This window comes from Emydura macquarii, unplaced genomic scaffold (assembly GCF_026122565.2).
Source record: "Emydura macquarii macquarii isolate MOO-44397 ecotype Brisbane River unplaced genomic scaffold, CSIRO-AGI_Emac_v2 contig_1477, whole genome shotgun sequence".
Classification (NCBI taxonomy): domain Eukaryota; kingdom Metazoa; phylum Chordata; order Testudines; family Chelidae; genus Emydura; species Emydura macquarii.
Window position 1 is genome coordinate 11,378,955 of NW_027131614.1, and position 281,433 is coordinate 11,660,387.

At 39.6% G+C, this 281,433-nt stretch overlaps 1 protein-coding gene across 4 annotated transcripts; it reads right to left on the bottom strand.

The window, feature by feature from the left end:
• Positions 1 to 6,712: 6,712 nt before the first annotated feature.
• SULF1 (sulfatase 1) lies at positions 6,713 to 166,065 on the bottom strand. 4 transcript variants are annotated; one of them, XM_067553640.1, is made up of 20 exons: positions 165,903 to 166,065; positions 92,028 to 92,087; positions 91,475 to 91,709; positions 84,024 to 84,263; positions 73,194 to 73,345; positions 71,031 to 71,200; positions 59,321 to 59,471; positions 56,875 to 57,050; positions 56,172 to 56,300; positions 55,844 to 55,900; positions 54,847 to 54,976; positions 35,302 to 35,518; positions 31,113 to 31,365; positions 29,125 to 29,221; positions 28,942 to 29,036; positions 28,373 to 28,438; positions 27,627 to 27,799; positions 24,927 to 25,069; positions 24,716 to 24,839; positions 6,713 to 9,175 (listed from the first exon to the last, which is right to left on the bottom strand). In XM_067553640.1, the coding sequence occupies exons 3-20, from the start codon at positions 91,644 to 91,646 to the stop codon at positions 8,346 to 8,348; spliced, it is 3,375 nt and encodes a 1,124-aa protein (XP_067409741.1). In that variant the 5' UTR covers positions 91,647 to 91,709; positions 92,028 to 92,087; positions 165,903 to 166,065; the 3' UTR covers positions 6,713 to 8,345. The 4 variants fall into 4 exon arrangements, with proteins under 4 accessions (XP_067409741.1, XP_067409740.1, XP_067409738.1 ...); XM_067553639.1 differs by having other exon boundaries at positions 28,373 to 28,441; XM_067553637.1 differs by lacking the exon at positions 165,903 to 166,065 and adding an exon at positions 110,357 to 110,510 and having other exon boundaries at positions 28,373 to 28,441.
• Between the last annotated feature and the right edge of the window lie 115,368 nt (positions 166,066 to 281,433).

Below are 281,433 nucleotides of genomic sequence, written 5' to 3' on the forward strand. Positions count from 1 at the left end.
TGTTAAGCCATAAAGAAGTTAGATGGCAGGTAAAGTTTTCAAATTCTAAGACATTGTATCCTTTTCCTATTAAAAGGTACATTTATTTTAATTTGATAGGATGTAGTATTACTCAGTGTAGTACTCAGGCTATGAAAGTATAACTCAGTGTAAAAAAAAAAACAGTATTAATTTGTAATAACATTGACATAATAATCATATCCATAGAGGCTCACTATAACAAGTCAATACATATTTCTGTAACTACCTATGCAGTTATCTGCTATAAGTGGCTACTACTAACTTAAAATCCCTACTTTTCTCAGAAAACACAATATCCAGACTTAGTTTGACAGGAAATGCTTGGCTGTCCTTTGCAAATGCATGCAGATCTTTTACAACAAATTGTTCTGGTTTTCCACTAATCAGTTGAAAATACCTGGAGAGTTTGGGGTAGCTGCATTTTGGGACTGCACTGTTACCATTCCACAAACTGAAAGCAAAGGGGAGTTTGTCACGCATGTGTGGCTTGATGGCAGGTAAGAAGTGATTCGAGGCTCCTGGAAATAAATTTGTGCTACAAATTCCTGTCAGCACTGTTGGCACCACCAATTCTGAGGCGGAAGTAGGGTGACCAGCTGTCCTGATTTTATAGGGACAGTCCCAATATTTGGGGCTTTGTCTTATATAGGCACCTATTATCCCCCATCCTGATTTTTCACACTTGCTGTCTGGTCACCCAAGGAGGGGGTTTCACAGCCCAGCAGGCCTCTACTGCTCAGAAGCTAATACAGCTTGAGGTTGCATGAACTGATGTGTGAATTCCTCACAAATACTTTGCTCCATGTATGGCCCCCTCTAATTCCTGTTCTCTCCTCATTTGGGGATCCCCCTTCTTCATTTAAAGCTCTCTGTGAGGCCTTGGGAAAATGGAAGAATCAGCTGAACCCTTCCAGGTGGAGATCTAGATACAGAAAGCACCTCCATTCAAGGATCCTCACAACGTGTTCTGGCCTCTGATTATTCAAAATATTTTAGTGAGTTTTCCCACTTGATTGAGTCTACAAGAGACTGTTCAATTTTTGTCTGCCTCCTGTGCTAATTCCTCATCTGCAATCTTAAACTGGGGGCATTACAGCTGGCTGTTACCGACATTTAGTTGATACCTCAGATGGAAGGTAATAGTAGAGTATAACCCTGGCTTCTTACCCCCAGGTGCATGTCTCAGAGCCTTTGGGAATAGAGGAGAGGATTCTATCTTTTGGTTAGTGAGAAGTCTGAGGGTAGAAGACATGAGAATACATTAGAAAGTATTATTTCTAAACAGATATAAACAATTTTGATGAGGGATCAGGCATTTCAGAGGAATTTTTTTAAAGTTACAAATAGAGCAAATTGACTGTGAGTCACATAGGGCCAAATTCTGTTTCTATTAAAGTTAATGGCAAAATTTCTATAGGCTTTAGTAAGCTCAGGATTTGCTCTGTAGAGTATAGATTTTCCTCCTTGCCAGCTTCCGCCTCCAACTAGTATCTGAAGTTACTCACCATGCTGGCGTCAGCCCCTGGTTGAAATAGCTCCATTTATTCCAGAATGTCTTGATTAGTTAATATGACTCTTGAACCTCTAAGGACCATCTCTGTGACTCAAAATGTAGAGACAATTGTTACTGCTGTCATTATCCGTGACTTTAATTAGCAGTGCAGTACTTTAGGGTACAGACAGATGACACCATCTGGGTCATCAAGTCCAGTCTCTTGCTATTGCAGGCATCCTCATAACATAATCCCATTCATAAATTTATCAAACTCCATTTTAAAACTAGTTAGGGGTCTTACCTCACTACTGCTATTGAAGGGTTGTTTCAAACCTCACCCTTCTGGTGGGTAGAAACCTTATGCTTTCCAGCATAAATTTATTCATGGCCACTTTATATCCATTTGTTTGTGTGCCCTTTAGTTTAGATAGTTCTTCTCCCTTCAAATCATCTCTTATTTTTCTTTGAACATTAACACATATGTGGGGCCAAATTTAATTTTTATAATAGTCCAGTTCAGACTACAAATAAGCTGTACATTTTTAACAGTGAGGGTAATTAACAACTTACATAAGGATGTGGTGGATTTGCTGTCACTTGAAGTCTTTAAGTCAAGCCTGGATGGCTTTCTAAAATATATGCTCTAACTCAGCCAAAAGTTATGGGCTTGATGCCGGAGTCACTTGGTGAAATTCTCTGGCCTGAGTTATACAGGAGGTCATAATGGTCCCTTCTGGCCTTTGAGTCTGTATTAATTTAATACTATCGGGTCAGATCCTGACAAGAATCCTCCATATTCAAAATGACACATTTTCAACATGCTGTTTGAGCATGGTGTAGTGTCCTCTCTGCTCCCACCGACCTCAGCGAGCACGGAGGCTGATCAGCACTTGCACGTGGTGCTGTGCTCCTTGCCCGAGTCCTGACTGCCTTACTGCAATTGTGTCTGTGTAACTCTGTTGCTTTCAGTGGTGTTACGCTGGTGTTAACTGGAGAAATACCAGCTGAATAAGTGGGAGTCCAAGTGACATTATCAGGTTCTTACTCAGAGTTTATATTCTCTGTTTCCTCTCCAGTTTGTGATATTGTTATAATATGCCAAAAAATATTTCCCTCCCAAGTTTACCCTTGTCCATTTCAAATAGTTTCTTTAGTTCTAATGGAGTTGGGGTTAATGCCTGTCTGCTACTTTGTGCACCAGGATCACAAATGATAAATTCAAGCCTATTTGCCTCAGTGAGGCAGAACTCCCGCTGTGGGAGATTTGCTTGAGAGGAGTGCAATATTAGTTTCCATGTTAGAACAACTCTGAGTTAACCTATCAAGTTACAACACTTAAAGTACTTTATGTTGTGGGCTTGAATTGTTTAACATCATCCCTTTTAAAACGTTCAGCATTGGTCAGTCACGCTTCTTTGGCTTCATTCTTCAATAGGGAATTAGAGTTTTGTATTCCCTATAGACATTTCCATAGAACAGCTTGTACAGCTACAGGTAGACAGGCAACATTTCTGTAAATATATACTTGGAATAACTAGTTACTAATACGAACCATAATACTGCATACACCTATAAGCCTCTCATTATACAGATAAGCTGTTTTCTGTTAATGTATAGGTTGCCTTATAAATGAAGATGGGTCTGACCCTGCAAGTTCAGACCTCAGTCCACATTTTCCCAAAAGTTGAGGATTATTGAATTTAGACTCTTTAGTTCAGGCTTATCTCTATCTTTTAGATCATTGTATAATCAGTAGTTTATACAGCATCATTATTTTCCCATATTTCAAGGACTTGTCACCAGATTTTCTGTCACAAGATATTGTTCATATGATGGGATGGGTAAAAATCCTCTGTGTTCAAGGGTGCCTGACAAAAAGAAGTGTCCAAAATGTTTTGCAGTTCTAGGAAGAATGAAGATCCTTCTAACATCCTTGATCAGCTGTGGGCAAAGAGCTAAAGCACACCATGGTGCTAGTTGTTATTGAAGTATTTTAGGATGCATGTTCACTATGAGTTAACTGACACTCAAAACATTTCATTTATGTAACTGCCTGTGCTTTCATTTTGAAAATCTGGAAAGGTTCCCACAAAGTTCATATTTACCAGTGGGCCAAATCTTACAGTCCTTACTTAGTCCTTCAGTGGAAATATTTGCTTGCACTTCAGGATTTGGTCAAGCATTAAGAGCCAAAGTACTAATGTAAACTCTATAACCTGCAGAAATGTAGTGTATGACTAATTTCCAATAGAACATTACCTGTTCTAATATACCTTTATGGAGGAGCACTGCTAAACAAATACTGAAAGTTAGGTTTTTAAAAACTAAAAATTGGGCCAAATTCTGAGGATCCTTAACTGAGCAAAATTTCCACTGCAGTCAATGAGAATTTAAACTAAAATTAAGGTACTCGAATTTGGCCCATTAATAATGTGCCTTTATCAAATACTAAAATGAAGGGCCAAATTAAAGGGCACAATGCAGCCACTGTTGAAATTCACTCCAGGTATTTTTCATTTGTTTCTGTGGAGACAGAATTTGGCCCTTCGGTTTTGAACTTTGAAAGGTAATAGCTTTTCTGTCTTACTATGTATGGACTGAACTGGGCTAGGAGATTAAAGGGGATCACTGGGCTGACGTACCAAGGTATGCGCCTGAGATTGCTGTGACAGAAATTATACTTCCTAGAAGAAAACATGTTTAAAAACCACAAATTATCAGAGGGCTGCATTAAACCAAAAAGTCATACACAAACTTATCAACTCAGTTTCTGTGCAGAAATGCAAGCGGAAATCACTGTTATAACGGTCATTCCTCCTAAAGGCCGGCTCCTGTCCTCACTGGAGTAAACGGCGAGTTTTGCCACTGACTTCAATAGGAGTAGACCCAAAATGCATACCTCTCCCCCTCTGTCCTACCCCCCAAAAATCTGGGTAGTAGTTTAGGAGCATGGAATGGGCACACTGGCCTGTAATTGTTTAGTTTAACACAATGTTATATTGAATAAACTGGCATTAGATCATTTGTAGTGTGTGCGTATGAGCGTGTGGATAGTGTGTTTGTGGTAAGGAGAGACTAATCGTTAGGTGCAGTTTTTTTTGCATACTTTAAGCTCCTTTTATTGATATTTCTCATCAGAGCTTAGAATAATTTTAATCATGTATATAACACACTGTGTTTAAGGACATTTATTGTCGACATCTATTATAAACGTGTGTTTACAAGCAAACCCTTGAATACTTGATATATGAAAATAAAAATAGCATATCAAGCGTGTTTTCTTTATGACAAAAAAAAATCAGCTTGTATGTGAGAGTTGGTGTGCAGGGCTGTGCGCACCAGTTGATTCTGGAAGAGCTGAATCCACCTAAGGCCCATTTCTGTGCACATTGAAGTCAATGCAAAGCCTTCTATTGATTTCAGTGGGCACTAAATCAGCCTCGGAGGGCTAAATCCTGGTCACACTGAAATCAGTGACAAGTTCCATTGGCTTCAGTAGAACCAGGACTTGGACCCAAAGGCATTTTTGCAAACAGTGAAGATGATTATTATAGTGCAACATTTTGCTCGTGGGGTGGGAAGAGGAACATACTGTCACATATGTCTAACTGTTAGCTGGCATATGGCTTATAGTTTAAAAAATTACACCATTTTGTGAGAAATCTAATACATTTATAAGAAGAATTGATCCCGAATGTTATGATCAGCCAGAACTACATACATCTTCTTTCTCGTTATGAGGTTAATGCCCAATAAACTGCTAAACCTTGGACTATTCAGCTGTTTCAAGGGGGAAACGGATGACTATTCATTAACACAAGAGGCTGTGCTTTAAGGGATATCAGTCCCAAAACAAAAAAAAATTAAACCACACAAATATAGGCTTACATATAAATATAGAGATAAGTGAATACCGTACATATATGGAAATCCTGTTCAGAGCTGCCTGACACATGTAGAGCTTCCAGGTTGGAAAAAGAGCTGTATGCAGTGGAAATTGTATTTCCCCTAACAAGTTTCAGAATTGAGCCCTCGCACTGGAGGAATTTCCACTAAAGGAGTAAAAATTCCACAAAGGCTACTGAAACTCAGCTCCTTTATATGACACTTCCCAGTTTGTGGTTTGCTAAATGGCCCAAAACACCATGTTTCCATGAATTCTTGTTGATTCAGGGCTTGATTTGGTCACCCTTGAGAAGTATCTTCTTCCCCCTGGTTTCAGTGAGAACGCACAAAGTAAGGTGCTACTGAAAGCGAGGAAAGGGAACCGAATCATGCTTTCAGCCGGCCAGGTGTTGACTCAGCCTCACATGGGCACTGTGGAAGCAAAGTGACGGGTTTAAATTGCACAGAGGCAGCAGAAAACGATGGAGTCAATATTCAGTGCTCATTTTCCATTTCAGTTGCAAAGTAAGAGTCCTGCAGTTTCACTTTTTAAATAAGGGGAGGTCATTGATATGCCCCCCCCCCCCCCCTTGCATGTTACTAAGATCTGAGCCTTTAATAAAAAAGTGTCCTGGATCAAGTTATCCTCAATAGATTTTTACTACGTGGCACTATCACGGGCTACTTGAACAGTCAATAGACCAGATGATATTGGCAGGGGCTGAGAGCACTGCAGCATGGTATGCTGAGCTCTGACGGGTGAGTGTACTGCTCTACAGTGACATCTACTGGTTGATCAAGAGTAGCTTAACTAAGCACCTACAAAAGACAGGTCACATAACAGGAGAAATATGATTGTGCAAGAATAGCATAAGCAAAGATTCCTTCTTCACAATGGCACAGCTCTGTACTCCATGCTATTTAAACTCCACTTTCCCAGTATTGACCAGGATGCAGCCTGTAATGAAGGTTACACTACTTGGGGTAGAGACAAATGTAAATTATAGTACAGCACTGGAATGGGTTGGGAAAAAAGAGAGGGAGGCTTGATTTGGAAAACATTTTCTCATGTGGGCAACCATTAGTCATGCAATTTGTCTCCTTCAATGGGAGTAAGGGTTTTTCGAATTGGGCACTAACTACTTCACAGCATCTCAAGTAGGGAAGATATAATTTTCACAGTCACCATGAATAATTTAAGTTTTCTAATACATTAGTGCACAGGTTTTTCTCCATTTGTATGTAGCTGAATTCCTAAAACAGTACATGTAATCAAATTAGAATTTTTAAAAAGGTAAATTTTACTATGAAAACTGGATTATGTGGACTTCTCTGAAGCAGGTAGAGTAAAACACCTTTTATTTCAAGAAATATTGCTTCTAGACTTCTCTGAAGCCAGAATTGTTCTATAAAAGTATCACAGAAATATTGTACAAGATTTTTAAAAAAACCCCACAGTTTTTATGCTAATAACTTGAAATCTATTTACAAATAGCATCATTCATGACCATAAATACGTTTGTTCTGTCATTCAGCCCATGGCACATACATCAGATATGCAGCTAGTTAATTTTAACATATTCACAGAGTCCATCATAAAGACTGCTTCTTATAATTATTAAAATCCTACTAAAAGAACCTTCTTTTAAAAATAGTTCAACTTAAACACTTAAAGCAAAAAGAACACAATTCTAATCTGCAGTGCTTGCAATAGACTAAAATAACCCGCTAAGCTAAACAACATATAACATAAGGAACTTTAGTGTGATTTGGAAATGGTGGAAATATATCTGTATGAGGTAATTCTTGTTATTTTATTTATTTAACTTGCTACTTAAGTAAAAAACCTAAGGAAGATATTAAGTTAACAGTACAGATTTTCAAAGTCAATTTTGTATTATTCTTTAAACAAATTAAATGTTTGGTAAAATCCAGAGGGGGGGAAAAAAAAACCTTTAGAACACATTATGACAACAAAAGCGGTCTAAGCCTACTGTTCTGATCCATGTGCTTTTTGTATCTAAAATATGTAATTTTAATGTGATTTTACCATTCCCTTTAATGCCTTTTTTAAAAAACATTTTAAAGTCCCAAAACGATCACAATACTTTCTGAAAATATCAGCATATTCAGACTAATAAAATTAAGAATGGTGACAAAGCATATTCTGCTCATGTAAACCTTTGTAAGGATATCAGCAAAAAAATCTAGAAAATTCACGGATTTTTAATATCGATGGTATCAATATATAGGGAAACAAGCCAATTTAAAAAAAAATCCTCATACAGTGATCATTCATTAGCTATACCTTTCTGAAAACAAATTTCTGAAAGTCAAGGCAACAAAACATGCAATATTTTCTGCTAAAATAATATTTGAAAAACCTGTTTTCACAATCCATGCTGAATACCTCTTTCCTGTCAACCTATTTTATTATTTCACAATTACATCAAACAATGAGCAAACTAAGAACATATAAAAGATCAGATTAATAAATGGTATGGCATACAGATTATAAAAGTGCAATATCATTTTACTTAAAAGTGTGACAAGAAATTCCAGTGGTTAAAAATAATTTATCAAAAAATATATTAGGCAGATAGCTTGGGGTGGACTGAGACATTCATTAATGTGGGACCTTTTGGAAACAGAAAAAATAACTCAAAACTCTTGTTTAAAGAAATCATGACTAGTCTACAAAATGTGTTGCATCACTGCACTATAAAGTTAACACTGTTTCTTTTTTAATACTGTGGGAACCTAGTTTCTCAGTTATGAAAAATTAGTGTGAAAGCGCGCGCGCACGTGTGTATAATAAACACGCAGGCAGTGTTGGGCTCATTTTAGCTGCAAAATGCATCTGCCATAAACATGGAATGTCTGTTGTCATGATTACCATTACTAGTTTACTGATCAAAGAATCATATATGGTTTACAATTTGATCTAATCCAAGGAGAGTGGAGATGAGGCACTGCCTTCTACATTTAGGATTTGTGAAGTCTCTCCTGCAAAGCTATGTCCCATCTTTTTCAACACAGTCTCCATTTTCTGAGACCTAATGGATGGATCCCCGATGGAGACATTTACAGCTTGCTGAATGGTGGGTTCATCAGAACTCACAGGAAGGTATAGCTGATCTTCAAAAATATCCTCCACAGGGTCATTGTCCTGGTGAGAGTCTTTCTGAAGAATGCTAACAGACTGTAGAATGAAGCTATGCCTGGACTCCAGCTCTGTTAAACCGTTTCCACTTAAATCCATTTCAAAATTGTCTAACTCTTTATCCTCCATCCTTTTTTCAGCTTGATGATTTCTCCAGTGTGCAGAATTCAAACGACTTTTTTCAGGAATATCATTATTTAATTCAAGTTTTCTCGCTTGACTTAAAATTACAGTGCTCAAAGCTAGGGCTGTAAAGTCAGTTGGCATGATAGGCTGCAACTCTTCTGCAATCAGACCACTTGAGTCTTCGTCTGACTCAGCGGAGGTCATTTCCCCCCAGGTAAATGGCATAGGTGATTCCTCCAAGTACCCATTGTTTTGAGCGGTTTTAGTTTTGTCTGTTTTATTTTGCTCATAGTAACTGTTCAGCAGTGCAAACATTCTATCTAGATCCTTCAAGTAATTAGTCCAGTCATCCAGACTAAGTCTATAGTTGTATCTGTATTCGTATAAACTTTCATTCACACTGTATAAATCTTCCAGTCCTTGCCAGTCGATGTCCTCAGTGAAATTTGGCAGCTTAGCCTTCCCATCCATCCCATAATTGTCCTCTGTTAAAAGAAAGAAAAAGGTCTAATGGGGACCACCATCTTAGAAAAGCACATAACGTTTCCACATACTTTTTTTTGCTGTTCAAGTGCACTTAAAAGCACTAACCATTCCTAACATACTTGGCTAAGGGGTATTGCACTCCACATTTTCCATCATATCAGTAAATCAGCTCTAAAGGTTAAATTCTGATCTCGTGTGCGCACACTAGGGATGTAGAAATTAGTTTAATTAAAAATCTGTTTAAACGTGAGAATATTTAAACGGTTAAATACTGGGCTGGGGTGGGCAGCTGCAGCTGGGCAGCTCTGGCTGGCGGGAGGGAGGGGGGGTGACGAGCCGCAGCTGGGCTGCCCCCCGCGTTGGGCTCCAAGCCTCCCCCCTGCTTGCGGGGAGCCGAGCCCAACTGCGGCTCACACACCCTGCCCCGCATTGGGCTCCATGCTTCCCTGCCAGCCCAGCTGCGGCTACCCTTCCCCACCCCCCTGTGCTGGGCTACTCCCCCCCCGCCGAACCAGTCCATCTGCGGCTACCCGGCACTAGGCTCCATGCTTTAAACAATTTAAAACGTTTAAACAGCTGGTTACCATTTCAAGGGTTACACTTTTACATCCCTAGTGCACACATGACTCCTGCTGAGCAGAAAGACACACATTCTGCCATCAGCAACTCCTGTGTAACCACAGTGAAGTCAGCGGGAGAGCATGGGCGTATGGAAGAGCAGATTCTGGCCCAGAGGAAGCTTTGTGCAGACAGCCAAGGCCAAATCTGTCCTGGATATTACAGACATAGACAGAGAAATAGCTCCAGTATGCAAGTAATCCACTGGCCTTTCACACCTGTCAGGAGTTCTTTAAAAAAAAAAAAAGATCCACACTGGAATGGGGAATAAACAAAGCAACAATGAAGTATAAATGGTAGGCCAATCCTGCAAGGCCTCAGTGAGCAGATCTTCCACCATGAAGCTAAAGAGAATTTGGCGGATCTTGTAAGAGCTATGACTGCAAACATTGTTTGAATTATTCCTTCAGGTACACAAGAAGAAATTCTCTTTAAGAAACAGCCTTTATAAATAGTCTTGGAAGGATTCGATTTTTTTGTTTTAATCCGTAAATGTTGATTTCACCATACACACGCAAACGGATGAAAAAAATATTTCTATTGATAATAATCAAAATTCACAGACAAGCAATGTAAAAAAAAAAAACTGCTTGAGAACTTACTAGAATTTGATTGAAGAATATTTGCTTTTTATATTTTGACATGTGATGTTGATGTGTTATAAAGCTTTAACTTTTTGAATCTCAATTATTATAATCTTTAAATAATTATTGGGCTGATCCCTCCCCGTAATTTCCCTCAACTGTGAAAATTTACAATCAATAAAAATTGAAAAACACACTATAAACATCAATATTATTCATCCATATTATAAAAAAATAGAATTCTGCCAAGGCTAAGTCCAAAGTTGTTGGTTTTTTTAAATTTAAGCAAGGATCTCAATTGACAAAGAGCACACACAGGAGAAAGCTTTGTAAAAACTCTTCAGGTGAATTCAGTTATAGGACTAAGCAATTTTAAACCAATAACTCATTTTGAGAAAAAGTATGCAGCAAATAACTTTAGTGGTGCAGCAGCTTAAAGTTTTGGATTTTTTAAAATTTAAAATGCATATTGCAAATCTCCTTTTTTTTATTTTTAAATCTAAGGGCAAGTCTACACTGAAAATGCTGCAGTGAAAATGCTATTTCGCTGACTGGAGAGCTTCTCCTGGTGGCATAGTTAATCCATCTCTATCAGAGGGGGTAGCTATGTTGATGAGAGAAGCCCTCCTGTCGACTTAGCTGTCTACAGTGGGGTAGGTCAGTATAATTGCACTCCTCAGACCAAAAACAGCAGGTCAGCTGGATTTTATGTTAGCTCATCCAGTGGAAAAAACCTCAAAACCTATCTCTGAAGTTATTTGAAATGTGATCAAAGTCCTCAAAAACATTTATGTGCTGTAAAATATAAATATTACCCAGAGTGAGTGTAAAGTAGCATGAAATTGCTTTATAACATGTAACATCCCTCATTGATGGGCACCACTAACTCATTTTATTCATTACAAGGGCTCTGTTCAACTCAAAGGTTTAGTCCAGAAAGAAGAATATAAGAAAAGATAAAACAGACAATGGAAAACTCTTCCAAGGAAAGCAATGGAAATGCCCTCACTGGAAAGTTCCAAACAAAATTGAATAATTAATGAATGAAGATGGTTTACAGATACTCTGATCCTGCCACAGTGCGGGTGGGATGGACCAGATAATTTTTTAGCAATTCATTACGACAACAAATTGAATCTAGTAGTTTTATTTAATAGTTTTAATCCACACTGGACCCTCCATGCCTCTGGTGGATCCTTAGTCAATTTATTTCTTCTACTTTAACTTACCCTCTCCTTTATTCACAAGGCTGAAGCTGGTATCCTATTTGTGGTACCAGCTCCTTATTGATGGTTCCCTGTTCCTTATTCAAAGACCAAAATTATTTAAAAACATATCAATGTAAGATTAAATTTTTAGAAATTTCACCCAATTACTGTATGGAATGTGACCAAAATTTAAATGACTAACCAATTAATTAATTTATTAAACGAAACACTGGGTTTTGACTGGCTGTACATGACAAAATAAGTCTCAGGTCACTCCAAGGGATACACCCCTGTGTGTGTTATACTCTTCTGAAGTAGGTAGGACATTGACACTAGCTGACCCAAACCTTTGTTCCGGCACAACACGTTGCTTCATGTCATGCCCCCACTGCATTTCCATGTTGTACATATGGTTTGAATAAGGAGCTGAGTTTTGACTTGCTGGATGTGATAAAATTAGTTTCAGATCTCCACAAGTGTCATGGCTCTGTGACCATCAGACTTTTCTGAGGGAGCTGGCCATGCCAACTCCCCCAACCAAAACTTTGTTCTTGCCCAAAATGCTTCTTCACAACATCCCCCATCTCCAACTACTATATTGTACATAGGCCTTAAATAAGAAGCTGGGTTTTGACTGGATATGTGACAAAATACATATTGCATCACCCCTAGTGACATGTCCCTTTGACTGTTATTTCATTGTGAAGAGATGAGTTATGCCAATCCCAGTGGTGAACCTTTAGTTCTGGTCTGACATTACCACAATTTGTGTGTTTTCTTTGTTAGTAAACATACAATCATGCATGTAAAATCATCAAAAGTCAATATTCAGCCAATTTGTTGCAAAATTTTCATAGAGATTATGTGATAGTCACAGATTAAAAAGTCTTTAGAAATGTTGGTTTGTTATTAGATGAATTAAGAAAAGTTAAAAATGGGTAAATTTATTGAAATTTGTTTAATTGTGTTAGTGATCTAAAGTTCCATTTGTTACGATTAGTGTGGTGTCTTTTGCTTATTAGACAACAAAAATATGAAGAAGACACTGCTTGGGCACAGTTGGCTCCCTAATAATCATGTTTATTGACTATATGCAATGGGGCTGTAAGACGATTAAAAAAATTAATCATGATTAAGCGCAAGATTAAAAATATTAATTGCAATTAATTAGTGTTAATCTCACTGTTAAACAATAGAATACCATTTATTTAAATATTTTTGGATGTTTTCTACATTTTAAAATATATTAATTTAAATTACAACACATAATACAGTATACAGTGCTAACTTTATATTATTTTTATTACAAATATTTGCATTGTAAAAAAGATTAAAAATAGTATTTTTCACTTCACCTCATACAAGCACTATAGTGCAATCTCTTTACATAACTGCACTCAAAAATAAAACAATGTAAAACTTTAGAGCCTGCAAGTCCACTCAGTCCTACTTCTTGTTCAGCCAGTTGCTAAAACAAACATATTTGTTTACCTTTACGGGAGATAATGCTGTCCAGTTCTTATTTACAATGTCACCTGAAAGTGAGAAGAGGTGTTCGCATGGCACTTTTGTAGCCAACATTGCAAGGTATTTATATGCCAGATATGCTAAATATTGGTATGCCCCTTCATGCTTTGGCCACCATTTCAGCAGACATGCTTCCATGCTGAGGATTCTTGTTTTTGGACTCTTGGGTACAAATTATTAGGGTCTGCTGATGGGCTGGAAAGTAGTTCATCAGCCTCATGTGATATGAATACAACATATTGCTTCTTTCCAGATATAGACCAGAACTAAGTATTGAACACTTCTGCATAATTATTAACAATTTTACCATCTCCATCTAGTAATGTGCCTATACTCCTATGCCATTGCTAGGATTTCTTTAGTTCCTAATATTCTAAAAAAAATTCTTATTTATAGTCCTTAGCCATGCTAGTAATGGATTTTTCTCTGATGTATTTAACTTTCCATAACAATTTTCATAATTTCTCATGTATATTGTATAGTATTATTTCCCCTTTTTCCTTATATCAGATATTGTTTTTTTAAATTTCTAATTGCTCCCTCCACTTCAACACTGAACCAGGATGAACTTTTTACCAACGCTGTCCTCTCATGATTGTGAAAGTATGGTTTTTTGTCCATCTAAAACTCTTCTTAAAGAACCCCCAATTTTCATTCACAATTTTCTGCCTAATTCTTTTCTCCCAATCAATTTCATTCATAATTTTCATTAGCTTTGAGAGATTAGCCCTTTTGAAGCACCAAGTATATATATGACTGGTTGGGATCTTTGCCTCTATTAAATGTAATCAGGTCATGAGCGCTAGTCCTCAGGCAACTTCCATCATCCAGTCCATATTTGCCATAATGAGGATGAAAATAGAGTTACCTCATACTGGGCACATTACCTTTTGTGTTATAAAATTATCATCTATAATTTTGAACAACTGGAATGATGTTTTATTAGTGGCTTCACGAGACCTCCACAGCATATATTTCCCAAATTGGACCCTCCCATAACAACACCATTTCTGTCAACACATTAAGCACCTGTCTGTAAGGAGTAACTCAACTTATTCTCTTGTTGGATTTGGTAGTCTGTAGCAGACCTCTGCCAGACACTGTCCTGGGCTTTGTTAATTAGCATAATGATCCACATGCATTCTAGATCCTGTGGTTCTGAGTTATCAATTGTAAAACAGGTAACGGTGTCTTTTATGTAGTGCGCCACCTCGCCACCCCAACACCCATTCTATTCCTCCTAAGCAGGTTATAACCAATCACGTGAATTGTCTCACCAGGTTTCAGTAATGCCAATTATATAAAAATTTCTCATCATTTAGAATTTCTAATTTCTCTTACTTGTTACCCAGATTCCCAGTATTAATACATAAGCAACTGAAAAATTCTCTTCATGTTCTTTGCCACATCAGATCAATTTGTTCATAACATCCTGAGTATTGATTTTGTACTGCATTTGCCTCCTTGGCACCCTCTCTATGCACCCTCTATGCCCGCCCAGCTGCTCTAATTAGTCTCTAACCAAGCTCCTTCTTGTGAGATTCAGGACTTCCTGTTTGTATAGTCACCTCACCAACAGAAATGTGATCTGGTGTTCAACAGAACCAAAGCTTCAGCCTCCAGTCATGCTTCCAACATCCACCTCCAGTATTTTCTTCCTTCTCTCACTCATTGGACTGGTAAGATGTCTGGGAAGATCACCTGGACTTTCCTCTTCTTCCTCTCTCTTCCAAGATGCCTGAGGTCTTCTATAATCTGTGCAGTTTCATGTGATGTTGTGTCATTGGTTCCAATATGTATCATCATCAGTGGAGACTTACCAGACAATTTCATAATCCTGTCTAATTCTGCAGTTACATTTCATATCTTCACTCCAGAAAAATATATCACCATCTTAAAGTTCCTGCGTCCTTTGCTGAATTCTCTGTCTGCTCTTAATATGGAGTTGCTGATGATTATTTGCATTCTTAGGATGGTTAAAGAACCTGCCTTGATTCCTGCTTATTTCACACCACAAGGACACCCATCAGGTATGTCCCCTGTAGTTTTCTGTTGCATCCCTCCATAGACAGATTCTTCTGTAGTTGACTTGCTGAGAATCTGAAAATGTTTTGATACTTCTAGTTGCGTTGAATGATTCTTGGCTCTTTTTCCCTTCTTTGTCACAACTATCTGTCCACTTCTTTGGTGTCTATTCTTTCCAATTCCCTTATCAACCATCCTTTCCCTTGTGGCGTCTAGGACAATGATTTCCAAATTTGGTTGTCCAAGATGACTTCATTTCCACTGATGCTGCACAATGTTGCAACTTACGCTTCCAGACCATGTATCTTCTTCTCCTATATGGACACCAGTTTGCATTTCATACACCAAAAAATCTATTCTGCCTTCTGGAAGAAAGGGTAACATAGCACATTCAAGGCAGCTCACAGCAGTTGTTCCCTCATCATCCATATCTTGCACTTGGTGTGGAGCCATATCTAAAATAGGAATCACACTCCCTCTCTAAGCTCCCACTGATACTTATCCAGTTCTCCATTCCTGTTCACCTGCCAACTGACTTATATAGTAAGCCTCAATGCTCAGCTCCCTCCCTTGCCAACTGGAAGGGAATAACCACTCAGACATCAAACACTGGTTCCAGTCAAAGCCCCAAGAGTCCCAGCAACAAGGCACTCCCAGAGACACAAACAAAGCTGTCTCACTTGGCCAGTTCAGGTTCCCACAGCCCAACCACAAAATGCTCATGGAGAACAAACAACTCATGGAATGAACACAACATTCACCAGGTCCCTCTAAGTGCAAGCACAGGATCCACAACCTCATTTTCTGAAAGTCCCTTGTTTGCTGCTTCTCTTACCTTGCTAAATGTGTGTAAGTATTTGTGGGGGAGGAAGGCTGGTGAGGTGGGCCACAATTATTTGCAAAGAAAAAGTTTAAAGTCAGGGAGTTCCATGTCTCAGCTACATTAGAAAAGTTTAATGGGTGTGGGTGACCTGAGACATATTTTGTGTAGCCCAGTGTTTCTCAACCTTTTAAGCAGCAAGTACCCCCTAACTTCTGAAAATTTTAATAAGTACCCCAACACTCCATTTTCCATGGGACTTTATATTTACAGACTAATGTGAGCCACATGTTGGAAGAAGGGCTGAGTATATAAGGCCGTGATATGACAGATGTCAGATCTAGTGTGGGTATGGTTACCACCTTTACACCAGGGGTGCACAACTCAAGTAAGTACCTGGACTAGAGGTGATGTTGGCCAAAGCTAGGAGGCTTTGAGCGGCATACCAATGTTGGGGAATATAAAGCGCCGTGCCAAATTCTTTGCCATAGACTTGAGAGGAGGAAGGGGTGAGAGAGAGACAGGGAAGGAGAGCGAGAGAGACAGGAAAAGAGGGTAACTGGTGAAATCTGGGGCTGTCATAATTGTCAATTTCACTGATCAGCTAGAGCCATGAAATTGACAAATTTTCTGGGCACTAGGCTTTGAGCCAGGGAGGGGGGCTGCCAGCCTGGGAGATGGGCAACTGCCACCCAGTCTGAGCTGGCGCAGAGGGGGCTTCCGCGCCAGCCTGGACCCAGGGATGTGGGCAGGTGGTTGCTGCCCATCTTCAAGCCTGGGCACTGGAGGCTGTCCCTCGGCTTGGAGACGGGGCGCAGGTGGCTGCCAACCAGCTGCGAGAGCAGCTCACAAGATGCAGGAGGCTGCCACCGGGCTCCCACTTGGGAGCTGGGACCCAGTGGGAAGCAGGGGGGGTGGGGAGGGGATGTGTGTGTGCGCTGCTGCCTGCCTCCCCCAGAAGCTAGCGGCTGCCGCCTGCCTCCTAACTGGGAGCTGTCACCGGGCGGGAAGCGGAAGGCTGCTACTCGCTTCCCCCAAGAGCTGGTAGCTGCCACTTGCTTCCCAGCTGGGAGCTGCGATCGGGCAAGAAGCGGGTGGCTGCAGCCTGGCTTCCTGGGACTGTGGCAGCTGCCACTCGCCTCCCAGCTGGGAACTGTGACCAGGTGGGAAGTGAGCTGCTGCTGCCCACCTCCCCTTCACTCTGTTTTTCCCCGGGTACCCCCTGCCTGTGTCTCGCGTACCCTAGGGGTACGTGTACCACAGGTTCAGAAACTATGGTGTAGCCTATAGGTATAGGTATTTGTTAGGTAAGCTACAGGCATAAGTTAAGGCAGTAAAACAATGAACCTACAGGCCTGATGCCTGTAAAACAATAGCATAGCTAAACAAGGTGTAAGGCCCAAAAAGCCTTAGCATAAGCAGTTAACCAGGAGTATACCTAGATCATAAGGTATCACACGATAGAGTGCAGTACTGACTAACCTGCTGACTGATAACCACAAGATGCTAGTTTATACCAGTTTGGGATATTTTAAGTTAGGAATGTCAGCAGATGTCTGACCACAAGAGTGTCATGGTAACTAATTGACATATATGCTAATAAGCTTGAGGTAGAAACCCTAGTAGCCAATGGGAGAAGGGCACATCAATATTCGTATGGTGAGGAACTACAAATAAAGAAAAGGCGCCGAAACCCCTACTGAATATGCCGTAGGTATAGTAGTGTCAGCGTAAGACATTATAAAAGTTGTATCCCGGCCTGTGTGCCTTGGGAGATGTAACTCTTGGGAGGTGCCAGGATGACACCACTGGTGATGGTGAGGATCATGATGAGGATGACTAACACTTCGGGTCATTTGCAAGGAATCTTGTGAGTATATGGATGCACATGGTGCATTATCTCTATCCATCTTGCTGGGTTGGAGTGCTTGTAACTCACTAACTGAATACGGAAGGTTTTTTCCTAATTCTGAGTGTTGTAACTGTGCATGCTGGGGTTCCCAACTAAACTTTAATTTTAATACTGGGCCTGATCTTGGGACAAGAACCTACCAAACCTCTGAGTGTTAACTGGGAATTCTTAAGTAGTCAATATAATTAATACACAATCAATAAATCAGGCAACATTTGTCATATAGAGCCAGTCAATATCCAGCTCCTTATTCAAGCCCTATGTACAATGCGGAAGAAGAGTAGGGACATGCTATGTGACAGCGTATTGCTCAAGAACAAAGTCAGATTGGGGACTGCTCCTTCGGAACAGTCTAACAGTCATGGTGACAAGTCATCTGGAGGGACCCAAAACATATTTTGTCACATAAAGCAAGTCAAAACAGAGTTCCTTATTCAAACCCTACCATGCAATTTTAAAGTAGGGTGGGGCAACATGATATGTGGCTACGTATTTCACAGGAACAAAGCCTCAGGTCAGCTAGTGGCATGTCCTGACTACTTCAGAAGAGTATAATGATCACAGAGACTTGTCACTTGTGCTGATCTGAGACACATTTTGTCATGTTCAGTCACTCAAAATGCAGCTCCTTGAGGACACCGTCCACAATACGAAAGTGGATGAAGTTGAGGTATCACATTTCACAGCATACTGCACAATAATGAAGCTTCAGGTCAGAGTGTGCAATGTCCCAACTACTTCAGAAGACTACAGTAGTCCCAGGGATGTGTCACTTGAAGTGATGCGAGGCACATTGTGTCATGTAGAGACAGTCAAAACTCAGCTGTTTATTCAAACTCCATATACAAAATGGAAGCCTGGCCAGGATGTCACAACTCACAGCACACAAATGACGCTTCAGGTCAGAGAATGACATGCCCCTGTTCCTTGAGAACAGTCCAGTAATTGCAAGGACTTGTCATTTCAGGTAACCTGAGACACATTTTGCCATGGATGGCCACTCAAAACCCAGCTCCTTATTTGATTATTCAGTTAATACGTAATTAACAAATTAGAAATGTACATTTTTATCACATTCAATCACAGTCATTTGATGACATTTCTAAAAATGTAATCTTCCGTGGATGTATTTTTAAATAATTTTGATTTTCGAATAAGGAACTGGTATTTAGGAAAATTCGGAGACAGGATTAATATCTAGCTAAGCTGCTCTGCTTGAGAAACACTGTGATAGCTAGTCTTGGCTGAATTTGACATGAACATTTGTTTATAACATAAAACATTCCAAATAATTTCAGTGAAGATTGGCATTTGGTGGTCACAAGAAGCCCAAATACAAATGCTGGGGGGCTGCTGAGGGGCATTGGTCAAATTCTATGGGAAAACCTTGCACAGACGAAATGCATTATATAGCAATTTTTCCAAATGCAAAATATACCAATGTTTCTGATGTTACAGATCATACTAATTGGTTAAAATTATTATAAGGGGCAAATCCTGCCTCCCTTCCTACATCCATAGGAGGATCTATATTCTGCTGTACAGACAGGAGCAGGATGCCTCGAGAGCCACACCATGCATAGTATGGAGGCCAGATCCACAGCGCTCCTTGCATTAGATCCAGTAAGCTACAGACAGGACAGTAAATACTCATATACATGGATCCACCAGCCATTCCTCCATTCTGAATGGTTGCATAGGAACTGCAAGGACTGTTTCATCCTCAGGGCTGAAGTAGCAACCATACAGCCCAGGCAAGAGTATGTGGATATTTTCAACCAGAAACCCTTCTGCAGCGCATAGCTTGCTTGTTCAGACTGTATGCTAGAGGCAGGATTTGCCCAAGATGTTCAAACTCTCTCCCCAGATCCCTGGAGATTTAAACAAAGTCTAATTTATATTTATTGACAGCATTAATCAACTGTTACATTTTAACTTTGTCATTCTCAGTTGGTAGGGCATAGAAGAAAAATGTGGCGCCTGAAAATTATACAGCGGATTCTCTGTGGCACCCACCTTATACTGGGCATAGCAGCAAAGAGGCTTAAGGGAGCCAGTCATAGCTCCCCGTTTCCTTCCCTGGCCCTGAGTACAGATTAAAGCAGCTGGAGGGCTGCTTTAAAATATGCCTGATGGCTATGGTCCCTTAGGGATCATATGCCAGCTGGGATTGTTGGAGCACAATATATTCTGGCCACACCCTCTGCACTAGGCATTGAGGGGATGGAGGTATAGAAGACTGACATCCTCCACAAGGGACTTAAAGAAAGTTTCTGCTCTCTTTGCACTGTCTGAGTGGTACAATGAGAATTAAGTAGGGCATAAATCTGGCCCCTTATCATATTATAAGCATAACTGCCATCAAACTATTTAAGAAGTGTTTTGCAAACTCCAGTATTTTTTTTTATCAAATCTTGTATAGATGATTAAATAGTTATATTAAAAAAACCCAAAAAGTCAATGGCAGTGAATGGCTGTGACTACACTTCATGGAAGTTGCCATCTTCATTGTGAACCAATTAACTGTAGGCAGACATGATTTCAACAGGAAAACCACTCAACTGGAAATGATCTCAGGCAAGATTTGACATGTATTTTAATTCCATAAGTAAGTGCAGGTTAGGGGTGGGTGGTGGTTGTTTTTCTATTTTAATTCAATTCACTTCTTTGTTTCCTGGAGGCAAATGTTATTGGAGATAAAGATAGGCCAGGTCAGGGAACCTTATATCTAATGTTCTGGTTCACTGCTTGAGGTATGAATTTCATGAAGTCCCTAGAGTAGGCTCAAGACAAAGCAAGTCCAGAAAACATCCTTGGCAGCAACTCTGTACCTCACTCTCCTAACTCACACCAGACAGTGAATAAGTTTAGTTCATATCCCACATTCTATGCCTCTTCACAGGCCATTGAAACATCTCCATTTGCTCTGATTTTGGTTAACTTGGTTTTTGTTAGTGTATTAACAGGTATGTTTATAAGAACATCAGCCTGCTGGTTAAATGTGCCCCTTTTGGGAATTTCTGAAAACGGATAAGAAAAAAAACCCTGCAACAATAAAAAAACTCATTGAGAACTTATAGGCCTATAAAATTGCATTACTGCAAAAACAGAGACCTATTTTTCCATCAACATTCTGGTGATTTTCTTGGGGTTAGATGAGAAAATAAGAGGGAGGCCCCATTAATGAAAGTTACCCATATAACTCTCCAATACATCAACTGAAGTACAGACATGACAATAATTACAATTTTACTATGCTGCAATAGTAGCATAATTGTCATTTCATCAGGGATTGAATTGCTGAATGAAATACTATTCTGAGTGATATACAGAGAAACAAATTGATATAATGAAAATCCCATTGCCAACTAGCCCAACAAGTCTCATTTCAGGGCCATTATGGCAGTAGAAGCTGTTTCATGGGTTTAACAGCAACCAAGAAGTGCAACTTTTTAAAATATAAGAAAAACAGAAACACTTATATAGTAGTTTAACCAACAGGAATGCAATAGTCCCATTTCCTAGAATTGAGTGCATGCTGTTTGGGTAAGCAAGTTACTCCAGATTCTGTAAACCCGCAACTCAAGAATGAACTTGAGAAGTTTAATAAATTGAGCTCAAAGTGTAAAGGAAAAACAGAAAAATGTTTCGCCCTGCAATAAATTAAATCTCATTAAAAATAAACACAGAAAAGGGAAATAGGGAAAATTTGCATGTGATTAATACGGAAGTGCATTTGTTTTTAAAAGTATTTTGCAATTTATCAGATAAACAGAATAAGACTCAATGGAGAAAAACTGCTGCTCAGGCTACACACACAAGCACACATCTTCACATTCGCTACTCAAACATTACTCAAGCTATAATTTATGGCTGAGATTCCTCGAAGCTTCCTAAGTGATTTGAATACTCACATCCCATTAAGAATAATGGCATATGGGCATCAAAATCAGAAGGAAGCTTTGAAAGTCTTAGCCTGTGTGTGTATAGCTCATGGTTACTCTAGGCAGCTATTTATGTAGTTTATTTTAATTTATTAGTTTATCTAATTTATTTATCTGCCCTTCAATGCACATGTGTGATACAAAGGTCTCATTATAGGTGCTTCCTGAATGCATCCAAGGGTAGAAATTGGCCTGTGCTGTTCATTCTTTACATATGAATTAAACAAAATTTACTGTGTTCTGTGCTGACATATATGTCTGAAGCCACAATGCAGGCAATGTACTGTGTATTGGTTATAAATCAGCACATTCAGTTGTGTGTTTAATTGTGAACTAAAGTATTTAAAACATCAACTACTAAGAAGGTCCTCATAATACCCAAGCAACATTTTAAGTGACTCACAATAGCATGGAGCTACATCCTCTTTAACTGTGCACAATTTCTGTGTAGTTTTGGTACATGAAGCATAAATTCCTCTCAGAAATGCCTTTAAAAGATTACTAAGAAATAATTAAGAAGGTTTCTTTTATCAGTGTCACATTCACACGGTCTGAAGGGTCTGAACCAAAACTTTGGACACAAATACCTTTGACCTTTGGGGAACATTGTGTCTGGACCAGCACTTTACAGATCAGTATTATTTTAGTTGTAGTACACCTGTTACTTTTCCCAATAGAATAATTTTAAATGACTGGGTGAGTCAGTGGTTAGAATGATTTCACTACTAAATTTTCTCACAAGATGTAATATGTTACATGGGTCATATTATTTCATGCAGCTCTACAACATAAAAAAAGCCATCTCTGTAGTTAAAAGTAGCCACAAAAATGATTGCAAGAAACTCTTCATAGGAAAGATTAAAAAGGATAGTAGTTTGTTTGTTTGGTTTTTTTTTAAATAAAAACAGAACCCAAGAATTTCATCCTAGCTTTGTAGTAAAAAACTGTTTCCCATCAGGCTTTAACAAGAAATGAACACAAACTGTGAAATAACATGAGGTTTCACGGAATGACTCATCATATCCTCAGTCATAAAACTACACAATTGGGAAAATATAAACGTGGCTCCACAGGGAAACAGCTGCTTAAATTAGAGATGTATAAAACATCAAGATGCTATGTTTTAATAGTTACTTGACTGCTATTCTTGATACACACAGAGCCAACAATCACACTTTTTGCTCTCCCATAAAATGATGTCCTCACATACGCTGGTGTAAATGACAAGTATCTCAACAAAGTGAATGAAGCTGCAAAGGTGTAAAATTGAAGGAAAATAAAGGCAGAACCAAGGCAAAATATACTGGGTCATTTGCCACCATTAAGTCTACACTTAACTTGTAGAGTGGACAGTGCTGCAGATAGCAAGAGAGAGATGCTATTGAGAAAGCTGAAGTCATGTCTCCATTCCTTTTTCTACTCTCTCCCTGGATCTGGTTTCCCACTGGCAGCAGTGAGTCATATGCATATGATATGCTTACCGACAGCAAACCTGCCCTTAGTTCAAGCAGTAGGGGCCTCATCCAATGCCCACTGAAGTTAGTGAGAAGATAACTATTGACTTCAATGAGTGCTTGATCAGGCCCTTGGAGTATATATACATCAGAGATTATATTTAAACACATTTGTTTTACTTTTACAAAGCAGCTGTATAGTCTTCTTAAATAAAGAAAAAAACAGTTTACTTTTTTTGCATAGATTCCCAATATAAGCATATAAGAAATACAGGCATGGGATAATTAGATGAGCTTCATGAAGTCTTGCCGTGATAATGAGCTAAGTTAAATGCAGAATGGCAGATCTAATAACCAATGGCCAAGTTCAGTGGAGAACATGTTAGAAAATGCATGCACCAAAAGCTATGTTGTTTGCAACATGGCAGGATACAGACATTAGTTGAAATGGACTGGATCATGCAATTATTTGGAAAGAAGCTGCTGAGGAGAATAAAAAAAGTGTGGATACCTGTGTGGATCATAGCTTCCTCCATCTTTATTTCCTGATATAGGAAAATACAAGAGTAACTTTTGTTAGTGTCTAGAACTTGTAAAAACCATTCACAATGTAGTTTCCATGCACAGCATCTAATCCTAAAAAGAAATGTATTTTGTTAAATATAGACAGAGCTGTAGTCCAACAAAAAAGTTTCCTGAAAGATGTGTTCAAAGAATTGAAAAAAAACCAACAAAACACAAAAATCAGATTAGAGATTATAAATGAAGAGAATTTTCATGGGAAAAAAAGAGAAAAATAAATTGATGACTTAAAACATGAGGGGAATATTTCTGTAAAAGCACAATTTAAGGTCAACCAAATTGAAGAGCAACAAATTCCAGATAAGTGAAGTGCAAATATCAATTAATTTTTTTTTAAATTCAGGAACACTTGAAAAGGACTGCTCATATCTTGTTCTCCTTAAAAACGGAGTGGACAGCTACTCATTAGAAGTCTACAACATACATTCTCAGTTGCAATGTAGAGTTTGCAGTTAATCACATAAACAAGAACAAGAATAAACAAAGACTTTAGCACGGCATATCCTGCGCTCCTTGGTGGGAATGCTATTGTGAAGCAAAGACTAAAAAAATTAATCCTGGTCAGGAGAGAAGGGAATCAAAGTCCTACAAAGCTACCTAAAATGTAATTAAGCAGCATTTGCATGTTCTTCCATTATTGTTTTGTATTGTTAATATCCATCTACAGTAACCCATACATATTTGCAATGAAGTGTTCAAGGTTTTAGCCATGAAACTATGCTAGATAATATGTACTGATAATTCTGTATGCAAAATTAACCAGCAGGTTTTCAGAGAAAGAGAAATGTAATTGATCCACTTAGTAATTATGAAAACAATCTAATAAAAACATAAATGAATAGTTCCCTCTTTCTTATTTTTTTACCTGTTTCAAGTCCCTTAGGTCGTGGATTGCACTGCTTGTAACCTTGACAACTTCTCAATTCCATTAGCTGTATATGTAACTGATTCAAAATGCCTCTTTCCACTGTGTGTACTGTATTTGTCAGCTGGGCATCAGAGAAAAAGAAATATTTGTTAGTGCAAAAATACAGAATATTGGTGCTGAAGAGTTTGTAACATGGAAATGGGTTTACCTGATAGGGATCAGTGTTCATATCAAAATATTCCAAGAATCCAGTTGCAAATTCACAGAAGAGAAAATTGTGTGTCTCATTAATTGTTCGCAAACACCAGTAGGTGTTGTTATTCGAACTTGTGCAAGCACAGAAAGACCCCACTGTAATTGGGAGAAAATGATTAGCTTTAGATATAAAATAATAAACATTGCTTTTCTGTTAGCAAAACTTCTATTGATTTTAGTTGTATTATTTTATTTTTCTGAAAATTTTTTCAGTTTTAAAAATAAATGGTTAGTTTCTGTTCAGAAACACAAAACTTCTTAATTAAATGCAAAAATATATATGAAAACACATATACATTTTAAATGATTGGAGACATGAAATCCTGTAGATAACAGGCCAAATTCTGCCCCAACTGACACACAGTGTAACTCTGGCTTCACTGGGGATGAATAGGATGTAAGCCTTAAAAAAAAAAGTTCTTGTCCTTGGTTGCTCATGCAAAATGAGAATCAGTGGAGTTGTTTAGTATATGTCAGGGCAAAATTCGCACCGATGTTCTAAAAGTAACCTTAACCTCATTGAACATACAGGATGTACGTTTCAATGAAAATTCCACCCAGGTGGTGCTATTTTGCCCTCCTACAGAAGATAGTGAGAACTGTATTGTATGTTGTCAGTGCTACGTCTTGAGCTCAATTTTTTAGGGAACATAAATGATGAGAGGGAGAGGTAATGTGGCAGACAGGAGAGAAGGGGATACATTATGGAGACTGAATAGAGGGAAGGAATTGGAAATGTGAAGGTGGGTTTGGATGGAGGGAACCTAGAATCTGGCAGGGGATGTTTCAGTGTAGCTCTGGAGGAGAGATTTGGAAGGGTTACTGGGAGCCATTAAGAAGGAAGAGGCAGGAGGAGCAGAGTGACAGAGCTAGAAGTCAGAAACGAAAGAGGCAGGCCAGCAAGAAGGACTGAAGTGGCCCTAGTAGGAAGAATGGAGCTCTGGAGGGTGTATGGAGGAGCAATAATGGACGTGGTGTGCACTATGGAGAAAACCCCCGGGAGGATGCTGGTACAGGCCATCAAAAGCTTTTCATCATCCCTGACACTGTGATGTGAGTGGGAGTAGCACACAAATATGATGGTGCACTAGAATGAGAGGATGAAAGCATATAATATTTAACAGTGTAACTACTAACCTAAAATAGTCTCTATGTGCAATGTTTGATTTAAGATTATAATGATATTCTTAATGTTTACATTTTCCTGCCTTCTGAGTGTTTAAAATATTTAGCTTCCCTGATCTTTTTTATTTTGTTTTGTTTTTGTCTGTGAGGAAGAGAGAAGAAAAATATCAATCAATTACTTTGGGTTAAAACCAGAAGTCCTTATCCAATTTATCCCCCATTCTTACTCCATCACAACTCTCAGTGCAGTTTTGTATGACAAATGTGCAACATGTACTACACATGTACAAAACAATTTTTTCAGCCACTTAAATTTCCACAGTTTGAAATATTTTTCTTTTGCAAACTGGTCTGAAGATTAAGGACTGAACTTCAGCTGGTACAAACTGTTATAGTTCCATTCAAGTCAATGGAGCTATGACAATTTCTGACCTGTGGTCCCAGTTAGGTCTAACCACCTAAAAAATTTCCAGCTGCTATGCACCTAAAATTATGGAAATGGATTAATGGATTTTGAACAAACTTTCAAGAAAAACCAACCAACCAAACAATCCCTTTGTATTGTGATTAAGCCTTGAAACTTTCAGTCCCAAAGCAGAGTTTTTTCAGTTACACACAACAGAAAACAATGGTTTATAATGGAAGTCCTGAAGATACCTTAGGAAGATACCATATAGTTTGATATAGTAGTAGCACAGATAAAAATGACATGGACTATCAATCAATTCTCTTGCTTCAAGGCAGGAGACGATCACTAAGGGTCAGGGTGGGGAGAATCTCCTTCCTCCTGCCAAATTTTGGCATAATATTAACTCGTGAAGATTATGATAGTTTTTGGGCCTCTTATTCACAGAGACATAATACCAGATTTTATGGTTTTGTCTCATTCAATCTGATTATGATGTTCTCAATAAATTTATTACTAAATTCAGATGATTAAATTCCATCCTGATTGACTCCCCATGTAACTGCTATTCAAATCAACAGGGTTGCATGGATGTAAATTACAGCAAAATACAGCCACTGTATTCATCCGCACACTACTCCATTTTGTTAAAGTGAAGTAAAGTAGCCATTTACCTGAATCTGACAAACAGTATCATATAGATATGTGGAAAATAAATGTTCATACAGACAGGGAAAGAATGGAACTTTCCCCCCTCTTTTCAGGATTATAAAGAAAGCCTAATTAGAAGTCCTCTGATATATTTAGACATCTTGATCCACAAGAGGAGGCATGAAACCAAATAGATGGTAATAGAGAAGCACAGGAACATGTCTTTTTTGGGTTTCTACAGCCTTAATTGAGGCCTTTAGGTATTTATATTGCAGTATAAATAAGACATAACTACAATTGCAGTTCATAATTTCTTTACACAGCAGTTACTTTGTGTGCATTTTGTGTTAGCGACATAAGTGCCTGCTTTTCAAAATAATGCACTTATTGACTGTCCTATTTGGAAATTATAACATGACACAGGAGGATGACCCTCATTAAAGTCTGCACATGGAGATAAGGAATACTTACAGTTCCAGAATGGTGCTGTCTGCCAGTGATTATCATCATGGGTGAAACATGTGAGTCCAGGAAGGCTGCATTCATCTCCTTTCTTCTGGCGCCTCTTTCCCTTTCTCTCCTTTTTTCTCCTGCGGTTCTCTTTGAATAGCTGGAGTTTACTGTCCACCTCCTGCGCTGCTTCTCTGTTCAAAGGGGAGCCATTTGTAGTTCACACAGAAGAATTTCTATTTGTTTGACAAAGGCTTTAACGATTATGATTTTTAGTTGAGTTTTTAAAAGGCTGAATGCTGGAAACTATGTGCCAGAGGAAGCCTAATTAAGGGTGGTCTCTCTCTCTCCCTCCCCTCTATCTTTCAACATTGTGACATGAAGTTCTCCTCACAAGTAAATCTAATAAATACTATATCAAGTACAGTAAGTAAAGGTAACCGGACCCAACTAAATGTCACCAAGTCAGTCAGTCCCCAAAATGATTCATTTAATCCATTTCAATGGGATTTTTGCCATTATTTTTAATTTCCCAATGCTGGTCCTGAGGTTCTGAGGGTTCAGGTTGGGCAGCTAGTCAAAAACTGCTGTATAGGTACCTACCAAACAACTGCTATTTTTGACTATGGCTCATAGACTCATAGAACCATAGGGTTAGAAGGGACCTCAAAGGTCATCTAGTCTAACTCCCAGCTCACCGATATTTCCCAATCACTAAAAAACAAAACAAAACACCCAGCTGATAGCAAAGGGAAAATGACACTTACTTGAATGGATGAAGGTGGCTCTTGAGTTTCTCTTGGACCTTCACCCCTTTCTCTTTTTTGTAGTAGCTACTGTTAATAATGAAAACATCAGTTTTTCATGACTTGATAAAACTTAATTCATTTTCTCAAGTCAAAGCAAAATTGAAGTACACCCTCTGTTTTATGTTCTTAAGTATCTGCACTTAAAGAGATACTATTATTATTTTAGTTGAATGTACAGTCTGTTTTATTTCACTAGCAGGAATGACTTATATGACCACAAACTATATCAAAATTAATAGTTATGGGTCCAAATATATAACCAGAATCCAAACACACCAAATGCTAAAATACAGATCTGGATCTTAATTCATTCACAATAGCTCCTACCTGTAGAATGGGTTTAAGCAAAATCCTGGACTCAAATTGAGGAATTTTGGCTCTGGATCCAAACTCTGCAGCTTGAACGCATATCTGGATACTAAGCTTACAGATGCCAATGTTAAATCTTTCCCACTATATAAAAGCTCCCGAGTTCATAAAAGTAGATCAGTAAGGCAAAGCAGTGCTGCAAGTAATTTTTTTCCTACCTCTGTTTGCTACAATCACATTCATCAGGTTTTCTTCTTTTTAGGTGTCCTCTCACTTCCCTTAAATTCTTAATTTTATCTTGGAGAGCTTCAATCTGCAAAGCATATTTATATACAGAGTTATACTGTGATGACTTAACAGTCAGTATCTTTATTCAGAACAGATTTTGAAATCCCTCTAACCTCCTTATCGATGTAGGCCTTGTGGTCCTTCCAGGCTCTGGATGATTGGTATAGTTCCCTCTCACAGTGAATGGTGTCATTTGAAAGAATAAAACACCTATAGATGCAAGCATTGGGAACCATTTAACAGCACAGTGGAGAGAGAATAATGGCTTTTCCTTCTGCCCATCTGCCTCTTTCCCCTTCTTCCAACCTCTCTATTTGTCCTCTCCTCCCCATAAAGGTTTCCAATTCATCTGCCTCTTTCCCCTTCTTCCAACCTCTCTATTTGTCCTCTCCTCCCCATAAAGTTTTCCAATTGTACTCTGCCTTCGTGAAAGTAATAAAATAGACTCAACAATGGCAGCCAAGGGTGTGTGTTGGTTTAGCAGTCCCAAATAATTGCCTCTTCCTGTTTTCTCTCCAACATGGAGAAAACGTCTCCTAGGCACAGGCTCTATGTCTGCTATGTTAAGATGCAACAACATTAACATGTTCAGGATTCCCAATTCAATCAGAAACAAAACCAATGTACAAAACTCTATCAAATTCTTAGTCTCCCATTAACCAGAATTGTCACTGCTTGTAAAGCCACCAGCTTTATGAGCATAAAATTGGTAAGAAAGGGACATGATTGTCTGAAGTAATGAATTAATGACTCATCAATTTGCTCTGTTACAGAAGAAAGTTCAAGTGATAAAAAATGTGAACAGTTGAATGCTAAAGTGTCTAACTGATGGAAAAAAATATAGGGATTAAAGACAGCTGTTCAAGATAATGGTATTAGCAAGGGAAAACAACAGCAAGAAGGCCAAGACCAACTTAAATGAGAATATACAGTGTTGCTGCAGCTGTATTGGTCCCAAGATATTAGAGAGACAAGGTGAGTGAGGTAATATCCTTTACTGGACCAACTTCTGTTGGAGAGAGAGACAAGTTTTTGAGCTACAATGCTGTGAATAAAAGAAGAGCTCTGAATAGCTCGAAAGCTTGTCTCGCTCACCAACAAAAGTTGGTCCAATAAAAGATTTTACCTCACTCACCTTGTCTCTTTAACTGACAACAGACTGAAAGATAAAAATCTGCAAACAGTTTCCCCAGCGTTTCCCTTACTGACATTCTCATACAGCTTCTTTAACCATGCATTTCTGATGGGCAAATTCTTCACCTGCCCTGCTTCAATTTGACTCCATTATGCCTCTTCTCTAGAAAAAAATGGAAAGTCATAGAATCATAGGAATTAGAGATGGAAAAGATGTATTGAATCTCCTATTCCAACCCCTGTCATTGCAAGTGAGTTCTCAGTTGTAGAGCTTGTTGGAAATTTTCTGATTAAATGTTTTTTCATTGTAAAGTGATGATTTGTTTAACTCACAACTGTTCATGGAAAAAGATTCTGATGAATCTCCCAACTGGAAAACTTTTGAAAAATGTTTCGTTTTCTGGTTTGAAACAACTTTTTGTTTGGAAATTTCAGTTAATGTATAGTAAAAAAGTTAAAAACAGAAGATCAAAATTGAAACAAACTTATGAAATTATCTCAATGAAATGTTTTCATTGACCTGATCTTTTTTTTTTTTTTTGGATTATTGGTTTGTAAAAATTTTTGAGATTTTTCACTTTTTGTCCTGATTTGAGATGGGAAATGTTTTTGAAATCTCAAAAAAGCTCTCGCAGGTAGGAAAACCATTTCTTGCCCATCTCTACTCAATTCTATATAGGTTTAAGTTGCTTTATTTAAGTTTCTGTGCCAAGTCTGTACATTAATAGACACAGCCAGGAAAATTGCAATAGCTAGGCCCAATTCTGCCCTCACTTACAGAGGTACAATTCCTCCCATTGGCTTGACCTATGTAGGAGAGGGCAAAAGTATAAAATCATTCTTTTATTAGATTATTGTGTTGTGTTATATAACCTGTAAAATGCTGAAAAACCGCAAAGAAAAAGATAAAGAAGAAAATGCAAAATGTGGGAGAAAATTTACTTTAAGAAAAAATAAACATTCATACTTGTGCGTCACTCTGACAGAGTCAGGTTGGCCAACAGCATTGATGCCGTCAGCGATCATTTCTTCTTCACCACCACCACCACCATCACTATCTTCTGAATCCTCCTCATTTTCAGTGTCATGACGTTTACTAATACTTCTGGGCTGTAACACTTGTAGTTCTTCCTCCTCCAGGTTTATGTCATATATTTCACCTTCAAATTCCACAGACAAGGACCGAGTTTGGCGAGTGTGAACAAATCGGGGTTTGTATTCTGCAACAGAAGAGGAAAACATATTCATGCTTATAGATATATTAAATGGATTTAATAAACAGACATCCAATTTCAAAGGATAAGAAGGATGGACTTGTATTAAGGCACAAACTGGGAGATCTCAGATCTATTTCTGGCTTTGCAAAGACTTCCTTGATGATCTTTGGCAAGTTAAGGTCCAATTTTGCAGAAGTGGTCTCTTATTTTGGGTGCTGTAATTTTTAGGTACTCAACTTTAAACATCTAGGGCCTGATTTTCAGATATGCTGAGCATCAATATCTGCAACTGAAGTCATTGGGAACTGTGGGAGCTCAGTATCTCTGAGAATCAGGGTGAAGGGGTCCAAAATCACTTATTTTAAGAGATGGTTGCATTTTTTCCCTTCAAAGTTAGATATTAAAAGGACAAGATTCAATTATGTACCAGAGATAAATTTTCAAGGTATAAGTATATCATGGCTCTCTGATATTTGACTGCATTGCAGAGCTAGAAATGACACGATTCTCCCACTCTCAAGGGAATCCAATACACATTTCTACCCCCCAAAAAGGCCTGAGATTCCAGACTTAGAAATGTCACAACTTTAAAGTATAGAAATGTATAGAAATACCGAAGTTTTTATGGCTTGTGGTAAGTCTTGTACAGGTGGACTCATGGTAACTAAGATACCTGGCTTTGAAGATAGAGGAATTAAAGAAAAAATCCCAAACAACATGTTAAATACCTTCTAAAACATTGTTAAGGTGTTTTTGTTTGTGTATGTCTTTTACTGTTGAATACATGGCATACATGATGGTATAAAAGTTTATTTGGCCTTATCTTGGATGACCTCCATAACTCGTTTCACTATTTGTGAGCAACGTAGCTATCCCAAAATCATGCTAATAAAACCCATACATTTCGTAACACCATGTTGCATTCCACCCCACCCCCAAACCCACCCACCCACGCCCACACTGAGCAATGTATTAATTCATACATGAGTAAGCTTGTTAAGAACTATGGGATGGGGGGAAATTACTTTCCCATAAATTTCAATAGTGCTGAGCATAGTGCTGTTACTCAGTAGATAACATATTTGAAATGGAAGAAAGAGTTGCCATCTTTTGTATCAAAATTCTGATGGCATATAATTGTACATGTGTTAAAAGTCCAGTGCTAGTTTGTTATGGGATGAAGTGGAATAGATAATATATTTCAGGCATAGAATAGGAAGACAACCTATAAGCTGCAGGAAAGGACCGCAGCAACTACTTCTATAGAACCTGGAAAGTCAAGGATTTGTATTGTAACAAATCCATGGCCCTCTTGGGTTTCATAGCTGTCACTATGGACAGATGTAACTTTACTTTGATAGTGGGGACAGAATTTGGATCTTGCCTCTCCAAAAACAAAGCTAAAGGAGACTCTCCAGTAGCTGATTGCTTATGACATACGGATGATTCTGATTCTAGCCAGCAAGTGTCAATTGTAATGGAGTTCATTTATGTAAAACATTATTAAACACAAGAAATTATGTTAATGCAACATTTAGGTTGAACAATTAGAGACACCAAAGTCGAGAAATGCTTAAGTTATGGCTGAATGCACAACTGTAACTTCTGCCCTCTGAAGAATCTTACAGGCTTTAATTATATCATAACAGACTATATCTGAAATAATACACTATATTATCTTAATTTTTCTGCAAGTTCATGTACACGAGTAGCCTCTTGTAATTTTTGTAAAATTTTTGTATGAATTTCATGTAATTAACAACACTGCCTAGGCCCAGTAGAACAGGAAATCTTTATTTTAAAAAAAAAGATGTAATGCATTTCTGTAGGAAAAGCATACCATGAGACGTTTCAGCATTTGATGAAAAATGCCTATCTCAGTGAAGAAACTGGACATATATTTTTGTAAAGCTCTTTACTTGGCTTTTGTAAAAGGAAATCACACCACACTAATCTATTAGAATTCTTTGAGGGGGTCAAACAAACATGTAGAAAAGGGAGACACAGTGGATATAGTGTACATGGACTTTCAGAAAGCCTTTGACAAGGTCCCTCATCAAAGGCTCTTAAGCAAACTAAGCACTCATGGGATAAGAAGGAAGGCCTTCTTGTGGACTAATAACTGGTTAAAAGACAGGAAACTAATGGTAGGAATAAGTGGTCAGTTTTCAGAATGGAGAGAGGAAATAGTGGTGTCCCCTGGGGATCTGTACTGCAACCTGTGTTGCTCAACATTTTCCTAAATGATCTGGAAAAAGGGGTAAACATTGAGATGGCAAAGTTTACAGATACACAATTACACAAAATAGTTAAGTCCAAAGCTGGCTGAGAAAAATTACAAAGGGATTTCACAAAACTGGGTGAGGGGGTAACAAAATGGCAGATGAAATTCGGTGTTGATAAATATAACGTAATGCATATGGAAAACATAATCCCAACAATACATACAAAATGATGAGTTCTAAATTAGCTGTTACTACTCAAGAAAGAGATCTTGGAATCATTGTGGATAGTTCTGAAAACATCCAGTTAATGTGTAGTAGCTGTCAAAAAAACGAAGAGAATTTTAGGAACCATTAGGAAAGGGATAGATAAGAAGACAGTAAATATCATAATGCCACTATATAAATCCACGGTACGCCCACACCCCGAATATTGCAAACTATTCTAGTCACCCCATCTCAAAAAAGATATATTAGAATTGGAAAAGGTACAGAGAAGTACAACAAACAATGATTAGAGGTATGGAACAGCTTCCATATGAAGAATGATTAAAAAGACTAGGATTATGCAGTTTAGACGTGAGATGACTGGGGGGAGGGTGGGAGGGGATATGATAGAGGTCTATAAAATCTTTAATGGTGTGGAGAAAGTGATTAATGAAGTGTTATTTACCCCTTCACGTAACACAAGAACCAGTGGTCCCCCAATGAAAATAATAGGCGGCAGGTTTAAAAGAAAAAAAAAGCAAGTACTTCACAACATCCCCGATAACAAGTTACACAGGTTGACTGTGTGTTGTGTGAAGAAGGCCAAAACTATAACTGAATTCAAAGAAGAACTAGATAAGTTCATAGAGGAGAGGTCCATCAATGGCTATTCGTCAAGATGATCGGGGATGGAACCCCATACTCCAGGTGTCCCTAAGCCCCTGACTGCCAGATGTTGGGACTGGACAACAGGGGATAGATCACTTGATAATTGCCCTGTTCTGTTCATGTCCTTTGAAGCATTTGGCATTTGCCACAGTTGGAAGACAGGACACAGGGCTAGATGGATCATTGGTCTGACTCAGTATGACCATTCTTATATTCTTATGTTAATTTACACCTGCTTTTTAAAAATAGTTATGTTTTCTCAGTCCTTAATACAGAAAATTAAGCACTGGTATTTTAAAACCTGATGGCTGTTTCCTTTTACATCACACTCCACAAGAGGGCACTAGATTCTAACTCATTAAGTTACAAGCATGCTGTTTTATTGGCACTTAAACTTCAGCTGACCAGGCTTTCACTTTGACAGCAATCAGAATGTTTTAGTGTCTGAGAAAACAACAAAAACCCACAAAAAGTCTACTGCAAATATCTGAACAACATGTTAACTGAATATTAGTGAAGAAAGAAAAAGCTCACTCAGGCTACTATATCTGTAATAATTGCATAGATTTTATAATTTACTCTGCAGGTTTTATCTACAAGCCCTACAATGGGTGGCACCAAAACATTATCATTGCTACAAACTGGCCTAAATAATGTTGCTTACTCTGATAATGTTCTGGTAAGTTATGATTTTTTAAAAGCAATAATTATTCAAGTACTGACTGAAAACGACATGTGCATTCATCATATATCCAGGTGAAAATAATTCCTTGCTGGTAAAAACACTGCCCTATTAACTCAACACCCCCTTTCCTGAGTATATAGATCTGAGATCACCTACTTTGGGTACTGGGGTTTCTCATGAACTGTCTTTGATTTTTTCTCTGGGTCCTGCTGGTTCGGTAATCAGCATCTCCACAGTTGCATTCTTTATCCTTACTGCTGTATCCCTGGGAGTGTATGCTTCGAGTTCTCTTTCTAATGGTGAGCATGTCGCTGGATCCCTTACACTTGTGAATTCGAAGCTTACCAGAAGAATCCTCAATGCACTGCCACTTCTGTGGGAGGAAAAATAAAGATGATTTTCCAAACCAATTCCAAGTTTTGTTTATTTCTAATTTTTTTTTTGTAGCACATAACAGGCAATGTCTTTCAAGGCTAAACAATTATATAAATAAAGATTTGAGAAGGAAAACATTTTAAGGATTAAATTCACTCACATTTGTCTCAAACCCCTCTCTCATCTTAGGCAAACATGAACTTGAATGAAACCATTGAAAATCTGCATAAAAAAATACAACCCAGCCAAAAAAGATATATAAATCAAGGGAATCTAGACTAAACACATCCTTGAAAGGAGCAAGTAAAAAGCCTTAATTTACTGAGCTACAGAGTACAGCTGTCAGGGCGGTTTGCACCTTTCCCTCCCCCCTTTTTTCCTTTAAAAAATACAAACTTTGTTTCTTTGTTTTGTGACTTGGAATTTCTAACATGAATCAGGAAAAAAATATAGATGAGGGAGAAAAATTGAGATCAGATTAATTAGAGAGTCCCATGAAAAAGGGACAAATTCTGATCTGATTTATGTCAATGCATGAAACAATTAACTCACTCCCTTAACACAGGTCAGTGTCAGGACCTGCATCCTTTGGTATGTCCATCCAAATCCTGCAGCCACAGGACACCAAACATTGCTGTCGCCACGTTTTATGTGCAAGAACAGAGGAACAACAAGTGTATTACACCCCCCGTCACGCTCTAACAGACTGCTCAACAGGTATCGCCAGTATGCCAAATACTTATAGAATAGGTCATATAGAACCTGTTGGAAAACGGAGGGGAAAAACTGCAGAGACAGACAGAGTGTGAGCATGGATATTCTCATCTGAATGCCTCTGTCTTGCTGTTTATGCCAGCCTTGAGGGGAAAGCAGATTGGTCTGGAAGGGAATTGCGGATACCAGCTTCTCATATATTGTGAGTATCCTAGTGAGGAAGAAGGAATGAGAAAAAGCAGAATTCTTTCCAAGTGGTCTGCACAACGTCTGTCTGGTTATAGTGCCAACAGCCCAGAATCCAAGTGGAAGAATCCACCTGGATTTTTGCAGAGGGTTCCACAGTTTTCTCATTTGGATATTAGATAGCACTGCAGTTGGGCTTTTATTTCCTTCTCACACTGTACCATCTTAAAATGCCATAATCAAGAAATTTATTTAAAACTCTTAGCACACTTTTTTTAGGAGACAACTCTACTGCCACAAGGTGCCTTATTTTAATCATCTTACCTTGGAAAATTTTTATCATGTACCATTTGCTTAAAAGGGTGGCCAAGGAACTGAGAGCTGGGAACTCGTGAATTGTAATCTCAGCCCTGCTATTGACTGGCAGTGGTCTGGGCACAGTCAATGGCATGGTGAATTTATGGAGATAATCTATATCAATATAACCACCTTTATGTTACTATGACTGAATCTGAACTATATCTGTTTCTAAACTGACAGAATTAAATCAGCACCAACACTTGTGTGTAGACAGGCCCTTCAGCCAAAATGTTCACAAGCTTTAATACCTAAAATTAAAGTGCATAGTTAGGTACCTAAATAAAAATGGCCTGATTTTCAGAGCTTCTGGACATCCTCAGCTTGCATCTTAAAAAGAACCAAAACAAAATGGATCACTTGAGTTACATTCTTTGATAGGAATTGGAGTGTTTAATTCCGTGTTTGAAAATTGTGGCCTTTACAGATCTCCAACAGAAAGATGGGGACAATACTGTGAAGACTGATTATTAGAATTTAACAGTGCTTCCAACATGTTGTTACTTTTACTATTAATATACCCTTGATCCTGGCATACTAAATACACGGCATTAACATTAGATATTTTCTACTTGTTTTGTAATGCCTGGACTTAATACTGCACTTAGAATCATAGACGATTAGGGTTGGAAGGGACCTCAGGAGGTCATCTAGATCACTTCTCCACCAACAGTGATCTGCCATGTGTCTCTTGGAGTCCTGAGGAATCCCTTGGAATGACATATTCCTACTGGGGACTATCCTTCTGGCAAAATGAAAGCTGGGTGCAGTTCCTCAGCCCTACTTCTGAAATCCCACTCCTGTCACAGCACAGCCCCACAAGTTTCCTCCTTCCATCAAATAATGGCTGCTCTGCCTTTTTTCGGAGGTCCTCCCATGGTGTTTGAAGGCTGAAAAAAGTAGCCTGAATTTCAAACTTAAACAGCTAACTAGTATCCTATTGTGCCACAGCTAGGCAATGTGGTCAGGGCACAACTAAAAAACTCCTGAAATGAACTTCATATATGCACTCTCAGCAATGCAGAAGAGAAAAAAGTAAAGTCAAATATTCTCTAATGCCCTATATATAACCATAGCCAACTTTGCTAATAAAAGCTCAATGCCTGAAGTCATCTGCAGTTCAATTTAATAACAGCAGCACATCTTTATTCACTTATGTTTTCAAATACTGATTATGAATCACAGCACTGTGACAGCTCACTCCAACTTTATGTGTTGCGAGATGAGCTAAAGATCCTACATCCAATATGAAAATGATCCCTTCTATATATTTGCCTTACTTTCACTGATCCAGTTACGGTAACTTATATCTGAAAGAGAAAAAACCTGTATGTATTTCCTTGTTTTCTAAAATGTTACAGTTGTATCAACAATTCCATATAAAACCCTACAGAGAGTGGCTTACAAGATCCATAATGATTTCCAGTTACATTTCAAGGCTAACTTCCAAATGGTTCCTACACTAGAAAAATGTGGCCATCATTATAGATATTTACCAGATTGCAAATGAGGAGTTATATCTATTGGATATAAACACATATTTAAAAACACAGGTCTATTTTAATACTATTTTAAAATAAGGTACTATTTTAAAAATTCAGAATAATTTTATTTTTTTCCTAAGATCAAATATAGCAGAAGCTGAAATTCTTCCCTCCTTCCTTGGAAGTGGATTCAACTGTCTATTAAGTCTTTTCCACCTTCAGTAGGATCTAATATTCAAACAAAATTGCCTATGCATGGATTGATAAATGCTTTTGGATGAAATATGTATTAAATGTATTTCATAGCTTCACTTGAATGGTTTTATCATAAAAAGGATATCTAAATGTGAAACAGTTTAGAATTCTACAATGGAATTTTCTTACTATCAGTGATTCCATAGCCATGACAGAATAGTTATGAACTATGCATGTGGTATGCAGAGAGTCAATCTAGAATATAATGGTCACTTCTGGTCTTAAGACCTATAAAATGCATGAAGGATCAGAAAAAGAAAGCTATGATCAGGGTTCTGATCTCAGTCCTCCTCCTTTTCCCCAAATGAACACCAAGGTGTCCTTTACCCTGGCTTCACAACCTCAATCTAGGTCTCTGGACCCCCAATTTCTCCATCAAGGTTACGTCAAAAACAAAATGTAAGCACATGCACAAATATAGGCACATGCACATTCATTTGATAACCTTAAAATAGTATGTTTCTTATTTTTTCCAAATTTATGATCTTCTCTTTCTCATTAATTTAATACTTTTATATTTCCCCTTGCAACTTCCTTTTCTCTTCTTCAACTACAGTTCCCTACCTTTTTTTAATTCCCTTCTCCCTTCCTATGTCTCACTTAATTTATTCCTCATCTCGTTTACCTTCACCTTCTTTCCTACTTTCACGCATCTTTTCTCCATTCATACTTCCCCCTCTTTCTAGTTTTCCCCCTGCCCTTCAACTTAACCACTGGAAGTGAATACAGAAGAGAATGTGAACATTCAGTATCATCCCACTATGGATGGAGTCCTCAGACTTCACGGAATCTTTAAACACAGGAAACACCTTCAGCTACTGAAACTGAATGTGCTAATAAGATGCAGTCACTTGGCTCTGCTCAGGAGCTGAAGTTCAGCTGCATGACTACAGATGCACATTCCTCAATGGGAATGCTGATACTGGCCTTATAGTTAAAGATCAATAAAAAAAACCCTGAGCACTAAATCTTGTCCTCAGATGACTTCACTGGCAGTTATGAGTTTGCATTTGAGAGCAAAATTTGGCCCTTACTGAGTAAATTCAAAGGCTTGGGGACCAGATGCACTCATTAAAAAGGTGCTGTGAGTACATGACCATTTAACTTTACTTTAATGTTGGCCCAATTCCAATCTTAATGCACACTCTGTGTTAACAAAACAGACAACTGCAAATTAGTTAACAATAGTGTTTGTACGTGCTCTTTGAATTTCCAAATTCTTATTGATTTGTATGACAACCTCAGAATTCAGTTATATGTCTTTATTTAATATAGTTAAGGCACAACAAATATATACGTTCAGGCTGAGTCACTGTGGTTTACTGCAGAATAAATACCCCACTTAAGAAGTATTTAAAGTGAACATTGTTTACCTAATAGACTGTGACAGCTCTGAGGGAGTTGCTGCAGCCTATCACATACAGAGGAAATTAGACAATTTGTGAAAGGTGTCTTAGCAGTAGGCAGGCTAAGAGTTTTATGAAAGGTAATTACTGCGTATTTGCTGCAGACACTTTAATGTTAAATATATAGTCAAGTTTTATAACCAAGCTATAAACCCCTGAAAAACAGGCAATTGGAACTATAACACAGCTACAATGTTTTTAAAGGTGCTGTCTAATTTTTGTAATATTTCCTTTAATAATCAACTTTGAATATTGCTTTTCAGGCTGGAGGTATTTAAGAAAAAGGAAGTAAGGGGGGAAGAAAGTGCATTTAAAAGCAACTTTAAGATCATACTCCTTTCATCTTTCTGTTATAAAAGGATGATTTAGTATTGATTATGATTAATATAAAATGGTTTGGATGGAAATGTTGTAGTGAACTGTAAGTCTGCATCCTGTTTCTCTATTGAACGGAATCAGAACTGATTCTATGTCACAGGCCCTATAGTATTAATAGCTAAGGAAGTTTTTATAGTAGCTCAAGTGGTGATAGATTGTGCTACTGGAGTAGGAAGGTCTGAGCTCCATTTCAGCTTTTACCATGAAGTTCCAAGTGGGCATGGTTTGCAGAGTATTGTCAACTGTATTGTACTTCGCTGGTGATAATATATAGTACAAACCAGCAGTGTTTTAGTCTGCTGAACTGAATTAAAACACTGAAAAATTCTTAGGGGCAGGACCCACATCTTCCTATGCATTACCATAATGCAGACAAGGACTCTGATCCTCACTGAGGTGACTCTGATCCTCACTGAAGTGTCTGGGCTCTACTGGTATATAAATATTAATTTGCATTGTGATGTTTTGCCACTATACAAATATTGCGCACAAGGAGTAAGAGGGTGCAGCTGTCCCCAAGGTGTCCTACGTCAACAGAGCACAGGGAAGACAAATTTGGGATTGCCAAATCTGATAGACAAACTTTCCCAATTTTCTACACTCCTAATTAGAATGGAATCACTGTTAGACAATAACTCAAAGTTAAAATTCACCGGGTAGCCTGTTGTAGATCTTTTAGTAAATCAGATCAATCTCAGTTCTGAAACCTATTGACACAGGACCATTTAAACAGAGTGATTTATAATTCTAATGCAGTAAATTTCTTCTGTTGATCTGTATCGTACCTTCTCCGTTCATAACTGTGTGGAAATTCACTTATTTTGTTTGTCTTAAATATTTATTTTAGGTTAAAAAGAAACCAACAAATTATTTTAAATAATTTTTAAATTTGCTTTTTTATCTTACACTTAAGGATAATCTCTAAGAAATGAGTGACACATCTGCCCTTTTATCAAAAATATTTTCCCTCCATCATATGTATGTACACTGATTTATTATTGTAGAGTGCTCACAAGTGCTGAGTTATAGGCACTGATATTTTTGTTTACTTTTATTTGAGGGGGTTGGGGTGAAAATATTGAAGCAATAAATTGACCAAAACAGACCACAACAGAAATAACATTACCTGAAATTTGCAAAGAATTATGTGGTGAAAAGAAGGGTAAATTTTAGGCTAGCAAACCTTGACAGAGTCAGTTAGAAAATGGAAAGAAGGACAAAAGCCCTGGAAGTTTTTAGGCAACTGTAAAAATGCACACAAAGAATATTTACTGGATAGACTGCCATGCAACTTTGTATTTAAGACACTTTAAAATATGATTCACAGAGGACTTAGGAACATTGAAAATTGCATAATAAAAATTATTTCCTATTCATCACTGCTTAGTATGCAAGAAATGCATGGATGGTATTGTCCAAAAAGCTGAATTTTAATCCATTTTTTTATCACAAAAAGGTAACTATTTAAGACAGCGTAGTTTTCAAAATGTAGAGTTAAAGAAGATATTTTAGGGTTAGGCTAGATAAATGAGGAAATCATATTTATTCATTGTTTTCTCCATTAAGGATATTTACTTTCCCGCTGACAGTTTAAAGATTACTTTAATTTGGAAGAAAGTCAATACTGGAAACATATGCACTTAGATCGGATGTTGAGTCTGTTAATGGACATCAACCTCATACATCACTGTCAACTAAGTAACCTCTACTGGATCTACATATTCTTATCAGCACTTAAGACTCAATGTCATCAGTATAGACTTTTCTCTGATCTTCTATCAAATATGCGATGAATAACCTAAGGAATACTTCAAGTTCAGGCTTAAAGCCAAATCTGCCCAAGGATGCACCTATATAGCACCCACTGAATCTACGGATAGAATTTGCCCATTAAGTTATAATAGCAATACCAATAAAAGTGATATTCCTAATGGGTCAAAGGATTCTTAAGACTTAAAGTCACACTAGATTTTGGGGTCAAACACATCCAGCAGAAGGTTGAGTTAGATCACAGTGTATTGGACAGTGTATTGCAAGAGTCCCTAAAAAGGAGAACCACAATTGCTGGAACTATGGGAAAAGTGTAAAGTTAAATTTATTCATAATCTATGGAGGATATTTTTTTGCCCTAGAATATATAAAAACAGAATTGATGCAGTATAGAATAAATACGATTCAGAAAGGTGACATTCATCCCAAAATCCTGGTATTAGAGGTTGCTGATAAATTGCATGGCATAAGCAAACCGGAAATACAGTTTCTTTGAAAAGCAACAGCGAAAGGAAGAAGGGTTACATAGCTGAAATAAAAATATTCCGTGACATTAACTGAGATACATTTTTGCACTGAATTAGAAGGAATTGTCAACTATAGGAAAATTGCATTCTGTTTAAATTGAAAGCCACAAGTCTTTGTTAAAATATGCTATTTTTTCATGATTTGAAGGAGTACCTCGAACGATAAAGATTTCCTTATCTTCACTTTTGGTTGAAATCTTATATACAAGTTGGTGTTTTAACAAGGGATGTGACAATTTCTGATGAGTCTTAGGAATCACTGGATAACTTATTTGCACCTGTTTCTGTTATCTACGAGGTGGGATTCGGGGTACCATTACAGCTGGGTGAAGGAGCAGAGGCAGGTTTGAGTAAGGAGCAGATGGAAGAGCACCCACAAGGTCCAGTTCAGCAAAACACTTATTTATGTGCTTAACTTTAGGCTTATTTGTAGTTCCATTGAAGGCAAGAAGACTACTCAGATGCTTAAAGTCAAGCATGTGCTTAAATGCATTGCTGAATCAGTCTTAGACATCATGTCCCTAATTTTAGCCTTGGAATTGCCCCTAACAGATTTATATTTGTATCTCCCTTTTGAACAAAAAGAAATTAAAGCAACAATGACGGAATGATGATTATGCAATAAACCAAACTGACAACAGTTACTGATATCTATTTTTAGGAACTTCTTTTGTGTGTGTGTGTGTGTGTGTGTGTGTGTGTGTGTGTGTGTGTGTGTGTGTGTGTGTGTGTGTGTGTGTGTGTGTGTGTGTGTGTGTGTGTATAGAGAGAGAGAGAGAGAGAGAGAGAGAGCAGACAGAACATGGATCACTTATTTGGAGAATGACAAGCCAAGGCAACGGGCACTATTCATTATCAATGCCTTATTTTTGCTGGAATGGTTGTGAGGTTATATTGAAATCAATAGGTTTCGTGAGTGATGTTATTAGGCTGTATTATAATTTTAGCTGGGTTTTAGAGGGTGCCTGGATCTGGCTGTCAATTTCTGGCTAGCCATCTGACACTTCTGTTGAGCTCTGACCGGCTTATGTGTTTTTATTCATACTCTGCAGCTGGCCATAAAGTTGGCCTTTACAAACGTATGGTCTGGGGATATTTATTTTATGAGAAAATAGATACTTGAGCCAAACCAGACTACACCTAATAAGCTACATTCTAATTTCCTCTCCTATATTATCTGTAGGATGATTGATGGCAGGAGTCCTCGTACCATTACAAACAGACAAACTTTCGATTTAATACCGATATGATAACATGAAGCAAAATACAATGAAATTTTGTCATTTGAAAACCTAATGTAAAAGTATATGAGAGAAATAAAATGTATATATAGACTACATATAATGCTCTTCGGTTTATGGCCAGAAGATTCTTACAAACTTACTACAAAACTCATGCCTGGATTCAGCAGCATCTCTCCAGTGACTATCAGGAAATACCTGAATTACTATAAAAATGTTCAGTCTTACCCTAACTTAATTTCATTATATAGGCCTAAAGGCTATTTTGTAAAACAGAACCAAACCTGCAATATTACTTTAGGACAGTTCCAACATATAAATACTCAAGAGAAAATACAACATTTTGCATCTCCCAGTGAGAGGTGTGTTATAAAGGAACACAGTCAAGGCTGGTGGGTGATGGCATTATACCTACCAGCTTGGTTTTAGTTCATGAACATACATGTGATGCAAACATGTGTATAGTTGAACCATCTTCTCCATTTTTCCAGCTGGCTCTGTTCATTTTAACCGGTAGCAGATTGGCACCTTACATTCTTGCAAGATCGAATCCTCTGCTGCCCACAAGATCAGAGCTGACAGGTAGCGTGGTGAAGATGATACAAGATGTAGCTCATAAAATAAACAAACCCAGTGCCTGCGTTTGGTGTTGTTGGATCCCCCAGATGAGGAGCTGGAACTTTATCATTGAACTTCACAGTCCTCACTTCGGAGAGGATGAATTTTTCTTGTGTCAGAAGGAGATTTTTAAAAAAATTGTGTGTCTGTGAAATTTTAGACTTGGAGAGTGCATGTTTAATAGTGGATCTGATACTGAATTTAATAATGGATTTGACAGTGCACTGGAGATAGGTGTGATATCAGTTAATGGTATCCTGGTGGACATTTAAAATCCCATGGGCCAAATTTAGGCCTGGGAGTAAATGTATTGGTGAAATGCCATAAAATACAAGGGAGACAGAGAGAAGTGTAAGTGATGCAGTATTTAAATTTGTACTCATTTGATATTTGCTGGGTGTCCAAAGGAAGATGATGGGAAGCCCCTATTACTTGATTTCAATGGAAATGACACAGATGGATCTCAGGGAAGAACAGGTGCTGTGGGATTAACAAAGTTAATTTAGGGAGAGGTTTGTTCAGACAACAGTTAACCTTCAATTTGATATTGATGAGATAAGGGTTTTTTCTAAATGTGCAATTGTAACATTCTGTCATACATTTGTATTATTATTGCATTAAAGCCGTATGGCTGCGAGTACAATTTTTATGCACAAATGTGTGTGTCAGATATTTTCAATTTTAACCACACTCACTCCTTATACTTTATATTCACTCCTTAATTATTGGAGCTAGCGAACGGAAGCAGTAAACAGGGGAGTTCTGAATGGGAGTTCTACATATGAAGGAGGAGACACTACACGACCCTTAGGGTGAGTTTGAAGTCTGTTAGTTTGTTTGGATGACTGGTCAACAAAAATGACAGATGAAATTAAACGTTGATAAGTGCAAATAAATGTAATAATGCACACGGGAAAAAATAATCCTGACTATATATACAAAATGACGGGATCTAGCTGCATGCAGTTCTAGTCGCTTCTTCTCAAAAGAGATATGTTGGAATTGGAAAGTACAGAGAAGGATGACAAAAAAAACCTTCATTTTAGAAAAGAGACGACAAAGGGGGGAGATATGATACAGGTCTAAAATATCATGAATGGTGTAAAGAAAGTGACTAGAGAAGTATTTTTTGCCCCTTCACATAACACAAAAACCAGGGGTTTCCCAATGAAATTCATAGGCAGCAGGTTTAAAACAAACATAAGGAACATAAAGAAGTACTTCTTTACATAATGCACAGTCAACTTGTTGCCAGGGTATGTTGTGAAGACCAAAGGTATAACTGAATAAAAAAAAGAATTAGTAAATTCATGGAGGATAGGTCCCTCAATGGCTATTAGCCAAGGTGGTCAGGGACGCAACCCCATGGCTCCAGGTGTCCCTAAACCTCTGACTGCCAGAAGCTGTGACTGGATGACAGAAATTCAATAAATTCCCCTGTTCTGGTCATTCCATCTGAAGTATCTGACAGTGGACCCTGATGGAAGACAGGATCCTGGACTAGACAGACCATTGGTCTGATCTAGTATGGTCTTTCTTATGTTCTTATGCACTTATTGTAGTAAAATAGTCACAGGAAATATTCACCACTGACCGAAAGAAAACTTCAAGCCACTAAATGAAAAAAACCCAAACATAGTCATAATCGATACTCGTTTAACTGGGCTCAACTCCATTATAGTCCTAGGGTTACACCCAATTAAGCCAGACAAAAATTTAGCTCAAACTATATAAGGAGGAAATATACTGGCCAAGATTCTCTTTGGTGTCTAGCTTCCGATGGGCACAGTAGATCAGGGGGCCTTCAGGAGCCAGCTAATGCTCCCTTATTTCTATCTGTTTCTATCATGGCAATAGCCCCAAAGAACCGTCCATCAGCTAAGTAGAGCAGGAGCACAGCACATTCTTGTCATGCCTCCTCTCTGTCCCCCTATGTCTGGTTTGTGAGGAAGGGACAGGTAAGGAGCCTGCTACCCCAGCTCTATACTTACTGGATTCTCAAACATGCTGGGGAAATCTCTAGTTGAGGGGCGGGGGTAAGGGGGGAAATGTGGATAGTTTCTACAGTTCAAGCTGTGCAAAGGGAGCTGTGCAGCCAGAGAACTTGGCCCATCGTATGGATATATTTGCCTGGATATGGATGAAAAACTCTGGCTCTGACCCACCAAATAAGGTGGGGAGAGTGTGGCAAATGTTGGAAACTGAATTTTAATCAGTATCTGATTTCACAGCAGACCCTTAACTCACTTATAAGGTAAAGAAAACCCAGCATTTCAACATCCCAAACTGTGAAGGGGAAGAGGAGGGGCTTGATAGAGAGAGAGAGAGAGAGATTAAATATGTGCAAAATTTGGAATTTATGCACTCTTGTGGCCAGTCATGCATGAAACCAGCCATGTGTAAGTGACCACATCCAATTTGTGTGTACTTACCATTTGGGCACATGTTAGTGTACGCTCAATTACATGTACCTAATTTTAAAAATCTGCCCCTTTTTGCTGTAAGCAGAATTATTATTAAGAAATGCATTTAGTACTGTATCCTGATTTTTCTTATTCTATATATGCAATACAGAGAAGATAGATCTTCAGTGGAGAACTGGGGCCAAATTCATCCCTGGTATTACTCTAGAGACATCAACTGAGTTACCACAGAAATGATTTGGCCCATTAACTTTAGTTTACTCAGTGGGTTCCTGAAGGCTGTAGTCCCCTAGAAATTTCACCGCTAATGTTAGAAAAATAATGGACTATCCAATTTCCTGGTGGTGATATCCTTAAAAATGTAAACTGATCATTAGGACTGAAAGTTTGTCATTGATTTTTTCATAAAGAACTTTGGTTAAGAACAGACCTTCATAGAGCAGCTCAGGACTGGCTTTTGGGCTTCATGAACCCATAGCTACAGAGTTCTTGCTTATTCAAAGGACCCCAAACCAATCACAGCTTTGGGAAGCCGCATCCTACATCAAATGCCATTGCTATTGCAAGCTCCCTTCTAGCCTGGTGCCTGCAACCAATGAGATAGCCGATTAAAAGGGGGGCAGCTTGATATTGTACTCCAGGGGATTAAGCGTAGGACTGAGAGCAAGAGATCCTAGTGTTCCAGTTCTGACACTTGATCAAGTCATTTAATCTTACCTTTTCCACTTGTACAAAAAAGTTGTTACAAAATCATATTTTGGCATAAAATGTAAAAAACACGACATAATTGCAAAGAAAATATTTTGGTATTTTAAAACGCAACACTTTAGTGTCTAAGGTTCTAAATGAGACCATTGATCGCTCCGTTTTTGTAGAAATATTCAGATTTCCCCCACCCCCCAGTTTTAATCACTGTTTGCAATGGCAATAGTTGAACACATGAAAACCTTGCCCTTTAGTAAGACTGTGATATTGCGTATGTCCTTTCAAAAGTGGCTGTATTTTATGAGTATGTGTGAGGTGAGAACTGTGGGAAAGGACTCTCATGATGGTGTGCCGGCTGAAACATATTCCAGACCAATCTGGGATTAATTGAGATTTACTATAACAGTGTGTTTCAATGAATGACAAGAATAAAAGCAGGAATGGATTATTTTTCCGTGTCTGAGCTATTGTGAATGCCACCCTGTTTGTTTTGCAGAACTCCACCTGCTTTGGATAAAGCATCACAGGTGGTTACAGACTGAAACTAGAAATTAAGCAATGAAAGTATTCTCATTCAAAACAATTTGCTAATAGTTCTTTTAAAAGCAATGATTATAAGTAGCTAGACTGCTATAACTGGACTTGAGGGAAACATACAAATGTATTTTCAATGTTTATTATTAATAGGGAATATTCTTGTAAAACTCCATTCAATACATTCAGAATTCTGCACATCACAAGAGACATCCCTTCTCCACATCATCACTAAATGTATTGTGTTAATTCAGAATCAATTAAATATTTTGGGCCTAATTATTTTTTTAAATCCCTTAATCTAACTCCTATTTTCTAGTGAACTGCTGCCATTTCAGGTGAACTATTTAGACACCTAGCTACCTGCTCCATCTAGCAAAAATATGGAGAAATGACCAAGTTTCTGCTTTACAAATGTCTATGATAGGTACTTGTGCCAGCCACCGATGTTGCCTTTGCTCTACTAGAATGTGCCAGCCAATACCTTAGCCAACTGGTAGCATAAATGAATGCACAAAGGACATAATCCTCTGAGTGGACACTGGTCTGCCCTTAGGTTTGTCCAAAATCACAATGAACAACTGACTAAAAGACCTAAAAGACTTAGTGTGGTCCAGATAGAAAGCTAGAGCCCTTTTCACCTCCACCAGATGTAGTCTCTCCTCATCTCTGTAAGTGTGAGGTTTTGAAAAGAAGTCGGCAAATAGATTGCCTGGTTAATGTAGAGACTACCTTAGTGAGAAATTTTGGGTGAGGAGGAAGATGAACATTATGCCTATGGAAAACTGCACAGGGAGGATCTGATACTAGGGCTGTTATCTCTCCCACCCTTTTTGCAATGTAATGTCTACTAGAAATGCTACCCTAATAGAGATGTGCAGCAGAGAGCAAACTGCAAGGAGTTCAAAGGGTGGTCTTAACCAATTTTGCTAGGACAAAGTTCAGATCCCAAGGAGGGATAAGATCTTGCATATGTGGATAAAATCTAATCAAATCCTTTAGGAGTTTGGTGACAATGGGGTTGGAGAAAAAGGATCCACTATCCACTGAGATGTGGAAGGCCAAAATACCTGCCAGATGCACTTGTATAGAGCTAATAGCCAAACTCTGTTTTAGATCTAGAAGAGAGTCCAGTATGCGGTCCAGTACTAGGTCCAGGGTGCCTGCCCTGGAAATGCACCTTTCCGATGGGACCAAATGGAGAAGCACTTCAACTTAGCCAGGTAAGTGCTCCTAGTTGTGGCTTTTCTGCTATTCAGAAGCACTTTCTGAATGTCCTTCAAACAGGATCTCTCAAATGGTGTTAACCATGAAGCATCCACGATGTCAGATGAAGGGCTCAGAGTTTGGGATGGAGCAGGCAACTGTGGTCCTGGGAAATGATATCTGGATCCAAAAGGAGAGACAGTGGAGGTTTGATTGACATGGCTAGTAGCATAGAGTACCAGTGTTGATGAGGCCACGCTGGTGCTATAAAGATGAGGTGAGCATGATTTTCTTTGATTTTGAACAAAAACCTGAGTAGCAAAGGAATCGGAGGGAAAGTGTACAGGAGGGAATTCTTCCAGGATAGGAGAAAAAGCATCTGTCAGTGAGCCTGGGCTGAGACTTCCCCAAGAACAGAACTGATGGCATTTTCTGTTGGTCTTTGTTGCAAACAGGTTCACTTGGGGAGTCCCCCAGAGCTGGAAGATCGATCTGGTCATGTCTGGGTGTAATGACCACTCATGATGGTTGAAGTAGAACCTGCTCTGATGACCTGCTAATGTGTTCTGTTTTCCTGGAAGGTAAGCAACCTTGATATGAATTGATTGTTTATGCAAAAGTCCCAAGATTAATTGCCTCTGAGTACATTTGGGTTGATCACGCTCCTCCCTGCTTGTTTATGTAAAACAAAGCTGCAGAGTTGCCTGTTAAAATTAATAAATTCTTCCTTGCTATATGGGGGAGGAAGGACAAGCAGGCTACATGTACTGCTCTTAACTCCCTGACATTTATATGAGTCTTTAGAACTTGAAACAACCACAGACTATGAGTCTACAAGGACTCCCATTGGATTGGGAAGTTCATAGGATGATGCATGACGTGTCTAGAGAGAGGATTGGTAGTGGGAGAACAAAAAGGCCTCCCATGCAAACTTTCAGAGGGCACATCCACCAAAACAGAGATGACAAAACAAACATTGGCACTTAAAGCATTGTTCAAATGATGTCGACTTCGAGCATAAACTGAAGCTAGCCATGCCTGCAGCTTTTTGAGATGCTGTGTGGTGTGTGGAACTACATAGACACATGCTACCATGTGACCAGGACACTGAGGCACTGTGTGTCATGGTGAGAAGGTATGTTTTCAGCTGCAGCCCTAGATCCAGTAATGTTTCAAATTGGATTGTGGTAGATTGGCCTTTGTGAAGTCTAAGACTGCCCCAATGAACTCTGTTCTCTGAACTGGTGCTAGTATTGATTTTTCTTGATTTACAAGGAGTCCTAGCATGTCATATGTAGACAGGACAGTGGATACGTTGGATAACACTTGAGCCTCGAACTGACTTCTGATCAACTAGTCATCCACGTATGGGAACATGTGAACACCTGATTTTCATAGATGCGCTGCTACCATTAAACATAAACTTTGTGAACACCTGAAGATCAGCTGAAAGACAGAAAGGAAGCACTGTGAACTGATAATGGTACCCATTCATAATGAAACTGAGAGTTGTGGCATATTGCAACATGGAAGTAAGCAACCTTTAAGTTGAAGGCAGTGTAACAGTCCCTCCATTCCAGGGAGGGAATAACGGAAGCTAAGGTAACCACGTGGAATTTTACTTTCTTCAGGATTTTGTTCAACTCCCTTAGATTTAAAATATGCCTGAAACCAACTTTTGCCTTGAGGAACTAACAGGAATAGAAGCCTTTTCTCCTGAGGCACAACAGGACTTCCTCTACAACCCCTTCCTGAAGAAGGCCTCCTGTTGAAGGACAACATTGTGAGAGTGCTCCCTAAAGAGGGACAGGGAAGGAGGTGGGAAGGGGTGTTAGAAATGAACTGAAGGGCATATCCTAGTTCCACTGTGCTTACGACCCACCGATCTGATGTTACGTGGGCTCAAGCGCTTACGAGGTGGGATAAGCGACTGGTAAACAAAAGGTGGAGAACCGAAGGAACTATGGTAACTGGTATACTGCACTTGACCAACACATCAAATTGGCTATTTGCACAAAGCAGCTGGACAGGATGAACCCATCGATGCTGATGAGGAAGGGGGTGGATGACGCCTCCCATAACCCTTCCCTTACTCCTTGGCGGGTGTTGGGACTTGGGAGCAAAAACCTGGTGCCTGTATGGCTGCTGCAGATGAAACGTTTTCCTTGACATTGCTGGATTATAGTTTCCAAGAGATTTTACTGTTGCCCTGGAATCTTTTAGGTTCTGGAGTCTATCGTTTATTTATTTTTTTAAAAAAGAGGGACCTTTGAAAGGGAACTTCTGAATGGTCTGCTGGACCTCTGGGAGTAGCCCACATGATTGCAATCCCATGAACACCTTCTCATAGTAATAGCTGATACCGTGGTTCGAGCAGCTGAGTCTGCACTATGGAACTATTCTGGAGAGCATCCCTGGTGACCAACTTACCCTCTTCCACCATTACTGTAAACTCCTGCCTACAGTCCTCTGATAACTTATCTTTAAATTTTAAAATGGACTCCCAGAGGCAAAGTCATAGTGACTCAGGAGTGGATGGCTCAGGTTTGCAATCCTGAGTTGTAGACTTCCTGAGGAATAAAGATTGCAACCAAACAGATCCAGCCTCTTTGAATCTTTGCCTTTCGGCACCAATGCTCACTGTTCCTATCTCGCCCGCTTGTTGGCAGCTGCTACTACAAGGGAAACTGGAGGAGGATGGGAGTAGAAATGGTCCTATCCCTTAGAGCTCATTTTGCTGCGTGAGGCAAGGAGGAGGGTATCCGCCAAAGTTCCTTAACCGGCTCCATAATGGCTTCATTAATTGGCAAAGCCAGCCTGGCAGGAGCTGCCAATACCAGAATATCCACCATCTTGTGAGAGCTTTCACGCACCTCCTCTGCTTGAATGTCAAGCACAGAGGCCACCCTTCTCAAAAGATATTGGTGAGCTCTGTGGTCTTCTGGCAGTGGAGAATCACCTGCTGGCTCAATAGCCTCATCTGGTGATGAGGAAGAGGACACCACAGGCTTTTGAAGTGGTGGCTGATCTACATCTTGTTTCAGAGAAGCTGCCTGAGTGACTTCTGGCTGGTTGGGACTGATCACAGTACCGGGAACCTGAGAATGACGCCCTCGGGGATGATGGGGTGCTCACGAAGATAGTGAATGAAAGAGTTGAGGGAAGGTGCTAGCTGCGGGGGTGGGGGGGGGCACTCCACAGTGTCCAGAATGGCCACTGGTATGGGCCTCGGACCTCTTCCTGCCTGGACCATTGTCCCTTAGAAAGAGTCTGGTGCTGAAATTGCTGCACAGCCCATGGTCCCCAACACTCTGATAAGGGTATGTTCCCCATCCTGAGTGGGATACAGACAACCTCACTTCTGACAATGGAGGGGCAGAACCAGTTGGGACTGGAGAGAGGGAGCCCAAACCTGGGGATGGTGGTGCCAGGTATATCATTGGAGGCTTGCCTCTCGACTACACTGGCTTTTGTGGAAGTTTAGGAGGCAAACATATCTCAGGTTCTTGACAGGATGAGGTATGAGCTGCAGACATCGGTACTGGCTGTAAACCTTCTTGCAATGCCAGTGATAACAGTACAGAGAGGCTAAGCAGGTCCTTTGTGGCTGCATATGCTTCTGGGGTGGTTAGTAGTGACATGGTCTATTGGCTCTGCAAAGATCTTTCAGGGGATGGTCTCGATGGACCTGCACAGATTCTGGAGGTGGCGACCTCTCTTCCTAAGTGATGAGTGCTCCAGGGAGAGCCTTTCCCTGGAACTTTTTACAGCGTCTCTACCTCTACTCGGCTTTTGTACTGACACACTCAATCAAGGTACCAAATCTGCGGAAGGCCTAAGCCATTTCTTCGGTACCTGTAAATGGAACCAAGAAGCTGCAGACATCTCCAATGGGGCACTCCGCACCAAAGCTGATGGATTTAGCGTGCTTTCCCCATATGACAACTCCAATAGAGGACGAATCGCTGCCTCTATAAGTAAGCACTTGAGCCTTGCTGTTCTGTCTTTCTTTGAGGAGGGCATGAATCCTTTTAAAACGCGCCATTTGTCACTAACGAGAGACTCTCCCAAACACTTTAAGCAGGCTGGGCCTGGGTGTGAGTCACTGAGCAGCATAAGCTTCATGCAAGTCAGACAGGACTTAGACCCCGGCAAGCAAGGCATCATTTTGCTACTGATCCTGGTACCGAAAGATAAAAAGTGATCAAAAATCTAAAACGAAAATCTTGCCCTAAGCTAGTTAGCTAACTAATACATGGAAATGAGTGAGGGGAGCACTTGTCACAACAAGTCTGGAATCGCTGCGACAACCATCATTGGTGGTAAAAAGGAATTGAGAGGGGCCAGGAATGGCTCTGCCCTCTTACATCTGCACACAGTGGCACATGGTGACAGAAGGCATTTGGACCACCCCAACGGGTGCTGCTGAGGGACAAAATTCTCTGACAACAGTGCATGATGCATGTACACACCTACAATGGAATGGACATGTGCAAGCACTTGAAGAGGAAGATACTATTGAGTAAGAATATCACAATCTGGTCCATAATTGTGTCCAGAAATGGAAGCTGTTCTTGAATATTAGATCCTTTACATTAAATACATTCCAATGACTAAAATGACTAAACTCATATTTTGACTGATTAACATCTATGTAGTCCTGACATAGTACCTACTTGTTAAACTGCAGCAAATACCATTAGATAAAATCCTGCTTCCCTTACCCATCTGACTAGTACCACCGGCTTTGAGTGAGGCAAGCAGAATGTGGCTTTTACTGGTTAATGTTTTTTTTCCTTTAATTCAATAGCTGTCTTGTTGATAATGTAATTGTCTCCAAGACTACTATTTACATGGCATTAAATTTAATAAATATCTTTAATGAACAACTAGTTACTAATCACACAATGATTGCGTTTTTAAATCTGAATAAAGAGGCTTGATTGTAGAATATGCTGAATGTAGGGCAATGCATAGGTGCTCTGCTCCAGGCACAGAATTGTGACTCAGGGTCACTGGAGCCCCTTTGCTCTGCTGCGGAAGTAATCTGAGTCAGCCCTTAATGTGGTGCAGATTCTTCCCCTCTCTGGATTGATTCAGCTGTGTTGAGTGGTGTATTATGGGAAGAAGGAACAGGATTGAGACACCGCCCATTCCCCATTCTTGACTGCTCACCTGCTCAGAATGGGGAATAGTGACACCATGGAAGCAGCTCTTCCCACTGTGTTATAACTTGTGATGTGGGGAGCCCACATGGAGCTACACGAGGGTCTCATATGCTTTGTTACTCCCCCATGAGAGAGTACGCAGGGCAAGCCACAATCTCCCCGCAATAGGTAGTTATATTTTTAATGCAATGTAACGTACCAAGACATTTTTATACTTTCTTACTTATAAAGATATTAGGCAAATGTGATTTCTTTACCCAGTTTCAGCTAGCTCTCATGCAATATGTCATTACATCATTCCCAGAAGTACATTCCATTATGGTATATACAGTTCTGGAATCATTTGTTGCTCACCTGTCCTGGTTGCTCACAGGCTGTCTGGTACCTCGCTTGCTGGCATAATTCTTTTACTCTTTCATATTTTGGTAAATGGTTAGACTGTTGGGCATTTTTGTTGGGTTCCTCCTTCTTGCGCAGAAATTTGCTTTCAAAAAGGAAAAACAAAGTTAAATTTCAGAGGCAATGCACTCTTATAATCATTGTAGGGGATAAATTTCATTAAAAAAGCAACAATATTCAAGATTTAGCATCTGGTGGCCATCTTCTAAGATAAGAACATTCATGTGTTTGTGAGATACAGCAGCAAGAGCTCTTGTAGTAAAGGAATGGTCCAAGTGACATACTGGAAAACTACACCAGCAATCATTGCTTCTCTTCAGGAACTATTCATGTAGTCATACCCACCAGTTTATTTTCACAGACAGTCATGTCATAAATGCCATTAAAAGAATTAGTTAATACTTTTACTCAGGGAATTTCCACAGTAATAAAGTGCAGGGCAATGAAAATTATAAATTGTGTGTGAAAAAGTTAAGTAGCTATATTTAAGAATCTCATTTATATATAGAGCTTTCCTTTACTTAAACAAATTGGAAAAGGATTCCTAACTGAGGTGAAAACTATCAAATTAGACAGAAGAATGTTGCACCATCACATCAACAGCAGGATTTGGAAAAGAGTAACGGAAAGGGAAGGAAAAAACAGCAGGTGACCAGGTGAATGGCTGTGGATCTGAGGTTAAAGAATGAATCTAGGCAAGTGGAATGGACGGACCAGTAAAGTTGTTGTGGAAAGCACCCACTCAAATCGCTAATGAAACAGTGTAAGAAGAAGGGCTGCAGGTTGCACAGCTTGTGCTGGGGAACAAAGAAACCCTGTCAGTTTACTTGCAGACTTTACAGCCTGGCTGTCCACTTAAAAAAAAAAAAAAAAAAAAAAAAAAAAAAGAGTGAGCACAAGCAAGTTTGCCACTAGGCAAGTTTCCCGAAACTGTCTCGGCTTTAATAATTACCCTCTTTCCACCAGAAATGTATCACGCCAAATTTTGGTCTTCTTGTTTGTTCGAAACCTGAAAGCAAAATAATGATATTTACTGCTGGCATCTGTGGCTGTTTTTGAATAGCAGTGTTAGTGTTAACGATTTATTTTTTTAAAGTAACCTCTCTGCTCAGGAATACCTGCAATTTTATAAATGTGCTATTTAAAACAGTTTTGAAATGTGAAAGCTGTGGTCATTGGGCTTGACACAGCTTATTTTGCCACAATTTCTTTTCCATTCAGCTGTTGATTTACTGAGGTGTTTGCTGCTGAACTGGCTTTGAGAAATGGCAATGACCCACCTGTTTCCTGGCTTTTCGAGGTCCAGAAGCTTTAGGACAGACTTGCCATCCATATCTGGAGGCGCGTCAAGTCCTGCAATATCCAGAACAGTTGGAGCAAGGTCAATATTCAGCACCATCTGAGGTACTCTGCAAATTAACAGAAAAGGTCAGAGCTGTATTATATGTAACCCTTCACTTTCTTTCAGAATTAGAATAGTAATGAATGTTTATGAGTTCTTTGAAGATGAAAAGCTCTATATAAGTGCTAAGTGCAGAAATTCCCCCTAGAGGGCTGTGACTTTGAGAATGACAGACCAATATCATTGAATACTATCAAAGAGCATCTGAGCTAGGTACAGTTAAATAAGAAGTTGAAAGAATCACGTTATTCCTCCCATCTCACTCACAATAAAGACTGAATCAATCCATTCTGCTAACCCAGAAGAAGAGCAATAGATGTCATTAGTTGAACCTATCTGCTTTTTAAAAATAGAGGACAAAGCCTAACTTTTCAGAGCTAGAAGTAATGCAATTTTTATTACACATTTTTACCTATTTATAATATACAAAAACAAATACTTTTGCTCTTCTAAAGCAATGTCCTGTCATAACAGGATGTTCTTTATGAAAGGAAACCAGACACTTAGACTGACCATCAGACGTGTTTAGAAACATTTCAAATTAGGTACAACAGCTGTGCTGCAGACATAAGAGAACGTACACTGATCCCGGCTCTACACTTGGCCCACGAATAAAGAAAGGAACTCGAATATCAAAGTCATATGGCATTGACTTTCCCTTGACCAGTCCAAACTGCCCAATATGGTACCCATGGTCAGCAGTGTAAATAATGTAGGTATTCTCCAGTTCTCCCGTCTCCACAAGCATATGGTATAGCTGAAATATAGCATAGGAAAAACTCAAAATCAAATATTGCAAAACATTTTTTGCATAATCTTGTATACATTCAATTTTTCTAATTTAAACCTATTGGGTCAAATGCACCGTTGGTGAAACTATTGAAACTAACAGTTATGCCAAAGATGAATTTGGCACATCATGCCCGTAGCATGCTGTAAAAAACTGAATAAAATGTTGTTTTGCCGCTCACCAACTAGGTCCACATTTTGACAGATGACAGTTTGCTTCAGGAGAGGATTTCAAAAAGTTTACTTTGGCAATTTATGGTGCCATTTGACTTGTGTCATCCCTACCCACAAATCTCTATATAATCATTGTAATACACTGTTGGTGAGCTGCTAGCTCTATAACAGATACATTCTCAGACTTGCTCAAATGTAAGTCTCTCCTCCCTTTCAGTTAGGGGCTTGGAAAGAGGCTAAACATTTTATTGCTACTGAATGTTAAGGGAATCCCTCCTTTAGCACCAGTGGAAAGGCCTTTGGATCCATAGGTCAAGGGTTTTGGAACAAAAGGCCAACAATTCTATTCCCAACAACTCATGTGTCATATAATATGTAGTTAGCTGTCCCCTGTATTATCTATATGCCCACAAACACTAACAGTCTGACACCTGATTTTTAGTCTGGGCTTCAGTGAAGCCAGATGCCCAGAACTTGGTTGAAGGATGAACTGTGAAGGGAATAGAGTGAAGCAGAGGTAATGTATAAGAGTGTATGTGTGTGTACATATGGGCCATGGCCCTCTACAGATGAGGGACTTGATTATTTCTTTATGTATTTGCTCTACGGGCTGAAAGAGTGAAACTGAACCTTTAGCTTACTGGACACATTTTAATTTTCCCCTTTAAAAAAAACCCACTAATTCTGCTACCAATTAAGAATGTGGAAAACAAAACAGCAGTGTAGGTTTACCAGTCAGAGAATTTGTAGGAGCTTGTATTTTCACAGGTAGATTTGGGTTCCCTATCACTATAGGTGTGACATGCTGTACCCCATGTACACCCTTATGGTGTGATTTGTGTATCATTCATGTTCACCCTTACAGTCCAGCTGTGTATGGTCCAACGCAAAACATGCCATGTAAAGTGTTTTTGGAATGCTCATGACATACTGAATATTATTGTTCTGGTAGCATGTTCCCTGCAATGTCATACACGTATACAGATATGAAACCCTGCTATATCATATCCCCAAATGTGTGTGTCACACGGCTTGAATAGATGCAGACAAGCACAAAGCAGTGTTTCCATACCCAGCAGAGTCATGCACATAGAAACAATGGACTGGCCTAAGCATCTTTGAGCACTTTGGTTCAAGAGGGAAAAATCATGCCCATTGCCGGACATGGCCAATCACCTGACCCCAGGGGGTGTCGTGGAAACTTGTTAAAAAGAAAGAGGCTTCTTTGTCTTGGGGCTCTCCCCTGGAATCCATTTTCTAAGCAACACCAAAGACTGAGAATCTACCCACAGGGGGGGTGGGGGGGGACCTGGTTGCAGGAGGCATTGCAACCAGCCTGTGTGGTAAACTGAATAGAGACTGAAATATTAATCTTAGGTTAAGATGTGAGTTATCTTTCAGTTAATCGTGATTAACTCTGACTCATTTATTAATCTTTTGATTTATATTAATCTGACTTAGATCCACTTAAAATCTTGCTGTAGTCAATAAACTTAATTGTTTGTTTTATCTAAAACAGCGCATGTGGATTGAGTGTGTGCAGAGACCTCACTTAGAGTGAAGGAGCAGGTGCATATCAATTTCTTTTATAAATTGACGGACAAATGTAAATGAGCTTGCAGGGTGCAGTGTGCAGCACTGAACCCTGCAAAACGGCAGTTCCCGGGATTGCATCTGGGACTGGGGGTGTTTGCTGGGGGTCTATCCCATGAGTGACTGGCCAGAGGTGCTCCTTTACTAGGTCAGGGACTGATTACTTGCAGGAGGCTAGGCGTGGGCTGACCCAGGAGTGGGTGGTTCACACAGCAAAGCGGGGTAAGTCGGGGCCCAGGAGTGAGGAATTGGAGTGACAACTACACACCAGTCCGGATTGCAGGGGGATCGAAATAATAGGAATAGAGATTTTCTTCTCACTTACATAGGGTAAATCAAGAGTGACTCCATTGAAGTCAATAGAATTCACCAGCACAAGGTGAGTAGAAATGAGAGACAAATCAGACTCAGTATACAAGTTACAAAACTGCGTAATAAAACAATTTATCTCTGACATTTTCAACAGCTCACCCTTTCCATGGAGTCATCAACTGACATCAATGTCTGAAGCCTTTTGCGCTGTAAGACATTTGTAAATTCCATATGGATAGGCAGCATAGGCCCTGTGTACTGCATGATCCAATGTTTATCCATGTTTGGTGCGTAGTTATAGCTCGGAGTGCTGAAAAAAGGAAGGAGGGAATTTGCAGAATTTCACAGAATTTACAGGAATAAAGGAATTAACCAGTGATCCATCTAGTCCATATCCTGTTTCTGACATGGTAAGTAACAATACTTTACAACAAGCTGGAAGGAATGCTATAGTGGCTATGCTATAATCCTATGTCTAGAGGATTATTAGATCTCCGTTCAACACTGAGGGCTGTAATCAACGATGGGCAACAAAATGGAGGGGATAGTAAACTGATTTGATTGGTTAATTTTAGTAAGTGCTCACAAATATTCCACCCATGTAGGGCTATGTAAAATGGTGGCATGCCCCTGAGTGGGATCCTAGAGCTACATGAGAACTCTGGCATAGCAGGTAACATAGTCATAGCCTATTTCACTCACAATATGAGGCTTTAGTGGATGGCGTGAATTTTGGGTTTGTCTGGTCTCTTCATTATATACGCTTCCTCTCCTTTTAAATTCTCTGTTTTGTGTTTCTCCATCAGACACCAATATTGCATATTTCACAGAATGCCAATTCTCGTGCTGCTCTACAAATTGTCTAAAGACGAATTCCCCTCTTTTTGTAACTATCTCCTTTTTCACCCAGAGATTAAAAATACATTTTGAAAGGGTTTGTGAAAGGTTTTAACTGTACCACTAATCCCTGGAGCACTGCTGTTAAAGAGTATTCATTATAAGCAGGATGCTTCTGATAGTGGCCCTGGGAATAGGAGACTTAAGCCTACCTCAGCAGCTGGCTCGCCTTCTTGGCAGTACAACAGACTGTGTCATTGCACTGCTGACTGAACTGTAGCTTGGAATCATCTTATCGCTCAGCAGTGGGCAAACATATTCTTTATGTAATTATGCTTTACAATGGAAAAATTCACAAATATTAGCACATCACTGCAGACTTAACATCTCTGCTACTTAATAAACACTATTAGACACAGCAATCAAAAACTGCTGTTTGCTCTCTACTTGATACACATATGTAACTAGGCTAGGAGTACCGCATGCACATACTGAAGATACAATGGACAGATACTCTATAAACAAACCTGAATTGTCATAAATGGCCTCCAGTTAAAATGTGGGAGCAATTAGTATATTACTATTAATCCATAATTACATCCATTTAGAAAGTTAATTGTTTGATTTCACCCTCAAATCACATTGCCAGAGGTGTTAAGGGTAACATATTCAGGGACAATTAATTGCACCCGAAAGTTTGAGCCTACATTTAATTGTGGAAGCAAAATTGTGCTTGCAGTTTTGAAGGTCTGTTTAATACACAGAGCCTTAAATTGCATTGCTTAGCAAAATTATCTTAGCAAAATTTCACATTACTTTAGAAAAATAGAAGATTAGGGTTCGCAGTGACCTCAGGAGGTCATCTAGTCCAACTCCCTGCTCAAAACAGGACCAACCACAATTAAACCATTCCAGCCAGGGCTTTCTCAAGCTGCATCTTAAAAACCTTTAAGGATGGAGATTCCACCACAACCCTAGGTAACTCATTCCAGTGCTTTACCACCCTCCCAGTGAAAAAGTTTTTGCTAATATCTAACCTAGATCTCCCCCATTGACCATTGCTCTTTGTTCTGTCATCTGACACCACTGAACAACCTAGTTCCATCCTCCCTGGAACCCCCTTTCAGGTAGTTAAAGGCTGCTATCAAATCCCCTCCCCTCATTCTTCTCTTCTGCAGACTAAAGAAGCCTAGTTCCCTCAGCCTCTCCTCATTAGTCATGTGCTCCAGCCCCCTAATCATTTTTGTTGCCCTCCGCTGGACTCTTTCCAATTTGTCCACATCCTTTCTGTAGTGGAGGGCCCAAAATTGGACACAATACTCCAAATGAGGCCGTACCAGTGTCAAATAGAGGGGAATAAACACTTCCCTCAATCTACTGGCAATGCTTCTGCTAATGCAGCCCAATACTCCGTTAGCCTTCTTGGCAATAAGGGCACCCTGTTGACTCATATCCAGCTTCTTGTCCAATGTAACCCCCAGAACTTTTTCTGCCAAACTGCTGCCTAGCCAGTTGGTACCCAGTCTGTACCAATGCATGGGATTCTTCCTTCCTAAATGCAGGGCTCTGCACTTGTCCTTGTTAATCATCATCAGATTTCTTTTGGCCCAATCCCCTAATTTGTCTAAGTCACTCTGCATACTATCCCTGCCCTCCAGCATATCTACCACTCTCCCCAGCTTCGTGTCATCTTCAAACTTGCTGAGGGTGCAATCCATCCCATCCTCCAGATCATTAATGAAGATGTTGAACAAAACCGGCCCCAGCACCGACCCCAGGGACACTCCACTTGTTACTGGCTGCCAACTAGACATCGAGCCATTGATCACTACCCATTGAGCCCAATGAGGTAGCCAGCTTTCTATCCATCTTATAGTCCATTCATCCAACCCATACTTCTGTAACTTGCTGATAAATTAAGATTACTTTAAGATTAACACCTAGGAAAGGAAGACATCCCTTTTTCCTGCCATGGGACAGGAAAATAGTAATCCCATCATAAAGACAACCAGAACTCACAATTTAAGGCCCTGAGCCTAAAAACAGTTACCCATGTGAGTAAGTTTACACAGGAGTAGTCCCATTGAATGTGCACATTTGCAAAGCCTTAAATGTGTACCATCATCATCGGCGCTTCAAACTTCATAGCCTATATAGATTGCAATCTCCCCAGGAAAGGCACATAACTTCTTTTATGATTTGTGCACTGCTGGCACTTTTATATATTAAAATATATTTTGGTATAAATATATATAGCTTTAAGGTAGCTGCAATCAATATGGAGACTGTACTTATATTATACATACTGTAAGTTAAAGGTTAAATATCTATTTGGCTGCAGTTTGGGTTGGGAAGGGAGAAGACAATTAAATTGGTTAATAAAACAGTCTATTTACAGTATTGATGTATTTTTCTCTTAATCCTGAGTTAGTTCTGTCAAGATTTTATTTTTAAATCTATTTGATTTCTAAGCATCAATACAAATAAAAAAATCACTTAAAATTAGATTGAAGGAAAAGGAAATATATGTTTTACTTTGTGACCCGAATATGATCTTATCTACAAAGTGATTTACTGCACAGCAGGCCGACTGAATCTGCAGAGCACAGCTTGCAGCACAGTAACTTGCTATATGGCTAAGCTGCACTTTGGTACTTTCATTGCGTTGTGGCCATGTCCACCCGGTACTGGAAGCACTAGACAGAAGCAGACTGAGCAACTGCTTAGTGACCCAAACAGCTCAAGGGGCCCTGATTTAGTTTACCCCCACAACTCCATTCATCTTATTGAATGTGAACTTTTTAACAAGTGGATTAGCATGTGCTGCATTGGTATAGTTTCTGGTTTGTGGAAATAATCAATTATTATATTTTAGGGGATGGGTGAGAGGTAAGGGGGAGGCAAAGTTATTCCTGCTTAGGTCCTCCAATGGGATAGCACCACCTCTGCTACATGGTGAGTTACTACACAGCAGTCTGGTGAGCTGTAGATTCATATTCAGGCTTGCCATACAGTAATTCTGCATGCAGACAAGCTTTATGAGATACCTAAGCAACTACGATAACCTTATATTTGTGAACTCCGTGCAGCCTTCCCTCTTTTCCTATTACCCATTATTTTGTTGCTCTCATTTATTGTATCTTCTTGTACATTTAGATTTTAAGTTCTTTAAGGCAAGGAATGTGTTTTATTCAGTTTCTGAGGTGCCTAACCAAGTTTTGATTGCTCAATAAATAATTATAAAAGTTACAGATACCGCTGGAAATAGAAAAACATCCTCTCAAATCACCAAGATGCTTCAGACACCAATTACATTAAGTTCCAAATTCTGTCTGTGACTGAACCTCCTTTCACAGGATGTACACAGCAGGAATATCAAATGAAGAATATAAGAGAAGATTTAATGCATACAGATATTTCAAGGGCAGGAAAGAAATTGGACGTTTAGCATTGCTACCATTCTTTCTAACGGAAAAGGGGAAAAATAAGCCATCTCCCGCCCTCAGTGGGGGGCTAAGATGATAAGAGCTGGTGCATTGTTCCCTAATTGTATTATGCCCTTTTGTTACATTAACAAGTTACTTGACAATAATGAACCACAAACAACAGATTTACGGGGCAGGTAAACAGTCTGCCCAACCTTGAAAACATCCTCTACAACAGAGCTAGAATACTAGCCTTCTCAGTGGCAAAATGATGCTTCCAAATTAGTCTCAACCTTAAAGACACTGACAGTATGGAGCAAAGCTTGGCAACATACAGTGTGCTCTTCTATACTCGGCCAGCTGGGCATGCATCAATACAGCAACAACTAAAACGTATGCCTTATTATTCATTATTTATTTGTATTATGGTAGGGCCCAGGGTCCTCAACCAAAATCAGGGCCCTACTCTTAGAATGTCAAAAACATGTTGTCATAGCTCCTCTATGCTAATAAAGTTGGCATTAGAATATTGTTGTGAATACCCTTACAATATTAGTACTTCAGGGCAATGCACATGAGAGGCTCAGTAAAAATGTCTGTTCTTTAGTGCTTCAAAAATAAAACACAAAACAAAAAATTCAATTTAAAAGCCTCAGCGCTTACAATTTTATTGCAAAGTATTCCACAAACTTCAATTACTTTATATTAACAAATGGAAATTAATCTAATCATTATTCTTGAACATCAGCCCAAAACACATTTTCTTATAAGAGGTTCTGTGTTAATGCTGTTAGTGGAGTTTAGCTTGACTCCACAGGGATGAATCTAGCCCAAAGCCTCTCTGATCACACATATACTGTATTCATATTTACCCGTGTACCTACCACAACATGCTGACAAAAACTGAATCACAGAGTCCTTTTAATAAAACACACCAACAGATAATATTTTTTTTAATAGGTAGAGGTCCTGATGAACATCCATTAACTGAATATTTATATCTATGCACACAATTACAGATTGTGTATGCAAATGGCATTTAAATGTTTAAACAGCTATCTGCATGCCCAATTGCTGCAACTACATGCAATAAATTAAAAGACGCACAGTTAATGCATATTTGTCAGGACCTATAACTATTATACATTTGGTACACTTGTAAGGGAACATGAGCCTCTGCTTTTGATGTTTGCTCTATGTTGCCATTAAAGGTGAATGCTGAAACAAGCCTTTGCAAATATTTGTTCATATTAAAAACTGCATATTTGCTTAAATGGCATTTGCAATCTCTTTAATCACTTCCCATTAATATGCAATGAGAACAAAATTGTGTTTACAAGAACATTAACTGAAAGTGTTGCAAACATCTGGGTAAACATGTATTTCTAGAGGTTTCCACACCAGAAATGTTTGCATGCCTCCATCCAAGATATTTCTGGATTTGAGAGACATCCATTCAATGAGAAGAAACAATACTTATGTGGCTTTGGAGAGTCCTCACACAATGTAAATAAGGAATTATAAAACAGTGAGTTTTTGAAGTAACAGTTATGACAAAGTTTGTGAATAATCCATGGGCTGAAATACGTTTACTTATAATTATTCAGTGAGTAGTTCATGTGATCAACATATCTGTAGAAACTGAAATCTCTTCAAGAATAATGAGCAAACATAAAAGAAGCTAAACTTGTCAAATCAATTGTTTACTGAGAAGAGTGCTAGAATTCTGGGGACAGTTGCTATATAGACACTGTACTTGGTGACCTGGAGATCAATGTTCTGGGATAAATTAAAAGTCTGAAACACACTCTTGACTCCAGAGTTAGCATTCATCTCATCTTGCATTTCCTTAGTCCATCTTCAGTTTCATCTGCCACCTCCTGCTTCCTCTTTTAAAAATAGAAAAGCCTATTTAGCTGGGGATACAAAGTATGAAAGTTTGACTGTCAAAGCTTAACATAACCTGAATTCTTTAGCATACAGCATAGAGAAGTTTATACCCATTAAACATAGTTACCTTTTCACTTCAGAAAGTCTTGTTTCTGCTGTAAGAAGGCTAGAGAATTACAGGCATCAACAAACAAACCCCAATCATTAAAGTTTTATGTCAACATTCCTACTTCCACTCCTATTTTTAAAATGATGTTTCTAGCAAACTGGATAACCACGTAATTCACATCTAGGTTATCAGTTCAAATAGGCCTCAGAGTAGCAGTGAGAAAAGCCATTGAAATCTGAAGCTTCATTTGTCCCCATATGAAGTCAATTTGTGATCCCATTCTAGCTTCATGTGGATAAGTGCCCATGTTACAAAAAAGGCCACGATAATATACAGGCTTTTGACAATCTCAGCAGACACCTCAATGACTGAATGGGCCTGGAAAATGAACCACTGTCTCACACCTAGACCTAGATCACATTTGAAGGTCAGTATCTGAGGCATGTTGTGGGGAAGCTTGTACTGCTACTCTTCATGATGCACTCATCCTGTGAATAAACTTCACTGAGCTGAGCTCTCAGTCTAGCACCTTACACTTTAAAATAAATAAATAAATAATAAAGTTTTAAAACTGTAAAAACATCCATTTTGGATATCACCTCGCCCTTCTGAAACCATTAATGCCATTGTTGGGATATTAACTGATTTCATATGGTTACAGATAACCACAGGGTTTGGCAGCAGTCCTGCTGCCAGGCTAGAGATCTTTTACTCAGCATAGCAAGAAATATTCTGGATTTCCATTTCTGACACTCTTTGGTAATGTGGATTTCTATTTCTAAATTTTGTTTGTAACGTAGAATTTTAATTTATTTCAGAAGAGCAATAAACATCTCAGGCCTAATTCACAGTTCCTCTAAGACTGCCCTATGCTGCAGGGTAAAAGGGAGTGTAAAATGGCCTTAGTTTAACTAGACTCATGGTAGCCAGATAAAGAATTCTCTAAGTCAAAACCTTAATGCTTGGTTATGCAAGGAAATAAGATTCCACTTTAACTGACAGAGACACCTGGATAGAGCCATCTCTTGTGTTTGTATATTTCATATTTAAATACAGTATTTCCTAAAGGCTAGCCACCCAGCTTCCCAATGTTGACATCTATTGTCCCAGAAGAATCTCATCTTCCTTCATTAGTATATTTCATCTTTCCTAATACTGATTTCTTCCATGGAAATTATTTTTTGAGTGTAGCTGGATGGATGTGGCAGTTGATGTATTTTCAGAAAAGACCACTACCACAAAATGGCAATAGGCAATAAACAGTAGCCAATACTCCAGGAATTCTTTTAACTATGTGGATCAGAGAAACTCCAAAAGCACAGAGATGATGATCTTCATACTTATTAAAAAAAAATAAAAGATATCCTTTACTGAATCCAATATGAAACAGTTTGATTTTCACTTTAAATTGAAGATGATGAGGTTAACAAGTGAACATTTGCAATAAGGATCCATAGCAAGCATTTAACTATCTTGCTTGTCTTTTTAACGGTTTTTATTCAATGGGTGAGTGTTCATTTGCATGCTGGAAGCGGAAGGATAGGGCTGTGAAATGACGATTGTGTGCAAGTCTGTCTTTTCTGTTTGGCATTACCACCATATATATTTTGGACAAAAAAGGATTAAAATCAATACGGGAATTTCTGTTGTGTGCATTTGACTTTCTTCTTTCAATTAATTAGGTGAGGACACAAAAGAAAAAAACATTTTAAATCAAATAGGAATGGAATTCTCGCTATGGCAGCTGTGCTGCAACTCATACATGTGAAACTATAGCTCATTTCTAATCAAACATGCTTCTATTTTTTTAAACACCTAATATTTTAAACAACGAACAATACAGATTTGCTATCAGCAGTGAAATGTCTCATAATTTAAGGGTATGTTTAAGCTACTGTCTTATTAAACAGACCTCCTCTTGCACGTGGTAGATAGATTCTTGGTCTGTATGCATAACCTTGCAGCTCAGTTTGTAAAGCCAGCGAGCAGCTTTCGACCTGGTTTCCCTTCCTTGCTGGAGATAAACACTACAGTAACATGATATCACAACTACATTTTAAAAACAAAATCGAAGGTCAGATGGCTGTAACCTAGGTCAGACAAAAGCGATCCAAATGATGCTTGACCACCAAAGAAGAAAACCCAAAGGTTAAATATGTTCAAGTCACACTAGTCCTGGCAGGAGAGATTTTATTGCTCTTACACTGTTTTCACAGGGACTGCCAAATATTTGTGTGAAACACAACTTCTATATTTTAAGTCAGAACATGTTGCTAATGCTTTTGCTATAGAAACCAGCTATTTAGAAACTTCATGCACCCAAATTGGCTGTTTGTCTTCAATTTGTCCTACTTCTTTGTCTGCTGAGTGAACTATTAACCTGCACAGTCGTTCACAAGAAATACAAACCAATCCACCCAAGTCTCTCTCTCGTGATAGCTGGAGAAAGAACAGTTTACAATGAAGATGCCAGGAAATCCAGGCCACCAAGGTAGACAGGAAGAGACACACCTGATTCACGTTTTCTGGCTTCTGAAACAAGCAGCTTAGCAAAGAAAGCTATTTTGTTTTCATAGTTTTCAAGTCTATGCAGATAATATGAAGAGTACGTTGCACAAATACTCTCAGCGAACCAAATTTTCAAATGGACAACCACAGTCCACAGCCTCACCTGTTCAGATAGCTCATGTAACATTTCTAATGGCCTTACAGAACAAAATAGGATATTTTGTGCTCCTCTGCTGTTAAATCTGTGGTGGCTGACTTATTTAATTGATTCCACAGGTAGAAGCCAGAGGAACCCAGACTCTAAACACAGTCAGAAAGTCTTCAGAAGCAGGATAAAGCAGCACAAACTTCCTGCTCTCCTGTTTCTACCAGCCAGCAGAGACCCTAAAATGATCTGGGTGGCCCAGGGACAGGAAAGACAAGGCCGACAGGGAGATGTGCTGATGAGGTGCCTCTCTTCTGAACAGAATCCCTCAGGGAAAACTAACAGTATCACCTCCTAGGCTCCCCCTAAGATGAGTCCCAGCTGTAGCCAAGAGTGAAAATTGAACTCCTCTTTGCCAAAGGGTAGAGAGAATCTGCCCCCTTAACTTGTGAACAATTTCTTATTGTATCTTCAGAACGCAGAAGGGCACCAATTCCAAACCAAATATCTAGAACAGAGATCCCCAAACTGTGGGGCGGGGCCCCCGAGGGGGTGCAGAGGAACATTCGGGGGGGTGCAGCAGGGCCTGATCAAGACCCTAAGGGGGAGTGGGGAAGGAGCGCTACCCCACCTCGCTCTGCCCCCAGCCCGGCTATGGTTCCTGGCTCCCGGTGCCTGGCTGTGGCTCCCGGGCCCAATCTCAACTCTGGCTCTCTGGGGGGATGTAGACAGGGGAAGGAGGGATGCAATGTAAAAAGTTTTGGGACCACTGACTTAGAACCTCTTTTCAAGAACTGGTTTCCTTTTAAAGTGCATATGTATCAACTGAATTTACAATGCCAGTACTTGTGAAAGCAGACGGAAATTACCCTAGTGCCTATCATAGCCATGAACATTTGTGCTTGGCTTGTACTACTCACAAATGTGAGAACGTGTGTGATGGGATGTTCACTCCACACAAGGCAGAGCAGGTTAAATTACGATAATTAACATGATAGGCTTCACCTAAGGAAAAGCCCGGGATTGAAAGGTTGACTGAAGATGGAGCCCAGCTGAAGAGGAGCAGGAGGGGCTGTTATAAAGCCAAGAAGTTGGCAGCAGAAAGGGCTGCAGGAGGAGCAGCCTGTAGTTGTTCCCTGGGACAAGGGAGTTTGGACTGGAAACATAGAGAAAGGGGGAAATGGAAGATGTAGGAAGAGTGCATGGAAAAAACAACTGGGCCTGAGAGAAAGCAGACCACAGGTGCTAAACACAGGGTCCCTGGACTGGAACCCAGAGTAGAGGGCATGCCCGGGTTCCTCTAACAGCCACTGGGGGAAGTGGCGCAGACTGGGCAGCGGAGCAGAAGACTTCCTGGCACAGTTGTCCGATAGAGCTTTGATACCCTAGAAGTGGAGGACTATAATGACCTGGCCAGAAGGCCAAGTCATGAAGAGAGAGAGCACCTTGAGTCGGGGAGAGAGAGCGAGAGAGAGAGAAAGTGAGAGTGGCAGAAGTGGGCATCAGACCAGGAAGGAGCTAATCCTCAAAGCAGCCAGGAGCAGAGAGCGGACCCCGTGACATATGCCAACAAGAAGGTGGTACTCCTGAAAAGATACTATACAGTAGCAAATATAGGGACATAAAACTTGCCATATATAAACAGTCCGGTAGCCCTTCTAGTTGGTATCTATCCAGTCTATGAGATGTCAATGCCCAATGCTTCAGAGGCAGGTGTAAATGCTCTGTAGTATACTGCTTTTAAAATAGTTTTAAAAACCAAACAAATATACAACCGTTCACCATGTGTGAGAAATTTCTTCCTGATCCCAGATAATCATACATTTATGCACTGAAGCATGATGATTGATATCCTTGCAATTTATCCTGGCTAATGTACCTGCAAATTCTATCCTTGATTAGTGCAGACATTCCCCAAAATGTGGTCGGCAAATCACAGTACTTCACAGAATGCTGTCTGATCACGTGGAGCTACCTCTGCCTCCTCATTTCCAGAGGCCAAATTGCATTAAAATTCAATTGAAAATAATATTACTTTTCTATGTAAGCAACTGCTGTAATAGCCACGAGGATGTTATGGAATTGTGAATAGGGAAGCTGGCCCACGTGATCATGAAAGAAAGGGCAGATGGTAATTGGAACAATTTCTGTACTTCACACTGTGAAAAGAATATGGGTAATCCATATCTAAGGGTTAGAACAGGAGAGTTTCAGTCAAGAATCCACCTATGTTACATTCTAAACCCAAAATAAATTGATTTGGATCTGTCTCTTCCTACCACCTACTTGCACACACTTGAAAATATACTTATAGAACAAAACACAAGAAGAGATGTTGTACCTGTGCCCCCATTTCCTCAGATAAATCCAAAACCTTTTAATCAACAATTGGACCAAAGCCAGTAGGGACAGTCATTAGAATAGCATAACCACCTTCCAAAAATAATAAGCAGCTTGTTATTTAAAAACACAGACTGACAGGCTGCTTGGGAATCAGACTGTTGCTGTTCTATAAGCAAGTGAACATCTGCACAAAAGCTGCTGAAGGACGCTTCCGCAACTAGCGTATTCAGTTAACCAGATCTCAGGAAAACTACGTCCAAGAGGAACATGAAGGAAGTATATCTTTGCAGTAGGTTCTCAGTGTCTACCTGTCTCAAGGTACTGTAAGAAGCAGCCATAACAAAACAGCAAAGTGCCTTGTACTACTCTAATAAAGAGCTCTTAATCTCACACCACTTCCCCAGAGAAAAGAGTTCCTCACTATTTAAAAAAATTGGCATTGTCCATCCCAAAAGGAACAAACACAGTAGAACATACAATTAGACTAAAAAGAAGTTATATTTGCTACTCACTACCGATCTCTTAAATTTATGTTCCTGCAGTGTCTCCATAAAACACTCTATAAGAAGCAATATAAATACCCAGCACTGGCAGAATCCAAATTTTACTTACATGTGCTGCGAAGCATTTGGATAGAGCTCTGAAAATTGTGGTGCAGAATCCTCAGGGCCATGAGGGGCCGCATGGCTGATAACCATCATTATGGGCCTATGGGGATACATTCTCTTAGACATTTTGAAGTAACTAATGCTGTCGTTAGTGATTAAGTCTGTGAAGTAGTCCTGTAACATATATTTAACACAAATAAAAATTACACAGTGCATCATTAATCAGATCACAGTATTGTTATACCGAGTAATTGTTAGAGCTTAAATCAGGAAGTAAAACATACCTTCAAACAGGCACAGTATCATAAAGAACACAGGACACACCAGGCACTAATTACTTTCTTAGGAAGGCATAATATTAGATGGAAGTATATTTTGCAAAAACCCTCTTACCCATGAAACAGGTTGTATTATCTGAATCTGATTATCAGATTTGGCAACATAATGTTTTCCAGAACAAAAAAATAGCAGACATATACTTCTTAAATTTTGTTGATGAAGCTCTTTGACAAAATGATTCCAAAGTGCAAGAAAAACCACCTACACTTAATATCATTTCATATTTACATCTAAGTCCTTATTGTGGGCTTTCTTCAAAATATAAATTTGCATCTGTGAGAATTGGGAGAAGTCTACAACACCAAACAGATCACAAAAACATGGTTGTCTAGGCAAATCTTTATCAAAGAAATTGTATTCAAACATATAAATATAGGGAGCACTTGAATTCCTCCAAGGGTCTGTTTTTTTTAATTGTACAACATAAAGAATTGCAGCTGCTGAGGTTAAGGCTGTTACTTGCTAATAAACTGTCTTAACCTGCAGCCAAGGTGGCAAATGGAAACCTATAAGGGAAACGGAGGAAATGGAAAGAAGGAAAAAAGATGAAAAAACTTAAATTAAACCACCTGCCACCTCTAAGCATTCTTTGTTGGCCTGGCGGTCTAGTGCGAGTTTCATTGAGAAAGTTCTGAGATGATGTTTGCAATTTCAAGCACATTCAGGCATGACTAATCACATGCTGCGGATTCAAGACCCTAAACAGCTGTAAAAGCAGTGCCAGAGGGCCTGGATCTGTGTCGCATGCACATCAGTGTTAGGACAAGCCAACCAGCTGTAATCTCTCTCTTTCCCTTACCCTCTTTCTCACACACAGCAGATACAGTAGCCTACATGTTAATGCTCCTGTAATGGTGTAGAGGAGACTGATTTCTTGTTTACAGGAACCATGATGATTTGGTCAGCTCCCAGGGCATCAGTGATCTGGCAATTTTTGATCTCTCAGGCCATTAAAATGAAGGACCCTCAGATGAGGACATTGCATGGGTTATTGCCCTCCTCTTACTTTTCTTCCTATTTTCCTAAACATTATACATTCTTGCTGTGCACACAGGATTTGTATGGAATTTTTAACTAACTAATATTCTTTATTTTCTATTTTATGCTTTATATCAGTGTCACATAATTTTTATGGGTGAGGAAATCAGAAACAGCTTCCAATGAAATCTCATTACATGGGTCAGAAACGACAGCTGCAATGTCTGTATCATCCTCCATGAGCTCCATTCAGAGGAAATTCCAGCTTGCATAAAGTGATTTGGAAACTACAGGATTTCCAGTACTACATGCTTCTGAGAAATCTTACTGACGTGGGCAGGTCACTTTGGCATGCATTCCAAACTTTGTCAAGAGTACAAACAAAGTCTGAAGTTTTCCAACCCTTGTTTTTTGCACTTATCTATTCTCGTTTTCATATCCGGAGCTTGACACCAGAGACGAACAATATTCTCCCCTTCCCCCATAGTATAACAGAAAACAGCACCAGCTAAATTTTGCTTAATTGATAACTGGCAAGATTATGGTGTAAACTGAGTATTAACATAAGAGATCAATAGCACAAGACAATATTTTCTTCAGGAAATTCTTTTTTTCTTACATGGAGCCATCCATTTCTGTGAGTGAGTGAGAGAGAGAGCAATCAGATTAAAGACCTTTTGTAACTTTTTATCCATTCTACAATGGCACCTTTAAATTTGAGAAACTGATCTCAAATTACTGATTCTATGGCTGTGAGAAAATGACATTCATTCTTTTGTTGTAATTAATCGAAGGTGATTTTTATATGGGTGAATTCATCTGATGCAATGTTAATGTTTCTGGACAATACCTTTGCATAATCATATCCATGTTTCTCTTTGTTGCCATTGCGACAAATGGTGTAATTATAGAAACGAGAGTTCTTGATTAATCCAACCCACTCTCTCCACCCAGGAGGGATGTAGCTGCCATTGTATTCATTGAGGTATTTCCCAAAAAAAGCTGTGAAGGAGAAAAAAGGCACGTACATCAGGGAAATTTTGTCTTTCCACTCTTAATTTTCTAGTTGAACTCTAAAGCATAAATATGTGAATGAAGTGTCCTGTTTTACTGTGACCACATAAGCATATTAGTGTGAGTCAAGATGTTGTTTTCACTTTAAAAATGCATGTATTTAATTGAGATAAAACAACTGCCAATATTAATAGTTTCCTATTTTTATTAAAATTCGGTGTTTCCCAGACCCTGCCTATACTACTGTTGCCAACTCTCATGATTCTAGATGTTTTTCTTAAGTCCCAGATCCTGGAATCATGTGATCACATGAGACACTCACTTTTCATTTAAAACGAATAAATTTCTAGGCATCATTGTTGTAGAGAAAAGTTTGAAAATGGACTAACTGCTCAAAACCCAGAAGGTAAATATAAAAACCCTTAAAACTCTTTTAGAATCTCATGAATAAGCCAAATCACATGTTGTTTAGGGTTTGGCTCATGATTTTTGAATGCTGGTAGTTGGCCATACTGCAACACTTCCCAGCTAAATACAGGAATTGGGGACATTAGTCTCTGGCAGGACTCATAGCAATCCTTTAGAACTGATGGGCAAAAACCCAGCCTAAGGACACCGCCTTTGGGAAAGAAAATGTTTCTTCTTAGAAGAGTCTAGTTAGAGATGGCAGAAAAGAACCCTCCACCCTGGTCACCAGTTTGCTACTATAGATTCCGTGAGGCACAAGTGATGGAGATGAGAAGACCAAGGAAACAGGCTGTAGGTCTGCCACTACTAAGAGTGCCCTACAATAACAGGGACAGTTCTTTCCCTTAGAGTTGCTCCTGATCTGTTGCCAGAAGCCACCTCCTTCATCCCGAGCCGGTAACTCTCAGAAGTCAGGCCCACTTATTTGCTATGTCTCCCTTCACCCCCACACTCCAAGTGGCTGCAGGTGCTCTTACCAGGTCCTCTGGAAGAGAGGAGAATAAAGGGGGGGAGGAAATCCTTCAGTATATGTACTGTCTTCTGTCTACCTCATTAGCAGTCAGAACTGAGGGGCTTCCCCGTTCTCACCAAGCTAGACTCCTCTGGGAGTGAGTAACCGTACAGATATTTTCCTACCCATAGGCAGAGTCCTTATGCTGGTAAATCGCCTGTCAGTTCCCCGGTGTTGGTCTGAATTGTACTTCAGACATGGCAATCCATCTTCTTTTTTTTTTTTTTCTACACCAGGAAATGGAAGCAGCTAAGGAAACACCAAATTCAATCTGAGCAAAAAGCACACGTGGGAAGGTTTACAAAACACAGCCCATTGGGGGGGTTTACCACACCAGCTTCACCATTTCACCACCTGCAGGATCCTGGGACCCTAGGTTCAAGTCATAGGTTAGCACAGTTGGTGTGTGGACACAAGGGGGGTTAAGCCTTGAGCCTGCACTTAATTTGCTGTATAATCGTACCCTATATGGCGTGTTTCCTAATCCGTTAATCATCTGCGTGGCTCTTCTCTGCACCCTCTCCAATTTATCAATATCCTTCTTGAATTGTAAGCACCAGAACTGGATCCAAGATTCCAGCAGTAGTTGCACCAGTGCTAAACATAGAGGTGAAATCTCTCTCTATTCCTACTTGAAATTCCCCTGTTTGTGCATCCAAGGATTACATTAGCCCTCTTGGCCATAGCATCACACTGGGAGTTCATGATCAGCTGACTATCAACCTTGACCCCCAAACCTTTTTTCAGAGTCTCAGCTTTCCAGGATAGAGACCCCCAGTGCACAGGTATGGCCTACATTCTGTGTTCCTAGATGTACACACACAGATGTTTACATTTAGCCATATTAAACCACGTTGCTTTTTGCGCCCAGCTTACCAAGCAACCCAGATCCGCTTGGTATCAGTGACCTATCCTTTTAAATTATTTCCCACTTTCCCATTTTCATACCATCTGCAACTTTATCAGTGATGATTTTATGTTTTCTTCCAGTTCATTAATAATTATGTGAAACAGAATATGGCCAAGAACCAATCCCTGCAGGATCCCACTAGAAACACACCCATTCAATATTATTTTTCATTTACAATGACATTGAGACCTATCAGTTATCCACCTTTTAATCCATTTAATGTGTGCCATGTCAATTTTACATCTTTCCAGTTTTTTAATCAAAATGTGATGTGGTATAAATTCAAATGCCTTACAGAAGTTTAAGTATATTACATCAACACTATTACCTTTATCAGCCAAACTTGTAATCTCATCAAAAAGACAGCAAGTTAGTTTGACTGGATCTATTTTCCATAACCCCATTCTAATTTGCATTAATTATATTACCCTCCTTTAATTCTTGATTAATCAAGTCCTGTATCAGCTGCTCCATTATCTTGCCTGGGATCTATGTCAGACTGACAGGCTTATAATTACAGCCCATTTACCCTTTTAAAATATTTACACAACATTAGCTTTCTTCCAATCTTCTGGAACTTCCCCCGTGTCTTACTGAAAATCAGCCTTAATGATCCAGTTCTTCCTGTTCTTTTAAAACTGTTGGATGCAGGTTATCCACATCTGCTGATTTATAAATGTCTAACTTTAGTAGCCTCTGTTTAACATCTTCCTGAGCTGATGGAAAGAGTTATCATATGATATGACTACATCATCTGTTTTTTCCCCAGAACAGAAATATTTCTGGAACAGTTCTGCCCTTTCTGCATTATTATTGATAATTCTACAATTTACAACTAGTAATGGACCAATACCATTATTAGGATTCTTTTTGTTCCCACCATACTTTAAAAATGCCTTCTTATTGGCCTTAGACTTCATTGATCATAAATTTCCCCTTATAATCTCTTTGCTTCCCTTCTCAATTTTTTACAGTTCCTAACTTCTAATTTATATTCATTACTATCAAATTCCCCTTTCTTCAATTTGTTATCCTTTTTTTAAAATTTTTCATAGCTGCCTTCACTTCCCCTCTGAATAAGGGTGGTTTTTTGTTGTGTTTTTTTAAACCTATATGACCTTCTTCCTCAATTGTGGGTTTTTGAACATCTAGTAAAATGTCAAATATCATTCACATTTCTCTGGTGAAATTCCTCCTCCCAACTGATTTGGTTCATAATTGTTTTCAGCTTTGTGAATCTAGCTCTTTTAAAGCACCAAGTATATTTATCACTGATCTGGACTTTATGCTATTTGCACATTCAGTGTGATCAAATCTTGATCTCTTGTAGTCCTAAATTACCATTAATTGCTAGTTCTGTAATCAATTCCTCTTTATATTAGATGAGGTTTAATACAGAATTCCCTCATATTGGATGCAACACTTTTTGATTAATATGATCCAACCAGTTTACACACCTGCCAAGTGTCATTCATATGGAGTGATAGACATTTGCCTCTGATGCCACTCTCATGCCACCTGGAATGTCCCTCATAAGCAAGGCCTGAAGTCAGTGAGCAAGATTTTGTCAATTCCTCCTCCTTCCCCCAGCAAATAGAGGCCATCCTGGGACTATTTAGTAGGTGGCCAAGTCTCCCTCCTTTTCCCCTCTCACTGCTTCTTCTGTGACTCTTAGGGCAGCACAGCGAAGCAGGAAGTGGGATGGAACAGGTGGCCAGTACTGCTGTTTCCTGGAGCTGAGAATCAGCACACTTCACCCCCAGGAGGCAGTTCAGATGTGACTCTCTCACAGGATTAGAGGGGTTATAAAGAAAGGACTGATGGGGAGAAATGTGGAAGTGACAGCCTGAGCCCTTCTCTCCTGTGCTGATGCCCAGGTAGCATGTGGGATCTGTGGGGCGTAGGGAATGCATGACTTGAATGCACAGGAGACAAGAGCCAGACCTGGAGAGAGCAGTGGGAGTAGACTGAGCCTGGAGAGGAAGGGAAGATTGGATGGGGAGGGTGGTAGCAGGGAGAGGGTGTGCGAAGAGAGAAACTGGGAGGTGGGTAGAGAAGACTAGGACTGGGAGTGGTTGGGCCAGGGGACTAAGACTCAGAACCAGGTGGGAGAAGACTGGGCCTAGGAGCCAGTGGTTGGGGTTGGAGACTGAGATTGAACACCGGGACTGGCTGTACAGAAAGACTGGGATTAGAAACCCGTGGGGTAGGTAGAAGGAGTTGGGAGCAGGGAGAGAGACAAATGTAATGAGGAGCCAGGGAATGAGAAGGGAACTTGGACTAGCTGGTCAAAGAGACTGGGGCAAGGAGCAGAGTTGGTGGGGAGAGAGGCACTGATTATGGACAAGGAGCCCAGGAGCCAATGGAGATGGAGAAGGTGAGGGTGACTGGAGGTTGATGGGGAAGGGTAGAATGGGGAGAGAAAGAGAGACTGGGCAAGGAACCAGGAGTGGGGAATTGAGAATGGCTGGGCAAGGAGATTGGGAATGGGATAGGAAACCTGAGGAGTGGAGACTGGGATTGGTTAGGGTGAAGAGAATGGAACCCAGGGGAGAAGCCAGCAATGGAGAAGAGACAGGACTAGTACAGGTGGGGACAGGGCAGAAGAGGGACATGGGTAGATGAGTCTGTTTCCACTAGATCACATTCCTCTCCGGAGCCTGGAATGGATCAAGATTTCTGAGTCTCACCATTCCTCTTCTGTCAGCAAATACCTGAGAAACCTACTGGCAGTGTGCCATCCCCTTCTAGAGCTGGTCTGCATAGAGAACAACAACTTACTGCTGCTATTAATTACTCCATTTGCTTATATGGCAGTGGCCCAAGCATTGGATCTAAAAGTTCCATTCCTTGCTGATGACCTATGTGGGTATCAATATGATGCCACATGATGGAATTTGTTTTTTTCAGTTTCAGTTCTAAAAAAGCTAGAAAATTATACATACCCACCCACCCACCCACCCACACAAAACCCCTGTTAAAAATTAAGGTTGTAAAGTTAAGTGCTCAAAAGTTAGAAAACTCCAGAACTGAAGTTCCCTATACAATCTTAATTTAGTCCCCTTGTGTATAGGCATGATGATACAGTCTTTATTTACACAATCACATGCTATTTTTTCACAGGACTCATTCTCTACTCAATGCACAGGAAGGACCTACTCTGGGAATGAATCATGGTTGAGTAGTAAAGGAAACTGTTGTCTGTAGGACCCCTGCCTCATTTGTTGCAGAAATTGGAAGGTATATATATATATGAAAGTACTGGGACAGGCGGGTTTAGGCCTGCACAAAACTAATGGCCTTCTCCCTCAGCTAAGGAGGAAGAACCACTAAGCCCAGGCCGCAACTGAGTATTTGGGACAACAAAAGAGAAAGCAGGATTCAGAGCGAAGTCAAAGGTTAGAAATGAGGGAGCCAGAGAGGCACACTGAGCAGAGAACATAGGACAGCGCCCACTGCTCCTCAAAGGCGTCTAAGGAGTCAGTGGACACCACCCAGAGGAGCTCTGCCTGGAGATGTGATCGAACAAGGGACCAGAAATAGGTCCCCACAGTTGCAGAACACCCCGCTTCCTTCCCCTCCAGCTTCCTCCTCCTGGAGTGATGGGTGGCCATCTTGACCAGCACCAGGAGGAGCTCTCACCACTTTGTGAGGCCAAGGATGGGGTGTGCATAGATCAGGAAGTGCGGGAAAAGTGCAACCAGAACCTCAGTAAGAGGTTCTGGAGGAGCTGGAAGAGGGGTTGCAATCTGATGCATCCTTCATTGAGGTGCACCAAGGTCTCCCTCTTGCCACAAAAGGGACAGGTGTCAGGGGAGTTCATGAGCTCCACCAGCCACACGCTCGTGCTCATGGCTCCATGGAGGAGTCACCAATAATATCCCTGACAGGCAGTGGGACCAGAGTGGACCGCTCGGGTAGAGGTAAGAGAGCTGCCATTCATATTGGAGTCCTCAGGAGCAGCATTGGAAGGCGGGTGCCAGCATGTTCCATGCACTGTAACTGCACTGTAAAAGAATCTCTGCAGGACCTGGAGGTGGAAGGTATGGATGCAGATAGGCTCTGTCTGCCCTCCCCCAGAGGGAGACTCAGGACACCTGCAAAGATTCAATGTGACCCCAGCCAGAAAAACTCCAGACTCTTCTTCCACAGGGATAACAGCAAAGATAAGGCAGATTTTATCTGCATTCTGGCAGTTTTTCTAACTGTTCCCAGGACACAACATTATTTTTTAACATTGTATAATAGTTTGCTACATTGAAATAACTGCAGTCTGTGGCACATTCAGTTAAGTTTATGTAAATAATGACATGGCAAGGTGAGCAATTATCTGGATATTCATATGCCATTGGAATGTTTTTGTTACTGCAAAAGATAAGCATTTGCTGAAGTGCAAGTATTTAGTATAAATACACTCCTTAAAGCTTGCCACTGGTTTTTACTTTTTCCCCTACCAATTAGCTAACGGGGTCTTGAACTGAACTGGAGGCCAAAATAGTGGTATCTAAGTGGTTGCCTAGGTGCAAGCCTTGCAGAATTTGACCCAGCAATTCTGTGGATTCTGAAGTTGAGATTTTCATAATTTACTAATTTAATTTCTTGCAATATCAAATATATTTTTCTTACTATCAGACATTTATGCCTCAATTTTGAAAACACTGCACCACAGAATTAGTCACGTCACTACCATCCATGCCAGTGAGTGCCATATAGCTAGACAATGTAAATACAGTGCAGAGACATCCCTTTGTTTTCCATAGACCAAAGGACATCTATCGCATACATGCCTCAGCTACCTATTAATGTTTGCAGGAACATTTGATTTTTAACCAAACGCACGAATAAAAAAACCAAAAACAAACAAAAAACCTCCCCACCAATAAAAAAACCACCAGACCTCTAAAAAGACATGGCACAGTAAGGTTTACTCACCGTGACCCAGACAACTGGTTTAGGTAGACAGCCCACTTCCTTTAACAAAACTAGCTATCAGGAAACAATTTACTGGAGTTGCAAAGAACTGTTTGTAGGAGACTTCAGCACTGACGCAGAATGATTCAATACTTTTGGGTACCGAGCCCAACACAACTGAAAGGTCAGTACTATTCCAGTAAACTCCTCTTCACTTTCTTCCCATTAACCCAATGATGGTGTCAAAACTTTGGGTTTTTTTTTTCCAGAGGCTTTTTTTTCTTGTTACAAAACCGCTTTACAACATTATAGTACCTCTGTCAAATTACAAACAACAATTAAGGTTCACAACACCCCGGGGGAATAGTTTAAAGAGTATTCCAATTATACATATGGGGAAACTGAGGCACAACGCGGTTAAACTACAGCTTGGCCAAAGTCACAAGGGAAGTCTGTGGCAATGCCAGAAATAGCACTCAGCTAGTTCCCAGTGCATTAATTTAACCACAATACCAAATTTCCTTATGAATAACTCAGGTTTTTTATTTTTACAGCTTTGTGGATATTTCCCGGTATCAGTCAATGTTACTGTAACCATAAAAAAATATTTAGGGTTTAATAACTATAACTTGATATACAGATTGTGAGCCCAGTCTTTATATACATAAACAAATGCCTTTATTATAGGCTAGGCTGGAAGCACCACCTATTTTTAAGGTTGCCCAATGCTTCCCATTATAGGGCTATTTCAATGGCTTATAACTTTGCTATACTTTAATTGTTTGGGCTGAAATTTTACATGCCAGTTGTCTGCCTCAAGTGGAATTTTTCAGCCAAAATAATAGCCATTTCCATTAACAAGGCTAGGTTTTTACCATGTTAAAAAATTCTGATGAGTTTTACTTTGAAAAGCTCTAGCATCCCCATTCTTTGGAGCAGGGACTTTAAATTTGTAAAAAGGGTGGTCTTTCTGTCAGGATGTGTCTTTTTGATGTCCCTGTGAAAATCTGCCCAAAGTTGGCCTCGTCATAAGCCTTTGAAAAAATCATTTTGCCCATACTCAGTTGAGACTTCTTGAATTCCCTGAAAATTGTGTCTGCACTGACCATGTTCCAGCCTGGAGTTTAGCAGGTCTTTTCTTGCAATTGCAACTCTCGGCTGTGCCAAGTCAGCACCAGAACTGAGAGCAGGAGTGTCTCTCTCTTGTGCTCTCAATGATCTGTCCCCTGCTGATCTAGGCAGTGTGGAGGAGGAAAGCTGCCTGCTTCTAATGCAGACGGGACAACAGATTGACCTGGGGAGAAGACGGGGGGGAGTAGACTGGAACAAGGAGCTTGGGAGGAGATGGAAGCTGGGACTGAAGACTGGCAAGAAGAGGAAAGGGAAACTGGGACTGGGAGCCCAGGGCAGAGGCTGGGACAAGGAGTGAAGAAGCCATGGGGGGAGACATTGGGATTCAAGAAGGAGTCCAGGGAGGGAGGGAGATTGGGACTGGGAGTCAGTTGGAACAGGCAATGTGCACAGTGAGGTTACTGGAGGTTAGAGTGGGGGCAAGAGAGATTGGATTAGGATTGGACTGGCTAGGTGAGGAGAATGAGACTGAGATAAGGAGATGGGGTGGGGAAGAGCAGAATAGGTAGGAAAGGACAAGGCAGAAGGGATCAAACTTGGAAGGAAATGGCTGTAAGGGTCTGTGCCCACTTGCGTCCACTCCTAAAGCTTGGAATGGAACCTAAGATTGCTGAGTCTCACCATTCCGCTACCAAAAGCAAATATTTGTGAAACCCACTGGAAACAAAAAGAGTGTCCCATTCCCTTCTAGTACTGGTCTGCACAGAGCCTAACAACCGGCTACTGATACCCATTATTTCTTTATGTTAGTAGTACGGGTCTGTGATATATCTAAATGTTCCAACCCTGCTGATGAAGCATGTGGGTGACAATGTGACGCCACAAAATAATGAATTTCTGGTTTTTTCTGTTTTTTTTTTTTTTTTTTTAAAGTTAAGAAATTACACATAATAATTGTATGTGATCACAGAATTAAAGACTGTATCGTAATGCATACATATTAGAGGGCCGAATTAAGGTTTCACAGGCAATCCGAGCTTTTACCCCGCAAGGGAGTCTGCTATTGCTATCAATTTTACATGGACAGCATTTAGATACTTTAGTGATGAGTGGCCGTGTAAAACCCTAAATTAGCTAGATAGATAGTAAATACTTTTAAAACAGTGAACAGCTTTTCAGGTGGATGCAGTAAAGGCTTGTGAGGCCAGTCAGATGTGGAATACTAATCCACAAATCAGAAAATTTTTCTAGCACTTAATTCAAAAGCTGAAGGCAGAGCTACAGAGCAGACTTTAGCATCTGAAATCCATCTGCAGCAGAAAAACAAAAGGCCTAATCCTGCCTCCCTTACTCACATTGAGCAGTATTTTACTTCAACTGAACTACGCAGAATAAAGTAATATTCAGTGTGAGTGACAGTGGCAGATTTAGGCCAAAAGATAAGTGCTTGTTTGGTTTTGCATTTTGCAGCTCTGCAGGACTGCCAGCTTTGTTAGAGAGTTATACTGGGGGGAAGATGAAGTGGAAGCAAACAGATTAGGATATTAAATGCAGCAGTTCTAGGAGAATTGGTATAAAGAGATATTCATTCTCTCACTATGTACTTTAAAAGCAATTCATTCTTGTGCTTAACCTGTTGGTGGAGACAAACTTCTTTGCTGCCAAATACATTGTAAACAGCACTGTTGGCACAAAGACTTGTGCTTCTTTGGTCCTTCAAAGAAGAGTCTTTGGCTACGTTTACACTGACGGCGGCAAAATCACCGCCGCCAGATCGATTTTTCAGGATCGATTGAGCGGTCAGTGAGACCCGCTCAATTGATCAGGGAGTCGACTGAGTAGGTCCACCCCCTCAAGTAGCGTAGCGCAGTAAACAGCGTGCAGAACCAGTCGACGTGAGTTATGCAAACTACTCTGCCGCCGAATTTCCAGGTAAGTGTAAACCAGCCCTGTGTGATCAAACAATACGACAGGACCAACTGACCCTGATACCTTGCACTGCGCCTGTACCTTTATAAAAGAGTTAGGCTGGTGCCTAAAATGTTTACAGACTTATTCTTAAGGGATAGCTGATGCATAGATGAACTGGAGGCTTTACATCAAGCTGAAGCATAAACAAGAGGAATAAAAAGAGTTCTTTGCAGATAGAAGAGGGAGCGCCTGACTACAGAAAACCACCAAGAATTTACAAGAAAACAATCAAATCTAATAGCCACTCATCAGAACAATCCTCCTTAAATACATGTTTCTGTTCAGGTTCAGAAAATGAAAGTGAAGATAACCCCATGTTATAATTTAAATTATCTTCATTTAGTTTCACTCTGACCATAGGCACCTTCAGTCCCATGAGGTCGTTGGTACCAGTTCCCACAGTGGCCCAAATATCTTTCCCCATAACTGCTTCTCCATAACCAGGCCTTTATATTGACCATAATCCTGGCTAGGGCTACTGGCTCAGCACCACAATGCCATGACGATGCATGTCCCTCACCTAGGCTCAACAGCATGGTCCCCACCTGAAGCGCCCAGATATGAAGATATGTTTCCCACTACAAGTGGGATTCTCTATTCAGTCTATGGCTGTAAATCTGGCTAAGCCATTATAAATAGGCAGTGATAACCTCACTCCTGACATACTTTTCCCCTGCTCCAACACTGGGCCATGGCTTTGCTGCTTAAACCTAATTCGAGACTATATTTGTCTCATTTCAGGCAGAGATTTAAAGTGAGTTACTGTATATATCCATAATCTCCACCATCTTTTTCTTCAGCAAAGAGCTGGAATTGTCTCTTACCTGTCCTATAGCCAGTGTTGTTCAGATACACTGCAAAGGTACGTGGTTCGTGTGTTGCCTGCCAAGAAGGAGAAGAGCAATTTTCGTTGTTGGTGTATATATTGTGGTTGTGAACGTATTTCCCTGTCAACATGGAGGACCGAGATGGGCAGCACATTGGGGTGGTTACAAAGGCATTGATAAAGGTAGCACCTCCATTCTCCATGATTTTTCTAGTCTTATTCATCACCTGCAAGGACCCTGAAATAAAGAATAACTGATTTTACTATACTATTGCTAGGAAACATCTAAAAATACATTTGTCATATCACTTGATTTTTAAGTATATAAACGTATAATTACATTTGCCTTCTGTTGTTGGCTTGGACCACTCATTGCCTAGCTCTAATTTTAATGGAAAAGTAAACATTTTATATCATGTCACCAAAAATATTTTGCAAAATTCTAGGAAGTTTGAGCTCTTCTCTTGCTTAATCACAAGTACAAGTGTAGATCAATCTGATAAGCAGAGTCACAAGTCAGCAGCCTGTTGAACAGTATTATACAAAGATAGAAGGTGGCATAGAATACATACACCATTCTAAGAATCAATGAGCTCCATTTGACATTGAAGACTTAATGCAATTCCCTCTTTTAAGGGATAAGACCTTTTAATATTTACTCCACATTTAACTAATTTTTAATTTGATTTACAGCTTGATCCTGCAGCCCCTTACTTATGTGAGTACTCCTAACTCATGCAAGTTGATTCCCATCAAAGCCTGGGGCTTCTCAAGCATGCAGTATTTATAACTGGCTATTTGACTTCTCAAAAGGATTAAAAAAATATTGTTTTACTGCAATACATGCAAAATAAATAAACCCTTACAATAATTAGTGGAGCATTAAGCTGCAGCAGTTTTTGCAGTCACCAGCCAGCAGTGATTTAGTTATACATTTATCAAGTAGCAGACAAAGCAGAATTATTTTTTAAAAATCACACTATAAAGAGACCACATGCAATGACAATAACCCCTCTGGGTGAAACCTGTCCCCATGCAGAGCAGCGGCACACAGGCCTGTGCAATAACTAAGTCTTGCGTTCAGAGTCAGCTTAGCCTTTGTGGTTGAATCAGCAAAACGATTTTTATAACAGTCCCATTCCCCCCGAACCAAACAAACTCCTGTTCATTTTGATCGCATCATTATGCACAGGTCTAGCGTAAGGGCTTGGAGAGGGTTAGCTTAGGTGTGTTGGCTTTTTTTTTTTAAAACCACCCCTTAAAGCTTGACAAAAACTCATTTTACAGAAAAAAAGATGAGGTAGCAGGTAGGATCCTCAGGTGTGCAGCAGCCTATTGCTGCGAAACGGTGATCCCCATGGCTTGTACTACCATCTGTGAGTACTTGCTGATAGCAACCAAAGTTTTGCAAGGGTCAGTTGTACAACAAGCCAGGAATTTGGGGGTGGGGGTGGCAATAGACCAATAATCACTGAGGGGTTTTGTACTTTTACAGCTTTGGGGAATTTTGAGAAGTGGATTTTAGAATTTTAGCTTCTCTTGTTATATTTTTAGTTTATTTTGCACAGCTGACAGCACTTTGCTTACAGTCAATTTCACTGTTCCCCTTGTTCTTTTGTGTGGGTTGATCACAGAGCAACAGGAAGAAGAAAAATATTTAAAAACCATAAAAAATGTGGTTGTAAAGCCACAAAATTGGCAGAAAGGCTCAGGGGCAGGTGTAGAATCTGAAATTATTTTGAAATAATTTACTAGTTTTTAAGTTAATTAAAGTTAACTGGTTAACCCAAACACTAATTTGTTGGTTTTGGTGGGGTTGAAATAATAGTATTAGCAATTAAAATTTGACTTACTCTACACTAGAAGCGCTGCGCTGCTGTAGCACATCTGGTGAAGATGCTCTATGCTGATAGGAGAGTACTCTCCTGTTGGCATAAATTACTCCACTTGCGCAAGAGGCAGAAGCTGCACTGGTGTGGATATCGCTTAGGTCCCTGTAACTTGGGTCACTCAGAGAGATGTCTTTTTCACAGCTCTGAGGGACGTAAGTTACATCGACTTAAGTGGCAGTGTAGACCTGCTTAGTCTTTTGCATCAATTTTTTAAAAAACATTTTTTTTAAAGAGGGAGATGGAAAATGAGGTATTGGACTGGGTATTTTGGACTCTGTGGGAGCCATTAGATCTTTCCTTTGAGTAGTCTGGTCTGCCACAATACGTGTATCTGAGGCCTTTAAAGAGGCACACTTTGCAGGATTGGGCCCATGGTGAGCAAAGTTCATTGCCCTTTCACAAATCCTCTTTTCACCCTCCACAGCTGTATAGAAATGTATATAGGAAAATATTCAGCTAAAGATAGACAAATAGAAGATGTTTAAAGATACAGAATTTAGGAAAGTAACTGCCCAGTTCTGCTGCTTCTACTTCTGCAGTACACTGCTGTCAAAGTAAAGGCTCCCTATCATGTGAGTGAAAGTTGGATCTGGTTTAGTTACTTTATTCCTCCAGGTGTGCACTTTAGGAAACTGATGCTAGATCTACCCCACTGGATATTCTGAAAATAGACAATTCAAAGGCAGCAAAATACAAGGGGAGATGAGACTTGCTGGTATTAACAAGCTACAGTTCTCTGCCATCTGCGCTCTCCTCGCTGCCTGTCAGCCTTAACATCTGGACACAACCCCCAGGGCACACATGCAGATCATGACAGACAACAGGTCAATGAAGTTGTGCATGTCTAAACTGGGGAGGGCCTGAAGGGTACCAGATCCCAGTAAATGCCCAGTCTGGTCATACGAATTAGGAAATTTTGTCCTATAAAACATTCAGCCTGACTAAAGCTTTATCCCAGAGCAAAAACTTATGGGAGGAAGCATTAATGCTGCTGGAGATTTTCTTCCAATTGCTCCACAGATGGAGGTCTCTGTAGCTGGATCTATTAGCCTGATCTCATGATCACAAAACAAAAAATATTTCTTGGGTTCCCATGCAAGAATGTGGCAAGGAGAGAGGACTTTTCAATTCTCTGGGTATGTTCAGCGTTTCTGTTCTTGTTTGTGCCTCGCTCAGTACTTCAGAAATTCTAGAGAAGGTGATGAACAACAAACCAGGAAGGTGCCTGTTGAGGCCCCACACACTGTCTAGCCAGTCTACGGTTCTATTGTATTCTCAATCTCTCAATTGCCCAATCTAGAAGATGCTATTCCCCATATGTGAAAAATAATATGCTTTTGTTTCCTATTCATAAAAACAGATTAACTTTGATTTCAAGAACAGGTCATTATGTTTATTTTGGAGGAATAAAGCCACATTGTTTCCCTCTCCACACTATACAGGTATGAATTTACACACACTATAGCAGCAGTTCCCAAACTGTGGGTCACAACGCCAAACAGGGTTGCACCATCAGCAATTAGGGACATGGCAATTCCTAGTGTGCGGATAACACCAATTTGCTCTGCACAGCTTGACTTTTATAGACAGTATGTGCAAGGTCACTATGCAGGGATCATTCCATTTTACTCTACAAAATGGCATCCTTCGCACAGCATGACATCACATGCATCACAAGTACAGGATCACACTATGCAGAGGAGCAAAACGGCATCCTCCATGCTATCTGGGGCCCTGGCAGGAAAATACTTCATTAAAGTGGGATTATGCCTGCAAAAAATTTGGGAACCTCTGCACTATGGATTTGATCCATTCCTGTTGAGGTCAACAGGAAACTTTACATGGACTTAACTGGGGGCAGTGTCAGGCCCTAAATATAGTTGTGTACACAGGAAGAGCAAATTCCCCACCTTTATTTACAGACATCTAATTGTCTTGTTTCTTACTTTCTCTTCTCTCCTCTTCCATAAAGAGAAAGGACTCAAGCCCCGAGTCAGAAAATGACACAAGATAAAGGTTCTTTGGTTTCTACTAACAACTCTGGTATCTACAAGTATGTTTTCCCTCAACTGGAAATCACAATGATATTTTATTAGTCCCATCTCCTTTGTGACATTATACATTGTATAATTGTATTGTTGTGGTGGGGGTAGAGTGAAGCTTTGTGTGTAACAGCTACCCTTCATTCAGGATAAATATTAAAAAACAATCAAGCACTTTTATGGAATAGATAGCTGCAACAATAGAGGCCACACCCCAAAATATAGACCATATGCAATATTGCACAGGAATCTGAGCTATGTGGATGGAGAGGTTTGACTGCAGGCTGAATGCAAACTGAGGAGATTGTTTGAGGGGAACTGTGTGTAAAAGAGAATTGGCAGAAACAGCACAGAAACAGAAGAGGCAGCTAAGAAGTCCCAGAGACAGCCGAGAAGCACTTGTGTAGCATGAACCTGAGAAAGAACTTAGACTTTGGGCAGAGTGCTGGCTGGAAAGAGGCTTGGAATTGTGACCAATGAAACTGTCTCCTGTTTGATTCCTGCTGCATTTGGGGTGACAGGATGTTATGTACATTCCTTGTAAAATACACAAGACTGCATCAAAGAAACAGCCGACTCCACCGATTTCTCCTAATGAACATAAGAACAGCTATACTGGGTCAGACCAAGGGTCCATCAAGCCCAGTATCCTGTCTTCTGACAGTGGTCAATGCCAGGAGCTTCAGAGGGAATGAACAGAACAGGGAATCATCAATGGATCCATTCCCTGTTGCCCATTCCTAGCTTCTGACAAACAGAGGCTAAGGACACTTCAGAGCATGGTTTTGCATCCTGACCCATCCTGGCTAATAGCCATTGATGGACCTATTCTCCATGAACTTCTATAGTTCTGTTTTGAACCCTTTTTATAGTCTTGGCCTTCACAAGCTCCTCTGGCAAACAGCTCCACATGTTGACTGTGCATTGTGTGAAAAAATACTTCCTTTTGTTCATTTTAAACCTGCTGCCTACTCATTTCATTTGGTGACCCCTAGTTCTTGTGTTATGAGGAGTAAACAACACTTCCTTATTTACTTGCTCTACACCAGTCAAGATTTTATAGACCTCCATCATATCCCCCCTTAGTCATCTCTTTTCCAAGCTGAAAAGTCCCAGTCTTATTAATCTCTTCTCATATGGAAGTTTTTCCATACCCCTAATAATTTTTGTTGCCCTTTTCTGTAACTTTTCCAGTTCCAATATATCTATTTTGAGGTGGGCGATCAGATCTGCACACAGTATTCCCGATGTGGGCGTACCATGGATTTATAGAGAGACAATATGATATTTTCTGTCTTATTAGCTATCCCTTTCCCAATGATTCCCAACATTCTGTTAGCTTTTTTGACTGCTGCTGCACATTGAGTGGATGTTTTCAGAGAACTATCCATGACTCCAAGATCTCTTTCTTCAGTGATAATGGCTAGTTTAGACCCCATCATTTTATATGTATAGTTGGGATTATGTTGCAATGGAATCAAACAATTCAGAAGGCCCTGAATATCAGCTAGCTGCTTGGGTCAAAACATTATTACACTATAATGCACTCTGTGGTACTTCCCAGCTTTCTGCAAATTATGTTCTGGATTTTACTCCACTATCTTGTACAGCTCTAGGCTACAGGGAAGGTGAATTTTATATATTTTGCTTCAATGATTCTACACTCCGAAGACAAATATCTTCTAGTTGCTGTCTAGTATATGTTCATATGTTTTATATGCTTTATATATTGCAAAGTAGATGTTTTGCATAGATATCAGATATACTGTGCTCAAAATAGACTAGAGAATAATTTATGTTGGAATACTAAAAGAGTTTGTTATATTCCATAAATCCTAGACCTCCTGAATTCCATGGCATAAGCAACTCTAAGTACTTTTTTAGGGTGTGAAACTCAGCTTTGCTCATCTAAGGTCATTAAACAGAAGAATGATGACTCGTATGTAGAAAATAATGTATCTTTATACCTTCAGATAAGCAGAATGATCTATTGTTGAAATCGCAAAAATAGGATATTAAGTGTCTTGGGGTCAAATTCTGGTTCAACGTGCAAAGGGTATGTACATTTCCTGTGTGTGGGATAACTATGCTGGGATTGTGGAGAACAGAATCTTTCTTCAGCCCATTAGTAAGGCATATGTACAAGCAGGTTGCAGTGGTTTCATTATGAGACTGCAACAGCAGCCACAGCTCTTTGTGAACCGCTCAGGAAGTTTCTGAGGCAGTAGCTCCAGGATGTGAACAGAGAGTTTTACTACATACTTGCTACTCTCCCAGCATACCTACAATCCCTTCTGTGATCTTGTTAAGATAGCTACCAGGAAGCACTGTTCTGTGTTGCACCTTCTCTTCTACCCGGCCTCTACAGAACTGGCTCAATGCCCAGGGACCTGGGCACCAGTTAGCCACAGAAAGGAGGTCAGGGCTTGACCCTTGTACAGAAATTTCCAAAATGTTTGTAACTAAAAAGAAACACATCTACATAATAGCAATATCTTAGACTAATAATAGTGTCTATAACCACTGGATGTCCATTTATTACACTGCATGGTTAAATAAACCAGTGATTAGAGAAGACACAACTAAAATAGATCAGACAGACAGATCTAAAGGCTCAGTGGGAGAACTCACTTTGCCCAGTATCAGGATTAGCCCTAAAATAAGACATATGAATTTATTAATTATGGACTAACAGCCCCAAAAGTTGTACAATCAATATAAAATCATAACAAATATGAAAATGCCCATAATTCAAGAAATTTAGTGATTAATATCTTTATAGAGTATTTAAGGGAAAATACGCCAAGAAGGAAATCTTGAATATCAGGTAAATATTTTAAACAATATTCCCCCCCAGATATGCATGCAAAAAACTCATTTCCTACATGTTGTCCAAGTTGTGATCAAATACTGAATATACATAAAACAACTAAATTGGCCTCTTTTCATATACTTGACATGGTATGAAAATGGCTTGACTTTAAACACATTTAAACATTACATATAAATAATATAAGCTTGTGATCTGAAATTAGGTCAATTTTGTGTGTATGTAACGTATCAGATCATATAATGTATACGAGAAAAAGAAAATATAGTTTTTTATCCATCTGGTACCATGCAATAGGTAACATTAGCTTCATCTTTTAAAAGAGTTATACAAAAGCAGATGGTCAGAAATAACAAATATTATTAATAGAGTTTCTTGCTTTTTTAAACTGTTTTCGGCCTTATACGTTATCACATACTGTATTCATCTCAATCTCTTTGGTTAACATGGTTGATTGATAAAGTACTTATCCCCTAACCTGGAATTAGTTGAGTTAAATCAGATGAAGTGGATCAATAAAACGTATAATATAATTTTTATCAATATAATTTCCAAATCGGTCAAGGATGTCTGATGACGTTAAAAATGTGCCTGTCCTACAAAGTTAAGTTCATTTATATAGCATAAGTGACCGAAATACATGTTTAAATGAAACAGAGTAGCAAATAACATAATTATGTCTCACCAAGCTCCACATCTTGGTCATCTGTTAGTACGAGAATAATGTTGGGTCTGATATTTTTTCGCTCCTGCTGTACACGTCCTCTGAACCTTGGTGATTTGACAGTAGTACAGAGACTTCTTAGCAATTCAGTACTGAGCACAGTCAAAAGAAGTCCAAAGCAATAATACTTCATTGTAGTTTCAATATCACAAGCAAAATAATTGCGCCAAAGTGTCTGTTCTTTAGTTTTCGAGAGCTATGGAGAGAAAAAGATTAAAACTGAAATGCTGTCCAAACAGTGAGTAAACTCGCAAAATGTTTGGAGAAAGGTGATACTCAGAAAAGTCAAAACTGGCAAATACAGAGTAGTGTGACAGTAACTTGTAGATTAATGGTAGCTTTATACTAAGTCATCTTCTGTGAATATACTTAGACATTTTGCAACTGCACTTTTTCATTTTACTTTTGCTCCAAGTTATTCTACTGACTGCATTTTGTATTCATACAGCTTCCAATATCTACCTCACACTTTCCCCTCTTCTTTTTACATCACATTGTTCTTTAAATTCAGTACCTGGGTATACGAATGAATTGCTATGATGCAGAGCTGTTCAGAACATCTGTAGGTGGAGCCCTAAAAGAAAGAAAAAGCAGAAGACATGTTAATCAAAAACCTCACAACTTATTGTGCTCTGAACTAACTCTCCAGAATTGTACATCAGAGCTTTTCTTTCCACAAAACGAGAAGTAGAAGAAAATCTATATTCACCATTGCTTACATAAATAGTTTAAATAATGACATACCTTCCTTGTTGGTTGGACTGCTTCTTTGTGTTTAGAGATAAGTGAAATATATAATCATGTCATTGTCATAAGTTTTTGTACAAAATTTATAATCACCTTGTGAAACTCTCAGAATAGTAAGTGTTAATTTCAGCCCTATGGCACCTGAAAGTAAATGAATTATTTTAGATTAACTCACCTGCATGAGATATTAAACACTCACGAAGCAGACAGAATAGCATAGCTGTCATTTGTAATCTGCATTGTATCACTACATTGAAAAGTCATCTTTCTACTGACAGAGTTCTCATATTAAGTGACTTCTGGACAATCTTACCCAGCACTGTGAAAGCACGTAACTGTCTCTCATCAATCAACGATAAAACTGAGCGCATCATCTATAATTCACAGTACCTCTGGCAAACCCTTCTCCTCAATGCTCCCTTTCCAGACTCCACTCCATATGCCTCTCAGAATCCCCCTCTCCGTGCTTGTCAGTCAAACAGCCTCACTATTGTAAGACCTGATGCAAGCACAGAAGTTTTGCTGTGCAGCAGCAGATCTAAACCTGCAACTGAAAATGATTGATTGGTCTTGGGACTAAAGGTTAGCCACTTACACTTCAACATTTTTTGCATGACTGACTGAAGCCCTGTGAAAACATCACATTACACAATATGGGAAAAAAGCTTGGAGTAATGCCATCTGACTTCAGGGCATTAACCTGCTGAAAGCATTTTTTTTTTTTTTTATTTTTATTTTGGGACTACAGATGAACTGCAGAAACCTCATAATTAAAAAAACAAAAACAAAAACAAAAAAACCCCAACTAGTCATATGGGAAAGTCTGCATGGGAATCAGACTGCACCAGCCATAATTAGAATGGAGCACTATTCCTCAGAAGGTCAGCACTCCCACACCTGAGACTTCATATTTAAACATGCAATATTAGCTAATAGCAGACAAATACGCAGAACTAATTTAATGCAAGCAAAACAGAACAAGAGACAAAGGGCCCCATGACTCATCTAAAATTACAACACAAGGTGATATACAACTTGTGAGGGAGAACTTGACACAGACTGCTACAAAAAGGATACTGTGCTTGTTTTCACACACACCTATTATTTTAAGTGTCACAAGATACCCCATAAACAGTTTCATTCTCCTCACTCTGAAGGCTGTAATTACACCAGAAAAGTGTGAATGTCTTTAAAACAAAAATCCAAGTGTCTGTTGCAGAGTAATCCTGTCTTCCATTGTCTGTTCACCAACAAACATTCCAGTCTATGATAGACATTACAGCAATGCAAAGCCAATACGCAGGAACTGGCATTTAGTGTTAAATACCATTTCAATGATTACATGACACTCAGATAAGTAGACTGGAAGTCTGTAATTAGGCTAGAGTGACTTTTTAAAATACTTCAGTTTCCACATATTTATTCTAACTCACAGAAAAGCTGACAAAGAACAGGATTACTGAAGAAATAAGCATTCTTCTGACAGACATCACAGGCTTTTGATGCAAAAGCAAAAATACAGCTGTCTCTAACTGTCTGATCTTTAAATAGCAAAACTTTGACTCCCTCACAAATCCCAAAAAGATGTGTGAAGTGAGGGTCAATGTTAAGTTTCTTATATCAGTTGTACTGTACAGCTAACTTTTTCAGACAATGTTGACCCAGAAAGTGCAGGCATCCTGGCTACGCTCAGCAAACATTGGCACCAACATGTTTGAATAATCCCACACAGTATGAACTGCAAGTTCTTGACAATTACACCTCAGTGCTAATAAAATTTAGAACAGTCCAAACCAACATTACCAACTTTTCCTCCTCTTGTTTGGGATACATTAGTCAGTCACAGTTGGTTAAAAAAAAACAAAAACAAAAAACCTTTAGCTTTAATTTTATATTTAATTAAGCAAACATCCTTGTTAGACAATTTTTTTTCAGAAAAAGAGTATGACGTTATTTTCCTACTATTTAATTTCTTTTTATCTTGATAAGGGAAGGGAAATGACAAAATTGACCTAAAACTTTTAAAAATAAAAATTGCTTAATTTTTAAATGATACTTGCACAAGAGCACAGCAATGCAACTGTTGATCATTCATAGTGCTCTGAATAACTGTATCCTTTTTTTGCACAGACAATTCTTTATTCAGAAGTGACCTTTTAAAACCTTCCATCCTCTCACAGGCTGGTTTCCAGCTCCAGAAGGCAATGAAGTAAAGAAGAAAACAGACAAAATGCAAAGCTTGATAGAGGAGACAAGGATGCAATGTTTGTGTTGGATACTCTTTTGGAGTCTACGAGTGTCCTTGGAGACATAGTAGTTTATCTTGAAAAAGTCAAAAACAGGAGAGATTTTTATGAGAGACCTTTTTTCTTTACACATAGCCAGTAAACTTAAAGCATTGTGCAATATCCAAAAATCAAGATCCAAATACAAGTTCCCTTTCTCCAGACAAGTAAAGGAGAACACTGATTGTAACTTAAGATACCAACTATATGGAAAGTTTAAAGTTTTTTTTCAGAAGAATATACATATGACAACTGAAATCTCAGTAAATATGGAAAACAAGAGCAAAAGAAAATTCAAAAAGACCATCTTTCCTCATCTGGATGCATTTTTTAGTTCACAGTCACTCTTTTTTCTCATTTGAACATTAGATCTTAGCTTGTGTTCTCCCTTCTTACACTGGTGCAATAAAAATGAAAATATAGCACGTCTGCTGGCATCTATGTATGGTATGGAAGGACTTATGGACCTGGAACTGATGGACTGATGGACGTGGAACCCTTGAGATAGTTCCTCCAGGAGAGGCTTAAACTACACCAGCATAACAGTGGGAGAAGACTTGCACTGCCACAGTTTGTGCTGTGGTTAAAGAAGGCTTCGCTCTCCAGGGCTGTCTGTAGGACAACTTTACTGAAAGGGTGGGAAGGATAATATCTTTACAAACAATTCTCACATTTCACACGTATTTTGGTCAAAATTTTCAGAAACGACTAATGATTTTGGTGTCCCCATTTTTTATGCCTGACTTGATATACCATAAAGGATGGCTGCTTTGATAGTACTGCAGACAGCATCAACAAAACCTTTGCTAGAATTCTCTAGGTTTAAATGCCACTTTTCATACACTTTGTGCAATATAAATTGCCCACTAAATATTCCTAAATTTCTTTCTTCATTGTATGACTAAAAGGCCTAAGGACAAATCCACAAGCAGAGTCCTGGAGAAGTGGCCTCCAAACATCATGAGTCACCAATCTGCCTTTTTCCTGCAGAGGGAACCAGGTTTACTTGTATGAATCACTCATATGTCCCTAAACTAAAATCAGGCTTGGAGATAGTGAGCTAAGATGCTGCGTGAATGCTGGAGTGTATGATCATGTCACTCTCCAGTGGCTTTTCCACAGACATGATAAAGGAGTTACTACTACCAACTAAGGGGGAATCTCATTTATCACAGGTGGTATTGTCCTGTGCATTAGAACAAAGGTTCTAGTCCTGGCTCTCCAGGTACATGTGCTCTTTCTAATAACTGTGTCTATTGGCTGCAGCCTGTAAATTATTTACAATAGGAATCCTAATGCAAGAGGCTTCTGCCCTCCTTATGTACTGGATGGTCTTGTGATTAAGGGTTCTAGTCCCATCCTTGCCATCAAATCCCATTGGACAAGTCAGTTTCTGTATTTTCATTTTCCTGTGTGCAAAAGTGAGCTAATTAAATATTAGTACCGTAAATGAGTGCTGTGAACCTTAACTAGCATTTCTAAGATGCTTTGGACACCCCCTGACGGGAGGTCCTATGAAAAAGCAAAACTATTTTTATTAGTAGTAGTAAGGATACTAAGGATTCCAATACTAAAGAAAATATAACCATCAAATACCTAGGTCATGATCATGATGGCCTCACCATAACCTATATTACAGGCTGCCTCATCTCCTCTATAAGATAGGCTACCTTTAATGTTGGGGGAGGTGGGGAAAGGCGAAACACAATCCCAGACAAATTATCTTCACAGAATGCTTCAGAAGAAAACAAACCAACACCAGTCACTATTAGAAAATATTCTGTCTTGACCACAAGCATGATGATCAGTGTAACTCTCTGTCCATTAGTGAGGATCAGCTGACTCAACAGTAGCTAAATTAAACAACCTTGCCAGGAATTTGACCCCAAAACCCCAGCTTTCTCAGTTTCAATATTACCAGAGCCTTCCTGAGAGAAAAGAAGAAGAAGAAAGCGGATAGGAAGAAAAGTCTGGCTGTTCATGAGGAAGCAGGTATGGGGATGCTGACAGTATTTTATAACTGCCAACATGCCTGCAGGGGCCACTCAGGTGGGACTGGTGGGACTTCCAACCTGCCAGGCCCTGAATGGAAAGTCTCACACTAAAATCAGATAGCCTGGATGGATGGAAAAGAGATCACCCTCACTAACGCCACCTTGGTCTACTTGGCTAACCAGTCTCCCAGTGGAGGCCAGACTCCACGCTTTGCAATTATCACTTTCAGTCATTTGCTTTAAAGACAATGGAAAAACCCAACAGTGATTCTGAAATAGCTGTATTGATTAATCCTGTAGCATTTAGTTTTGTATAGCATTAATTTAAATCAATGGGAGTTTTGCATACAGAGAAGCTCCAGGATGGGGTAAAAGGGATCTAATTCATCCCTCAACACACATGAACAGCTTTTATTAATCTTTAATGTGCACATCCAGGGGAGATGAGATCCCTTAGTCTTAGTATTTAACATAATCTGAATTATAACAGGTACATTGTTAAGGACTTTGGCTGGATCATGAAACTATTAATTGTGCAAGTATAAGATTATAGAACAAAACATCAAGTGAGGCTATTTGTTAAATTTGCATCCTGGTAGTTTTGAAGACTTTACTCTTTTTAGAACATATTGCCTTGATGGGTTATAAGATTGTGCAGCAGTAATAAAAATAAGAAGTCTGAATTCCAGAGTTATATCAGAGCACCTCATTTAAAAAAATGCTGACAGATTACTATTATGAGTTAAGTAATGTTAATATCTTTCTCAAGTCATACACTTATCTGCTCCTTAAAACAAAACAAAACAAAACACAGCAATCCCTTACAGGCTATCAGGCATAACAGAGTAAAACAGCATTTCAATTTCCTGTGGGATATCAAGCCTACAGCCATGGAAAATACTTTTACAGTACAACAAAATCAGGAAACAGCAGGATCCACCGCCTTTTCTGAAAGGTTAATCCACTAATCTTACTTGTAGAGCATATGATTTACAGCAAACACAAAGTATGCAGTTGCTATCTAGGTCTAGCCTCTATCTATTTGATATATAATATATTTTGTCAGTCAGTCAAATTATCTGCTCACCTTTAAAATATAATTTGTCCATTATTGTGATGTTTTTTTCTGGCTGGATTAATAGATCCGCTAATTATCATTTAAAGTAATTGCAGGCACCAAGATTCATAACCTATGTTTTAACATTGGGATTTCACAAACAACTACAGACAGGAGATTGCCACTCACTGATTTGAAAAGAGAAAAGCCTTACACGGATTTGAAAGCGCGCACGCACGCACGCACACACACACACACTTTCTAATCCACTTTTATTACTGTGTACAAGATAAAAAGCATTTTTATTAGGAGAAAATTTCCATTAGCTCTACCATAGTAATCATGGGGTATGCCAAATTTCAGTGAAATTCTCAAAATGCATAGTTGTATGAGAACTCAATTTGCTTGGCAAAAACAAACAACCCCCTCCCCGAGTTTTTACTTCAGTGCCATAAAACTAAAGTTGAATCAATCTTTTTAAAAAAATCTGAACAAATCAAGCATTATATTTTATATTAACTATACACTACATGAAACAATAGCTTAAAGGAAAGTTCTAGCATATCTATCATAAGCAAAGTGCCTTTTTAAGTTACAAACTTCTATTAACTCACCATTTCCTACATTTATTTTCTCACCACCTAATTTACTTTATTTTAAAACTTCATATTTCAACACAAACAAGAAGTGCACTTGTCATACAAAGGAGGCTGATATAATTAAGCAGATGACGTGCCCCACAAGAAAAATCAGCTATTCATGAAAGCTGGTCACCAGAGGCCATTTCAAACAATGCATATTTCAAAGTAATCTAAAGTAATCCCTTCTCTCTACTGATTTGGTTTCCAGGCAGTCTAAAGCACATGTGTGCAGAAAATAGGAGGCTTATTAAAACCTGATGTTATATTGGAAGTTATAATGCAATAGGCTTATGATTGAATTCCCTGTCTATGAGCCTTCAAAGAGAAAAAAAATCAGTTAAATGTACATGCTTATTGAATTTATGAGTGTCATGATATATGTAGTTTGTTAGCATTTGCTAAATAATTAAGATAAATAAAGGTAATTAGCTGTGCACTAGGTTTTGAACAGACTTCTAATATCAGATTTTGATTTTTGTAAAAAAGTTAATTATATGTTGACTTTTCAGCTACAAGCTAACGTAACTGGCAAAACATTCCAAATATTTTTCAGCTATAAACAGTGACCTTTGTGTATGAAGGAATTTAGGTAATTTTAAAATTCCTTTTTAAAAACCACATATCTTTGCTGTAACCTTGCTCTGCTCAACAGTGTGGGACATTATTAAAACATACTGTATAATAACATACTGAGGACTCAGCGGTTCAGTAAGTAGTCTCGTGTCAGAAGATCATCACAGCAGAGAACAACAGGGACACAGATTTTAAATTTTAAGCAGAACGTGGGTACATACATTTAAATATAACCTGCATGACTTGGAAATTGTGCAGGAATACATTTTAAATATGTTCTTTCTTTCCCTTTGAAAAGAAAGGACACTTTAAATTCACAAGGCTTGATATTGAGATTGGTCTCAATGTATTCCCTGAAAGAACTGTAGCTCTGATGTGAGGATATTAAAAAAAAAAAAAATTGCCAAACACTTTGCTTTTTTTACACAAATGTACATGGTTATTTACTATTTGCTTAATTTGAATATATGCAAAACATCTTGTTTAGTACAAAATACACACACATTTATGGCTTTACATATATGTACTCATACTAGACAGAATATACTGATTTCTATATTGTAATGTATGTTCAGACACACTTAACAAATATACACACCCATAAGTTGTTGTATATTATTTATTTAAACATACAGTGGCACTTCTTGTACTTTTGAAAAAGCCCCTCATATGTCCATCTGGATATAATATATAGTAGTAGGATTTTCAAAAGTACCTAACAGATTTAAATGGGAGCTGGGCACCTAAATCCCTTAGCTGCTTTTGAAAATCCCACCAATATACATTAGAATTAATACATCTAATTGATTTTTAATATACACACAGACATAGCGTTTGTGCACGTGTATATCTATGAATACACTTGATACATTGTATAGTATCTAGGATATCCACTGACTTTCCCTTTGGCTTCCAAACTTAAGGCCCAATCCTGAAAACCTGTGGTCATGCAAGTAGTTCCATTAAATTCAAACTAAATTTAACAGGACTACTAGTCTGGGTAAGAGTTTGCAGGATCAGGATCTTAAAGAACTTTCTTTTAAGCAAAAATCTTCCTTTTCAGGTATCCTTTCCAGTTCTAACATGCACACCTCAACGTACACAAAAACAAGTCCTGCTTTGAGCAGGGGGCTGGACTAAATGAACCTCCTGAGGTCCCTTCCACCTCTAATTTTCTATGATTCTAAGAGAGACGCACGAAGTTCCTATCGGATAAGACTACAATATAGAGAAATCTGCATACTAATAGCAGCAAATGGAGAGCCAGAGCAAACAAAACAATCTGTTACAGAAAACAGATGCTTCATATCCTTTTCCATGAAGCGTAGTCAGGGAGGAAGTTGCACTGACTCAAGGCACTGCTGAGCACATCACCAGTTGTATCAATGTCATTTTTAATTGCCTTTTTATAATATGGAGGGCCCAGGCATTCTCTCAGCCTGCTCAGCTACATCACCAATAAGGGTACAAAGGTAAATCAGCACCTCAGAAAGTAGAGGACTTTTATCCACCTTAACAATAATTCTACCAACAACCCCTCCCTCAGCACCTCTTTTATCCTACAATCCCCATTCCCAACGTTAAAGCCATGCTCATCGCACACACCTGCAAATGCTTCGAGGGGATTCTTAAGAATGACCTGTACCTCACCCACCACTAGGAAACTTAGAATATCATCTCCACCATGCCCATCGTTCAATGCCAGAAGGAATGGCATTCCAAATCGGCATTCCACATCACAGCAAGTGAAAAAAAAGAAAGAGTATATATCACTCCATTAATATTTAAAGGGATGCTCAATTGCTTTTAGAATGCATTTTCAGACTTGGTGTCTAAAATTAGACATTTAAATCCATATTTAGGACCTTATCCTACAAACACATATGCTCATGCTTAACTATATGCAAGGGAATAGTCCCACTGAAGTCAACTGGCTTTTGGAGGGCAAGAAGGAGGGTAAGATTTTTTTCTTAAACTGGAACTGAATTGGAACTCTCCTGAAGGGGGATAACTTACTTGAATCAGGACTTCTATGACTCTTGTAGAATGAGTTTACCATCTGTATTATTTGCAGAAAAAGCAAATTATATGTAAATATAAGGATTGTGAATTTCATAGATGTAACTTTTTTTCCCCAGAAACTGGATTCTAAAATGTTATGTTCATCCAGTCAGGGAACAGAAATACCCTCTTCGGCTTACCTGTCAAAACAAAACTAAATCAACACAATGTGAATTCTGAATATCAAATACTCAGAGAACTGCTGGCATGCAATCTACAGACTGAGATCTAAGAGACAGACTGATTTACTGAAATTATTCCATAAATAATTTTGAATCACAAATGAATTTGAGACACTGACAATTGACTGGTACACCTATATGCCCCCTGCACTTTGAAAGTGAAAATACCTGCCTGTATATTTTAAGAACAGTGAAAGTGGTGAGGCAGGTATTTGCTCCTCCAAAGTGTAGGTGCACGTCTGTGCATGTGCAATTTTACAAATGTATATGCTGAAGCAGCATACAGGACACTTGGCTCAATAAATTCATACATGCATATGTTTATTTCCAATACCATGGCTTATTAGAAGAAACTCCAACACAACAATTAAAAAGATTTGATTTTATGACATCTTTAAAGATAGTAAATTGTAGACTTGTTGGTGAACCAACTTTCTCCTAAGATGCCTGAGAGAGCATCAGGCTGAATTTATTTTGTTAGCAATTATGGAATAGGGAAGTAATTTTATGCTCAAGTACCTGATTATTCATTATGAATAGAACTTGGTGACCAGTGCCAAGAATGGAAACTGTTAACCATTAGGTACAGCCTCTTAAATGATGCAGTACAAGCCAGAGATGGGCAGGGCCAAATTAATCAAAACCACTCCCAGCTAACTAGAGTCAAAGAGGCAAGGGACAAAACTTTATATTCATGCTGCTCTTGACTTAACCCAGCTAGATCTTCAAGAGATGTGGCCTTCCCTTAGAGTTGCCTCCCGATTTATGATGGTCAGTATCAGGACACCTTAATGTATAGTTCTATTATGTAAAATTTTTCAAAGCTAACTGAACTATCATTACAAATATCACACCACACATTTTACACTGCCACAATCCCCTTGTCTGAATGGACAATCTGCTTCCATGGCCCCTACACTCTGGGTTAATCAAATAGTATTACAGGGCTTAAAATTTTAGTCAAATCTACTTTGGTGTCAATTTAAAGGGCTTTTACTACTAGGGATGAGTTGGAGGTGAGTAAAATAAGAACCTGCTGAACTTTTCGCCCAAGACTCAAACCATACCTGAATTTAACTTAGCAATTATGCTGCTAGTGTGCTGAGACTACAGTTCATCACGCTGATCAATATTGCCTCTGTGTGTCCTGATACTCCCCTGACAGTATCCGCCTGTTGTTTTGAGAGTAAGCTCTTTGGGGCAGGGACTGTCTTTTGTTCAGCAGCTACCACAATGGGGTCTTGGTCCTGACTGAGGCTCCTGAGCAGTATGATAATACAAGTTGTTATTTATTATTATAAAAGAATGAATAATGCGTTTCAAAAGAATTTAGTTAACTCTTCCCCAACACGATTTTTCCACCGTGGTTCCTCGCAGCCCCAGAAATGTGATAAGAAATGCTATTTTTGCCATATTTATGGTCTTGTTAGAAGCAAGAAGTTAGTGACAGACAAATAGGTTGTTTGTATTTCTGAGACATTTACATTAAGGTGAGTCCTAGTATTTAGATTAGACTAGGAGCAAACATTTGAGCAAAATGCCTCTTTCATTACCTCCAGACTAAGGATCCTCTCCCTTTGACTACAGAATTCTCACTCTACCTCCCTCATCACTGCTTATAGTTGTGCAAAAAGACAGGATTATATCCCCTGTTCTCTCTTCTTTCCCCCAAAATGGTTAAATGCTAAAGGCTATATTTTGCTCTTTTATGCTGGAATGACTCCAGACTCAGACCACTGAAATTCATGGAAGACTTCCCATTGACTTCAGTGGCTGTTGGATCAGGCCCTTACACAGGTGCAATTGAGAGCTGAATTTGGTTCAAACCATCTTTGCCTTTGCTATTAATAAACCTGGGGGAGTTAAAGTACTCAGGGTTTGAAAAAAGAAAATTAACTGTGAATGGAGAAATCTTCCTCTCCCAGACAAACATGTAAATGTAAAGAGCACAGCTGGAATGGAACAAATGATCTGATTGGTTGCTGATGAGTCACATGGGTATAAACATTTCACATTTACCACACTGAATGCTCATAATATAGGAGCTAATTCATGTGCCATGAATACGTTTCTGTGTATGGTGTTCTTCAGAATAAACAAGCAAAAATGACTAATTTATCAGGATTTAAATGAATGTTTTTTCAATAGGACCCCACCACCCTCACATGGTTAATTTTAAAATGAAGTCTCCAAGCAGGTAACCTAAATGCAACATTCTCGGAGATCTGTTTTACTCAGTGAAACTGTTCTTTCTTTTAAATATGGAATTTCATATTTAGTAGCCCTGTTGACAAGCTCCAATTGCTTCTGGAAATATCACTCAAGCTGCTTTATTGGTTTGTAAGAAGATTGGAGTCTTCTAGGGTCAAATCTGGAGACAATAAATACAAGCCTTTGCCAAGAATCTCTCACTGAATGAGAAAAAAATCAGAAGTTTAACATTTAGAAGTTTTAACTGAAACATTTAATTTTTTTTTTTGCTTACTTTGTTACCCTTCAAAACCATACAGGAGGAGTAGTCTCCTGGCACTAGGCATTAAGCACTGCACTGGGACCTAGGAGACCCGGATTCTTTTCCTCTTCTCTTCCCTTCCACTGGCCTGCAGAGTGGCCTCAGGCAAGTCACTTCACCTCTGGAACTCAGCTTCAGCACCAGCCAAAGGGGGATAATGAGACTTGCCTCTTTTGTAAAATGCAGTGATATCGGCAGCTGAAGAAGGCTACTTAAGAGCCAGGTATTATTCTTACCTGAACCCACATGTTCAATTCATTTGCAAAAATGTGTATATTTCTAAATCTCAGTTAGTGAATTTTAACATGATTTTCTATCCATAAAAAAGGGACTTATTTGTATTATTGCAGTGCCTAGGAGCCATAGTCATGGATCAGGCCGCTGATATGCTAGGCACTACACTCACTTAGGCAGGAGTCTCCTGGAAGTAAAGGGAAAAATCATAACCAGGCCTAGTTGTTTAGTTACCTTATTTACACCACCATGTAATCATGACTATTACATAAATTCCTATTACTTCCAAATCCATGATATAAACTGATTGTACTCCAAGATGTCATTATGATCTGCCCATACCAGAAGACACTGTTTCCATGATAACTAATGTACTTATCAGGCTTTGTCTAGAGCAAGATTTGAAAGGTGTTAGCTAATGTGTTCCTGCAGAATCTTTTCCATGGCAGGAAACACTCGAAGGCAGTCATGGTCAAGGGTAAATCCTGGTAGGCACATCTGCATTGAGGCCAAGCTGTCAGGACAGAGCTGTGGTACCTCCATGAAATATGATCTAGCAACCTATAAATCTTCATGGATCCTAAACTTTTAGGGCTCATGTAGTGGGAGAGAAACATTATCCCTGACAGAACAATCAGGGAGAAACTCTGCCAAGGGGTCTTGATAAAATTGTTCTTTTTATGGCCCTTCCAGGTGTTTTGCTATGTGAGGAGGGAGCCAACGCTGAATATTAGTATCCAAAATCTGTGTACTGAAAGGGTCCTGTGTTCTACACACTGCAGCATGGAACTTCACAAGGAAATTATAAGAATTTACTACACAGCAAAAACCTAAGGCATAGTCCAAACTTCCCACTATGTGTCAAACAGAGCATGCAAAAGCCTTTTTTCCCCCCCCCTTTTCGAGAGAGGCTACCCTGAAAATACACCATATATTTCACGCATCTTTACAGTGGTTTTCATCCAAGAAATTTAATCTGCTTTATGAAACATTAACTACATTAACTAAATACTGCAAACCACCTTAATACCCTCTTCAAAAGCACAATTCTTCTAGAAGACCTATATATCCTAATTCCCCACTTCCCAGAAGTGTAAGAAAAAGATCATGTGAGCAACAAGACATGCACTTTAATTAGTCAGACAGACACCTGTTTTTATTATATCCTGTTCATCTTATTTTCTATTTAGACTGCAAGCATTTAGGGGCAGACACCTCATCTCTTTCTCAGTTGGTAAACTGTCTACCAGACTATTGGGTCTATATAAATATTATAATTAAAACATCCAAAAGACTTAGTAAACAGATTAAGAATGGACTTGAAATCAAACATGCATTATGTTTACTTGTCACATGATACCAGGTTATTTTTCCATTAGCTCCTATTCCATTAGCTCCTATTCATTTACTTTTATTGCCAAACTGTTGTATCAATATTGCAACTGTTTGTTAAAATCCTTCATCTTTTCACCTACAGTGCATTGTTTTCTCCCTTCAGACTGCAAGATTTTCAAATAATACTGAGTTACTCATGTGATTTTTTTGGAACAGACCTGGAAAACAAGTTTATTAAAACCCCTGAGCAATAGCACATGCTTTCTATGCTCTTCGGTGTCATGTTTATGAATCTGCAAATGAAATGCTCCAATGTTTTAAACAACACCCACAACCACCTGGGTTATAATAGCATCAGTTGTAAAGAGAGACTCACTGCTCACCAAACTACTTTAGTATACACTTGAATAAGACCAAATTTCCCAAACTATAAATGCATATGTTAAAAAAAAAATCTAGATAATATAGAATAGAGCAAATCACAGATTATCACCTTAGTTGGTGATCCATATTCCCCAGTCATTGTAGTTACCCTAATGTTTAAGGATATGGATGTCTATTTATTGTAAATATTGTTTCCTAGCTTCTATGGTTTATGAATTCAAAGACTTAAAACAGTTGGTATGATTTGTCCAATTAGTCTTGTGGGCATTATCTCCACATTAAATCTCCACATTGAACATTTAATATTCTGCCCAATACCCCAAACAAATTATGTCTCAAATTGTAATAATAATCAGATGATACAGGTTTTAGTTTACAGGCGAGGACACCATGGGATGGCAATCTTGGGAAGTGGATAATTGTAACAAAACAACAAAAGAGCAGTTGCTAATCAGTAATTTCATACTAAAAGAAAAACTAAAGACAAAGGCAACTGATTGACCAACACAGAACATAGATATCTCCTAGAAAGTATGAAAAATATTATAAAATTAGCATCTATTACATGCCTAAGTCTTATTGCATAAAAGATAATCCTTATGCCATATGTTAGGGGGAATAACCATGGTAAAACACGTTTGGACTATATTTGTTTGTTCCTCTGTAAGGTCTATGATGGGTATAGTACTTACACTAATAGTACTATGATCTCTTATATAGCATCTTCTATCCAAGGGCTTCAAAACATATACAAAAATTAAGTGACTTGATCTCATCCCTGGAAAGTAAATATTATTATCTCCATTTTACAATAGGGAAACTGAGACATAGAAAGACTAAGTGACTTGCCCAAACACACACAGAAAATCTAGAACAGAGTCAAGAAAAGAAGACACAGATTGTATCTTAACTACAGCTGGACAGAACACTTTGACAAAATGCTTTTTTCCTCCCAGCATATGCTGTTTCATTGAAGCTGAAACATTTTCTGGAGATGTATTAATTCTGACAAAATTTTGACTGGAAAGTTTGAGGTCCAGAAACCCAACGGCCTCACGGGTCATTTCCTGAGAGACGTGAGCAGAAAACCCAACCTTCTTGATCTGAAAATTGACATTGCAATACAACTGCGGCACAAAAACATTCAAAAGGTTTTGTTTTCATTCTAATGTGGAAAACAAAATTTCAAAACCTCAGAAGTTGTTATGGAATGGAATTGTTGTCCTATGGCCAGCTTCAATCTTAATGAAAGTAATAGTGCAAATCCTGGAGTCCTGCTGTATATAATGACAGAGGTCTTAACTACAAGACCTTAAGTACATCCCAAAATACTATTGAGGATGCTATGCTATAGAGATTTCCAAAATTAGCACTGTTTTATGATTTTTTATGAGTCATGAAATGCCATGCTAGCAAGGATCACGAACCTGGCACCAGTAATGGTCACCAAATCAAGCTTCCTCAAAGATATATTCCTACCTTGTTTCCATCCATCCACCCCTAACATCTCCCCCTGGATGTCCTGATGTGAATTTTTCATTTTATTTGTAAACTGAGCACATTTGATTCAGAAATAACTAAGAACAATGAACATGGAACTCTATAATGCCATATTTAGTCACTTTGCAAAGTAAAACTGTGGTTTAATATTCTGCGCTTACATAATGTAGGTCATAGATTCCTGCAGTATTACTGGCAATATTTGTGGCAATTTAGGGACTATACATGGAAACAGTCAGTACAGTGGAGAGAATTATACCATCTTAGAAAAAAGCAACTATGCTGCAACATCTATATCATTACGTTGGCACTAGAGGTGACTCACACTAAATTGTCTATTAGCATCTTGTGTTAGGATTGTTTATATTGCCTAGTGTGAGATACATTTGTGCAATAATAGTAATGGCTACAGGCAGCAGTGAAGGTTTGTTTGGGCAACATACATGCCTATGGAATACGGCACATACATACACATACACAGCAAAAGATCATTTTCTCATGTTTGTTTGATTTTTGCATACATCACATTTGCTCATCTCTTACTCATGCTACTAATTGAATAATTCAAAAAAAATTCTGGTTCACGTTGCAACATTCAGTGTTACAGTTCTTTACCAAATACAATACAATACACTTTGAATTAAAATGTCCCCTAAGATTATCTGAGCATTTTATCCCTTTGAAGATCTAGGGTATTTAATTTGATCATCGATAGGTTCTGTGACAGGGTCAGACTAGATAGCTATCGGAGAGTGGTACTATTTGAGATCAAGGGAAGTGGGCTTGTGCCCGTCCACTGCTAAAGGCCCATCCCCAAGCCTAAGGGGAGGAGCCACTGGACCTGGGACTCAATTGATTTTGGGGGACAACTAATGAGAAAATAGGAAAGACCGTGAGGGTCAAAGGGTCAAACGGAGGGAACCAGAAGGGAACACTGAGCAGAGAACCCCAGACAGCACCCACTGCTCCCCGAAGGCATCTAGGGAGCCAGTGGACACTGCCCAGAGGAAATCTGCCCAGATGCGTGAATGGAAGGAGAAACAGAAATAGGCCTCACAGTCACAGAGCACACCCTCAGCCAACCTCCTCTCCCTGTTGTAGATGGCCACCTTGGCCAGCACTAGGAGGAGGTTGATGAGGAGGTCCTGTGACTTTGTGGGGCCCTGGATGGGGTGTGTATAGAGGAACAGGTGCAGGGAAAAGTGCAGCCAGAGCCTCAGCAGGAGGTTCTGGAGGAGCCAGAACATGGGCTGCAGCCTGGTGCACTAGAGGTAGGTGTGTGCCAGGGTCTCCCTCATGCTGCAGAAGGGGCAGGTGTCGAGGCAAGGGGTGAACCACGCCAAGTACATGCCCATGCTCATAGCTCCATCAAGGAGCCGGCAACTGATGTCCCCAGCAGGCCGCGGGGTCAGGGTGGAATAGAGATTGGCTCACTGGGGGTCCCGGCCCTCCACAGGTGGTATCCCACCATTTGGTGTCTGGGTGGGACATGAGGGCGAGGAAGTGAAGGGTGTGGAGCACGAGCGTGTAAAGATGGTCCCTGGGCACAGTCCAGAAACGGTCCAGTTGCAAGTCCAGCAGCCAGCGCAGTGTCGGGGGAGAAGGCGGACAGGGCCTTATGAAAAGCTCCAAAGAACTAGGACTGGGGGATTGGGGGGGGGGGAGAGCGCTCTCTCGCAGAACCCACTTGAGGTAAACCCAAGCAGAGGGATGGATCCTCAGGGTGGCAGCCAGACACCTCTCCAGCTCTAAGACCTCTCACTCCAGCTCTATCCCCGCATCCCTCCGCCAGCTGGACCTCCCAAAGTGTAGTCACGGCAGAAAAGCTGGGCATGCACCTTCCCCACGTCCCACCAGCGCCATGCTGAGGGAAAGGTGTGCCTCTGCCGCTGCCAGGCCAGCCAGAACTCCCAGAAGAATGCCACGTAGCCCACGTCCTTCAGCAAGCTATTATTGAAATGCCAGTAGGCGGGCCCCGGCCTCTCCGCAGTGAGAGAGGCTGTCATGGTAACCATATGGTGATATGAGAACAGGGCCGGCCAGACGCTGGAGGAATGGGCCCGTGAGAGATGGTAACATGAGAAATAGATTCAGTCCAACTGGGAGTGGTGCGACCGATCTTCCCCCAACCGGACAAAGGTGAAAGTAGTGATGTTGTCTGGATGGTGGTCGCGCCAGACGTCCACCAGGTAGTGATGGTCAATGATCTCCCAGAGGACGTCTGTGCTTGGTTCCTGTGTGGTCCCGTTCCTCGAGGATGGTGTTAAAGTCCCCACCCAGGACCAGGCACTCGTGAGGATCCAAGGTGCCGAGGAAGGCGGACACCTTCTGGAAAGAACAAACCCATTCTGGGCCCGAATTGGGATGTAGACATTGACCAAATTCAATGCTAGCCCCTCCATACGAACTCGGCACGACCAGCCAAGATGGGCAGACAGGGGGCTGATCCCTGATGCAGCGCCGATTTTGTGGGCACCGCATGGCCTGGCTTGGCCCCCGGCACAAGGGACAGCAGTGGAGGGAAAACAGCAGCCCCAGGTGGAAGGGGCAACACAAATGCTGCCTCCTGGGAGTTGGTGAATGGAATAGGAAATGAAACAACCCTGGGGGCAGCAGCAATATGGGGGGTGGACGGGGAGGGGATGAGGGTGGTACTAAGGGCAGGAGCAGGATTGTGGGGGGGAAGGTGCCAGCTCCTCTGGCTGCACTGGGTTGTGGGGGGTTACAAAGGCATCAGGGGGTGCAGTGAGCAGAGGCACAACAAAAAAAACCGGGGGTTGTGGGGACTCACGAGTGTTTGGGAAGCATGGGTGCACAGAGCAGGTAGGGTGGGGCAGGGCAGGGACAAGCAGCAAAAGGTGGGGGGGGACAGGTTTACCAGAAACCGGGGATGGGGTAGGAAAGGACAAAGGAATCACAGGGGCTAGGACGGGGCAGGAAACCAACAGAAGTGGGAAGGCTGGATCCAGGCAGGGAAACCAGACAAACTCTAAGGGAAAAATAGGAGTGGGGGTCAAAGTAGGCAGCAAGGGGCAGGCTGCAAGGGGAAGTGGGGAGGGTAAACTGCCTCAGAGAGATTGAGTAGAGGGTTGGTGGGGGGGAGCCCTCCAGCCATACATAGCTGGGTAAGGGTGGGCAAGTCCAAGGGGGGTGGGAAGAAAGCCCTTGCTGCTGCAGTGGTCCCAGATGGTGCGGGAGGCAAGTGGCAGAGCTGAGGGTGAGGAGGTGATATAGGTGGTGGGGGGGAGGAAGAGTGGAGGGGCAACAGCAATGGTGTTGGTGGGGTGGGGTAAGAGTAGTTGGATTGGGGGGAAGGGTCCACACTTCTCCCCACTCACCCCACCGCAACAACAGGAACTGCCCCCACCAGCACCAGAGCAGAGATGGTAAAGACACACAGTCCAAGAACAAACAAACCCCCTCCACAGTCTTCTTCACCCATCCACTATTCTCCCCCAGCAGCAGTGATGGTCTTCCTCTTCCAGGCAACAGCAGCAGGCTCGGGGGTAGCAGTAGCAGCAGCAGCAGGAGGAGGAGGAACTACTTGGCTAGGAAAGGTCCCACACAGGTGGTAGTAGCAGCAGGGGTGTAGCCACTCCCGCCTCAGCAGGAAACAAGCCAGCAGGGCCCCCAGCAGAGAATAGGTACATGGGGAGGGGAGGGGGGCTCTGGTCCAGATGGGGAGCTGCAGCAGCAAGCACACAGTCCCCTGAGGCAGGCACACTAACCCCTAGCACCTCCACACCAACAAGGACAGTGCTCAAGTGCCAACGTATCAGTCCTAGGAAAAGCAAGTTCTTTCTCCTCTAGTAGCTGAGCAGGGGTTACTCCAGGTTAATTAACACACCTGGAGCCAATTGAGGCCCACCAGGATGTGTTAAAAGCCTCCCTCCAGAGAAACAGGGTGGTTTGAATTGTGAGAGTGAGATGAGTTACCAGAGAGTGTGTGAGCAGGCAAGACATGGTCAGAGAAGGAGCAGAATGCTGGCAGAAGGGAACCCTGCAGGTATGATGACCAGGGGGGAAGGAAAAACCCTACCTGAAAAGGGTAAAGGACCTTTTCCAGGCCTGAGGGAAAAGACCCTGCCAGAAGGGAAAGATAGAACTGGACATTTGGTTCAGCATGACCACACCCATTGGGATCTATCAGAGGTCAAGAGCCTCCCCTGGCAAGGAGGCCAGGAAGGGCCCCTGTCCAAGCAGGGTCCAGACATTAAGTCAAGGGGCATGGGGAAGCAACCCAGGGAAGCTAGCAGCTTTCCTGAAACCACAGCACAATACTGCCACTTGTAGGGTCCCTGGGTTGGGGCCTGGAGTTGAGGGTGGGACTGGGCCCCCCCATCCCCTACCAGCCATTCACTGGAGGGGCAAGAGCCCCAGCAAAGAAGCAAGACTTCTGAGAAGCAGAGATAGCCACTCCCTGCTGGCTTCCAGTCCTATCTTAGAGAGGCTGTATTACCCTTCCCCACTACTACAGGGTAGAAGAACACTAAGGCATGAAGCAGTTCCTTGACTTACCACCAGAAGGAAGTGCTGGACTCACCGAGTTAGAGGAAGAGCTTTGTCACAGTTCTTAACATGGACTGCTGTAGCAATGTCGGCTATAATGAATTGTGCTGTGTGACATCGCTTTTAGCAAGTGCAACATATTTATCTCAAGACTGTAAAATTAGCACAATTATGCATGTATAGCATATCTCCAGAGCAATATTTGTTATCCTAGATGTTCGTTCATAGATCACTAGGCTCCAAGTTCTCATGGGGGAAAAAAAAATCACCACAACTTGTATGTGCTCCAAAGAACCGCACTTGCTGGCATGTGAAAGATTTAGCAGCTGCTCCCATCTGCTGGAGTTTCATTCAATTCGTGAGATAGAACAGATACAGGTAAAAGTCATTTAATAATCCTCTCTCTCGTTGCTAGAATAATTCCTGAATCCCACAAAATATATTGTGGTCTGATACTCATTTACACCAATGCTCTTTTCCATTGCTCTAGCAGCATAAAGGGGGCATATAGTGCTTGCCAGAGCAGTAGAAAGGAGCCTTAGTGTAAATGAACATCAAGCCACAGTGTATTATGTGTGATTCAGGAACAAGTCTCATGATGAGGGAAAGAATGATTAAATGCTTTTTACTTGTATCTCTTCTATACCCATAATGGATGGAAATCCCAACAGCTGGGGCCTTTTACCATCTAGCTATCAGACTTCTCTAGACTCTTATCAAATGTTTATTAAGGTATCTCCTAATGACTAATCATAATTACATAGCATCATACAATATCTAGTAATTACAGCTATCACATCTCCTTATTAACCAGCCTTTTAAAAAAAGAAATTGACACTAGACAATCTGATACTTAAATTATTAAATGTTTGGGTTTATTCTTTCACAAGTGCTTTCTAAATTTGGCAGTTTTTCTCTGATGCTGAGTGATTATACATTTAGTGAGTACCTACATCCTTCCTCCAGCAAAACTAGATCATGCAAGCAAACCAAAGCCTTCAGCAATAAACAATATACATGATTCTTCAGAAACTGTTTTCAGATTATGATCACTACCACCAAGGCAATAAATGGGCAGCTTCTTAAATGTGTTATTGCTTCCTTCCTGTTCTTGCAGTTTATTATTATGTCGGCAGCATAAGGCCAAACAAAGAACACACCAACCCTCAAACACACAACAACAAAAAACCCCAGTACTTAAGTCAGGAGAGAAATCTCTAGCTGTCCATTTTCATTTTTGACATAAATCCTTTGAGTTTTAATCTTATATTATAGTCTGCTGTAAAATGGTGCTTTTCAGAGACCTTGTATCTTATGATACTATATAAATTGTGAATTATTTCATAGGTCCTAAGTAGTTATAATAAAGCAAGCATTTTGCTGGCTATGGAATAGAAGGAGTACATCAGGAAATGGGCCCAAGCCTGTGACACACTGAGTTACTGCTGCCAGGTGCCAAGTGCCTTCAGCACTTATGTCAAGATCATCCCCAATATGAAGGCAGAAATAACAAAGCAGTTTAAATCAGGGCTGGACAGTGCCTGTTCTCCACAGCCCTTTGAAATGCAGGTTCAGAGCTCCTTCTGTGACTCTTCTGTCTTAGGGAGGCAGAGCACTTCCCAGCGCACCAAGGGGGATGCAATCTGCTATATGCATTTAAAAATGCAGCATATTCTCTACAGCACATATATGAGTGGTGAATAATGGTGCTGTGCTCCCATAGATAGCAACTTGAGAGCAGCCTGGCATTCCCCAGAAGGGTACAAAAAGCCTTTACAGGGGTCATGCAAGAAGCAGACTTCTCCACAGGATTTGCTTTGATCTCTCCAAGCCCCATCATCCCAGTTGAGGCAGAACATTTCCCACATTCAGGGACTCCTAGGGGTCCAAAAGGGGCAGTTTGCTCCAGGGCCCCGATCTGAGAAGGCCCCCAAACTGAGTGGCTTTGCATGGGGTGGCAATGCCACTCACATTTGGCCCGGTTGCCCCTTCATCTTTAGAAGGCCAAATCTGAGTGGCATTGCCACCCCATGCAGTAAGTTGCAACATCACTAAATCAAAATTTGGCCAGTTTGAACCTCAATTTCCATGTACAGAAGGGCAGACAGGCCAAATCCTAATGCGATCAGAAATGTTAGGAAGCATGAAAAAGGGGTGAGGCTTCCTACTTCTTCTTCCCTGCAGTGTCTGCCCTTAAAGGCCAGCAGGAATCTAACCCTTAGTGAATATAAATTCATAATAGATAAAAAATTATATAAATTTTCAAGTCAATGGATATGGAAAAATGTTAATGTAAGCATTAAAGCTGAGAGAAATATTGAGGGCATTTAAAATAACATTTTTACTTGAAGCTTTGTGACAAACTGGATTTAACAGGAAAAAACATTCTACTCAACAGCAAAACAAGGTCTCCCCCCCTCAGAAATAAGCAGCATTCTTTATGAAATGACGCAGAGAGTTAGGTATGCAGGTTATTTTGTGATTATAGGGATCTGAATTGTCTCTCCTGCCTCGTATAATGAAAAATAGCATTTAACTGCTTGGCTCACACAGCACACTTGAATGGCAAAGCAGAAGCATCATTAATATTTATCCTTTGCTCCCAACCCCTAATATGCATGCTCCCTTTTGGAGTCTCAGGAAATCCAACAATTATCACATCAAAGGTCATCAGTCGGCTACTGAAACGTCAATCCTCAGTTGAAGATCTGCTGCTGCGAACTCTTCAAATCACTCCAGCAATCTCCCCCCGCCCTCCATTTCCCCCGTGACTCTTGTTGGTTTTATTTAATCAGCTTATGAGACCTCCCTTAGTTTTCCTGTGATGATATACGCTATACTAGACATCAATAAGTTTTTTATACCATTGTTTCATTTATACAGGGGGAATAAACGAATGACTGTTTAATCATTCTGCACATTTTGTCCACTCTGTAACCAAATTAATAGCCATAATTCTTTTGTGCTTCAGCCTCTCAAAAGAGAGTTTTGTTAAATTCTAAGCTCCATCCGGCTCCCAGTGAAGTCAATGGCACATAGGATGACTAGATAGCAAATGTGAAAAACTGGGACACTTTTTTGGGGGGGAAGAGGGGCACAGTTGCCTATATAAGACAAAGCCCCTAATAGCGGGATGTCTAGTCATCATAGTGGCAAGACTCCCATTGAGTTTGACGGTAGCACTAACACTTAAGAATGAAGGTAATTATTACAACGGAAATGATCATGAGTGTTCCTGTTATTGTATTAGCAGAAACGGGCAGGGGGACTGATGACTGTAATGAAGAAAGAGTTCCACTATTGCCAGTGCCAAGCATTCCAAAATCATGGATCAAGCCCTTAAAATAATCAGGAAATTGGATTAAAAACAATAAATGCTGGGTTCTTTTTATTTGCCTTTTGGGTTTGGAGCTTTGGATTTCACATTTTCAAGCTTTTCAGCAGTCACAAAAGGTAGAAAAGTAAGATTCTCACAATTAGGGTCTAAGAAAAACACCAAATATGATGATATGCCTAATCAAATTGAGAGCATGGGCAACGCTGATAGTCTAGAGTCTTTAGATCTGAAGCAGACAGAATTCTGATGATACACCATGAGAAAAGCACCATGTTTTCCAACCTTAAGACCAACCTGTAGACAGTGCTTAATTTGTAATGAAAGAAATGCCGGGGCTCAAGCAAATTTTTTTATTTTTGGAACTGATGTGGCAAGCCCTGAGGTGCCAGGGCTATGAGGGCCTGGCCTAGAGGTGCCTGGGCTCAGCCCTGGCACAAATTAAGCACTAGCTGTAGAATTGGTCCATGTCTACACTACAAACTTTAGTCGATGCAAGTTGCATCAGCATACAGCCACCAAAGTTAGTAGGTTGCTCATGCATATGCGTACTTGGCTGCTTGCCTCAGCTGCACATACTCATCAGGAGTGAGTGTCTCAGTACAAAATCTGGTGCACTATGGGTAGGTATTCCCATGTGCGACAGGCTGCTGTCCGGGTCAATGACTTTTGGGAAATTTTTGCAATGTGTTTTGGGACTGACATGACTTGTCCAGGGATTTCTGGGTGCTTTCGGTCAAGTTTGCAGCATGCAACTTTCTCCATCCCATAATGCCATCCATATCCCATAATTTGCACACCTTTTTAAAAAATCCCATGTATGTGCAGCACTTTGTGTCTTCCATCTCTGATAGAAGCTCAAAGTCCATGGAGCACTATTTTCATAAGCATTGAAAACACAGGACCCATGATCCTTCAGCATTTGCAGATCTGCAGGAAGAATTGTAATAGAGGACATCCTGATTTCTTCAACGACATATTGCTAAGGGCCATAGCATTGAATAGTTTAAGGTGCTGGTGGCATTCCCAAGGCAGTTGCAGATAGTGGAGTGCAGTTTCTGGGTCTGAGAAATGAGCACTGACTGGTGGGATTTCATGATGATGCAGGTCTGAGACAATGAGCTGTAGAACTTTTGGGTGTGAAAGACCACATTCCTGGATCTGTGCACTGAGCTCATCCCAACCTTCCAGCAGAGGGACATCAGAATGAGAGCTGCACTGATATTTGAGAAGCAAGTGGCAATAGCACTCTGGAAGCTTGCAATGCTGGATTGCTCTCAGTCAGTGGGAAATTAGTTTGGAGTACAAAAATCCACAGTGGAAGCCATTGTCATGCAATTGAGTTGGGCCATTAAGTGTTTCCTGCTATGCAGAGCTGTGACTGTCAGCAACTGTCAGCAATAGTGTATAGATTTATAGTAAAAAGGCTCCTGAACTGCTGTGTGGCAATAGAATGCATGTTCCTTTTTTGGCACTAGCCCATCTTGCCAGAGTACATTGACAGAAAAGGCTACTTTTCTAGGTTATGGAAATGGTGGATCACCGGGGGTGCTTCACCAATATCAATATGGGCTGCACAAGGAAGGTGCATGACACTCACATCTTCAAGAACAGAAGAGTGTTCAGAAAGCTGCAAGCAGGGACATTCTTTCCTAACCACTGGCAATAATGAAATGCCAATACCGATTCTCTGGTGCCCAGCCTACCCCTTCCTCATGAAGCTGTACACCTCACCAGCACCAAGAAAAGAATCAACTACCAGCACATCAGACACAGAAGGACTCTGTGAAATGTGCTTTTGGTAGATTTTAAGGGAGGGACAATGGCAGTGTTTACTCCAGATTGGATATCAGTGAGAAAAACACCCCAATGGTTGCTGCTGCTTGTTTTGTTCTGCATAATATCTGTAAGGTGTGTGTGTGTGTGTGTGGAGGGGGGAAGATTCCACTAGGTTGGAGGTGGAGTGGCTGTCTGCTGAGTTTGAGCAGCCAGCCACTAGGGCCATTACAAGAGTTCAACATAGAGCTCAGCAGATGAGGGAAGCTCTAAAAGAACACTTTAAACAGACAGTGCCAGTATTGTTCTGTGCTGGATCATTCTCTGAGCCTGAAGCCTCTGCTGTGGCTACACAAACTGACCTGTGAGAACCAGGGGTGGTGTATTAGAAGCTGTGATTTTACTTGCCGCTGCCTGTGTAGAGTGGTAGGGATGCAGATTCAATGATGCCACATGGAATGCTAGCAGGGAGTTTTCTAGAGACCGCAAAGAGTGGCAGTTGGGAATTTTTGGACCTGTAGGTCAGCTAGGGTCTGCAACATTTGTATTTTCTGCCTGAGACCCATTACACCCTAGTGCATCTCCCTCTCCTTTTTCTGGGCTTCTCTCCTGTCTGCTCTTCTCCTTCACCAGGCTGCCTGCTATGTTGGCCTTCCAGGCCCTTTGTTCATCATCTAGTGCAGCACTGGTTTGCAGGATTTTGCTGAACGTGTCCTCCCTAGTTCTCTTCTGTCAGATTCTCATCAGGGTCAGATGTTTGAGGGGCTGTAGGGGGAACCCCTCAATGCTGCAATGGCAGCAGCTGCTCATAAAAACAGATGTACAGTCGCCACAGGAAAGGAAAGTGGCGTTTCAAAATTTCCTTCACATAAAACTTGTAAATAAAACATGTTTGACATTTCAGCTTTAGATTGCCTCTGCACAGCGCTGTTCTCCAGCCCCAGCCATGGGAAGTATGGCCCACCAGGGCTAAGAGGAAGGAAAAATAAATTGCAGTTGCACGAAACAAAATTTTGGTTGATCCCTATTCTGGTGGGTATAGGACAACAACACTGAATATTACTACTTTTTCCACAGGAAGTGGAGATTTTAGCTGGTCTCTCACTCCTGAGGGTAAAAAAGGCACAGAGATTGCAGCTGCACTGCTGTCACGAAGCAGCCTGGGCCTGTATGTTGCTAGTCTGTTTACTGCAATGGTGCCAGTTGAACTTGTCGCAGAGTAGTATGGGAAAGTGTCCAACCACAGAGGAAGAAATAAGGCGACCTTCCCTAGAAACCTTTGGGAGAGGATTGCAGAGTATCTTCATGAAAGTTTTATCGAGATCTCTCAGAAGGATACAAGGGACATCCCTATGTACATAAACAAAGTGCTTCACCAGGCCACCCCTGTCCAACACCACAGGAGAATGAAAAACAGATATGAACTCTACCTCAGTTTGTTTTACGAGAAGAGGTAGCAATACAAGTAAAACAATGAAAAGTCAATACCTGTGTCGCGATACATTGGCTGGGCCAGGAGCCATCATGTCATCTTCTGGAAAACAGAGTTTTCAGTAATCTTAAATTGATCTTGCAGAGCTCAGAATCAAGCATGTTGGTGTTAGCTGATGGCAAATGAGATATTCTATTCTGTTGTTTTATAATAAATACATTTGACTATGGCCACCACATTAGCATGACTTGTCTCCCTATTTCATTATTATACATCTGTTTGGAATCCTAGTCCTTGCTGTTGTGAGCTTGTGAATCTGATTGCCTAAGCGGTTGAGGCTAGGTAAGTACATGGAAGGGAGACCCCTAAGATATAGAAAGGTACTATAGGAAGAGGCACTGTGTTGAACAAAATTATACCCCAAAGAAAACAAAGGTCCTCACAACAGATGTCTTCAAGTCACCAGGGCCTGATGAAATACATCCTAGAATACTCAGGGAGCTGACTGAGAAGATATCTGAGCCATTAGCATTTATCTTTGAAAAGTCATGGAAGATGGACGACATTACAGAAAACTGAAAAAGGGTAAATATATTGCCAATCTATAAAAAGGGAATAAGAACAACTTGTGGTATTACAGACAAGTCATCTCAACTTCAGCATCCAGAAAGATAATGGAGTAAATAATTAGGTAATCCAGTCAGCATGGATTTGTCAAGAACAAATCATGTCAAACCAACCTGATAGCTTAGACAGTGTAATAAGCCTTGTGGATAGGGGCAAAGCACTAGATGTGGTATATCTTGACTTTAGTAAGGTCTTGCATGACCTTCTCAAAAACAAACTAGGGAACTGCTAGATACAACCTAGATGGAACTACTATAAGGAGGATGCATAACTGGCTGGAAAACCATTCCCACAGAGTAGTTCTCAGTGGTTCATAGTCAAGCTGGAAGGGCACATCAGCTGGGGTCCTGCAGTGATCAGTTCTGGGTCTGGTTCTGTTCAATATCTTCATCAATTATTTAGATAACGGTATAGACAGTGCACTTACAAAGTTTGCAAATGATGCTAAACTGGGAGGGGTTGCAAGTGCTTGGGAAGAAAGGATTAAATTCAAAACAATCTGGAGAAATGGCCTGAAATAAATAGGATGAATTCAATAAGGACAAATGCAAAGTACTCTTCTTAGGAAGAAACAATCAGTTGCACACATACAAAATGGGAAATTACTCCCTAGGAAGGAGTAATGCCAAAAAGGATCTGGGGGTCATAGTGGATCACAAGCTAAATATGAGTCAACAGTGTAACACTATTGCAAAAAAAGCCATCATCATGCTGGGATGTATTAACAGGAGGGTTGTAAGCAAAACATGAGAAGTAATTCTTCTGCACTATTCCACACTGACTAGGTCTCCAACTGGAGTATTGTGTCCAGTTCTGGGCACCACATTTCATGAGAGATGTGGAAAAATTGGTGAAAGTCCAGAGAAGAGCAACAAAAATTATTGAAAGGTCTGGAGAACATGACCTATGAGGAAAGACTGAAAAAATTGGGTTTTCTTAGTCTGGAGAAGAGAAGACTGAGGGGGGACATAACATTTTTCAAATACATCAAAAATTGCTAAAAGGAGGAGGGTGAAAAATTGTTCTCCTTAACTTTTGATGATAGGACAAACAGCAATGGGCTTAAATCGCAGTAAGGGTGTTTTAAGATGGACATTAAGAAAAACTTCCTAACTGTCAAAGTAGTTAAGCATTGGAATAAATTTTCTAGGGAGGTTGTGAAATCTCTGTCATTGGAGATTTTTAAGAGCAGGTTAGGCAAACATCTGTCAGGAATAGTCTAGATAATACTTAGTCCTGTCATAAATGCAGGGGATTGGACTAGATGACCTCTCAAGGTTCCTTCTAGTTCTACAGTTCTATGATTCTATCATTCATACAGGGTATGTCTATATTGTGAAGGACTCAGAGCACAGCCGCAGCTGACCTGGGTCATTAGGCTCAGGCTTTGGGACTATAAAATTTTAGTATAGGCATTCAAGCTTGGAGTGGAGCTTGAGCTCTGAGATCATGTGAGTGGGATGGGTCTTATAGCCTGGCTCCATCCTGAGCCTGAATGTCAACACTGAAATTTTTAGCCCTACAGCCCACGCGTGTGTCAGCTGACCTGGGCTTTGAGACTCAGTGCCACAGATTTTTTAGCTGCAGTGTAGACATATCCTAAAGATCTTACAACCCTTGTCAGAGGTATAGAGTTGTCAACACTGGCGTCCTGGCCAAATTCCAAATCAGGTAGTTGCCATCTCGGTCAGTGGCTTCCTCCAGACCATTAAGCTAGGTAGACTGCAAATGCAACATTCTGCACTCTTGATGGAAGGAGCATATGTAACACTGACTTGGAGTTTGGTTAGATCTGGACACTTGTTGGAAGCTGAAGTAGCAGTTGAGACCACAAAAATGTTTTCTTAGCTGTATTTTGCTAGGAGAATCCAACATCCGTGTCTTTGTCCCTTCAACTCTAGACTATTGTAATGAGATGTATAGGACTATGTATTAGGAATACATGGATGAGCTGAAGCGTCTGCAGAATGCTGGGTTACGTGAGCATTACATCATACAGGAAGCATAGAAAGCACAGAGATCACTGGACTGGCTGGCTGATAGCTTGTGGGTACAGCACCAAGCTTTGGTGTTCTATAAAGCAATGGTTTGGGACCTAGTTAGCTAAGATACCACCTCTCTCCTTGAACCATGATGCTTCAATAGAGTGCTTGATTTGAGTCCCATCCATTAAAGCTTGAGGGGATTAGAAGCAAGACATTTTTCCATGAAGGGGGTCTTGATTCTGGAATTTGCTTCAACCATTGGTCTGCCAGAGCCCAGATTTGTTAACCTGCTGAACATGCTGCTGCCCATCTATTTTGCAAGCTTTTGGGAAAGATGCAGAATTATAAAAGATGGGGTTGAAGGCTGCAGAATAGCAGACATGGAGTCTTACACTCTTGGCAGAGTGAATTTATTTTTCCTATGGGGGAGTAAATGAAGCTAAAGAATTGGAGAGCTGGAATTTTAAAAAAAATTTGTAGGTGCTTGTGTTTTAAATGATGCAATACACTTACAGATTAGTATGGGAAAAAGATTAATCAAAATAAATATCTCCAGCACCTTCCACTGGACATCATATTCTTCACTTCTTGCCCTAAACTCTTATGTACTGTGGGACTGTGTGTGTCAAAATACCCACTGCATTCCATCTCCTACAGAAGACTGCACTTCGGTGCTGAATGAATTAATCCCAAAATAGCTCTTATCTACCTCAGAGGTTCTGAGGCGCAATAGGTTAATATTTGCATAGCATTGAGATCTTTTGATTAAAAGTGGCTATAGAAATGCCTAAGTATTCATAGTCTCTAGAGAACTTTCTTCACCACAATTTAGTATTTTTCTGTCCATCTGATTTTCTTTTTAAGTTTCAGTCTGCCCAAGAACTCCAGTTCTCCATGGTAGCCCTACCAGCATTGACTTTCATGAAATTCAGTTATTTGTAAGCCAACATGATCATTTAGAGTTGATCTTGAACTCTTTGAAGCAGGATTGTTCAAAATAAAATACAGAAATGCATGTAAAATTGTAGAAAAGTCAGGAAATAGCCCAATGTATTATTGTCTAGAATTCTCCTCATTCCCTCCCCCACTTTTTTTTTTTTTTTTTACTTTAAAGTATCAAGGGCAATCATTCATCCCTGCTAAACTGCAGCAAACAATAGTCTGTTCTGAAATTCATTTTTCACTTATGGAAACTTAATTCATTGCAACAGCAGCAGCTTTATCAGTCCTTATACATTAATAAAACACTAAAATAAAATAAAAATCAGAGACTAGGTTTTCAATAGCATTCTAGGACAAAAACGACTAATGCAAAGTTTATGCAGGCTAATCATATATAAAACAGCATGTACATGAACCTTTCATAATGTAATTTCCAAAAGCTATCAATTCATGGGGCGAGTGTCAGTCTAGGGTGAGTATTCAAATAGTCATCATGAAGCAATGTTTAGAAGCAATGTTACATATCTTTATAATAAATCTAATTGGCAACTTAAAACCTCTCCTACTGAACCAATCTGGACATTGAAATCTTATAAAGCTATCAATATCAAAAGTGGTTTGGGCTTTTCACAACACTCCAACAGTTATGGCTGAAGTCAGTGGAAATACTCACTTTCACTCCTGCTCGAGCATGCAGGAGTGAAATCAGAAAGGCCAAAGCACAATTGGAGTTGTAGCTAGCAAAGGACATGAAGGCTAACAAGAAGGGTTTCTACAGGTATGTTAGCAAGAAGGAGGTGGTCAGGGAAAGTGTGGGCCCCTTACAGAAAGGGGGAGGCAACCTATGTGACAAATGATGTGGAAAAAACTGAAGTACTCAATGCTTTTTTTGCCTCTGCCTTCACAGACAAGGTCATCTTCCAAATTACTACATTGGGCAGTGCAGAATAGGGAGGAGGTGAGCAGCCCTCATTGCTGAACAAACAGATCCAGGACTATTTAGAAAAGCTGGACATGCACAAGTCCATGGGGCCGGATGCAATGCATCTGAGGGTGCTGAGGGAGTTGTCTGATGTGATTGCAGAGCCATTAACTATTATCTTTGAAAACTCGTGGCGATTGGGGGAGGTCCCGGATGATTGGAAAAAGGCAAATATAGTGCCCATTTTCAAAAAGGGAAGGAGGAGGATCTGGGGAACTACAGACTGGTCAGCCTCACCTCAGTGCCTGGAAAAATCATGGAGCAGGTCCTCAAGAAATCCATTTTGAGGCACTTGGAAAAGAGGAAGGTATTCAGGAACAGTCAGCATGAATTCACGAAGGGCAAGTCATGCCTGACCAACCTGATTGCCTTCTATGATGAGTTGACTGGCTCTGTGGACATGGGGACAAGCGGTGGACGTGATATACCTTGACTTTAGCAAAGCTTTTGATACGGTCTCCCACAGTATTCTTATCAGCAAGTTACAGTAGTATGGGTTGGATGAATGGACTGTAAGATGGATAGAAAACTGGCTAGGTCATTGGGATCAATGGGTAGTGAACAACGGTTTGATGTCTAGTTGGCAGCCGGTATCAAGCCAAGTGACCCAGGGCTCAGTCCTGGGGCTGATTTTGTTCAACATCTTCATTAATGATTTGGAGGACGGAGTGGATTGCACCCTCAGCAAGTTTGCAGATGACACTAATCGGGGGAGAGTGGTAGATACCCTGGAAGGTAGGGATAGGATACAGAGTGATACAGACTGACCTAGACAAACTGGAGTATTGGGCCAAAAGAAATCTGATGAAGTTCAACACGGACAAATGAAGAGTCCTGCACTTAGGAAGGAAGAATCCCATGCACTGTTACAGACTGGGGACTCACTGGCTAGGCAGCAGTTCTGCAGAAAAGGACCTGGGTGTTACAGTGGACAAGAAGCTGGATATGAGTCAACAGGGTGCCCTTATTGCCAAGAAGGCTAACGGATATTGGGCTGCATTAGTGGGAGCATTACCAGCAGATTGAGGGAAGTGATTATTCTCCTTTATTCGGCACTGGTGAGGCCACATTTGGAGTAGTGCAACCAGTTTTGGGCCCCCACTACAGAAAGGATGTGGACAAATTGGAGAGAGTCCAGTGGAGAGCAATAAAAATGCTTAGGGGGCTGAAGCACAAGCCTTATGAGGAGAGACTGAGAAGACTAAGCTTTTTTAGTCTGTGAAAGGGAAGAATGAGGGGGGATTTGATAGCAATCCTTAACTACCTGAAAGGAGGTTCCAGGGAGGATGGAGCTAGGCTGTTCTCAATGGTAGTAGATGACAGAACAAGGACCAATGGTCTCAAGTTGCAGTGGGGGAGGTCTCGGTAGGATATTAGGAAAAACTTTTTCTCCAGCAGAATGGTGAAGCACTGGAATGGGTTACCTAGGGCGGTGGTGAAATCTCCATCCTTAGAGGTTTTTAAGGTGTGGCTTAACAAAGCCCTGGCTGGGATGATTTAGTTGGGGTTGGTCCTGCTTTGAGCAGGGAGTCAGACTAGATGACCTCCTGAGGTCCCTTCCAACCCTAATCTTTTATGATTCTAAGGGTTGTAAGAACAGTCCTCTAGAGATGAATGCTGAATCAATATGCGGATCCCAAGTCTCATCTTAGACATGTCGGAGCAGTTATTGTAGAGTCAGTTACTTTGTGTGTGAATAGATGCATAATCAATGCATCTATCTACTAAGTAACTGGTGAGACAGAATCTAAGAGGTCAAAAGCGGAAAGAAAAAAAATGAAGCCCTTCTGTTTTTAACTATCAATCTGTTTCGCACAAAAACAAGACTAGAATCCCATTATGACAGTCAAGAATTTTCTTACTTGGGACTTACTTACTTAGTACAGGGGGCCAAGCACAAATCCTATTTTGAGGACTTAACTGAAACTAAAATGGTGCATAGGTTAGCCCTGTGTACAAGGATGAATTTTGACAACTTCTGAAGGTGCTAAGTGTCACAGTTCAAGGCACGTATATTTCCCCTCTACAGTCCACTGAAGGCACCCACTCTAGGCTCCCAGCTCCTCAGCCATCCTCCCTCTTGGATAGAAATCTGTCTCTCTCTCCCTCCTCATGCTGGCATTGATTCTCTTGCGCTGACATTGCCTTTCCTAGTCTCCTCTCTCTTGCTCCTGGTCTGCAAATACCTGGATTTACAGGCATATTTTATCCCTCCCCAGCTGCAGTTTCTCTTGCTCTTAACTGTCAATCTTCCCACAATTCCTGTTGCAGTAGTGTCTTTGATCGCAATGGAATATGGTTTCTGCCTCTGTCAGCTTCCCCCTGCCTTCCCTCCAGGGAGTTAGCTCCATGATTTCCAGTCTCTCTTTTTGCTACTCCTTTCCCCAAAAGACATTTTTTTCTGTGCTTTTCCCTTCTATGCTTGTTTTCACTGCTGTTGTCACTTACAGCAATTCATACGGTCACAGACCCCACACATAATGTCACCATATATGTCACGGTGCAGAGCTGCTGCATCTGTATTCCCCTTCCCTGGTCCCTCAAAGACACCCATTTTAGGCTCCAAGCTCCTTAGCCATCACCTCTCTTGGGCAGAGACCCACGTCTCCTTCCTCACCAGGGTTTTTCCAGGTTGCACAGTTACCCCAGCAAGCCAGACTGCCTAAACAAGCCAGTGTCTGCCCTTTGTTTTCTCTTCAAAAGCAAGGAACAGGTGTAATTGCCAACAGTCAGGTTATCATACAGCCTTTTATAGCCAAGCATATTTATTTTTAAAGTGAAAGCATTATATAGAAAACAAAAACATTACAAGAATCTACATGCATGCTAATAAACTTACCAGAGATTACGCTCTTCCTCTTCCCCGCTCCCCCACAACTTAAACAAGGGCTCTGGTTGTTATCAGTCCTTCAAACACCCTAGGATTTTTACCTGAGGTTACACGTTCACAACAACCTTAGAACCAGCAAAACATGAGTAGTTCAGTTTTTCCTTTATACAGTTTGGGCCTTTGGTCTTGGCCTGTTGTAACAAGTGATCAGCAGACAGAGATTCCTCCTCAGGGCATAGCTTAAAAGCCTGGGTTATTGCATAACTGGAGATGAGGAATTTGCATTCACATCCTTCTAGAGATTCCCCAGGCAAATCATTTGACCCTGTTTGTCCCAAAAGTCATTGTCGTCTGCCATTGTTCAATACAGTCCTTAGATCAATCAGGCCTACAATAATACATAACCTTTGCATTTAATACAATGGACTCTAAAGATACTTAAACTTATTCAATAAGTTTTTTCAAGGATATTACAGGAAATTGTCACACTGAGTGCGCTCAAATTTACAGAGTAAGTGCTCCAAACAACCTCACAGGACTAGGCCTCTGTTTTTAACATTGTTTGGGATGCACAGCCAGCCATGTGGTGCTTAGTTGAAGTTGCTTACTACTATGTTGTAAACCTTTGTGCAGCAGCCTTAGTGCCAGAGTAGGGAGGATACTTAAGAAGATTCACAGTAGAAAGATGGGTGTATGTAAGTAAGTTACACAAACGTAGTACCTACACAAAGATTCAGTTACACTTGAGGCCACCTAGCAGAATAGGAGTCAAGATCAGACTTTATACATATTATACCCCATTCATAGCAGTTTTGCTGCAATCAGTTTGTATTTCACACATATGCATGCACCTATATAATTTCTTACAGTGTCTTATTTTAGAGACGGGTGGATTGGCATCCTTTCTGAGCTATTCCTCCTATCTCATCCCAACCCCAAGAATATATCAAAAGATACAAGACCTAAAGAAATACACGAGGTAATAAAACAAGCTGTGTCATACATAGAAAAGTATCTCCTTAGATTTGTCAGTGATTATATTTCCTTTGTCAATATGCAAGATACTTGATTCATTATTGCAATAAAGTGAGCCAGGACAGTATATTTATACATTATTTTCTTCCCTCAATACAATCATATATCTGTTCTGTCAAGCCTTTTAATATTTATTTCCTAGTAGAGCAAGGAAAAACAAGCTATTATGATTCTGTAATGTATTCTGCAGTGGGAGGGGGAAGGTCATGTTGATGTTCAAGAACACTGCCATAAATCAGAAATGTAATTATTTATGCAGATGGGGGGGGCAGAGGGGGAAGAAGTGTAATACCTAAAGAATGGCATCCAGGCAAAATGTAACTACTACCCTGTGAAAGTATTCTCATATTGAATCCTCTTCCCTGTGCAATGACAAGTAGTGACAAGGTCCTTCGTGCCATTGCAAGAGAAGGACAATTTTGTCCTGAGCCTTCTGGTTTGCCTTCTCTCTAGGCCCAAAATTTCCACCCCATATTCAGCTTCTTCTTCTTCCTCTCCCCAGTCAGCTGTTCTAAAAAGAGCTGTATTGGGCTCCTAGATTGTCACTGAAGAGCTAAAAGGGAAAGCTTGACTAGGACCTGCAGTTCACATGTACTTTCCCTTTATATCTGCCATGTAAAAGGGGAATCAGAGGGAGTTCCACTCTTCCATCTTTCACAGCCTGTATGAAGACAATAAGGTAACAGGAGTAGAGACTGGGAGAGAAGGGAAGGGAAAAGGAGAAACAAGAGTTGGGGAGAATTTGACAAGGGTGAGGAAAGAGTAGGAGAGGGAGACTTGGAAAGAGAGAAAGAGGCCAATAAGACAAATGGAAAGAGAGGCAAGAAAGGCTCTGTCTTCATACAGACTTTCACTGGTTTAGTTTTAAGAGGGAGAAGGAAGAAAAAGGAAAAGTTGACAGTCTGTGCAGGTAGTTTATGCTTACTGGAGTCCTGGTCTTGAATCTTCTCCTGGGCTGCACAAATCTTGGCTGCAGCTCAAGTAAAATTCCCCTACAATCCAGTGAAGCTGAGATGGCTTAACATGTACAGACAGAAACTCCTGTAAAAGAGTGATTGGATGCTGACATATATGCAAGCATACAAAATCCAAGGAAGCTGAGATGTGGGAGAAGCATTTTTTAGTTCTCCTTTGAATCTGAGTTGCATTTTTCCTAGTGCAATAAGGGTTAAAAAACTTGAGGTAGAATTAGTAGTCACCATATTTATGCATAAAGTGCATGAGAAAGTGTGAGACTTTGCTCCATTCTCCCCTCCTTCTGTTAGCCAGCAAATTTCTCTCTATCTACCAAAGTGCATTAATTACCATCTCTTCTAGTTTTTTAACTCATCCCGAAACCTGGGGGGCTCTTTTAACATGGAAAAGTGCATCTACAGTGTAGTCCTGGCAAACTGGAATGTCCTTTCTCTGACTTGTATACCAAGGTTTTGGCCTTGGCCACAGTGCTGGAGTTTTATACGTTAGGGAACAGCTGTATATTTTGCAAAATTTTTATTTAAAAAAAAACTTTTGAATGTTTATATTATTCTGCCTTCAGGTACTTAAATATCCCTCCACTGGCACAGAAGTCAACATATGTTTTCCTGTTCTTTACTACAGATTCCTAGAATCATATATGTTATAGAAAAGACCTGCTAGGCCATCCTGTTTTATCTGGTTGCCAACACAGTAACCGCTCCCTCCTATATATTTCATATTGTTTTGTTCAACTTGATTTTAAAAGCAGTATGGTTTCCACTCGCTGTGATCCTATGTTTCAGCTACTTGCCAGTTTTTACAGCACATGCATGTGCAAAAATCTAAAAATCAGTTCATTTCTAGTCCTCCACTAGCTTCAATGGCATCTTCATAGGAGGTTGCTGTGTGTCCCCCGAGCCCAGGAAGGACTGACACCACACGCAGAGTCTGGAACACCCTGTTACACAAGCACTAAAGAGCATGACACATCCACATATAGGGAATCTGGCATTCAGTCAATGTGGATGAGCAAATCTGACTCATGGAAAGACAGGAGGCAGGAAATGTGAGCTAGGTCACAACACCTGGGCTCCAAAGCCGGCTGGGGGCATTGACACACAGAGGTAAAAAACTGTTGCTCCATAATGCCAGTTTCTAAAATATGAACTATTGTGCTCTTAGAGACTTTGATGCGAACACAGCTTCCTTCTGAGTACGTCATTGCTACAACATGCAGAGAGAACCAAATTCTGCTCATTAATGCTTTGACATCCTCTGATGGAAGGTTTATAGAAGGCTGTATAGTCTCCATCTGAAGTCTCCATCTGACAATCTTAACGGTTTTACAAAAATTAATGAATATGCCCTATAACATAATCATGTGAATACTAAAGTTTAGTGTTGTTAAGTAACCTGCTTAAGGTTACACAGCAAGCCTACAACATATCCAGGAAAACAATGCATTATTGTGCAGTTATGCTGAACTCCAATCCTAAACTTTAGCCTTTTCACCAGTCTTCCTTTCTTAGAGCATAAATACAAGATAAAATTCCAGATATAAGATCAGGACAGTTCTGCTATTTTTTTCTAAATGGAGTTGTAAGTGAAGTTCAGCTTGCCATTCCCAAACATTTTCAAGCATGCAATTAATTAAAAGAAAAAGAACTGGAGAGAGAGTGCAAGCTTTTCCATTCATTTCATTACTGCTTAGGTAAAGCCAGCTTCAAAATTGTTTGCTATTTAGCCACAGGCATAGAAATTCCTTGGGGGGTCTGAGTTAAATGAAGCTATAGATTTGAGGCTAGATGCTTAATAATTCCCTCTGCTGCATGCTCAAAGGTACAGAGCCTCTCAGGCAGATGCTGCAGTTTGCCAGCTTCACTGAATGAATTCTAAGAACACCCTGATTCACTCCAATACAGAAACAACTTGTCATTACTTGCATTGTCGGCATCTGAAAACATGCAACCTTTGCTGCTGGTGAATAGCACCTACTAGCCCAAAGGTACATTAAATGAGTTTAACACAGAACTAGTCTGACACCAACATTAATCCAGGTCTTGCAGATGTATTAGAATCATGATTTGTTTTTTTTTTGGTAGCACAGAGTAGGTCAAACACCCCATTTTACCAAAGCAACATTTGAGTTCACACATCTAAGGGAAATACTCATTTAAATGAACATTGGCAAGTTACATACAGACATACATAAGAAAGTCTAACTCACTCGCATAACTACATTTTACCCTGCCTACCTTCCTCTTGTAATTTTTAACTGCACAAGTTATTCTGTATGTCACTGTTGTGTAGCTTTGATGGCCCTTGTAATTCCCACACCAGAGAAATGGATGCATTTCAATGATGGTGAAGTGATCCTTCAGGTAATTTATACAGAGCAGTCATATGACTTTCTAAACATATTTCTTTATTGATATAACATGTGAATGTTGCAAAAAGAAACCAACTGTTTTATTGCCTCCAAAACATAATATATACAAATAAAAGTATTTTGTTTTGAACCATTTTAATATATTCATCAGGAAAAACACTTAAAGTGTGGTTCTGCTGTGAAAAGTGGCATTTAAAATGGCTCCTTCTTACTCAACAAGTCTCCCTGGAAACAGTAAGAAACAGAACTACTTACTTTAATAGCAAAAATAAGTTTTTAATATTTTTTACTTGTTAGCTCTGCAGTATTAGTACCAATAAAAGAGAACATGATGGATTTTAGTCCATCTTTTGTATCAAGCAAACTGCGTAGGATGTTCCAGTCCGATACACCTGAACAAAGCCACCAAAGGCAAGGGGGTTGCACAGATATCCCTGTGGGCATAAAGTAAAGATAATGGAGCTGCACAAGGAAAACTGAAATGCCTAATTTAGCCTGCAGTATCTTTAATACAGGAGGTGTGCAAGATGGAAACTCAATTTGACTATCAGAGCCTTGGCAAAGTTTTCAGGACCTCCATTTAGAGGTCCTGAAACTGAGCATGTGTGATAAAGAAATTGTTGACACACAACAAACAGGGAGCCCCACAAAGTGGCTTTTTCAGAGTAGATCCGTATTTTAATAAAATGCCCACCAAACAGTAATAGAACAGCTCAGAAAGCGTCAAATTCTTTCTGGAATGAAAGAGCTCTCTTCTCCTTTCCTTCCAGCCCTCTCCTAACTCTTGGACCCTCTTTATCCCTTCCCTCTCCCACTGGGAATTCTCTTCTTCTCATTCCTAGAGACTTACATTCCCTGCACACCTTACCCAAACCAACAGTTGCTCTCACAACTCTCTGCTGCTCTCCCATTCCAACCATCTGCCAAGTCTTAAGCTCTGCACCACCTCCCCTTGAAGCTTCCTGACTGGAATGGTTGAGATACAGCATGTATACTAGGAAAGAGGTTTCCCTCCAGGTGTCAGGCAGGTCATTTATGGACTTGCTCATCCCAAGAGCCAGACCATTTCTCTTCCTCTCTCCCACAATCACCTCCTAGCAGCCGCAAGGAAAGCCTGAATACTTGCCAGTTCTTAAAGTGTAGAACACTTATCTTGTTTCCTACAGATTACAAATTTGTGCAAATGATCAAATCACATACGTTGAGTATAAGGGCCTTCTGCCAACATCAATTCAGTGCCTGTCAGAAAAACATAACCCCTCAAAAATATCAGGTATAGTTTCAACATGAGGTTCTACAAACACCCACCTTCCTTGCTTTGATACAGTTCATGGTCACTAATTGTAATGTTAACAAATCAATCCAAAATGTGGCCCAAATACAATGTCTGCTTTCCACTAGATTCTCTCAACCAGGTCCTTTTTTGGTTCTATGCATGTTAGCAAAAGTTACATTTTCACCAACAGGTGGTGCTCGCTGTTTCTTCATATGTTATTATTTAGTTCAGGAAACACATTGTGGGGAGGGGCTGGTTTAAATAGAAGGTATGGTTAATATTAACAAAATTGCTGTGTGTGAAAGAATCTAAAGAAGCCTGTGAAGAATGCTTTAATTCCAGTAACAATTAAAGTGTCATCACATCTTTATTTGCTTTCAGTTAGCTGCACGGTTGAACATACTTACTCACTCTTGGTTCTGGCTATTTATAAATACTGAACTAATAGTTATCGAGTCTTGTTTTGTTAATCAATTGTTACATTTTATTGCTGTAATAATCTTAATTTACAATTGTATAGCCTCTTTCATCCCAAAGGATCTTGGAATACTGGGCAAACTACAGGCCTAATCATCTGAGGTGCTAAGCATGCCTTCACAAGCAGTTGTGGGTGCTCTGTAACTTGCAAGATCAGGCCTACATATAAACAGTACCACTGCCTGATAAGCCACCATCCCAGGGGTTGATGGAGGCAGTCGGAAATCTATCGAAGGTACTTATATAGCCCCCATCATCATAGTGCCTGAGGTGCTCCATAATCTTTAATATATTCATCCTCACAATATCCTCGTGAGGTAGGAAAATACTATTACCCCTAAGGCAGAGACGCTAGGTGCCCAAGAAAACACAGGAAGTCTGCAGCAGAGGAGAGAATTAAACTCTGCTCTCCCAAGTCAGAGGCTAGTGCCCTAACCACTGGACGATCCTCTCTCACTGATATACTGTAGAGAAAGAGGGGTACTAACTGTTAATTGGTATTACAGATCATCTCTCTTCATACACACTTTTCAACAATGGATAGACCCACAAATCTCACTGCAAATTCTATTCTCTTGCCCTTCGAATGAAAAATTAAGAGCAAAATGTGGTTGGTGTTCCCTCAGAAAGAACGCTTTCTTCATTTCCAATATTTTTTCAGGTGAGGGACTGTCCTTTAAAGTGCATACAAACAGGTTGCTTATCTGACATCCAAAACTAAAACCTTGCAAACTCTCCATAATATCTCATTTTGATGCAGAAAACAGTCCATTTCACTTTTTTGGGGGAGGGGAAATAAAGGACTGACAACTTGATGTGACAAGGGGCAAAACAATGTTGTTCCAGATGCTGAAATCTAAGGGAGCTCTAAATGACAAAATTTCTCTATTCACTCATTTCAGCCTCAGTTCAGTAAAACATTTAATTATTGAAGTCACTACAACATAAGCACATACTTAAAGTAGGTCTTGTCCTTAAATGCTTTCCCAAATATAATTGGATTTAAGTGATTTATTGAACCAAGGCCATATACCACTTTCACCAACCACTAAACAACACCCCCAAGCAGAAGTATTAGTATTCGCTTAGCTAACCTTATCCACCTATTTATAATACAAACATTACTTACTATAACAGGGTAAACTGCTTCCAGAGCCCCATTTGTGACCAGAAGTCATTCTGCAGCACCCTGCTTCTGTTTCCTCCCCCTTCAGAGCCCCTTAAGAGCTGCACACCTTCAGTCCAAAGGTAATGTAAACATTCCCTTTCTAGGATCCAATTTATTCAGTCCTCTGGGTACACACTGGCCCTCCAGGCCTCATCCTCAGTTCAGTCTCTCTCTCTTCCTTAGGTAGGGAGCTCCCAGCCTTCCTTCCCACAGCTAGGTCCCAGTTCAAAGTCCCACTTTTCAAGCAGGCCCCAGGCCCAACCTCCATTAAATGTCTTTCTCCCCTTTGGTAAAGAGTGCCCAGCCCGGGTCCAAATTCAGTCACCATTCCACACTTTACCTGGCTGGAGCTCAGCCTTCTGACCTTGACTTCCAAACTTCCCTGGTGTTAAGGTCTTCCTCATACCTTAGCAGGCTACTCCTACCTGGAGCAACTCCCCTGTTCTCCATAGGCTCCCCTATAGCTTCCCCTCTCCCTTCTGCAGCTTCCTGCTGTTCTTATAGGAAACACTTCTTCTCCATTACATGACCTTTATTTCCCCACCTGGGGCCGTGAGTTAAACTTGTCACAGGTGAACTGCGGCCCATCTCCCTTAAGGAACTAACCACCCTCTGACACATTTTGAACTTTACTGTGTCTGAACAACCAGTAATGTGTGTATGCTGCGGTTTTTGTTTTGTTTCGGGCTTGGCTGTTTTTTCATTCTGGTTTTAATACAGAAACTGGGAAAGGTATTTCATTTTCAGGACTTTTTTCCATGCCATGAATGCATAGTTCTAATCCTAATGATGCTATAGGGTTCCTTCCTTATAAGACATTTTGAATTTTTGCCAAAAAACAATAAGACATTTTTGGATCAAGTTACTGGCAGCAGAAACATGTGGCTGGGGAAAAAAACCCAAACAAAAAACTGCATTCTTCTTATACACTGATTCAAATGGAAATATGGAAGGGGCTTTAGGGAAAATTGACAGAGGCAATCCTCTTGCAATATCTATTTCTTCAAGCATTCTTTAAAACCTATTTTAAAAGTGTTTATATCTGACCACATATATTTTAATCTATTAATTTTGATGCCTCTTAATGACAGCAATTCCCTACCAAGGCACAATAAGGCAGCTGACACTGGCTAGGCAGGGAGTGACTCAGCTAATATGGCAGCTACAACATAAATACAGGAAAAAGTTCATAAATAATTCCAAGAGACTGACATTTAGAAACCTTCACCTTGAAATCATGACTTAACTATCATTATAGCTAAATGTCAAGCACCAGATTTTCAAAAAAGTTTGACTATAACAAAACATGCAAAAATGTGCACATTTGGAATCCAAATTTTGTATGCATAAATTACATGCACAATTACAGAGAATTTACATGCACCTACAAGGGACCAGTTGCACATCCAACTAGTCATTTGCAGGAGCAATTGTTACTGCAATTGTTAATACAATTTCTGTGCACTAATGCAAACATATTCCTGAAAAATCTGGCCTCAAGTGTTAAATTCTGCTTGTATTAGTCTATTGACATTGGTTGTTGGAACATCAATGAATAATGTATCATAAAATCTAAGTCTGGGCTGAAAGTATTATTAATAAATTATATACATTAGAGACATAATATTTAGGCCTCAGGTCAAAAAGCTGTCTCTTTCCCTTTTGTTGGCACATTCCACTTGTTTCAGCTGTAGCTTAAATGATAACGCTTCATTTTATAGTAAACTTTCTGCAGACATTCCTGATGTCCTGCATGTATATGGATTACATTTGTGCATACCTCATACTGAGCATATGAGATAGCTTCTTTGTGGGAGTTACCAGGACCTTAAATCTGTGGGGAAAAACACTTTCTTGAAATGTTTCTCACTAGCAATAAATTATAATTAATGATGGGTGAATCTCAAAAGGTGACTCTCAAAAGGACAGATAAGCATTGTAAAGTTCAGATGTTTATCCAAAAACTCTCTAAAAAATGTAAACTTTTTGGATCTGCAGAAATTGGCTAAAAACCATCCAATAAGACACCCTCAAGATATTTCTGGTACTTTTTGCTTCTGGTCAGGCTGGAAACATCATGAAAACTACTATTCATGTTATTTTGTATCTTCTGCTTCTGGGCAGAACTAAAAAGTATAGAAGTTCTCTCTCTCTCTCTCTCTCTCTCTCACACACACACACACACACACACACACACACACACACACAAGTTAGGAGTTTTTAGGCTTCAAAAAGGACTTGATTTAAGTTTGTCTCAAGTTGTGAAAAGATTTGAGACAGGCTCTTTTTTGATCCAAACTGGTCATCCATCTCTTATTAGACACTGACCCAAAATGCAAAACCTGAAACTTTGGATTCATATCTGTACTTTAAAATTCAGATAAATCTCTATGAATTATATATTGATTGATTGATATGATTTCCCCTGCCTTTGTTTTATGGGTATTATAAAGTGCTTTTTTTTTTTTTTTTTTTTTTTAAACACTGTGACCCACAATGAGTAATTTTCATTATTGCCGAAATAATGAGTGAAAGCAATTTAGGTACATCTATATGGAGGAGAATGGTCAAACCCCTCCTTGAACAAGAACAGTTCAGCTTTGGGAAAGGACAAAGAATCACAGATGCCACGTTTGTAATTTGGCAAGTGATAGAGAAGTGGCAAGTGTACAAACAGGATAGCTTTGGGGGTTTCATAGACCTTTTAGAGGCATACAGTAAAGTGGACAGAAGTATGCTCAGACTAGTGCTGAGAAAATATGGAGAGGATTTAATAACTATGGTGAATGAACTACTCAGATCACCCAAAACAGTGATCCGAATATATTTTACAATGACAAGCCCCTTTGAATTGGAAGTTGGACTGCATCCAGGGTCGGTCCTCAGTCCGTTGCTGTTTATCATATTGATGGACTACATCAGCAGGCAGAAGCCAATGGGAAAAGGTGAGAAGCTGCTATATGCAGCTGACACAGCAATAACGGTGACCTGGAGGAAATAGTAAACCAGTGATATGACTGACTAAGCTGGCATGGGATGAAAATGAATATGACTAAGTCTGAGGTCATGTGGGTGAGGGAAACTACATTTAGAGACTAATGGAGTATAACTAAAGCAGAGTGACAGTTCAAGTATCTTGGTAGCTAGATTATGGAAGATGGCATACTTGAAAGTGATATATGGTCAAAACAGCATGGAGTGTTTGAAGAGTATGGAATAATATCTCAGGGGTTGTGTATGACAAACATATCTCACTGAGATTGAAAGCCCAGGGCAAAGAGACAGCGGATTCAATGCCCACAGGTGGTTAAAATGAGATGTCTTCATTAAATAAAAAGAGTTACACGAAGGGAGAGATTTTTAAAAGAGAGCATTATGACAGAAGTCAAAATTAGCAATATGGCTGACAAAATCCAGGAAGTGAGATTTCGCTGGTTCCGACACAGAGGATGAATTAAGAGATTCTAGTGAAAGTGAAAGTAGCATGACAGAAGAGGATGGTTGGATACCGACCCTGAGGAAATCCAAGGTAGTGATGGATGGATTGCATCAAAGAAAATGGTAAACAGGTTGACCTTAGTGCCATTTCAGACAGGTCAAGATGGTGAATACTTGTATGATGACCCAACCCCAGGTGGTGGAGGGAGAAGGAGAAGCAGGAGAAGACGTAGCATATGGGGAGACCCATACATACACACACTATAACCTTTCCAGTTGTTGTGGAGTAGCCCTTATGATATTCTATTATGCAAGCCATCTCTCTTTTTTTAAAAAAATGATGTATTCATAGGAAAATGATGATAATGAAATATTTTCCATTCTAATAGTAACTAAGGATGATGCTAAACAGTAGCTACTAAAGCTAGACATTTTATCAGCAGGTCTGAATAACTTGCATTCCAAAGTTTTAAAAGAACTGATCAAGGAACTCTCTGGACTGTTAATGTTGATTTTCAGTAAGTATTTGAACACTGGGGAACTGTCAGAGGACTGGAAGAAAGATAATGTTGTGCTAATATGTAAAGAGGGTAAACAGGATGACCCAGGTAATTATAGGCCGGTCAGCCTGAAATTGATCCCAGGAAGTTAATGGAATAGCTGATACAGAACGTGATTAATAAAAGAATTAAAAGATGGTAATGTAATTAATATCATTCAGCATGGAAGACCGATCTTTTCACACTAACATGACGTTTTTATGAGATTACAAATTTTGTTGTTAAAGGCAATAATACTGATGTAATAGACTTCTGTAAGGCATTTGATAGGGTGCCACATGTCATTTTGATTAAGAAACCAAAACGATACAAAATCAACGTCTCACATTAAATGAATTAAAAATTGGCAAACTGATAGATCTCAAAATATAACTCTAAATGAGGAATTATTCAGTAGGTGTGTTTCTAGTGGAGTTCCATTGGGACTAGTTTCTTGGCCCTGTGCTAGTCATCTTTTTTATCAGTGACCTGAATGAAAACAAAAATTATTACTGATAAAATTTGTAGATGACAGAAAGAAAGGGGAATGGTAAATATTGAAGAGGACAGGTCACTGACACAAGGCAATCTGACACAAGGCAATCTGGATCGTTTGGTACACTGGGTGTAAGCAAACAACATGTGTTTCAATATGGCCAACTATGAAGTCGTACATTTATGAATAAAGAATGTTGGCCCTACTTATGGGACGGGTGACTCTATCCTGAGAAGCAGAGACTCTGAAAAGGACTGGTGGGTCATGGGGGATAACCAGTTGAACTTGAGCTCACAGTGTATTGCTGTTGCCAAAAAGGCTATTGTGATCCTTGTATGCATAAACAAGGGAATCTTCAGTAGGAGTACTGAGGTTATATTACCTATATTTATCACTGGTGTGAACCATATTGGAAGCATATGTCCAGAAGTCCAGAAGCATATTGAAGAAGGTTAAGAGAACAGACACAAGAGTGATTAAAGGATTGAAAAACATGCCTTTTAGTGATAGACTTAAGGGGTATGTCTACACAGCCTGTGGCAGTAAGCGTCACACTCAATCTGTTGAATTTAAGAAAGAAAAGATTAAGAGTGACTTGATTAGAGTCTGTAAGTCTCCATCCCAAATCTCCTGAACTTTGAAGGGTTCCGGAAACAGATCGGAATGTTGAGCTTGATCCTACTGCTGTAATATACGGTGGAGAGACAGAAGAACTAAAGATAAGGCTAGTAAATAAATGCACTCACTAGCTTCATACTTCTGAAAATATTGGATTTCAATATAGTTGAGATCACATGTAAAATGCATTTGATTCCTCCCAATTGCCTTTCATTACTAGTGATGTCTCAATTTTTTATACATAAATTTCTTTCAAACCCTCATAAACCTGCGATTATCTCACATATATTTGCAGATTATTTCACCAGAAATAGTAATTCATGTAAACGAGGTGACAGGAAATGTTATTAATACTGAAGAAATGAATCTCAGAGCATTTTAAGCTTGTTGCATTATAACATGACTTGTGGCTCCCATTGTATCACACAGTCCCAAAATGTGTTCCATATTTTGACTTTGGCAGGTTGAGAAATAAGATTTGATAGTCTCACCCTAGTTCCTTAATGCACATTTTCCCACATCACAAAACTGCCATGCAATTTGCTTTACTAGGCAGAATCTGCCTCACAGTCATCCAAGACTTTTGTCTGAGTCACATTGGCAGAACTATATGAGACAGTTCACATAGCGCTTGCCTGCACTACGGCCAGCTGCATGCAGTGATATTGGCTGCTTGCTTTCATGATCACTGACTTCACACAAACTAGGAAAAAAACCACTACTTTTGTTTGGTATACATCTTTTCTTTCAGGAAAAAAAAAAATCGCTTTTATCTTGCCATGACTATTGCTGGCCTTCATGAAAAAGACAGATTTCATTTTATAAGGACTAGAGAGGCATACATTTTGTTCATGTAATTTTTTAACAAAAGAAATAATTTCTTAATGTATTGAAAATAATGTTAGTAGCAAAATTGGGATTGTTCAGCTATCTTGTGTAATCATTTACTGGTTCACTACAGCATTAAGGGTCCTTGACTTAGTCTTGAGCCTTTAAAGTTTGACAGGATGGAACTTACAGAAGATTTACTACTGTTTAATTATTGACCTAACTTAATACCTAGGTTATGCTGCAAATGCTTGTGGCTTGTTTGGTTTAATTGATTACTGGTTAAGTGTTTAATTTCTGTACCTTTGAAGATTTTCTGCTGCTAATGTGACTTGGTTAATTTTCATAGCACTGATAGAAATCTGTATGTCTTGTCCAGTGTGTTTATTACATTCAAGACCTGAAAAGAGGGGAAAATGAGTTAATATTGCAAGCTGCTGTGTATCATACATTTTAATTATCTCACAAGTCCTGTTCATATTGAATTTAAACTGTCTTTGCAGGATCAAGTTCAGTCATGCTTAATTACCTTGATGAACCAGGGCTTAAATTAATAAATTGCCACTGTTAAAATAATCCAAATAATAGCATTTACAATCATTTTGAATGTTTCCTGACTTCCTGAAGCTGCTATTTTCATTTCTAAAGCATATATCAATGTATAACTACATTTCCTGTGCCTCGATCACATCATCAGATTAGATTTCCTGTTGAGAAAAGTCACTAAGGCAGTTCTCATTGAGAATCATGAGAGCCATTCAGAGTTAGGTAGATATTAACTCAGTAGCACTTATTTGTAAATATTGTTTTAGTAATTCAGTTTTCAATATACAGTAGAATTTTGCTAATGTACATATCTTAGAATTTATACAGAGATAGCATTCTCTACCTATTTCTCAGCAAAAATTTACCATAAAGCAATGAGCTGTAGCGAGATCTCAGGCAGTATTACCAAGGTAATTATTTTTACTAACTCTACTACAGTGAGTACTAGTACATTATAAATAATTATATCATCTTTAGTTATGAAAATAAGAGTGCTATAGCAAAGGCCTATGGAAAAGTCCCACAGAAATAACAGAATTATATCCCTGATATTTTAGGTTTTTTGGATCATCCTTTACAGTTTAATAGAAAGTTATATCCTTGTTATACAATCCTAAAGGATGGTTCCAAATACCTATAGACAAATATCAATTTCTATTGCTCTAATAACCTACAGAATGTATTTCTATAGAATCCTCTTAAATTTATATACCAACTAAATCCTTTTTGAATTCTCTAGGACCTTTTCATCTGTTAATCTTTGTGGTTTTTTTTATAGTTGTCCGCTCACTTGATGATTTGAAAAATTTAATAATTTGCAATGTATCTAACTAGCACATATTGCTTTTAGACATCTCAGATATAGCTACCAATTGCAGTTGTTTTTTTTCAAACTGTGTCCTACATGAAGCTTAACTGATCCTTTACACCAGAGCTAAATTCATCATCTGTCTTCTTCCTGTGGTAAACAGCAATCAATTCATATCTACTTTCCCTCGGAGGACAGCTGAAAGGTCCAAAATATCCTCATTAGGAAAGCTGTGGTTAACTGCATCGATCACAGCACTGTGAATAATACATGCATGTGGGAAAATTACTTCATGTGCAGTTAGTTACATGAGACCAGAAAACCTAGGAACAAGAAGCCAACCCCCAATGGAAACTGGGGAGTTTCCAATTTTCAATGGGAAGAAGGGGAAAAAAACCCTGAGATAATTTGAAATCAGGTATCTTGAAGCACGTACAGCTGTAATATATTGCCACGGAATGAAATGTAGCCTGAGCTTCTCTAATGCAGAACAGGTCAGCACAATGGCACACACAGTGCTTGGTTGATGACTCATCATGTCAGCTAATCAAAAAGGATCATGAATTTTAAAGTGCTGGCTTTTATGTAGCCAAGATTGTGAAGATTGGAATACATTTGAATGAGATGTTGCCAATATTTGAGAACTTAAATTACTTCATAGTTGTTGTGCTAAAAATAAGCACCTGGAAAATGGCATTTTTTAAATCTTACCTTTTTCTTATGAAAGAAAGAAAGATTGTCATTTTTAATTCTTCCACAGCTCAGTCTTTTCTTACTGTAATAAATATTTGAAAAAAACAAAAAGGTTAAAAAATTCTGAGCAATAAGTTAACAAAAAAGTTTTACAAGGAAAAAAGACAGCATAACTATTCTCTTTATTGTATTGTTATTATTATTAAGAATATATTCCAACACAGTAAGAATACTGTGCTCAGTGAAATATTTAACCCTGTACCATAGAAATCAGTGGGAGTTTTGCTATTAATTTCAATGGGAAAAGGTTTGAGTCTTAAATGCAAATGCATCGCCAATGTGATTTGCTTAATTTACAAACAGATCTGTTTTACACCTCAACTCCTTTCTTGGGAGGGATATGTTGATAGTATTCATTGTCTGTAGATGGAAATGACTTTCTAAATCTGCTATTGCAGGTGCAAAGCAGAAACAAAACAGGGCTTCTTTAGATTCTAGCCATAAAGTTTTCCCTGTAACCTCTTTTCTCAACAAAGAAAAAATAAACTGCACATGCTGCTGTTTCAAGTAGGTAGTGGCTGTGAAAATCAACAAAGGCTCTACCTTGAAAGACTGAAGTCCAGAGTACAGAAAGGGTAAGAGGCATGTATGACAAAAAATGTACAGTTATGAAGTAATCAAAGGGAAAGATTTTAAAATGTCCAGCTTTATTTCTAGATACCATATTTTCTCTCTTTTCCCAAAAGGATTAGTTTTCCTAGGTTTCTAATATTTTTATATTTTCTGCCTAGAACCTTCTAATTTAAATCAAGTGAGACAATGCTAATGAGATAGTTAAAATAATCAAAGAAATAGTGTATATTTACTCATTAAACACCTTCAAATGTTTTGTATCCATAAGGTTATACATAGGTATAGGCAGTGGAAGATTTTCTATCCACCTTTCCCTATGCATATCCTTAATACTGTGTTCTCTTGATCCATCATGCTGGTCCAAGATTACATGAAATCCAGTATGGCCTCTGTAAGTCAATCACAGCAGTCAACATTTATGGTACACAAAATGCCACATCATAGCCATACATAGGTGAACCAGTTGGCTAAAATAAGGACTCACTCAAACCTCTGCCCAAAAGTCAAACATAAGTGTGGTTACATCGCTTAACCACTTATTCCTCATTGCTTTTGCATGTTCAGTTGACAAATCAGTTTATGATGATTGTACCTGGCTTTGATATTTGAATAGACCCTTTATTACCAGCTCATTTGAAGAAAGATAGCCAAACAATCTAGTTTTCATTCCATATGATCAGAATGCAAAAGAGACATTTAAAACTAGATGGGACAGAGCAACAGTAAATGCACTGATATGAGCAATCTGAAAGGAACAAGGATAGTGGAGCAGACTAGCCAATGTGATGGGTAAATTTCAACTCTAATTGTTAGCTGAGGGGAAATCGTCAAGGGTCATAAAGCCAGTTTAGCCAGCTGTACCCTAGATCCTCATGCCCTAAACCAGGTGGAGGGATGTGTGGACTGGGGCCACAGCACACTAGGCTCTCTGTTGATCCTGATCAATACAATGGCCCCTTGGGAGTTGTGACGGGACTACCAGCCCTGCTCTGGCCTAGAGATAGTTAAGGACTCTCTGCAGGCTGAAGAGACCATGCCTCTCCACATTTGCTGGGCATGCTCAGCATGGAAGGGGGATATAAAAAGCAGCAACACAGTTCAGTCGGAGTTTGCTGCTGATTGGGAAGGATGCAGATCATTGGTTCTCTCCAGGGAACTGCTACAGACATCAACCCCGGAACCAAGCCAGGACGAACCCCAGATGAATCCTAAGCCGCCAGATGAGCCCCAACGAGGAACAGGGCTGCTAGGAGTTGCACTGACTGGGACCCCAGATGCTACGGAGAATCAAGGGGTGTTGCCACTGACGAAAGGGTAGGAAGTACTTCAGGAGGCTTGAATGGTGTCACAGGGAGCAAATCAGGTTATCACGTAGCATGTTTTGGGAGAGCCCGCTGTGTAACCCCTCTCACTGACAGGGCCCTGGGCTGGGGCTCGCAGGAGCAGGGAAGGCCCGAGCCCTCCTACCCTGGGCACTGTGCCCCCTAGGTGGCACTCCACTACCCCAATGGGCCATTGGACCCCTCTGCCCTGACTACAGGGCCACCTTACTGGATCCAGCTACAAACCACGCTGCCCTGACTACAGGGCCGCCTTACTGGATCCAGCTACAAACCACGCTGCCCTGACTACAGGGATCCAGCTACAAACCACGCTGCCCTGACTACAGGGCCGCCTTACTGGATCCAGCTACAAACCACGCTGCCCTGACTACAGGGCTGCCTTACTGACTCTGAACATTGGGGCACGCTGTCCCGATTAGAGGACCAATTTATTGACTCTGGCCATTAGGCCACACTGCCTGCCATTCTACTGAGTGTGTTACCCAGTCACAAATCTGAAGTATATGCAAAGGATCAGCCACTATATGCAAAGAAACAGTCAGTCACAACATGAGAGAACTTGGAAGACTGTGCAAGTGTTGTTCCACCACAGTTCTGAAATATAAATAAGGACTGACTATATTTTGAGACAGTTGCTTGTTGTAGTTACATTTCTAGGTGGATGGCCATGATAAGGGCCAGATTTTTCCCTCAGCAACGTAAGTGCAAATCCCTTTGAGATCAAGGAGAGTTTCACTGGAGTCCCAGAAAACTGATTTTGGCCCCAAACTTGCTGTTAAAGGAGTATTTTTTTTCCTATTATTGTTGTTGCTGTTCCTGGAAACAAATTGGGTGAAGGACTTTGGGAAGGAAATTGCTTTACAAAGGCCAAGAATGTCAAAGCAGAAAAAATAATGAAAAGATCGTGATGAAAAGTTAGAACAGTTAGAAAAGTGGATAATACAGAGGGAGGACACCTAAAAAGCGGCCTTCTCATCTCCCATGTTCACATTTTAAAAAGTTGACTATACACATATGGCAGCAGGCATATTTCCTTCCCTACTTAAGCTTCCCATGTTTTTCCTGGAGAGGGATTAATTATTTCTTATCTTCTGTCCTGATCACCACCCTATCCCATATGCTCAATAATGCTACGCAGATGAATAAAAAAGACAAAGCCAAAAAGTAGCAAGAGCAACAACAAGCGTACTGAAACAATATTACAGACCTTTTTGACTGCATACAAAATATAAAAACAGTGAGCTGGTGCAGAAGAGAGATAGTAAAGTAAGTTATTAGGCACTTCTCACAGTCTCCTGGAGGAGTCTCTCTATGATCCCCTTGCTGTGCTCATTGGGCTTCTCAGTTTGTCCCTGTTCAGGACAGTTCCTTGGTTCAGTGTCCCCCTTCTTGGAGCCACAGGCATGTCAGTGCCTTGCAGTTGTTTTTCAGGGAAGCTGCCTGAAGCAGAGTTATTGCCACTCTGCTGTCTCAAGGCTTTCTGCATCTCCCTTCCTTTTACTGCTCTCCTTTTTTTTATATTAGGCTTTGATTCCACTATGGGGCCCAGCTGTGAGTGTCTGCCTCCAAAATTGACAACTCTAAACTGTGTAGCTTTCCGACCCGGTGTTGTACTCGGAAGGCGTATTGTTGTAGTGATAGTGATAGATACCACCTCATAATCCTTGGGTTCACGTCCTTCATCACATTTAGCCAGCATAGGGGTGTATAATCGGTAACCAGAGTAAACTCATTTCCCAGTAGGTAGTATCGTAGACTTTCTGTCACCCATTTGGTGGCCAAGCATTCTTTTTCTATTACTGAGTATGCCTTTTCGCGAGGGAAGAGCTTCCAGCTGATATAGACTATTAGATGTTCCTCTCTGTTGATTTCCTGTAAGAGGACTGCCCCCAGCCCGACTTCTGATGCGTCTGTTTGCAATATGAACTCCTTTTCAAAGTTTGGGCTGTACAGTACCGGGTGTTCACAGAGCATGGCTTTGAGTTTTTGGAAAGCGCTGTCACAGTCAGGTGTCCATTGTACCCACCGAGGGGACGGCATCCTTAGTTAAATTGATCAATGGGGTTGCTATCATAGCACAGTCTGGTATGAATTGGCTGTAATAGTCCACCAAACCCAGGAAGGTCCACACCTGTCTTTTGGTCATAGGGTTCTTGTACGCCTGTGGGGCACGGACCGTGCCTACTAACTGGTTGACTTTGCCTCCTCCCACAACATGCCCTGAGTAACAGACTTCATCTTTTCCTATTGCACATTTTGTGGTGTTTGCTGTTAGCCCAACGTTCCTTAGTGAACAGAGGATGGCAGCCACTTTGTCTAGGTGCAAGTCCCAATCCCTACTATAGATTATGATGTCATTTAAATATGCCACCGTGTATTAACTGTGTACTTGCAGTACTCAGTCCATCAAACGTTGGAATGTAGTCATCACCCTATGCAAGCCAAAGGGTATGGTTCTCAACTGGAATAGGCCGAGGTATGTAGAAAAGGCTGTTTCCTCCTGAGACTCCAGAGTCTAGGGAATTTGCCAATAACCTTTTGTGGGTGGTGATGTATCGAGCTTCCTTCCCCCAGTTGGTCCAACAGTTCGTCTACTTGTGGCATGGGGTAGGTGTCAAATTTAGAGATCGGGTTCACCTTCTGGAAATTGATACAAAAATGTAGAGAGCCATCTGGTTTTGGGACCAGCACTATGAAGCATCTCCAATTGCTCTGGGTCTCTTCTATTACTGCGACCTCCAACGTAGTCTTAATCTCTCTCTTGATAGCCCTCCTCAACCTGTTGGGGATAGGGCAAAGTCCTTCCTGTATTACTTTACCTGGTTTTGTTCTGATGTTGTGTTGGGCTAGGAGCGTCTTCTTCAGAAGGGTTAAGAATACTGTGGGAAAGCCACCACCAGTTAGACTACTTGCTCCATCAGTTCTCAGCACAAGGTCAGGCCAAGGGATATCAATTCCTCCCATCCCACATTAAGCAGTCATCAACTCAGGGTCCTAGTGCCGGTTCAAGTCTTTCCAAGGTTTCAACAGGTTTATGTGATATACCTGTTGTTCCTTCCTTTTACCAGGTTGCCTGATTAAGTAGTCCCCTACTTGCTTTATCACCTCATAAGGGCCCTGCCACTTAGCCATTAACTTTGACTCAGAGCTGGGGAACAGCAACAAGACCCAGTCACCTGGTTGGAAGACATGTGCTCGGCACTGTTGCCACACTTGTGCTTCTTATGGGTTTCTTCTAGCATACACACCCATGGCCTCCAGTTGTTCCCCTAACTTCAGGACATACTGTACTATATTCTTTGCCCTGGGCATCTGGCTTTCCCAGGCCTCCTACATTACACTCCTACACACTACACTTTCCCAGGCCTCCTACTACTCCCTTGGGCATCATCCATAACAGTTCAAATGGTGAAAACCCTGTCGAAGCTTGAGGTACCTCCCTAATGGTGAAGAACAATGTGGGGAGTAGCTGATCCCAGTGTCGGGGCTCCTGTGTGATAAATTTCTTGAGCATCCCCTTGAGAGTCTTGTTAAATCTTTCTACAAAACTGTCGGTCTGTGGATGATACACAAACATATGTAAGGGTCTGACCTTTAGTAGTTCCCACACCTCTTTCATTAGCCTGGAGGTGAAATTCGTTTCCTGGTCCATCAGGACTTCTTTAGGGAAGCCGACTCTCACAAAGACTTTTAGTAGTTCGTTGGCTATCAACTTTGCGTTCGTGGAGTGTAGTGATAATGGCCTCTGGGTACCTGGTGGTGTAGTCCATGATGACCAGTATGTGCTGGTGCCCCACAGTGCTTTTCTCTAGCGGCCCTATCAGGTCAAACTGTACTCTTCCAAAAGGAATTTCCACCAAGGGGAGAGGTACTAGTGGGACCCCTTTAGGGGCTGTCAATTGGCACGCTGGACACGAGGTGCAAAAATACTCAATTTCCTTGAAGACCCTGGGCCAAAAGCATCGGGCCAGGATCCTGGATTGTGTCTTATCCTTCCCTAGATGCCCTGCACCTGGTATTGCATGGGCCAAATGTAATAATTCACTGCGGGATACACGTGGCACCAACAGCTGTGTCTGTACCTCTTGTGTGTGGTTTGTCCTGTTCCACAGGATACAACAAATCTGCTCTGAGGGCAAAATGTGGCTACTGTCATGTTTTCAGTGGGTCCACCTCTTCGTCATCTATCATCACTATTTGCTCAAAGGCATAGCTCAAGATCTTGTTGTTTCTTTGCTCCACCTGGAACTCTGAGAAGCTGGTTAGCTGGAAATGCAGGGAGCATTGTGTGTTTGGTCTTGCGGAGGTTCCTTCCCTAGGGTTTCCATTATCATTCGATCGTTTCCAACTTCCATCACTCCCACAGAAGCAGTTGCCTCTTTCACTTCCCTCCATTCCCTCCTTGCTATCCATTTCTCTTTTTGGGATTTTCTTATCTTGGGTCATGAAGTAAGGAGGTCTGGGTCTTTAAATGGGAACAGAATCCTGGGTGTCTCCATGGGACCATATTTCTCAGGCTCCACTGTTAGGGAGAGTATCTGTAAGAGGTCCAGGAAATCTGGCCAGTCCCAACCTAGTATCATGGGACAGGTGAGGTCCGGGGACATGCAGACTCTCAGATGGTCTCGACATCCATCCACAGTCAGTCCTATTGTTGTGATCGTGTATGGTGATATGTTGCCATGGATACATTTGATGGGGGTTCCCCCCTTCTTTGGTTTTCCCATCATATCGGCTATCTGTTCCCAAATAAAGGCCCAGTCACACCCAGAGTTGGTGAGGACTAGGGTCTTCTGACCCTCCACCTCTATGGGGATTGTGAGTTCTCTTGGGCTCTTCTTTCAGGATCTAGCCTCTCCAATCCAAACCTGCCCAAAGTGTCTGGTGTCCCAGTGTCATGGTGTTACCCCAGGTATTACCCATATGCTGGGTTGGAATCCAGAACTTTTAGGGCTCCCTCCAAGGGGGGACTGTCCCTTTTGGGCCCTCAGTTGGTTCCCCTTCTAGGTGTACCAGGTATCATCTTAGCCTCAGCAAGGATTTTCCGAACCATTTGAGCAGCCATATAATCTTCCATTAGGTGAATGGCCTATGCTAGTGTCACCGGCCATTGTTGGCAGACCCAGTCTTGTCCCCCAGGTGGAAAAATCTGTATAAATTGTTTCCACCCCTCCTGCCTAGGTCTTGAATGGGGCTTATGGATCCCATTACAACAATATGTACACATGAGGATTTAGGGCCTAATCTAACACCTATTGAAGAAGCTTTTCATTGAATCTTTCCATTGACTTCAGTGGGCGTTAGAAAATTGATTTATGGAAGCTCCCTAAGGGCTCAGTCTATCTCTACGTGTACATTATAATACACTAGGAGGACAAAGCGGTTGATCAAGATACAACTTCAGAAGAGCTAGTGATTCCACATTGCAGGTGTTTTGTGAAATTTGTTCTCAGATTTCCTTTAGGTGTTGCCAGTGCTGCTGGTCTTCACTTCTTCAGTTTCTGTTCCCTGCTTCACTATTTAGGCCCTACATACAATACAAGGATACTAGTTACAAACAATATTCCAATTTGTAGCACAGACTGGAATTTAAAAAGTTTTATACAGAACATACTGGAATGCAGGGCCTAAAGAATATTTGTAGCATATGCTGGGCCTTACTTATCTGTCACATTTTTGGTCTGCGATGAGCAGGTCTTCAGCAGCTTTCTGGCCCCTCTATTGCTGCTTTAGTGTATAGTCCCTGCTGCACCATATACATAAACAATAAGACACAGAATGGTATGTTTCATGCTAGAATATCACCATGCCTAGGGCAGACTGTGATGCTGAATCCTCGTAATCATTCAAGAAGTGACAATATCCTACCATGATCTATTTCTTGGTGTTGTAATGATCTTAACTGAGCTTCCAAGAGAAGCATAGTTGAGAAACCTCCAAGAAAAATCCAAGAAGCTGCAGAAGATATTGTTGGTGATTCATTAGCGGGACAGTTGTTTCATCTCCAAATCCACGCTGAATTTTATGCACTCAGCATGCTCCCAGAAGTGAAGTCTTTCATACAGAATGAAAATCCAAGACCTACATTTTCCTTAAAGATTTAATTGGAAGTTATTCATCATTACTGCCTAAAAACAGTTCTGTATGGAGAGTGCTGGTATACAACAGTTCACATTTCACCCCAGAGAGGTTTCCCTGGAGTGAAACGATTCTTTTGTGTACAGTTGTGTAAAGTGCTTGGATTTTTTTTTGGGGGGGGGGGGGAGGGAGGAGGGGGGTTTAAAGATTCTATAAATATATATTATTATTGCCAATACAAAATGGAACTTTGCAATTAGTAACTGTAGAGAAAACGATAAGAAACATTTTAATAGTAAATTATGATTAACTTTGCAAACACCAGCGACAGGAGACGCAAGTCCAACTCCCATGGTTTTTGCTGGATTACCTCTAGAACCGATCCTGGGAAGTGCTGCACACCCACAACTTTCACAGATGATGCAGGAGCTCAGTTCTTCTAAGGCCTCGTCTACACTAGTCTTTTCCACCCCTAACATTTCTCAAGTGGTGGAGCTCCAGTGGTGATCAATAGCTACCGGCAATGTCACAATGTCATTTAACCCTATTTAGAACAGATGACTAGGCGGCAAAAATGTGATCAAGTGCCAACATCTTATAGACATGAGTGCTTGCAGAGCAAGACTGGTGTAAGTAACAGTAGAAAATTTAGGAAAAAAAAGACAAATGCAGATAAGGCCAATGGATCAGACTTACAAATCAATCATAGCTTTATTTCTATTTGTAAATAATAAAAAGTGACGGTGATTAAAATTGACGTGTTATGCTTCACAGGCTTTCCAGGACTCTTAAAGCTCAGTGGAGAGGGCTCAGTAGAATATTATCTAATTGACTCTCTTGTCATGCTTATAAAGATTCCTCATTAGAATAACTGTAAAAATTAAGTCAGCTCCTTCAACGGTATGTTCAGCAGTGGGAATAGTAATACAGCACCAGTCTAATAAAGTGTCAGCTCATTTCTATTCCTGGGGAAAGAAAGGCATGTTAAAAACTGTTAATTAGTGTCATCCTTAGGAAGGATGTGAAGCTGTTCAGTCTTAGCAACAACAAGCAAAACCTTGCATTCCTTACTCAGGTAAAACTCATTGATTTCAGGCAAAAGTAACTCTATTAACTCTACTGGGGGTTTTGCCTGAGTATAGAATGCAGGATTTGACATTATGTGATCAGCATTTCAATTTCATATTGTTTAGAATGGGAGTATTCTGATAGGAGAATATCACCTACACTAAAAAAATACCTTTCCCCCCCCTTAGATTAAAAGGCTTTGCTCATTGCATTTTCCCTCACGATTTTGTGGATTTGACTGAAAAACTGCCAGGTCATTTGACCTGGAGGATCCCACCTGGAAGAATTTGAGAGCCTGACACATCAATATATTGTTGCATTGTAAAAATTCATTGGCTGACAAGGCTTCCAGTTTGCTTCCAAGTGTTTTGCTAGCTAGTCACAAAACTGGACAATGCTGTTCTATTTGCAAAGTTTAAAGGCCAAATTCTGCTTTCTGTTGCAGCAGTGTAAATCTGGAGTGATTTAAAAAAAAAATTAGTCCAGATTTTCTCTGGTATAACTGAGAGCAGAATTTAAGCCCCAGTACTAGGCACGAGGAATGGGACACCCTCAAAAGCCAACTCAGTTCATGTGCTCAGCCAGCCCTTTTATCATTTAACTTCCATTTTTACCAACCCAGACCTTTACTAAGGCCAGATTCTGAATCCTTACTCACATTCAGTAGAACTTGGCTCTGTGAATTCCCCATTACCATTTCAATAGAATTAATCATGGAGTAAGGGACTACTCAGTAATTGTATGGGTGGCGGAACCCGACAGATATTTATTTTCTGATTAATGCCCATGTATACCAGTATGGCTACTCAGTCTATGAAGCATTCTTAAATGCATTTCTGCTATGCAAATGTGGGGGAAGGAAGCAAAGAATTTGTATTTAAAGAGATATTTATTTCAATTGGAGGGACTGGGTTCTGACTTAAAAATATGAAAAAGAAAATAGTTTTGCAGTAAATTCAAGGTAATTGAGGGGAGGGAGAAGAACAGGAAAATTCTTTAGATGTGAGTTGATGGAGGTTAATGAGCCCCCAAGTGTGTGTATGCTTTCTTAGTTGATAAAATATCAGCATCTCTATCTGCCTCGCTGTTCTGGCAGATCTGTTTTTTCAGCGGCCAAGTAAAGTTTGTTGTTTAGTGAAAGTCACTAACTGGAGGCAATGATACTTTAGAAAGGAAAAAACCAGAGGTTTAATAATGCAGGTTTTCCTAAGTTTCAGCATAAACTTAAAGCAACAAAGTCACTGTGGTTTGCAACCTGCCTGTTTTAAATTCCCCACCTTCCCTCTCAACAAAGATTTCATTCACAATAGCACAAAAAATCAGTGCACCAAAAAGCATTATAAACAGAAAGGTAGTCTAGCAGCAATTTAAAATATTTGAGAGGCAAAGAAATCTACTGACTGTGAAGTTTGCCTCTCTGGTTTAGAGGTAAGCACATTTTGTGCTTGAACTAAAAAAGTTAATTATAAATGAGAAGGTCATTTCACTATATTATTAGAATGCCACTTTTTCAGTTAATTAATGGAAATGGATAAATAACCCATATGCAATGTTGTTGTAGCTATGTTAGTCCCAGGATATTAGAGAGACAAGGTGGGTGAGGTAATATCTTTTATTGGACCAACTTCTGTTGATGAGAGAAACAAGCTTTCAACCTGAAGAAGAGCTCTGTGTAAGCTCAAAAGCTTCTTTCTCTCACCAACAGAAGTTGGTCCAATAAAATATTACCTCACCCATCTTAAATATTCCATAGATACATCAGAGAGCTCTGCCTTCTATTAGAGTTTACAGTACCATTAAGTCAGAACTGTTAGAAGGAGTTTAATCATATTTACAATGGTTTTTTTTTCCATGAGCTGAAATGTGACTAAATGGCAGCATGAATGTGAATGGAAAAGATACTTCTCCCATGGCATTTTTCTCAGTGCTTTGGAAAATCCTTATTGGCTTATTTCAGACTCTACATACGAAAAAATAAAGGAAAATCTACAAGGAGTTTTTTATTAAATTGAAAACATACTTTAAACTAATTTTCCTATGCATTTATTTTGTTTAGATTAATTAAGACTTCTGCTTTATGTTAACACAAAAATAGTTAACATTTGCAACATATTTACTGAGGTTTAAACAGTTATGTAATGGCTTTGTATCTATTACGTTGTTAACCTTAAGCAAATCTGTTTTAATAATCAATTGAAATTGTTTTTAACATACAATAAGTGGTTATGAGTCTAATGAGATACACATTTAGAAGCATTATGATGTTCCCAAGTAAAAAATTGATTTTCCTATAGCTTTGCTAAAACTTACATTTACTTACCAGTGTTTGTAAATGTGGATTAGCTATGTTCCATAATTTGTCCCAACAGTGCCACATTTCATCAGCCTCTCTCATAACTACATACAAACTAGGTAGTGGGGCTCTATTGAAGGTTTGGCTTATAAACAGAAGAGAAGAAATTCTGGAGCTAAAATAATTCCAAAAAGCTAAAACTAGTTCAAATTTTCCAAACACTAGGCATATAAATATTTAAGGATTATTGCTGTTGTTCTGGTAGTGAATGTACACGTCACTTTTTACAACATGATGGTAAAATGACTTCTTACACTAACACTCATCTTTTCCACATCCTGCCCATCTATAGGAAGCAAAGTCTGGACTGCCCTGCCGAGTTGAGGACAACAGTTATATTAGCCCACCGAAAAGAAGTTCCTTCATATTTCAAGATGTCTTTTTACAACCCATGCCCTTCTACTTTTTTTTGCCTAATCTTTAGTTGATGCGCTGCAAAGTCTTCCCAAAGTCTGCAGGCTGTAACATTAACAGCTCTCTTCCCTTGAAATTTTGTTGATGGTGGTTAGCCCTATCAAGATGCCAGAAAACACACACACAATATCTCTGGCTAGAATCTTGTTCTTCTGGCACATGAAATATGACCTGGGGAAACATGTATGCTTGTCATATAATTTCACATTTTACCTAAACCACCATGGTCAAAATTCTGTGTAAGTGGTTTGAAAATAAGCCTATTCTACTTTGTCCCTCATTTTATCCCTGCCCTTTCAGAATGATTTCAGATCCCTGTCTCCCACCTGGCAATGATTTCTAGAAACAAATAAAATGGAATAAGTCACAAAAAAATTGACTTACTGAGATAGATCATCCTATCTATGGTACTTTTATGGCCCCCATCACCATAATATCTGAGCCTCTCATAATCTTACATGTAATTATACTCAATACACCTGTGAGGTATGGAATTGAGGAACCGGGAGACTAAGTGACTTCCCCATGGTCACAGAGTGAGTCTGTGGCAGAGCAGGGAATTAACACTGGCTTCCTCACAGCCCAGGCTGGTACCCTAATCACTAGGCCATAAAATGGAGGAATTAGTGAAGTTTATGGATGATATAGTCTGGTTTTAGGCTTGATTATACTAGATAATTTAGCTAAACTGATGCAACTTAATTTAAAATAGATCTAGTTAAATCAGCGCAAATCCCTAATGTAGATGCACCTATACTGACTTAAGCCTCACTTAAAATCAGTTTTAGCTTGCCTCAGTAAATTACTGAATTTAGCTGAACCTATTTAAGTAAATGTTAAGGCAGCATAAGCGTTTTAGGGGTTTGTATTGGTTTACAGGGATTTTAAGTCTTTCTAGCATAGACAAGGCCTTAGCCTCAGAAATAGTGACAGCTATACAAAAAAGGATATAGCAGATATAGTGAACTGAGTAAAAGTGAACTGCATAGCAAGCAGCTAAGCAAATTGTATTGACCACTACTATTCATGTATTAGATGCCACCAGGAATATTCAAAAAGAAGGTAAATAAGTGAAAAGAAACCCATGCAGTAGATTAAGAACAGATAAATACTGTGCTATGATTCACTAAGGTCTTATTTCCTAGTCAGTCAGTTCAGTGAAAAGGTCAAAACCAACATAAGAGTGATTGCTTTTTCCAGAGATAAAGCTTATATAGTGAAGTTAGTATGAGTGTTTGAAATTATACCAATCGAAATAAATATCACAAACAATGAAGCTCAGAAGTGGAATGTGGTTTTCAGTGAAGACGCTTTTTTTTTTTTTATCCAATATTCTAAATGGGGTGAAAGAAGGAGGTCAAACCAATTGCACAAGGTCACACAGAGAAGTCAGCAGTTTATCTCCGATTAAAACCCAGGATGCTTCTGGCTCTCATTCTCTTTAATCTCTTGGGTATAAAACAATCATTTTACCAAAATTGGCAATTCCCATATTTTGCCTTGAAATAAAGAGAAAGGAGAACTTAAAAATTGTGTTTTCTAAGATACCACCAGCATTTGGTAGAATTGATACATCCCTAAGTAAAGCTTGGCGGGGAATAAATTGACAGACAGTCGATGCCATTCATTATGTTTTTAATTTCAGACAACAAGGAGCTTTTGGGGAAAAGGAGAATAGATGTGAGCTGACTCAACCAGGTGAAAAAAATCAGCAGACTGACTCATTGGAAAAATCAAATTACCTAGACTAATCATTAAATTAGTGGGCAAAAAGCTTTCAAAGGAGCTGTGTGCCAAATTAATAAATCTAGGCTATACTAGTTAGAGTATAGAGTTAGTTAGAGGTAGATGGAAGATAATTAAAGGACAGCTAAAAATAGTCTCCTTCTATATAAATGCTAGCAGCATGTATTCATGTTCATTATATTATTTTAAATTAAAGTTACTAGAACAATAAGGCATAGAAGAAGCAACATTTCTAAGGATTAAAATACCATGACACAGAGTTTGCTGAAGGAACATGCAACATAAAATAGGGGAAAGGGAAACACTGCCAATGCTAATGATGGGTGATGATAAATGTGCAGAAACAAATGCTATAATATGAAGAGCTGTGCGAAGCTCTGTGATAATGTATAGCAGCAGAGGTTCACGTTGAATTTCAGTTCTGAATGATCCTGAAAATACCTAACCATGGTTGAGGTTAATTTGAAACTCATCTAAGGCAATTCAAGGTCACAAAATTCATCTAAGGGAGTCTCAAAAACTTTTGGTGGACTTGACTCAAAATTTAGGTTTGTAACAAAACCTCAGACCCAGAAAAATTGCACTTGGCTTTGGCTTCCATAATTACAAAAAATTTTCAGTATTCTAATTCAGGCTGAAATCAAAGCAGCAGTTTGAAAAAGTATGACAATGGTGGTTGCTAGCGGGTGAGTGCTGCTAGAGAGCTACAGGGCAGTTACAGGAAGTCAGTCATGACACATCAACTCATTTTACAGAAATACTTAGCCTGGAGCTTAAAATTTAGGAGCACTCACTATTTCGTGGTAGATTAGGAAAGATTACGCAAAATTAGAAAGAAAATGACAAAAGTCTAGATATACGGCAGGGTTGTTTTCATATAGTGTTTTTAGAAGTATTCAGCATAAATCTAGGAAAGACACCCAGCATAATTTAATTTGAAGCACATTAACTTTAACTGAAGATTGGGAGTATCTAGTGATACTGTCTTTATAATAGGGGAAGAAACTTTTTTTTTTTTTTTTTTTTTTAAAGAAAGGTCAGTGTAATGTTTCCACAAGAAGCCTGATTGACAGACCAGGAAACTGAAGTCTTCTCTGTACAGAACATCTACAGCATATGCAGAAGCAGAGTGGGCAAACTTCTCTCCACTATCTTACAAGTGTTCCTTAAGCTTCATCAACAGGGGTAAAAGGCTAACCTCAGCCTCTCTAATGAGATTTTTAACAAAGGATGCCAAGTTAGTGTTAATTGTGTTACTGTGGCTTGTGATGGGAGAAAGAGGAAGTGACTTAATAAAAATAAGAATTAACCCTAAATGAAATGGGAGGTTAAGAAATGGTTGGTTATTTCCCGCTGCTGCACATTCACCTCTTCCCATTGCTTCTGGGCTTCTCATAGTGGCATTCCAAAGAGTACAGTTTGTGACATCACAAATAGAGGTGCCTCACAGTGCAAAATTAAGTGTATATTACCACTGATGCTTCCTAGTGGCACTGGGGCAAGAAGGAGGGCCATACATTGGCTTGTTTCCCTGACGAGTATTGCAGTTGAGAAAAGAGCAAAGAGTCTTCCCCTCAAAGAGTACTGTATGTAGGGCTGCAAATCCTTCTCTCTACAGAATTCTCCAATATGGAACTCTTCCAAGTGACCCTTGAAGATAGCTGCTGCAGCCAAGGAAGGTGGAAAGATCCACTGTTAGGAAACAAGAGTGGTCCACTATATATGTAAAAAATTAATAGATAAGGTGCCAGTAGATGGTGCTCAAGAATATGTAGCATAGTTTCTTGGTTTTTGCATGATCAGTACAATTAGTTGTTGTTCACTGCAAATGTGCAGATCTTCACATCAGCTCTTAATACTCAACAAAGAAATGGAGGAAAGCAGAGGCAGGGAAGGAGCCTTTTAATGGTTCAGATAAACATGCTACATTTTGTTTCTGAGATTTACTCATCAGTGGTTACTATGGTAGGATGAAATAGAACTGGTGACCTAGGGGAGAATGGCTCTCTAGGGGACAGAATGACTTGTGGGATTGGTAATGGGATACAGAGCCTATCTAATTATTTTGATTTAAGGGAAGATGACTGCCATATCTGGAAAAATGAACACAGGTGATGGAAAATATTATATTTTAAATTGGAGAAGCTGAAGTTGCAATCTTTCCCACTTTATCTAAATCAAGCAAAAAGGACCACAGAGATCAACAAGGTTAAGCAGAGAATAGATAGATATGCAGAACACCCTTCATATTAATGCATATTAACAAGCTCAGGGCGGGTGCTGTCAATGTAGGGTGATGTTATACTGTTGCATATTAGTGCTTCTTGCCACCAGCATTGGAATTGGTTCACCTTTGGGAGTAGCAACATTCTAGCTGTCAGGTGTTTGGTTCAGAATTGTGTGTTGTAACGCACCAAAGTTTCCAGTATCTGCCACTGCAGCAGCCTCAACAGCTGTGTGCAATCTGCACTAAGTATTTAGTTAACAGTTTTATTTAAACTAAGTTTATTGAGTCTACTCTAAAACAGAACAGGTGAAAAATCAAAAGTGTGCTGGTTTCATTTAAGAGTATAATTGCAGATCTCACTCTCCCCATGCAGAAAGGGAGGGGGGGGGGGGGGAATAGGTTCAAGTGCCTCCACAACAGCATTCCTCCTACCCCATCAGTCCACTCCGTGAATCCACTGATGCACGTATAGAGAGTGATGGGTCAGAGGTGGAAGGAATGCTTCGTTCCTCCACCCCATGCCCCGTGGCAATCAGGAAAAACAGTTAATCCTCCATGCTTAAGAGTGAGGGAGACAGACAGTGTCAGAGAACAGAGCCAGAGGGGGTTCAGTGCTTCCATATGGATGACCCTGTGCTCCCCAAGGATTCCAGGGGATTCAGAGGAAGGCCACCGCCTCTCTTTTTCCCATGAGGCAGATGGAGGCAATGATGGCAATCCCTGGCCCATCAAATGAAAGAATACAAGGGCAGGTCTCCAAAAAGGAACCTCACAGAGTTCCCTGGCATCTATGCAGATATAAATATAGTGCAAAATTACAACCTGTTCCACTACATTCTGTTTACACTGCAAGATAGAACTCTCTAAAATATATTAAGGGACAACCGCATTGTAAGTAGTGTGACGCTGGCAGGATTAGGGGGACCATTTATGATATTATTTAAAATCAATGTCAAAATTACAATAATTCATGTGAGATAGGCCATGTCAGGTACCATTAGAAAGGTTATAATTTGCTAAGTATGGTGATATTGTTTATATGTATGTGTTGTATTTGTGTTGGAAGTTATGGATATGTTTGATGTATCTGTAATTCAACTTGTGCCGTGTTTCTGGGAGACACCCCAGACAGGATAGTAGCAGTAATAAGCTGTTTAATGGCCCTTTAAGGAAATTCAAAGGTACAATAAACCCAAGGAAAGAGCCAATGGGCTAAACCTTGAGAGTCACCAGGACTTACTCATGTGACCCTAGACTCCATCCTATTGCTGTAAATTTCCACAAGCAGCATGGCAAAGGCCCAGGGACATAAAAGATAGCTGCACCACATCCATTTTGTCTTCAGTCTTCACCTACCTCTGGAGTCTGGATCAACTCATCTACAACTGAAGCTGTGAAACAGGGGATTGTGACTCATCCAGGTACTGGATGTACACTAGAGGGACTATACAAGCCTGCAAACTCCACAATTCTACTGGGAACCTAATGTTTATGGACTTTCAAATCATTTGTATGTATCTGATTGCTTTGACCAAATTTAACATTTCTCTTATAGTTTCTTTCCTTTTATACTAAACCTTTAGTTTTAGTTACTAAAGGATTGGCTGGCACTGTGGTAATTTCGGTAAGATACAAACGTATAAGGGTCTGGTAATTTAGCTGACCCTTTGGGAATCAGAAGAATCTTTTTGGTAAAGAGCATAAAGTTTTAAGTGACTTATCTCTTTACTGGACCTCGTGGCTAATTGGAAGCCAGAGACTGAAATGCAGTAAAGGGAACTGTGTATATTTTGTTTTAGATTCTTCATAACCAGTGTGGGGAATCAGAAGCACTGTTTGTGGCTGTTTGGGAAGTCTAACATCAGTGTTACCCACCAGGACTGGAGAATCTGCTCTCCTTTTATAGCCTGCCCTGACCTTGGCATTTTCAGGTGGTCTACCCTAGGCACGGACGGGTCACAAGTAGGTTCCCTGATGTTGCTGTGGTGCAGACAAGCCCTATATCCAAATGCAGGTAGAGATTTACATGAAGAGAATGAATTTAAGGATGTAATGGGAATGCAAGCTGGAGGAAAAGCTAAAAGGACATGGTTACTTCTTTTTATGGCTTTTTTTTTTTTAAATGTCTCCTGCAAATGCTCATGAATCAAACTACTTATTATTTGTTTGAGGAGTCTGGTGTCCAAAGAACACATATTCTGATTTTTCTCCTCCACCTCTCTCTATTTTCCCCTCCTGCACAGGAGGCACACTGCCAAGGAGCCTCGTTTTACCAGTGAGCCAGGGATCAAGAGACTTCAGTATCATGGTGGACTGGAATCTGAATTCACACAGCAACAGAGTAGAGGAAGACAGCCTATGAGTCTGCATGCCAGCTATAGGCTCAAATTTACAGTGAGATAAGAATGTTGACCTTCTACTGATAGTAAAAGGATACTAGATAAAAGGAACTAGCATAATGCCTGGCAGATAAACAGAACTTGCGTTTACTTCAGAACATTTTTATTGATCTAACCATGGTAATCCACTCCCGCATAATCTCTCACTCTTGTGGCCAAGTAGATATTGATTCAATCTCAGTTAATACATTGGCTCCAAATGTAAACTAGATTATAACAATCTACTGTATATTTTCTTATATATTCGGTTAGATATAGATTAAAGAATTCAGATATTAGAGCTAATCTAGTTTCTTTAATAGAAATAATCAAGGAAAGTCTCTGATAAAATGGCAACAATGACTGGTTTAATATTTAAATATTAAAAAAAAAAAACAAAACCCACCAATTCCCTGGGATTATTTTGAAATCTAACATTTTTGTTTTATGTAGTTCTTGGAAAAACTGAAAGTGAAGAGGCATTCTGTACTTACTACTTATTGTATGTTCAGTTTACTATGGCACTACCGCTCTCTAATTTTGGACTGGCATGCCTCTCATGCAGCCAGATTAGTGGGCGGCAATCCTCAAAAGGTTTGGAACAGCTAAATGATTAAACATATGATACTGAACTTTTCAGCATCTTTTTTCTCCATCTTCCATTCTCCCTCTCACCCCAGTCAGATATTCCCCTCGCCTCCATGTTTTCTTCTTTCTCTTACCCCCCAGCTCCCTATGTGTGATCTACAAGATCTTGACCCCCCTATATTTCTCCTCATCCTCCACTTCCTCCCCCCGCCAAATCCAGTAAGCACTCTCTCTTTGGGGATACTCCATCAGGTGGCAGTGGTGGGTGTTACGGAAATATTTTGCTGTAACAGTCAGATAATTTAGCATAAATGAACTAGCCCCTACGACCTGCAATTACATCTGCCATCACAGACCCCCTGTAGAGTCTCTTTGACTTAGATGAAGCTCCTAACAGGTGCAGTGGTCTGAACTAGCAGATCCAGTTGCAGGTTCAGGGCCTCAATTTTGTAAAAAAAAAAACTAAGTCTTTTCATGGGTAATTTGAAAGTAGGAAAAGTGACTGAATTCATCTCCAATTATTCTCTAAAATGGTTTAATCAGCTCTTCTCCTAATCTCTTAAATGCAATAGAGTCTCAGTAAATGCTATAAAAAGACAAATGCTCATCCTGTGGAAGGTGTAGAAGACAGATTCAAGCAAACAGCAAGAGCTATTTCAAAGCCGTTTAGATAAAGTCAATGCTCACCCCCATTTACTTCTCATCCCTTCTTTGCAGGTTAATTTTAAAATGTGAAGGCCCCATTCATCAGCCTGTTCACTCAACCTTATGCTCAGCTGAAAGAAGTGTTATATTCTAATAACTAAAGGTGCTTTTGCAAAGCAGCAATTCGGTGTATAGTTCTGCTTCACTTTTCCTTCTTTTTAATAGTTTCTCTTCAGATTTCATTTAGATGTATAGTAGCAGTACTTCAATATTCTGAGGCACAATGGAACAATTCTCTCCATGAAACCAGATATTTTTTCTATGAAACTAAACACATTTATCCTCTTACTCATCATGTGTGTCCAGGCTTGAGACTCCATCCTCATTACAAGGCTCTGTTGTCACACATAACTCTACAGTGTGCTGGGCTGTCAGTTGCAATAAAACATGAAAAAAAAGTTTCTTAGGAAAATTTTCAGAAGTGCCACAGGATTTTATCACAATGAAATAGGGCAAAACTCATTTTTTAAATATATTGCAAATTGCAGATACCGTATTGCCAATCCCAAGCATTCACAAATGATGAGATTGGCTTAAAAATCAGAAGGCTTTTTTGTTTTTAAAATATATTTTGGGTTCTTTTTACTTGCCTTCTGGTTTCAGAAACTTTAGGCTGCCGTAACTTCATTTTTTCAAGTTTTTCTCTACAACCATGAGGGCTAGACATTTTTTCTTAAAATGAGCTTGGATTCTCATGTAACCTCTTGATCCCAATAGTTGAGGCTTTAAGAACAATACTAAATATCATGAGACAAACTAAAATTGCAAGCACTGCAATTGGTAATACCACACACATTAGATTTGTAGGCTCACTAACACTTTTTTCTCTTTCAAAATGAAATAGCTGAAAACAATGTATGTGCTGTAATAAAAATCAGCTTTGAACATTGGAATTGCAATATTGGAACAGGCCATAGGCTCATTTTTGTAGAGGTTCTTGAGGAAAGCAACCTTCTTACTACCCCACATGCCCATTTTCCAGAACCAAATACTCACCATTCATTTATCAAAGTGCTCCCATTCTTCTCCATGGGCCAAGAACCTCAGCTGAACTTCATCCCCCATGATGCACCGGAGTGTAGTTTTACCAAAGAGTCATTCCTATAGAGAACTGGAGCATGAGGCACCCGAATGACAACTCCCACGAAACACCAGAATTGAAGTTTTTCAATTTTGCTAATAAACTTGTTTTACTTTCATTATAAATCATCAGTGCTGTGTCATTTCAGTAAAGTGTGTGCTTCTGGAAAGCTGCCAGGTTGGAGTGTTTCATTTTCTCTGTAAAGGCAATGAACCTAACGTTCTCTCTGAGAGTTCAGTAAGAGAGCCTGGTCCCTGCAGGAAGATGATTTGGGGGCAAATTTGGGTCTGGCAGGGTGGTAAGGTCAGCCTGTAGGGAATAACTCAGTTGACCAAAGCCAGGGTGAGGTTTGTGGGCAGCTGGCAGGCTGTTGGGGTCAGAGTTCTGGATTAGAGCTGCACAGCTACAAGACACCTATGGTTATAAGGCAGATAGTGACTGAACCCCTTACTTGCCTGGGTGAACCTCAAAATGTCACAAGCCTTAATACACGCAGAATAAAAAAAGAGAACACTAAGGGTTTTGGAAGTTTCCCTATCACTGGTAGTTTTAAAATCAAGATTGGATCATTTTCTAAAATATATGCTCTAGTTCAAACAGGAATTATTTTGGGGATGTTCTATGGCTGATATTATGAAGGATGTCAGACCAGATGGTCACAAGGTCCCTTCTGATGCCAGAATCTATGAAAGACCTATCCAAGCTCCCTAAGACTTGTTATGCCCACAAAGCTGTTGGCATGGCCACCCTGATTTTGGGAAACTATCGATATCAAGAGTAATTTCAGCTTTTGTTTAAATAGGAGCACTTGTCTAGGCCTTTTAGTAGTGAAGATAGCTATTCAGTTTTATACATCTTCAAGGATAACAGATAGTCAGTTGGGCACTTTCTCATAATACAAGAACCTGGGGAGACTCAAAAAAAAAAAAAAAAAGAAAGAAATTTTTGAACAGGAACACACTTCCACAAGAGATTGAGGCAAAGATCTTAGCAGAACAGTCCACTAACTTAGATCTTTTTGCACCACCATAGAGTGGTCATTGAACTTCCATTCCATATTTAATTTTGCAGCTCTCAGGGTACACAGAGTGAAGTCCTCAACTGTTAGCACATCAATTTACATCCCCTCTCAAATAAATCGCTAAATGTCATGGATTTATATATATTTTTAAAAGCCATGAAAGTCTTGGAATCCATGACTCCCATAACATTCATGACAAGGGTCCAGCCTTGTATGAATAAAGATAAACACCATCATTAAACAACATTTAAAACTCTTCATATTTCCTGGACAGTAATATAAAAATGAATGCACTCTGTAATGTACACAATACTAGACATTCAGAATACTCTGTAATAAAATGACCTAGTCAGAACAGAATTTGCAAATCATTCAAAAATCATTCTTTCCATAGCTGTCTAACTTCCAATGAGTGTGGTTTATAATGTCTTCCACATTTGGAAATACCATCCACAGCATCACAACATTTTAAATAGTTTGCTTTTATCAGTCCCTGCCTGGAGGGAGAACTCTGTTATAACTCTCACACCTATACTTGCCATATATATCCCTTTCCTACTAATGCTGTCCTATTTAGCCTGTTTATTTTTTAAAGTATTTACACACCATTTGGAAAGATACCAACTTTTTTTGAAAATGTGAATTTACACCAAGCATATTTAAGCTTCTCTGTCTGAAACTGAGTCACGCCAGTGAAAGCTCAAGGAAGTCATGACAATTTGAAACTTCAGCTTCTGCTGCTTATGATGAACAAGCTCACCCACTTCAGTTATAAAGTGCTAAAAAGGGGAAGCCCCTGACAAGTAGGAAACTGACACATAATTAAGACAACCCACAGCAAAAAACATTCTGGCTAGAAAACAAAGTTCTTGGACTCTGACTTTTGCTTGAGCACTGGATTAAAAAAAAAAAAAAAAGCTAATCAGGGAAAACAACTACAAAGTCAGTCTGTATCTGACCTTCAAGGGGAGGAACATGAAAAAAATCCCATTTCATTTAGGCTAAGTCTCCCCATATCACAAGAACAATTGGTAATACAGACATGCCTGGTATGTTCAACATTCTACCAAGCAAAGATGAACTAGCAGCAACTAAAATCTATTGCAGTTTTCATGGGGCAGTTTTTAGATCTTTTTGTACCTCTGGAATTTCTGACCTTGTGTGTCTGCAGATCTCTGCAGATCTGCTGGGGCACAGTAGTTGTATTGGTCCCAGCTTTTTTTTCAGATTATTTTTATCTCACTATGAGAGACATCTTTGTGAGCCCTGAACACTTTTACAGCTGTTAGGATGCTAATGGGAACTTCATGTGTACCCAGCACAAGTGCTCTCAAGAAGAAACCAAATGTCAAACTGAGGTATGTAGAAGTAGCCATAAATATGTCTTTGAATGTTTACCATCTGGAACAGTAGATTACATTTTGACAAGAAGCTGGACTACCCTGGGGACATTGTCTTTTAAACAGCCCCATCAGTACAAGGGAAGAGAAAACATGATTTCATGTCCCCCTTTCTTCATAAGCTTTTCTGTCAGTCTTAGGCAAACTATTTTTCCATAGTAAAATAATAATAAAAAAAGATGGGCATGTATATTTATCCAAACATTTTCTTAAAAGATTAGATCTGATGACCTATCTGACAGAAATCCATGGAGAAGGCAGCCTTATAATTAGACTGTGACAGCAGAATGTGCAGTGCAATTCACATTCCTGAAACTGCTGCACCTTGTCTTTGTTAGTAGGCTAAGCCATATCTTCATGGACAGAAGCTGTCTAAAAGGACTTCACATCAACCAAAAATGGGAAGAATAAAATAAAGAAATGAAATTTACAGCTAACAGAATTTATTCGATGTATGGGAGATTTTAACACAAGCCTAGTTTGTTTTGTTTTGGTTTTTTTTAAAACTTGCAAAGGTTTCCAACACTCATTAGAAAGCAAAAACTGGGCTGAGTGAAAAATCAATATGGTCCAATTTATTCACTCAAATCTAATCAGGTTATGCTATCTTATTAGGATTTAGCTAATACTCTATTTAAAATTGCTGTGGGTCATTTATGACAATACAGTCTTATTAAAGAATGTGTTGGAAAATACAAGCTGAGAACAATCTGTAAAGCAGCCAAACAGCCTTTTCAACAAAAAAAAAAAAGTTGGATTGAGGCAAAAATATATGTGCAACTTGAAACACGGTTTTATGGGCATTGTTACACAGTTGAGTGCCAAAATCACAAAGCACCAACCATAAATCCCCTTGCTCAGTCTACTAAACAGATCTTATTTCAGAACAGATTACATACAGAATATCTCACCTGTATATGGTGAGGACAGTGTTAGATTTCTTTCACAAGTGGGAGAAACCAATCACTCATGAGCACCACAGGTGTGCTGAGTTACTGTATGAAAGAGCTGTTATAGTGGCAAAAGAAACAAAGCATTTAGTTATTCTTTAAGGGAAAACATCTTTATACAATGAAGGATTTATTTTAAAATAAGCCACTTCAGCCTTCAGTACCTGTCAAAATAGAGAGACTAGAAGAATAAACTGGGAAGATTAATTCTAAGATATTCAGAATCTAATTTGTGATTACTTTTTTGGCTTTCTATTTAATTTGGTAGCTTTTTTCCTCCCGAGATACCAATGAAATTAATAGTCATTAAATGAAAGTGACAGTAAGTACTTACAGTGACTAATTCCTAATTAATTTCTGCCTCTCTTCATTCCTAACGGTAAAAATCCCTTTACATTTAATTAACTCTTCAGATAGCCTGTTCAGAATCTATCAAGATAACCGGCCTCTAATGATCCGTTATAGTGATGCTACTTAGTTTTCAATGACTTGTAAAACTTTCACAAACAGATCTGCAAATGAATTCCATCCATCTGCTCTGCGGCAGCTGCAAGCGCCTATTACAGGGTATTCTCTCATTTCCTCCTGTTCTGGGGCTCTCTTAACTTTAAGTCCATGGATAAGCCAAGCCATCCAAATCATCAGGAGCCCAGCCACGTCTCTCTCAAGGAGTCTTCAAACTCTACAGAGATCTCAAAATAGACTTTCAAAACATTTTGGTTCGCTTCACAAGGAGGCAGAGCCAGTCCTCGCTGCACAAAAGCCCTTAAGCATCTTGTCAGAATCTCAGAAATAACCATGCTCGTTTCCCCCCCCCCCCCCCCAATAGTTTTTACAAATTCATGATGTGAACATAGAGATGATTATAGTCCTAGAAAATGAAACTACTACAATCTACAGCACCGGCGGTCTCATATATACTGAAGGTTTTTAGCACATGTGTTTGTGTGAGAGGGGGAGGCAAGAGATACGTTGCTCCAAAAGAGCTTTTCTAATCTACACCTTCAAAAGCGTGACCTTAACTGCATGAAGAGTGTTAGTTCTATGAAGACAGCCAAGCATCAAGCTATGTTCGCAGTTATCTGTCAGCCATACAATAGCTGCATTGATAAGGCAGCAGCAACTGGCTTTGACAAGTGTGCTGTGCTAGCATTCCATTCAAAGCCATGAAGGGAAGGGGGGGGGGGGGAAGCATTAGATGCCTTTTACTTTACCTGAACAAACTGCTTTTCTTTTAGCTGCTGAAAATGAATCCTCCCTCTTCTCCCAAAAGCTAAAGAGCTCTTCTTTTGCTTGCAACTCACACTTGCAGAAGACCACACAGCTCCAGCCAGGCAGCCTCCCTTCCCTAATCCCCACTCGAATGTGATGACACACACTAACCCCAACCATCTGGTGCAACACGTCCTCAAGCACTCAGCACAGTGGTGTGTCAAGACGGGCTGCCCAATCCAATCGCTTGGGCTGGGTGTCTCTTAAGGAGCTGGAAGACAGAGACAAGGGCAGAAACTGTAGCTCAGAGAACTCTTAGCAAAGTAACCTGAGATTTGTGGAGAGAGAAAAGGACGGCTATAAAGTAGAAGTGGGCGGTGCTAGTAGGAAGGTAGAGGGAGTGGATTATTCTGGTGGCCAGTTGTGTTACTTCTCACAACTCCTTGTATTCCCAAGGGACCACTGGGACCCTCACAGTAGGATGCACAGAAGCACAACAGCGACAGTAAAATCTTTTCATTGCAACTCTATTGAGGGCAATCTCCTCTGAGAGACACTTTCCTAAAAAGAGATAAAAGATGCAGCTTCAGATCCTGATAAAGTGTTAATGTGGGAGTCGTTTGCACTGAAATGTGACATTTGCATCTTGAAACCCAAACTCCCACCTTCCCATGATTACACTGTGGCTGCCTCCAGCATTCCTGGGGAAAAGGAGGGAGGGGCAGCTAAAAAGCACAACGTTTTTACACAGCGTAGAGGTCTGCACTGTTTGCCACAAGCCTATGCTACTCAATATTTAATGGCAATATGTGGATTTCTATTCATCTTAAACAGCACATTTTCAAGGGCTAAAAGTTGGTTACTCCTATTTTTTCAAAGTTTTCTCTTGAATGAGGGACATGAACATGCAAGGTTTCTGTAATGGTTAAAACGAACAGCAGTGGCTCCTCATTCTATGATTAAAAGCACATTCCAAATAACTCGTGGACTACTTTCCTTTAAAGTGTGTGTGTGTTTTTTGTTTTTTTTTAAGTTTCGGATCAAACCAGGACAGTGTCCCCTCTGCCCCCAGCTCCCTTGTCCACTCCTTGCTGACTTTCCCACCCCTCTCTCCCACTCAATCTTTTAAATGGAGTTGTGCTCAGAAATATGTTAATACTACAGAGCTAATTGCCCTTACATGTAAGCACTCTTTATCCAGGACATGCAAGTTATCAGGCACTGGGATTTGCTATATCTGGGTTCTGTGCCCCAGCTTCCTATCCATAAAATGGGGATAGTGATACTTCTCTACTTCATAGGGATACTGTAAGGATAAATTCATTAATTTATATGAGATGCTTACATACTACTGGTAAGTGCCACAGAAAAGCCTATACAACAAAGAAATCCTTCCTTCCTTCTTCACTGAAATAGGATGGTGTGGAAGAGAGAGAGAACAAACAAAATAAAAAACCACCCAAGGATTTTTTACTTTGTTACCAAGTGCCTGACTCGGCATTTGCATTAAATCTACATTTCACATTATGACAGATTTTGCTTTTCTTTGAACTGGGAAAGGAAAAGCTAAAAGGAGAAGTGTTGTTCTGGCATTAAAAGTTATTCCAAAAAGTGCTAAAATCCAATGTGTAGAAAATTTTGCAACTCTAAATAGTTTTAATACACACTGCACAGCCATCTAAAAGAGAATATCTTAAAGCCAAGAAACATTGATTTGATTTGCTTGTTCTTTAATACCTTGTGCATGTTGTTGGAGGCTTATTTTAGAATCAGCAGTTTGGGAGGGTGGGGGAGAAATCAAACCTTTTATAAAACATGAGGTTAGATAGTTATAATTTCAGCTCAGTTGTAGTTGCCATAGTTGACCTATAGAAAAAGAAAGAAAAAAAGAAAAGAAAAGAAGCACTAGAGAGTCCTGATTGCATTTGTTCAAGTTCTTCCCAGAAGTGATTATATGGTGTCTGTTTCAGCCTATTAAATTGAAACTGCCTTCACAGATGTTGGGTATTCACTAAAACACTGCTCTTTAATCTGCTAAATCCAGAAAAACAAGCAACAGAACAATATTTTCAACAATGCTAAGTGGCAAGGCAAGGATGAAACTACTGTCCCCTTGGGTATCATAAGATTTTAAACAGTGACAATTATTGCTTGCAGGCAGGTTTTTGTAATTTTTATCCTACCAGACTGAGGTCTGGAAAGGGACTGGATAACTTTGTAGATTCAGAAAACCCTGGAGGCATTTTAAGCTTGTTTGGATTCTCTTTAACAGTACTTTGAGTACAAAAGAAAGAACCTAAGAAACTGCAAAAATGTTGAATAACAATTTTACCAGTCTTGTATTAGTAATACTACATTAAAATACGTAAAGTCAGATGTGAAGCATCAAAAAGTCACAAAAATAATTCATGATACATCATCTTAGATTTTGAATCTTTGCATAAAACACTGATCTGCTGAGGACCCACCTCTGTTGTATGTCTGTCAGATGAGAAGCAACTAAATGTTAATATTTTAAACTAGCTTTAGTTAAAATTGTTATATTTTGTTCTAGCAATATGAAAGGCAATTACGTGCAATACAAACATTTTGATATAATGCTTATATACCTACCTGGGCACACCTACTATGTATGTGTACATATACATATGTTAGGTATCTTACCAAAATTAGGTCTATAAAGTATGTGTGTATCATTTCTTTATATCGGTATAAATCAGGGGTAGCTCCACCAATGTTAAGGAAGTTACAACAGTGTAAAAGTGGTATGAGATCATAAAAAGGACTTACTATTGTGCATTTTACCCACAATCAAGCACATGACAATCTTCAAAGAGCTTTTTCTCTAACAATGTGAATTATAAACTTTTAACTCCAAAAACTAAAGTTAGTTACAACCTTTAAGCACTGTGCATGATCATGTTTTCAAGTAAAAAACTGCTGCTAATTGTGTATCTTAACTGCTTGTCCTGTGACTGTAGCCAGATTTAGCTTGCAGTAGAAGTGACTGATTATATCAGCTAGTCTTTTCCATTATTTCCTCCTACCCCAACTGTCATCTGCAAAGAGTTTAGATTTTAAAAAGTGAAATTAAAGCTGCACTGACACAACTGTACCTGAAATATTGTTAAAATAATGCATCATAAAACACATTCTGAGGCTGACTCTCAAAATGGTGAACTCCTGGCAGGGTCAGACTGACCCCACACAGATAAGACTTGTAACAAAGTGAATAATGCACTGCTGAAAGTAACTCAAGACAATCCTCATCTGCAAGATTAATTGCAGGTAACTGTGATATTGAAAAATAGTCACTCCTATTTTGTTCCCACAGTTAACATGTCTCTTTACTTATTAGCGCCAAATAGTTTCCATGGTAACCAACCAGCCCCTGTAAGTCAGTGCAATGAGCTTCACTCATCTTTGTCTAGACTCATCCCCTCCACAGATGGCATTGGCAGTTCAGTTTTGTGTATGTGTACACACACACACACACACACACACACACACACACACACACTAAATATATCTTACGTTAAGCTTACAGTTTTAAACTGTCAAAAGTAACAAAATGCAACCTTTATGGTTCTTGCAGAGGCCTTAATTCATCCATACTACACATATGCATGGGACCCACTCTTGCCTACACTGCACCTCTAGAACTCTTGACTCCTGTTGCTGTCAATTAGACTTCTACATGAAAATGTGAGGGCAGAACTGATTTCACTGTTTATTAAATTATAGTTATAACACCACGGATAGATAATCCAGGTATTACCAGGGTCAAATTCCAGCTTCAAACATGCATACACACATACTGCTGTTAAAGTCAATGGGAGTCGCATACATGTGTCTGAGAGCAGAGTTTGCCCATTCAGTGAGTCTTGGCCCCCATGTGTACTGTGGGAGAGAGAAAATTCCTAAAAACTTGAAACAAGATTTTAAAAGATTAGGTGCCTAAAGTTGGGCTCCTAAGAAAAAGTGGCCTGAATTTCAAAAGCGTGGCACATGCAGTAGCTCCTACTGAAGACAAGGGGAACTGCAAGAGCTCAGCACCCTTAAAAAATCAGACCACTTTTACTTTAATCCATATTTAGGCACCAAAGAGACCAGTTTTGAAAATTCTAGTATACACACACATTTTGTATGTGGGGTGTGTGTGTGTGTGTGTGTGTGTGTGTGTGTGTGTGTGTGTGTGTGTGTGTGTGTGTGTGTGTGTGTGTGTGTGTGTACACAAATCCCACATACAAAATAAATAAATTGAAAGAATGCTATTAAGGGCAGAATGTCAAGAATTCAGTTTAGGAATGGCCGGAATTAAGATTACCTGTCAGTACACAGATGACTGGTACTAACATAGCTGATTTTTTTAATGTTGTTTCCTAGGGTTTATGTTTTGTTTTGTTTTGTTCTTAAACAAAGAAAAAGAAAAGAAAATAATAAAAAAAAAAAAAAGAACTATTTACATTAAGTGCAACTATAACTGGTCTCCAGCGTTGGAATGCTAGACATATATGTATACACAAATGCAAGAAGCCTGGAAAACAAGCAGGAGGAATTGGAAATCCTGGCACAGTTAGAGAACTATGATATGATTGGAATAACCGAGACTTGGTGGGGTAACTCACACAACTGGAGCACTGTCAGGGATGGGTATAAACTGTTCAGGAAGGACAGGTGGGGCGAAAGGGTGGAGGATTTGCACTGTATGTAAGAGAGCACTATAATTGCACTGAGCTCCAGTATGAAACTGACTCTCAACTGGCTTAAGCTGAGAAACAAGAACAATAAGGGTGATGTCATGGTGGTGTCTGTTACAGACCACCAGACCAAGAGGACAAGGTAGATGAGGCTTTCTTCAGTCAACTAGGGAAAGTTTCCAGTTCACAGGACCTGCTTCTCATGGGGGACTTCAATCACCCTGACATCTGCTGGAACAGCAATACAGCAGAGCACAGACAATCCAGGAAGATTTTGGAGAGTGTTGGGGACAACTTCCTGGTGCAAGTTCTGGAGCAACCAACTAGGAACCGTGCTCCTCTTGACCTGCTGCTCACAAACAGGGAAGATTTGGTAGGGGAAGTAGAAGTGGGTGGCAACCTAGGCAGCAGTGACCATGAGATGGTACAGTTCAGGATCCTGACAAAAGGAAGAAAGGAGAAGAGCAGGACATGGACCATGGACTTCAGAAAAGCAGACTTTGATTCCTTCAGGGAGCTGATGGGCAGGATCTCCTGGGAGGCTAATATGAGGGGGAAAGGAATCAAAGAGAGTTGGCTGTATTTTAAAGAAACCTTATTGAGGGCATAGCAACAAACCATCCCGATGTGCAGAAAGAATAGCAAATATGGTAGGTGCCCATACTTGGCTTAACAAAGAAGTCTTTGTTGAGCTTAAACACAAGAAAGAAACTGACAAGAAGTGGAAGCTTGGTCAAATGACTAGGGAGGATTATAAAAATACTGCTCAAACGTGCAGGAATGAAATCAGGAAGGCCAAAGCACAATTGGAGTTGCAGCTAGCAAGAGACATGAAGGGGAACAAGAAGGGTTTCTACAGATATGTTACCAACAAGAGGAAGATTAGGGAAAGTGTGGGCTCCTTACAGAATGGGGGAGGCAACCTAGTGACAAAGGATGTGGAGAAAGCTGAGGTACTCAATGCCTTTTTTGTCTGTGTCTTCATAGAAAAGGTCAACTCCCAGACTACTGCACTGGGCAGCACAGAACGGGGAGGAGGTGAACATCCCTCAGTGCTGAAGGAACAGGTTCAGGACTGTTTAGAAAGATTGGACATACACAAGTCCATGGGGCCAGATGCAATGCACCCGAGGGTGCTGAGGGAGTTGGCTGAGGTGATTTCAGAGCCATTGGCTATTATCTTTGAAAGCTCCTGGCAATTGGGGGAGGTCCCTGATGATTGTAAAAAGGCAAATATAGTGCCCATCTTCAAGAAAGGGAAGAAAGAGGATCCAGGGAACTACAGACCGGTCAGCCTTTCCTCAATCCCTGGAAAAATCATGGAGCAGGTTCAAGGAATCCATTTTAAGGCACTTGGAAGAGAGGAAAGTGATCAGGAACAGTCAACATGGATTCACCAAGGGTAAGTCATGCCTGACCAACCTGATTGCCTGTTATGAAGAGATGACTGGCTCTGTGGATGTGGGGAAAGCAGTGGACGTGATATACCTTGACTTTAGCAAAACTTTTGATACAGTCTCCCACAGTATTCTTATCAGCAAGTTACAGAAGTATGGGTTGGATGAATGGACTATAACATGGATAGAGAGCTGGCTGGATCATCGGGCTCAACAGGTAGTGATCAATGGCTCCATGTCTAGCTGGCACCTGGTAACAAGCGGAGTGCCCCAGGGGTCGGTCCTGGGGCCGGTTTTGTTCAACATCTTCATTAATGATCTGGAGGATGGGGTAGATTGCACTCTCAGCAAGTCTGCAGATGACACTAAGCTAGGGGGAGCGGTAGAGGCCCTGGAAGGTAGGGATAGGATACAGAATGACCTTGACAAATTGGAGGATTGGGCCAAAAGAAATCTGATGAGGTTTAACAAGGACAAGTGCAGAGTCCTGCACTTAGGACGGAAGAATCCCATGCACTGCTACAGACTGGGGACCGACGAGCTGGGCAGCAGTTCTGCAGAAAAGGAGCTGGGTATTACAGTGGACAAGAAGCTGGATATGAGTCAGCAGTGTGCCCTGGTTGCCAAGAAGGCTAATAGCATATTGGACTGCATTAGTAGGAGCATTACCAGCAGATCGAGGGAAGTGATTATTCCCCTCTATTCGGCATTGGTAATGCCGCATTTGGAGTATTGTGTCTAGTTTTGGGCCCCATACTACAAAAAGGATGTGGACAAGTTGGAGAGAATCCAGTGGAGGGCAACAAAAATGCTTAGGGGGCTGAAGCACAAGCCTTATGAGGAGAGACTGAGAAGACTAAGCTTTTTTAGTCTGTGAAAGGGAAGAATGAGGGGGATTTGATAGCAATCCTTAACTACCTGAAAGGAGGTTCCAGGGAGGATGGAGCTAGGCTGTTCTCAATGGTAGTAGATGACAGAACAAGGACCAATGGTCTCAAGTTGCAATGGGGAAGGTCTAGGTTGGATATTAGGAAAACGTTTTTTACTAGGGGGGTGGTGAAGCACTGGAATGGATTACCTAGGGAGGTGGTGGAATCTCCATCTTTAGAGGCTTTTAAGCTGCGGCTTGACAAAGCCCTGGCTGGGATGATTTAGCTGAGGTTAGTCCTGCTTTGAGCAGGGGGTTGGACTAGATGACCTCCTGAGGTTCCTTCCAACTCTAATCTTCTATGATTCTATGATTCTAAATAGACCTTGGGTAGATAGTAAAGTGGGCAAAATGCAGGTGAAGTGGTCAAAAGCTCATAGTAAAGTCAATTTATCACAGAGTTCTGCAATTTATCAAAACATTGCCAACACTACCACCCACACACACAAGAAGGTCAAAGGAGAATTGCCATGGTTGTCAATTCCAAATTTGTGTTGTTCCACTTGCATCATCTGCCAACACACCTTTTCTTAGTGATTGCTTTTCCCTCCAGAAACTGACTGCTTAGTAATTTATTTTCAAATTACCCAATACTATACAAAAAACTAATTAAACAAGAGTGCCTTTCACTCTCACATACAACTATTCACTTTGGTTAAGAGATCCATTAAAGAAAACCTGCCAAACAAACAAACAAAAACCACTAATTTGTCATGTCATCCTTAAGAAACAGAAAAAACTAGCAAGAGATTTTTCCAGACTAGGGGTTAACATGAAGATTTAATGCACTTGAGAAACTGTGATTCTTTTCCCCACTGCTGCCAGTGGGCCAAGAATCCCAACCCTAGCCGAGTAAACAAGTGATCAGTGAGAGTCTGAGGAGAGCTCACTCCACCAGACACTTAAAAGGACAGAGGCAAAAGGAGGAAGGAAAATCAGCAGTCTTAAAGCAGTCAGCACTAGGTAAGTGATTCCATGGTCACTAATAGAAAAAGTGCTAAGGGGAGAGGATATGTCAGGGCTCTAATGCTTTAAACTGTGAGAACTCTGAGAGCGACAGATTCTCATAATTTGTGCTGACTTCACATTTTTGGACCCAGCTCAATTTCATTACAGAAAAATTTTGAGGTAAACCATCCAAAACTTATAGTAAAATTGAAAATATGCCAGTAACTTAGAAGATAAAATGTCTTGTGGGCTTTTAGTGTTAAGTATTAGTAAACTGGGGACAAATCATCATTTTTAAGTTTGTTCCTCTCACATAGTTCTCATCATTCTACCTCTTTCTCCCAGGTCCAAAATCTGTGATGGCAAAAAAATAAATAAAATAAAAAATAAAAAATAAAATAAAATAAAAAAAAAATAAAATAAAAATTGAAGGCCATGAATGATTGATAAACTAAGCCCACCGGACTCTGTAAAAACTTTCATTATGAAGGTTCAGCCTGGTTATTTCCCCCTGAGACTGCCTCTAATATTACATATAATCAAGGTACTACTTGCCTAAGAAAACAATAAAATCAACAATGTTGCTCTGGACAGAGCGTGGGAATATACACAGTTTCACATACAGATTCATTTTTTCCCCTTAGCAGTTCAAGGAAGTAACAGTTGTCCTTTTATTTACAGTGACAATTGATCACCATCATCCCATAACACTTCATGAAAGTATTAGTTAACCCCTTTGCAATCTCATCTAGAGCCAGATTCTGAGAGGCCTTAGCAAAGATATATGGGAGCGGAGGCAGTGCAGAAAGACAACTCCACAACTGCACAAGGACAATACATCTGTTCTTAGACTTTGTGGGAAGCACAGGGACTGCTCAGTGCTACTCCTGATCCCATCCTCACCCAGGGATTAGACATCTAAAAAGAGGGCAGGCAGATGGCAGGGTCACATGTATCAGAGAGAGTAGTATCTGCATGCTTCCAACGTGCAAGGAGCAAGAGAGAAAGTGCTTGCCTGAGCCAAATGGACACCATCCTCCTACACACGGAGATGACATAAATGCCAAGATCCCCCCTCAAATGTGCAAGTACAGACAGGGCCTGCTGTACTTACAATTCTGAGGCTAAAGGCCCTTTGTCTCCATAAAAATAAGAACCACGTGACATGGCAAATTCAGGAAGCAAACAGTAACAGCATGGAAATACAAACTGCCCAATGTATCTTAAATGGCCAACTGAAAAAGAGATGGTCAGACATTTTTTAGGGCAAATTTTTAGTTGAAAAATGCTGATTCATCAAAACAAACTTTTTGTAGAAACTTAACAGCTTCAATGGGAAAGTTTCTCAGGTCCAGGATGGAATTTCTGGTCAGAAAGAGAGGAAAAATCCACGATTCTAGAATAGCCTGCTCTGCCTGACTCCAAACAAAGAGTTTCTTCTACAAACCCATTTCTTCTACAACATAGCTGCCTACACTCACCAGCAGGCTATAGAGTGAATCATAGAATCATAGAAGATTAGGGTTGGAAGGGACCTCAGGAGGTCTTCTAGTCCAACCCCCTGCTCAAAGCAGGGCCAATCCCAACTCTCTCTCTTACTAAATACTTACTTATTTATACAAAAGGAAACAATTCCAACAGAAATGAAAGAGAGAAGCATTTACACTAATTATTAAACACTAGTTAGGTCACTCACCTGGAATGTGGGAGACCTAGGTTCAAATCCCTTTTCTTCCTGATTTAGAGGCATTCTGCAGTGGGTGGGTTGTATTCTCTGTCTTCTTTCCTCATGAATGTTTTTGAAAAGTCTGTTTTTGGTTCCAATGCCGAACAAAACCAAATGTTGAAGCCTCAAAATATTTCTCAAAATAGAACTCCTGTTTTCTGGCCAGCCATACTCTGAAACCTAAAGATGACAATTTAAATGTATCTGATTAGCTGTTTGTTTCTGGTTAAAAAAAAAAAAAGGTAATATGATTCACCCATAAACCCAAAATACTTACTATACTTTCTTAGGTGTCAATACTCTGTATTTCTTGACTCCATTGCCAAAACTGCAAATTTCTACAACTCACTTATGTGTTGTTACTACAAAAATCTGCAAACCAGAAAAACTGAAAATGTAGGGAGAGTGTAAAAAAACCAATAACAGAATAAAGTAATGGCTCCAGAGTTGACTGGATTATTTGATATATAGTCAATAAAGCCTCCATTTTAAAACTGAAATTTATCTCCCATAGAATTTCCTGACTGCTGAACTAGAGTATCCCAAACATAATAATTGCCAGGCTGGATAATATCAGCGCTCCATGTAGCCCAGTATCCTTCCTCCAATCGTGGCCAGTACCACGAGCTTCAGAAGAAGGTGGAGAAAACCCTACACTAGGCAGTTGTGGAATAATCTGTCCATAAAGAACATTTTTTCCTAACCTCCATCAGTCAGAGGTTGGTTTAGGCTCTGAAGCATGCTTTTTGTTCTTTTATTTCTTTATTTAAAAAAAATCCTTATTATTGTAGCTCTAGCTATTGTTGTTACCCATCTGACAGTTCAATCCAGTTTTGACTCCTGTTAAACTATTAGCTTTGATAGATTGTATCAGTGAGCTCCAGGAACCAATTGTACATTGTGTGGAAAAGTACTTCTTTCCATTAGTTTCAAATGTTCTGCCCCTCAGTTTAGCTGAATTCCTTGTTTTATGAGAAATGGTGAATAGAAGTGCCAGGTCTGCTTTCACTATACCAGTCAATATGCTGTGTATTTGTATCATGTCCTCATTTATTTGTCTCCTCTTTCCAGTAAACATCGCCTATTATATACACAGTTGAACTGATATCCTGATCCTGGGTAGCTCTTTGCTGAGCAGCACTACTTTGCCCCAGGGTTTGGCTGCAGCCAGAGTCCAACAGACTCTGGGGTTTTCCTATGAATCCAAATGGGAAATGTAAACTTGGGGAGAGGCAAGCTTGGGGTGTTCACTGGAAACCTGCTAGAACATGTCAGGACTGCACTGCATGTTTTGGCAGTCCCAGGGTATGAGTGGAAAGCCCCAGCCGCTGCCTGGAAGTAACTTCTGCCACAAGTATCATCCTGCTCTGACGTGCTAGCTGTCAGTGTCCAGAGACCTTTCTGGAGGCTGCTCCGGGAAACCTTTCTTCTACCCTTCAACACTTCCTATTCTGTGAAAGCAAAATCCATTATAGTGGCTGTAACTGGGCCTTGGTAGTCTATTTCCTGGCTTTTCTTGTGTCTAGCTTAATCCATGGCACATGCAGATCTATGCACCCATTATTTACTATTAATACCAACTTAATGACAGAGGGTGCCCCAGGTGTTTCACATCTGGGAGAGAATTTTAAAGGGACTGCAGTGAGAAATTGTATTGCTTGGTTTATGGCTCCATTCTGTAGGTCAGAGGGAGCAAGGGATAGTCCATATGGACTGTAGATCACTCTTCCTCACCCCTATGGTACCAGCAACATAACAATCCGGTGTTTTTGGGGATAGTGCACAAGGCATCACTTCCTATCATCCCACTTCTTATTTTTTGCTGGTTTGTCCATGTTCCAGGGCTGCTCACAGAGTTGACCAAGGGATGACAATTCTGTTTGCAGCAGCTTTCAAGGTTTCAAAATTTCTTTTGGTTGCACATTGGAACAAAACCAAAACCTTTCTGAAGGTTTTCACAGAAATAGAATTTTGTCCAAGTGTCCATTTTTGAACTGAGAGCCTCAGGCTTTAGATTCAGGATGAACGGTTGAAATGTCAGTGAATGACTCCTGCTGGTTAGGGCGCTGGCTTGGAATGTGAGAGACCCAGATTCAAGTCCTTGCTCTGCTTGATTCAAAGCAGAGATTTTCCATCTGCAATCATGCCTACTCAGGCGGGAGCCAATCAGGGACTTGAAGTAGGTCCCTGGCCAGTTCTCTAATCACTAGGCTATAGAATGAGCATCTCTCTTTCTCCCACTTCACCCCCTTTCAATGAAATAGCATATTTCAATTAAATGAAACATCACTGAAAATGTTCCACCCAGCTCTAGCTCAACCTTTGCACACTGCACAGTTTACTCCAGCCCTAGAGCAGCTTTGTGACTGATGGCAATCCAAGTTACCTCACCCACACATTTCAGGCAATTCAGACCATGAGATGCTCCCCTGCTCCCGCGATGGAATGTCAATAACGAAGGAGAGATCTGGTAACAAGTTAGCACCTTCCTCCTGAAGTTGGCGATAGGATGTGCCTGTGAGATACAGGCTTTCCATGGACAAGGGAGAGTCAAAAGATAGGCACCTTATTGGTCACTTGCTTTTTTGCAATTTAAGGTCGGTCTTGCCTATGAACACAACAACTCCCACTTGGGTAGAGTTTTTGGTGGTGACAGAAGCAGCTAGACCAAAAATCAGGATGAGCATTTCCAGTTCATATTTGTTTTTAGAGAGCTTTAAGCAGAGTGACCTCTCTCTTAAATAAGCTAATCAGACACAGAAACAGCATGCCTGGCCTCCCAATGCTTGTGCTGCTCATAGAGCCCGGCATATATGGTGCTAGAGAGGGCCCTTTGAAATTTCCTTTCTCTGTGGCATTAAGAAAGGTAACTTGGTGCCGCTATTTCATGTAGCATTCTTGCCAGATAAATGCATTTGAAGGCTCTCTGAGAAGCAGCTGGGAAGCAGCTGCAGGCATACAGCCATTGAGATCATGGCCTTGCTAAGAAACCAGATCTCACAGATGCTAAAATTTCTACTTTACCTTCTGAATAAAATCCACACAGGAATTGTATTTTAAATATACACGGCTCGTCGTTTGTCACATAGAGACCCTACTTTTTTTTATAACAGCAGATGAAGTTTCAATGAGCTGAAGAAAATACAGTGATGATACTGACAGAAACACTTGACATAATTCAAAGTTATTCATCTAGCATCACACTATTATGGCCCTAATCCCACCTTCACACCAAACAGGCAGAACCTCACTGAAGTTAATCAGGCTCTCCCTGGACATAAACATCCACTCTCCTGAATCTAGCTGCAGAACCTGGACCCATGTGTGCACGTAGGTGTTGATGTGTCAGCAGTACCAAGAACACAGTGAGAAGATAATTGTTCAAAAGTCATATGATGCCAGCAATAATAATGATGTGTTAGTAAACAGTATGTTAGTGTTAACTACATACCATGCTATATAGACAGCCCTGAAAATCCTGTTTTTCCCTCTTTACAAAAGTAATAAACCAAACAAAAGTAATGGAGTTTTTTGGCTATTTTGGAAGTGGCTTAGACTGAGGATCTGATCTGTCTCTTTCATGGGCTTAAGGAAACCAGTGGCAAGATATTTGCCCATTGAATGAGAGTTGTCATTAATTTATCCTTTATTCATTTTAACAACATGCTTTTCCATTTGAAATCAGGTACATTTCCTGTGAAATAAAGAGAAGTAGCCTGTTAAAACACAATTTTGTTGATTTTGAAGGAGTTAAGGCTGTTTGGTGTAGATTTTTCCCTGTGCCACTGCCCTTCTTGAAATTAGCACAACCTAAAGCAGCTTGCGTGAACTCTTTCTTATGCTAAACAGACCTTGTTAGTTTAACTGAACAAAAGCTTTGATTGTAAGTGTAAATATGTGTGAGAATCTAGAGTCAAAGTACTTGGTGGCTTTTTTTGAATGACTTGGATCAGTGCAGGTTTCCAAATAAAGATTTTAATTGCATCCACTTGCACCGATTACAATATCAAAGCACAGAAGTTATAAAAACAGAAGGTTCATGAACAATGGCTATTTCACTGTCTGTTTGAAAACAGACTAAACACAGCTATAACAATCATTTCTTTAAAGCAGTTCAAAGATGATCAGTAACAGAACAGCCTGTGGTTTTTAAATCAAACTGCAACATAAAATCACTGTATCTTAGCGTTCACATTTTGCCCTTGTTAACATTCACAACACGATGGAATTTCAATGGAAAGTGCATTAATCTAACGAAGGACAGAATTTAAATAATGTTATAAATACCATTTTAATACGTAGTTCCAAATGTTTCAGTGTTCATAAGATGTGGTATTTGTGGGATGACAACCATTGCATTAATTTACATTTTGATGGAACAACAATGCTTAGTACTTACACAGTGCAGGACCACACTAATTCACACTGATGACCATGAGACCCATCACAGATCACCAAGGTTTGCAAATTAACGAATGAGGGGGAAATCTTCAAAGGCACAAAAGGAATTAGGCATCTATCTCCCATTGACTATTAATGAGAGCCCTTTGTGCCCTTGAAAAATCTCCCCTTAAATGAACGGAAGTAATTAAACCAAAGATTCTACATCACATTTTTAATAATTTATTTGAACAATTATAATTATATTGTATTTATAGTTTATAATTTCCTGATATAAACTATAATATGTTTACTGTATAAACAAATGGTGTCTCAACTTTTGATGAGAAGAGGGGAAGAACAGAAGAACATTTTTTGTTCCAAATGTGGATTAGTGAGGTTCTACTGTAGTGCTTTACAACTTCAAGGAACTTTGCAAACATTAAGTAATAATAAAAGGCCCTGTTCCTGCAGAAAGAACCAGGGAAGTGGACCATGCTGCCTGCTTGCAGCCTCAGTGACTTCAGTGGGGCTCAACACAGGCACAAGGGTTCACTCATGCAGTTCTCTTTACAGGATTAGGGCCTTATCTCCTTCATCCACGGATCTGAAAGCTCTTACAAAGGTGAGTATTGTTCTCATTTTACAGATGGGGAAAATAGTTAAGCTAAGCAACCTGACAAGTTCCCACAGCAAACTAGTGGGAGAATCAGGAGGAGAATTCCCAGTCATATATTTAGTTTATAGGACTACTGGTCTTTCTATAACTTGTGTTGATGTAACTTCACATTTCTTTTTTCCCTTCCTCATCAAGGACCCAAGTCTGTTTCCCTTACTCATGCTAAGTAGGCCCTTACTTTGCAAGTAGTTCCACTGAAATCAATGGAACTACTCAAATTAGTCTCAAATCAGCATACTATGTACATTCCAGCCACAATCTTCAATAGTGGCCAACTTTTGGACCCAGATACATGACATGTATTGCTGCACTTCTGAGGATTTACAGGGAATTTCAGCTTCAGATATGTTTAAGCTGGCTATCTTACTTAAATCCCATTTCTCTTTTGTCCTGTTCTCAGGTTTTCATGGGTGTATAAAAGCTCTTAATGGCCAACAAATGGAGACTTGGGGAAGAAGGACAGAGATGGAAATTGTAGGAAAGGAGATATTTGCTCGATTCTCCCCACCAAAAGCCTGACCTAAAAGGTGCTGAGTGCCCCTCAATTCCCAATATGTGTATGTATGAGAGAGAGAGAGAGAGAGAGAGAGAGAGAGAATTGGGCCCAGAGGTTTTAGTACGTAATAAAAAAAATGGTGAGTGAGGAGACCAAGAATAACAATGCATGATTCTTTCAGCCAGGTTTAAAATGAGATAAAAGTGTGAGAAAGGGTAAGGACATTCATCTCAGATACCATCTCAGTCGTAGTGGGGAATTAGGCAGAGAGAAAGACCCGTAACACTCATGCATATATACTCAGGCACTAAAAACACATTTTAAGAGCTGAGCCCCCGAATGGCAATCATCAGTTACAAATTCCATCTTCTCTCATGTCCACCAATCCCTTCTTCCTTCTGGCCCTATATCCAAAAAAGTTAACAGGACAGATTCTCCATTCACATTCAGGCCATTTACACTGCTCAGGTGGTACAAAGGGGCCAGATTCCAGCTACAAAGGCCAACAGGGAATTCCCCTGGCCCAGGAGAACTCCCTGGATGCATACAGATGGCAGAGGTGACTTCTGCACCAGGTGTCCTTCCAGCATAGGGGGTGTTTCAGGTCTGGGAAGGCCATGCCTGTCCTCCAGTGGCACAAGATCCATTAAATCTCTTCTGTTAATTGCACAAGTTAGAACAGCCCCATAGCAACTCTGATACACAGTGAAGCTGACCAGCCCTTGAAATCAAGAACCATTATTCCTCGACACTACCGACCATAACATGATTTGCATCTGGAGCAGAGCTCTCCAAGGGGGAAAATTTGACCCAATGTGTTTAAAGAGTAAAATACTCTGCTGGAATCCTTGTCACCTCCTGGTTTTATTTTTCAATGATTAAAAATGCACTTGTCATTGTTTCTGCCTTTCAATCTCCTAACTCCTATAACTGAACCCTAGGAGTAGTTTAAATGTCTGTAAACATCCTTGAGGGGATTATGCATTTTACTCATGCTTATATGATGAATATTTGAGGATATATATTCATTGCATAATCAGTGATAAAAATTTAAATCCTCCAAAAATGTTAGCCAATTTAAAACAACGAAGATTCATTTAAGGGCATTAAGGGATTAGAAATTAGTGATAAAGGTAGTGAAGGGGTAAATTCAAGGTCATTATAAAATTCTGGTAAAAACTAAAAATTCTCTATGGCTTTAAAACAGAATTAAAAACTAGATGCTTTTTCCAGAAAAAGGTGGTCATTTTTATCAGGTTTCTCTCTTTATTTAGCTGCTTTGAAACTGCTCTAGATGCCATAAGAATCTCACTGACTGTTCTGTATTAGTACTGGCCTGAGGAAAATATTCAGAGTTTTTCTCCCTGGCCAATCCTGAGACAATCAGCAATTTCCACAATGCTGTGTGGAGGGCAGCAAAACATGGCAGGTAAGGCACAGAACTGCAGCAGGGGGGAGGGGAGGAGAACCATTGCATGATACAGCTGGCCCTCACTCACAGCAAATACCACTCTGTCTGGCAGGGACACTGAAGCTTTTGGGTCGGGCAGAGCTGGGGAGCTCTCCATACCTTTCTCCCCTGCTTCCAGCAACAGCTTGCTCTCTATATTTTGCCTTTCTACTTTTAATTATATAAGAAGAAAGTAAAGATATTTCCTCCAAAACTTATTTATGTTCTCTTCTTAAATGAGCCCTGACTTAGTTCTAAAATGCTGAATAAATTTCATCCAGGAGATGTGGGGGCACACTTGTCTACTCTAAAGTAGAGAATTTCGAGTAACTCAAGCACCTGCAGAACTGAGAAGTGTGGGTCTTAAACACTGAAATCAAATATGTTCACATACAATTAAAGAGCAGAATTTAAGAGTTAATCAGTTTTAACTATCTTGTTATTCTAGGACTATAAATCTTTAACTATCTTGTTATTCTAGGACTATAAATCTCAAATGCCTAACGTACATAAATCTATATTTGGACAGATAAATAAGTGGTCTGATTTTCAAGAGTGCTGAGCACTGCAATTGCTATTGACTTTGACACATCTATTGATTACTTCAGTGGGAGTTGCAGCTGCTTATCCAAGCAAGGTCCTGGCCCTGATGTGCTTAAAGTCCAAATCTGGATGTGATATGAAAAATAGTCAGGGAACGGATGGGGTATGGAAGGGTAGCATTGTGATTACATGGTTATTTGGTTTATGCATGTGAATTGCTGGAGGATTATGACTTTTTTCCAGTAATTGACTTGTTTTTTTTAAAGCATCATGGAAGTAGTGAGTTTTAAGTGGAGGGTAGCTGAATGAAGAGATGGCATTCACTTTGCAGAACAACACAGGAAGGGCATTCTGTGTGCAGGGGCAATATTGAAAAAGGCATCGAGATCATTGGGACAGTAATGAGCAAACAGAACAGTGACAGTACAACCGTCAGCGGCAGAACAGGGCAGGTAGGTGGGAATGAGGAACCTGCGCTTAAAAATACTTAGTACTTAGTTAGGACTAGCAGTACTGAGTACTGCTGAGGGGGAAATTCTGCTCTCAGTGTACAGACAGTAAAGCTATTTTGTATGTATGCCATGGTCACAGGGCAGAATTTTACTCACAATCTCCAGGGAACCTCTGCCTTTTGGTTACAATATTTTTAGCATAAGTTGCCAGAAACTGTGTTAGGAAATCCAATAAAAGCATTCACCTCCCCCCCAACCACCCTATTTCCTATTGTTGCCATATTGAACAAAAGAATTATATTAAGAAGTTCTTAATATTACATATCTTATACAATATTTGCAATGATTATACATTAAATAGAAACACTTGGACATAAAGTTCATTTCCTGGCCTCTCATAAAATGACATCCTCTTCCTACTTGTCAATTTCACACACCACTCTATGTTCAGAGCTTGTGGGTCTGCATTTCTTCACCATTGTAATAGCTGTTCTCTCTTCTAGCTACCAAAGCCTCACATTCTGTAACCTTTGCCCTTTCATTCAATCAGAGCCAAAACCCTACTTTTAGAAAGCCAGCATACCAGAGAAAATGGAAGCATGAGCTCGCTGTGTGACCAAATGTGCTATTATCGTGCCCTGTTTGTGACTAAGGTTTATTTTATTAGAAGCTTGTTTTGAGAATTTTTAAATCCATTCAAAATATTGTAGTTTTAACATTTTTCTAAAGGAACCAAAGCTTTTGAAGGGTTGGGCTCTACTCAACAGCACAATACCTTTAAAACTGAATCCCTCACCCATTGTGGCAACTCAAGAAAAGCATATATTTAAAGAAAAAAAATAAATTTACCTGGAGTTGCTTTGTAGTCTCCCTGCTATTATTAGAAATTACCCAGAATGATGTTTCTGTCCAAAAAATCAGCTTTCCGCCTGACACAAGAGAACTTCACCTTCTTTTTTATTCTACAAGTGAAGCCATGTGGAAATGATTGAGAGTGACGTCACAAATTCAGCATTATGATTTAAATGCAGGATCGAAGGACAGAGGAGGGAGGAAAATTACATCCATCCATGATTGCTGCATTTGGTTCTTTCACATGCAAGCTTAAAAAAGAGGTCCTGGCTCTGAAAACCTGAAGAGCACCATGTGATCTTAAATAAGAACAGCTGTTTGTCCTAGTGTCTTAGGCCAAAATTTCTCCTCCTTCCCTGGCCTTACTTTTGCACAGACACCAAAGCAATTTTTCATTATTATCCTCTGTACCAGAGGTGACAGATGTCTTTTAGAAGGAAAAGCATGCATATATGTACATCCATGTACCACCTGAAAATCAGGTACCCTTAAAGTGTCTCAGGTTGGGCACCCAAAAAATTAAAGCACCCCAAATCACTAGTCACTTCTGAAAATCTTGGCCCAGGTTATTGACAACTATCATATATATTTGTAAAATGCTTTGAGGATGATCATTTTTTTAAAACAAATGTGAAGAAATTGGAGAGGATGCAGAAAAGAGACACAAAAAATGATTTGAGGGCTAGAGAAAACACCTTACAGTGAGAGAGATTTAGGGCATGTCTACACAGCAAAAAACAAAAAAAACAAAACAAAAAAACAAAAAAACCAACAACAACACAAAACCTCACGACAGTGAGCATCAGGATACATTTACACAGGAATAAAAGACCTAGGGAGTGGCTGTGGCTGGCCCAGGTCAGCTGATTCAGGCTGGCATGGCTCAGGCTGTGGGGCTAAAAATCTCTGTGAAGACACGCAGGCTTGGGCTGAAGTCCGAGCTCTGGTCCCCTTGGTCCCAGATCTTGGGGCTCCAGCCTGAGCGCAGATGTCTATAGAGCAATTATTCAGCCCCATGAGCCCCGAGTCAGCTGATCCAGGCCTGTTTCAGGTTTTTTTTATCCTTGTGAAGACATACCTTCCGAGCCAGATCAACTAACTCAAGCTCACATTACAAGGTCAAATTGAGCAGTGTATTCAGTCCAGACCCTGAAACCCAGCCCAATCCCAAATGTCTACACCGCTATTTTTGGCCCTGTTAGCCAGAGTCAGTTGACCTGGGCTCTGAGACTCACTGTCGTGGTCTTTTTTTTTTTTTTTTTTGCAGTGTACACATACCCTGAAACAGATAGTCTGGTTTGTTTAGCAAACAGACTGAGAGATGATTGGGTTGCAGTGTACAAGTACTTTTGTGGAGAGAACACATCAGGTACAAGAGGAGCTCTTTTAATTTAGCAAAGAAAGGCTCAACATGAACCAGTGACAGGAAGATGAAATCAGACAAATTTAAATCAGAAGCTATCTAGAGATAGTATGGTGAGTGGCTGTGGTAAGAGCAAAAATGGCTTGGTACAAAGAGAGGGCTCAATCCTTCAGGTCCTTAAGTGTGAAGTAAGTAGCGGAAATGTACACGTACACTCAGCAAGTACACGGCCCACAACCACACTATAGCCCTACTACAGAAAAGCATTTAAGCACATGCTTAAACCCATCTCTGTTCAGCAAAGCTTCTTAACTTTAAACATTTGTTTTGCTGAATAGGGATGAACTGCTGAATTAGGGCCTAAATAGTTTTGTGCTCAGCATGATGAGCTGGTCATTTCTGGATGGCTGCTTAGGACCTGCAAAAGAGGCATGTGTTGGAGGCTGGAGTCTGGCGAGGTAACCTCTCACCTTCCTCCCAACCCTGACCTGGAAATAAAGAGGGCACCAGTTCTTCTTTTGTTGTGGGGGGAGGGGAAGGGGGAAAAAAAAAAAGAGTACTCTTGCTACAGACAGAATTACAACCAACTCTGTGGAGCTTGATCTCCAATCTCATAGGGTAGTGTAGCTGCCCACTTTGCTGATCAACCCCCACCTCACTCCACCATACAGGACTGGGTCTAGAACCCTGAAGACAGGAAGGAGCAATGTTTTTTCCCAGGAATTGAAATTAGGGGGAGTGTTCAAATTTACAGGGGATGAGGACTGATGAGAGGTGAGACCGTGCGGGTGAAGGTAGGCTGTATGGCACCATAGTAAAAAACTGAAAAATGTTTCACAATCATTTTATTAGATTAAATGTTTTAAAATCGTCACTCATATTAAAGTTGGCGACTCAAGCCGACTGTGAAGCACTACATCTACATTCTTCTTGATTTCTTGTTGTAATTTTTCACAACTTTGTTAATTAACTTCTCGAATGCACAGTACATTCATCTTTGGTGGCTTCTCATGTGTTCGGTACTTCCAGTCCTTCATGATATGCTCATGATCAGGCAGAAGGCGACTTCTTTCAGAAAACAAAATTCTATTCAATGAGGAAAAAGAATACTCAACTGTATCTGTTTTGACTGGGAGTAGCAAGAAGAGACAAATTCCTACTTCTTTCATCCAAAAAAAAAACATAGCAGAAAGATTGGGTCATACCCACTAGTGATGATAAAGAAGAAGTTGAAGTCAAATCTTCATTCATTCATCGTATGACATTCCACTCTGTATTCAAAATTCTCTATTCTGTCCTGATCACATAGCAGCCCCATTGCTGGTAGTGCCTCATTCCACTCAGCTGCTTTATCAGTGCTTTATAAGACAGGCACCTATAAAAGTTATGTAAGAGGTTGATAGAATCAGAAGTTACTGTTGTAGATTTATAAGAATCAAGTCTGTGTACTTTTTCAGCTGGCATAACAAACACTTCTTGTCCTCTTCACTTAAGGATTCAATGTAAGTTCCTTCATTAGTCAACTGGAGAAGTCTTTGCTTCTTACTGTACATTTTCAATGGATCTCTCTCTGACTGATCCAATGTTGGACAACGATATACTTTTGCTGGACAAAGATATACTACTATTGTTGCTTCTATTGCTGGACAAAGATATACTACTGTTGTAGCAGATGCCTGGATGGCATTGTTTAATGACCCAAGTGGTTTCAACAGCAGATTTACAAGAGAGAATGGTGATAATTTTCTCAGAACTTAGTAGCAAAAGTAGTCCACAGCTTCACTACTTAGATTCATCTCTTCTCGGTAGATACTTTCCAAAGCCAGTAATAATGGTTGCAGTAATGGTAAGACAACAGCCAAGGATCACTCATGATAAAGCCAGCAGGTTTTCCCAGGTTGGACTAATTTGAACTTCTATTTTTTCCAAGACATTCAAGTCCTTTTGGATTCTTGCTGAAAAAACAGTATAATGAATACACTACATTTATAGCTTTTAAATGTCTTTTGAAGATTGTGCAGCTTGTACTAGTGCTATTTGGAATAGATTGCCTCTGCAGTGTGTGTAGAGAAGAGATTAGGGTTACACTTTTGTCTGAGCAAAGCTTGTACCCAACTATGTCTTCCAGAGAAGGTTGCAAAAAACAGTATAATGAATACACTACATTTATAGCTTTTAAATGTCTTTTGAAGATTGTGCAGCTTGTACTAGTGCTATTTGGAATAGATTGCCTCTGCAGTGTGTGTAGAGAAGAGATTAGGGTTACACTTTTGTCTGAGCAAAGCTTGTACCCAACTATGTCTTCCAGAGAAGGTTGCAGCTCCACCAAATGCAGAAGCAGCCATCTGTTTGGGCTTCAATTTACAAGCATTTAACTCTTCTAAGATGTGAGTTGTCAGAGATGCAGCCAATGTATCTTCTAACATTAACATCTAGAAATGCATCTATTGGCCTGACATCAAGATAATGTATACAATGACTAAATACTTGAGGTGCATATGCATATGCATCAGTGCATTTATCAGCCATTTATGCACATTTTTTGAATGTGCAGAAAGAGTTCTTTACTTTTTCAACTGATGAGTCTTTCACTGTTGCACCAGATGCTCCTAACCAGTCAGTTGAGTTTCTTGCAGAAAGATGGTGAGCATTTGTCGGTCTTGTTCAGAACCAGTGTCCAACTTCAGGATTAACAAGTGACAATGCACTTAACACTGGCATCCAGTTTGTAGTGTGGGGTACCTCTTGCTTAAATAGAAAGCATGATGTGACAGCCATGTTTGTTTGCATAAACTGTGTTGTGACTCCAGCATTCTTAACTACCTCATTAAGTACGTCTACAATTGGCTCTGGCAGTAACTGCCTTATAAGGCTTTCTGCACGTTGATGCAGTCCAGAGGTTTGCTGTTTTATGGCCTTTTCACATAGGTTGTCAGCATTTGCTTTCCTGATTGGTCTGGCAAACCAAGCTCCTCCACTTTTACTATGTAAATCCCCTGTATGCCCACATCTTGAATATTGCATGCAGTTCTGGTCGCCCCATATCAAAAAAGTTATATTGGAATTGGAAAAGGTACAGAGGAGAGCAACAAAAATGATTAGTGGTATGGAACAGATTCCATATTAAGAGAGATTAAAAAGACTGGAACTTTCCATCTTGGAAAAGAGATGGCTAAGGGGGGATATGATAGAGGTCTATAAAATCTTGACTGGTGTGGAGAAAGTCAATAAGGAAGTGTTGTTTACTCCTTCACATAACACAAGAACTAGGGGTCACCCAATGAAAGTAATAGGCAGCAGGTTTAAAATAAACAAAAGTAAGTATTTCTTCACACAATGCAGTCAACCTGTGGAACTTTTTGCCAGGCGATGTTGTGAAAACCAAAATTATAACAGGGTTCAAAAAGGAACTAGATAAGTTAGTGGAGGACAGATCCATCAATAGCCATTAGCCAGGATGGGCAAGGATGCAAAACCATGCTCTGAGGGTCCCTAGCCTCTGTTTGCCAGAAGCTGGGTGTGGATGACAGGATGGATCACTTGATGATTGCCTGTTCCGTTCATTCCCTTTGACACACCCGTGATTTGTAACTCAACACCAGCCAAAATTGATCACTTGGGCAACATAACTCTGTTTGCTGGATACCAAGGCAGAGTAGGTTTGTTCATGTAAATACAGTCTGGTCCTGAAGCCTTTCCTCCCCACACCCCTGGCTCATCACTAGCTGTCCCGGGAGACCTTATTCAGACCTTGCTGACAAATCATAATTTGAAATTATTAGGCTGACCAACATCACCAAAATGAATGCGCCAACACCGTCATAAAAACAACAGTGATATGAGTAAGCTAGTCTTTGTTCATACTTTTCAAACCGTGTATGCTTTTTCAGGTACAAGTAGTTTATCATATACAGTATATGCTTTTAAAGTGTGTATTAATGTTTCAACTTTAATTCAAATTACCAACCAATGACTAAACTGGCAACACTGCATGTAACTAGTTGACCTCGGGGGGGGGGAGGGTTGGGAAAATTCAGGGGGGTGTACACCGGGGGAGGAGAGCCTGAAGCCACAAGGCCTGCAGAAAATAAATACATCAACCACCAGAAGCACAGCAGAAAGAACAGCGTGGGGGAAGGGGTGGGGAATGATAGCAATCTGCTGGAGCTGGGAGAGATGTGGCTCTAGAAACATGAAGGGACAAAGGAGAGAGAGATATAAAACAATGAGTCTAAAATAAAATAGAAGCAATATTGGTTTCAATACACCATAGAATGTTTGAAATTCTAAGCATCACAAAGTTTTTACTGCTACTTTACAAAGCAGTAAATTGCATGTTGATGACACAGTAGCTGGTCCAAAAAGCACTTTCAGAGCCATTTTCTTCATATGAATTCATTTAGAAAATCTATTATAAAAACATGGATATATGAAGATCTCCCCTTCCTCTCCCCTCCCCCCGAAAAGCTTCTAGTCTTCACAGAATCCCAAATTGATCCCAGGTCCTCTCTTTCCTCATCCAAGATACAGATTGCAGCAGCTATTGTAGAGCCAGGCAGCTCAGCTTCATACCCACAACCCCTCCCTTTCTCTTGCCTGGAAAATGCCTGTGATAATAAGGAACATGGAAGTGATCAGTTTATCCAGTTCAAACACTTAGTGAATGTAATGCTAGATGATGGGAATATTTATTATTTCCCCCCCGCTTTTATCACTAGGCATTTGAACAGAGAAGACAGCAAAGAATTTCCCTGCAGATAGCCATGTGCAAGTGCCCAAAAGCCATTTTTTTTATGTAAGGTGCGAAAAATAAGATATCTTTCACCACTAATGAACAATAGATGAGTCCTAAGCTCTTCCTCAGCATTAAATACATCTCAATGCTGTGGGAACTTTTCATTTGATAGTGATTTCAAGAACTAAATATCCCCTGCTGCTATTAGTCTTCATTAACAAAACAAAACAAAATTAAGACAAGAACATTAAACCCCAAGGGTGGCTCATTTAAATAATTAAGCTCATCCAGCAACATCCATGTCAATGTCTTAATAAGGAAAAGAAGGCAATTTACATACCAGAAAACACATGTGCTCAAACTCAGGAAGTCATCCATGAAGTGGAAATAATAGCTATATCTTTTTACACAAGAAAAAGACAGAGTAGGTACATAGTCAGTGGCACACATCTCACTCCAAAATTAGATTGCATGGCGGACACAAAAGTGTTATTACCACTTCCAGCTGGAGAGAAAAATCTGAGCTGAAAATTTGTAAGATTATTTTAATGAGTGTCTTCACACTCATGCTGCCACTACATGAACCAACTTCTTAGCAGCACTTCTTTGCCACTGCAGCTCCACCAATGTTGTACAACTCCCTGAGTCTCATCTACATTACACTTTCCACCATTGCTACTGCCAGGGATGATTTATGGATATGAAATTTGCTAATGCAGACAAGACCCATTTACAGGAAATAATCCCATCTGTCTACAAATGTAGTAATCTTACAATGAGACACTGTTTCAGATTGCAAGATGGAAGTATCTAAATTGTAACCCATTTCTATGTTACTCTTTTAAATATTATGTTTCAATCTAAACTTCCAAATACAGTCATTTCCATATAATTATAAAAATTAAACAAAAAGCTTTTTGTATTTTTAACCTCTCAGTCTCTTCATTTTTTCTAGGAAATAGGCGTGACCACATGCAAATAAAAATCCATATGGATTTTGATATAAGTATGAAAGCCTTATAAAAGATCATAATGTTATTTTAAATGATCATGTATCACTGATTTTATATATCTGTTAATTAAACTGATTATCTTCCTGAATTGCACTCCATAAAATGAAATTAGATAATAAAAGTTTCCAGCTATGTTTAATTACGCAGGCAATCTATTTTACAGTACTTTCATTTGCTAATCCAACTTTACATACAGTCTTATAAAGAAGGGTTTGTAAATATAATGGGCCACATCTTCAGCTGGTGTGAATTGGCATAATCCCGTTGATTTCAAAGGAGCTATGCCAATTTACAGCAGCTCAGAATCTGGCTCAGTACCTTAAAAACAAATCTCATACAGCACTTCTTATTGAGAAAACTCTAATTGACATGAATAGGTGTGTGGTTTAAGCAACCAACATTGTAGGAGGCTGAATAATCTCCGCTGTGAGTTATTTCAATGTAGGTGACAGAAAACTGTCCCCACCACAGCATTTCCCTGGGCTTGTGGGGTTTTGTGCCCCAGGCACAAGAAAATAAGAGTGGCCATACTGAGTCAGTCCAATGGGCCATCTAGCCCAGTATTCCGTCTTCTGACAGTGGCCAATGCCAGGTGCTTCAGAGGGAATGAACAGAACAAGCAATCATTGAGTGATCCATCCCCTGTCATCTACTAGCTTCTGGCAGTCAGAGGCTAGGACACCTAGAGCATTGGGTTGCATCCCTGATCATCTTGGCTAAAAGCCATTGAGGGAGCTATCCTCCATGAATTTATCTAATTCTTTTTTGAAGCCAGTTATATTTTGGTCTTCACAATATCCCTGGGCAATGAGTTTGACAGGTTGACTGTGTATTGTGTGACGTTGTACTTCCTTTTGTTTGTTTTAAACCTTCTGCCTATTAATTTCTTTGGGTGACCCCCTGCTTCTTGTGTTATGTCAAGAAATGAATAATACTTCCTTATTCAATTTCTTCATTCCATTCATGATTTTATAGACCTCTATCATATTTCCCCCCCTGTCTTTTTAATCCCTCCTCATATGGAAGCTGTTCTATATCCTTAATCATTTTTGTTGCCCATCTCTGTATTTTTTCCAATTTTAAAGTATCTTTTTTGACATGGGGCAACCAGAACTGCATGTCAGATTCAAGGCATGGGTGTACCATGGATTTGTATAGTGGCACTATGATATTTTCTGTCTTATTGTCTATACTTTTCCTAATGGCTCCTATCATTCTGTTAGCTCTTTTGACTGCCGTTGCACATTGAGTAGATGTTTTCAGAGAACTATCCACGAAGACTCCAAGATCATTTTCTCAAATGGTAACAGCTAATTTAGACCCCCATCATTTTGTATGTACAGTTGGGATTATGTTTCCAGTACTCATTACTTTGCATTTATCAACACTGAATTTCATCTGACATTTTGTTGCCCAGTCACCCAGTTTTGTGAGATCCCTTTGCAGTCTACTTTGGACTTGAATAATTTTGTATCTACAAATTTTGCTACCTCACTGTTTACCCCTTTTCCCAGATCGTTTATGAATAAATTGAACAGCACTGGTCCCAGTATGGATTTCTGGGAATACACTGTTTACCTCTCTCCATTCTGAAAACTGACCATTTATTCCTGCTCTTTGTTTCCTGTCTTTTAACAAATTACTGATCCATGAGAGGACCTTCCTCCCTCTTATCCTATGCCTGGTTACTTTGCTTAAAAGCCTTTGGTAAGGGACCTTCAAAGGTTTTATGAAAGTCCAGGTAACACTATATCAACAGTATCATCCTTGTCCTCAAGTTTATTTGACCCCCTCAAAGAATTCTAATAGATTGGTGAGGCATGGTTTCCCTTTACAAAAAGCCATGTTGACTCAACCAATAAATTGTGTTCATCTATGTGCTTGATAGTTCTGCTCTTTACTATACTTGCCTGGTACTGAAGTTAGGCTTACCAGCCTGTAATTGCCAGGATCACCTCTGGAACATTTAAATGGCTGTTTTAGGGAAGTGGAATTAAAAAAAAAGATGTTTTGAGTAAAGAGGAAATTCTCAGATTAAACCAATTTTAACCTTTTCAGGGTCCTGCTGATGCCACAGAATAATGTAAGAACAGCATCCCCAAAACTCTTTTGGAGGCACATATATAAAAGCCAGTGGCCCAATTTTCAGTCACACCATTTCTTGATAGGAAACAGTCATTACATAACATTTAATGCCCTTTCCATTGTAGGTGGGAAACAGAGAGCAATGATCATCTCAGAATCTACTTCAGCTTGACATGATTAATGTCCAGTCTGGGGACAGATGGACTGAGTGCTCAGTATCTCTTGTGTTACTGGCAGTTGCCAAGCATTTGGGTTTAAAGAGAGTGAAAACTTATTAGCACTGATTGCTTTATTTGAAGAGAACCTCCCCCCAATTTATTTATTTGTGTATTTGTGAGAGAGGGAAAGAGAAAGAATTTATTTATTTAAAACCCCTCTTTTTCCCCCCTTTTCTCAAATTGCCTGATATTTTATAATTTTTTAAAAGTGCATTTAAAAAAGATTAAGTACTAGAAGCTTTTCAGTGTTATAATGTAAGTTGATTGAGCAACTGATAATTGTTATGTTGTATCTTATAACTGATAATTGATTCCTCATATTAGTTTTGTAGTTAAGTATTATATACACACCCACACAATGAAGGGGTACAGCATAACATTTTTGTTGACATGAGTTTGGGATGACTACATTACCCAGAGGCTATGGTGATAAGCACCATAAGAAATTAAAAGATTTATGAGTAGTAAAGCAATGATTGAGTCATGTGCATTATCTCAAAGGAGTGTTAACAAAAATTTTTGTACATTGCACACCATGGTAAATACAGAATATATGACATTTTTAAAATTTTGAGAGTTTTAAACATTTTATTGGTATTTTTTGGTATCCATCTGTAACCCTGGATTGCCATAATTACTTCAGGTCCCATGTTTAGGGGGGAAAAAAAGGGAACATCCATGAAATATTGAACCCTTTAAACTTTTAGTCCAACCCTAGTAGTTTTTTTAAAAATGCACTGTGTTTAGACCAAAGGGAAATTGTGTCAGGCAGATGGTTCATAAAGATTAGCCAGTATATTCATCGGGAAATTTCTGATTTAATTTCAAAGTCAACCTAAAGGACATAGTAATGGGGAATTATTTTAGTCTTCCCAGGCTTTTGCTGCCTATTGAAAAGACCATTGCACACAACAGAATTATGCTTTACATCACAATATTACATAGCCAAAATCCTTGGTAGCAGCCTGGGCTTGCATGAGGGCGAGAAACACAGCTGTGGTCACAAAACATTTTATTGTAAAAGAAAGTGGTTGTATATTCCTACTAATTTTAAAACCCACATAAGAAGTGTTCATGTCCATGTCACAGTAAAATAAGTCAGACATTTGGAGAGAGATGTTTTCCTTCCTCTGTTAGTTTGCCTGATGAACATGTGCTAGAGCAGAGTACTCAAGTACACACTCCAGATGGGGGACAGGACTCATTGGCTTTTATCATGGGAGTACTGGGTACTAATAAGATGATATGCCACATGCACATTTCTAAATCCACACTAAAGGCTCAGTTACACTTGCTGCAGTGTCCAGGACTCTCATGTTCCAGTATATTTGTGCAGGAGGCAGTGATAAGATTGCTCCTAGCACTTCAGTGTACAAAGGGAGTGAGAGGGAGGCCAACCCTTGCCAACAGCTATGATACCCAGCCCCAAGTGACATATCTGGGGTGGAGCAGGAGTGTTGCCATAGACCTATCCTTGCTGCATTGGGTAACAAAGCCCTGGTCTACACTTACCAGGTGATTCGGTGGCAATCAATGGGAATTACGCAAGCTACTCTGCGTCAACTGCTGCGCTTCCCTTCTGTGCGGCATCTTCACTGCACTGTGCCACTTGAGGGTGTGGTTTTACTGCGTCAACTGCTGGATCGACTGAGCAGGTCTTCACTGACTGCTCAGTCAATCCAGATCGGTCAATCTGACCATGGCGACTTTGCCACCGTCAGTGTAGACATACCCAAAGACTAACTCTCACTACACTCCCCCAATGCACTGGAGCCATTATGCCATACACTGGCTGCCCTGGCTTTCTCTCTCAAGACACATAATTTAGACCCAAATGTATCTCATATACTGGCACCATAACCTACTCCACAATCATATAATGGATTTTACCTATTATCCCATAGGCTAGATTATGAAATTAATTAAATTTATCCAATACCTCCTGGCTGGATTACGATATTGATTACATTTATCTAATTCCTTTCGCCACAGAGGTTCCTCCATCATGACAAAGGAATGGTTGACTCAAACCCCATGCATGAGATTGCAATGTCATTCAGTCAAGTGGGTGAAATTCCTTCAGTTTGCACACACACCTGCATTAGTGAAAACCAAAAACAGCCTCCCCGACCCCGATTTGGGCCCTTGGCACACGTCTCGTTTGCCTATGCACTAATCCAGCCCTGCCTGTATCTCTCTTACACCTCATTCTGCAGAGAATGCTAGGGGCTTCATTACCAGCTGCCTCTGCAGTTGCTCTTCACCTAATTCTAGAGCTGAGATGCTCCAGGGTGTGCTACAGATGCACTCCAGGTTTTCCAGTAGTGCAATGATTTGGAAGTGTCTCCGCCCAAGGACATTGCAGAGGAAGCAGTGGGACCAGGTTGCACACTCAACGTTCCACTACTGCACAATTGCCCCAAAGAGATTCTCACTACGATATTAAGGGAGCTGGATTTTGGACTGGCCCATCTGTACCTTAAAGCATTTAAACCATGATTTGAAAACTTTAACAACTCAGTCATAGGTCAGGGGTCTATTACACTACAGGAGTGGATGGGTGAGGTTTTATGGCCTACGCTGTGCAGGAGGTCAGACTAGATGATCATATTGATCCCTTCTGACCTTAAAGACTATGAGTCTATCTGAATGTCAGAAAAAAAAAAAGAGTAGGTCTGCTGAGTGCCCTCTGAATATCACAATGGGAATAGTGAGTCGGCGAACTGTCCTCTGAAGATTACACTAGGAAATGGGCAGGTAAAAGGTCTATTTAGAAGATGGCTAAAGGAATCGGAGGAAGCCTGGGACATGTTGGTGGAAATAGAGGCTATGGAGAAGGAAGACCCCCTTCCATTTAGAAGAAATCCAAAATTGAGTCCCAAAATCTTTTAGGTTTTTAACAAGAGTTGTAGAACCATAGCAGTGAATTTTTGGTTTGTAACTAATTCTGACATGAATTTTGGGGACAGCAGTGTGACATGGGCTATGTCTACACTGACAGCGGCAAAGTCACCCTTCTCAGATCGACTTATCTGGATCGACTGAGCGGTCAGTGAAGACCCGCTCAGTTGATCCAGAAGTCAATGCTGTTAGTCCACCCCCTCAAGTGGCGTAGCGCTACATCAATGGAAACGTGGTTCCCGTCGGCGCAGTGCAGTGAAGATGGCACACAGAAAAGCAGCACAGCAGTTGATGGGAGTTATGCAAGTTTTCTGCGTAGTTTGTGTAACTCCCGTCAACTGCCGCCAAATCACTGGGGTAAGTGTAGACCAAGCCATGGTCTTGTAACTGAGATAATAGGGCAAATTACATACAAAACTTGCTACAGTCCCATGCCTACATATCAGGGTATACAGGACAGAATCCTGTCTTTTCAAAAGCATTCTGAAGAGCTTGATCCAGGGCCATTGCATTTAAACTCTGAATTTTCATCTTTTTAGTGGCGAAAGGTCAGGGTCTCAAAAGAAATACCATATAACAACTTGGGGAACAAATATTCATATATAGGACAAACAAGCAAACAAAGCATTTTAAAAAAAAGTTGTTGAAACATTTAAATAACTTTTAAAATATGGCTATCGGTAAGAATGTCAGTGTCATCCTTCCTATACAGGCTTACTCACTCAGCTGCTGCTTAATACAATGCAGATTCATGGGACAGAAATGGTTTGAAATATCTGCACCACACTTTTGGAGTTTCTGCTGGACATTTACACTTCTTTGTTTAGCACCCATACACATTTATACAGTAATCTCTGATCTTCTCCAGAGAGCATTGCCTAGTCCACAGTGTGGCCTAAAGTGCAAAGCGTATCACTGGAACCACCAGAGACTAAATGGGACGGTAGTTTCTCTCAGTCATCAGACATGTTTGCCCTGGCAGTAGAGCTAGTCAAAGAGTTTCCAAATTGTCAAAAATATTGGCATTCATCAATTTTTTGACAAAAAGAATTTAAAAAAATAAAAGGATACTTTTTTCCAACTATTCAGCTGATTGAAATAATTGTCAATTTTTTGGTCAACATTTTAGTTACATTTCAATTAAATATTCCATTGAAATTTAGACAATTTTCACAAACATTCTCAGGAGAATTTTTCCCATTTTCCAACCAGTTCTATTTGCCAAAATAGAAGTAGCTCCTTGTCCTTCAGGGTCAATTATAAACAAAATAGTTTCTCACCCTTCCAGGCTAAAGTCCCTCGCTGGAATTGAATCCGCAGTGTTCCTTCTGAACTCCTGTTACTGATTGTGGCCAGCACTAAGGCCTGGGCTGGTTCCTCCGCTGGTGACCTAAAGAACATCCCTCCTCACTTCTCTAGCTACAGCCAAGAACTGACTTGTGACAGCAGGCAGCACCTTTTATTTTAGCCTGCTGGGTTTTGATTGGATGTTGCTTCTGGCTCCCGGAGGTCCAGATCTCACTCGTTTCCAAAATGGTGGCTCTATTCCTTTTGGAGAACTGTTTCCTGTGGCAATGAGCAGCAGGGAAATGAGACATCTAGCAGGGGGCTGCAAAGACTGGTACACTATGTCATAAGATACTTTCATATTTGTTCACTATATCATAGGTACTTATATGGACTCCATTGCTGTAGTATTTGAGCACCTCACAATCTTAATATATTTATTCTTAACACTCCTGTGGAGTATGAAATACTATTATTTCCATTTTATAGAGGGAGAACTGATGCACAGAGAGACTAAGACCCAGATCCCCAAATCAATGGGCGATAGGTGCGTAACTACCTTTGAGGATCTGAGACTACGAGATTTATCTATGTCTGTCCCAGGCTAGTGCCCGAACCCCTGGACAATCCTTCCTTTCTGTATATGACTGCATAAACCTAGGATGCAAAATTTATTCTAATTATATAGAAATCACATATAACTTACATTCCTTTTATTCCATCTGAGATATCAGAGATATCTTGAATACTATGTGAAATACTTACTGAGAAAGAATCCCAACTGGAGAAAAAAAAAATTCAGAAACCTTTTGTTAGGGGTTTACTAATAGACTGCCACTGAGCAATAAAACTGGGAAAACAGGACAGAATCTAAAAGTAGTTGCCAGGTAGAAGAAAGGCACAATGCGTGGCAGACAGAAGCAAAATAAAGCCACTTTTGCACTGCAGCCATTTGTCTCTCCTGTATTTAAAGGATCAGATACCAGAAAACATGCTAGGAAAGGCTACAAGAGTGTGAACTCACAGTGGTAATCAGGTGATCAGTGGTGAGAAGTCAAAGAGAAAATAGCTATTAAATAAGAGACTGGTGGATTCCAGAAACAAGGAATTCAAAGGTTTTCAGAGCTGCAACTTTGTATCTTGAGACAGCTTTGTCTGTTTGCTTTCTTTACAATTAAATTTCTATTTAAAATAATAAAGATATGTTTTGGACATCTGCTATTTTCTATGCTTAAAGTTTAGAACTACTGATGGCATCACTTCTATATTTTCATATTGTCAGTCGGCTAGGATTGGATTAAGATCCTTGCTGTGGCCCCAAAGTTGTTATAGAGTCATAGATTCAAAGGCCAGAAGGGATCATTGTCATTATGTGGTCCGGCTTCCTGTATAACACAGGCCATAGAACTTCCCCACAATAATTGCTAGAGCACATCTTTTAGAAAAAAACAACTAATCTTGATTTTAAAATGGTCAGTGATGGAGAATACACCATAGAATCATAGGAGTGTAGGACTGGAAGGGACCTTGAGGGGTCTAAGGACCTTAAGGCAGGACTAAGTATTATCTAGACCAGGAGTTCTCAGAACAAATTTTTTGGTGGCTTCAGTGTGGCCACCAACTTTTGCTCGTGGCCACTAACAATTTTTCCTAAATAATTAATTAACTTTAGGAAAAACAAATAAATATGCACATATACCTGTCATAATTATTGTAATTTATTTATATAAAAGTGAAAAGTGGTATTAACAAACACACAAATATCACTTTTCACAGCAGATTTACTCAGCCATGGCAAGCTGGGGAACAAATGAAGCCCTGGAGGGGGAGGTGGGTAAGGAGGCAGTGGAGGCTGGGGTGATAGAGGGATGGATGGGGGTCGGGGGAGGCAGCAGGGGCCAGATGTGATTGGGGGTGCGGGCAGTGAGGCAGAGGCCGGAGCTCAGAGCCCCACATCTGGGAGACGGAGCCTGCCACTGCACAGCCAGAACCTGACGCCAGCCACCCTAGGGCTGAAGCTAGAAGCTCAAGCCCCACCAACCTTGGGAAAGGGGAACTCACAACAGCTGACTGCTCCTCTGGCATTTGTGGCTCCAAAGGGGGGCAGGGTCTAACCCCTGCTGGCAGCCCCAGGAGATTCCACAATCTCCCTAGGTAATTTATTCCAGTGCTTAACTACCCTGACAGTTAGGAAATTTATGCTAATGTCCAATCTAAACCACCCTTCTTGCAATTTAAGCCCATTGGTTCTTATCCTATCCTAAGAGGTTAAAGGGAACAATTTATCTCCCTCCTCCTTGTAACAACCTTTTATGTATTTGAAAATGGTTATGTCCCCACTCAGTCTTCTGTTCTCCAGACTAAACAAACCCAATATTTTCAGTCTTCCCTCATAGGTCATGTTCTCCAGAACTTTAATAATTTTTGTTGTTCTTCTCTGGGCTTTCTCCAATTTGTCCACATCTTTCCTGAAATGTGACACCTAGAACTGAAAACAATACTCTAGTTGAGGCCTAATCAGCATGGAGTAGAGCGGAAGAATTACTTCTTGTGTCTTGCTTACAATACTCCTGCTAATACATGATATTGGCTTTTTTTTTGCAACAGTATTACATTGTTGACTCCTATTTAGCTTGTGATCCACTATGACTCCCAGATCCCTTTCCACAGTACTTTTTTTTAGTGAATCATTTCCCATTTTGTACATGCGCAACTGCTTGTTCCTGCTTAAGAAGAGTACTTTGCATTTGTCCTTATTGAATTTCATCCTATTTACTTCAGACCGTTTCTCCTAGATCTTCTAGATCGTTTTGAAATTTAATCCTATCCTCCAAAGCACTTGCAACCCCTCCCAGTTTAGTATCATCTGCAGACTTTATAAGTGTACTCTTTATGCCATTATCTAAATCATTGATGAATATATTTAACAGAACTGGACCCAGAACTATCCTTGAGGGACCTCACTCAGTATGCCCTTCCAGCTTGGCTGTGAACTACTGACAACTACATTTTTTCCAACCAGTTATGCATCCACCTTATAGTAGCTCCATCTAGGTTGTATTTTCCTAGTTTGTTTATGAGATGATCATTCAAGACGGTATCAAAAGCCTTACTAAAGTCAAGATATACCACATCTACAGCTTCCCTCCATCCACAAGGCTTGTTACCCTGTCGAAGAAAGCTATTAGGTTGGCTTGACACGATGTATTCTTGACAAATCCATGATGACTGTTTCTTATCACCTTATTATCTTCTAGGTGTTTGCAAATTGATTGCTTAATTATTTGCTCCATTATCTTTCCAGGTATTGAAGTTAACTGGTCTGTAATTTCTCCGGTTGTCCTTCTTCCCCTTTTTATAGATTGGTACTATATTTGCCCTTTTCCAGTCCTCTGGAATCACTCCCATCTTGCATGACTTTTTGAAGAGAATAGCTAATGGCTCAGATATCTCCTCAGTCAGCTCCTTGAATATTCTAGTATGTATTTCATCAGGCCCTGGTGACTTGAATACATCTAACTTGTCGAAGTAATTTTTATCTTGTTCTTTTCCTGTTTTAGACTCTGTTCCTATCTCATTTTCACTGGCATTCATTAACTTAGATGTCCAATTGCTACTAAACTTTTTGGCGAAAACTGAAACAAATTTTCCAAATTTTCTGTTATTGATTTTTCCCACTCATTGAGTAATGGGCCTCCTCTGTCCTTTGTCTTCCTCTTGCTTTTAATATATTTGTAGAATGTTTTCTTATTACCTTTTATGATCTCTAGCTAGTTTAACCTCATTTTATACCCTGACTTTTCTAATTTTGTCCCTACATACTTGTGTTATTTATATATATTCGTCCTTTGTAATTTGACCTAGTTTCCATTTTTTGTAGGACTCTTTTTTGAGTTTCAGATCATTGAAGGTCTCCTGATTAAGCCTCTCTTGCCAAACTTCCTATCTTTACATATGCAGTGGGAGAGTTTGTTTTTTTCCCTCTTAATACTATCTCTTTTAAAAACTGCCAACTCTCTTGAACTGTTTTTCCCCTTAGACTTGCTTCCTTTGGGATCTTACCTACCAACTCCCTGAGTTTGCTAAAGTCTACCTTCCTGAAATCCATTATCCTTATTGTGCTGTTTTTCCTCCTACCATTTCTTAGAATCATGAACCCTATCATTTCATGATCACTGTCACCCCAGCTGCCTTCCACTTTAAAATTCTCAACCAGTTCCTCCCTATTTGTCAAAATCAAATCTAGAACAGCCTCTCCCCTAGTAGCTTTATCCACCTTTTGAAATAAAAAAATGTCTCCAATACCTGACCCTTGGTAATTGACTCCAATACCATGAACCTTGGTAATTGTTTCAATGGTTAATTACTTTCAGAATTAAAAATTTACACATTATTTCCAGTCTGAATTTGTCTAGATTCAACTTCCAGCCATTGGATCATGTTATTTCTTTCTCAGATAGATTGAAGTGCCCATTATTAAGTATTTTGTCCCCATGTAGGCACTTATAGACTGTAATCAAGTCACCCCTTAATCCTTTTCTTTGTTAAACTAAATAGATTGAGAGTCAGAGTCAATCTATTAAATCTAAGGCATGTTTTCTAACTCTTTAATCATTCTTATGGCTGTTCTCTGAATCCTCTCCATTTTATCAACATCTTCTTGAACTGTGGACACTGGGACTGGACACAGTATTCCAGCAGTAGTCACATCAGTGCCAAATACAGAGGTAAAATAACCTCTCTACTACCTGAGATTCCCGTTTATGAATCCAAGGATTGCATTAGCCCTTTTGGCCACAATGTGCCACAGGGAGCTCATGTTAAGTTGATTATCCACATGACCCCCAAGTCTTTTTTCAGACTCATTACTTCCCAGAATAGAGTCCCCCAGCATATAAGTATGGTCTATAGTCTTTGTTCCCAGATCCATACATTTGGAGTTAGCCATATTAAAACACACATTGTGGCTTCCACCCAGCATACCAAGCAATTCAGATCACTGTGTACCAGTGACCTGTCCTCCTCATTATTTACCACTTCCCCAATTTTTGTTTTATCTGCAAACTTTTTCAGTATTTATTTTGTGTTTTGTTCCAGGTCATTAATAAAAATGTTAAATCCCTGCAGGACCCCATTAGAATCATTCAATGATGATTCCCCATTTACAATCACATTTTAAGACCTATCAGTTAGTCAATCCATTTAATGTGTGCAGTGTTAATTTTATATCTTTCTAGATATATGGAGTTTAAAGGAACTAAACTCTTATTGTTCCCTGGTGTTTGCTCAGTTATGCAGAATAAAAGGCATGGTTCAGTAGGAGTCAAACAATGATATGCAGATATGAATATATAGGCAGCACTATCATATGCATTTAAGCTTCATATGGCATATGCTGGAAAACAGTACTTTGGAGATAAAAGCTTGGCAAATAACCTTTTGAAAAATATGGAAAAAGAACAATCCCATGAAAATTTAAAGGAAGAGGTTAAAAAACCTAAATGGAAATTGTATTTGAATCCTATATAATGTTTTTCCTTTGTTCTATGCATTTTACTAATCCCACTGAAAGCGAATAATGCAACAAGGCTCTGCAAATAACAAATGTTTCTGTTCAGTGGCCAAATAAAAAGAAATAAAAAATGCAGTTTGGGTTGACTCAAAGCAAATTTTTTTCCAGTGAAATGAAAAAGTTGAAAAAAAATCAAATATGTTTCATTTGACCCAAACATTTTGTTTCTTTGAAGTTTTAAAAACTTTCTAATTTTTTTTTTAAATAAAATTGAGTGGAATTCTGAAACAAAACATCTTTTTTGAATAAACAAACAAAAATCAAAAGGTTTCAGAACTGTCAAAAGTATCATTTCAACACTTCTGCATTTGTTTTATTTGACTGGAACATTTTGATGAAGTCACTTTGAATTTGCAAATTGTTTCACTTTACCCACAACAAGAGAGGCAATTCTTGATTTAGTCCTAAGTGGGGCACAGGTTCTGGTCCAAGAGGTGAATATAGCTGAACCGCTTGGTAATAGTGACCATAATATAATTAAATGTAACATCGTTTTAGGTGGGAAAATACCAGAGAAACCCACTACAGTAGCATTTAACTTCAGAAAGGGGAACTACTCAAATATGAGGAAGCTAGTAAAATGGATATTAAAAGGAACAGTCACTAGAGTTAAATGCCTGCAAGGTACATTGAAACTTTTAAAGAACACCATAATAGAGGCTCAAATTAAATGTATACCCCAAATTAAAAAGAAAAGTAAGAGGACCAATACAAAAAATGCCTCTATGGCTAAACAACAAAGTAAAAGAGATAGTTAGAGGCAAAAAGGCATCCTTTAAAAATTGGAAGTCAAATCCTAGTGAGGAAAATAGAAAGGAGCATAATTTCTGGCAAGACAAGTATAAAAGTATAATTAAGCAGGCCAAAAAAGAATTTGAAGAGTAACTAGCAAAACACTCAAAACATAACCGCAAAAAAAAAAAAAAAAAAAAAAAGTACATTAGAAGCAGGAAGTCTGCCAAACAATCAGTAGTGCAATCAATGGATGATTGAGGGGCTAAAGGAGCACTCAAGGAAGAAAAGGCCATTGCAGAATAGCTACATGAATTTTTTGCATTGATCTTCACTGCAAAGGGCGAGAGGGAGATTAGCACACCTGAGCCATTATTTTCAGGTGACAAATGTGAGGAACTATTCCAAATTGAGGTGTCAATAGAAGAGGTTTTGGAACAAATTGATAAATTAATGAGTAATAGGTCACCAGGACCAGATGGTATGCGCCCAAGGGTTCTGAAGGAACTCAAATATGAAATTGCAGAACTACTAACTCTGATATATAACCCATCACTTAAATCAGCTTCTGTACCAGACAACTGGAGGATAGTTAATGTGATGCCAATTTTAAAAAAAGGCTCCAGAGGTGGGCCTGGTAAACCTAACTTCAGTAACAGACAAATTGGTTGAAACTATAGTAAAGAACAGAATTATTAGACAAATAGATTAACATGATTTGTTGATGAAGAATCAATACGGCTTTTGTAATGGGAAATCATGCCTCATCAAGCTATTAGAATTCTTTGAGGAGATCAAACAAACATGCAGACAAGGGTGATCTTAGACTTTCAGAGAGCCTTTGATGTGGTTCCTCACCAAAGGCTCTTAAGAAAAGAAAGTTGTCATTGGATAAGAGGCAAGGTCTTTTCTTGGATCAGTAACTGGTTAAGAGACAAGAAACAAAGGGTGGGACTAAACGGTCAGTTCTCAGCATAGAGAAAGGTAAATAGTGATGTCCCCCAGGGATACGTACTGGGACCTGTGCTGTTCAACATATTCATAAGTGATCTGGAAAAAGGGATAAAACAGTGAGAGGGCAAAAATTGCAGGTGACACAAAATTACTCAGGGTAACTAAATCCAAAACAGATGGCGAAAAGTTTCAAAGTTATCTCACAAAACTGGGTGACTAGACAACAAAATGGCAGGTGAATTTCAGTGATGATAAATGCAAAGTAATGAATATTGAAACACATAATCCCAACTATACATACAAAATGATGGGGTCTAAATTAGCTGTTACCATTTAAGAAAAAAGATCTTGGCAACTTCATGGATAGTTCTCTGAAAACATTCACTTAATGTGCAGTGGCAGTCAAAAAGTGTAACAGAATATTAGGAACCATAGGTAAAGAGATAGACAATAAGACAGAAAATATTATAATGCCACTATATAAATCCATAGAATTCCCACATTTTGAATAGTGTGAAGTTCTGGTATCCCATCTCAAAAGAAGTTACATTAGAAATTGAAAGGTAGAGAGAAGAGCAAAACTTCACATAACTCATAGTCAACTTTTGTGTCATTTGTTGCCAGGGGATGTTGTGAAAGCCAAAAATATAACTGGATTAAAAAAAGAATTAGATAAATCATGGGGGAAAGCCAAGATGGTCAGGAATGCAACCCCATGCTCTGGGTGTCTCTAAGCCTCTGACAGATGCTGAGACTGGATGACAGGGGATGGATCACTTGATGATTGCCCTGCTCTATTCACTGCCTTTAAAACATCTGGCACTGGCTACTGTTGGAAGATGGTACTGGGCTAGATGGACCATTGGTCTGATCCAGTATGGCCATTCTTACATACTCATGACCCAAATCTGTATTTTTCATAAAAAAAATTATCTGTGCAAAAAAAAATTCACTCAGTTCTACTCTGTCACTTGTTTGGCCTTTAATATTTGATATTACATACTGAAGAATTACAGTGTGAAAGCCAACATGGCAATGAAGGTGAATGACACACGAGCAAAACAAAACTCAGTTGAAGTTCTCTGGAATTTAGTTTTACCTGAAGATTAGTAAAATCCAATCAGAGTATTGGATATTTATACCAGATCCTACAGTCCTTGAAGTCAATGGAAGATCTGCCTGCATACAGATTTCTAGATCAGTAAACTCTAAATATATTATTTCCATATATACATTTTGGACCACATTCAAATCCCATTAAAGTCGATGGAAAGATTCCCATTGATTTCAGCGGGCTTTGGATCAAGTTTTTGGTTTTTGTGCTATGCTACATTTATTTTCTCCAGTTAGAGGACCTAAATTGATATGAATCGATATGAGATGCAGTAACTAGATTTCTTTGTTACCTTATCAAGTCTTTAATGAAGGATAAATTACTTGTAATGATCCACAAGATGTTAGTGATTTCTACTCACAGCATTGTCTTATCACTGTTTTTGCCTGAATATCTTGATTCTTATAGATTAATAAGAATTTGTACTGCACAATTATATAGAATGACTTTTTTTTAATGCTCTTATAATACCCTAAAAGGATTGATGGAAAGTGTGCAGAAATTTGACCAACATAAAGTAGTGGTTATTAGAATCATGCAAAAGTAACAATTTTTTTTGTACGGTCTTTCATATATATAGTAAAGATTCATGTAACTTTGATTGAGAAAGCATACACAGCATCTTGACTTCAAGGGCTGTCTGCAGCAAAGATGTGGAATCATGAAAAGGATGTTAGGAGAGAAGATCTAAGTAAGAAATTTTCTGTCTCAAGGAATGGACCATAATACGAAAGTTTACAATCTGAAAGCCACTGATCTGACTGTTTGCGGTGATTTACCTGGTTTTCAAAATCCTGCGTGTAAAAAAAATATCTTTGTTAGCATGTGTGCTGCAGTTACAATGACAGTAAAAGGTTTAAAGACATGCTAAACTGAAGCTTAAGATGTTTTACAGTTTCCTCTTTAAATTTCTAGTTAGCAAAACCACATGTCAGCAATACAAAAACCAAAATGCAAAGTTCATTTCTGAATTGTGCTTAAGAGTCACAGTTTAACATGGTTAATTCTTCCTGTACATTAACAAAAATGTACAGGAGAGTTTCATAAACATTTTCAAAGAATGAAAACATTTGCAACAAACAAGTTAAAAATATTCTTTCTAACATGTTCTTAAACAGAGACCTCTGGATGAGAGTAGTGTAAACCACAGAATATGTATTACACCAAATAAACACAGGGTGGGCAAGCACCTCTGGCTAACAATGTAGTCTCTTTCAGGATTGGGCCTGCTCAATTTGGACCAAGGAAATGATTACGAAATCTTCAGTTCAATGTAACTCAGTCTTGGAAGCCGCATGCTCGGACCTATTCCTCTTTACTTTTTAAAAAATAGAGAAAAACAAAAAATACTAGAAACGCATCACTCTTTCTTTCACGATATGCACTTGGACCATTTTTGGCGGCCTTAAATAAGGGAGCAGACTTACCTGAAGAGTCTGTGTAATCCAGCTGAAGACCTTGTCTAAACAAGAAAGATGAACCAAATGGATTTTAAATAGATTGTTAGATTGGTGCAAACCCTGCATAGACACTCTTATTTCAGTTTAAAAGTGACTTATTTTGGTTTTATTTAAAGAGATTCCTAATCAATTTAAGCTAACCTGAAGTAAGCTTGGTTTCAAGCGAAAAAAGAGTATCCTCATAGGGTTTGCACTGATTCAGCTAAGTCAGTTGAAAATCCTATTTCAGTTAAACTGGTGAAGCTTCCTTGTGTACGGCAGGCCTAAAATGATGTGGATGCAGCAGTAAAGTCAAAGGAAAAGAGCCAGGGTATAGCCAAACTGGCCTTCCCTTAACCATCCTAGGAGTTCAAGGTGGAACTGCCATAATAACAGAAATTTAAAAAAATACTTTGGTAAAATGCACATCTTCACCAAGTTCATCTAGAGGGAGGGCAGCCAGCTTGTCTTTTTAAAATAGATTCATAAAGGGGTGCCATTTATAAAGTAGAATTTCTAAACACTTCAATCCTTTTCTTTCTAGGCAAAGCCTACAGGTCTATTGAAAATAGAATTTGGGATATTTTTATTGTGGCAACACCCAGAGGCCCCAACTGGAGATCAGGGTTCCATTGTTCTAAGCATAATATATGCATAATACTAGAGGTAGGGACTGACATATAATAGTTCTGTCCCCTAAGAACTTAAAATGTTTACACCTATTACTTCAGAATTAGCCACAGTAATATTTTTTGCAAGTTGTATATCAGACAGGGAGTATTGGTAACTGAGTTTTGAAAGATCAGAAATAAAGACAAATACATAGATGCATAATCTGTCCTTTTATTTCCAAGGGGTGGGGGAGGCGGAGGGGGAAGAGAAGGAAGACCCTCTGTCTGGGGAGGTATTCATGAATTTGGTAATCCAAGGTTTCAATGGCCAGCACACACAAAAACAGCAGAGAACCCTGTCTTTTACTTGTGCCTGAACTGAATCGCTATGAAAGGGAGTTATTTGTGATTACAGATGCTGTGTGGGATTTGTATAGTATTTTAATTCACTGGCTGAATGTAATACTTATTACAAATCATTCTACATTAAGAAGAAAGTAGTTCCAATCAAAGCCCACTCTATGGATTCACACAAATCACTGGCTTTGTGGGTAACATTGAAGAGTTTCGTAACATTATCTGCTAACAATCAATCTTTTAAAAACAATTTGATCAGTTTCATTTTATAGACAATCTGCCAGATTTTAGCGAGTAGTTTATCTGTTACACTGGTCTGCAACTTCTATCCACAATGGGCACTTTCCCTGTTTTCTTAATCAATATTATTGAGGTTTTTGTTCATTGGTAAGAGAAGGTTTTCTGTACTGAAGTAGTTTTAGAAAGCTTTTAGCAGGTGCTGTGATAATTGTTCCTTCAAGCAAAGATGTATCTGTATTCTATCTGATTTTTAATGCTATATTGATCTCAGCTTCCATAATTGGCCTCTTCAAACAATTCACTTTCCCGTCTGCTCTGAGAAAGGGGAATTATAGGTTTTGTTTCCTTTAGCCCCTTTCATTAACTTGTATACCCTCAATATAAGCTTGAAACTACAGGAGAGCTCTTAGTAATCCATGCCATGGAATTTGCTTTCATACAAAATCCAAAAAGCTGAATCTACAGTTTTGGAGGCCACATAAAATAAACATACAGGTAATTTGAGTGTGATCTTGCAAACCCTATTCAATCAGATGGTCCTTACTCACGTGAGTATTATCATAACAGTCAACTAAACCAACTGAGGAAATAAAGATTGCACAAAGAGGCCTGACAATCATTTTCTTTCCTTTTTTGTTATTTTAAAAGCACTCGAGTATTTCATACTTGTATCGTGCCAATCACATATTTCAGCACTGCTGCCTCCCCTCCAAAAAAAATTGCATTTAAAAAAAATGTAATATGCCCTGACACTTTTGTGAATACTATTATATACTTTTCTATTGTATGCTTCACAAATCAGCAGCTACAGACACAGTAGCTGACTTTACAAGAGGTATGGTGTGATGCAATCTCCATCATCCCAATGTATCTACAAACAGAATTCAGAACTATAAGGTTACTAAGAATGTGGTTAATGGTTTGAAATCAAATCTTTTCTCACATCAGACTCAGCAAGAAATCTATTAGGTTCTTAAATACATGAGGGAGGGGGAATGATTTTAAGTTACCTAGCAGCTACTATATGCTACAGAGTGTGGTTGTTTCCAGGGTTAAGATTGTGAATGCATAATCATATACACTAAAACTAATGCTACATTTCCAGGATTTCAATAGAGGCTCAGAGTTATAAAGAAGAGATGCAGTCCCCAAGCTCAGGAACAACATTTATAGCAATAAAGAACAGGAAAATAATTACTGAAGCAGCCAGTTAGCTGAAATGAGGAAATACTGAGTAAGCAATTATCGGTTTGTAATCACTGTGAACATTACCATCTTCTATAGTCTCCTTTACAGCACATCTTTTGCACCTGGCACTTCAGTGAAATGGCAGCTGAAAGAGGATACTAGGACATGTCCATAATAGGTTGCTCCCCTGCCTTCAGAAGCAAGTGGCCATTTCAATGGCTGCAGATGTTAATGTAAGAATGGTCACTCGTAGGTACTGTTCTTCATTGGTAATTCTAGAGTCCTCGTTGTAGTCAACAGCTTGAGCTCTTTAATTCATGACACAGTCTTTATGTTAAAAGGTCTCAGGAAAGCTTTGATAGCTTCTGCTTCAGATGTTTTCAGCAGATTGTGAAAATACTGTGTTGGTATAGAAGGCCATGTAGATTTCCTATATTTATTTACAGTAAAGGCCCTCATCATTCTTTACTGATGCTCTCTGTATAAATTAATATGCATGTCAGATGTGTAGCTTGCTGAATTCTATAACACACAAAAATTCATGTTATAACTGGTTCTCATTACACTATTAAATGGGAATACTAAAAGGTAGCTTAAAATCAGGCGCATTTAATAAAACTCTATTTGAATTGGCACACATGCTGTTCCCATGTGTTTTTCAGTTAGCTAGCGTTGCAAGTTTATCATATATATTACCTATGGTTAAATGTTTCTTCACTCCAATAAAAATAGGCATCATTTACAATTTCTATCAAATCTTGTTACAGTAAATCCATGGCTAGATTCATTAGCTAAATGTTAGGAGGCAGTTTAACACACCCACTATATTTGCTGTAGTTTGGAAAGTTATTTCTGCTTCTCAATTAGATATGGGTTTGGAGAAAGAAAAAAGAAGTCTAGAAAGGGGTTTTGTGTAGAGGATACATTTTTGCTTTTAACAGAAACACAGCAGTAAACTTATTATTCACCACAGTTAACCCTACTTATTAAAACAGGGATGGGGCGATCCTTTTAAATAAATCATTAGAAAAGTGTTTACAAGATAGTCTGCATTTAAGAAACCCAGTCTCATGTTCAGACTGGACTTCAATAGGAAGGGAACATTTTCCAGGTTTTTAATGGAAAATCCTTTTGTGGAAAGATAGGTAGGACACTTCCATGGGAAGACTTAGCATCCCTTCAGAGCTCTTATGCCATGAGAAACTGCCCTCTAATGGGGGAGAGAAAACTGTCACTCCCTCCAGAGCGAGCTAGCGCAACCTTTTTGACTGACCAATCTGAATCATGCAAGATTGAAATAAGACAGACCCTGACTTAGACAAACAAACAAAGATCCCAAAACAGATCCCTATTGCAGCAAAGCAGCATAATATTCACTGCTTCCAAACTGCCATGCAAACCCTGACAATACATATTTGGTATCCTTCCAATTTTAAAGACATTTTTATATCTTTGGGTATTACTGATTTATTGATATATGCATAACATTTTAAAAGAGATTAGTCTCAGACCATTTATCCTCATATTCTTGGTCATGCACTCCACTTCTCCTCCCATTTGTGAGTAGCCCTTCTGCCAGTTGGAGTCGGCAGCCACAAGGGCCGGGTTCAATATCTAGAGGTTCCTTTCAACAATACAACACAAAGCCGGCTCAAGCCCGCCCCAGTAACCTGGGACAATTACACAGCACCCCTTGGGCACCTCTAGAGGCAATACTTCTGCTCTTGCAAGCACAGAGACTGAGTGTAGAAAAGAGACTTAATAAAAAGGGGAAAAGTAACCCAGCTATAACTTGGGAAAATGTCTCAAGCAGGATTCACACCCATAAAACCATGGACAAAACACCCACTCCAGAGTACGTTGGGTAGTTTCTTTTTGCTTCGGGTTCTTAAATACAGCAACAAGAAATTCCTTTAATGTGCCCCTCCCTTCCCAGCACCCCACTCATAGGTGTCGTCCTTAGTCAGGGCTGACCCAGAGTCTTGAGGTGAGGCTGCAGAGTTCACCTCCCACCTCCCTGGTTGTGTGGGAGGGGGAAAGAAGGCACCTGGCTTGCTCCATTGTCCAGCTGCCCTACTGGCTACTCGTTCCACAAGCCACTGCCAGTCACTGCCAGCTGCTCTGCCCACCATCACCATCTGCTACTACCTGCTTCTCCACTCTGATCTCTGCAGGTTGCTCTCAGCTCTCAGTGATTTCAGCTCTTAGAGATTGCCAGCTCTTAGTGGATGAATCTCAGTGCTAAAGCTGGGCAGGAGGGCTGTCCCACAGTAGATGAGTTCAACTCAAGTGAGCAGTTAACAAAACAAAAGACTCCTAAATGGAATTTTAATTAGATCCATTTTTGAAGATAGGGAGGTTGAACCATGCCTGGGGCTCTTAGGCAGAGCCCACACTTCCAGGCAGGAATACCATCACCAACCCTTATCCAGCTTCACAAGGCTCTGGCATCCGAGCCCCTTGCTTAGCCAGTTCAGTTCAGATGATAGTGATCCTTCAATCAGAATAGGCTAAGCACAGTTCTGCTGCCCTTTGCTCATATAATAAGGGGAACAACATTTCGTTACCCCTGCATTTAACACAAAAGTGATTTGTAACCCAACACTGGCCAGAGAGATCATTTGGGCAAAGCAGTCCTATCATGCTGAGCACTCGAGCAGGGTTGGTGTGCTCATGCAAATACCAGCTTGGAGGGGAGAGTCTATTCAGACCCTGCTTCCATGTGATCCCATAACAACCCTGTGGCAGCTACTGCAGTTCCTTACGTGGAAGAGCGATATTAGAAAAGTATTTAATGTAGATATCTTTTAATGCAATTTAGCAGCAGGAAATAAAAAGGAGCCAGCACCTGGTGATACCAACCAGCTCTCTGGACCACCAAAAAGATTTCTGTGGAGCACAATCTAGCAACCTCCACTTTACAGCAACATCAAAGAAAAATAGGAACAGAATTCTTCTTTTCATTAAGAATATGACATTCAAATAGAGCTTGAAAATTAAGTTCCTTATCTGGAAAAGATTCTGATATTTAATTAATAGTCATGTCTATGGTAAGAGAGATTTATGACTATAAATGCCTCAACATATGGTTTTCATTGTAATGGAAGAGAACAAGTATCTTTTTACATTACTATTTTCTTTCCGTAAACTGAAGTCAGACTAGAGGTTTCTCCAGATTTTTTGTGAGGCAAGTGGACACGCTTACAGTAAACATAGCAAACCAAGAGTCCTGAAACTTGAAAAATAAATCAGAAATCCCACAAAACAGGATGAACTCAGATTTTCTGAGTAATGCAAGCATTTGGAAATAAAAGTCAGCTGAAGCTGTAATTTTCTTTTGAAATGAGATTTCTTAATGAGGAAAGCAACTTCTTTGGCTCAGGAGGGGTGTGGTAGCCCTATGAACTCATGAAGTGTTCCAAAATACTGCAGAAAACCCCAAAAGCCCATCCCAACCCCAAGGAAAATATACAAACAAAATATCTGATTCCCAAACTAGCCTCTAAAATGTCAACTTGTTCCATAGCTCTCCACCTGCCAAGGATGAAATCTGGGACAAAGATCCAGAGGAGGGTCAAAATCCTTGCGTTGCATAGGAAAACTCCCATTAACTGCAGCATTTGCCCCCAAATTAGAAACAAAGAAAGAGTAAAATGCATAGCTGGAAAGGAAGTAGGATTCAATTTTCACTTTTAAACAATTTTTAGTATTAATGTAAAGCTTGTGACACATGCTTAACCAGCAGCCCCAGAGCATGTAGAATAGCTACAGCACAGGCAGAACATGACTCATTCCTGATGGGAAGGTAGGATAAGCAGGCAGTTCAATATCCCTGCCTGTTTAAATTCTTGGCCTCTCAGCTGGGACAGCCAACAAGGATGCTAATTAGAGTCAACAATGGTATTGATATCCATGCACTGGGAACCAAAAGGAGACCAAACTCATTTTATAACAGCATCATATGGTGATAACTTTTGGTCTGATTAGAATTTGTACCAGTGTTTTATAGGTGACAGGTACTATATCCATTGCCAGTCCTCTAAACCACCCAGTCTTGCAAGAGTTTAATTTATATAATAGCCCAAATTCAGCAGACACATAAACAATGACATAAAATACATGTCAAGTGTAAATGAGTATTTACTGTGACTTACACTATAAATTACTGTGATTTACACTGATTTGCCATTTTGTGAGTGTGCAAAAGCAATTAGGTATTCGGTGGGGGAAAAATTCAGTCCTGACATAAATCAATGTAAGTCGCTTCTGCTGAATATCAAACTGAATTAGGGCTCAGAAGGGTTAGAGACTGTGCAGGCATAAGCAGTGTGTGAGGGAGATAGGGGAGAGAAGACAGTATATAAAATAAACAATCCCTTATAGTTCTTTTTACGCCTGGACTACATTAGAGAGTCAGCTTTTGTCGACAAAACAGTGCTGTTGTACACACTGCAATCACAGCCCCTGCTGACAAAGCTGCCTGTTTTTTCAACAAAATAAAACCACCTCGACAAGAGGCGTAGGGCTTTTGTCGTTGTAGCTAGGGCGACGCAGTGTCAGTGTAGATGCTGCATCCTCTTACAGTGGTGGAGAGGCTGCCATTCCAGCAGAGCAGTGAAATTGACAAGAAAGTGGGAGCAGGGAAAGAAGCCTCTGCTGCTGTAAGTCCAGGGCTGTTGGTTCTCCACTCCTGGCTGCAAGTGGGGACCGGGCAGGCTTTGGGCAAGTGGGGGCCTTGCAAGCCCAGCTCCCGGCTGCGAGCCTGAGTCTCTCAGCTCCCCACACTGCCCCCTTAGGTCGGTGGAAGTGCTCCTGGTGAAGACGCACTCCACCGATCCAAGGAGAGCAGTGTGGACAGCAGCCACCACTGTAATTATGGCGGTGGCTGTAAGTCGACACGTCAACCTATTTTTCTAGTGTAGACAAGGCCTTCCTGTTAAACCCATTTCATTTCTTCAACATGCAAATTACATTTCCCTTGAGGCAAAAAGCCATTTCATGACCATTTTACACCTGCTGTGTAACTTAAACGACCATTTACAGCAATTCTGAATTTGGCCCAGGAACTTCTATGAGAGTTCCATTGCTCAGGAGTGAAATTGACAAGCTGCCCTGGGCTTTTCTCCCTCCAGGTTCCCTGCTCTGAGCCAAGAAATGCTGCCTAGGGCTTCTCTTCTCTCCATTCCCCGTTGGGAGCCAGAGGAAGCTGCTCAGGGCTTTCCCCGTCCCTGGTCCCTGCAGGGAGCAGGATCCAGCCCATGGGGATTCTCGTCCCACTCCCAGCCAGGAGTGGGTTCCAGCTGCTCAGCTCTTCAAGAAGGCAGGGAGGCAGCTTGGCTCTAGCTGCCTGGTTTTCACGAATGACAACCAACAGCCCAGATAAGGAAAGCAATGTCCACACTGATATTGCATTTGCCCTATCTATGTCAACATAAACCCTACACCTCTTGTTGAGGTTCTTTTATTATGTTGGCATAGCATAGGGTTATATGCGTGGGAGGAGCATTTAAATGAGTACACCTCAAGTGTTTTGTTGACAAAAGCTGACTTTCATCAACAAAACTCTGTCTGTAGTATAGACCAGACCTTAGAGAGACAAGGTGGGTGAAGTAATATCTTTTATTAGACCAACTTCTGTTGGTGAGAGAGACAAGCTTTTGATCTTACATAGAGCTCTTCTTCAGGTCTGGGAAATGTACTCAGAGTGACAAAGCTAAATACAAGATGAAACAGATTGTTTAGGGTAAGTACTTAACACATATTTCAAGGGACTATTCATGGTGAAGTGGCCAGTTAACACCTCTCCAATCATAGGGGGAAAAGGAGAAAAAAAAACTGGTGGTGGAGGAGGCTTGTGGAGTTTACAACAATCTATAACCCACTAACCTGGATGTTTCATCCATGTATACTTTGAGAAGTGGACTGAAAACTAGAAAACACCGTCAGAGTTTGGCATCACTGCAAAATCTTTTTTTTTTTTTTATCACTGTGGCAAATTACAGAATAAACAGTTTAAAATAGAAACCTCCCTTGTGTTATTAAAAATAAGGCATGTATATGTTTCCAAAGACCATCATAAATGTAAGCAAATATTATAACTCATCACTATCTCCAATCGAAACACTGGTGCCTTGCGTTATGAGTACTGCTTATGGCAACTGCTTATGTACCAGTTGCCATAAGCAGTACTCATAACGCAAGGCACCAGTGTTTCGATTGGAGATAGTTATAATATATTAATCATGGAGAGTGAAATAGGGATAAACGCTTTTCCATTTGGCATGCACAACTTCTTAGTTTTCCCTCTCCCATCCATCCCAGTGGTGGATGATTCATGTCATTTTTATGAGAACAAAGAAGCAGTAGCAGAGATATAAACTTTAATGGAAAAAACTTGCATCCACTTTAGAGTATAGTCACCAAAATAAGGTTAAAGAGGTTACATTTGAATAAAGTCAGGACATTTCAAAACCATCTATAAACACCAACTATAAACCATCTATAAATATGGTGTTTAGTTGTTCCTGCCTAGATAGGGTTGGAGGGCAAGCACTGGGTTGTGTGACTATTAGATAACTTACTTGGATTCAGAGAAACCTAAGATAAAACATGCGCTGTATAAATCGTGAGCTTTTAGTTTATTAGAATCTTGTGCATAAGCTTTTTGTTTCACAAGCATATTAAGATAAAGCACTTCCTTTGTCAGTACTTGACTGAGAGCTTTTGCACTGTAGTACTGATTTTCTGAAAGCTCCACACATTCTTGACCTCTGTGCCATAGAGTAACCTAAGCAGCTGCATAGATTCACAGCACCAGTGATCCTCATTATGAGAAAAACCACTGCTTGATGCCCATAAACAGCCCATCGTCGGGTTTTGGTGTGGCGTAGGTTGTTATGTTCAACAAACAAACACTTTCCATTAATTTAAGCTTGGAGGTGCTCTGGAGAGTTAGACAGAAATGGACAGCATTGACAGCCAGCTCATGGTACGGTAGCAATAAAGAATTTATTTTACAATAGCACCAACAGACCCCACTCTGGATTGAAGCCCAACTATTCTAAGTGCAGTACAAACACATTTTGGAGATCACTCCTGGGGTTCCTGTCCCTCAGACAAGTGCGGTAAAATAAATCAGCATCTCTTTGATAAATTCAGGGGTTTTTTTGGAGAGGATCTTATCTACCCTAGAGAAACTGAGCATATTAAGCTCTGTGAGGTCCATCCAGCACACCCATAATACCACAAAAATACTGCTGACTGTGCATGGGGTTCACACTACACAACTTGGATCAGACTTTGAGTAAAGCTGGGACGTCTGGGACATCATCACTGGGACATCAACCCTCCATACACGGCAGTAAATTAACTGTTGGAAAATAGGAATAAAATTCCTGGATTCCGACCTGGGTATGCTGTCAAATTGGACTGTCTCTAATTTATAGTAGGACAGGAACTATGAGTGAAATAGCCTCAACAGCACAAATCGTCTTCTTACTGCATCATGGAGCAGATGACTGCCTACGCTAGATGGCCTGTCTGATCAACTTTTATGTTTTACTACACAAGGGTCCCCTTTGTTGCAAGCTGTACAAATAACACATTTGCCTGATTGCCCTAGAAATCACCTTCAAAGCAATCTACATCATTGTATTTTAATCAATAGCATGGCTCAGAGAAGGTCTTCCTATGAGCCTGTTATCAACTAGCCAGAAGCCAGTGTGAACACTCTAGTGACAGTCTAGGGAGCTGAAGAAATCCAGGCCCAGGTGACCTGGATCATTCAGAACACCTCCGCATGTGATGAAGTTTCCAACACTTAATTGGCATGATGTGTGGCAAGATGTGCCATGAAAAGATGAGCAGGTGAGACAACATGGGCTGCAGTACTAACAATATGCACCAGGCACCCTTTACATCAAATTTAAACAGCAACATTCCCCAGCTTTAAGGTGTAGAATAAATCAGCACCTAGATGAAGTTCCGTTGTCTAAAGCAGAACCTAGGCCAGATTCTGGTGATGCTGGTACAAAAGGGAAGTGCTTTGCGGAACTTGCTTCCTGTACAATACCCCTCACCATCAATAGTAAGATCAGTCTGTTGTGCTGGGAGTCCTTTTGGACAGCTCCTTGCTAGTGAAAGCCCAAATTGCATAGGCAGCAAAAAATTAAAACATTAAAGAAAGATCACTTCTATCTGCAACTAGCCAGGAGACAGCTGCTATCCTGTCAAAACAGACCTGATAATGGCATTTGTAACCCCCCAGACTTGATCATTGCAACTCCTTAGGTCTTTGAACAAAGCCACACACCCTGAAAAACATCCAACTAGTATGAAAATACAGTAGCCTACTTGTTTAGCAACAGATACTGTGAACACATCAGTCCAGTGCTCTGTCTCTAAACTGGTTTCACACTAAATGCAGATTCCAGTTGAAAGTCTCTGTCCTCATATTCAAAGCCCTCCACAGGATTGCTCATTACTACATGAGAGATTACCTCCCTCAATAGCTGGAACAATTGGACTGTCAACCAATACGAGAGGCTTGCAAGTATAGGAAGCAGAATTAGAACTGGTTGAAACTGGTCTCTTTTTTGCCCCATGAAAAGTTTGGTTTTCTTTAAATGAAAAACATTCTAAATAAGATGTTTGTTTTTCATTTTGTTCTGTTGCGGTGGGAGAAATCCCAGAGTTTCTTACTTTTTCCTTACTGGAAAAAGGGAGGATGCAGGGAAGGAATACAGAAGTGAGACAAACTGGAGGAACAAAGACTTGATTTTTCTTTCTCTGCTGGGGGGGAAAGAAAAAAAATCAAACCGTTACTTTCTCTATCTCTTAAGGAAGAGAGAGTAAATTAAAGTAAAGTAAATTAAAAAGTGAGAGAGAAAAAGTGAGATAATTTCACCTGGAAGTGTAAAAATTTCTCACTTTTTAAATCTCTCCCCCCCACCAACTTTTCCCGTGGGAAAAAAAGGTGGGGAAGCAGTATAAACCCCCCCTCCCCCAAAACTTAGAGAAAGGGGCTGTTCCCCTCAATTTCAAAACTAAAAATTTCATAAATACCAAAAGTATCAGGCATTTTACATTTTGAATTTTAAAAAATTAAAAAGTTAGACTATATAATTTTTTACAACTTTTTTTTTTGTGATGAAACTTCATTTTCCCACAAAAAAAGTCCCATAAAAATTGTCAGCCAGCTTTAGGCAGAACTTTCAAAGGAGCTGGATGGCCTGGGTGGTGGAACTCATCCGGGCAAGAGATAAAAATGGCCAGGGACCAAAACTTTTCAGAGCTAAATGCAAAGTTAATTTCTTTAATTTAACTTTCCTTTTCTTTCTCCTCACTCACACCCCCAAATACCTCTATACTAGTCAAGCCACTTCTAATGACCAGGAAAGAAGAAAGAGACTGAGTTGTTGTTGATTCTATTTTTAAATACCTGGAAAGATTCTCAGATACTGCAGTGTTGGCAGCCACGTGCAGAAGAATGAGTGAGTAAATCTGTGTTTAGATGTTACCATATTGGATAGATAGAAAAAATAAATAGCTCAGTCAGAATCACCTTGCTTTTACATTAATGCTAGAAGGTTTAGAATGAGCCATTAGGCTCTGCCGAGAGAAAGAATACTGTGAAGGCTGCACTACCTCAGGAGTGATTCCTTTGTTTTGGATATAGTTTAGTCCTCCCTGGGTGCTTACACCTTCCACTCATCAGCCAGAATAGGTGCCAAGTGAGGATCCAAAGTTATGCCCCATCTTTCCATCCTCCTCTCCCTGCATCTTGGCTTGTATGGGGAAGCAACAGGAAAGCAGTTCTTGTTCTCGTCTCCTTCCCACAGCAGGAACCATAATCTGAGCAGCCATTGCATGTCTAAACAAGAGAGATTAAGAGTGGGGTTTACTTCCCTTTACTCTTTTGTGTGGCTGGATAAGGGTTAGAGACAACCTGACCTTTGGTGAATGGGGCCTGATCCTGCAAATCTTTACTCATGTGGGTAATCTTTACCTTCCATTAAACAAGGCTCACATGAGTAAGGGTTTGCAGGATAGGTTCCTAAAGATGAAGATGATGAGAAATGGTCTTCCCAATTACTTATTGGTGCTTTAGTTAAATACTGTTAAACCAGATATATTATGGCTTTGTGGAAACAATAATTTCATGAATTTAGGCCTTTTTTTGTTTTGTTTTGTTTTGTTTCTGAATTGTGCACCAACCATTCCTGATTTCGGCAGAAGCATTCAGTATTCGCCAAACTGGTTATTTGTCAAACTGTGGGGTTGCTTGTGAACTGTTCGCTTTACTATTCACCACAGGTACAAGATTTGTCACACAATCTATTTTCTGCTCCCATGCTTGGATGACACACTCTTCAACAGGAAAATATGAGTAGTGAATAACTGTGAACAGCACATTTCTGAGAATAATATGAGGAGCTTTCAAGATTGAAACACACTGAGGAATATTTGAACACTTGAAATATTCAATAAGAACAAATATTGGGCCAGACTCTGCCATCCTTAGTCATACCAGGTTATAAATTACTCTTTGAGTCATCCTGTTTAACTCCATGGGACTACTTCCTCATAGACCCATAGACTATAAGATCAGAAGGGACCATTATGATCATTTAGTCTGACCTCTTGCACAACGCAGGCCACAGAACTTCACCCACCCACTCTTGTAATAGATCCCTAACCTAAGACTGAGTTACTGAAGTCCCCAAATAATGATTTAAACTAGGACTTCAAGGTACAGAGAATCCACCAGCAAGTGACCAGTACCCCATGCTACAGAGGAAGGTGAAAAACCCCCAGGGCCTATGCCAATCTGCCCTGGGGGAAAATTCCTTCCCGACCCCAAAAATGATGATCAGTTAAACCCTGAGCACGTGGGCAAGACTCACCAGCCACTCTTCCATTCCACTACTTAACGTAAGAGTGGTAGAATGTAAGAGTGGATGAATACCAGCAGGTAGAACTCTTGTAGTTTATCAACAAATACATTTGTGACTCTGTTTTCCATTCTGTAATCAAATTTAATCTATAATATGCTTTGGTTCTCAGCAAGGGTTAAATACTGAAGCTAATTCCTTATTGCATATGGAGCATGGAACTGAACAATTTAGATTAATAAATTATTTACAAATATAGTACTGATGTAGAGTTGAACTAGGTCAGTTCCCTTTGTCAAATTAGAGGTTATAGAAAACAGCATATATCTGAAAATTCCAATATATTGATGAGCAACAATGATAAAATATGTTTTTTAGATTAAAAAAGACACTGCATTAAGAATGTTTTGCAGTTGTAAATGTTATATGTAGCATAAGCAATAATAAAACTTTACAAGGTATAAGCAGCCTTAAACCAAATACGTACCCTATTTTCTAATAGCCCAGCTGATTAACAATTGTTAGAAATATTTTATGCTCCAAGTGTGAATAGTAAAATAAATTTTATTTTATTTTTTTAATTTAACCTTTGCATTTTGAGAATTGCCCACTTTAATATGAGAAGACAGAAGAGCTGAATCTAAGTACAGGCAAAGGATAAAGAGCAGACACGGTTGTGAAATATACATCAAACCTTGGCAGAAAACACAGCTGGGTCCCCTTCAGTCTAGTCTGTTAACTATCCTCACTGGGTTGAAATCCAGTCCTTTCCAACAAGCACCAAGCTTTTGTAAAAACAGGAGTCTTACAGGACTCTCCTTTTTGCTGTATACAGACTAACACGGCTACCCCTCTCAAGCTTTTGTAGTGTTCTCTCGACCCACAGTCGGCCACCTTGCTCACATATGCATAAACAGAACACAGCCTCCTTTCCCTGTATGCCCCATGAAAGACTCAAAAGCTGGAGTAAACGGTAGCCTTTCAAGAAGGGTCTTAATTAGCACCCATTGTTCCTTGCCTGGCAGTCCACGCAGAAAGGCCCTATGATTTGAAAAAAGAAGATCACAGCAGGAATCTAACTTTGCAATTGAATCAATCTGCAAACTCCACAGGACTCGTACACTGAAAAATAAGAGGGACTAGATTAGGGCATTAATTATAGTGATGTATTCACAGTGCTACAGTTAAGGGCCTGTCAGCATTTCCCTTTTTATATTTTTTAGAGGAAAAACAGTCATAAGAATACACTAGAGATTGAGACATGACATACAAGTCTAAACATAAGAGTGAAATCCAGTGTTAAGTTTACACACCAACTTTAATCTGTAGTGTCTGCATCACAGATGGTTATTTATGAAGACACCTGAATTGGTCAAAGATAAGAAAGCATTTCAGGATAAACTATGATTTATTTTTTTCCTTTTCTGGGAGTAGGTCAGACTGAGCATAGACCTGTATTCAGGTTTTTGGGTACATAAGCATATGATTATCCCATCTGTTTAACATCATTGGTATAAATGTTCAGGGAAATGTTCAGTAATAGCTATGGAGACTACAGATTCCAGCATGCAATGCTCCTCCTTGACTGGAATGCACAAATTAAGACAGAGCATTTCATGCTGGGGGCTAGTTTCTCAACTCATTATTAAAGACGAGTTGTTGTAGTCGTGTCAGTTCCAGGATATTGGAAAGACAAAGTACGTGAGGTAATACCTTTCATTGGACCAACTTCTGTTGAAAAGAGAAAAGCTTTCAAGCTTAACAGAGCTCTTCTTCAGGTCTGGGAAACTTATATAGAGTATCACAATATTAAGGACAAGGGCAAATACAGTTACAGTCTGCATTATAGAACCCCTGTGGAACCTCTCAAACCACTTTCTGGCCACTCTTTTGATGTGGCGGGGTATGTAACTTATTTAAACATATTTACCTTACTTCTCTGCATGAACTATATTCCCCCCACCCCACCCCAATTTCTGTTTCCTTGCTTTCTGTGCTAATTTTAAAAAGATGGAAGATAAGCACTCTGTGACAAGGAAAACTGTACTATACCAAATACCTCATTTACTGCAGTAACTATCAGCAGGCAATCATCTATCAAAATATGGGAAGTGGACAATAATGCAACATTATAGCTATATCTAAAGGGAAGAATGTGCGTCTGCATAGCTAACAAGAGAAGACAGAGTAGAAACCAAACATTAAAAAAGAATGGAAATCCAAATTCTATGTTTGGTAGCTCTTCCAAGCTATTTTATACCAGCATCAATATTTTCTAGACCTATTCTACCATGTTGTAAATACAACTCATTCTTTAATAAAATATTTGTATAGCTACTAGCGCTGGCCAGAAAATGGGTATTTTTTTCTGTGGAAAATATGGACTTTTGATGAAAAAGTTGAAAACCAGAAGTTTTCAGCCAAGCCCCCAATTTTTGTATTTGGAAATGCTGCCACGGTGCCTCATGGAGCTGTAGTTCAGATGCCTCATGCTCCTTTCTCCTCTTCAGGGCAGGCTCCCCAGCCAGACAACATCTCATACGATGCACCATGGAATCCTCTCTTGCTGAGCTACTGGTGCATCATGGGAGTCCCTGGCTGTGAGCGTCATGGGAGGTGCCATCTGGCTGGGAATGGGGCCCCTAGCCTATAGAGAGGAATGGGTTAACAAGGCATCCAAACGACAACTCACAGGAGGCACTACGATAGCATTTCCAAAACAAACTTTTTCACCTGTTTGTTTTTCAATGAAAAGGCAACATTTTCCATGGAAAGCAGGTACTTTTCACAAAAGTTTGTTGGAAAAACCAATTTTCTATCAAAAAACAGTGTTGATGGAAAATTTTCAACCAGCCCTCATAACAACCCTTGTAAAAAATATGCCTTACATCACACTTTGAATCCACTGAGATTTTCCATGCTTTAACCATAAAAGTAGCTCTTTTCTTTCTGTTTTCTGTGGAGTTTTCCTACCAGATTGTCCAAAATGAGAGGACATAACTTAATACTTCTAACTTTCCCTTAGGAGAAAAAGAGTTAAAGAGCTTTTCATCTTTCTGAAGTCCTTTTTACTGCACAAGCCAACACATAGTTTTACAACTGAGGACCACACTTAGCTTGTTGTCATGGTGAAATGACACATGGAAAATTGGGCATATAGCATTTAGTTTGCTTTTTTGAGAGAGGTAACATATAAGAAACCCTGCCAGGAAGAGTGTCTGTGTAGCCAACCTTTTGTACCTTTAAGGAATCATTGTTTTGCTACTGTTATTTAAACACAGGAATGAACTGTAAATCAGTAATACCAATGTTTCCCTTAAGAAAATCATTAACAAATTCTATAAATATATCTGACAAGTCAATAAAAGGATTTGTTCCATTTCAGGGTTTAGTGAAACAACAATAAATGTTATTGTAATGTCCTGACAATAGGCCTTGATTTGCAGCATAAAAATTTTAAAAAAAATAACTGACTCAGAGCTGAATTATTTCTTAAAAAATAATCACAGGTATTGAACATCTGAGCTTTGAACCACTATTTTCACTGGAATGAAATAGCAATTTAGAGAAATTGAAAAATAATTGTAGAAAACACATTAAAAAAAAAACCCCAAACACTTCTTTCTAAACTTTAAGAAAAAGTTATGTAAAAGTAAATCTAATCTTGCAAGCAGGGATTAACTACTGCATGAAAGACGACCGTATAGGGTAATTGCCTTCTAATAACAGCCTGCAGTATGTGCAAGTTAAAAGATTGGTCTGGAAAGTGCAAGATTACTAACATGATGAAGCAGCAGTGATCAGCTCCAGTTAAACAAAGAAAGACCAACAGCTGGTTGTTGATTAGCTTGCTACTAGAAATTAAAAAATAATTGAGGATGTGTTAAATGCCAAAATGTCTTGCTTTTCAATTTATCATGGGCAAAACTGAGAAAATTAAAGCATATGTTGCTAGATTTGGAAAAAAGGGTATAAATATGCAAATTCTATGGAATTCACTTGTTCTCTCTTCTATGAATTGAACCCTGCTATCTAGGTGAAACAGCATGGAAGTGACTCCCGTTCTGAAATTCATGAACTCTTGTCTCAGACAGAAGCTCCCCACAATAATAATCCAGTTTTATCCAATAATCCAGTTTTATTTTAGATATTTTTTGCTAGGCCAGTGATACCTGGCTGCATTTGTGTCTCTCTGTGGGCCCTGCAGATTGGCTTAAAGTAGATAAGCTCTCAGGTTGCTCTAGCACATTGCAGGAGAACCCATCAACACAGAGCATACACAGAATCAGGAGAGTGTAAAAAGTGAACTTTAGGTTACCTCATATTCTTACTGGTCACTCAATTGGAGTGATAATTCGACATTTGCCCCAGCTGTTACTCTCACTTCGGACAGCTAAAATGTCACTCATAAGCTGAATTGCGCCAGTGACCAAACTTCCTCTTTCAGCTCCACCTCCCAGCTACTATGAACCCAAGGCTTCTATCCCCTCCCCACTTCTTATTGCTTCCTTTGCCAGCTCTGTGCCTTCTCTGTGTCTCTCAGTCTAGCTCAGTAGGGCAGGAAGTGGAGAATATTAGGTGGCCAATACTGCTCCTTCCTGGCCAGGAGAAATTGTCATGGTGTGAGGGAGACAGGACCAGAGGGGACTAAAGACACTCAGGAAGAGAAGGGACTGAAGGAGAGAAAGTGATAAGGGGAAGACCAGGCCATTATGGGAGGCAACTCCATGGGAAAGGTGGCGGGAGGAAAGACCAGGTGGCAGGCAAAGGGATAATGAAGAAGAAAACTTGTGACAGGAGACACATTGGTATAGGCAGGGAATTGGCAACAAAGCAAACACTGCAGAGAAAACTGGGGACAGGATAGTCTTGTGGCCAATGCATAGGACTGACAGTCAGGACTCCTGGGTTCCATTCCTAGCTCTATCACTATATGACCTTGAGAAAACCGTGTCTCATCTAAGCCTCAGTTACATGTCTGTAAAATGGAATAATAATGTTGGCCGATATCCCAGATAAGTGATAAGAGCTCAAGATCCGGAGATGGAAATATGAGCATTTCTTTATTATTAGATAAGGGAACACAGGCTGGATCAGAAAAATCCATTTACTTTACATGCAAACGTGATGCCTGAAAAGTTTGGCAGCTACGACTTTATCAACTCTACTTTATATTACCTACCTGATTGTGCATCTCTCAAGGACCTGTCCACAATCCCAGACTTCCCTACATAACCCAAGAATAGGGTATTTAGGAGATAATCCAACAAGATATCCATGTAGAGGCATGTCAGGATCAGGTTGATATTTCTATTACCACTTTTTAACAATAAATGAATACAATTGCACAAAGAAATACAAAACTACCTTTCACTGTGACATTGTGATTGAATAGAATGCTATTTCTATCCAGCTAGCTATTTTTAACATAGGAGTGATGAGTCCTTTTTTTGTCATAGACATGAGGGCTTCTGCTTAGACTGTCTGAAATGGGTCTGTGCAAGACCCAGGTGGATAAAGCTGATATTCCAATTTTGTTGTACGACATTCATCTAGGGAGAAGAAGGATGGTGTAGAGAATGGGGCTTAAAGGTAATATTTAATCAACAGTGGGCTCATGAGAAGCAGTAATGAGAATTAGAAAAAGGGAGTTATAGCAGTAATGGTGAATTCTTTATTAATATGTGTAGATAGGTTCATGTGCAATACTGACTTTAGTCTACTGCTTTCCAAGTGCTTGTATCAGAAGGATTTGTAGTGTTAAAGGTCATGTGGTCAAGATGAAGATGATTAAGTGGAATAGCACAATAATCAGTACTGAACTCATAATTCTTACCACCATGTACTGTATATAAAATAATACAGCAGAGAAGCATTTGTTACGTGATCACCCAAAGACAGACCCTATCATAATGTATACACACAGAAGGCAACATTAAGGTTGCCCTTGGAAACGGTATAAGCCTCCTGGCTTTTGTGCATTTAATCTTTCAACCTAAGCTCAAGAGTTCATTTTTTTATATCTAATAAGTGCAGTTGCATAAATACTTCTTATCCATGTATGACACAACTAACTAATAACTTATTCTAATACAACAAAGATTAGAAAAATAGCCCTAAAGTCAAATTGTATCTCAAAACAAATACAAAAAAGCTGCTAGATCTGGTTTACTGTACAAATTTCAGTTCTCTCATATTTTCATTATTTAAACTGAAATAAACAGAGGGGAAACAAAGAAAGCATTTTAACTCTGATAACATGATATCTAGGCAAAGGGACAGATTCTCAAAGAATTTGTCAATGGAACATGCAGTTCAGGTGTTTAAATTATGACAAATTAACATATGGCTCACAGTGCAAACAAGGGCTTTAATAGGAGGGAACGTGCAAGTGTGGAGGGAATAAACACTTGGCTGATTATACCTTTAAAATCAAGAGTTTATTTTTGTGAATGCTACTTCTGTATTTTTATATCCGGATTTGCAGTGTGTCAATCTTTATAGTATTTAAGACACCAAAGAATAAGTAAAATCTTTAAATTTTTCTGGGAGCTCTGCATCCTCTGCTTCACTCTTGGTAGAATATTGAGTACAAAGCTAGATGCTCCTCTGGGTAAACAAAATCCTCAAGAGCTGATACAGTTAATTGTTCTGATGGAAATATTTTTATTTGTACATTTAAAAGCAAAGCTGTCTCAAGTTCTGCACTGAAGCTGAAGTCATGCAAAACTAGCAAGTTTTGTATAGTTTCCACACAAAACAATAAATTCTTCCTTGGCACCAGAAAGAGATTCACTGAAAAGTTCATGAACTGCATTTGCAACTTAGCCCTCAATGTAACAGACAAAAGTTAGGATCACATCCTTGCTCCTATCAGTTTCTCAAGCCAAGCATGGTTGGACTAGGTCAATGCTTGAATGGAAGACCTCCAAGAAACACATAATGTGTGTAAGCAGTAGAGGAAGTGGTGTTGGTATTCAGCCAGTAGCCCTTTTCCCTTTGAGTTAATAATGCCCCATTGGAGCATTGGCCTTTCAGATGAAGTGTAAAACCAGTGCCCAGACAACCCTTCCTCTTTAATCCCTTTACTATATGTTATTGGAACTCTGGGACAGGGAAGGTGTTCGAAAATACCACTAAGGTGGCAGATGGGAAAGAGGTGGGAGAATTTACTTGAACAATCATGCAGGCAGGAGCAGACTGTGCATGTCTGGGAAGAAAGTTTGAGGATAGTGACAGCAGGGGACAAGAAGGTGGGGAATAATAGACCTCACATTGGGTGGTGAGGGAATGGGGGAAAAACAAGTGCTGGAATTGGGGCAGAGGCTTTGGGATGAAAGACACTGTACATGGCGAAGTCTTTATTTTTATCTTTAACGGACAGATCTCAAAAGTAGTTATCAATGGAAAATCATCAAACTGAACATGTTTCTGGTGGAGTTCCATAGGGATTGGTACTAGGTTTAATGCTATTCAACATTTTCATCTATGATCTAGAAGTAAATATAAAAATCACTGCTGATAAAATTAGCATATATGACACAAAGATTGACAAAGTTGTAAATAATTATAAGGACATGACAGTCAGAGATAGTGATCTGGATCATTTGGTAAGATGGGCCCATTCAACCACAAAGTGTTTTAATACCGACAAATGCAACATTTTATGCCTGGGAACAAAGAACGCCGGCCTTACCTACAGAATGGAAGACTGTATCCTGGAAGGGAGTGACTCTGAAAAGGATCATAGCGGACAAGCAACTGAACATGAGCTCCCAGAGTGATGTAGCAAAAAGGAGATAATGCAATCCTTGGATGTATAAACAGAAGACTACTGAGTAGGAGTAGGGAGATCATTTTTCCTTGTATACAGCATTGGTGAGACTGATACGAGAATATTGTGTATAGTTCTGGTTTCCATATTTTTAAAAGGATGTTGCAAAATTGGAGACGGTGTAGAGAAGAGCCATAAAACTGATTCAAGGGATGGAAAAATGCCTCACAACAAGAAAGTTAAAGAACTCAATCTCTTTAGATTATCAAAAAGAAGTTTGAGTGGTGACTTGATTACAGTGCATAAGTACTTTCACAGGGAGAAGATACTGGGTTCTAAAGGACTCTATAATCCAGCAGAGAAATGCATAAGAAGATCCATGGCTAAAATCTAAAGCCAGAGAAATTCAAATTGAAATTAGGCACAAATTTTGGAACAAACTACCACGGGGGGTGGTGGATTCTTCATCTCTTGATGTCTTCAACTAAAGACTGGACACCTTTTTGGAAGATATACTTTAGCCAAACATAAGTTATGCTTTAGTTAAGCACAAATGATTTGGCTCAATACAGGATAACAGTATGAAATTTAAGGATCTGTGATACACAGGTGGTCAGACTAGATCATTTAATGGTCCCTTCTGGCCTTAAACTCTATGAATGATTAATATTATTACTACTATATTTATTATTAAAGGTACTTATGTGAAAGTGTTAAACTATCTCACTTTCATATCCCCTTTTTTCATTTATATTAGTCACAGAATATAGAGAAATTGTGTTATTAGACATATCACTTAATCATAGCTCTTTGTATATTTGTCTGCACAGCAGAACAACCAAAAAGTAGTACTTTTCTCCATGCACAAACTGTTCAATGCATTTGAAAATAAAGTTTATGTTTCAATTAGCATTTCTTAGCCTATTCTTGATGATTCTTCATCGTCCTATAAAGTGACATTAATTGCAACACTGGCAGCATGTATTAGTCCTTGAATGACACTGCATCCTTTGAAACTAAGCCAGTAAACAAAGACATCATCATGGTTGTGGGTACCCTGGCGGCAAACACTATGTTTCTCATGAGACTTTTTCTTAGAAACCTGAAAAGCCATAGGAAGAATTCAAAAGTGATTCGGAGGCAATGCTAAAAACTTGGCAAAGTTCTCTTTTTATACTTTAATTTTGCTCTTCAAGATATTCTTCTATTAGACAATGCAGGCTGCAGACTTCACTGTCTATCATCAGAAAACTGTGTTGCTTAATCTGTATAGACAGCAGACAGAGGAGAGTCGAGGAGTTTCTATGGAGATAGGAATTGGAGAGGAAGTGCATTTTCTCTTGATTCATCCAGTCTTCCTGATCTTATAAGGGGTCATTATAATCATTTATCTCTCTCTTTGCAGAAAAGATGACATCCCTGGGAGTAGTTGCAAGTCAGGGTTATGCTTGGCCCTGAATTAGGATATTTTCAAACCCAATATCGCAAAGGAAAATTCATACAATTTTTTGTGCTTATACTATACACCCAGTATGTACTATATAGGAGGAACGTATCTGTCCTGGTCACTGATGTGATCTCAACTACTCTCAACTAACTGGAAGCTATATAATTCATTAAGAACTTATATACAGTAACAGCATTTCTTACAGGCACAATGGTATAATATATTACCATGCATTTCTCAGTAAAGCCAGGCAGTCTACAACACAGATACCCAGAAAAAAGGTGTAGGATATGAGGCTATATTAATAAATTGGCCATAAGAGTAGACAATACAGATATGACCTAAATGATCATTTGTCAACACTGGGAAAATGTTAGTGAAATTCCACACAAACTTGTTTAGCTCCTGACAGCAGCTACTGACAATGCAGGCACTCACATACCTCTCGGATGAAAAATTTATCACTAGGAAGTAAGATGGGGGCAGGGAAGGGACAGATCGAAGACTGGATTTTAAAAAACTCAACATCCCTGGTTTGGTTGCTGTCACTTTGTGTTGGTCTGGAGATGCTCTTTCACCCGAATAAGATATCATTTGAGAGGAAAAGGGGAGGGGAGGACTCAAAACATCTCTCGTTTATGATGGGTTTTTTTTTTTTTTAATTATCTGCCTTTGTTTTATGTCATAGCAGGACCCATTTTGACATCTACTTTTTGTAATAATTTTGCTGGGCAACACTTATTTACTAACAGTCTAAAGGGACTCTTGTATGGAAATATATTTACCAATTTATAATTTTTGTGAAGGGTTTTTTGTTGGTACTAGGGAAGAGATGTAAAAACAATATGTTTTTAAAGATTTTGTGGCAACATCTAAAGGACCAGGAAAAATTATCTTGTGCTTCCCACCCACACTGTAATCTCCCTCAGCAACAGGAGAGAACATAATATTGTATGTGAGGGTGACAAGTTATTTGGATTCAGAGACATGAAAGATGAAGCTGGGGCTAGATTGTTTCTGTGGCTTCAACTTACACTAGGGATTTGATCCTGTGCCAAAGATCTCAACATACATTGAAGGAAATGGGATTTGAGGACGCTCAGCACCATGTAGGCCCTTACTGTTATTCTCAGAAACCATTAGTTCATCCCCAAAGCTTACGTTGATAGTGTGAGTACAGTCAAGCACTATGCATCCACATAAAGTTCTAAGGCAATCGTCTTCATATGACTGATGTAAATGTGGAGCAACAGAATATGTAGAGCAATAATGTGAATAGACTATACTCAGACTGAAAAGAATAGTAGTCCCTAGTGATTTCAGTTTCACTGAAAGTGACTTCAGAGGATACAGCAGTAACAAACTTCAAAGAATTGTGGCATAGCTGAGAGCCACAAAAATTCCACTTCACCAGGGAAATATTTCCAGCAGATACCTGCATTTGGACTGTGGCCCAGAGTGCAACAGGATTTAATAAACACTATCAAAACTAGAAGACAGACCTGTTCCTAGAGAGAGGCTATATATTTAAGAAACTATGCATAATATTATGTAGTATGCATGAGACTAAGTCCTTTATAGAGAAAAATCCCTGGGACTGTGTTAAATTAAATAGGATTATGATTTTAACTAATCTGCATCCAATGTGACCATACAAGGATATTAGTTTGGTAATATTTAATATTTAAGGAATTAGACAGCTGGTCAGTGCTGTTATAGAGCTAAATTCAGTGATTGTTCACACATGAAAATATTAAATATTCCATGGTTAAAGAGGTAGTGTGCTTTATAATGTCTGAATTAAATGTTTGTTTCATGTTCTGTTTTGCAAACACGATTAATTTAAGTACAAGGAAATTGATTATGCATAGGTGAAAATGTGAAGATAGTTAAAAGAGGAAAACTCAAAGGAAACACACTCATGAATATATAACACATGGAAAACATCTAGGGTAGGACCTTCAAAAGCATCCAGCATTGGCCTAACTCTGCTCCTTTTGAAGTCACTTGTCAAACTCACATTGACTTCAATGAGAGTAGAGTTAGACCAACACTAAGTGTGCTTTCAAAAATTCCACCTCTAGTGCCTTATGGTCTTTCCAAGTGGCACAGAAAAAATATTTATTAGATAACCTCTTAATCTCGCAAGATACCGAAACCAGACATCTTGACACAAATGGTCAACAGTAAGTCAGCATTTATTTACCCACACGGTGGTGTTTTAAATACCACTGTTGCAATCAGACATAACTGTGGTAAGTATGTAGTATGTGTTGTCAAACATTGACACTTTAATGGTAACCTCTGAAAAACATATAGATAACTCACAGTTGATATCTGCAGTGTTGTTGAAGCCGTGGTGGCCCTAGGATCTTAGAGAGACAAGGTGGGTGAAGTAACTTCTTTTATTGTTGCAATAACCAGTTTTAGACCCTACTCCTGCACAGATTTATGCACATGCTTAAACATATTAGCAGTCCTATTTAATTAAAAAAAAATCAGAAGTGCAATATAAAATGTATTCTTATTGTTAAATATAATTACAAAGAAGAGTAAGATCCTAATTAAAAAACCATTGAAGTCAATGGAAAGATTCCTATTCACTTAAATTGATTTTAGATATTTTAGATGTCTTTTGGTGATAACTGTTTATTAATATATTCAATAATTATTTAATATTCAGAATCTCTTTTCTACTATTACTTTTTAAAGAATTTTGCCACTATCAAGGTTATCAAATCTCATTCTTTTGTTTTATTAATTGTACAACACATAGGTATACTTACTACTTTACCAATAGTTAAAATAATTGCTCTCTACCCTAAAGAACTTACAAACATTTTGCTGGAAGTGAGATTTTACTCTGAAAATTGTTTATATATAAATGGCAACTTTTTACTCAACTGTCCTGCTCCCTGAGAGTATTCAGAGTCTATCCGCTCATATGTGGGACAAAAATAAGTTTTTAATACTTTGCTGTAACTATTGCTGGAAGTGTTGCAGAACCAGTATAACTGAAAAAGAAACATCCTTAATATTAATAATTAAGCTCCAAATACCAGCCAAATTCTTGCCTCAGTGATATCTGTGGAAACCTCACTGAAGACTATTGTGCAAGTGTAATTGAAGACTTAGAGCATTTCACTTTATGAGTATAAGCATAAGGCATAAAATAGCCTGAAGAATTTTTATTATTGATGAGGAGAGTGAAAAAGATGATCACTTGACACGCTGATCCCAAGCATAGTATATGCAGGGATGATGCTTGTAAATTAAACATATTCTGGAAAACATTCAGGGACACAAACATGGAACCACCATGACACCACTTTTAGAGTTCTTTAAAATTAAAACTGTACTTTTTCTATTACCATAAAAAAATCCACCCACCCAGTCATGCTAAAATTTGCACCTCAGTAGTTGGGCACTTAATACAAAAACATACGCATAAATGAAACCAGGATGCCTTCACAGCCATAGCTTAACTGTTTGAGATGAAGAGTTCTTGAAGTAGAACCTGACTTCTTTCTATCTCAGAATTTAATGTATGACAACAACATGGTGTACCTGAACATAGCTATGCTCACTGTAGCAAATAGTAAGATCCTTCATAACTCTATGCCGGACTTTTGCTTATTAATGGCAACTTGCTGTGTTTTGTTGAATTATAAATAACTAAATGGTAAACTAAGCTTCATTTAAAAATTGGATCAGTGAATGTCTTTAATTTTGAATCCATTTCAGTTGATCTCTTTACATTCTAAAATATAAAGATAACCTTAAGAATAGGGCCAAATCCTCAGGTACATCAGAGCAGCATTTAGCCCTCCTGAAGGGAGAGGACCTCCAAGCAGCTTTCCATCCCATTAATCCTGGGAGCATCCAGTGGCTTGTTCTGTCCCCAGCACACCTAAGTCAACTGCATTGGCTTGTAATAGCCTGCTAGAAAGTGCTACGTTGGTGGTGATTGGCAGAATGGAGTGTGCTGTGGGAGTGGAGGGTGGCCACTGGCAGGGAGAAATGTCAAGCTGGCTCTGCTAGTTATACACCAGCCAAAGATTCACTCATGAAGGAGGAACGCCCAGTTACCCAATTAAAGAAGTCCCCTCTGCACTACTGCATGGTCGCAAAGAGATTATAGTGGGGCTCGGGCCCAGGGCAAAATGAAGAACATAACTAAAACATAAAATGTTTTCTCAAATTTCATTTTAAAAAAACTAAGCTGTACTCAAAAGAGTGGACTTGGGTAACTCCAAGTGTTATTGATCTCTAATTTACCACAAAGAAAGCTTCCTTTATTAACACAGGTATAATGTGTTCAACATTTTCCATCAGGAGATATCTACAAACAGGAAATCAAATTTACATAAGAATGAGCCCCACTTCTGCTCCCATTTAAGTCAATAGGAGTTGTGTCATTGATTTCAATGGGATAAGAAATGAAGCTATAACTGTATGCTTCTGTGTAGTAACTTTTGAAAAATTGTATTTTAGATGTACCTATATTGCATTCACAACTTTTGTACTGATAACTAGGAAGCTTGGCCTAGAATGACGGACCAGATACTGTAAAATGAACACAGGGCAAGCTCAGGACTGGGCTGCAGAGGAGAAACATGGTATCAGCTAAAACCGGTGCACAATGTTTTCTGTTCTCTTCATAAAGGCGATAGAATCCAAAGAATACAGTTGATACATAAGCCAATATATAAATTTAAACAGAACATTAAAAAGGGGAGGGAGGCTGATAATAAGAGAAACCAGTTCTCATTACACAGAAGTGATTACTAACACTGTACAAAAGCCCAAAGGCTAATTTCATCCTTGGTCTAACTCCATTGACCGTCACTGATCTAATTATGACAAATTATAAATAACATTGGCCAGTGTGTCTGCCCAAGAGGTGTTGAGTCAGACTGATGCTACTGTAAGTAAATAAGAGTATTTTACTCTGCAAACAATCATGTTGAAATCAAGAGGTTCACTTTGAATCAAGAGGTACTACTCAAGATGAATGGGGTGTTACGTAGCAGGTAAACTTCATCACCCCTTTGGAGTATTGTGGCTCCACAGCCAAGTCCAAATAACCAATATTTGCCTTAGGGGGGTATGGTCTAATGGTCAGAGTCAGAGGGGCTATCCTCAGATTCAGGGCAGCACAGTGGCCTGCATCTATGGGAAGACCCCCTAGCTCAGGGCAGTATGGTCCAGCAGCTGGAGTCAGTAGGGTTGCCCTTCAGCAGTACGACCTAGTGGCCAAAGGGAGGTGGGCCACCACTCTCGGGTGGCAGCTGGGGTAGGGGGACCCAGGCCTTCCCTACTTCACTGGTTCCCACCCCAGGGCCCTATCAGTGGCAAGCATCTCTACCACTGGGTTAATAGGGACCCTTCCAAAACACACTGATTCTGTTCCCGGTACCACAAATGGTTCCCTTGGGCTACTTTTTACTGTATCTTCCTGCACCGTAGGTCCTCTGGTTCCTCAGGGTAGTTGGCAGGCAAACTTCCAGACTCCTTCCCCTCATGGGTTTCTGAGGACAGCCGGGTATTCATCTTGGTCTCGGTGTGCCTGGCCTCTGTGGTCTGGAACTCCAACTACTTCTGGGCAGGAGCTTGCAATGCACACCCTCTCTCCTCCCTGGTCAGGCTAGCTGCTGAGCTGAGCTGAGCTGCTCCATTTTATACTGTAGTTCTAATTGGTGCATGCCCAGCAGAGGAGAGGGGGTGTAGCCTCCTCAGGCCACAGTATGGGTTAACGCCTTCTGGCCCAGTGCAGGGCAGGTATACCCTGTCACAAAGGGTATTCGAATCTGGCGTTTTACAAGGGAGTTTACTTTTTAACATAACGATGGTAACAATGTTATTATGGGGTTCCCTAATTAAAATACACAATGACCTCCAGAAGAAATTTGATCAGTCAAGTATAAGATAACTTTTTAAAACATCTAATGTATTGCAAACCTGGAATATGAAATTTAAGCTTTGTTTTTTCTGTCTTGTATATCATTACTAGTAAAAGATTTTGCAGCTACAATCCATTCTCAGTTAAAATGGTTTAATCCCATTGAAAGTAATAGAGGACAGAATTTGTCCCTACAGTTAGAATTTAACCTTTTCTTTGTTGTTGGGCAAGCCAGAATAGAATTCAACTCATTATCCCAAGACCATGTTGATTTTTGGGTGCTTATTTTAATCACTCAAGTTAACACGTAAGACTGTGTGCATACACGCAGGAAACCCATCTATTAAACTGCCATTTTTAAACAGTCATTTTTCTGATCTTAACTGCATTTTATAATACGAGTTTCCTTCTTATAGCTGTGAATTTCCAGAATTCTCTGAAGGTGGCTTTACATCCAAGTAAGCGTTTCTTAGGCCTGGTCTACACTAACAATGGAGGTCGACGTAAAGCAGCTTATGTTGTCCACATAAAGAATGCATCTCCACTGGTACATCAGTTCCGCTGACCTAAATAGTGGTAAAATTTGACTTAATAAAACCACCTCCACAAGTGGTGTAGCACTGAAGTCGAATTCTGTGGGTCGAATGAGCATCAGTGTAGGCAGAGCGCAACGTAAATCAATGTCAGCCTCCAGGAGGTATCCCATAATGCTCTGTTCTGACCACTTTGCACATTTGCAGTCTGCTGCACTGTGCCCACGTAAACAGAAAATAGCTCGTCCCCGCAAACCCTGGGAAATGTTGAATTCCCATTTCCTGTTTGGTCAGCGTGGAGAGAGCTTGCCAGCACAGCTGTTTATCGTGACTGCACATCCCAAACACGCTCCAGCCTGGAGTCAACCTGAGGTCTTGGATCTCATCAGTCTGTGGGGCAAAGAGTCTGTTCTGGCTCAGGTCCTAGTCGGCAAAGGAAATCTGGATATCTACGAGAAGGCAGCATGTTGGAGAAGGGGCACAACAGGGACATGCAGCAGTGCTGCGTTAAGATAAAAAAGCTGAGGCAGGCTTATCAGAAAACCAGGGAAGCTAATAGTCATTCTGACTCCTCACCAAAAACATGCCACTTTTACAAGGAGCTGCATGCGATGCTTGGTAGAGACCCCACCATTATGCCACCACGCAGCGTCGATATCTCGGGGGAATCTGATTCCAGGATTAATGGGGATGAGTCCATGGATGAGGAGTAGGAGAACAGGGGGCAGGAGAGTGTGGTACCCCTTCTCCCTGAAAGCCAGGAGCTGTTTGCAACACAGGAGCAGTCCACTAAAGACTCAGGAAACCGTGACTGACCAGGATGCCGGGTAAGGCACATATGTGAGTATGTACTGTAAATTGCATGTCTTTGGTTATATCCCCAGTCCAGAATCTTGTACCAGCAGGAAAAAAATGGTGTGTGTGGTGATGGGGCTGTGTTTCCTCATACTTGGTGTGCTTAAGCATTGGGTTCACCCCAGAAAAGATTATTTATGTGCACAGGGATGCTCTGAGAATCCTCCATGCATATCTCCAGGAAGCTTTCATGCAGGTACTCTGCTATCCTTTGCAGAAGATTTCTTGGGAGGTCAGCCTTATTTCTTCCACCATGATAGGACACTTTCCCCCGCCACTCTGTTATTAATTGTGCAGGCATCATCGCGGAACACAGCATACCAGCATAAGGGCCAGGCCTGTAGCCAGAGGCTTGCAGCAAATCTTCCCTCCTCTAGGGAGCATGGACTTGTGCAGCATGGGCCTCGGGGATTTCCCTAACATAGATTCACTCGCCCATTACTTACCATGTCTGGAATGGCACTCTGACCCCTGCAATAGTCAGACAATGGAATGCAGTTGTAGCCTTCCCTTGGGAATGTTCATGGGACTTATTTTTACATTGTAACATTGCTTTTCATTTATGGGATGAGTTAACAATGGGTACACCACCGTCTTATACTCCCGCAGAGTGTTCAACACAAGAAAAGATGCTGCGTATAATGTGTGCTCAGTCAGACATGTTGAAGCATCTGGTTGAGCCTCAGGAAGCTCAGCGGCAAGACATACTCCTGCAGTCCCTGCAAAACTCTAAGCTAACTCAGTCTTTTCTAACCCCCTCCCCAAAGCAATCTAGGAGGAGGTTGAGCAGGGTGAAGTATATGCTGCACTCCTCACCAGTGGAGCCGAGCAAAAGAGGCGACAGCTCCTTTAAGTAGTGGGGATATGTGATTCTTTTGTGTGTGCACAGCCAAAATGGGCTCTGTATCCCTGGCCCCACAAAATGCATGCAGAAAATTTCATTATATTCCATTCCCCCCCTCTATGAAGGATCACCAATAAAGAAAGTACTGCCTTCCAATTCATTACTGTTTGTTTATTGATAAGAAGGGAATAAAGGGAGGGGGAAAGAGGAGGGGGACTGGAACAGTGGGTGAGGGAGGAGAAGGGAACTGGCTTGGTGGGGGATGGGTAGGGGATATGAAGTGAAAGCACAGCACAGATAAGCAATGCACATTACTGTTGCGTCTCGTTGCAAAAGTGGTTTTTCAATGCTTCCCTGAGGTGCAGCGCTCCGCAATTGGCTCTCAGCGTTGCAGTGGCATCTAGCTGCTCAAAATTTGCGGTCAACCTATCTGCCTCCACAACCCAACCCAACTTCACCAGCGCACTTTAAACATCCAAATACACATTCCATCACCATTCGGCATTTGCTAAGCCTATTATTAAAATGCTTCTTCTCATTGCCCAGGTGCCCAGTGTAGGGCTTCATTAACCAGGGAAGCAAAGGGTAGGCAGGATCACCCAGGATCACTATTGGCATTTCAACATTGCCAATATTTATTTTTTGGTCAGGGAAGAAAGTGCCCGTCTGCATCTTTTTTAACAGACGTGAATTCCTAAAGATGCGAGTGTCATGAACCTTTCCATATCACCCAACATTGATGTCGGTGAAGCGTCCCCTGTGATCCACAAGAGCCTTCAACACTATTAAGAAATATCCCTTTCGGTTTATGTACTCTGTGGCAAGGTGGTCCAGGGCTAAGATAAGGATGTGCATGCCATCTATCGCCCCGCCACAGTTTGGGAACCCCATTGAAGAAAAACCTTCCATTATGTCCTCCATGTTTCCCAAAGTTACTACCCTTCTTAGCAGAAGTCTATTAATGGCCTGGCACATTTGAATCACAGCTGCTCCCACGATGGATTTACCGACTCTGAATTGATTCCCAACTGATCGGTAGCAGTCTGGTGTTGCTAACTTCCACAGAGCAATGGCCACTCTGTTCTCCACTATCAGAGCTGGTCTCAAGTGAGTATTCATGCGTTTCAGGGCTGGGGAGAGATCTCCGCAAAATTCAGAGAAAGTGGCCTTTTGCATTTGAAAGTTGTGCAGCCACTGCTCATCATCCTATACCTCCATAATGATGTGATCCCACCAGGCACTGCTTGTTTCCTGGGACCAGAAGTGGTGCTCCACCAGCTGCGGATGGTAAGTGACAGCCTGCAGCAAACAGGAATTATTTCATTCTATGGCTTGTAGCAAGGTGGCCTCTGTAACATCACAATTTTCAGCCGTGTGGCTCCTGTCTCGCCCCTGAAAATATTGCATAATAAGTCGTGAGGTGTTTGTGATGCTCACAATAATAGTGCAGAGCTGAGCGGGCTCCATTTCTCTCAGGCAATGGCGTGCACATGGCAGAGACTGAAGGGTTTGAAAAAAATGGCGCAAAAAGGAGATTGTCTGTTTGTTTTGGACTGGGGCAAGAAGGGAGGGGAGGAGTACGTTGCATCATTGGATGATGACGACCTTCCAAAAGCCTCTGCAGCTAGTTGCACTGTGGGATAGCTACCCATGGTGCACTGCTTTGATTGTCGACCCAAGCACGGCTAGTGGGGATGCAATTCCCCGATGCAATGAGCATGGTGTGATCACTCTCCTCTGACTTCTAAACTTTGGCAGGTGGAAGTTGATTTAAAATAAATTGACTTCACTCCACAGTGTAGACATACCCTTAGATTTTGTTAGCATTCAAAGTCCAGAACTGACTCACAGCAGATCTGCAGGCACAATATTTATCATGCAAAATTATGCTGAGAAACTAGTGTAGAACATATTTTAAAACTTTTGTTCTTTTGCTGAGTGGATGTGACCACTTGCAGATGTCCTATAGAAGGCAATTATTTATATAACTGTACACAGAACAACAGCTGAGGGGCCTTCAAATAAGTGAGTCCAATCAGAAATCATTTCTAGACAGTGAGGCATGGTTTCACTGAGCTATATCCTTTGGCATAACTTTTTCAGAACACAGTGAACTGACCATTTCCCCACTAAAACTAAATCAGGTTCCCAGTGTTCCAATCTGATCTTGATTTAGCTAGCTATCCAGCCCTAAAGCTACAGTGCATCAGCCCAACTCTCCAACAAAAGGAGAAAGTTATTAGACAAAGCAGATTTGCTGAGAACAATTTAATACTTGCATAAATATTTGTGCTATCTATTAAACTGATAAATTACTGCCAAATTATTCAATTTAACACATATAGAAAAGAGTTACGAAGACTACATTTATTTATTATCCCATAAAATGAATTAATATTTTATCTATTTAGTTGTAGGTAAGCGACTGATGGTTTCCCCCTCACCCCCTGCACTTAGAGGAAGAAGGGATAAAATATATATTTGATTTTCAAAACAGACACACGCATTGAACCAAGTTTCTGAACATTTTAGCGTACGGGAGAAAAACATCATCCTAAACAGAAAGATGCAATATCATCATCAAACCAAAAACGAATTGCTAAAAACACAGTGAAAATCTTCTTAACCCTCTCTCTAGCCCATAAAAATAAACTTTTTTTACACGGAACATGCCCTGGGTTAAACTTACTATAGAGGAGTAATATACAGCTGCCTTATGAATAAAGTAAAAATAACATATTATCATTACAGTATCAAATTAGAAGTGTTAATTGCCTACCTTTACAGTGATTTAATAATCTCCCATTATGGTAGCAGCAGGTAGTTGAGAAAGCAGTTGGGCCGCATGTATTCTTGGCATCAGATAATCATAGAATCAATGTTAAAGATGTATTAAGGCTATTTAATCTTTGCTGATACTGGATTTTTCCCCATTGTACCCTTATTAGCTTTTTGTCTAGTATAGTTTTAAATATCTCATGTGATGGGGATGTCACCTCTTTGCCTTGGAAGATTAAAGAATAATGGATCTCACCAAGAGTGACATTTTCTTGATAGTCTGCTTAAGTTTTTCCTTAATTCCCTTTAATTCTGACAGATAATGTCTCTCCACCTTGGTGTGAAGAACATGGGAGATGTCTAATATTTTATTAATATTATATGTTCCAGCTATTAAATTGTAATTGTGTTTATTATAAGATTTCCAGGGATTAATTCAATGGCCAGGTAGTCGGGAAGCTATCCAGTGAGATGGACAATAGCCCAGATAAAAGTTAATGAACATTAACTGTGCACCCAGGACTATTAACTGTTATATTGTATTTCCATTCCCCCACTCTCCATCCCTATTCCCATGATGGACTATGTAAACCAGCTGGACCAATAAAGAAGAGATCTATTTAATAGAATTCTTAAACTAGCATATTTACATGTACGTGAACAAGAGTTGTACTATTTAAGGGAATTTTCTGCTAGAATCATTGTTGAAAACATTACTAGGATAAAATTAACATGGAGAACAACCTGAAACAAACCTGGAATCATGTATGTTAAAATAATCCGTTTAAATGCATGCACAGAGAGGAGGCAAATCAGATTATTAAGATTACTCTCTCTAGTCTTACTTTATGAACATTCTACAGCCAGAGATAACTGTTTAGGTATGAAGTTTATTTTCTAATCATTTAATTCAACAAGATAGAATTAAGCTAGTTCCACCAAGCTCTGCTTTGCACAGATAAAAGCTGAGTAAGGTGGCTTTGGCAAATAACACACAAACAAAATTAACCCTGCCTGATGCAGTGTTAGATTATGGTCAGACTTGGAATGACTATGTAAAGACTTCATATTGAGGTAACCCATCTAAATACATTACTAACTAATTGTGAGCCAAATTTCAGGAAGACAGACTTTTTAAAAGATATTTTTTGTATACATATTACTATTTCAATGGACAGAAGAGGATTTTTTTCTTAAAGTGAATATTAGAATTCATGACAACTACCACTTTGACAGGAGTAAAAAGTGAAGCCTTTGGTTCATCCAAAGAACAGTTTACAGAAGAGGCCAGCAGCAGTTTAGACTTCCTCAAATTACTTCCACTAAGCTTTCTCTTCACTAACCTGGAGAGTCACATTTAAGGATAGTTCAGAATCCAAGTCACCTCAGTCATTAGCCTTTCTGCTGATACTGCCAGTTGTGGTAGTGTCTCTACTGTGGACACCCATTCACAAGAAACAGAACTGAGGCCAACTCAGTTTACACAAGCTTTTGCCATAGTGTGAGCCATATCTTGAGAGAGACCACATCCCCTCCCACTGATGACTGAATAATAGCCTTGTAAGAGCTACAGCCACCGAGTTTATGGAAAAGTAATACCAGCAAAGTATTTACGGTAGTTAAACGAGTCTTTTAAGTCAGTTTACCAGTTGGAAACCAGATAAGCCAGTATCATGTGTCTAACCAACTCTCTATTAAATCACTGGTGCTCTGCAACCTAAAGCCCAGGGCTTAAGAACCACTGACATAGACCCAATAGACATGAAATAGAAAGGGCCTTCAATAACTACCAGCCAGTCCCATAACCCAGATGCCAGGTGAAATGCAATGAAAGGAACACAGTGAAGATTTAAAAGAACAGTTTAAAGTATGGTAAATACTGTACATTGACATGAGAGTTGCCCTATGCTGAATAACCTTCCAGTTACATCGTGCATTCTCTCATAACGTGCAAGCAACATTTGTTTCACTGTTTCAGTTGCAGATTTATTTTTTTAAGTTTAAAATCTTCATTGCAGTTTTATTTTTATTTTTCAGGCATTGGGTCACTTACAAACAAACATTTATCTCAAAACTGATCAGCTGAAGTTAAGGTTGTAAATATCTATTGGTTACTTAATTGAAAAAACCCAAACAGTGCTGCAGCTTCTTCAGCTATGAAAACAAATTCCTCTTTCTTAAAAAAAAATGCCCCCTCCCGTTTTAAATTATGTTTTCACTTAGGTAATTGATAGATAGGTACAAGTTTACAGTAACTCCATTATGGCATAGTTGTTGTAGGGGAATTTCCTTAAGAATCACTTAAAAGCTTAAAAATTGCTAAGTGACATAGGTTTGGTGCAGCTGACAAATTGTGCTGACTCTAGCAGAAATTGCAAGCAGCACAGTGGTAGACCTCACTCTTCCTCAGACCACCACCTTCCCCAAGTGACTGGCCATCTTCTCGACCTCATTCCAGATTCCCTGCTTCCTCCTCTGATTCTATACTTCTAATTCCCTCCTATCATGGGAAGAAAGCTGTATAGTTAGAAGGGAATGCCAGATGGAAATTTGGTGGTGACAGTTTCTGTGCCACAAGATGAATCCCCTTTCTCAACAAGACAAGCTTCCTGTGAGAATGTGTCATCTCCTCAGGAATAAGAAGGGGAAATCATAACAGGTGGAAAGAAGACTTTCCCTCCTGGAAGAGAAGGAGATGCAGAAGGCACTTACAAAACGGCCACGTTTGAGCTCCAGTTTGTCCATCTCTTTGTGTTATATACCACACACTCCCCTACTGATTTTCACAATCCTGCTTGCATCCCCCTGCAGTTTCCTGCCTGTCACTTCCCCACCCCCATTACAGTATATGAATAATATTTAAAAGCTCCAGCTCAGAGTCATGAAGTTTATAAACTCAAATGGGGGTGGGGAGGCGAAGCAATACTTCTAGAACACCTTTTCTGATGTGCCTCAAGTTTTCCAGAAAAAAAAAATACTACCCTTGCATAAGATTACACCTGTAAAATTTCAGATGATTTTTTTTCATTTGGGTGAAAGTTGGGAAGGGGTCAGGGATCAAAATGGGTTTCTGTTAGAAGCTGCTGCACCCTTAGATCTCCATAATATCTGTAATCTCAAAGGAATCCGTCAGTGTGACAAAACTGTCAGGTCTCATGAAGTTTAAGGCCTACTACCCTTTATGGTGTTCCCTAAAAAACCCACATACACAGGGGATTTGATATTCTTGGTTTGAGGGTTTATTAGTTTTAAAAAACACAGTGAGAATTTTCATCTTACAAGACAAAAGTCAAACTTTCAGAAAAGTTAAAAGGTATGCGAGTTACTACCCAAATGCTGCACTACTGATGAGACTGAATGCTTCCCTAGGAAATTCAGTAACACCTAAACCATAGAATCTATAAGTGTTTAGAAAATATGTTTTTATAGTTGATTTGTTTTTATAGGTTAGATTATAGGTTAAATAGGTTAGATTGCGGTTCCAATTGCAAATCCCACACTTCACTTGATCTATTATTTCAGCCAGTGGGAGAAAAAAATTCATTAAAAGAACCATAGACTTCAGCTGCTCTGCAGGCATTTTCAACTCATTATATATAATTAATATCCTTCTATATTCAGACTTATAAAAGTGCCTTCTCTTTGTTCCCGTGTTTATAGTAGTGATGTGCCAGACTGCTAGTAAAACTGAAATTTAAGGACATTGTTTTTAGAGTTTCTAGTGGAGACTCTAGTTAAAATAGACACTTCTTGAAGAAGACATTTGTCCATATCAAACTGATGCAGGCAACTATGTCTTTTCCTTAAGGGTTAGTGTTTATAACAATAAAATACATTCAGTCCATAAAGAAGACAGAAAACTTCCTTAAATGGGGTCCTACCCTGCCCGCTCCCGCAAACTCCAGCTACAAAGCCAAAAGGCATTCTGCCTCACCAGCTTCCAAACAGTCTTATAAACTGTCCTCTGAGCACCTGTGTGGGGAAGCTGAAGCAGAGTTAACTCCTTGTTCACTGAATCAGGTAATGACCATATTGCCTGCAACAAGTTACATCACTTCTACCATCTGCAGAACATTTTGAGCACATATCCAAACAAATAGTCATAATTATAACACAATTTTTAACATACAGTATCACCTGGAGAACTGACACAATACATTTTCTAGTAACCCACACCAGTTTTAAACTGCTATAGCTACATTGCCTTCAGTGTCATTACTCTTCATTCACAACAGGGGAAGTGACAAGAGTCTATGAAAAAGAATGAAAAGAGTCTTAAGTCTGTAAACTCAAGGCAGTGAAGGAGGGAGAAGACAGCTGGATGTTGCACAGAACAGACAACTGGGCTCCAAATTCCTTGAATAAAATAATAAAACAAAATAAAATAATAATAATAATAATAATAATGGATCTGGAGGGAGGAGCTATGTTGTCATACTTTTTGCGACATGGGCCAGGTCTTCCATTTCATGTATACATTTACACAAAATAGACAAAAGACATTTAGATTTATATATGGTTAAAATGAACCACATTCCCCATTGCAAAAGTTTTATGACAGCATGTTCCCCAAGCTTCATTGGGGTAGAGGATGTCAAGTCTGCTCACCCCTTTTCAAAGTATGATCTGTTCTATTTGAGAATGCAAATAGTTGAAGCAATTTGGGGCACTTTTTTGAGTATTTTAAAGCCTTGAGGTATGCTAGAAATTTGTAAGCCTTTGAGTACCTTGCCAGTAGATTTTGTAATCTCTGTGAGGCCATGTCTATGTTAGCCAAACTTATATCTTCTGCGAGGCTTAACTTTCCTTCATTAATAGTTGTACCTGTTCTTCCTACTGAGAAATCTTTAGAATAAGTAATGAATAATAAAATATCACTTTTAAAAATCTAAACCACAGCCAGGCTTTCTAATTCATCCTCCTCTCCCAATGGTATTTCTATGCACCTAAATCATCTATTCTTTCTTTTTTAATGTCAGCAATCATCTTTAGAAAACTTTTCAATTTTTATTTTATATGATTCCCCATCTCTGAGTTCAAACTTTACACACCATATCCTTTAATGCTGGTTATTTTGCCAAAATAAATCTATTAGTTTTTGCAAAGTAGCTCCCTGCCATTGCTTTGTGAAGTACTTCCCTTCTGAAGATACCTAAATTCTCTCTTTAATTTCTGATATAGAAATCTGGGGCTAGATCTTAATTTGATAATTACTTCAGTTTTATACTAGTTTTGACTTGTTTCAAAACATTCAATTAGTTAATTTGACATTGTTGGGGGAAATGGCTCATGTGGCTTATTTTTCTTGACAATGGATAACAGTAGCAACAGCTTCCACCCATATTATTTTTTATTTATTGTAAGTATATGATTTTGGTTCGGATCTGATGACCGCGGCCTCCAGCCAGTCACCCCCTTTTTCCCAACAATCAAGATCTGTTGCTCTTCCTGATCTCATACCAGCTCCTTCATGTGAGCCTGAAACATATATGTGGAATTGGCAGAATGCCACATACATTTAAAAACCCTTTCTTTGTCCATCTCAGAGAAGCCATCCTTGGAAAAATGTGCTTGAAAAAATGTTAAGAGCCCCAGAGATTTCCATTTTAATTTCAGCCAATGTGCTGTGTGTCCATTTATTCAACCTCTATTTAAAGAACAGTCCCTTGGTGTCTATGTCTTGTCATTGTGGGTCAGCTTGCGTGCTCTAACGAATCCCCAGATTCTGTGTTGAGGGGGCTTTTCTGCTCCTGGTAGGTTCAACCATGCTGGACTGGTCTGTGGGGGAAGGGTCAGACAACAACAGACACCCTGGTCCTCCAGGTTGGAAGTTAGACATAGGGCTAACAACCCTGTCCTGTAAAAAAACAAAATATGTTGTGGAAACAGCGGTGGAGAAATCAACCATTACTGTGTGTGATGGCCTTCAGGAGTCAATGACCCATCTGACTGCCAGTGGTGAAAGCCAAAAGGAAGCCACTGGCATGAAGTCTGAAGTGCTCAACACCAAGACAAAAATCAAACTTGGTTTCTGGAATGTACAGACAATATATGAAACAGGGAAGCTAGCTCAGGTCACAGCAGAGATGAGACACTATAGATGACACATCCTGGGTGTCAGGGAGAGTAGATGGATAGGATCAGGAAGATTAACAAAAGCCTTGGGATAATTCTGGATGGGATGATGAACAACATTACCAGGTATTGCCATCCTTCTGAAGACAGGAGTGGAACAGTCCCTACTTGAATGGAAGCCCATCAGCAGCAGACTTATGACAGTTAGACTGAAAGGGAAAGACAATAATATTACCCTGATTCAGTGCTATGCTCGGACAAATGATAGTGATGAAGAAGCAAAGGACAAATTTTACCTTATACTACAGGTGGAGTTGGAGAAAGTGCCATGACAGAGCAATGGGAAGACATGGGTGTGGCACCATGAATGAAAATGGAGAGACTGACATGGTATTTTCCAAATGGCAGAGATAAGAACCAGACTGACCATATGATTAATGGTAAATGGTGACTCTCATTGACAGATTTGAAAGTGAGAAGGGGAGCAGATGTTGGTAGTGACAGCCTCCATCAAGCTAAACTGAGAAGTGTGGGTCCATCAAAAAAGAGATATAGATGTTATGATGTCAATAAGCTAAAGTCACCTGAAATACAGAAAGCCTTTGTTGTGCAGTTAAATAACAGGTTTCAGTACTTGCAAGTCTTGATGAAGAGGAGGAGATCAACAAGAAGTGGGACAAAGTAACAACAATTTATAGAGTAGTGAAGCCTGTCTAGGCTACAGGCAGATGAAAAGACAGGAGTGGATTACACCCAGTACATGGGACACAATAGAAATCAGGCGAGTCCTGAAGAAAAAGGTTTTAGACACAAAATCTCAGAAGCTAAAGGGCATATACCACAAGCAATATAGTAAGGCACATCTGGAGGTTAAATGCCTTGTGAGAGCAGATAAACCACATTATATTGATAATCTGGCAATACAATCAGAGGATGCAGCTGTCTGTGGTGAACAAGGAACTGTCCACAAAATGATGCAGCTTATTAGTAGTAGTAAGTGGCAGACACCAACAAACACTTTCATCACGGACAAACAAAGCCACCTAATGACAACAGAAAAAGAATAAGAAATGCATTGGATAAAGCATTTCAAAGAATTGCTGAATGAGGAGCCACCTAAAGAAGAATCAAACATTCGGGAGGCAGAAGAAGATCTTGATATCAACACAGAAAAGGAAGAGATTATTCAAGCCATCAAAATCTTTACAAAATGGGAAATCTCCTGACTAGGGTAATTTGAATGCAGAATTGTTCAAGGTTAATTCTGAGTTAGCAGCATATATCCTGGCCTCTCTTTTTATATCAGTTTGGGAAAAGGAGAAAGTGCCAGATGAGTGGACCAATGGGGCTATAGCGAAGATACCAAAGAAAGGAACTCTGAGTGATTGTAATAACTGGTATTGTATTACGCTTTCATCTTGCCAAGTAAGATATTGTGTAAAATCATAGTTCAGGATATATCAGAGTCAGTTAAAGTGTTCTCAGAAAAGAGAAAGCCAGTTTTCGGAAAGGGTGTGGATGCACAGATTAGATCTTTACTCTACGAAATATAATAGACCAATGCTTAGAAAGGCAACGACACCTTTACATACATTTCATAGACTTTGAGAAGGCTTATGAAAGCATTCACAGGATCAGCCTATGACATATTTTGAGGGCTTATGGAATCCCTCTTCATATAATTAATATAATTAAAAGCTTCTATGCCAACTTTACATGTAGTGTTGGTCACATTGAGGTCAGTTTTGAAGTCATAATAGCAGTACAGCGGGGTGTGTTATGTCTGCAATCCTATTTAATATTGCCATTGATTGGGTAATGTGGCGTACAGTAGAGGACATACCAAGAAGTATTAGATGGACACCCTTCTCATCCCTTGAAGACCTGGACTTTGCAGATGATCTCTATCTCTTGTCACATACCCATCACCATATACAAGAGAAAACCTCCTGACTCAGCCAGAAAATTGGACTGAAAATCAATCACAATAAGACAGATATCAGGACATTTAATATCGCCTCACCTTTACCAGTATGGATAGAGGATTATGTTCTCACTAATGTAGAAAGAATAACATACCTGGGCTGTACCATCAGCCAGGATGGTGGGAAAAAAGTGAAGGCATGTGGAACAGAATCAATAAAGCCAGGACACCGTTAGGAGCTTAAATACAGTCTGGAAACCATCAAAATATAACATCAAAACTAAACTTAAGATTTATCAGGGTTGTGTACTTTTCAACACTACTTTATAGTGCAGAATGCTGGGGAGAGGCAAAGTAGGACATATCCAATCTGCCCTTATTTCATACAGACAGCTTCAGAAAAATCCTCTGTATCTTTTGGCCTAGAACAATCTCAAATCAAGCTCTATTCATACAGTGTTGCCAAGAAGATATGAGCACTATCATTACCAGAAGGCATTGGAGATAGATTGGCCATGTGTTTCGGATGGAAGTTGACTTCATCACCAGAATAGCAATAAGATGGACACCAGAAGGCAAGTGAAAGCGAGTCCACCTCAAAACAACATGGCGAAGCACTGTGGAAGCTGAGTTGAAAAAACTAGGAAACAGCTGAGGAACCATTGAAAGACTCTCCAGAAATGGACAGGACTGGAGGAGCTTCATCGCTGCCCTGAACACCAGAGGCATAATGGGGGAATAACTAACTATTAAAGGAGTGTAAAATACTTCTAAGTCAATATCCCTGACAGTTGAGTCCACTTGGATTTCAATCATACCATTACAGACCCCAGTGATGTGAACAAGAAAGAGCGGGGGAATAAGTGAATGAAACAGACACTTAAGTCCTGTACCCAGGCTAATGGGACAGATGCTATCTTAACACAGCGAGTCTTTTCCTTACTAGTCATTAAGGGAAAGGTTGGGTTTCTGCCAGTGGTAGTCTTTCCTTCCATAAATCTTATAAAGTCACTCTTAACACTTTATTTTTCAGTACCAGCCTGATCATCTTCTCACTGTGATTTAACAGAAACCGCCACAGGCTGCCAAATAATCCTATGCAATTATAGGATTTATGAGGTGCTAAAACAGCCTATAGGCAAGACTATCAAACAAAAAGAGCAGCTCAGTTATTTTTCAGCTTGCAGTTTTTCAGAGGAAATAGTCAAAGTGGTAACAGTTTATTATTAAATCTAAAGAATTTACATAGTTACCAAGGGAACCTGCTGGATATGACAGAGTACTTTGTGCTATAAACACAAGTTTGAGAGAGGGTTTATGATACTTGGTTAGTTTATTCGTTTTTGAAGAGACTTAGGCAATTCATGAAGAGACACCCTCAGCAGAGACAGCCTCAGCCTGTTGGCCAGGAGGTAGTCTTTCGGCCTGTTTCCCTCCCTCTCTGCTATAAGATTGTGGGGTGGGGGAGGGGGAAGGGCAGGGGGGTAAAAAAGAGTTTTAGTCATTTCAAACTTGTTAGCTATAATTAGAGAGTAGTGGACTGGGAAAAAGGCCAGTGGAATTATTGACCTAGTTTTTCCAGGAGCGCTTGGGATATGTGGGGTATTAAATAATGAAAGTCTAAACTCCTTCTACGAATAAAATAAGGTTTGAAAAATGTTTGCAGGGTGAGTTAAAGTTACTTTAAAATGGGAATAGGATCTGCTTCTTCATCCCAGTGCTCTTCAGAACCATTTTGCATATTACAGATTTGACACAGCAGAATTTCCAAATAAGATTAACAGGTTTTATAGCTTCTCCTCAACATTCTTCCACAGAAAAAATTCTTCTAGTAGAAATAAATTACAAATGGCATACTTTGGAGACTTCATAAACTAGGATTGAGGTTTTCCATATTTGCTTTACAGTAGTGTAATTAAAATTAACATAGATGACTGTATTAACAGTATGTAATATATATGTGTGTTGTTAACCTTGGTTACCATAGCCTCCTCCTCTCTGGCCTTTCCACCTCTGTCCATGGTCCCATACAAGATGTCCAGAATGTAGCAGCTAAAATCTACTTCTTTGCTTGAACACCGTCATATTCCTCCTTGAGTCCCTCCACTCATTTCCCCTTTCCTATCAAACCAAACTCCTAGACTTCAGGGCTCTGAAATATGCTGCCCTGTCAATGGTGCATCCTTGCTCTTGTCTCTTGCCACTAAAATCTCTTTTTTCTGTTAAAAACACCAGTCTTGCCTATTTCCATGCCCCTCCTGTACTTGGAATATGCCTCCCTATCCCAGTAGTGCACCAATTTCTCTCCATTCTAACTGCACCTGGAGAGCTAATCTTGAAATACTAATCCACATCAGCATTATGCCAGCAACTTTCCCATTTTTCTTGGATCAACAAGTCCATCCATTCCTAGTCTTCAACTGTTACTTTTCCCTTTGTATCATTATAGACTATGGGAATCCTATTGATGTCAATGGGAGTTTTACCATCACTTCACTGTCAGCAGGTTTAGGCCAATGTTGAGTGTTTTTAAAAATCTCACTTGTGTATGTGCTGTGGAACCACATTCATATAAATGGAAGTGTGTTTGTCCTAGTCATTTCTTCATGTCAATAGCACTGACCATCCTACTATGAGTACCATTGTCTGAGAAATAATTCATGTTCTTTGTATTAGTTTTTGCATGCTCATCAGATAGTACATAGCATTTTGCAGGTATAAAGTAGATTGTAAACACAACCTAAAGAATGAAATAGGACTTTCACATTACTACAGATTTAATGTAAAACAAAGTCTTCAGGAACAAACCCGTATCTCCAAAACAAACATGCAGACCCAAATGTAACCCTAGTATAATGCTATTGAAATGAAGGCATTACAGGGCAATCAATATCTCAGAAAGCCCCCACCGTGTACTACCTGTCTTAGCTAACAAATTTACAGTACCCATCTTACTCTCTCTCGTACAGTGCAGGGTATGGCTCCAATCTATATAAATCTATGTAGGTTATGGAACTAAGGTACACAAACAGATCTTTTTGACTTCAAAGGAGTCGGATGAATTTGGTCCACTGTGTTTAGGGAGAAAGAAGGAAGAAGCTAACAAAGGGAGCAGAAAGAGGAAAGGTAACAAGGTAAGTGAGCTGCAGTAAGGGGAGCGAGAAAGAGCAAAGAGAAGGCACTCAGAATCTGGTATATTTATTAATGCACCTGATGCCAGACTTAAACAGTACTGTAATGGAAGAATAGGTATATTTGGTATAGGTATATTTGTAAAGGGTATGATAAATGGAGATGAGCAAATAATTGATTTTTCAGTTTGTCAAATTTGACCCAAATTCACAAATAATTTTGGTGTCCCTCAAAATTATTTGCCAAAATAATTTGCTTAGCTCTAATGATAAAGACTATGGCTAAAATTTTCACAAGGGTATAAGTGAGTTGGGAGCCCAAGCTCAGTTTTGAACAGTGACTTTCTATGAGATGTGGGTTCCTAAGTGCTGCAGTCAATTTTGAAAATGAGACTTCAGCTTCTATGTCACTTGGACACTTTTGAATATTTTGGCTAAGAGCAAATTTATGAAATTTATTCAAATGCAATGACACCACTTTTAGGTGACTGGTAACTTCCCTTTACACAATGGAAATCCATGTATATTATATACTTTTATATTTTTGCTAAACAAGCTAAAACAAAATAAACAACCCCTTTCCCCAAAAACCCTATACCATACTTTTAATTTTTTTAAAGGAATGTGCATCCAAAATTAAGCTTAAGTATAAATTCTGCAGGTTTTTTTCATCTTTCTGTTCCTTTTTAGATTTCAGTGACCAGGCAATTTTCCATTTTGTCATCTGCAGTTTTGCAAGGAAGTTTTGTTGGCTGACCCAAAGTCCTCAAAAACTATATGTTTTGTCTTTGCTAGTCACTCAGAGCTTAGCCAGGTGAAGCAGTGCAACTTAAATTACTTCATCCACATAACTTCTTTTTTAGTCCTGCCAACTCCCTCCTTTTGTTTTGAATCATTTGGCAGACATCAGGGGAAAAAATGAGTTCTTGATCCCTTCTGGAGAATATCATCCTTCTTTGTTGCTAGAGTATTGCCCCTATCACTCATATTAAAGAAAATTGCTACCATTGTACTTCTGGTTTGTTTACTGCCCTGAGATTTCCTGGGTGATATTCAGGTGGCATTGCTGGCTGGTTCCATAATGCACTAGGTCAAAGAAAAAAATCACCCTGCATTTTAGATCACCAGATTTGTGGATTGGGACCATAGTGCTTAGCAGCTTGCAGAGAGAAAGCCTAAGAGATTAAAGGGACTTCTGACTCTGGATATCCATTCAGAAGTGTCTGCTTGCCTCTTACGGTCATGACAGCCAATACTGAACCAATGTACTGGATGGAGAAGTCTGGACAATACTTGATAGAAATGTCAGCTTTTGCAAACAAGGAAAATAATATAGGTTCTCTAGGCTATTCCAACTTATCTAGTATAATTGCCATTAAGTAAACTGATTAACTGAAACTCCTAGTCAATTGAAGATCAGATATATCACCCAAGATTGTACTCTATCAGCAGTCCGCTGATTGTACTCTATTAGCAGTAGCTCAGTTCCAGATTGCATAATTCAAAGACTGCTGGGTAGGCTCATCCAGTTTATCTGAAGGTTTTTGAACATCCCCCAGACCATCATATAAAATAGATTATACTGTAAAGTTTAGGATTAACTACTAGGAACCTACAGTTTTAAAAAAAATATTGATTTTTTTTTTTTCAGAAAATAGTTATTCACAAACAAGGATAGATCTGAAATAGGATCTGGAAGGATGATGGATGAGTAAGGAAGTTACCATGGATATATCAGGTTCTAATATCCTATAACATGTAGAAATATGGGGTATAGCCTTGAATGAGGAATATATTGTTCTGAATATCATCTCCAGCAGAATGAATTTGACAAATATATCAAGGTCATATAAAGCCCTAAAGATAAGGGTTCATCAGCAGAAAAAGGGTGATACAGAAAAATATAGCTTCTAACAATAAAAAAAGGTGTTCTTTGCATCCGTTTTTATAGGCTGGACGAGGAAGCATTATAAAATGAAAGTTGTGACTTTTTCAGCAAATGAATAGAAAAAAGATTAAATAGTCAGGGAACAAAGTCTGAACTTGATAAATGAAGAGACAATAAAATATACACCAGTGGATGCAGAGATAAGAGAATACAAGAGGAAATTAATGTTGTCAGTGTCATGGACTTATCAGCTGTATAACATTAAAATAAGTAGTATATGTTGCATAGGTCCAGATCTTACCAACACTCCTTCTCCCTGTATTAATGAATAACCATTATTCATGTGCATGGAAAGGGGGGTGAGAGGTGGGAAGAGGATGTTGAGGTCCTATATAGGGGACCAAACCTACTTTGCAGGGATGTGCTCCATGGGGATCCCTGTGCCCAGATGGGTTACTTGGGCTATCCATAGGAATGATTTGGTCCATAAAAATGGAGCAAATTAAAATGTAGCATTAGGTATGAACAATTAAGCTTGGATTGAGAGTTGGATATACCTATTCCCAGAGTTTTCAGGTGTTCAAGTGCCATTTTGTTTTGCCTCCTTATAGAGCTACTATGAAATTCAGATCTGGACCCCAATGACAACCTCTGTAAAGTAACACACATAATATTATAGTGCCATTATGTAAATCAGTGGTAGCCCACTCACCTCAGATTTGGTATTCAGTTCTGGTCACTCTATCTCAGAAATAGAGGGTTTCAGATATGCGTAATGAGAGTGACTAGAGGCTTGGAGAGAGACTGAAAAGACTGGGGCTATTTACTTCAGATAAGAGATGAATAAGGGGAGATATATACCTTAATGAATGGTTTAGAGAATGTGTACCAGGAACTTCTAGTCATCCTCTCTCATAATATGAGGACAAGATGACATTCAATGAAAGTGCAAAGACAGCAAATTTAAAACCAACCACAAAGAAATACTTCCCACATAACACACTACTACACACTACCAGTAGAACTCATTGCCACAAGATATCAATGAGGCCAGAAACTTAGCAGGATTCAAAAGAGAAGTGAATAATTTATATGGATAACAAGAATACCCAGTTATGCTAATAAGGATTTAAAAAAACCAAACCCACCAACCAACCAACAAACAACCCTCACACTTCAGGACATAAACCAACCCCTATCTTCTAAGGATTAGGAAGAAACTTTCCCAGAAGGCAGATTGTTCCATAACTACCTACTGCAAGGTTCTTGTAGCTTCCTCCGAAGCATCAGATATGGACTGCTGCCAGAAACAGGCCAGTGGACAAGATGAAGCACTAGTGTGATCTGGCATGTCACTTCCTAAATTCAGAAGCATTTGGATCCAGGGTTTTGCTTTGGACCCATAAGGCAATTTATATTTCTCTCTCTCTGATCAGGCTGGAAATATGCTGAGAACAGCCTCATTTTTTTGTGGCATTTCAATGATTCTGAGTCTGGTCTCAGTCAGGACCACAGGATGTTTGGTATGTGAAACTGAAAAATGTTGGGCCAAATTCTCTGCTGGCATAACTCCATCTTCTTTAATGTTATGCCAGTAGAAGATTTGCCCCATTAATTTATTTATATTTTTAAGCCATACAAAAGGCTAAGTTTGAATTTTGGATGGTGATTGAGATCAGTTCTTATTTTAGGAGGTCCAGGGCAGTTCTTATTTTATCCAAATCAGTTTGCCCATCCTAATGCACATACTCCTCTCTTCATCTATTCGGTTACCCACAGGTGATTTCTTTGCTCTTAAGTGATTTAATGTACTCTAATGCTGGAGTCTTCCACCTCTCTAGCCATAGGTCATAAGGTCCATTTTTGGCAGGCTTCATTCTAAATGACTAACAATCTACAAAACATTGTTTTATCAGTATTTCATCCCATGTTTTAAAAACTAAGAGTTTCCTGCTCACTTGCTCACTCAGTTGCAGCAAGGGACTTTTCATGCAAACTCAGACTGTCCAACTCTGAGCCAGATTAAACAAAGTAAACATCTCTCCTATGGATTGGTTTTTGCTAAATGCCAAAAGGAGAAGACATTAACACTATCTTAGTTTGGGATTTCCCAAACCCAGCAGGATCAAAGGTAGGAGTGATCATCCCATGCTTTCAGATCCAATACTTTCTTTTTCGGGTGAAGTGAGGGGTAGAGATGGGACAGACTGCAGATAAAAAAATATGGATGTTTCTAAATGTAGGGGATCCCTAATTTACTTGCAGATATCTTTTATGGCTTTTATACCCAGGAGGTGCAGAACAGTGGCACATTAGTTTGAGCTGAGCAAATTATTTGATGCTAATACTTCACTTGACACATTTAGCCTTTTTTCCTTGTTCATGAATTATCCACAAATGATGCATGGTTTTAAATGAATTAGTTCATTAATCACAGTTGTTCAGTGAACAGTTGGTACATACACATTTGAGTGATTGGTTTGTTTTCAAGCTGGTGGCTTGAAAACGCTATTTATTATTTGCACCAGTCAGTCACATGATAATGTTTTCGTTTCCTTGATTAGCTAAGCTTTTATGAACAGGAAAAGTGCTTTTTATTTTGTCTGGGAATTATTCATGCACCTTCATAATTGTACAGAAAATTTACTGGAGGAAAAAGAAAAAACTTTTAAAAATAGAAGTGGAAATATTCATGATATTTTTTTGGATTCTGAGTTCACCATTCAACAGAGTGTAGGTTAACTGATTGCAAGATATAATACTTGATTAGAGAAGCCAGAATTCAGAAAACAGTTCAGCAATCTGATCTGATCTCACAGATTTACAAAGTTATGAAGTTTCAGTTTGGAATGCAGTCACAAAATAAAACCTTGCATTTCATCTTGTACTACTGTGTTTCATAATTTATGAGGCCCTCTTCTGTTTGACAGCAGTGAAAATACAAAGAAAGAATAGTAGCAACATCCCTTTCAAGGTACTCACTTGGAAGTGTAATGCTTTTTAAGGTTGCCCCATAGGAAAAAAACATTGACAACAGTTCACTTCTTAAAGCGGGTAAATGATTTCATCAGTTTTCTTACTTTTTTCTGTTCATGCTGTGCAGCCCTTAACTGTATGTAATTAGAATGATGTAATTAGTGAGGGATTATAAAAGGATAATTTCAACCTTACTCAAGCACCTTTTGTGCCACCTCTTATGAGTCATAGCCACTTTAACTGGGAGGGATTCTTATGGAAAGAAAAAGCGAACAGGACCATATTGTGGTGGCTGGACGATTGTGAAAACACTCTCTCAACTAAAAGGGCAAATTTTAATTAAAAACTCCACTATTAATGAAGAACTGAATTCCTATTTAGTCTTTTCACAGGCTCCAGTTATTAGTTATGATCCTGCAGACAAAACATCAAAGTTGCACCTGAAAATTTAAAGCCAAGAGACTACAAAAAGCAAAAAGGGATATTAAATATACCAAAGAAAGTGTTAAAAAAGGGATGTATTATTCACACAGCTATAACCCATCTTCCCCATCACAAGGCAGAAACTGAATCCACTTCTAAATCCCACCACAAATAAGTTAGCTAGGAAAGGCACCTGGTCTCTCAATGCTATAGCTCTGCTCGCAAAAGAGACTTTTTGTTATGGAGCTAGCAAGCCAGTACCCTGAAAAGTCTGTCAGTATATATGGAAAAACCCGAGAATGACCAAGGGTCTGGCCCAAAGCAAATTACATAAATAAGGAGCACTAAGAAAGAAAAGGACCACAGATCAAGTATACCACAGGTCTGGAGGAGAAAGATGGAGTCAGAGGCACATATAAAAGAAAGAATAATAGAATTAGATCATGAGTATGATTCTCTGATTTCAGCTATACCAAAGAGTAGCTCTACACTGTTGTGAGATCAGAATCAGGCCCCTGCTTTTAACAGCTACGATGGCAAAGGGGATATGGCAGAAAGTTCCATCTGTTATTGGTATTAGTAATGGACACTTATGGATGAGCCTAACTTATTATAGTTGTATGTAAACAACTTATCAGAGAGGTTAAACTAAAGAAAAGTATTCCCTCGTGTTGTCATGAAGATTCCAGCTAGGGAAGAGTCACCTTGCTGTGACTTTGGAAAACATAAGTTGCCAAGTTCATGAACCATATTCATGGCTGTGTTTCAGATAGGGTGACCAGATAGCAGTGTAAAAAATCGGGATGAGGTGGAGGCTAATAGGCGCCTATATAAGAAAAAGCCCTGAATATTGGGACTGTCCCTATAAATTCAGGACATCTGGTCACCCTAGTCTCAGGTCATAGTTTCACAGAGCAGCCAGATTATTTTTCACCTAAAAGTCTTTGTGCCTTCCATTCTAAGGGATGGGATGTCTTTTGTATATTGAAGGCCAACACTTTATCCTTTTTCCAATTTCTGTCCTGTGTAAGTGTCTTGTGAATTAACTCCATTATAAATTTGTTGAGACATGCACAAATCTGTTCCTTACTGTTCCACTCACACCCTTTCTTCATTAAGAGAGAGCCACTAGTTTCTCATTTAATTGTCATAATAGCAAGTGTCATGTGGATAACAATACAGGGAAAATTGGGATTTATTTATTCATTTACAAGTTACAGCCTGTTCCCAGGAATGAAAGATCCTCTATCTTTGCAAGAGAAAGAGGAATCAACAGGCACCAAAAGTCAAGTGAAAAAGAACTTGGGAAAGACAGTTGTCTCTGCCACAGACTGCAGAGAAGGGTCCGATTTGATATAAAGTGTAGCTTTAATACATGGGGTGCAAGTGTACTATGACTGAATGTTATAGGAACGTATTGTATATGCAAGTGGGAATGAGTTTTATGAGTTTCTGAGATCATCTAATTAGTTAACCTCAAGATCTTAATTACTAGCTGACCACGACCTTCTTGTATATAATCAGACAGGCTGATTTTGAACCATGAAAGTAATACGGAAGGATTAAATTATCATAACACTTTTGACACCTGTTCTGTAGTGGCAAAGGAAATATCAGTTGCCAAGGAATCTAGATTAGAGGACAAAAGTCAACGACACTGGAAAATGAGGGAAAAGAAAGGTAGGTGTTATCAACACAGAAAAGATTGTTTAATTGGGGTTTCCCCCAAATTATTGTTCTTTATATTCCTGTAGTGAGTAGAGCCCTCATTTGGGATCATGACCCCATTCACATTTCTTCTACTTTCTTTCTACTGGTTCTTTTGCATATCTGTCCTTTATGAAGAACCCATAAATACCTATCACTCCAGAATGACTGGTTTATAGTAACCAGATCTTCAATTGAGTATCTGAAGCAGTGCCATGAGAAATAGTTCTATTAGAAAATAACACAGAAAACCAATGGAACTGCAGTGTACGTTCTTTATGGATAAAATGCAGCTTGTTACTTCAAATAGTAACACACATTTTTCCTATAAGTGTCAACAACTTTTATTTTTGTGCCAAGACATTTTTCTTAAGATTTAACAGAGGAAATAGGTTCAGTTGAAATTGCCTATGTGTCTAAAGGCCCTAACAATTTACAAAGTACCTTTATGGTGAAAACCAAAAATTAGAACAGTCAAAGACATGTTTCCTGAGGAGTAACTGACTTTAAAATTCTTGTATGAACCACAATTATTTTTATTGCTTATGAATTTGTATTACTCGTACTTTTTTTTTCCTTTTTAAAGTCAGTAATAACGCTTATGAAAAGTGCCAAATTAACAGGTCTGGAGACTGAAATGTTGTATTATCCACAGAACATGGACAGTGCAGGAACCAACAGTACAGAAGCACTTCCACACAGTGCTTCACCAGTTTACCTCAAGCCTGATCCACAGGTCACTAACCTAAATTGTCTCCATCTGGTTTCAGAGTCAAATATCTTGCTGTTAGGAATGGTAGTCCTAAAATCCTCCACATTTGTAGCAATTTGGCAGGGGCTGCAAGTCACTTCTCAGCCAAGGATGCTTGTCTGCCAATTATCAAGTTGGTTCACAATCTTGGGGGTCTTATTGGACTCAGTTCTGCTCTTTGATTATGTGCTAGTAATGCTTTTTCTCAGCCTGTATGGCTAAAAGATTACACCTTTTCCTCTCAGATGCAAACATCTGCATAATCAGCCACATCTCTCACATCCCTACGCTGCACTACTACAAATAATTACTGAGGCTGCTGTACAGAGACATCAGGATTCTTCAGGTGAGCTGCCTACCTTCTAGCATAGGTAGGATAGAGAATTAAAAAGTACATCATAAAGTTGCTCCTTGCTCCACATTATCCCTCTGTTCATGTTTGGGTACAATTCAGGTGTTAATCATTAGTTTTAAAGTTCTCGGTTGTTTAGGACTCAGCTATCAAGAAGACTGCTTCTTTCCCAAAAGTTGCAATCACTGGGAACTGTCACTTGTTAGTCCTCAGGGTTCAATGTGTATGCCTAGGGAGGAGATTCGCAGTATCAGTCCTTGCATACTGGACTTCCCTTCTGATGGCTATCAAAGTGAAAGTCTTGCTACTTTTAGGGCATGATGCAAGACATCTTGGTTCAGGTTGACTTCTTTCACCTTATTGGACTCCTCTGGCAACTGGTCTCCTGATTGGTTAACTCTTGACTCTGCTCTTTAAAAAGGAATACGTGTGAAACAAATAAATGAATGTATTTGAAGTGTGCTTTGTTAGATCAATCACATTTGGTTTGAAACTTTATGAAGGTTAATATCGGTAACCCTATTAGAAAAGGAAACTTAGTAAATATTTGCCAACATGTTTAATATTAGCATTGTGCCATAATGAAGCACACTTGGAGTATGACAACTTAACTGTACAACAATTCTCTCTCCTTACTGCAGAGGCCTGGCACTGTGAGTTGTTTTTAGGATTAGATCATGAGATAAGTAGCCTGATATAAGTTGGTAATAGGTTAATGGAGAGAACATGTTAGGGTTTTTTCTGATACTTAGGCCACCTGAGACATTATTAACGTTATCCTCTCTTATCTACCTCATACTTTGGCAATAATGCTAAAATTGGAGTGAATTTTAGGGCTACATGAAAAATGGAATTTTTCAACATTTAAACCAGAGTTTTGTTCACATGTGCTCCAATCCTTCAGATTCACTTGGAATTTTAGGTTAATGTGTAGCCAAATCAACAACACCTGATTGAGTTTTTTGTGGCTTCCTGCTAAAATAAAAATAGCTTGGAGGGGAAAAATAATTTGTTGAGGACTGTTATAAAGCCCATTGCAGTCAATGGAGAGATTCACTTTGACTTCAGTCGGGTTTGAATCAGGCCCGTAGATCTTACTACCTAGCTGTTGTATAGCACTAGCCTCCTGTGTCCTAATCTCTCAATCAGAAGAAAAAAATTTTTTCCAAGGCCTCTATACTGCAAATTAAATCAACCTGCTCTTTGCAGCTACTTTTAAAGTCAATTAGAACTAGAGCTGGTTGGAAAATGGGGAAAAATCATTCAATTTTTCATCAAAGTGTAATTTAAATGTAAATTTTCCAACCAATTCAAGTTACACTCCAAAACACTCCCATACCTGTTCTTCTTAATTTAAGAAGCGAGTCTACTCCAACTGAAGTCAATAACAAAACTTTCATTGAATTAAATGGTGCTGGAACACTTTCCATATTGAAAGTGTGCCATAAACATACTGTCAGCATCGTTAAACCAACCTCTGTAGAAGCAGAAGTTAATGTAAAAGTACCCATATGAAAGAGTTTCATTTTTACTAAAATAGGTAGCCAAAAGCTTTCTTGAATACACTAAGTTCTCATGTCAAAATATACTTTAGTAAGGATCAATAAATAAATAAATAAATAATAAATAAATAAATGCAAATTTTTCTTATTTCCCTCTCCAGTTCCCCCTTTTACTTAAACAATAATATTTAGCTCTTATATAGCATTTGTCATCCATAGATTTATGCACACCTTTTCTACCCAATGACTGCCATGCTTGTAAACTAGTCTGAATTTGGCACACTTAGGTTAGCCCTGTCGGAATGAAACATGGCTAAAATATTCATAATCCCAGAAAGATTACTTCATCCCCCATATTCTTTACAAGAAGGGTCAATCAGGTGCACCTGGAATTGCCCCTTGAAGTTAGTGCCAAATAGTATTTAATGAACAAGCAACAGGACTGCTGAAATGCAAAAATGGAAAAATGGAAAAAAATGGAAAAATTACATCCTTTGGTCCACTGGCCTGTGGACCATTATGCTACATGTAATAATCATCTCACTTCTTTTAACACTCTTCCTGGCAACACAAACACTGTTGTCATCTCACATGAGGTCTCGCATGATTTTTCACCTGGAGTCAAAGTCCTTGGTTAACTGTGGTTGGCTGGTATAGAACATGCAGCAGCTACTGGGATACGGATAAATATGAACAAATCTAAGCTAAAAGGATGTATGGAATACATATTTCTCAGCATGGTGGTCTCCATGAAAGAAGCAACAGATACTATACATAAAAGAAGTTTGCTTTTCATTTTATATATGTATATTTATATAATTCATGAATCTCTCTCTTCTGAATAAAATTTGGTTTTACACAGTGCCTTTCATAGTCAAGTTATCACCAAGTGCTTTATAAAAACTACTGAATTAACTGTGGTTACTGCAAAGGCTGAAGGCAAACAGAAACTCTATTGTATGAGCTCATTAACAGCTTGTGCATAACCTTGGATGTTATAACTTGCTTTAGTAAGAGAGGGAATGTTGGCCAAACCACTGGATTTATTCCATAATCTGTCTGAAAAAATGCAATGTGATCTTCAATTACCAACTGGAGAGCCAGCAGGGATGGGAAGAAGGGACCTTGATTAAACTTCTTATGCAAAGGACAACACATCTAATGCAAAGGAGTATTCTCCATCCACAGATCAGAGATTCATTTATTTAAGTAAAGATAGGGATGATCTCCACCAGTGAAATTGAAACCAATTTTACACCCAATTTAACCAGAAGTAGTTTTTTAACCCTGCAAAATATAAAAACTAGGTGGTTCAGACTGCATTACTTACATTATCGGGCAAAATAGCCTGATGAGACCACGTGATGGAACTCTATTACAAATTAATTTCAGTGTTAGACTATAGGACAATATGTCTATCCCCATTTGTAAGCATATATGAATAATACGTCAAGAGTTCATGACATAAATTATGTATGTCGAGAATGTGACCAAGAAACATCAATAAACTACGCATGCGTTACCAAAAAAAAGCAAGCTTGGAGGAAACATTTCATTAAATGAACAAATGCAATATTTTCCTGGTTCTCCACTGCCAACAGCATGACTAGGCAGCATTCAGCTATTCAGATGAACCAATAGCTAATTGGTCTGCCAGGAAGGTAGATTCATCCTCCAGAATCCAATCTGTTAAATTAGATGGACACTAATCCATTGGATAAGACGACTGTCAGCTATCCATCAGAAGAGAAATATCAGTCAAAAGCCAATTTGGGCCCAATCCTAAAGCAGTGAGACAACTCACAGGAGGAAACACTCTGCTCAGTAGTATGTTTTACAGAATCAGGCCCTTAATAAGGAAATCATATAAATGTAACAAGAAGCCAGTAGATGAAACATTCTTCTTGACTGGGATTCAGTTGATACTTATAGCCCAATCTAGCAAGGTATTGATATTGCTGCTGGGGTACTGTTATCTGTGGGTAATTTATGGAGTCTGTTTATTTTATGAATAGTATTGTTAAACATTTGCCCAGAGCTTGGAAGCTCTTTTGTTTAATGTCACATAAATTTGAAAAAAAACCAAACAAACATATTTCCTCTCCCACCCCAGCTATTCCACTGCCTGTTGCAAACACTGTACAAACTAGAGCAGTCAATCATATTTCTATGTTGGTGCAGTCAATTTACTACAACTAGACCTGGAGCCTTCAATATCCTATATTGGTCTTAAAAGATGGCAACTCACCAGTGCTTACTTTTTCTTTGTTAAATTAATTGAGATCTAGCACCGTAAACTCATTACTAATTTGCAATTTTAGAACATTTTGGGATGCCTTGTAGGGTGATCAGATAGCAAGTGTGGAAAAATCAGAAGGGGTGGGGCGTAATAGGCATATATGTAAGACAAAGCCCTGAATATGGGGACTGTCCCTATAAAATTGGGACATCTGGTCACCCTAGTGCCTTGTGAGGGGTAAGGTTAAATGTTATTATTACTTTTTCAGGGATACTCCTAAGGAATCTAAAAGATATACAAAATATAACCAAATTGACAAAAATGTCAAGAATCTTCCGACTCAGTAGAAATCTGAGTAAATAGCTGGGATTGGCACCATGACCTGAAGGTCAACAGATTTGGGCTTTCTTGGAATCACCAATTTTTGTGCCTGGGAGGAGAGAGTCAGTGTAATTACTTGACTAAGGCTTGGTCTACACTTACCTCCTCGATTCGGTGCAGTTGACTTGAGTTATGCAAAGTACGCAAAGAACTTATGTAACTCCTGTTGACTGCTGTGTTTCTCTTCTGCGTGACGCCTTCACTGAACTGCACCGATATGAACCGCGTTCCCGTCAACGCTGTGCTACTCCTCTTGCGGGGGTGGATTAATAACGTTGATTTCTGGATTGACTGAATCGGTCTTCATTGACAGCTCAGTCAATCCAGATAAGTCGATCTGACGGCGGTGACTTTGCTGCCATCAGTGTAGACATAGCCTAGGAGACCATTCTATTTTCTTTGTTTCTAACACTCCTTACAGCAGTAGTTATTTCACAGACCTTGCTCTCAGCAGTCACAAAGTGTTTGTAAAATGCTACCACATTCTCTTTTGTGGTTGCACAAATATGAAGAGCAGTGCAAACTGGCAGTATTTGTCAAGAGACCCTGATCCTCACCTGATGTAAATCAGCTCCCCTGAGTGCAGCTATACTGATTTACATCAGTTGAGGATCTAACCCTTGTAGCCTACACAATAGCAGACATTTTTGCATAGTATACAGGCTATATATGAGCCATGTATAGTACTCAGCTCTTATAGCTAAGTATAATTATTATTACTGCATGTGTTTCTGGAAGACCCCTGAAAGAAATGCTCTACCAAGGTTCAATGCAAAAAAAAAAAAAAAAAGGTTCCATTATATATAATTTTAAAAATATATATTTGCACCACAGACCACTCCCTCTTTTCCTTTTCTAGATTCAGACTGCTTTTTTAGTCTCTTATGAAAATGTGTCCAATTTTATTTTAGAGTTTATTTTGTCCATCTATATTTACTTTTAAAAATATTGACCTATAATTTAAACTTTTATGGGACCAGGAAGGGATGGAGAAGACAATATTACAATATAGTTTTGTGTGTATATGTATCTCCATGTCCATCCATGAGTTACCATAACAAATATAGTAATGCCTCAATGTCCTAACAAATAAGGCACAAAAATATCTTCCATTTTCCTGAAATCTTTCATTAAAGTGACCCTTGTCAAAACTGTTCCCGTACAGTGATGGAATGTTATTTTCATACTGTACTAGATTATTTGTATTTACCAAATTTACATATACCAGAAGTTATGTGTTGGGGAATACTAAGAAGAATAGAGGACTTTCCTAAATATTTCCCCAGAGCATCTGACAGATTTCTCTTTCACTGTAAATTCCCCTGAGGGATGCCTTCAGAGACACCAACATAAGAAATGCAAAACTTGGTTCCCTGGTGTAGCTGCTAATACTTATGGTGGAGAGCTGGTATATGTAGTTGTGCCATACCCCTGACTCCTCACTGCTGCCAACTGAAAAAGGGATGGGAAGCTGGGAGCATTCAGTGAAAACTGAAAAGATAAATGGAACAGCAAGGGAACAGTAATGTGTTCATGCCCTGAAGTACAACCATCTTATTTTAATTTAGATTTATTTATGTGTTCTTGTCATCCCTTTCTTTTCTCATATTTAGAAACCCATCCAGTTCTTTCTGGCTACAAAAATTGTGCCAACCCTCCATTCCTACCCCCATAATCTTCCTTCACATTTATAATCCTTTGTGTACAATAATGATACCAACTCTTCTGTTTTTCTCTGAATGTTTTAATTCATTTAATTCTTTTCCAACATAATTGTGCAACAGATTTAATAGCTTAAAGAATTTATCTATTTCCTTAAGAATGCTTATATTGAGCCTGATTTTGCTACTCTTAATCACACACTGTAGCACTTCAGCCCTACTGAAATAGTCAGGGCGACTTGCAGAGTGAGGTACTACTCAATGTCAAGCTGGAAGAAGCAGGCTCATTGTGATTAAATGGACAGTATTAAGTAATTATTATTTTTATTTCATTTTTCTCCCCATTGGTTGTCATGCTGTACTAGAAGCCTGAAATTCTTTTCTTCCTTACCATGTTTAATCTTTTCAATTAGGAAAATACAAGATTTTTTCCTATATTTTGAATGGAGAAGAAATCAAGAAACCATGTGGTTTAAACAACGACTTTCTACAAAAGCATTGCAATCTGGCAGACCAATGACTCCTGAAGGACCTCCACTACACAGATATAAAACTTCCCCACATCAACTAGTGACTATCCTTTCAGACTCCATCATCAGAAGGAGCAAATCCCTGTGGCATCATTTTAAAAAATGACTGAAAATATTTTTTATTAAATAAGAGAACAATTTAAAGCAGTACACATGCTGATTCTAACATCTTTACACTGAGCTATAGCACATCTTAGCACATTTTAATGAGACACTGCCAAGGATGGCAGGTCCATAATCTCAAAGCACCTTTCTACCAAAAGGTTAACGCTTATCTGTGCAGGAGACAGAGCTTTTTTGGGAGACCTGGTCCCAGGCTGTGGAATGAACTCCATCAAGAACTAAGAACCATCACAAATCTCACCACCTTCCTCTCCAAGTGTAAGGTGCAGTTCTTCAACAAGCCACATCTAATATAGACAAATAGCAGAGTGTACATGTTGTAAACCAAAGGAAAATATTTTACTGCACACACAATTTCCCCTGTGGGGAGATGATGAGAGAAAGAATACATCACATGTAACAGATCTTAGGCTATGTCTACACTGACGGCGGCAAATTCGCCGCCATCAGATCGACTTATCTGGATCGACTGAGCAGTCAGTGAAGACCCGCTCATTCGATCCAGAAATCGACATATTAAGACCACCACCTCAAGTGGCGTAGCGCTGCATTGACAGGAACGCGATTCCCATCGGCACAGTGCATTGAAGACGGAGCGCAGAACAGAAGCACAGAAGTTGACGGGAGTTACACAAGTTTTTTGCGTAGTTTGCGTAACTCCGATTGACTGCCGCCGAATCTCTGAGATAAGTGTAGACAAGCCCTTAGTCATGTTGCTTAACACATTACTGGAAAACAGTCAGATACTATGATAAGGAGAGCAGTATAAGAACCCGAATAGAATGGAAATACCTCCATGATAATAAAATCAGTCAGCACTTCAAAACATCAGATGTGATAGTTTTAAAACCCAAGCTCTTCAGCTAGCCAAACTAACCTGAATGACCTCTTCTGACTACCCCATCAGTGAGTATTGTCATTATGACTTGAAAAGGTATTGAACTGGATCAATTTCAGTCCCCTGCAGCCCACAGAACTTGCCAGAAAGGACAAAGGGACAAAGTATATTGAAAAAACATTTTTGGAATTGGCAGATTGACGGTCTTTAATGATGCTTCAGAACTTTCATACTGTGGTTTATATGTATGAAACAGATTTTGCTCATGGGATTCTGTCAGTATGAAGTAACTATCAATGTATACTCAAATGACCAGCCCTTATTCCACATCAGGGAGCCCTCTGCCAGTCTGAATGACCTTGAGGATATTTTGTAGCTGTTGTTGAGGATGTACAACTCCCTTAAACATCCTAGTGGCATGTACAAAACCTTCCCAATGTTTACAAACTGACTCCAACTCCTAATGCTCTTTGATGCCCAAACGTAGTAGAATCTAAAGTTAAATCTCCATATTTTTAAATGCTTTACTGTTCAGAAGGGATCCATGAAACATTTGAGAGCTTTAGGTGTACAGCCTCTCTGAATATCAGGTCACTTTTTTAGATGCTTAATTATATTGTTTAGAGCCTAACTTTAGACACCAACATTTAAACATTTTTGGCCAATGTTGCTCCTATAATATTTCACTAAGAAAACTCATTCAGAAGTGTAAAAAGGAGCTGCAATTTGGCAGAGAACGATGGTGGGAAGAAAAGAGTTAACTTGAGAGCCTGTCTGGACTTTTTCTAAAGTACTCCCTCTTGCTTTTCCATAAGAATGCTCTGCTCTTCAGACCATGTTTGCACTGCAGCATTACAGGGATTCCTTACTTTTCTTCCTGCTTAGAGCACTGATATTAATGACCATCCTGCTATCCCTTGACATCTTCATGGAAATATTTCATAGCTCTCTACTGAACAATAAAATGTTTAAACACTGAAAATAAACTTCCTCTGCTAGTGCTCTTTGACATCAACAAACATGGCAGCCAGTAATGTTAAATACTTTTCAGTCTCCATCCTTCCTTTATATACCATAGCTCATCTCCCTCCATTTGTACTTGCTTTAAGTTGAAGACAGCTTGATTTAATATAATTGTAGCCATGTGGTATTCTGAGGAAGTTTTAGGGGGAGAAAAAGGTCATGCACAGCTTTTATAATATGCATACATAAAGTAAACAAACCCCAGTAAGTCTAGAGAAGTTGTGCAATGATAAAATTCCCATTCTACACCTGCAAAGTGAATATAAAGTGATTCCCACAGCTGCAAGCAAACTGTATTTTCTGGATCTCATGGGCAGAAAGGTACTGTACGGTTTGACCTTACTAAGGCTTACCTGAAATCATCATGTTTCACAGATCAGAGAACAGATATTTTAAGGTATTTAAGGGGGTTATGATTAGAAGGTAAAAAGAGGAAAGGGAATTTTAAATATTTAAATAGGCGAAGAGCATGATCCCACTGCAAAGTGTGCAACTTGGCAATCTTAGGTCCTTAATGGCGTAGGCTTGTCTGCATTTAAAACGCTACAGCTCTAGTGCTTCATCATAGACACTACCTGCATGAACAAAAGGGGTTCTCCCATTGGCATAAGTATTCCACCTCTCCAAGAGGCGGTAGCTAGGTCCATGGAAGTCTTCTTCTATAGGCTTAGCATTGTCTACACAAGGATTTAGGTCAATTTAACTATGCTGCCTAGGGATGTGGATTTTTCACGCCCCTGATGGACATAGTTAAACTGACCTAATTTTCTAGTGTAGACCAGGCCTAAGATTCACACCACTCCGCACTTATTTATACCCCTGTGGGGTCTAATGATTATACATCATTTGGAACATACACACAGAGTGATCACCGTAAATAAGAAAAGCTGATTGGGAATTTTTTTTAACAAAACATTTTTCCATCAGAAAATGCCGATTTGACAAAACCAAAACTTTTAATGGAAATGTATTGGTTTTGATGGTATTTCTGGTCAAAACAAGAGACAGAGGGGTTAAGGCACTCACATGGGATGTGGGAGACCCAAATTAAAGTCCTTGCTCTGAATCACGCTCTCTTGTGTCTTTGTTTCACAAACAAATTCAAAAGATCTAGTTTTTGTTCTGCATTAAAATGAAACCAAATTTCAGAACCCCAAATTTTTCCCCAAAATGGAATTTCTGTTTTCTAGCCAGCCTTATTAATATGTAAATGAAACTAAATCTACTTTTTATTTTAAATGTGAGTAGAAAATTAAGGAATCCCAGAAAGCAATGTTGAAAGATGCTGGCGTTTTAACAGTGACCACTGTACTTGTAAAAATATTGGGATACATTCAACATACACTATGTGCAAAATCTGTTTTGAAAAATAATTTTAGCAATAAGTCAAAAGCACTTAAACCAACTTAAATCATGGTTTTGGCAACAGTTATTCTTCTTGCCTTTAAAAGACCACAGACACTTTATCACAAGCTTTACAAAATGAAATATATTTTATCCAAATCTGTTTGCAGTAAATGTTTATGTTCTGGGTTTTCTTTCTCATCACCGCTGATTACCAAGAGATGTGTGTGTAAACTGAAACTCTTTTCTTATATATCCACCAATCTTCCCTCTTGCTTTATCTGTTCATTGGTGCAATACCCTAATTTTGTTACATCAGAATTGTCACTACAATGAGTTGCCATTGCAAAAAACTAGCTTGTGATGAATCAGTTAAAGGAGGAAAATTATTTTAAATAGAGTAAATTACTATTTATAAACCATTCAAATGACTATAAACAATTCAAATATCCTGATAATCACCAAATTAGGGAAAACAGAGAATTGTATAAGATCATTTATGGAAGTTTCAGTCAAATATTTCATTTTAGAATTTGTAGGACTGAAGGAATTTGTCTTTAAGATTCATGTTACTCAGAATTTGTAGGATTGCTGTTTTCTCGTACAAGAGTTCTGTGAAACTACATCATCCACACTAAAGAGATCACTAATCAGAAAGGGAGACAAAAGGGGTGGGTGAGCCAAGAACTGATTTGAATTCCTCCCATGGAAAATTTCAACTTTTCATTGAAAAAAACAAAAAAGTGTCAGTTTTTGGCAAACTGAAAACTGAAATTTTTGGACTTGGGATTTTTGGTTTTCTGACAAAAGACAATATTTTTCAAGGATATTAGACACTTTCCATATTTTTGCTTATTGAAAAATCCAATTTCCCTCAAAAAGAAAGTTACTACAAAATTTTTTGACCAGCCTTAGGTGAACCTAGGAGAGAGAGAGAAAGAGAAACTTGAGGCTCTGTCTAGTTCTCACTTCAGTCAATATTGCTAATTGAGGAGTGTTCTTAATTGAAAAGAGAGAGTATACTTTTCACATCATTAGGAAATTATCTGTTCTGAGAAAGATAAAATGGCATCAGCATCGCCTATGTAATGTATACTCCCCTGAGAAGCTAGTTGCAAGAATTACAACATCCAAAATGTCAGCATAGTTTAGATGCAAGTAAAGTGAACAAAATAAATGAAGTACAGTACAAGTCATTATCTCTATGTTAGGACATTTGGATGAAATATGCTGCATTGATGGGGGTAGAATTTCTACCTAGAAAGTTTATTTTCTTAAAGAAAAAGAAGCATAAATCTGAATTCTCTGTTTCATATTCTTCTTAAGGACTGATGAATTGCCATTACATTTGTCGTGGACAAGCCAGAAAGGGAAGTGGAATCACCTCAGCAGGGCAAAGCTGTCTTTGAAGAACAAAGTACAAATGTGGGAAAGTGTAAATACATTTCTGTTAAAACACGATGTAACCCGTTGATGTCCTTAAGGCATAATGTGTAAGTCCAACAGCATGCAGTTTCTATATAGTATGCAATCGAAACATTTTTCTGAAGAAAGTAGGACTTACTTTCACAAGATGCGTTTCCTGCCTCTGAGGTACTCTATTTGATCATGAGTTCCCTCTCAAAACTATATGGTCTGGAGAAGTTAAAAGCTGGAAGTGAAGTAATAGCTACTTGTAAGCTGCCTCACATGGCCAGGAAAGAACCAGTTCCATGCCTATGCCACTTTCAGGCCCTTGTCTCAGGACAATAGTCAATTATTCAAACACAAAACAAATCTATTCCCCTGACAAGGGCCTTTCCCCTTGAGCCTCCCTCCACGCTGGAAAAAGGACATGGCCCTTCTTTCAAACCCCTGCTAATCATGTGACAGGCAGCCAGCCCTTAACTCTTGCCTGGTTGTTTCACTCTGACACACTGCTCAATGCTCCATATGGCATTAAATGACAATGAAAAAGCAAAATACTAGACAAAGCTATTGTTATGAAGCACTGGCTAGTTAGAAATCAGGGGGGGGAAAAACAACCCCCACACACTTTAAGATTTTTTTAAAAAATACATCAAAATCTTATTTTCCAATAAATCATATTTCAAAGTGAGATGCCCCTTATTTTTTCAGAGTGACTATGGATGTTTAGTAGCATTTAGCATGTCAATAATATTTTGAATGAAGTTTGAGTTATGGCATTCTTTACCCCAGCAATGCTCTTTAGACTTATTCTTTGTGGGTTTATAAAAGAAAAATCTAAGCATTGAAGTTAATTTCTTACAAAATAGCTAATAGTTGAGTGTGTCAATTTAATTTGCTCTTTGATTTTATTGGAAGGTAATCAAAGGCTGGCAGGATGAAGGACTCAAACTGGAGTGCATACGATTTGAAGAGATAAATGTACCCTATTTCTACATCCTTGAGCATAATATTTGAAAATATTCTAAGAGCTTTCATACTTTTTTTATTACTATATACACTCACAGAATTCATCATTCTAAAGATGACAGGGTAAGCTGCCAGAGCAGTTAGTATCTTGCTTTTCTGCTAGCACAGAGCTCCAGAGAAACTACTGAGCTACTGAACCACACAATACAAATACGCTTAGTTAGTGTTTATGTCTGTGCAAACATTTATCTGAACATATGGATTCTGCCCAGCAACTTTTGTGTGGATTGAAATATCTGCTATACAAATTTGAGAGTGGATGAGCTAACTAAGCAAAAAACAATTTTTTTTAAATGTTTCCTTCAGAGCCCTATCCTTTGTCTAATGGGATTTACCATACCGTGGCCCAGATCACACTCCCCAAATTCACACCTGCTCCCGTCCATGCAGAAAAGAGGTTGTCAGCCATCCTAGGACCTTATGGATGACTTTCTGTGGGATCAGAGATCCCTACGTCAGGAGGGTACATTACTTTTTTCTCCTGAGAGCTACTTTTCCTATAGAATGTCCTTCAGTGACATATGTCACATTATTTTGTTCCATTATATCATGAAATATATAACTCACTCAGATACTTTACAGAATAGTAGAATCCTAGCAGATAAAGATAGAAGAGACCTGGTGAATTATCTTGTCCATCCCTTTGCCAGTGGAGAATTATTCACTGTAGTTTGTTCTTGAGTGCTTTGTCCAGCCTTGTTTTAAAAGACCGAAGGAGCAGGGCTTCTATAACTACCCTTAGGAAATGATTCCAGAGGTTACTAAACATCAGAATGAATAATATTCCTGATATCCAGTATAAAATATGCACTTATTTAAAAAAAATAATTATATATTGTTCATGAATGCTGGCTAATGTATTTTTTTCATAAATTATTTATATTCATAACCATATAATGAGGACAGTGGTAATATATTTCCTTTAGTCTTTGAAATTTGCTGTTTTCTAAGATTAATGATTTACATTTGCCAGTTTTGTCCATGATTTATGCTGCACCCGAATTAAAATTAGTGTAAGATATAGAATGTTATAGGACAGTATAAATCTATAGTATTTAGAAGTTCCAGTTAGCCTGGGCTAGTTGCTGAACTAGAAAACATATTGTGAGGAAAATTCAGTCTAGAACACACACACACACACACACACAACCCTACCATACAACTTTCTGCTCTATCATTGACAACCAGATAATCTGTGGGTGGGAAGCCCTTGAAAAGCAATTTTTTTTTTGGATACTTGTTTTATTAATGGCACCTTCAACTGGTCTTTTTGGCCCACTAAAAGTATTGTCATTTTATATAAAGAGTTCCTCTTTGGTTGTAAGGCTCAGAGTAGCACCAAGTTATGAAAACCTGAAAGAGTTTAGGGTTCAAGATCTAATGAAAAAACTGTGGTAAGATGTTCCTGTTCTAAAATTTTGCTCAAGTAGATCATCAGAGGAAGTGTAAAAGTAGAGAAGACATTGTGTCTAATGCAGTCAAACCCGGACTGGAAAAAGTAGAGAACACTTCATTAGCATACAATCTTGCATCGGCAAGAGCATACACTAGATGACTTTAACAAGTCTTTACATCTTTTGTTTCTGTGATTTTGTGAGTGAGCAATGGTTGAGAAAATGAAAGATGTCCCATTCATCCAAGCGTACTGGAAAACTCTAATCTGCATTACAGCCCAAACTATGGGTTGAAATTAAAGACTGACTCGATCAATCCCGGAAGTGCCCTCCAGTCAATGCCATAAACCCACCCCTGAAAGAAGAGTAATGCTGCATCGACTGAAGGGCATTTCCCATTGGTGCAGCGCAGTGTCGCCACTGCAGTAAGTAAAAGTTAGTAAGTCGATGGGAGATGCGCAATCTACTCTACGTAGCTTGCATATCTCCCATCAACTGTCGCCATCAGTGCAGACCAGGCCTTAGTGTCCACCATCAAGGCATCAAAGCCTGCAAATGTAACCTACACTGATGCTGGATTGCTTAAGTGCCAAATTCAGGGGTGATGGGTAACTTACACATCAGTAGGTTGGTGTAAGGGAGTCTAAGTGAAGTTAAAACACCTCTCCACTCCCTATATTCTGGGGTCACAGAGGGGCCTGCTGGCCTCAAAATTGCTGTAGTTTACATTCTGCTTCTCAGCGATCCTTATGGGTATGGAATGCAGAGAACAGCCCTGGTGTAGTTCACTCTGGCCATACTCTAACACAGAGAAAGTTAAGTGGTGATTGATCACAGTCTGTAAGGCCATGTGAGCTAGACACCTAACTACCTTTGAGGATCTGAGTCTAAGTATCTACATGGGGGGAAAACATTGATGAAAGGCTCTTTAATCTAGCAAAGATTCCCGTGGCTGGAAGTTGAAGCGAAGCAAGTTCAGACTGGACATAAAAGTGCAAATTTTTAACAGAGAGTAATTAACTATTGCAACAGTTTAGCAAGGATTGGGATGGATTCTATGTCACTGGCAATTTTTAAATCAAGATTGGATGCTCTTCTAAAAGATAGGCTCTAGTTCAAATAGGAATTAATTCAGGCAAGCTCCATTTTGCTGTCAACAAAATATTGTTAAAAATCCAAAATAAATGTATGAAAGTAATTAATTTTCTAAGCTCTCACTTTGCGTAACCTCCACTGACTTCCTATGAAAAAAACTGCTTCTGGTTGCTGTTGACCAATACAAGAGGGGATGTAAAATGATCCAACATTGTGAGACACAAGAGTTGGAGGAAAGATATGGGCAGTATTCATGAAATATATACAAATTAACGCTTGCAATCACTTTCCTATCAATGTGACTTATTGGAGATTTAGTTATACTGGTGCCTACAATAGAAGGGTGGTCTCTATGGCAGTGGTCCCCAAACTTTTGGGGTTCGCGCCCCCCCTTTCCCAGTCTGTGTCCCCTGACTAGACAGGAGCCAGAGCTGTGGCCCATGCTAGGATTGGGAGCATGGTGGTGGCTGGGGCCCAGGGCCAGGAGTAGGATTGGGGCCACAGCCAGGAGCAGGAGCATGGCAGCGGCTGGCCAGGGACCCAGAACGCAATAGGGAGTGGGACAGCAGATGGGAGCCCAGAAAAAAGCTGGGGTCACGGCCAGGAGCAGGCTTGGGGCCAAGGCCAGGCTGAGCTGGGGGCAGCGAATATGAGGGCTGGCCCGGGCACTACTGTGTCCCCCCCAAACAAACATTCTTCTGTGCCCCCAAAGAGGGACATGCCCCACATTTGGGAACCACTGCTCTATGGGGTTGAGACAGCACTGATCTATATACCCTGTTTATACGCTTTTAAAGTGATATGCAAAGTCCTTCTTAACCAAATAGTGCCTAAAACCTCTACTCTACTCATGCAATTGCACTTTGTTAATAAACTTCTTTTACACAAGCAAAATCTACTGTAGGAATGTCAGAATTTTAATTTATTTTTCAATAAAGTTATACATCTTCCAAAAATGACCAGAAATGACTGAAAGCGAACAACAAATCATGGTATTCTTTTTGGGTAACCATTATCTCGCCTTCCCAAACTTCCCATTTACAGTAAATAATTTTATATAATTATTAGGACAAATTCATCCCTAATATAACTCAGTGAAGGCAATGGAGCTACACTAAGAATGAACTTGGTCCATTCTCCACTAATTGAAGAAAAGGCAACTTGATTTCCCACCCAGAGGTTTCAAAAATAATACTTTTTATCTTCATAGGGTTTTCTAAAATTACACTCTGCCATTTAATGTTTAGTCATATACACTGTCTAGTAATTATAGTTTTAATTGCTGCTATTCATCAGTAAGGTGGATGAAAAAAAAAAAAAAAAGGCCAAAAATCAAGGGATACAGTTCAGATTTTATTTATTTATTTATTTATTTTTTTGAGAAAAGTGAAAGGAAAAACAGGACTTTCCTCCACACAATGCCAACATTATGAATTTCTCAGCTGTGCAGATTTTACTCATTCCCTCCTCCCTACTTCCCTTCCTCCAATGAGAACCTATGTACTGTGCAATTCAAATAGTTTTTTAACAGAGCTCTGTTTCTTAGCCAACTCAGCAAAAGACCAAATGATTCTGGGAAATGCCATTCAATGATATATTTCTGTGAATAGAAAACTAGTTGTATACTTTAGAGGAAAAAAATTTGAAGGCAATAACCAAATGCCTGTGCTTATGTAATTTGTTTTTACCTTTCTCTGATTTTTAAGCAGCTGTCAGTTGTGTGTAGTCTGTCTCTGAATGAATTCAGATGCATGTGTTGTACTTGTTTGTTAGAATTTTAGGCATCTTATTTTCTTAGCTGGTAGCTCTTTGTATGTTGCAATAATATAATATATTACAAAACATATATATTATGCAGTAATATTTCCCAGAGGGAAGTAAAGGAATGAACGTATATCTAACGTATATATGCCATGCTATGACAAAATGGAGAGGGATTTTGAGACCCTAGTTTCAAACACTGATTGTTTAACAGGTTCAGAAAAACTCTTCACACCTCAGTAAACGTTAGACATTTTGGTTATCATTCATTTCCACTGGGCAGGTTGGGCAATTCAGCTATTTTATATATATACAGAATGAATGATAGCGCAGTTAACAGGGCCCCATGCAGATTAATTTGCAGGCTCTAGCCCTTAGACTCTACAACAAGGCTGTAAAAAAATGTTTATCTTATCAAATTATTGGCTTTGTAAGTCTCAATATTTTCCCCTTCCTATAATGTAATTTCATGGTGAGATAAATTTATCTCTGCACAATTTACCTTTTAAATGGCAACCATTGTAAATAAGTGATCACATACAAGAAACTGTTTCAATAAACACTTTTAAAATGTCTGACTTGCTAAAAATCACATTGAAAAAAGCCATTGTTCTCAGTGAGCCCTAAATTCAAATTCCATCTCACAGTCCAAGAAAATTTTAACAAGCTGCCAAATTTGTCCACATAAATCCCAAGGATCTAATCAATTTCATGATCTATACTGAAGAAAGGAGAAGTCATATTTATCTTATTAGTAGAGTATGTAGACTAATGGTCTGGGTTTTTAACTTGTTCAGAGGAGCAAGTTTTTCAGAGCTATAAGAATGAGAAAACCTGTAAAGAGTTGATTGCCAGCTGGGATCATGACAAATTTCTGTCCCTGTGGTGTACTGAACAATTAGCCAGTTTTAGTATGAGATTTTTTCCCCTCCTCCCCCCACCCTTTTTCCAGGGCACATGACATAGACAAGACTAAATGAAATACTGTATGATCCATCTATCTCAGGCCTGGTCTACACTTACCTTGAAATTCAGCAGCAGTCCTGTCAACTTGGTAACTAGTAACTCCTTTTCTATGTGGTGTCTTCACTGCGCTGTGCCAATGGGAATTGCATGCCCATCAATGCAGCACTACACCACATGAAGGGGTGGTTTTAACACATTGACTTCCAGACTGATTGAGCAGGTCTTCACTGACCGCTCAATCGATCTGGATAGATCAATCTGACGGCGGCGAATTTGCTGCCATCAGTGAAGACATACCCTCTTTTGTATGCTGCTCTGAAGTGAACAACTGAACCTAATGTATCTAGCCATTACTACTGTTAGAAAATTCATTGTCACTGTGGACATCAGTATTGGTATTTATTTTCTGGGAGATCTCCTAGATTTTTTATTTTGGGCTAGATTTTATCTTTAGGCAAACCCTTGAATAAGGAGCAGCATGTAGCTACAGTGCTACAGTGCCTCAGAAACACAGCCCCTCTGGAGCTCCCTGTGAGAGGGTGAGATATGGCTGGATGAATTTGTGAACTCCACTTTGTATTGTATGCTAAGCACATCTAACCTTATGAAACAAAAGCAAGGCAAGATTATTACAGTATATTCCAGAGACTACCCTGCCAACTAGGTGCCAAGCATGCTTCCTGAAAGACTATCACAGAGAAGACATCTGTTGAAGAGTGGACTCACCGCTGTCTCATCTCCTTGTGGCTTGAGGTATTAACAGCTCTCTCCTCTCTAGCGTCCACTGCCAATGGTGCTCTGGCCTTGCAGTGGTCTGCCACTACTTGTGACTCAGCCCTCTAGCCAGGTCACATTTTAGTTCCACCTCATCCAGATTAGGAGAAAGTTCAACAAATAACAGTCTTATGTCCTTACAGAAGGTCTTCACCTTTGGGCTCCATGATCCTCACACCCTTCTCTCAGAGCTTTCAGTTGTCCTTACCTCCATCTTTCCCAGTGGCTGGTAGGAACCCAAGCCCTCCCACTACACTGGGTTCCAGGTCAGGAACCCTATAACCAGTAGCTAAGGTCTTTTGCTTCAGACACTTTCCTGCTGCCTTTCTGGACTTCTTTCTACCATAGCCTGTCAGAAGACATCTACAATAGTCTTCCTAAATGTTCCCTTCTTTCAGGATCCAGATTCTTGGGGCTTTCTGCTGGAATCCCCCAATAAATCCCAAACCAAAAATATAAATAAGGATTCTGTTTTTTACAGATTATTAACTTCATTTTTCAGGGTTTATTTTTAGCAATTTTTTAGTTCTATGTAGATGTCCAAAAATCAGGGTTTTTCAGGGTTTTTGCATACTGTAATTAGATTATTTTTTCAGGTACTGCACCAAATTCTTTTCTAAATAGGATCTACTTAAATTTGTATTCTATTATAAAAATGTCTTACATCTTAGTTTAAGCTTTGTATCCTTGTTATTGAACCCCTGGTTTAGCAATTAGTGCATTTCATGTACCTCTCCCTGGCATGAGGCCATTTTTTACAAACATATATTTACCATAAGAAGCAGCCAATATTTAATAACTCTACAGCACTTGCACACTGGTACCTTCTTTCCTTTGCTGCTGTCCACAATGAAATCTCGAGGATCATGGACATGTTCTTCTGGAGCTTTTGTGCAATAAGGGATTTTCTGAATTGCATCCCCAGTTTGTAATACAGCATTGTTTTAAATCCCATGTGTACAAACCTCCCTATCTATGCAGTATCTAATTTAGAATGTAGAAATTTGCTTCCACTGAAGGTATCTACACAGCGGAGTCATGTGTTCTACAGGAATATGTTGTTTTAAACAGTATTATATTAAAGCACACTAGGGAAACTTTAACTTTAGTGCTCACCAGCAGGGTCTACATGGACCAATTAATGTTCAACCTGTTAGTGCACTTTGGAAATGACATTCCTATAAAGCACATTTCCCCAGTTTGTATATAAGCCCTCAGTATTTGGGGTGGGTTTAAAGTACCAAGGACGAATTAATGGTAGGTACAAACCAGGGAAGCAAGGACACCACCAATATAAACAAACTGCACTGGGATGGGGTGAAGTGAATATGAACTGAATAAAAACAACAAGAGTCCTGTAGCACCTTAAAGACTAACAAATTTCTGCGGTCATACATTTTCGGGGGCTGCAAACCACTTCGTCTTCATGCATCTGACGAAATGAGTTGCAACCCACGAAAGCGTATGCCCGCAGAAATTTGTTATTCATGCATCTGACGAAGTGGGTTGCACCCCACGAAAACTTATGCCCGCAGAAATTTGTTAGCCTTTAAGGTGCTACAGGACTCTCGTTGTTTTTTGCTGTATACAGACTAAGGCTACGTTTACACTGACGGCGGCAAAATCTCAGCCGCCAGATTGATCTTTCAGGTCCTATCCTTTTATCAGTGCTCCTCACCACCAGAGTCTGCTGCACCTATAATGGCTGCTTTATATCTCTCCTGGCCTCCTGACAGATTTCTGTACTTCAGAGAGAATCCCAGGGCCAGCTATCTCCATGGACTTTCTCCTTGAACCTCCCAGTCTCTCCAACCTCTAGTTCCAAAGTGTGACCATAGTCACCTTCTGCTCCAGACTTCCTCTCTATATATTAACCACCCAGCTTATCTCCCAGCTGAGACTATCTTTAATTAGGGCTGGCCCATCATCCAGATGCAGCCAGGCCACAAAATTGGCTTCTCAGGCTCACATTAACCCCTTCATGGTCTGTGTGCAGTACATACCCCATCACAACATCACAGAGCAACCTGGAGGCATATACAATGGTTTTTTTTTTTTTTTTTTTTTTTTTTTTACACATGAGCACCAGTGTTGCTGGAAGATCTGCAGCTTCTCAGCCTAGGCACATGGGTAAAGGAAGAGGAACTGTATTTAAGAGAAGGACAGTCCATCACCACATGCAAGATCACCAGGCTGGAGTGAAAGAGGAAAAAGGGACTCTGCCTAGCCTAAAACACAGCTACATAGAAGGTAGAGATCATACTGGCAGAGGGTACAGCTGATGACTTTTATTATTTTGCAAAGACCTGTAACTCCCCACTGCTTTTTTAAGAGTAAAGTGACTGTGGTTAAGGAATTCCTTGGCTAAGCCTGTGTTCCTTGCTTTCCTGTGATGTTATCCCAAAGGAGTTGAACTAGAAGCCAGAGTGCTTACAGGGAGGTGGAACTCTGAGAGAGCATGTCTAAGCAACTGGGTAACTTGGAAGGTCAGCTGAAGCACTACTTTAAAGGTGTAGGGTGCCTAGACTGTGGAGTCCCACAGCCTAATGAGAGGCTGAGACAAGAAGTCTGAGCTTGTGAGTGTGCCCTATAGACCCTAAGCTAGAAACAGAGACTAGATCCAGTTGTCTTAGACACGTGTGACTCAGCATTTCGGTACACTTACAGCAGACTGGTGTCTGAACAGAAGAGGTCATTTTTAACACTTCCGTTTTTTACTGGGGACTTGTAGAGAACTGATGCTTCATACTTCCATATCTCCAGCAGACGTCTCTGACCAGCATGGCTGTGCCTGCTCCTTGCCCCCTCCTTACTCACTTGCTTATCCTCCTTGGGGCAAGGTGGAAGACAGGGA

Excerpts from the sequence above, each read along its gene's own strand:
- SULF1 (XM_067553639.1), bottom strand. The coding sequence starts at position 91,646 with ATGAAGTATTATTGCTTTGGACTTCTTTTGACTGTGCTCAGTACTGAA. Across the intron at positions 57,051-59,320 it reads TTGATGACTCCATGGAAAGG|CTATACCATATGCTTGTGGA; the intron begins GTGAGCTGTTGA and ends GCTATATTTCAG. Across the intron at positions 56,301-56,874 it reads AGTGTAGAGCCGGGATCAGT|AGTACCTCAGATGGTGCTGA; the intron begins GTACGTTCTCTT and ends GTTAATTTGCAG.